General features: G+C 40.0%; 8 protein-coding genes, 3 long non-coding RNA genes and 3 pseudogenes across 42 annotated transcripts, besides 11 other annotated features; 7 read left to right on the top strand and 7 right to left on the bottom strand.

The window, feature by feature from the left end:
• Nucleotides 13,868-14,469: an enhancer, noted in NCBI's record as "NANOG-H3K27ac-H3K4me1 hESC enhancer chr1:247850793-247851394 (GRCh37/hg19 assembly coordinates)". NCBI's record gives its function as "activates a minimal SCP1, AML or CMV promoter by ChIP-STARR-seq in primed H9 embryonic stem cells {active_cell/tissue: H9 hESC(primed)}" and the evidence as "EXISTENCE:reporter gene assay evidence [ECO:0000049][PMID:30033119]".
• Nucleotides 22,221-31,148, top strand: OR13G1 (olfactory receptor family 13 subfamily G member 1). Its single transcript, NM_001005487.2, has 2 exons — nucleotides 22,221-22,320; nucleotides 28,681-31,148. Exon 2 carries the CDS (start codon nucleotides 28,919-28,921, stop codon nucleotides 29,840-29,842), a length of 924 nt encoding a protein of 307 aa, NP_001005487.1. The 5' UTR covers nucleotides 22,221-22,320; nucleotides 28,681-28,918; the 3' UTR covers nucleotides 29,843-31,148.
• OR3D1P (olfactory receptor family 3 subfamily D member 1 pseudogene) lies at nucleotides 34,143-35,078 on the bottom strand (annotated as a pseudogene).
• Nucleotides 53,554-54,451: an enhancer, noted in NCBI's record as "OCT4-NANOG-H3K27ac-H3K4me1 hESC enhancer chr1:247810811-247811708 (GRCh37/hg19 assembly coordinates)". NCBI's record gives its function as "activates a minimal SCP1, AML or CMV promoter by ChIP-STARR-seq in naive H9 embryonic stem cells {active_cell/tissue: H9 hESC(naive)}" and the evidence as "EXISTENCE:reporter gene assay evidence [ECO:0000049][PMID:30033119]".
• LOC102724446 (uncharacterized) lies at nucleotides 61,106-136,321 on the top strand. 2 transcript variants are annotated; one of them, NR_188589.1, is made up of 3 exons: nucleotides 61,106-61,249; nucleotides 66,025-66,105; nucleotides 136,009-136,321. It is a non-coding gene; the product is annotated as an uncharacterized LOC102724446 (long non-coding RNA). The 2 variants fall into 2 exon arrangements; NR_188590.1 differs by lacking the exon at nucleotides 61,106-61,249 and adding an exon at nucleotides 61,757-62,112.
• Nucleotides 62,097-62,295: a silencer, noted in NCBI's record as "fragment chr1:247802967-247803165 (GRCh37/hg19 assembly coordinates)". NCBI's record gives its function as "represses an EF-1alpha promoter that drives an FKBP-Casp9 reporter gene in an ReSE screen in phorbol 12-myristate 13-acetate-treated (for megakaryocytic differentiation) K562 erythroleukemia cells {active_cell/tissue: K562(+PMA)}" and the evidence as "EXISTENCE:reporter gene assay evidence [ECO:0000049][PMID:32094911]".
• Nucleotides 79,588-84,817, bottom strand: OR14L1 (olfactory receptor family 14 subfamily L member 1). Its single transcript, NM_001396106.1, has 2 exons — nucleotides 84,560-84,817; nucleotides 79,588-82,338 (listed from the first exon to the last, which is right to left on the bottom strand). Exons 1-2 carry the CDS (start codon nucleotides 84,594-84,596, stop codon nucleotides 81,398-81,400), a joined length of 978 nt encoding a protein of 325 aa, NP_001383035.1. The 5' UTR covers nucleotides 84,597-84,817; the 3' UTR covers nucleotides 79,588-81,397.
• Nucleotides 86,438-87,001: an enhancer, noted in NCBI's record as "H3K27ac-H3K4me1 hESC enhancer chr1:247778261-247778824 (GRCh37/hg19 assembly coordinates)". NCBI's record gives its function as "activates a minimal SCP1, AML or CMV promoter by ChIP-STARR-seq in primed H9 embryonic stem cells {active_cell/tissue: H9 hESC(primed)}" and the evidence as "EXISTENCE:reporter gene assay evidence [ECO:0000049][PMID:30033119]".
• On the top strand, nucleotides 94,759-94,872 carry LOC124904709 (uncharacterized; annotated as a pseudogene).
• OR2G3 (olfactory receptor family 2 subfamily G member 3) lies at nucleotides 95,445-96,374 on the bottom strand. The gene has a single exon (NM_001001914.1). The coding sequence runs from the start codon at nucleotides 96,372-96,374 to the stop codon at nucleotides 95,445-95,447; it is 930 nt and encodes a 309-aa protein (NP_001001914.1).
• Nucleotides 103,947-104,147: a silencer, noted in NCBI's record as "peak835 fragment used in MPRA reporter construct". NCBI's record gives its function as "represses an SCP1 promoter by STARR-seq MPRAs in K562 erythroleukemia cells {active_cell/tissue: K562}" and the evidence as "EXISTENCE:reporter gene assay evidence [ECO:0000049][PMID:32103011]".
• On the bottom strand, nucleotides 112,647-113,600 carry OR2G2 (olfactory receptor family 2 subfamily G member 2). Its single transcript, NM_001001915.1, has one exon. The coding sequence runs from the start codon at nucleotides 113,598-113,600 to the stop codon at nucleotides 112,647-112,649; it is 954 nt and encodes a 317-aa protein (NP_001001915.1).
• On the bottom strand, nucleotides 124,270-194,902 carry GCSAML (germinal center associated signaling and motility like). Of its 10 annotated transcripts, XM_047447036.1 has the most exons (8): nucleotides 183,352-183,508; nucleotides 175,989-176,141; nucleotides 174,906-175,020; nucleotides 152,740-152,943; nucleotides 145,494-145,553; nucleotides 138,321-138,370; nucleotides 136,001-136,029; nucleotides 124,270-127,817 (listed from the first exon to the last, which is right to left on the bottom strand). In XM_047447036.1, exons 4-8 carry the CDS (start codon nucleotides 152,766-152,768, stop codon nucleotides 127,578-127,580), a joined length of 408 nt encoding a protein of 135 aa, XP_047302992.1. In that variant the 5' UTR covers nucleotides 152,769-152,943; nucleotides 174,906-175,020; nucleotides 175,989-176,141; nucleotides 183,352-183,508; the 3' UTR covers nucleotides 124,270-127,577. The 10 variants fall into 10 exon arrangements, with proteins under 10 accessions (XP_047302992.1, NP_001268782.1, NP_001268763.1 ...); NM_001281853.1 differs by lacking the exons at nucleotides 175,989-176,141; nucleotides 183,352-183,508 and adding an exon at nucleotides 194,727-194,902 and having other exon boundaries at nucleotides 152,740-152,824; NM_001281834.2 differs by lacking the exons at nucleotides 145,494-145,553; nucleotides 175,989-176,141; nucleotides 183,352-183,508 and adding exons at nucleotides 163,169-163,284; nucleotides 194,727-194,851 and having other exon boundaries at nucleotides 152,740-152,915.
• OR2C3 (olfactory receptor family 2 subfamily C member 3) lies at nucleotides 165,520-177,283 on the top strand. The gene is made up of 3 exons (NM_198074.6): nucleotides 165,520-165,792; nucleotides 168,082-168,453; nucleotides 169,420-177,283. The coding sequence occupies exon 3, from the start codon at nucleotides 169,449-169,451 to the stop codon at nucleotides 170,409-170,411; it is 963 nt and encodes a 320-aa protein (NP_932340.4). The 5' UTR covers nucleotides 165,520-165,792; nucleotides 168,082-168,453; nucleotides 169,420-169,448; the 3' UTR covers nucleotides 170,412-177,283.
• GCSAML-AS1 (GCSAML antisense RNA 1) lies at nucleotides 171,156-177,281 on the top strand. The gene is made up of 4 exons (NR_027309.2): nucleotides 171,156-171,370; nucleotides 173,538-173,603; nucleotides 175,214-175,590; nucleotides 176,027-177,281. It is a non-coding gene; the product is annotated as a GCSAML antisense RNA 1 (long non-coding RNA).
• A 14,648-nt stretch (nucleotides 194,903-209,550) lies between the features above and the next one.
• Nucleotides 209,551-213,867, bottom strand: OR2W5P (olfactory receptor family 2 subfamily W member 5 pseudogene; annotated as a pseudogene). The gene is made up of 2 exons (NR_169841.1): nucleotides 213,569-213,867; nucleotides 209,551-210,842 (listed from the first exon to the last, which is right to left on the bottom strand). The product of NR_169841.1 is annotated as an olfactory receptor family 2 subfamily W member 5 pseudogene (transcript).
• Nucleotides 229,778-230,410: an enhancer, noted in NCBI's record as "H3K27ac-H3K4me1 hESC enhancer chr1:247634852-247635484 (GRCh37/hg19 assembly coordinates)". NCBI's record gives its function as "activates a minimal SCP1, AML or CMV promoter by ChIP-STARR-seq in primed H9 embryonic stem cells {active_cell/tissue: H9 hESC(primed)}" and the evidence as "EXISTENCE:reporter gene assay evidence [ECO:0000049][PMID:30033119]".
• Nucleotides 230,597-230,790: a silencer, noted in NCBI's record as "fragment chr1:247634472-247634665 (GRCh37/hg19 assembly coordinates)". NCBI's record gives its function as "represses an EF-1alpha promoter that drives an FKBP-Casp9 reporter gene in an ReSE screen in K562 erythroleukemia cells {active_cell/tissue: K562}" and the evidence as "EXISTENCE:reporter gene assay evidence [ECO:0000049][PMID:32094911]".
• OR2B11 (olfactory receptor family 2 subfamily B member 11) lies at nucleotides 243,856-252,842 on the top strand. 2 transcript variants are annotated; one of them, NR_169840.1, is made up of 5 exons: nucleotides 243,952-244,321; nucleotides 246,896-247,007; nucleotides 249,519-249,635; nucleotides 249,715-249,840; nucleotides 250,049-252,842. NR_169840.1 is itself a non-coding variant. In NM_001004492.2 (2 exons), exon 2 carries the CDS (start codon nucleotides 249,978-249,980, stop codon nucleotides 250,929-250,931), a length of 954 nt encoding a protein of 317 aa, NP_001004492.1. In that variant the 5' UTR covers nucleotides 243,856-244,321; nucleotides 246,896-249,977; the 3' UTR covers nucleotides 250,932-252,778. The 2 variants fall into 2 exon arrangements, 1 of the variants encoding a protein (NP_001004492.1); NM_001004492.2 differs by having other exon boundaries at nucleotides 243,856-244,321; nucleotides 246,896-252,778.
• Nucleotides 253,143-285,883, bottom strand: NLRP3 (NLR family pyrin domain containing 3). Of its 20 annotated transcripts, none has more exons than XM_047443539.1 (11): nucleotides 285,645-285,787; nucleotides 283,670-283,907; nucleotides 282,883-283,258; nucleotides 278,611-278,730; nucleotides 276,361-278,113; nucleotides 272,205-272,375; nucleotides 267,687-267,857; nucleotides 265,820-265,990; nucleotides 257,818-257,988; nucleotides 257,139-257,309; nucleotides 253,143-253,555 (listed from the first exon to the last, which is right to left on the bottom strand). In XM_047443539.1, exons 3-11 carry the CDS (start codon nucleotides 283,163-283,165, stop codon nucleotides 253,456-253,458), a joined length of 3,111 nt encoding a protein of 1,036 aa, XP_047299495.1. In that variant the 5' UTR covers nucleotides 283,166-283,258; nucleotides 283,670-283,907; nucleotides 285,645-285,787; the 3' UTR covers nucleotides 253,143-253,455. The 20 variants fall into 19 exon arrangements, with proteins under 20 accessions (XP_047299495.1, XP_047299489.1, XP_016855670.1 ...); XM_047443533.1 differs by having other exon boundaries at nucleotides 282,883-283,203; XM_017000181.2 differs by having other exon boundaries at nucleotides 285,767-285,787.
• LOC124904575 (uncharacterized) lies at nucleotides 253,733-262,679 on the top strand. Its single transcript, XR_007067005.1, has 2 exons — nucleotides 253,733-253,876; nucleotides 262,427-262,679. It is a non-coding gene; the product is annotated as an uncharacterized LOC124904575 (long non-coding RNA).
• Nucleotides 261,344-261,413: an enhancer, noted in NCBI's record as "active region_2871". NCBI's record gives its function as "activates an Ori minimal core promoter by ATAC-STARR-seq in GM12878 lymphoblastoid cells {active_cell/tissue: GM12878}" and the evidence as "EXISTENCE:reporter gene assay evidence [ECO:0000049][PMID:35858748]".
• Nucleotides 261,424-261,743: an enhancer, noted in NCBI's record as "active region_2870". NCBI's record gives its function as "activates an Ori minimal core promoter by ATAC-STARR-seq in GM12878 lymphoblastoid cells {active_cell/tissue: GM12878}" and the evidence as "EXISTENCE:reporter gene assay evidence [ECO:0000049][PMID:35858748]".
• Nucleotides 266,463-266,572: an enhancer, noted in NCBI's record as "active region_2869". NCBI's record gives its function as "activates an Ori minimal core promoter by ATAC-STARR-seq in GM12878 lymphoblastoid cells {active_cell/tissue: GM12878}" and the evidence as "EXISTENCE:reporter gene assay evidence [ECO:0000049][PMID:35858748]".
• Nucleotides 277,754-277,917: a silencer, noted in NCBI's record as "fragment chr1:247587345-247587508 (GRCh37/hg19 assembly coordinates)". NCBI's record gives its function as "represses an EF-1alpha promoter that drives an FKBP-Casp9 reporter gene in an ReSE screen in HepG2 liver carcinoma cells {active_cell/tissue: HepG2}" and the evidence as "EXISTENCE:reporter gene assay evidence [ECO:0000049][PMID:32094911]".

Here is a 288,358-nt window from a genome sequence, read left to right as displayed (position 1 = left end):
GTATTAAATGTATAAAAATAACTTTAGAACTGACCATTTCATGAGACTTTCTAACTTAGAACATAGATTACATTTCAATTTATGCAAGTATACTTTTCCATTAAAATTTGTTATTATAAGGTCATTTTAGTTTCACATGTAGTTTTAAGAAATAATACTAAGAGGTTCTTGGTACAGTTTACTAGTTTCTCACAATGGTAACATTTTGCAAAACTTTAGTACAATATCACAAACAGCAATTGACATTGATAAAATTCACAATCTTATTCCAATTTCCCCAGTTTTACTTTCACTTATTTGTGTGTGTGAATTTATTTCTGTATAATTTTATCACATGTGAAGGTTTATCCACCACTGTAGCAAAGATAATAAACAGTTCCATCACCAAAAGGACCTCTTATGTTGCCCTTTTATAGCAACCACTTCCTTTCCACTGCTTATCCTTTATCGCTGGCAACCACCAATCTGTTTCCTTTCCTAACATTTTATTATCTCAACAATGTTTTATAAGTGGATCATACAACTTGTAATATTATAGTATTACCTTTTATTACTCAGCATGGTTTCTTTGAGATTATCAAAATTGTTATGTATATCAATAGTTTACTTCTTTTTATTTCAAGTAGCATACGATGCTATGTATGTTTCACAGTTCATTTAACCATTCACCTATTGAAGGACTTCTGGGATGCTTTCACTTTTTGAAAATTATGAAGAAAGCTTCTATCTACGAGCTTTCATGTACAAGTTTGTAATATATATGTGTATATATACAAATGACATATATGTGTATATATACAAATGACATATATGTGTATATATACAAATGACATATATGTGTATATATACAAATGACATATATGTGTATATATACATATGACATATATGTGTATATATACATGACATATATGTGTATATATACATATGACATATATGTTTATATACCCATATATACATATGTGTATATATACATATATACATCTATGGCATATATGTGCATACATATATGGCATATATGTGCATACATATATGTACATATACATATATGGGACATGTATGCACATATACCTATCTGGGGCATGTATGTGTATACATGTATACATGTATGGGACATTTATGTATGCACGTGTATACATATATGTATGCACATATATGGCATATATGTATATATAGCTATATGGGACATATATGTATATATAGATATATGGGACATATTGTATATATAGATATATGGGACATATTGCATATATATGTATATACATATATGCATATATGAAATATATATGTATATATATGTATCTTCATTCCTGTGGGATTAACACCCAAGAGTAGAAGTGTCGGATTGTATAATAATTGCATGTTGAGTTTTATAAGAACCTGATGAACCTGTTTTCCAGAGGCACCGTACCATTTTACATTCCCACTAGCAATGCATAAGCAATCCAGTTTTTCTTTATCCTGATTTAAAAAAAAAAATAGTCATTCTGATAGCCCGTGACAGTTTAAATTTACATTTATTTAATGGCTAGTCATTTTGAACATATTTTCATGTGTTTATTTGCCATGTGTATATCCTCTCTAGTGAAATATCTATCCATGTCTTATGATCCTTTTAAAATTGGATGTTTATCTTTTTTTTGCAGATTCTTTGGGAATTTCTACATAGACAAAATGTCATCTGCAACTAGAGATTGTTTTCTTTCTTCTTTTCCGATCTCTATACCTTTTATTATTTTTCCTTCTCTTATTATAGAAGCTAGAACTTCCAGTACCTTTTTATTGAGTAAGAAAGATGAAAATGGACATTCTTACCTTGTTCCCTACTATTTGGAAAAGCATTTAGTCTTTATTAAGTCTGATGTTACCTGTAGATTTTTTGTAGATGGTCTTCAGCAGGTTAAGATAATTTGTCTATTTTTGACTTACTGAAAATTTTAAATAAAATGATTATAAATAAGAGCTGAATTTCGACAAATGCTTTTGCTGCATCTTTTCCCTGTTAACATAGTTGATTCTATTAATTTTCAAATATTGAACTAAGCTTGCATACCTGGAGTAAATGTCCTTTGTTGTGTTATCCCATACTTTTTATACATTGTTAGATTTGTTTTCATATTTTGTTAAAGATTTTATATCTAGGCTCATAAGAGTCACTGGTCATAAGAAATAGTGTAATTTTTTTTGTGTGTACTGTTTTTATATTTTCTTTGTTGTATTAATTGACGTCAGGGGTTCAACACCAGCCTGGCCAATATGGTGAAACCCCGTATCTACTAAAAATACAAAAATTAGCCAGGCAGGATTGCAGGTTCCTGTAATTCCAGCTACTCAGGAGGTTGAGATGGGAGAATCGCTTGAACCCGGGAGGTGGAGGTTGCAGTGAGCTGAGATCGTGCCATTGCCCTCCAGCCTGGGCTACTGAGCGAACTCTGTCTCAAAAACAAAACAAAACAAAACAAAAATTAACCTCATAAGATATTGTATAAAATCCACATTAATATTTTCTTTAAAAGTTTGGTCAATTCTTTAGTGAACCATTTTGGACTGAAAATGTCTCTGTCAGAGGCTTTAATTTATAAATTAAATTTCCTTAGTGGTTATGGGAATATTCATATTACCTCTTTCATCTTCGTTGAGTTTAGGTAGTTTACAATTTTTAAGAAATTGGTCTATTCTTTTTTCTAAGTTGTTGAATTTATGAGCATAAAGTTGGTTGTATTGTCTTTTCAATAGCTGAAGGATCAGTAGTGATAGGCCCAATTGGCATGGGAGAGGAGTATCAGGTTTCTGGAGAAAAGAGGTTTCCTTGACCTCTCACTGTGCCTATTTTGGGATAATCATATTTGCTGGTGGTCTTTGGCTACTTTGGGGTCTCCCATGGCAGGGGTCCCCAATCCCCTGGCCACAGACGATTATGGTTCCTGATCTCGCCTCTTGTCAGATCAGCGATGGCGTGAGATTCTCATAGGAGTGTGAGCCCTACTGTGAACTGTGCATGCGAGGGATCTAGATTGTGCACTCCAGTGAGAATCTAATGCCTGATAATCTGTCACTGTCTCCCATCATGCCCAGATGGGACTGTCTGGTTGCAGGAAAACAAGCTCAGGGCTCCCACTGATTCTACATCATGGTGAGTTGTAAATAAATAAATAAATATATATATATATATATATATATATATATATATATATATATATATAATAGAAATAAAGTGCACAATAAATGTAATGCACTTGAATCCTCCCTTAACCTCCTCCACCTGTGGAAAAATTGTCTTCCCCAAAACTGGTCCCTGGTGCCAAAAAGGTTAAGGACTGCTGTTCTAGGGGCTGGGGGATAGAGACTTTCCAGAAATATTACTCCTTTTGGTAGAGTCCCTCTTGCTGGCTCTGCTCAGCAGTAGGGTTAGCAGGTTTAGATGGATTGGAGGGTCTCAGGCCTGACAAGAGTGTAGAGTGCTTCCCTTGCCTTCTAATTGTTAGTGAGATCATTTTGCTCTTGCTCTTATAGTAATGCAGTATGGTTTGACCTGTGGGAGGGTAAGCCTAGCTGGTCTGTGTTTGTTGGTATGTTGGGAATTTAAAAAGATTGGGTCTGTTTCTCCTTCTTGAGTCAAGTGGGGGACTAGGATACCCCATCACTGTGTTGTTCATCCAGTTTTGGGTTCCCAAACTAGGTTGCATTCTTCCTACCACATTTAAACGTTCCTCTGTGGTTTCACTTTTATAGTTGTCCAGGTTTTATATTTGTGCTTAGTAGAGTGGAGTGAGAAGAAATGGTCCATACTGTTCTAGTCCTTGCCTTGTCTATCTGGTATCTTTCAGGATGTTTTATGGTTTTCTTCACATGGATTCAGATCAATTTTTGGTAAGTTGGGTTTTAACTATTCATTACATTTTATGGCTACCATTTGTTATATGAATGCTACTGACTTTTGCATCTTAACTTTATATCCTGCTACCATGTTGAATTATTTTATTGTTGATATTCATTTTATCATTGATTATGGTTTTTCATGTATAATATCATGTATTTTTCTAACAGGGTACACACAGGGAAGCCTGCCACCTAACAGCAAGAATTCCTGTTATACGGAGTCATGGGCTTTTCACAGCTCATGTGCTCTGTATTTATTCTAGTTGTCATTTGCAGCATCTTCACAGCCCTCAAATAGAGAGTGAACAATTCCTATGTGTACATCCTCCCATGGGAGAGGACCATAGTCAATGAATTCTTGATCTGGAGGCCACATTTGTATGGAAAGAGGAGGTGCCCTAGCAGGACACTTGGGGACTGGGTGGAAGGGGGCTGACAAGAAGTGACCCCGCTGATTGACTACACAGGTAAACCCAATTACAGAATGAAGACTCTTCATAGGAATCTTGAACAAAGGCTAGAAGAGCTGTCTGTCAAGGATCCAAGAACAGGCAAGGCCTGCTCCCTCACATCTCCCTTGTCCTCCACCTTCCCTCACGCCTTGGTTGATTTGATAGCCAGGTTATAAGGGAGATAGAGTTGCAGCCTGCAGAATGTACTTTGAATCAATGTCTCCTGCTTGGTAGCACACCATTTCTCTCCCAGAGTATGAAAGAAGCCACAAAGACCAGGTGTTAAGCAACTCTGGAGGTCAGAAAGCCTATGTATGGCCTACGTTCTGCCTGCCCTGCTGTCACTGTTGGGATGTCTAAGTTCATTTATCTTTATCCTCTCTTTTGAAGTCCTTTCTTCTGAGACTGATTTTAGGTTAATTATGGGATACAGGCTTCTATGAGGCTTGTTTCCTCTCTCCACACCCATCTTCCACTAAAAATTAGGAGATCTTTGGTTTTCCAGAGAAGCTCTGAGGATGGGTAAAGCCAGACTGCCAAAAGGAGCCCTTGCATTTGATGCTGTGCTGCGGTCCACAGCTTCTTTTTAGGCTCATGTGGGTGGTCTTTCCCTATCAGAAGAAAGAACACATCTGTTTCCCTGACATACACGGGGCCCTTGTTACCAACTTTCCCTCTTGAGCCTTCTGAGGTACCTCCTTCTTGTAACCAAGACATTCTCATTGATCTCCCTTTTCAGCAGCCCTCAAAACAGCAAATCCTAGCATTGAGGGATTTCTACATTCTCAAATCTCCTTTCTAACTCATCTGCCTTGTACTGAATCCAGGATCCTTGATTGAGGATCAAAAACATAGCATGTCCATGCAGTTCAGGATAATAGCAAACTGCTCTGAGATTGAGTCTCATTGGATAGAGGATACCACTTGGCAAATAAAAATACTCACCATTCAGCTAGCCCAGAGTTATTCAGCCTTAATTAACCTTGCCCAGAACCTTAGGACTTATTACTACAAATTGGGCCAATTTGATCTAAACCAATTCATCAAAATCTATTCATGACTAATTTACTGAATGACCAAATTCACAGCAAACTAATTGCTCAAAAGGTGAATTTACTAATTTATTTATTTATTTTAAAAGCCTCACTTACAGAAACAGTTAACTGAAAAATCAACTTCATGAGGTCAAATCAAAAAAAAATAATTTGCCAAATGACAAGTCAGCCAACATTTCAACTTAAAAAAATTGTATTGTCCTTCCATCATGCTCATGGGTAGGAAGAATCAATATCGTGAAAATGGCCATACTGCCCAAGGTAATTTATAGATTCAATGCCATCCCCATCAAGCTACCAATGACTTTCTTCACAGAATTGGAAAAAACTACTTTAAAGTTCATATGGAACCAAAAAAGAGCCTGCATCGCCAAGTCAATCCTAAGCAAAAAGAACAAAGCTGGAGGCATCACACTACCTGACTTCAAACTATATTACAAGGCTACAGTAACCAAAACAGCATGGTACTGGTACCAAAACAGAGATATAGATCAATGGAACAGAACAGAGCCCTCAGAAATAACACCGCATATCTACAACTATCTGATCTTTGACAAACCTGAGAAAAAGAAGAAATGGGGAAAGGATTCCCTATTTAATAAATGGCGCTGGGAAAACTGGCTAGCCATATGTAGAAAGCTGAAACTGGATCCCTTCCTTACACCTTATACAAAAATCAATTCAAGATGGATTAAAGACTTAAATGTTAGACCTGAAACCATAAAAACCCTAGAAGAAAACCTAGGCATTACCATTCAGGACATAGGCATGGGCAAGGACTTCATGTCTAAAACACCAAAAGCAATGGCAACAGAAGACAAAATTGACAAATGGGATCTAATTAAACTAAAGAGCTTCTGCACAGCAAAAGAAACTACCATCAGAGTGAACAGGCAACCTACAAAATGGGAGAAAATTTTCGCAACCTACTCATCTGACAAAGGGCTAATAACCAGAATCTACAATGAACTCAAACAAATTTATAAGAAAAAAACAAACAACCCCATCAAAAAGTGGGCAAAGGACATGAACAGACACTTCTCAAAAGAAGACATTTATGCAGCCAAAAAACACATGAAAAAATGATCACCATCACTGGCTATCAGAGAAATGCAAATCAAAACCACAATGGGATACAATCTCACACCAGTTAGAATGGCAATCATTAAAACGTCAGGAAACAACAGGTGCTGGAGAGGATGTGGAGAAATAGGAACACTTTTACACTGTTGGTGGGACTGTAAACTAGTTCAACCATTGTGGAAGTCAGTGTGGCGATTCCTCAGGGATCTAGAACTAGAAATACCATTTGACCCAGCCATCCCATTACTGGGTATATACCCAAAGGACTATAAATCATGCTGCTATAAAGACACATGCACACGTATGTTTATTGCGGCACTATTCACAATAGCAAAGACTTGGAACCAACCCAAATGTCCAAAAATGACAGGCTGGATTAAGAAAATGTGGCACACATACACCATGGAATACTATGCAGCCATAAAAAATGAGTTCATGTCCTTTGTAGGGACATGGATGAAACTGGAAATCATGATTCTCAGTGAACTATTGCAAGAACAAAAAACCAAACACCACATATTCTCACTCATAGGTGGGAACTGAACAATGAGAACACATGGACACAGGAAGGGGAACATCACACTCTGGGGACTGTTGTGGGGTTGGGGGGAGGTGGGAGGGATAGCTTTAGGAGATATACCTAATGCTAAATGACGAGTTAATGGGTGCAGCACACCAGCATGGCACATGTATACATATGTAACTAACCTGCACATTGTGCACATGTACCCTAAAACTTAAAGTATAATAATAATTAAAAAAAATTGTATTGTCATCAAATATCCTTAAGGTTTATAGAAAATTATACTGCATGAGATTGGTTTAACAGTTTTTGATGGTTTATTGAAATATGCTACTTCAGATTTAGGGCTTATGTTATTTTTTGTTTTAGTTTATTCTGCTATTTTGTACATTTTACTTTAGTTTTAGTTTCACCGTAGCAATTTTGCCAGACATGGGCATGTGAGTTGAATGTGAGTTTTGTACTTGCCCAGACATGGGCAGGTGAGTTGAATGTGAAGTTTGTACTTGATCCAGACTTCAGACACTAAAGTCTTTTCAAAAATAAATATTTTCATGTAAAGATGTTCAGGTGAGTCAGTTAACAATTTTTTTGTGATAACAAAAGCAATGGACTTTTTGAAGTTTTGTTTTAAAATGAAAACTTGCCTCATCAATGATGTTTGAGACATGCAATTATAATAAGCAGAATAATGAGCTCTCAAAGATGTCTAAGTTCTAATCCCTAGAACATGTAAATACGTCAGGTTACATGGGGAAATAGAATTAAGGTTTCAGATGGAATTAACTTCACTTATCAGCTGATCTAAAAATAGGGAGATTATTCTGGATGATTCAGGTGGGCTTGATGTAATCACAACATTCATTAAAAGTAGAAGAGGGAGGCACATGTAAGAGAACGAGAAAGATGGCAGGGCAGGAAGGAGTTAGTACAACGATCCTAGCTCTCACATGAAGGAAGCTGATAATAGCCAAGGAAAATGAATGGCCTCTAGAAACCAAAAAAGGCAAGAAAATCAATTCTACACTACAGCCTCCAGAAGGAAATATAATTCTGCTGATGGCTTAAATTTAACCCAGTGAAACCAATCTTGGACTTCTAAACTATATAAATGTATGTTAATAAATTTGTTTCATTGTTATTTTAAGCCACTAAATTAATTGTAATCTTAACATAATATTGAATTTAGTTTGTCATATAGATCCCAAATATTCTTTTCCAATATTTTTATATTTTATATTGTATTTCTTTACAATAATTTCAATAATAAATTTGAATTTTTTGTTAGTCATGTTTTATTGTATTTGCTTTTGTGTTCAGACAAGAATGTAAATCCTTAGATTGAAGTGATAATTCTTAAAAATTCTGATAGCTTCTGTAGTTTTATTTATTTTACTATTTGAAATCATATTTGTTTTGTAATTAATTTTGGTTTAGAGAATGTGGTTTTGAGCTGAGTTATTGTGTCCCAAAGGACTAATTAATTACTCCACAATTTCTTTCTAGATAATTTACTTCTTTACTGATTTTAAATGCAAAAATTATTAAATACCAAAACATTATGTATGCTAGAGTCTATTTCCAAGCTTAAGTTTTTGTTTTATTTCATTTTATTTTTTCCCTCACTAGTAACAACATTTTTATAACTGCACATTTAAACTGTATTTTAACACTATTACACAGTGCAACACATCCGTTCTTTATAAATGAATATCATCAAGATTTTTCCTCATTGTTTTAATATGATCTTTCTTTTCTTTTTTTTTTTTTTTTTTTTTTATTATACTCTCAGTTTTAGGGTACATGTGCACATTGTGCAGGTTAGTTACATATGTATACATGTGCCATGCTGGTGCGCTGCACCCACTAATGTGTCATCTAGCATTAGGTATATCTCCCAATGCTATCCCTCCCCCCTCCCCCGACCCCACCACAGTCCCCAGAGTGTGATATTCCCCTTCCTGTGTCCATGTGATCTCATTGTTCAATTCCCACCTATGAGTGAGAATATGCGGTGTTTGGTTTTTTGTTCTTGCGATAGTTTACTGAGAATGATGGTTTCCAATTTCATCCATGTCCCTACAAAGGATATGAACTCATCATTTTTTATGGCTGCATAGTATTCCATGGTGTATATGTGCCACATTTTCTTAATCCAGACTATCATTGTTGGACATTTGGGTTGGTTCCAAGTCTTTGCTATTGTGAATAGTGCCGCAATAAACATACGTGTGCATGTGTCTTTATAGCAGCATGATTTATAGTCCTTTGGGTATATACCCAGTAATGGGATGGCTGGGTCAAATGGTATTTCTAGTTCTAGATCCCTGAGGAATCGCCACACTGACTTCCACAATGGTTGAACTAGTTTACAGTCCCACCAACAGTGTAAAAGTGTTCCTATTTCTCCACATCCTCTCCAGCACCTGTTGTTTCCTGACTTTTTAATGATTGCCATTCTAACTGGTGTGAGATGATATCTCATAGTGGTTTTGATTTGCATTTCTCTGATGGCCAGTGATGATGAGCATTTTTTCATGTGTTTTTTGGCTGCATAAATGTCTTCTTTTGAGAAGTGTCTGTTCATGTCCTTCGCCCACTTTTTGATGGGGTTGTTTGTTTTTTTCTTGTAAATTTGTTTGAGTTCATTGTAGATTCTGGATATTAGCCCTTTGTCAGATGAGTAGGTTGCAAAAATTTTCTCCCATGTTGTAGGTTGCCTGTTCACTCTGATGGTAGTTTCTTTTGCTGTGCAGAAGCTCTTTAGTTTAATTAGATCCCATTTGTCAATTTTGGTTTTTGTTGCCATTGCTTTTGGTGTTTTGGACATGAAGTCCTTGCCCACGCCTATGTCCTGAATGGTAATGCCTAGGTTTTCTTCTAGGGTTTTTATGGTTTTAGGTCTAACATTTAAGTCTTTAATCCATCTTGAATTGATTTTTGTATAAGGTGTAAGGAAGGGATCCAGTTTCAGCTTTCTACATATGGCTAGCCAGTTTTCCCAGCACCATTTATTAAATAGGGAATCCTTTCCCCATTGCTTGTTTTTCTCAGGTTTGTCAAAGATCAGATAGTTGTAGATATGCGGCATTATTTCTGAGGGCTCTGTTCTGTTCCATTGATCTATATCTCTGTTTTGGTACCAGTACCATGCTGTTTTGGTTACTGTAGCCTTGTAGTATAGTTTGAAGTCAGGTAGTGTGATGCCTCCAGCTTTGTTCTTTTGGCTTAGGATTGACTTGGCAATGCGGGCTCTTTTTTGGTTCCATATGAACTTTAAAGTAGTTTTTTCCAATTCTGTGAAGAAAGTCATTGGTAACTTGATGGGGATGGCATTGAATCTGTAAATTACCTTGGGCAGTATGGCCATTTTCACGATATTGATTCTTCCTACCCATGAGCATGGAATGTTCTTCCATTTGTTTGTGTCCTCTTTTATTTCCTTGAGCAGTGGTTTGTAGTTCTCCTTGAAGAGGTCCTTCACATCCCTTGTAAGTTGGATTCCTAAGTATTTTATTCTCTTTGAAGCAATTGTGAATGGGAGTTCACCCATGATTTGGCTCTCTGTTTGTCTGTTGTTGGTGTATAAGAATGCTTGTGATTTTTGTACATTGATTTTGTATCCTGAGACTTTGCTGAAGTTGCTTATCAGCTTAAGGAGATTTTGGGCTGAGATGATGGGGTTTTCTAGATAAACAATCATGTCGTCTGCAAACAGGGACAATTTGACTTCCTCTTTTCCTAATTGAATACCCTTTATTTCCTTCTCCTGCCTGATTGCCCTGGCCAGAACTTCCAACACTATGTTGAATAGGAGCGGTGAGAGAGGGCATCCCTGTCTTGTGCCAGTTTTCAAAGGGAATGCTTCCAGTTTTTGCCCATTCAGTATGATATTGGCTGTGGGTTTGTCATAGATAGCTCTTATTATTTTGAAATACGTCCCATCAATACCTAATTTATTGAGAGTTTTTAGCATGAAGAGTTGTTGAATTTTGTCAAAGGCTTTTTCTGCATCTATTGAGATAATCATGTGGTTTTTGTCTTTGGCTCTGTTTATATGCTGGATTACATTTATTGACTTGCGTATATTGAACCAGCCTTGCATCCCAGGGATGAAGCCCACTTGATCATGGTGGATAAGCTTTTTGATGTGCTGCTGGATTCGGTTTGCCAGTATTTTATTGAGGATTTTTGCATCAATGTTCATCAAGGATATTGGTCTAAAATTCTCTTTTTTGGTTGTGTCTCTGCCCGGCTTTGGTATCAGAATGATGCTGGCCTCATAAAATGAGTTAGGGAGGATTCCCTCTTTTTCTATTGATTGGAATAGTTTCAGAAGGAATGGTACCAGTTCCTCCTTGTACCTCTGGTAGAATTCGGCTGTGAATCCATCTGGTCCTGGACTCTTTTTGGTTGGTAAACTATTGATTATTGCCACAATTTCAGAGCCTGTTATTGGTCTATTCAGAGATTCAACTTCTTCCTGGTTTAGTCTTGGGAGAGTGTATGTGTCGAGGAATGTATCCATTTCTTCTAGATTTTCTAGTTTATTTGCGTAGAGGTGTTTGTAGTATTCTCTGATGGTAGTTTGTATTTCTGTGGGATCGGTGGTGATATCCCCTTTATCATTTTTTATTGTGTCTATTTGATTCTTCTCTCTTTTTTTCTTTATTAGTCTTGCTAGCGGTCTATCAATTTTGTTGATCCTTTCAAAAAACCAGCTCCTGGATTCATTGATTTTTTGAAGGGTTTTTTGTGTCTCTATTTCCTTCAGTTCTGCTCTGATTTTAGTTATTTCTTGCCTTCTGCTAGCTTTTGAATGTGTTTGCTCTTGCTTTTCTAGTTCTTTTAATTGTGATGTTAGGGTGTCAATTTTGGATCTTTCCTGCTTTCTCTTGTAGGCATTTAGTGCTATAAATTTCCCTCTACACACTGCTTTGAATGCGTCCCAGAGATTCTGGTATGTGGTGTCTTTGTTCTCGTTGGTTTCAAAGAACATCTTTATTTCTGCCTTCATTTCGTTATGTACCCAGTAGTCATTCAGGAGCAGGTTGTTCAGTTTCCATGTAGTTGAGCGGCTTTGAGTGAGATTCTTAATCCTGAGTTCTAGTTTGATTGCACTGTGGTCTGAGAGATAGTTTGTTATAATTTCTGTTCTTTTACATTTGCTGAGGAGAGCTTTACTTCCAACTATGTGGTCAATTTTGGAATAGGTGTGGTGTGGTGCTGAAAAAAATGTATATTCTGTTGATTTGGGGTGGAGAGTTCTGTAGATGTCTATTAGGTCTGCTTGGTGCAGAGCTGAGTTCAATTCCTGGGTATCCTTGTTGACTTTCTGTCTCGTTGATCTGTCTAATGTTGACAGTGGGGTGTTAAAGTCTCCCATTATTAATGTGTGGGAGTCTAAGTCTCTTTGTAGGTCACTGAGGACTTGCTTTATGAATCTGGGTGCTCCTGTATTGGGTGCATAAATATTTAGGATAGTTAGCTCCTCTTGTTGAATTGATCCCTTTACCATTATGTAATGGCCTTCTTTGTCTCTTTTGATCTTCGTTGGTTTGAAGTCTGTTTTATCAGAGACTAGGATTGCAACCCCTGCCTTTTTTTGTTTTCCATTTGCTTGGTAGATCTTCCTCCATCCTTTTATTTTGAGCCTATGTGTGTCTCTGCACGTGAGATGGGTTTCCTGAATACAGCACACTGATGGGTCTTGACTCTTTATCCAACTTGCCAGTCTGTGTCTTTTAATTGCAGAATTTAGTCCATTTATATTTAAAGTTAATATTGTTATGTGTGAATTTGATCCTGTCATTATGATGTTAGCTGGTGATTTTGCTCATTAGTTGATGCAGTTTCTTCCTAGTCTCGATGGTCTTTACATTTTGGCATGATTTTGCAGCGGCTGGTACCGGTTGTTCCTTTCCATGTTTAGTGATTCCTTCAGGAGCTCTTTTAGGGCAGGCCTGGTGGTGACAAAATCTCTCAGCATTTGCTTGTCTATAAAGTATTTTATTTCTCCTTCACTTATGAAGCTTAGTTTGGCTGGATATGAAATTCTGGGTTGAAAATTCTTTTCTTTAAGAATGTTGAATATTGGCCCCCACTCTCTTCTGGCTTGTAGGGTTTCTGCCGAGAGATCCGCTGTTAGTCTGATGGGCTTTCCTTTGAGGGTAACCCGACCTTTCTCTCTGGCTGCCCTTAACATTTTTTCCTTCATTTCAACTTTGGTGAATCTGACAATTATGTGTCTTGCAGTTGCTCTTCTCGAGGAGTATCTTTGTGGCGTTCTCTGTATTTCCTGAATCTGAACGTTGGCCTGCCTTGCTAGATTGGGGAAGTTCTCCTGGATAATATCCTGCAGAGTGTTTTCCAACTTGGTTCCATTCTCCACATCACTTTCAGGTACACCAATCAGACGTAGATTTGGTCTTTTCACATAGTCCCATATTTCTTGGAGGCTTTGCTCATTTCTTTTTATTCTTTTTTCTCTAACCTTCCCTTCTCGCTTCATTTCATTCATTTCATCTTCCATTGCTGATACCCTTTCTTCCAGTTGATCGCATCGGCTCCTGAGGCTTCTGCATTCTTCACGTAGTTCTCGAGCCTTGGTTTTCAGCTCCATCAGCTCCTTTAAGCACTTCTCTGTATTGGTTATTCTAGTTATACATTCTTCTAAATTTTTTTCAAAGTTTTCAACTTCTTTGCCTTTGGTTTGAATGTCCTCCCGTAGCTCAGAGTAATTTGATCGTCTGAAGCCTTCTTCTCTCAGCTCGTCAAAATCATTCTCCATCCAGCTTTGTTCTGTTGCTAGTGAGGAACTGCGTTCCTTTGGAGGAGGAGAGGCGCTCTGCATTTTAGAGTTTCCAGTTTTTCTGTTCTGTTTTTTCCCCATCTTTGTGGTTTTATCTACTTTTGGTCTTTGATGATGGTGATGTACAGATGGGTTTTCGGTGTAGATGTCCTTTCTGGTTGTTAGTTTTCCTTCTAACAGACAGGACCCTCAGCTGCAGGTCTGTTGGAATACCCTGCCGTGTGAGGTGTCAGTGTGCCCCTGCTGGGGGGTGCCTCCCAGTTAGGCTGCTCGGGGGTCAGGGGTCAGGGACCCACTTGAGGAGGCAGTCTGCCCGTTCTCAGATCTCCAGCTGCGTGCTGGGAGAACCACTGCTCTCTTCAAAGCTGTCAGACAGGGACACTTAAGTCTGCAGAGGTTACTGCTGTCTTTTTGTTTGTCTGTGCCCTGCCCCCAGAGGTGGAGCCTACAGAGGCAGGCAGGCCTCCTTGAGCTGTGGTGGGCTCCACCCAGTTCGAGCTTCCCGGCTGCTTTGTTTACCTAAGCAAGCCTGGGCAATGGCGGGCGCCCCTCCCCCAGCCTCGTTGCCGCCTTGCAGTTTGATCTCAGACTGCTGTGCTAGCAATCAGCGAGATTCCGTGGGCGTAGGACCCTCTGAGCCAGGTGTGGGATATAGTCTCGTGGTGCGCCGTTTCTTAAGCCAGTCTGAAAAGCGCAATATTCGGGTGGGAGTGACCCGATTTTCCAGGTACGTCCGTCACCCCTTTCTTTGACTCGGAAAGGGAACTCCCTGACCCCTTGCACTTCCCAGGTGAGGCAATGCCTCGCCCTGCTTCGGCTTGCGCACGGTGCGCACACACACTGGCCTGCGCCCACTGTCTGGCACTCCCTATTGAGATGAACCCGGTACCTCAGATGGAAATGCAGAAATCACCCGTCTTCTGCGTCGCTCACGCTGGGAGCTGTAGACCGGAGCTGTTCCTATTCGGCCATCTTGGCTCCTCCTCGATCTTTCTTTTCATTTTTTAACTTTTGCAGTATCTTTATCAAAGTATAACTGTAACTGTACATATTTATAGGGTTCATATTGGCACTGTGATACATGCATACAATGTGTGATTATCAAATCAGGGTAATTAGAATATCCATCACCTCAAAGATTGATCATTTCCCTTGTTGGAAACATTTAAATCTTCACTTCTAGCTATTTTGAAATATACAATTAATTTTTGCTAACTACAGTCACCATACTGTGCTACAAACAGTAGAATATATTCTATCTAACTGTATTTTTGTACCCAGTAAGCAACTTCTCTTCACCTCTCCTCCCTTCCCACCTTCTGGTAAAATATTAATATTATCAGATCTGCAAATATTAGTACATATAAAGAAATAGATAAACTGCCATATAATAAGAGCAGGGGACTTCTCTACTCCCTTTTAACAATGGATACATTATCCACCAAGAAAATCAATAAGAAAACATTGGACATGAACTACAATTTAGATTAAATTATAACACACTTATACAGAATGTATATTATGTATTCAATAGCAGAAGAATACACATTATTCTCAAGCACACATGAAACCCTTTACAGGACATATCATGTGTTTAGCCACAACACAAGCCTTAGCATTTTAAAAGACTGAAATACTATCAAGCATTTCTCATGAGTACACAATATAAAACTAGAAATCAGGAAGAGAATAAATATCAGAAAATTCACAAATATATGGAAATTCAACACCATGTTTTGAAACAACCAGCGGTTCAAATAGAAAATAAAAGGGATATTAAAAATATCTTGAGACAAACAAAATGAGTATACAAGATACCAAAATGTATGGGATTTAAAAATGCAGTAATAAGACAAAAGTTTATAGCAAAAAAAAAGCCTACATCTAAAAAGAAAGAGGCTCCCAAATAAAAAAAGACATAAAATTACACTTCAAAGAACTGGAAAAAATAACACATTAGGCCTAGAGTTAGAGAAAAAAAAGAGAGAGAGAGAGAGAAATAAGATTCAGAGCAGATTTAAATAAAAGAGACAAAAAATGGAAAAGAGCAACAAAATTAAGAGTTATTGTTTTTAAAAGATAAACAAATTGACAAACAGCCTCATGAAAGACTCAAATAAAATAGAAATAAAAATGAGACATAGAAATAGAAATGAGACATTACTACTGATACCAGAGAAATACAGAGGACATAAGAGACACTTACGAACAAGAAAACACCAACAAATTGGATAAGCTAGGAGAAATGAAGAAATTCCTAGATACGTAAAATCTACCAGAACTAAACTGCACTCTAGACCAAATGGACCTAGCAGATGTTTACAGAACATTCCATCCAACAGCTGCAGAATACACATGCTTCTCAATTGCACATGGAACATTCCCTAGAATAGATCATACATCAAGCCACGTAACAAGTCTTAACAGATTTAACAAGATTAAAATTTATAGTGTATTTTATTATATAAAACTATGAATCAACAAGAGGAGGAACTTTGGAAAGTTTACTAATACATGGAAACTGAACAAAATGCTTCTGAACAACCAATCGGTAAATGATGAAATTAAAAGGCAAATTAAAAACATTTTTGAGACAAATAAAAAAATACAACATATCAAAATCTTGGGATGTAGGAAAATCAGTTCTCAAAATTCAATTTATGCCAATAAACACCTGCATCAAAAAAGTAAGATCTTAAGTAAACAACCTAATATTGCACCACAAGTAAATAGAAAAATAAGAACAAACTTCATTGAAAATTATTAAAAGAAAAGAAACAATAAAGGTTAGGGCAGAAATAAGCAAAATAGAGACAAAACGTTACAAAAGAGCAATGAAAAAAATAATTTTTTTGAAAAAATAGACAAAATAACTTAGAAACAAAAGACAAGACTCAATAAAATAAAAGATTAAAAAAGACCTTACACAACTGATGCCACAGAAATATGAAGGATCATAAAATACTGTCATTAACTATTATAAGTCAACTAATTGGAACACCTACAGGAAATGAACAAATTATTAAACACATAAAACCTACCACAACGGTATTATTAAAAAAAAAAAAAATCTGAGCACACCAATAGTGAATAAGGACGTTGAATCAGTGGTAAAAATCTCCCATCAAAAAAAGAATGTCAAGATCAAATGGCTTCAATGCTGAATTCTATCAAACATTTAAGGAAAACATTAGTAACAATTATTCTCAAACAATTACAAAATTGGAATAGAAAGAAATTACTTTAAACTCATTTTGCAAGGTCAGTATTACTCTGATATCTCCTACAAAGCTATAGTCATCCAAACAACAACTTACTGACATAAAAACAAACAGATCAATGGGGCAGAATAGAGAGCCCAGCAATAAATACATGTATTTATAGCCAATTGATTTTTGACAAATATGTCAACAACACACAATGGGGAAAGGGCGGTCTCTTCAATAAATGTTGCTGAGAAAACTAGATATCCATATGCAAAAGAATCAAGTTAGAGCCTTATCTTACACTGTAAGCAAAAATTAATTCAAAATAGATTATACTCACAAAGGTAAAAGTTAAAACAGTAAAAGTACAAAAAGAAAACATAAGAGAAAAGTGCCATGAAATTGGTCTTGGCAATGACTTTCTTGGATTTGATCCTAAAATTGCAAACAACAAAAACAAAAATAAATGTGATTGCATCAAGCTACAAAGCTTGTAAACAGCAGAGGAAACAATCAGCAGTGAAGAGACAACCTATGAAATGGAAAAAACTATTTGAAAATCATACATTTGATAAGAGGTTAAAGCCAAAAATATCTAAGTAACTCAAATAATTCTATAGTGAAAAAGAAAAAAACAAATAACTCAGTTAAAAAATGGTCCAAGGATCTGAATAGATATCACTCAAAAGAAGTCATGCATATGGCCAATTGATATATGAGAAACTGTTCAACATTATTAAGCATGAAGGGGAATGAAGATTGAAACCACAATGATATCACCTTCACATCTGTTAGAATGGCTATTATCAAGAATACGAAAGATAAGGTGAAGATATGGTAAAAAGGGATCTCTTGCACACTGTTTTTAGAAATACAAAATTAGTACAGCCATTATGAAGATTCCTCGAAAAGTTAAAAATAAAACTACTATATGATTCTGCTATCATACTACTGAGTGTGCATAAAAGAAATTGAATCACTAAGTCAAAAATATATCTGCACTTCTGTATTCACTGCAGTATTATTCAGAATAGTCAAGATACAGAGTCAACCTAAGTGTCCATCATAGATGAATGGGTAAGAAAATATGGTATATGTACACAAGAGAATACCATTCAGCCATTAAAGGGTCCTGTCATTTGCAACAGAATGGATAAACCTGGAGAGCATTACGTTAAGTGAGAAAAGCCAAGCACATAAAGACAAATAGCTCATGACTTCACTTACATGTGGAGCGTAAAAAGTCAAATTCACAGAAAAAGAGAGTAACGTGTTGATTACCAGAGGCTAGGATAGTAGTGGTGGTGTGGTGGGGAGGCAGCTGGGGAGATACTTGTCAAAGGATGAAAAATTCCAGTTGGATAGAAGGAATGAATTAAAGAAATATATTGTAGAACACGGTGACCATAGTTAATAGCAATGTCTTGTGTTCTTGAAAAATGTGGAAAAAAGCCCACTAAAGGTATATAAAAGCATTTGTTCTTCAGTGTCCTCCCTAGCCATAAACTTGTAAACTTGCATAGTAAGTGACTATTGTAAGTGTGTCCCCATAAAGGGACACAAAGTGTGTAGGGATGTGTGTGTGTGTGTCTGTGTGTGTTCAGGGGATAAGAGATTGGGAAATAGGCAAAGAAAATTCGAAAAATGGAAAAAAAAGATCTAGAGATCAGTCTGCAGCTACCTTGTATAACTGTGCCATTGAAGAAACTACCCCAAATTCCCTTTTTACAATACAGTAAATTTTATTTAATAAAAGTTTGATGAATCAACAATAAACAAATAAAATAATATGGCTATTATTAATATGTTGAAGAGAATATGAGATGAAAATAGAGATGAGAGATGAAAAGATGCAGATAGAAAAACTAGAAATATTAGAAGTAAATACATATGTCTAAAATTAATATTCAATAGAATTATAAAAGCATGAAATACTCTACCTGAAGTTAACAGCTAATAGTTTGGGATTGACGGAATGTTAGATCCAGTAGACGATCTGATTACTTGCTTGAATATGAGTTAATAAAAAATATTTAAAGAGAAGAAACATAATTGGAAGGTACAACACGTAAGATAAAAACCATAGTGAAAAGTTCTAGCATGCATGTTATTTTCACCCTGGGAGGAACACAGATTTAAAAAGGGGGGCAGAAGCAGCATAAATAATGATACCCACAGATAAATATTATTGGCAAGCTTCAAGCAAGATAAAAGTTCAATCATATCCTAGAGACATCACACTAAAATTGCTAAAACTAAAGATAAGCTTAAATGCCGCAATAAGAGGAAAAGAAGACATTTTGTTCAAATAAGCAACAATACTACTGACAGTTGACTTTTCAACATAAACTGTGAATGCTATAAGACAATTTAGGTATATCTTTAATGTGCTAAATAAAACAATAGTCAACGTAAAATCATATACCCAGAAAACATAATTTCCAAAACTAATACCAACAAAAAATTTTAATACATAAAAGAATGAGAGAATTTCTTGTCAGCAAACCTGTAGGTTTGCATTAAAAGAAGAGTTATGCAGGCAGAAGAAAATGGCCCAAATGGGAAAAATGGGCAGGAGAGTGGAAGAACAATGAAAAAAGCAATATAAGAGCACATGCAAAGGAATACAGACTGATTAAACAATAAAAGTTATGGGTGGTGGGGTTTGAGATATGCGTTTAATTATAATCCATTATAAAAACAATACAAAGAAGGGACTAAAGTAGTTAGTGTTCTAAAAGCACAGTGTCTCTAGAAAGTGGTAAAATAAGTAATTTCTACTTGACCATAATAAGTCAAAAATGCATAAACACTCAAATCGGTGTAGAAATGCATGACTACTCACCTCATAGATGGAAATGTGGAATAAAATAAGATAAAGTAAGATAAAACAGGGAGAAAGAACATAGATGAGCCAAATAACAATAATATATTCATAAAGCAAACACAAATGTGTCTGAAATTAAATTAAAGGCAACTAAAGTGCTGAAATTAAAGCATAAAGACTGACTGATTTTGTTAAAAAACAAAACTGTATTACACTTAACACATTCTCAAATGAACACGAAGAAAACACCCAAAATGAAGATGGAAAAATATATACCATGAAAAATTAAACAAAACAAAGTTGGTATAGTCGTTATGCTATTAGAATACATAGCTAATAAGGCAAGCAACTTTTCTGAAGAGTAACCTTTGATAATGACAAGGCAGCCCTTCTACTACAAATAGATCATAAAACCAGTTCTCTGGCGCATACAACAGTATTGCTTCTAATGATACATGACTTAATTTGACAGACTGAAAATAAGAATAAGGCAAATTCCAATCATCCTGGGGTATTTAAAATCAAAAGTCAAAATACTAGAAGTTCTAGAACTTCACCAAAAAGACCAGGAGAAGCAAACAGGGAAGGGACCTGTTTTTTCTCCTCTAGTCTTACAGTTTACCTCTATTGCCCCCTACTGGCAGAGTTCATGAGGTGCCAACACGCTAACAGCGATGTGGTTGTAGGGTTCACCCAATCCAGCATCCAAGATCTGAGTGCGTAGGGATGGGTTTGGAGTCAAGGGACTTAATTGGCTCAAGTATTTCAGCTTTTTTTTTTTCCACCAAATACCTCCTCTCCACCCATTTACGAATACATTTAATTCAATGTTATTCTGGTTCATTGTGCAGTCATCACATCTTCAACTGTTCTGTATTATTTTAATGTACTTGTTCAAAGCGATAAAACAACAATGTTTTATCATTGTGGAAATGAGTAGGTTATTTTACCTGTAAAGAATATTACTAAAGCAAGATAAATTATGTCAACTGGCTCAACAGCAAACACTCTTTAAAGGCAAATGATTAATTTCTATTTGGCCGTGTGATGACAACTACATATAATTCCTGCCCCTTACTTGCTCTCATATTGATAGTTTGATATACTTAACTAATATTTAGTAATACTATGCTTACAATAAATGTGAAATAAGCATTTAGATCACTGTCTGGAAGCTTTAAAAAGCTGTTAAAGTGATCTGATATTTACCCATGTAACTTTTCTTTAAGATAAACAAATAGGAGAAAGAAATACATGGTAAACATGTAAATGTGTGTTTGAATTCTAATGAACATTTCAAACTATGAGGCTATTCAGCAAGAGGGATAGAGACAATGTTATTTCATTATGCGTACATCACACAGATGAGTTGCATTTGTGTTTGGGTATGCATAAACAGCAAAAGGATGTACAGAACAGTTTTTCAAACAATTCAGAAAGAAATTTAGCTGAAGGGTTTGCGTGTTACATTAAACAAATGAAAACCAAATTGCATTTCATATTTTATTTGTAAGATCCTCCAGGCCTGCACAGAGTAGAGGACTAAATGACAAACTTTGCTTTAACCTTCATCTTGGAATTCATTTCCTACCACTCTTCCTCTTATTAAATTGAACTGTTTGTCCTAAATCTGCCTGTGTACATGGTAAACTGTAACCTAACTTAATGTGTAAACAACCTGCAACCTAACTTCAGAGCATACATTATAACAAGTAGCAAAATCTCAGCGAATCATAGCAGCCTAACCTTCAGCCAACTGTAGGCCGAAACCTGCCAAAACATCCAAATAAAGCAAACACAGAACTCTAGTCAATCAAGTTATTTCCGCATGTCATTTCCATTTCTCCAGCTATAAATATTGCCTGCAACGCCTTGTAGGATGAAGCTCTCTGCACTGCTTTTGGTCCTGAATGTTATCTGGTTCATAAATATTTTTTATTTTCTCTGCTCAAATGAACTCTGTTAAATTTAACTTGTCTAAGATTTTTCTTTTAACACTGTCTAAGTTTATATTGGGAGAAGATCTCCGAAGCAGATGTAATTGCTTTTATAACAATGTCCATCCATTTATTCTTTAAATCTCCCACCAGCATTTCCACTGTGTCTCATTATTCAGGTTTCCTACTCCATGAAGACATTATCTCGGGATACCTTTTGGTCTTCACAGAAAAAGGTTGACACACAAAGACCAAGTGATTGAACATCATAATTGGTAATTAGTTCAGGGTTTTAAAAACTGTTCCTCTGGGATACATTTTAATGTAACTAATAGCAAATCACTTCAAGATGCTCTTCCTTGGGGTCCCTTGTCCTTGAGTCAGGAACCATGCTTTTCATTGATCTTAAGTATAAATAAACCAATACTAAAGCAAGCATGAAAGAGCTCATTTGATAGCAAACTGGCAAGAGCTACTGTACTTTTAGTTTTTTACAGTGATTTAATACAGGTCACCATTTGAACATGACAATACTCTGCAAAAAACTACAGTGAGTATTTGTGGGCAGACTGTCTAATTCTTAAGTTTACCATAAAATCATGGCCTGAGTAGGGATATTTTTGAGCCAGGTAACATATTTAATTCCTTTTTAGCCATAGCGCGCACACACACACACACACACACACACACACACACACACACAATCCATCCGCGGATTGTACTTTAATTCAAAACAGGGGATTTTATGCTATCAATGTATCAAAATACTGATGATGCAAGTATTTATATTGCCTGCCAGCCTTTCAAAATTTTTCCTTTCATATCAAATATGCAAAAGTTGGAGTTTAAAAGACAGTCAACTAAATTTAGGTTAACATACTTTACCAAGTTATGGGAATGCTTGACATGTATGAGAAATTGTTTTAGAATATGTCCTTTCTTTAATTATCATAAAGACTTAGCTAAATAGTTTAAGAATTAGCTTGCAAAACTTCTCATTGTATCAGGATGCTCCAAGCTGCTTAAAACGCCTCTCAAAAATAGAACCTTACAAGGGTTTCATTTACTCATTTAGTGTTCATATTCTACCTACATATATAAGAATCTGTGACAGACTCTATAAAATGGTGAGTGGCATGTTCAGAGTTGAATTTAAAAAAAAAAAGATTTCTTCCAAAACTTAGAAAACAATGTAAATGTGAAAAATAATGTCTTCCCAAACATAGAGAATAAAATGCTTTCAGACAGGAATTGCATTGGCTTCAGATGTCCTAGGGTGACCAACTTTCCCAGGTTGCCTGAGACTGACAGGTCTCCTAGGATGTGGGTCTTTCAGTGGCAAAACTTGGACAATCCCTGGCTAACCAAGTGGTTGATTATCCTTTGTAGGGTAGGGCCATGATTTGTATGCAGGTATTGACTCTCCTTAATCTCCGCCACCTTTTCTCTTTTTACAATTTATTATACTGCCTTCACACTGATCTTCCTTTCCTACCTCTCTGATCACTTCGAAACCTAGAAAATTAAGAAGTAGCTACTTTCACTTCTTTTCTAGTACTTCAACAGTGAAGCTAAGCTGAAGAGAATGTAACATTCTCCTTAAACGATGCTTGAACTAGAATCACCTCTGACGTAGCCCTACCTAATAGAAAGTGGCCTAGAATGAAACTGTCTGACAGAAGTCATTCAGGAATATGAGAGTACGAGGAAATTTGTATCACTCTGTCCCCATAAAACACAGTGGCTGCTGTGGGGAGTTCTTAGTACCTTGCCTTAGACAACATAGGCCCTTTAAACGTGTGCCGATATTGTTTATTATGACAATGAAGATGAAAATACTTGAAGACGGAGATGATGATAATGATGTAATGGATACATAAGAATAAACTGTGCTGTTGGAGTTGACATAGGTATAACATTGGCTTATAAAATGCAACATGAGTGAATTTTGTCATTAGACTCCCTGGATTCAGATTTCCATGTCGCCAGTGTCTGACTGTGTGACAATAAGCACATTTGATAACTACCAAATTTCACCAACTACTTCATATGTAAAATAGTGACATAAATATTATTAATTTTTTTTGAGACAGAGTTTCGCTCTTGTTGCCCAGGTCGGAGTGCAATGGCGCGATCTCGGCTCACTGAAACCTCCGCCTCCCAGGTTCAAGCAATTCTCCTGCCTCAGCCTCTTGAGTAGCTGGATTACAGGCATGTGCCACCATGCCCAGCTAATTTTGTATTTTTATTAGAGATGGGGTTTCTCCATGTTAGTCAGGCTGGTCTCAAACTCCCAACCTCAGGTGATGCGCCCGTCTTGGCCTCCCAAAGTGCTGGGATTACAGGCGTGAGCCACCGCACCCGGCCCTATTAATTCTTAAACTTATCCTCATGATTCAGCAAAATAGCATGGTGAATGGCACATAAATCAAGCATCATTGTGTATTATTAGTAAATGTTTGGTGTTCTAAAGTAAGTAAACAGAATGTGACCTCAATTCACTCCTTCCAGGAAAAGGTTGCCAGTGTTTATTTGGCAGTGCACTGCATCCTGCCAGACAAAATGGTCTAAGTTTTTTCTGTATGTAGTTTTATATCACTTTCATTTTATTCTGGCAATTCTATATCACTTTCATTTTATTCTGGCAATTCATTATTATAAATAAATCCTATTGTTAAACTTAAATTGATAATGTTCTACAAACCAGGTGGTGCCTGTAAACACAGTCTCCATTTAAGATGGACAAATACTGTCTCCCTCTGAATTCATCCTCTATGATGCCTTCAGGGCTGGCTTTCTAAAACTGGGGTATGTCACATACTACTTCCTCTCTCAGAAATCTAAAATTTCTCCCTTATCGACTACTTAACAACAAAATAATTCCTTACCTTAGAATATAATAATCTCAAGTAGTCCTATCTTTTCTTATTTTTATTTTTATTTCATTATGACAGGGTCTGGCTCTGTCACCCAGGCTGCAGTGCAGTGGCACAATCTCGGCTCACTGCAACCTCCGCCTCCCAGGCTCCAGCGATTCTCCTGCCTCAGCGTCCCAAGTAGCTGGGATTACAGGCCGGCTAATTTTTGTATTTTTTGTAGAAACGAGGTCTCACTATGTTACCAAGGCTGGTTTCAAACTCCTGGGCTCAAGCCATCTGCCCACCCCAGCCTGCCAAAGTGCTGGGACTACAGGTGTGAACCACACACCAGGCCAGTTTTATTGGAATTTATCTTCTCTTTCCTCTTCCCTTTCCAATCGCACTCCTCAAAACCTGCTTACTTTTGGAGACAATACCACATTCCTGTGGACTAAAAGCAGAGTTATTCATGAGAATAAAAATTGTCCCATATAAGGGAAGATATGCAGGAGAAAGAAGAACAGTATAAATGGTAAATATAAAGGAATATTGACTAAGCAATAAAAATCACGGGTGCTAGGGTTTCAGATATCACACTCATGTTTTTGGTTAGTATTTTCATTATTTTATCCAAGACCAAATTAAGTGTGCTATGTTACTATATAAAATTGTTTTATAACTCCAATGATTTTCTCATGGTCCCAAAGAATATTAGTTTATTGTTCATTGTTTTATCACTGATGCTGAAATAACTGAGAATGTATATTACATTTTCTACATCGTCATAATCTAATAGCATAATGATTAGCATAAACTGTGGCCTTTAAATATTTAATGAATAAAGTCACCTTTATTATAATTATTATAGAATTAATTGAATTATCTTTTATTGCCCTAACCCAATCTGGTTATTCTTAAATTATTATAATATTTATTCAATCTTTTCAAATACATTTCTGGAAATTTCTTCCATTAAATAGTAAAAAACTCCCTCATTATTAACGACTGAATACTCACATACTAAAACATGATTTTTCAAAATTATATATTTGGAACTCTAAATAATAATTATTTTTACCTTTGATTGGTAGCTCAATAAGTCCCCAGAATAGGGCTAAAGATTCATATTCATTATTTAATCCTCAAAGAATCTCGGTGAGTTTACTACTGTTATCTCCATTTAACCAATGGGGATGGACTGAGGCTTGAAGAATGTCTTAAAAATGGAAGGTCACAGACAGGGTCAAGATTAGGCCATATGTATTATAATGATTCAAACTAAATTTCACTGATTTTTCTTGCCTCCAGATTTTGATCAATAGAAAATCTAAGCTAGATTAAACATAATTACTAGAGCTGAATTGATAATTTCAGAGGAGATGACCAGGGATGGACACGGCCAGGAGTAAATGGCTTTTGATTTGCAGCAAATAGAAATAGACTTTCTATTTCTGGAGAAAGACACTTTCCTGCTGATGCAGGCAGGCCCTCTTCTTCTGGATACTGTGGCTTTTTTGGAGCCTACAGTAGCATGCAAGTCAGACTAACATCAATTGCAGAATTTCAAGAGAAACTACTGACCACTGTTTGGACACCTATGGATAGAAAATAGTACATATCTCCACCTTAAGCCAATGATGGACATCCTGAACAAGGTTTTCATAGTCAGTAGATACCCTCTCCTCACAGTGAACTGTGTCACAGTGTCATTCCAGGTTCAGCCTCCTTCACACACAATAACCACCCAAACCAAGGAACCCGCAGTGAGAACAAAGTCAAGCAAACCAATGTCATAACTCCAGAGAAGGGGGTGAGGACATTACAAGAAGAAAAGAGAAACAGAATCCTCAGGTTCCCTTGCCTTTGCTCTTAACTTAGAGATGGTGGAACAGGGGTGCACTTTTCCATCTCCTGTGAACTTTAAGAATTTTTTGAAACTTGCCCTTGTGTACTTGGGACTGGGATCTCCTTCTTCATACCCTGCTTTAGGAAAATTGATCAGTAACAGTTACGTGGATAAATAACATTGATAAATAACAGTACTTACATTAATAAGTGACAGTTCTCCAAGAAAAAAAAAAACAAAGCTTTTTTCTTCAACAATGAAAGCTCAGTTTATATTTGAGTGCCTGTTTTTGGTGATTAAGATCACCAAAAAGCTGAAAGGGGTCTGTTATCTTATAAATTTATCTCAAGAAGCTTTGACGTCAGATTTATGATTAAGATGAAATGACCAGACCAGAACCGCTTACTATTTGAAAACATATTCAACACATAGTATTTTTTAAATTAGTTAATATCACTTCAGTTCAGATCTTTCAAAGATTCTAATATTTGAATTAAATTTTAAGAATCAACTATCTTGTCTATATTTTCCTCTTCCAAATCATCTCGTATTCAAAATAAAAATCCATATTCTTTCAGATCTGTCTTATATTTCTTAGTTTTTGTGTACACTTGCCATATTATTTTGTGTTTTGCTTGAAAGTATATAGTAGAAAGGTGAATAGCAAATTTTTTGGAGTCAGATGATCTAGGTGTTAATCCTGGCACTTATGAGACACACAATCTACCTACTATTATTTTTACTCCCATGCATTGTTTGCTTATCAACTACATAAAGATAAAAATATTAAAGACTCAATGTGCTTGTGAGGACAAAATTGTATCATCTCTGCAGAGGACCTAACATAGAGCCTGTCACATGTCAAAGACCCAAATAATGGTGGCTGTAACATTCCTTCAGTATGAGTAAATTAATACTAAAGCTAGAGATTCTGAAATGGATTATGGATTAGACAAAAGCTCTATTTTTTTCTTCCAGTTTAAAGAGTTAAAGATGAATTTATCAGTAGCTAAAATTTGGTTAACAAATTATTGAGGCTACAAGGCATGAGAGAGCAAAACAGACTAGATTTGTGGACGCACACTCAAAAACACTTTTTATTTATGTCTCTGTTTAGATACCAGAGGTACAATATGATCTCTGAAAACTTAAAGAACATTGATAAACATAAATTTATGACTAAATTCACAACTATTTTGAATACTTTCACTAGATTCATCTAATCATAATAGTTCCAAAAGCCATGAATTCGTGTAACTGTCTGTGCATACAAATGTACCAAAATAAATAAGCATAAAAGAAAACGGACAGCAACCAAGTGCAGTGGCTCATGCCTGTAATCCCTGCAGTTTGGGAGGTCAAGGCAGGAGGATCTCTTGAGGTCAGGAGTTTGAGACCAGCCTGGGTAAGAATGAGACCCCCATCTTTTTTAGAAAAGAAAGTAAAAGAAAACAGAAAACAGAATGCTATGGAAGTTTTGGGGGAAAATAACATAGGACACAGATTTTTCTTGTGTCCTAGAAATTATTTTCCAGAAAACTCCAGTTGCCATTTATGCTTGGGTATCCTTTAGAAATCATGGCTCTGTCTCTCTAACATCTGATATTTATTTCAATTTATTCAATGTTTAGAAATAATAAATCCAAATCTTACAGAGCTTAAATGGCCAGTCTATAGCTATGATGAAATGAAGACACAACCCTACATTTTATATTTTTAAATCCAATTATCTTGCCATTATATAACAGCAAAACAAATAGCTGGTCCAGTGAATTTTGGCAATGTGCTTCTCAAACCGATGAAAAACTACTAATACAGACATTTGATTAAATTGTTTAGTATTTGGACTGTGATACATTAGTCAATGTTCCCATGAATATACAGCCTCAAAATACTAGGTTGGGCATTTTTCATCTGAAATATCCTCACTATAATTAGCCCTGTCAGCTTGTATTATTTCAAGTATCTTTGCTCGTGTATATCTCAAGGACACCTAAATGTACCATGCAATTAACTAAATTATTGAGGTATGTAATAATTTGTATTACAGCTCCATTGGATATATATGCATATCCAGAATATATACATATGTGTGTGTATATATATATATATGTGTGTGTGTATTTAGACAAGTTTTAAGTGAAAATGATATCAAAATATTTGAAGGCATTTTGAAAATATTTTTCTTCTCAACCACTGGCTTCAGTTTGAGTCATCAATGGAGGAACATACATCAGAGAATGGGATTAGTCTGGAAAACAGAGTATATTGCCTGGAATACAGAACTCCATCAAATGGGAATTCCTGCTGCAAAGTTGTGTCCAATCAAGAATTAAGTCCCTAAGTACACACACTCCTCATGTTATCTCCTAACAACACAGGGATTCTTTCCATTTTCAGTTGTTTATTCTGTGCAATTACTGCCATTCAATCACCCAAGCAGGATGAATCACAGCGTTGTAACTGAGTTCATTATTCTGGGCCTCACCAAAAAGCCTGAACTCCAGGGAATTATCTTCCTCTTTTTTCTCATTGTCTATCTTGTGGCTTTTCTCGGCAACATGCTCATCATCATTGCCAAAATCTATAACAACACCTTGCATACGCCCATGTATGTTTTCCTTCTGACACTGGCTGTTGTGGACATCATCTGCACAACAAGCATCATACCGAAGATGCTGGGGACCATGCTAACATCAGAAAATACCATTTCATATGCAGGCTGCATGTCCCAGCTCTTCTTGTTCACATGGTCTCTGGGAGCTGAGATGGTTCTCTTCACCACCATGGCCTATGACCGCTATGTGGCCATTTGTTTCCCTCTTCATTACAGTACTATTATGAACCACCATATGTGTGTAGCCTTGCTCAGCATGGTCATGGCTATTGCAGTCACCAATTCCTGGGTGCACACAGCTCTTATCATGAGGTTGACTTTCTGTGGGCCAAACACCATTGACCACTTCTTCTGTGAGATACCCCCATTGCTGGCTTTGTCCTGTAGCCCTGTAAGAATCAATGAGGTGATGGTGTATGTTGCTGATATTACCCTGGCCATAGGGGACTTTATTCTTACCTGCATCTCCTATGGTTTTATCATTGTTGCTATTCTCCGTATCCGCACAGTAGAAGGCAAGAGGAAGGCCTTCTCAACATGCTCATCTCATCTCACAGTGGTGACCCTTTACTATTCTCCTGTAATCTACACCTATATCCGCCCTGCTTCCAGCTATACATTTGAAAGAGACAAGGTGGTAGCTGCACTCTATACTCTTGTGACTCCCACATTAAACCCGATGGTGTACAGCTTCCAGAATAGGGAGATGCAGGCAGGAATTAGGAAGGTGTTTGCATTTCTGAAACACTAGTAGTTTCAACATGCAACATCACTTCTGTACTCCAGAACCATCTTCTAGAGCATCTCAGATTTTACTGGTTTTTCATACTTACCTCCACTCCAATTTTCCCTTCCCTCTTATTCCTGCCTTCTTCCTAGCAGTCTCATTGTCTCCAAAATTCTGTACTCTTTATGTGAAGAATATTCATAAAGCAATATGCACAATACCCTCACATAAATATATGTCATAATATATATTCCAACATTTTCCAAAAATATGTACATAACTTCGAATACTTATATATGCATATACACAAATATTTACCTATATGTGCATGTGCACATCATACATGCAAATATCACAAAACATTTTGTGTATTTTGTGCCATTTATTTGTTGGTATGTGAATGTGAGCTGGAGAGAAGTAGTGTGTGTGATAAATTTTCCCTTGCTTAATAGGCTGGGTTCATTCACTTACAGCATTGTGATAATGAGGTATCTACTCTGGGGTTGAACCTCATTACGTTATTTAGATTTCATTGGAGAAAAATCGTGCTCTACTGAATAAAATTATTGGGCAAACTCTAAAGTCTCCATGTGTTCAGGAAAAAGTGACAGAATATTACTCCAGTCCTTTTAAACCAGTGAGTACACTTATGCCTCATGCAACATTAGTCTGACATTAGGCAGGCAGTCAATAGTGTGTATGGCGGTTCAATGGGTCCATCAATGAAACAGGCACCTTCAGTCATCTTGTTCTGCCCTTCAATATTGTTTTCCCTAGGATCATGAATGGCTTTTGTATTACTAGGCGTCTCATCCATAACCCAAGTAGAATGAAGGCTAAGGACAGAGATTTCATGAGGCAAATGAAGCACTGCCTATTATTTTTATAAGGATAACCCAGTAAGTATAAGCTACATCTCATTGGCTATAGCTATATTATTACACCATTTCAAGTTGTAAGTACCAATTGGAAGAGTATATTCTAAAATTAGGCACTTGGCACCCCTGAAAAAATTTGGATGTAACATAGATGGGATGAGAAATGGGTGTCTATACTATGGCAGTTGCTATGAGTATCTACTAGCAAATGTATCATAAATGCAGATTTGAAGTCACAAACTAAATCATGAAATAAAGTTAGGTTGAGAGAGTGAGAATGCCAAAACTGAGGCTACATAATAAAAATATACAATATACAACACATCTTATAACAAGTTGGAAGAAATATATCATTTGCTGTGATTAGTAAAGCATATTTTTACAATATATTTCCACAATTATGAAAACATGTTGGAATTTTGTCTTACAAATACATCTGGAGCAGTTGTGTCCATCATCAGATAAATTGATAAAGAAAATGATAAAACATTTCATGTTTTACACGTATAACATTTTGTTTTATAATTATAACATTTTGTTTTATATATGTGACATATATTAGTAACATGTTATATAACATATATAACACTTATGTTATATATAACATATTATATATAACTTTACTGTATATGTATATGTAATGTCATGTTGTTATATATATCATAAACTGTTATATATATAACCTTAGATATATGTTATATAACCTTGGATATAAACTGTTATACATATATGTTATATATATCATAAACTGTTATATATATGTATATATGCAATGTTTCATTATATGTTATATGTAACATAACTGTAATATAAGCAAATATTAAAAATCCCTTTCTGCATTATACTTTTTTTTTACTTAACAATATAATCTAGAGATAGCTTCATAATGGTCTTACATACAAATGTGCACTCACACATATATATACCTATATGTACAGATATACATATATCCACATGTGCATACATGTATTACACATTCCACAATATTTGTAATTCTTTGAACCTTTGGAATTTATTGAGACTCATTTTTAGGGTGAAATAAATTATCCATTTTTAAGTTGTTTTATATGTGCTGGTAAATAATCTCCACTCTTTTTTTGGGAGAGTATAGTATACAGTATTAGTTTAATGCATGCATTTTCAAGTTTATTAAGGTATTTACATATTTGATATTTCTGAAAATAGAATACTATTGGTTTATTTTTTAGACTATTTTGTTAGGTTCATATAATTTGTTGATATTGTGTTCTCATTTTATTTATTCTTTATGACATCTTTTTGAGATCAACTTGCATTCATTTTTTTGTAATTCAAAAATAATTGACATAAAATTTATGTATTATTGTTTACAGCCTAACATTTTGAAGTATAGATGCATTGTGGAGTGACTACATTTAGTTAATTAACATATGATATGCATTACCTCACATAATTATCATTTTCATGGTGGAAACACTGTATACCCACTCTCTTAGTATTTTTAAGAGTACAGTATATATGGTTTTCTACAGAGATAGGAAAGCCACAATGTCATACAGGAAAAAACAAATTTTGTACAAAGAGAAATAATTACAATATACTATATTTCTCTCATGAGTTCCTTAAATTATATTTTATGGTTGAAAGAAAAATTATAACAACATTAGTTGGTATAAAAAAACTATACATTGTGATGTAATAAAAATGCTATACATAAGTTAGAATCCTTAAAAATCTTAAAGAAAACATCAGAAAATCAATAAATGAAAAGCAGAGAAATAAAAGACAGAAGAAACAAACACAAAACAAATTAAAAAGTCGACAAATTGTAGCATATTAATGATTACCTTAAAAGTAAATGATGCAATAATATATGCAAATTGAAAGACAGAGATTGGACACTGGATAAAAATACATAATTGAACTATAAACTGTCTATGAGAAACTCACATAAAGTAACAAAACAAGTAGGTTGAAAGTAAAACTACAGAAGAAGTCATAGCATGTTATGTCAACAAAAAGGAGAAGTATCAATAACAACAAACATAGAAGGGTGATCAATGCACAGGCTTTACTTCTCAACAGTTTCACCAGATAGCCATAAATGGGTATTTTATTCCATTTACACAGGTTACAAATAATATAATGAAAATACTGTCATTTAAATCTTACATATTTGATAACAATATCAGAAAAATTTCCAACATAGATATATCTTTATCATATAATAGGTTATGTTGACCACTTTAGCTTATTCCCCCAGCCTTAAGGTATAGTTTACACCCACACACACACACACACACACACATATACATATATTTATAGTATGCAATGTGATGCTTTTATATAGGTATAAACTGTGAAGTTATCAAACAAAATGAATTTACATATCCATCACCTCACATAATTATCTTTTATTGTGATTACATTTAAGATTCACTCTCTTAGCAATTTCCAAGTGTAAATGAACAATTAAAAGAAAAAAATTAAAGAAAACACCTACAGCTAGATTAAATACAGGTTGAAAGCCAGATATAAACCATATAGACACACACAATATAGATATTGGTAGACATAAATATGGCTATGGGTACAAGCATGAGTATGAATATAGTTAAGTGTTATAGATCCAAGTTTACTTAAGATAGGACCATTTTATTTATTTATTGAGACAGAGTCTCACTCTGTCACCCAGGCTTGAGTGCAGTGGCACGATCTCAGCTCACTGCAACCCAGCCTCTGGGGTTCAAGTGATTCTCCTGCCTCAGCCTCCCAAGTAGCTGGGACTACATGCACCAACCACCACATCTGGCTAATTTCTTGTATTTTTAGTAGAGGCAGGGTTTCGCTATGTTAGCCAGGCTGGTCTCAAACTCCTGTCCTCAGGTAATCCACCTGCCTCTGCCTCCCAAAGTGCTGAGATTACAGGTGTGAGGCACCGCGCCCAGCCTAAGACAGGCCTATTTTAAACATCTTATACCAGTGTAATTACTACTAACAGTTCCTGATTTATTCTGAAAAAGTCTACAGGGAATAACACACACTAGGACCTGTTGGGTGGAGGGTGGCGTAGAGAGGGAGAGTATCAGGAAAAAAAGCTAAGGCATGCTGGTCTTAATACCTAGGTGATGGGTTGATAGGTGCAGCAAACCACCATGGCACATGTTTACCTACATAACAAACCTGCACATCCTGTACATGTACCCCAGAACTTAAAAAAAAAAAAAAAGTCTACTTTGGCTGATAAATGTTAAGTTCCCAATGTACACAAATAGAAATATACATATACATATAAATAGATATAACTGAAGTTATATGTATATGTATTTTCTATAAATTTATACGCCTATGTAGGTATACATTCTATATATCAATAGAAAATTACTTTTTCTATGAATTAAAAGTGGAACATTGAGTCATTCTATTATATTTTAAATTATGGTTTCTATAAACATGTTCAATGACATAAAACCTTTCTGAGGCTCCTTTTACCTCTGTGTTTCTCAGGTTGTCAGTGATGAAGTTAAACATCAGGGTAATAACTCTGTATAGCATAGAGATGAGCCTGTCTGTGGCTAGATCTGGGCTTGCCTTAGACATGTGAGTGTTGACTGGAGAAGGAGTAAATGTAGGTAAATGTCAATATGCCATAGAACAAACAGACCGTAAGGAGGTGGGAAGTGCATGTAGAGAAGCACTTTGCACTCCACTCTACACACTGGATCTTTAGGATAGTGGAGATGATGTATATGTAAAAGTTAAAGGCAGCCAGAAAAGCACTGATCCCCAAGATAACTGATTCCACTAAAACAAGCATGTTTGCCAGGTGCATGGACTGGCACAACAGGGCCCCCATCGGTGAGATATCACAGTAATACTGGTTAACTCGATCAGGCTTGCAGAAAGACAGGCAGAGGGTAGACACTACGTGGAGGAGGAGGAAATTTAGAAACCCAGCTGCTCAGGTCCCATAAACCAGCTGGACAGAGCCAATTTGTTCATGATCAGGATGTAACAAAGGGAGAAACATGTGACCACACACCAGTCATAAGCCGTAACAGTGAGAAAGCTTTCTTCCCAGCCCAGGCCACTAGGAAATAGGGCTGCAAAGCTCACCTAACAAAAGAAATGCTGTGATCCTCAGTCTAGAGAATCTTAGGCATCTTAGGTATAGTAGCTGATGAACACAATATGTCTAAGATGGACACATTTGCCAAAAAATAATACATGAGTAGTGTGCAACTTAATCACAGTCCCAATGGCCAAGAGAATGTCTCCACTTCGCACCAAGAACACCTGACAGATAATGGCAAGGGCCACAAAAAGAAGGTAGTGCTCATTGGAGAAGTAAGAGAGCCCTATAAGGATAAACTGAGTCACCGTGAACAAATTGTGAACACCCATCCTCTCTCTTCACAAGGGTTTTTCTGTGGAGGTTGGGGGAGGGGAATGAAACAAACAAACATACATTAGTATAAAAAAACAAGAGGCCCAGTGATAAGAAGTTCTTGGAAAACAGCTGATATTGTGAGGCTGATGAATGATGTTAGCCCTATTTTAATTAGATGTTTCAATTATTATGAGTATTGCTGGAAACCTCCATCATATTTCTTCAAATATTTATCCTCAGTTCCCTATCAAGGGGAAACCCTCTATATAAATGAAGAGACGTTCAAAACTTTACCTTCTCAGTACAACTGTCTTTCATTGTTGACCCTTCAGCAGTATTTGGGATTTCATAATTCAGTGAAAGCTGATGGTGCATTTCTCAAACCTACTTGGGTACTTTATTCTGCCTGCATTATCTCAATGTTTATAATTTTGTGCACTATTCCAATACTAAATAACTTGAAGGTAAAAGCTCTGTGTATTATTCCTTGATATAGAAATTTTAGTAAATATTAAGAATTAAAAGACACATAGGAAAAGGTAGATAAAATAATGAAGTGAAGAATAAATGGTGTGTTATATGCTCTGACAAATTTTCCTTATTGGAAAGAAATAAATATGGGAATGTTTTTATAACTTCAACCTAAAATCATTAAAATACTTCCATAGCATATATTTTAATTAAATTTGTACTGTAAAATATAGCTAAACCTAGATGACAGTATCTAAATGTCATTCAAATAAGAAACAATTTACATACATATACAACTCCTTCTCCTTTAATATTTACATATTTGATCTTGTGTATAAGTTTTACTACAAATACAAACATGTATTTTTACAAATTACACATGCTAAAATATATTGGCCTTACTCTTGTTGAATTTTAAAACCACATTTGTATGTATCTTAATAACCCACATAATCACAATGTTTACAAAAATACTTCAACTGAATTTCTTCAATCAATACTTCAATAGATTTTTAATACTGTTATAAAAATAAATGTCTTTTATTTTCATATCTCCTGTATATGATACTAAATTCAAAGATAAAATGTGGTTAAAAATGCAAAAGTCACTTTTAATAATCCAGCCTTCATATTTATTTTGCTTGGTTGAAACTATTAATATTCTTTTTGCTAAGATAACATGTAAAATATAAAAAGTAAAAAAATGCATAGTGATTTATATACACAAATGGAATAAAATAATTTTCCACCACCTTTTCCCCAGCAGTATTTAAATAAAAATAACCAGGAGAACTTGGGACATGTTATTAGTCTTTCCTTAAGCAGCACCAGATCTGTCCCAGATCAATACTTGTAATGAGCAAAAAATCTTACCACCAAGCTCTCCAAATCATGAAATTTAGGAAAGAAAATTACTATAATAACGACACTTGGATATCTTTATTCAGTCAACAAAAGATTAATGAGTGAATGAAAAAGGTTAATCCAAAAACAACCATGTCATTTTTCAAGTTCTCAAATGTTCAAGATTCTACACTGCTATTCAATTTTAGTCTGTCTACATATTTATAAGGTAATATCTTAAAAATATAATAAGATATTTGGGAAATTAAATAAGGTACTTTTTATTATATTTATTATGCCAATTACAATTACAAATAATAATAGAATATTTTTCTCAAGATGATAAATACTTAATTCTACATGTTCTATATTAAATACTCATTTTCCTTTATGCTTACAAGTACAAACTAGGAGATCTATGAAATGACCAAAAAAGACCTCAGAAGTATCCTCTTAAGTTCAAGAAATTACAAGCAAATGCATATAAAAAGTTAAATGAAATATGGAAAACAATTCATGAACAAATTAAAAGTTTGACAAAGCAGTGGAAACCATAAATAAGAACCAAATAGAAATCCTCAAAATAAAGAATAAAATAATTTAATTGAACAATTAAATACAATGCTTCAACAACTAATTTGATCAAGCAGAAAAACCAGTTAGCTGGAAAATATGACATACGAAATTATCAATTCAGAGAAGTAAAAAGAAAAGAATAAACAAAAATGGAAAAGGCCTATGGGAATTATAGGATACCATCAAGCAAACTAACACTTGCCTAATAGAAGTTTCTGAAGGAAAAGAGAGAGGAAAATGTCTAAAAAACATATTTAGGAAATAATGGCTGGAAATTTTTTCATCTGGGGAAAGACAACAAATAGGTACTGGAAGCTCAGAGGCTGCCAATGGAACAACAAAAGAGGAGTTTATAAAGCACATCATAATCAGATTATCAAAAATGAAAAACAAAGAAAAATACTCAAAGAAATAAGAGATAAAAAACATATCACATTCAAGGGAGCTCCAATACAGCATGCAGAAAATTTCTCAGCAGAAATTATTCAGGGCAGGAGATAGTGGGATGATACATTCAAAGTGCTAGAGAAAGAAAAAAATCTGCCAACCAAGAATAATGTATCCAGCAAATCTATCCTTCAGAAATAAGGGAGAAAGACTTTCCAAAGCAAAAAATAAAAAATGTTAAAAAGGCTGAACAAGTTTATCACCACCAGACCTGGCTTATAAGATATGCTAAAGGGAGTTCTTCGAGCTGAAAGAAAAAAATCACTGAGTAATAAAAAAACATTTGAAAACAGTCGAATTCAGAATACTCTAAAAAAGAAATGGCAGTGTGAAAATTACTTATATCTTTACTATGAAGGTTAAATAAAAAGCTATTAAAAATAACAACTAAAATAATTTGTTGAAAGGTATGTAATATGATAAACATAAATGAGGTCAACAATTCAAAATGTGGAAAGTAAGAAAGGAGTTAAAGTTTAGAAGGTTTTTTTAGTGATCAAAGTTAAGTTGTTACTAGGATAAATAATCTAGCTACAAGATATTTTCTGTAAGCTTCATGGTGACCACAAGGCAAAATCTTAAAATAGACACACTAAAATAAAAAGCAAGGAATAAAAATATGCTACTAGAGAAAACGCACAAACACAAAGGAAAACAAAAAGTAAGACCGTATCTATTAGGAATAATCTTTTTTTTTTTTTTTTTTTTTTTTGAGACAGAGTCTCGCTCTGTTGCCCAGGCTGGAGTGCAGTGGCGCCATCTCAGCTCACTGCAAGCTCCACCTCCCAGGTTCACGCCATTCTCCTGCCTCAGCCTCTCCAGTAGCTGGGACTACAGGCACCCGCCACCACGCCCGGCTAATTTTTTTGTGTTTTTCTTAGTAGAGATGGGGTTTCACCGTGTTAAGCAGGATGGTCTCGATCTCCTGACCTCGTGGTCCGCCCGCCTCAGCCTCTCAAAGTGCTGGGATTAGAAGCGTGAGCCACCGCGCCGGGACTGAGTGAGTTTTTAAAACAAGACCCAACAAAATGCTGACCATAGGTTACTCACTTCACCTATAAGGAAAGGGATAAAATTAAAGGAAAAAAAACAAAATATTTTGTGAAAATGGAACTCAAAAGACAGTAGGAGTAGCTATACTTATATGAGAAAAACACAGGCTTGATGTCAAAAACTATAGAAAGAGACAAAGAAGATCTTTATATAATGATTAAGGGGTGAATTCACCAAGAGGTTATAATAATTATAAAAATATATGCACTCAACATTGGAGCATCTAAATATATAAAGCAAATATTAATAAATCTAAGGGGAGAAATGATTGCAAAACAATAATAGTAAGGAGTTTGAATACCCCACTTTCATCAATTAATAGATCATCTGGATAAAAAAGCAACAAAGGATCTAAAGTCCATTCTAGACCAAATGACTTAACAGACATTAAAATAACATTTCATCCAAAAGCTGCAAAATATACTTTCTTCTCAACAGCAAATGAAACATATTTCAGGACAGACTATACATTAGGCCCCAGAAATAATCTAGGCAAATTTAAGAAGACTGAAATTCTATCGAATATCTTTTGGGACCACAATGTTATAAAACTAGATAGTCAATTCCAGAAGAAAATTTGCAGAATTTACAGAGACATGAGAATTAAACAAACAACATGCTCTTGAATAGACAAAGGGCCAGTGAAGAAATTAACTAAAAGTTTAAAAATTTTTGAAACAAACAAAAATGGAAACACATTATACCAAAACCTATGGGACACATCAAAAACAGTTCTAGGAGAGAAGTTTACAGCAATAAATGCCTCCATCAGAAAAGGAGAAAGAGCTAAAATAAACAGCCTAACACTACACCTCAAGGAACCAGAAAAAAAACATTCGTAGAAGGAAGGAAGTAATAAGAAAAAAAAACACAAGTAAATGTAATAGAGAAAAAAAATAATGTAAAAGGTCAATGAAACAAAGAGTTGGGTTTTTTTTAAAGATAAACACACAAATCTTTAGGTAGACAAACTAAGAAAAAAGAGACAATATTCAAATAGATAAAATATGAAAAAGGAGACATTACAAATGATACCACAGAAACACAAAGGATCATAAGAGACTATTATAAGCAATTATATGACAACAAACTGAATATCCTAGAAGAAATGGATAAATTCTTAGACACATAAAACCTACAAAAATTGCATTATTAAAAAATAGAAAATCTGAATAGACCAATAAGTGAAGAAATTGAATCAGTAATAAGTTCCCTATCAAAAAATAAAAAGAGCCCAGGACCTGATCGATTTATAGTTTTTTCATATTATAATTTTTCATATTATAAAAAAAGTTAAAAAAGATCTTACACCAGTTCTTCTTAAATGATTCCAAAATATTGAAGAAGAAAGAACACTTTCAAATGGATTCTATAAACAGAGGCCTCAGAAATAACACTACACATCTACAACCATCTGATCTTTGACAAACCTGACAAAAACAAGCAACAGGGATTCTCTATTTAATAGTGTTGGGAAAACTGGCTAGTCATATGCAGAAAACTGAAACTGGGCCCCTTCCTTACACCTTATACAAAAAATAACTCGAGATGGATTAAAGACGTAAACGTAAAACCTAAAACCATAAAAAACCCTAGATGAAAAGCTAGCCAATACCATTCAGGACATAGGCATGGGCAAAGACTTCATGACTAAACCACCAAAAGCAATTGCAACAAAAGCCAAAATTGACAAATAGGATCTAATTAAACTAAAGAGCTTCTGCACAGCAAAAGAAACTATCATCAGAGTGAACAGGCAACCTACAGAATGGGAGGAAATTTTTGCAATCTATCCATCTGACAAAGGGCTAATTCCACAATCTACAAGGAACTTAAACAAATTTACAAGAAAAAGTCAAACAACCTCATAAAAAAGTGGGCAAAGGATATGAACAGATACTTCTCAAAAGAAGACATTTATGCGACCAACAAACATGAAAGAAAGCTCGTCATCACTGGTCATTAGAGAAATGCAAATCAAAACCACAATGAGATACCATCTCACACCCGTTTAGAATAGCGATCATTAAAAAGTCAGTAAAGAACAGATGCTGGAGAGGATGTGGAGAAATAGGAACATTTTTACACTGTGGGAGTGAAAATTAGTTCAACCATTGTGTAAGACAGTGTGGCGATTCCTCTGAGATATAGAACTAGAAATACCATTTGACTCAGCAATCCCATTACTGGGTTTATACCCAAAGGACTATAAATCATTCTACTATAAAGACACATGCACACGTATGTTTATTGCAGCACTATTCACAACAGCAAAGACTTGGAACCAACCCAAATGCTCATCAATGATAGACTGGATAAAGAAAATGTGGCACATATATACCATGGAATACCATGCAGCCATAAAAAAGAATGTGTTCATGTCCTTTGCAGGGATATGGATGAAGCTGGAAATCATTTTCAGCAAACTAACACAGAACAGAAAACCAAACACTGCATGTTCTCACTTATAAGTGGGAGCTGAACAATAAGAACATATGGGCACAGGGAGGGGAACATCACACACCAGGGCTTGTCAGGGGGTGGGGGGCAAGGGGAGTGATAGCATTAGGAGAAATACCTAAGTAAATGACAGGTTGATGGGTGCAGCAAACCACCATGGCACATGTATACCTATGTAACAAACCTGCACGTTCTGCACATGTATCCCAGAACTTAAAGTATAATAATAAAAAAAAAACCTGGCAAATCCAATTCAGCACAATGAAAAGATAATTTATCATGCTCAAATTGGGATTAATCCCATGGATACAAGAATTCAACATATGCAAATCAATACATGTGATATATCATATCAGCAGAATCAAGGGCAAGAAACTCATGATCATTTCTATAGATGCAGAAAAGCATTTGGTAAAATTCAAAAATCCTACATGATCAAAACTCTCAACAAATTAGGTACAAAAGAAATGTACCTCAACACGATAAAGGCCATATATGAAAAACCCACAGCTAACTTTCTGCTGAATGAGGACAAGTTGAAAGCTTTTCCCCTAAAATATAGAACAAGAAAAGAGTGTCCACTTTTGGCACTCCTATTCAACATAGTACTGGAAGTTTTAGCCAGAAGAATTGGGGAAGAGAAAGAATAAAAGGCATCCAAATTGGAAAGGGGGAAGTTAAACTGTCCCTGCTTGAAGGTGCCATGTTATCATACACAGAAAACTTCTTTTAGAACTGATTAACAAAGTTAGAAAAGTTGCAGGATATAAAATCAACATACAGATCAGTAGCATTTCTGTATACTAATTTTTCAGCTATAAAAATAAGTCAAGAACAGAATTTCATTCTCAATAGGCAAAAATATAAAATAAAATACAGTACTTAGGAATAAACTTAACTAAGGAGGTTAATGATTTCTGTACTGAAAACTATAAATCATTGATAAAAACTTGAAGAAAAACACAAATAAATGGAAAGATAGCCTGAGTTCATTTTGGAAGAATAAATAAAAATCTCTATACTCCCCAAAGCAATCTACAGATTTCATGCAATCCCTATCAAAATACCAACGACATTCTTCGCATAAACAGAAAAAAAATTCTATAATTCTTATGACACCACAAAAAAAAACACCAAATAGCCACAGCAATTTTGAGTAAAAAGAACAAACCTGAAGACATCATATCACAGGCTTCATAATACACTACTACAAGACTACAGTAAACAAAACAGCATGATACTGGCATAGAAGTAGACATAGAGGCCAATGGAACATAATAGAGATACCAGAATTAAATCTATAAATGTACAGTTAAGTGATTTTCAACAAAGGTGCCAAGATCCCACAATGGGGAAAGGACAGCTTCTTCAATGAATGGTGTTGGAAAATTGGATATTCACATTCAGAAGACTAAAATTAGACCCTTATCTCTCATCATATATAAAATGCAACTTAAAATAGATTACAGACTTAAATGTAAAATCTGAGACTATAAAACAACTAGAAAAAAATAGGAGAAAGCTTTATAACATTGGTCTGGGGAGGATTATTTGGATAAGACCTCAAAAACATAGACACCAAAAGCACAAATATACATATAGGATTACATCAGATTAAAAAGCTTCTACACAGCAAATAAAACAATCCACAAAGAGACAATCTACAGAATAGAAGAACATTTACAAATTATTTAACTGATAAAATGTTAATATCCAAAACCAAAAGTCCTCCAGCAACTCAACAGTAACAAAAAAACACCAAGAACCTGATTTAAAAATGGGCAAAATACCTAAATAAATAGTTCTCAAAAGAAGGCACATAAATGTCTAACAGGTATATACAAAAAAAAGATCAACAGTACTAATGTTCTGGGAAATGAAAAACAAAACCACAATGAGATATCACCTCAATGCAGTTAGTATGGCTATAATTAAAAAGACTTAAAATAACAAGTGCTGGAGAGGATGTGGAGAAAAGTGAACCCACACACATTGTTGGTGGAAATGTAAATTCGTACAGCCACTTTAAAAAACAGTATGAAGGTTTCTCAAAAAATTAAAAATAGAACTCCCATATGATCCACCAATTCCACTACTGGGTAGATATTCAAAGAAAATGAAATTGGTATGTTGAAGAGCTATCTGCACTCCCATGTTTATGGGAACCATATTCACAATAGTCAAGATATGGAATCAACCTCAGTGTCCACCAGCAGATGAACTGATAAAGAAAATGTGATATATATACACAATGGAATACTCTTTAGCCATAAAAAGAATAAAATTATTTCATTAGGAACTACATGAATGTGCTACAGAAGACATTATGTTAAGTGAAATAAGCCAGGCACAAAACACAAATACTGAATGATCTCATTAATATGTGGAATTTCTAAAAATTGATCTCATAGAAGTAGAGAGTAGAAAAGTGGTTTCCAGAAGGAAAGGAGAGTAGGGGAAAGGAGAGAATAGGAAAAGATTTGTCAAAGGATACTAAATTACAGTTAGGAGAAATAAATTCAAGAGACCTATTGTACAGTAAAGTGACTATAATTAATGATGATTGGATTCTTAAAAAAATGCAGAAAGAGTAGATGTTGAGTGCTTTTCCTACTAAAATGGTAACTAGGTGAGCTAATGCAATTGTTAATTAGCTAGACATCATAATCCCACAATGTATATATACTTCAAAATATTATGGGCACATGATAAAAATATACAATGCTATCTGTAAAATTTTAAAAATAAAATAATAATTTCTAAACATTATAAAAAGAAGAAATTTGAAACACAACACCATTTACATTAGCACCCAAAATTAAAATACTTAGGTATAGATCTAACGAAATATGAACAAGACATATATGAGAAAAACTATAAAACTCTAATAAAAAAATCAAAGAAGAAATTAATAAGTGGAGACATATTCCACATTCATGCATTAAAAGGCCTGATATTGTCAAGATGTTGGTTCTTCCAACTTGATCTATAGATTCAATGTAATCCCACTCAAAATCCCAGCAAGTGACTTTGTATTTATTAAGAAACTTTTCCTAATAGCTAAAGGAAGAAACAAAAGACCCAGAACAGCTAGAGCAACAGTGAAAGAGAATAACAAAGTTGGAGGACTTATACTACCTGAATTTGACATTTATTATAAAACTACAGTGATGAAGACAGTGTGGTATTGCTAATAGACAAACAGATTAACAGGAGAGGCTAGAGCCCAGAAATAGTCCCACGTACATATAGTCAACAGATATTTGACAAAGAAGCAAAGGCAGTAAAACAGAGCAATAATAGTCTTCAACAAATGGTGCTCAAACAACTGCATATCCACGTGCAAAAAATAAATAGACATAAACCTTAAGTCCTTCACAAAAAGTAACTTAAAATGAATCACAGACTTAAATATAAAATGCAAAACTATAAAACCCTAAGATGACATAGGGGAAAACCTAGATGATGTTGGGCATGGCGATAACTTTTTTAGATAAAACACAAAAGCCACAATTCATAAAATAAATCATTGAAAATTCAAACTTTATCTTAAAGAAATCTGCTCTGTGAAACACAATGTCAAGAGGATGAGAAGACAAACCACACACTGGAAGAAAATATTTGACAAAAATACATCTGATAAAGAACTTATCCATTGCCAGGTCCAGTAACTCCCACCTATAATCCTAGCACTTAGGGAGGCTGAGGTGGCAGGATTGTTTTAGGCCAGAAGTTCAAGACTAGCCTGGGCAACACAGCAAGATTCCATCACTAAATTAAAAAGAAAAAAAAAAACTTATTTAAAGTATGTAAAGAACCCTTAAGGGCCGGGCATGGTGGCTCATGTCTGCAATCCCAGCACTTTGGGAGGCTGAGGTGGGCGGATCACCTCAGGTCGGGAGTTTGAGACCAGCCTGACCAACGTGGAAAAACCCTGTCTCTACTAAAAATACAAAATTAGCTGGGCATGGTGGTGCATGCCTGTAATCCCAGCTACCTGGGAGGCTGAGGCAGGAGAATCACTTAAACCCGGGAGGTGGAGGTTGCCGTGGGCCGAGATCATGCCATTGCACTCCAGCCTGGGCATCAAAAGCAAAACTTCATCTCAAAAAAAAAAGAAAGAAAGAAAGAAAAGAAAAAAAGAACCCTTAAAACTCAACAATAAGAAAACTAACAACATAATTAAAAATGGGCCAAGTACCTTAAGTGACACCTCACCAAGGAAGAAATATAGATGGCAAATAAGCATATGAGAAGATGCTCCATATCGTATGTTGTTAGGGAAATATAAATTAAAATAATAAGTTACCCCTGCACACCTACTTGTATGACTGAAATATGAAACGCTGACATCACCAGTTTCCGGAGAGGATGCAGAGCAATAACGGATTTTTAGGGCAGTGAAAATACTCTGTAAGACGCTATAATGATGGACACAGTTATTATACATTTGTCCAAACTCACAGAATGTACATCACCAAGAGTGAACACTGAGATAAACTATGGACTTTGGGTGATGATTATGCATCAGTGTAGGTTCATTAGTTGTACAAAATGTACCACTGTGGTGTGGGATGTTGATAAGGGGGAGGCTGTGTATGTGTGCAGGCAGGAGGCACATGGGAAAGCTCCTTAACCTCCTATTTTGCTGTGAACCTAAAACTGATGTGAAAAAATAAAGTGTCTTCTGGGTGGGGTGGTATGTGCCTGTAGTCACAGCTACGCAGGAGGCAGAGGCAGGAAGATTGCTTGAGGCCAGGAGTTTGAGACTATAGTGCACTATCATGGTACCTGTGAATAAACACTGCAATTCGGCCTGGGCAACAGAGCAAGACTCCATCTCTTAAAAAGAAACTTAAAAATTTTAAAAAGTCTTTAAAAGTCTTTAAAAATCAAAGTCAAATAGGATAGATATGCTATAAGGATGATACAGAGGCCATAGGTATATGAGTGTTTACTGAACATGTATATGTTCATAGGTATATGAGTGTTTACTGAACATGTATATGAAGAAGTCTCTCAACTTTCTCTTTATAATACAACATTCACAATACAATGTTAGGGGAAATTCAACATATCAAGTAAACAAAATGAGAGATGTAAAGATTTGAATCATTCAACTACATTCATGCACTCATATTCTTTTCAAATGCACAATTTATTAAGTGACTTTCCATTAGGGCACCATAAATAAATTAAATAGACTATTTACCAAAAGAAAAACAACCTAAATAAGAATCATGTATTTAGAAACTGTAAAATGGCTTTCTAATTTGCTATGGTATTAGGACAATATAAAAGAGAGACTGTGATCTCACTCCATTGATGAAAGAAATAGAGATAGAGAGATCAGGAAATAAAAATTGTTTAATAAGAGGAAACTACTTTTCAAAATTGTAGGATATAGCCACAAGTATATTTATAGAAGGGGCAAAAATTGGGGCCTGGATTCAATACTTGTCACAAAAATACATTTAAAGAAAAGGTAGATAATATGTCTAGGGAAATATGAGCTGTCTGAGAAAAACAAACTCCTTAAATAAAGTAAAATGAAACAAGCAAAATGAAAGTATGTTGTCAGATAAAAAAATTATTAATTTCTCATACAGTAAAATTTAAAATAAATATATAACCCCCAAATGAGGACTTCATAGTTAACATAAAGGAGAAAAATATAAAGAGAAGTAAGTAGGAATAATAAGTACAAATATAAATATCTAGAAAAAACACTAAAAAATGTTTTAATTAACAGATCTGACATAACTAGTTATTGATTACTCTGATGAATGTAGAAGAATTGTCTCAGAGAAAATCCAGATAAGACTTCAACATAATAGCATCACCAGAATGAAATAAATAAGTATACATATGAAGAGTATATATTTGAAGAAACAAGTGTTTTCCTTATGTGAAGCAGGATTATAGTCCCCCCTTAAAAATGTAACATGATATATTAGGAAAAATCTAAACATAGACATATTTGTGAAGTTTAATATCAAAGACAAAGAGAAAATTCTAAAACCTTCCCCAAATAATAAAAAAGGTCTCTTACAAAATCCAAAGTATTATATTTTCATCTACTAAAGGGCAACACTGGTATGATTTATTTTATCTTCATTTTTTAAGGTAAGGAAACCGAAAGCTCAAATTATTTGCTCAAAAAAAATTAATGAGAGTCATTAAATGTTGAGAGGCTCTGATATTCATCACCACACACATGGGTGCATGCTGCTGCATGTAACTGGTTATCATTCATCCTTCAACTAGCATCTACCTAGCTAACTTTATGTGCCATGTACCAGACAATGCTCTAGGCACTTGAGATACATCAGGAAATAACAACAACAAAAAAAAATCCCTGCTTATGGGATCCAGAACTAGAAATACCATTTGACCCAGCCATCGCATTACTGGGTATATACCCAAAGGATTATAAATCATGCTGCTATAAAGACACATGCACACGTATGTTTATTGTGGCACTATTCACAATAGCAAAGACTTGGAACCAACCCAAATGTCCATCAATGATAGACTGGATTAAGAAAATGTGGCACATATACACCATGGAATACTATGCAGCCATAAAAAAAGGATGAGTTCATGTCCTTTGTAGGGACATGGATGAAGCTGGAAACCATCATTCTCAGAAAACTATGGCAAGGACAGAAAACCATACACCACATGTTCTCACTCATAGGTGGGAATTGAACAATGAGATCACTTGGACACAGGAAGGGGAATATCACACACCAGGGCCAGTTGTGGGGTGGGGGGAGGGGGGAGGGATAGCATTAGAAGATATACCTAATGTAAATGACAAATTAATGGGTGCAGCACACCAACATGGCACATGTATACATATGTAACAAACCTGCACGTTGTGCACATGTACCCTAGAACTTAAAATATCATAATAAAAAAAATCTCTGCTTATGAGCAAATTATACTTTAGGATAAGAGTGTATGTGTGCAGGGAAGGGGTGGGGAGAGAGCAGATACTGAAAATAATCATAATAAATAAGTAAATTACATAGCATGATGGAAGGTCATCAGCATCATAGTAAAGAGGAAAAAGAGCAAACTCGGGCAGATCAATAATACTGGTGGGTAACAGTAGAGAGCTCAGGCTGGGCCTTGAGTAAGTAACTTTTGAGCACAGATTGGTAAAACAATAAGAAAGTGAGTCTCATAGATATTTCGGAGAAGAGAGTCTAATAAAAGAAAATTCCTAGCGTGCCAACTCTGAAGCAGAACTGTGGAGTATATATTCTAGAACAGCATAGATGCCTGTGTGGTTGGAATGGAGAATGGGAAGATGAGATCAGTGAGAGATAACAGCAAAATATGACTGGAAACTAGACTTCAAAGGGTCCTGGAGCAGCCTTTTTGAGGCCCTTGACTTTCTGTCTAGGACAGAAAAAAATGGATCTTAGAATATTTACTAGGTAAATGCGGGTTGTTTTTCAAAGAGATACACAAATTCACATTTCCATTGCTAATGCATCAGAGTTCGTTTCACTCCATATCCTCATTCAAACATAGTATGTTCACTCATTTAAATATTCGCTGAAAAATAGCAAGTATGGAGTACAACCTAATGGTTTTATTTTAATTTCCATGATTATTATCCATATGCAGTATTATTTGATATGTTTATTGATCATCCATACTTTCTACTCTGTTAACTATCTGTTCAGGCCTTTTGCAGACATTTTTTTTCTGTTGGGTTATTTTCCTTTGTCTTAATGATTCCTAAAGATTGTGTATATATTTACTTACTGATTCAGTTCCACATCCAATTACCCACATGACCTTTCCACTTGAATGGCTTTTAGACATCTCAGATGTACAGTATTCTGATATTTCCCTATCCCATATCTGTTCCAGGCACATCTTTGCCTCCCACTTCTGATCACAATGGTACCCCTTAACACCTCTGGCCCAAAGCCTTGGGGTCACCCATGAGTGCTGTCTTCTGTACACACGCTACAGCCAGTCTACAATATTTCTGTTGGCTCTACCTCCAAAGACATCCAGAATCCGGCCGCTTCTCACCATAGTCACTGCTACCTACCTGCTTTGGGCCACTTATTCTTCGTGTATTTATGAAATGTTTATGTAATCTTGCTGCTTCTACCCCTGACCCTCAGCAACCTACTCCCTACAGAGTAGCAAAAATAATATGTGTACTTCTTCTCTGCACAAGACCCTATATTGACTTCCCATCTGCCTTAGAATAAAAGTCTTAACAAAGAGCCTTTTCTAGATAGCAGAAAACTGGAGGACAGAAAATACAAATAGTTATTTTTAAACAGTGAAATGCTATGTAACAGTTATATATTTTTAAAATGTCTTAACCATCAGTACTTGCATGAATGAATCTCCCAAGCAAAATGTTAAGTGCAAACAAACAAAATGCTTTTGATATGATTCTCAAGAGACATGCACACAAATATTTGAAGATATGGGCATTTATGATAAAAGTGTAAAGATAAATGATTTACAAAACAAAATTAAGAATGTTGTGGTTCTCCAGAGAAGATGGGAGGAGAACACCAGGAGCTCAAATAAATTGTTGATATATATTTCTTCTATGTGTAGTAATTACAGGTTATTTTATTTTAAATTTGTAAATATTAATTAGATGGATTTTGTGTACAATATATTTCATAATATGAACTAAAATAATTTTAATTTTAAAAGTGTCAAAAATGTATTCCAAAGCCACAATGAAGATCTCATTTTGATGTTCTACTGAATCACATTAATGAGTTCACCACTGTCCTCCCACTCCTGATACAAACACAGACATCCTTCTAATAAGTAAACGGTCTGTATATTGTGTATGAGAATTGCACCCCATCCCAGAGGTAACCTAAATATGGCAAACACTCAATAAAATATATACAAAATGAGACCAACTCATTGCTGTGAATTTTCTAATCACAGCAGTCCAATGACTATATAAAGAGGTGATCGCTTCCATAATGAAGCCTGTATTAGTCCATTCTTACATTGCTATAAAAAATACCTGGACAGTGTAATTTATAAAGAAAAGAAGTTTAATTGTCCTAAGGTTCTATGGGCTGTGCAGGAAGTGTGATTCTGGTATCTTCCAGGCTCCTGGGGAGGCCTCAGGAAGCTTCCAATCAGGGCAGAAATCAAAGAGGGAGCGAGGCATCTCACATGTTGGGAGCAGGAGCAACAGAGAGAGAGCGGGGAGGGGCTATACACTTTTAAACAACCAGATCTCAAGAGAACTCACTCAGTATCATAAGAACAGCCCCAAGAGGATGATGGTAAACTATTCATGAGAAATCTAGCCCCATAATCCAATCACCTCCCTCCAGGCACCACCTCCAACACAGGGGATTACAATTTGAAATGAAATTTGGGTGGGGACCCAGGTCCAAACAATATCAAATCCACAGATAGCTATCTAAAAGAGCAATAAAATATTACTTTACGATAATAAATTTAAGACCTCACTTGTGGGGTCCAAAACAAGCAAAAAGATCATAAGGACACATCGCTGTAGGTGTCACAGGAAAACTGAAGTTATAAATTGAGGTCAATTGCACAGGAATCTCAGCTCCGTCTATGGACACCTACCTAAGAAAAATAATGTTCTTCTAAAATCTATGTGTATTTAGGTATTAATACAAAGGTTTACTATGACAAAAAACTCCTCTCTCTGCAGACCTGGAACAGGTAAAATATGACAAAGTAGGTAGAGGTGAACTATAAATTTGCTGGCTCTTTCACTAGAGGCAGGCACATTCCCATATATAAAGGTGAATAAAGGGGCCATGTGAGAGACAGAAGACTAAAGCAGGACACTTGGTGTGAAGCTAGAGTAGGTGGTGGGCTTCTGGCCTATGTAAAAGGGGCTTAATACACAGGAGTCAAACTACTGTCTGCAGTTAATTTATTTTATTATATTTTTAATTGAAAAATAAGAATTGTGTATATTGATGGAGCACAATGTGATATTTTAATACATGTTTACATTGTGGAATGATTAAATCATGGTAATTAACAAATCTATCACCTCATACACTTCTATTTTGTGTTGGAAACGTTTAAAATCTATTTTCTTTAGCAATTTTTAAATATATAATGCATAATTATTTATTATAGTCATCATTCAGTGCAATAGATCATTAAAGCTTATTTTTCCTGTCTCACTGAAATTTTATAATCTTTGATAAAAATTCCCCTTCAGTATCCATCCCCTAAAACCTAAATATTTAAATTAGTATTAGCATCTGTTATATATGATATAATAACAACAACAATAAGTTAAACATGTGTGGGAATGAAATAGTCTTTTAAATTGGCACAATGAAAAAAATGAGGTGAGAAGATTGTGGGAGGCCCAAGATATATTTCAATCCAAAAGACATCTTTAAGCAGTCGGGAAGGTGGGACATTGAGTAGAAAATGATAAAAAGTAACTGAGGTTAGGAGCATACTCATTGAAGTAGCAGGAAAGAAATATAATGTAAGCCAGCAAGAAAGAGAGATAATGTAACGCACAAATAAAATTCTGAGTGCCCCAAGTGACTGAATGGATCCTCCTCTTAACCAAGGGGATCCCAAGAAACCTGAAGAAATAGCTCAGGCCATAATGGAAAAGGCGGGTCACACATACCCTCATCCCTGTGGAGTTTAGGCACAAGGGACCAGCATTAACACTAAACTAGAGATCATAAGGCTGACAAAACAGATTCTTTGTAGCAGTGAGATACCCAACTCCGACCTGACTCTGGTATGGGATCACATGATAGAGAGCAGGCCTTGAAGGAAATCAAAGTATTTTGTCCCAAAATATATTCTCTTTGACATATTTTGAAATGTCCCTGCAAAGCCCTCTCTCGTAAGAGGAATTTGTATTCTGTAGGGAATCTCCTTCACTTACCAGGTCTTTCCCAGATTTTTTTAAGATCTGATAAGATACATTTACCATCCATTCTCTCTGAAGCCTGTTACTTACAGGCTTCACGGACATAACAAGAACCTTGGCTTCCACTACCCCCCTCATCTTGACTCAAGCATTTCTTTATGCTGACTTCAACTCTTCTCAGGCAAAACTTAACTTTTTCAACCCATTGCCAATCTTTGGAAATCTTTGAATTCACCCAGGACCTGAAAAGCCCTCTCTCACACCCTACCTTCTAGATGTCTCACCTTTCAGGGCCGAACCAGTGTACACTTTACATGTATTGATTTATGTCTGCCTGTAACTTCTGTCTCCCTAAAGTGTACAGAAGCAAGCTGTAACCCAGCTACCTTGGGAACCTGTCTCCCTAAAATGTGTAAAAGTGAGCTGTAACCCAGATACCTTGGGAAGCTGTCTCCCTAAAATGTATAAAAGGGAGGTGTAACCCAGCTACCTGGGCACCTGTCTCCCTAAAATGTGTAAAAGTGAGCTGTAACCCAGCTACCTGGGCACCTGTCTCCCTAAAAAGTGTAAAAGCGAGCTGTAACCCAGCTACCTGGGCACCTGTCTCCCTAAAATGTATAAAAGCGAGCTGTAACCCAGCTACCTGGGCACCTGTCTCCCTAAAATGTGTAAAAGCGAGCTGTAACCCAGCTACCTGGGCACCTGTCTCCCTAAAATGTGTAAAAGCGAGCTGTAACCCAGCTACCTGGGCACCTGTCTCCCTAAAATGTGTAAAAGCGAGCTGTAACCCAGCTACCTGGGCACCTGTCTCCCTAAAATGTGTAAAAGCGAGCTGTAACCCAGCTACCTGGGCATCTGTCTCCCTAAAATGTGTAAAAGCGAGCTGTAACCCAGCTACCTGGGCACCTGTCTCCCTAAAATGTGTAAAAGCGAGCTATAACCCAGCTACCTGGGCACGTGTTCTCAGGACCTCCTGAGACTGTGTCATGGGCCATGGTCATTCACAATGGGCTCAAAATAAACCTCTTCAAATATTTTACAGTTTTGCTTTCTGCATCAACAAAACCAATGGAGTTTGTGTTACTCAAGAAGTTTTCTTGTTTAATCAATACTTTTCTCTACACGAGGGCAGAAATTAAAACACTTTAACTGATAAAAATAATTTGGTAGATTAAAATAAGTCAATTCAATCTATCCTAGGATTTTTGTTTTTCACTGACTTGACTGAACCTTTCAACAAATTGAAAACTTTTTTGTTAAGAATCTAGCCCAAGATCTTGAGCTTTATAAATACATAAAACGTATGAGCTAACTTTAAATAACCAAATAGCTACTTTTGAAGAGAGCTGAATATGTCTTTCCACACTTTATTATTAATGGTATTTTTAGTACAGTGACAATTTTATTATAACTGCTGAGACACAGTCACAATACTAAAAGAAAGATTCCAGTTATGAATCTGGATTGTTTTCCAAATACTGAAATTGGTACTTATATGAGGGAACTAGGACTATTCTCGGAAGGATCAGTTTATTCCAGTGAATAATAATCATATGTGGATAAACGTCATGGAACATAAGCATGGTTGTTAAATGAGCCCAAAGCTATCAAGAGGGACTCATTTTGCTGTTCTACCTCAAATTAATGGAACACACTATTGTCTTCCTATTCACAAATACAGACACAGTGTGTTTAATAATAAGCAGATAGTCCAGCACTTTGTATGAGAATTGCATCTGGTCCCAGGTGAAACCTTAAACTTTTTGTCAAAATTTGTCTGATTTCACTGTTGCCAAGATGCCTTTGAATGAACTTGGGGCTTCATTACTGTCCAGAATGCCAGGGAGAGCTAAGTTAGAAACCCAAAGGATATTATAACAAGTTCTTCTCCTCCTGGGATCCCAACTGCAGGTGCCATTGCTTGTCGTTTCCTCTATTTAATTAAAACTTTTTAACTGGTATATTGTAGCACTCTAACAAGTCCCCTGGCACACCCAGAGCAGAGGTTTAACTGGCAGGGATCCAAGCTCCAGGAAGTTGCCAAGTAAAGAAAACAAAGCTGCTTTCAAATCCCTCTTCCCCGGTCTTTTGTATTTTGTGAGAGACTATTTAAACCATTGCTCAGCCCCTGTGGCTTTCACCTACCCCTATTATAATTTTTAAGAACTCTCACTGGGAGGCCAAGTGAGTGTCAAATGAGAGAAACTAGACTACCTCAAGAGAGTAACTCTGGGAACTGTATCTATCAGAATAAAGCAATCACATTTTGAGTTAAAGTTGTTGGGTAATAACCGATGCTTTTTCTTTGTTCCCCCACCACAAAGTTGTCTTGTTGTTGCTGTTTTTCGTATATCATCAGAATATTGGAGGGTGGAAGGAGAGGTCAGAATATTTAACTCTACTTCTTCCTGCCAGCCTATGGTCTGGCAATTGCCCTCTTCCTTTGCCTAAGTTCACAGCTACCATTGTCAGTCAATAAAACCACTCTTTCTTCTTACCCATTCAGATTTCATCTTGTTAATTCTATTATGTGACATTATTGCTTGTTGGATCTCTTAACCTTAATAACCATGTGTAAATAACCATGTTCTTTCATTAAAATCTCTTCTCAACTCCTTTGCGCAGGCCATCTGTTTTCTACCAGCTCCCAATTAATTCTCCAATAGAGACCCTAAGAACCTCACAAAACACATCAAAGTGGGTCCTTGAATTGGTTTGCTCGCCTTTATAACTTTATAATAACTTTAGACTGATAAGCCTAGATTAATTTGGAAGGATACAGAGTTACATTACCAATTGAATATGTGACCATCCAAGTTCTCTTGTGCTACAGGAAAGACATGGATTGGGAGGAGTGTGATCCTGAGAAATGGGTTGCAGACAGTTATATAAACAAAGACAAGAGTGGCAACTTTGAAACTGAAAACACTGAACATTACTTTTGGGTGTAAGAATTTCATACCCCCCACCCTGATTTGAGACAATCAGCAACTCTATACGTAAGTCTTTTCGTTTGCTTCAACTGGGTAAGTTATTCCCATGTTTGCCAGCATCTTTCACTTCCTCTAAAGCATAGGAGATTGAGATCCAGCTTCGCAGAGAAGGAGAAGTAGAGAACATGCACTGAGGAATATGGCTCATGTACTAAGAGAGCTGTAGGTCTTGACATTTTTCTTGGCATAAGTCCGAGGAACAACTATGGATGTACATTCTATGGCTTTTAGACAAAAGAAGATGTAATATAAGACTAAATATGGTAATATTCATTACCATGGGTATACTCCTGAAGGATTTATAACTTAATATGTTGGTTTAAGTGTCTGAAAAGAGCATTCATAGTCTTCTATGTTGACTAATTGAAATCCGGACTTAAAGGAGGCCTATAGTAAATGAGTATGAGATGCTAGAACTTCTGTGTCAAAGTATAGCAAGATGAATACTAAGGCTTAGTGAGATGGGTATTTATTATGGTCACTCTACCCAACTACTTGTTATCTGTACTTATGGGAGGGCCCAAAGGCCACTGTTGTTGTTGCCTTTATTTTAAATCATATTAATTTTTTTTTATTTTTAAGCAGAGCACCAGGATCCTAGAAAAGCTTGTGGCTGTCCTCAGTAGTCCATAAATAACAGTGAGGAATTACATATTGATTCCATTGGCCTCTCTGATATCAAAGAGTTTTAGAGATGTTGAAGGGGCATAAAACTCAGAGATAAGGTAGACATATCTCTGGCAGATGGTGAGCTCAGTTTCTGGGTATTCCAAACTTTCATCAAGTTCTGAGAAGCATGCCTGCTCCACCTGACCCAGTCATGACAAACTAAATACATCCCTGCATTCTGGGATAGCTCACTGAACAGCAGCTCTAACACCAGCTGCCATGCACCTTGACATTGCTCCCCTCCAGCCAAAGCTTATAAATGACAACAAGTGACACAGAGAAACCAGGGCTGTTTTCTGTCTTTATGCAAGTAAATACAGCATATACTCCTGGTAAAGTTAAAATTATACCTTCTCCTTTTAAGCCTTTTGGTTGAAGGTTTACAAAAACATGACAACTTTTGAAAATCAGATCTCTAATCCAGATAACTGAAAGAAAAAGAAAGGAAAATGTATAAAAAATAATATTGTCCGTAATACTGTCAATTCAAAACTTTACCTCAAAATTCTTTTCACTCATGAAGTAATGTTTATTAACTGTTCTTACTGAGAAGAAACTTGCTCAGGAGAAGCAAATATTCCAGAGAACAGAAATTCAGTCCAAATCTTTTTTTTTTTTTTTTTTTTTTTGAGACGGAGTCTCGCTCTGTCACCCAGGCTGGAGTGCAGTGGCACGATCTCGGCTCACTGCAAGCTCCGCCTCCCGGGTTCACGCCATTCTCCTGTCTCAGCCTCCTGAGTAGCTGGGACTACAGGCGCCCACCACCACGCCTGGCTATTTTTTGTATTTTTAGTAGAGACGGGGTTTCACCCTGTTAGCCAGGATGGTCTCCATCTCCTGACTTCGTGATCCGCCCACCTCAGCCTCCCAAAGTGCTGGGATTACAGGCGTGAGCCACCGCGCCCAGCCCGTCCAAAAATATTTTTAATGGAAAGATCAAAGATTTTTTCTTAAATAATTACAAATAGATAAAAATACACATTTTTAACATAATTTAAATTTTAATGATGAATCAGGATAATTAACATAAACAAACCATTCTTTCCATTTCTAAAGTATATCACTCATAACAGCTTTCTCTGAGACCTCTACAGATATTAGAGAACAAAAAAAGTGGTGGAATAATTTAGTTTTTAGGACATTTAACATATTAATATGTATAGCAACTTTCTTGGAAAGGATTATACTAAATAGTATTTCCCACATTTTAGCAGCTTTTTTTTAAATTTATTTTCAAAGATCATCCTGTAGGAAGGCATTACTAGATGTATACTTTGGAATACACTGCCACAGAGGTGGCTATTTAAAAAGGGGAGTAATGTGGAAGAAAGGGACAAATGAGGCTTCCCATCTCTGAGCTGCTTTGGTCTATAACTTCCCTGAAATGACTTTCCAGAAAAAGACCTTGATGTCTGCTTTCCTTTGGAGATTTTTCCGTTTCACATAAAGGCAGGGTACCACAGGTGTCACTGTGATGCACAGGAGCAGGCAATCGAGTGCCTTTTTTGAAAACTATGGTCAATAAGCCAGATCAGCCTTCTCCCCATCAGTGTCCATTCCTGTGTGTTCCTATGGGCTGACCTCTTACAGGTCAACAGTCTGCAGAACATGACTCAAAATCTCACCTGAAGGACCACGTTTCTAACCTACACTTCCTTGACAGGGTGTAAAGGACATCCTTCACCATTCCAAAAATTCTACATTTCCAACTACCACCCAACTCACACTAATCCCCTCCAAGGCTGGCTCCCTTCCAATACTTATCTCTCATCTCTATTCTGTACCTCATTTAATAGTATCACCATCTACCTAGGCACTTCAGCTGGAAAGCATGGGGAAAATGTCTGTCTGTCTCTCTCTCAGTCACATGTGCCATTAACCTCTAGGCCCCAGCATGTCCATCCTCCAATCTCCCTCAAATCTAACTTGCTCTTCTCCATTTCCAATCATACTAACTCTCAACATCTCCTGGCTTTATAACAATCTCCCATCTGGCCTCCTGGCTTTCTCTACATCATCTTCATTCTAGCTTCACTTCTGAATCACACATCTGAGCATGCTGCTACAGTTCTTTTTTTTTTTTTTTTTTTTGAGACGGAGTCTTGCTCTATCGCCAGGCTGGAGTGCAGTGGCGCAATCTCGGCTCACTGCAACCTCCATTTCCTGGGTTCAAGCAATTCTCCTGCCTCAGCCTCCCAAGTAGCTGGGATTACAGGTGTCTGCTACCACGCCCAGCTAATTTTTGTATTTTTAGTAGAGACAGGGTTTCACCATGTTGGCCAGGATTGTCTTGATCTCCTGACCTCATGATCCACCTGCCTTGGCCTCCCAAAGTGCTGGGATTACAGGCATAAGCCACCGCTCCTGGCCAGTTCTCATTTTCATGTACATATTCCCACTAAATTTTAAAGCAAGCCTCTTAGAACTAGTTGATGCCTTGCACCGGTGCTTCACAAACATGTATAAGAAGATTCATATGAGGACTGTTGCTCACAACAAAAATTTACAAACGACCCAAATTATGTGACATAATCAAGTGGAATAATAGGCAGCAAGGAAAAACAAATTAAACTGTACACACAGTTGGATATTAATAACATACTACTGAGTGAAATAAGCTAGCTCCAAGTTGCTCTATACAGAATAATAAGCTTCTTATGAAGTTCATAAATGACTAAAAGTAAATAGAATATTGTTTAGGTGCTATATTTAGGCTACACATACATGTGAACATATATACACAAACAACACATATACATACATACATAAATGTATAAATACATGCACACTGACGAAACTATGAAAACTACAAAAAAGGCAACAGAACAATCAGCACAAAGAGGTAAGAGAGACAGGCATACAGGCTGCAGAGAAAATGTACAGAGGTAAATACGGACAATGTTGTTATTCTCTGGTTGGGTGATATCATCATATATGACCATGCTATTGTTTAGCTAATTATTAAAAGAAAGCCATGCATGAGCTAAGAATTATATGTCCAATTCAGTATAGCTAAGGTATAGTGAAAGGAAGGGAGGCAGGAAGAGGGTGAGAAAAGAACTGTGTAATGCAGGAAGAAGTTTCCACGTTTAAAAGAGGACTTGAGGCCGGGCATGGTGGTTCATGCCTGTAATCCCAGCACTTTGGGAGGCCGAGGCAGGTGGATGACCTGTGGTCAGGAGTTCAAGACCAGCCTGGCCAACGTGGTGAAATCCCATCTCTACTAAAAATACAAAATTAGCCAGGCGTGCTGGCAGGCGCCTGTAATCCCAGGTACTCGGGAGGCTGAGGCAGGAGAATCGCTTGAACCCTGAAGGCAGAGGTTGCAGTGAGCCGAGATCACGCCATTGCACTCCAGCCTGAGCAACAAGAGCGAAACTCCGTCTCAAAAAAAAAGAAAAAAGAAAAAACAAACAAACAAAAAAAGAGGACTTGAAAAAGACCTAGAGCAAAACCATGTTAATGGAAACCAGCTATGTGGGTCTGACAGTCAATGCTTTTGGTAAACTGTAATCTGTGGCCTATCTACAGGGAAGTGATTCTCCAAAAGAGCATTCAAGCAGCACAGATCACCCCAGCAGTGCTATCTGCTCCCTCCTCCTGAGCTTGCCAAGATTTGGGGGTTTTGCTTAGGCTTCCCCATTCCTCGATCCTAAAGCACTCCAAGCAAATAATGTTGGTACTGTTTATCCCTACATGCAATGTGCCATATGAAATCTTGAGAAAGTTGCCCATGTCAGTCTATTTTGTTTTTTAAAAAGGATGATTATAAAATAAAGTGAACATCTGAATCTCTGGCCAAGTGAACCTCAGCCTCCCTTATAAACCTCAATATGCTCATCTTCATTTACTACGAAGCAATAACTCTTCAAATTCTTAAGCAAATAATACAATATTCATTGCAATCTGGATCTCCCTACATGTCTTTCATTGATCAACTGTCAAGGACGTTAAGGAGATTCTCAAGACTCCTCAAAAGTTGGGGGCGTGTGTGTAAGGGGAGAGATTTGTGACCAATTAAAATGCAGGAAAGTTAAATAACATTTCCAACTTCCTGGTTTGAGGCACAAACACATTTGGTGTTGAAGGAAAAGGATCAGGAAGAAACAAAACTATAATTTATAGCTTAAGTATGGTCATGGGACAGGAAATAATGTGTGGCACTTACAAATTCCATGTCCAAGCCAGGAAAAGCAAAACAGAAACAAGGACCAAGAGGGTGGTAGTTAACCTAGAAAGACTGAGGACTAAGGAAGTCCCTACTGCTGACCGAGCCCATACCAAGCAAAACCAGCAAGTGACAAGCAGCTCTCAACCCCTTTGGCTTCCTGCCTACCCTGAGATATTCTTCCCAATAATTCAAATCTAAAAGGTTTTGAGCAGCATGGGAATTAAAAAAGAAAAGAAAAACCCACCTCTGTGAAAGAGTGGCTTATATACAGGTGATCGTTTTGGATGGCACACCTTAGCATTACTAAGTTAATGCATCAGAAAGGTCGCAAACCCATCCTCTGTAAATCGGGACAGAACTGTGCCCTCTACTTGTTTTCTGCCCGAGCTTCATTCTTGACTTCTGAAGTTAATTTTAATGGTTTAAGCCCTTCCTCTCTGTTTCCAAGAGTTTTGTTTAACTTTCTTTTATCCCCCACTCACACCCTGACAGATTATGGTATGAAATAACAAAAAGTCCATCGACTTTGAAATCAGATAGACCTGGGTTTAAATCAGATAGACCTGATGCTTCATCTCTGAATCTTATCTGTAAGCTTCTGCAAAATGGACTAGTAATAACTACTCCTGAAGTTCTTCTGAGTGTTAAATGAGATAATGTATGGAAACATATCATGTCTGTTGTAGTAGATATGCTACAGTGACACAGCACACCTACTCCAGGACAAATCATTCATGCCTCGGATAGTATCTGGAACAGTTAGCTACTTAACTGCAATCATCTTCTCAATACATTTACCAAAATACAGAAAAGTGCCATGCATCAGTTACTTGTGAAAATTCTATCTCCAGTCCCGATCTCTCTCCCTTGAGTTAGAGCCCTGGATTTGTGGCTACTTCGTGAATATTACTATCTACTAGTGACTTTAGAATTGGCTAGAATTCATTTTATGCCATTGCTATTAGAAATAGGAAAGCAGACCTCAACACATGAATTCATTTGGCCTTTGTTATATATACATAGACAGGATAGGAAGTAGGACTTAGGTCACCCACCTCTCTATTTCCTGTATTTCTCTAAGTGCTTCTTGATGTCTCTCCACCAGCTGGACCACATAGAAAAGCAAATTTATCACCACACTTCCTCCAAAATTAGCTCCCCCTCTGGACTTATTTCTGTTAATTGAACCTTAATTTTCCTGGTCTGATTCAGGACTTGCAATGTCCTTGGCAAGATTTTCTGCCTTCTTCTACACCCACCCACCAGTCCCTGCATCCATTTGTTACCAAACTACCATAATTTCGTCTTTCACAAAGTCTCCTGTCTATCCTTTCCTTTTAGTTTCACCTTGACAGCACACTCTAGAACCTCATTACCTCACACCAGGACAAAGGGGTCCTACCTAGACGCCCTTCCACCTGCCCATCTAATCCCAAACACTCTGTGCACACTGCCACTTTCACCATCCCATATCCACGCTTCGCAGAGACACCTGCAAAAACACTTGCAATGCAAGACTCAGCCACAACTGAGCCTCAGAGTGTGACATCTAGGGGACACCTTGACAAAGAACCACAGGAGAAACCAAAGAGGTGGGTAAAGAACCAGGAGAGAAGACTCCAGAGAAAGGTCAAGACCCGGGGGCAGGCACCAAAAAAAGAGATGAGAACGGCAAACTTTGCCCTTTCGCAGCCCAAAGTCCTCCAAGTAAATGTCAGAAGCCAGCAAATGCCTTGGGGAGCTGATACGGAGCCCTGACTCATCTCTGGAGGAGCAGAAGAGGTTAATCAGAAATCTGTGCAAGTAGAACAAGGGGTCGGAAGACTGATCTAGCTACACGGGAGGCCAAGGTGACGCGGAGGGACTCACTCACAGATGCTGAGGGCTCAGCAGGGTCCGCACGGGGTCTAAGGAACGCAGCACCGAAGCCATTCTGCGTTGCTCAAGCACTCCGCGGACACGCGCTCGGCTCTCACATCCTGGAGATGTTCGTTATCCCGGGAAGATGTTTATCAGAAGAGAATTTCAAACAGAATAAGTAACTTTTTAGTAAATGTCCTCAATTAAACTCCCGCCTTAAGGCAACTGTTGAATTTTCCCCAATGCTGGAGGATACATGTGATGACATGAAATGTTCCTATTTTCCAAAGTTTTCATCTACCAAGTCGTTCATGTACGGTTTAGCACCGTTAATATAAGTTCACTCCTCAAAGTAATAGGTTCTGTGACAGAAGATTCTTGGTCCTAAATTTCTGATTCAAAAATGGGAAAAAATTCCAAGATATAAAAGCTGTTCACCAGTATTCCGGTTAAATGTATAACATCATAGAACAATATGAGTGATCATTGAGTCACCTTTCCCAGATGTCTCACAGAAAACCTCCTCTGACTATAATGCCCATGGAAAATCATCTTAATTCCAGAAAGCGGGGGCTGACGGGACACTGTTGAGAGGGTGAGTCACGGAAAATCACGAATGGTGGCAGGCGCCCCGCCTCAGTTCCCCTCGGGAGAGGGCACCCGCCAGTGCGGACCGCCAAGGGGCGTCCAGGACAAGGGCGGTTGGGCTCCGCGGCCCCAGCGTCCGCCCAGCGCGCCCTCCCGCGCGGCCTCGTCCCAGCCTGGCCCAGGTTCCGAGTCCCCAGTCGCGGGCGTCGTGAGGCTCGAGCGAACCCCCAACAACCGCGCCTCGCCAGGGCCACCCCGCCGCTCTGCGAGGTTCCCGGCGGCCCAAGGGCGGGATCCTCAGGACGCAGGCGCGCGCCTCTGCCGCAGCCGGGGGAGGAGCGCGGCGGCAGCAGCGACCAGTAACCGTTAGTGGAGCAGCCCCGCCCCCACGGCCGCCAGGCCCGCTCCTCCCACTCCGCCTCCTGAGCTGGAAGCTGAGAGAACCCAGGGCCCGGGCTCCAACTTCCAAGCCTGTCGCAGAGCCTGGCAAGCTCCCTTCGGGGAAGACTAGACCGACGTGCCTTAACTATTAAGTTGAAAAAGCGAAGTAGTATAAAAAGGAGATAGAGTAATAAGTGCCAAAATACACTCTGATGCACTCGTCCCTTTTTCGTCTGTCTTCCAACTATTGTCATTTTTCCAGTCAGTTAATTTCTCCTCTGCTTTTCCTTCATTTTCCTGAGTTGTTCTTCGCTCTCTGCCTCTGCTTTTCCTTCATTTTCCTGAGTTGTTCTTCGCTCTCTGCCCCTCTCCCTCCTCCACTTTTCCCCTATGGCAGTGAATCAACTGTGTGACCCCAGCTGTCACAACTGCTGCTGAGAGGGTGTGGATAAGTCACAGCTCCCAGCTCACTTTCTCACCTGTACAGCTGGACTGACCACACCCTCCTCCCGGGGTTATTGTGGGGTGGAGCAAGTCACCGATCTGGGAGGTGCTCATTTATTCTTATCATAAAATGGGGATCCCCCGCTATGGGCTGGGCACTGGTATCAGGACCCAGGAGCACAGTTCCTGGGCTCAGGCATCGCATAACCTCATGGGAACAGCAACCAGAGAAGAATTTCATGAGGATGAGCTCCATGCACTATCCTCACTCCAGGCCTCTTCCTTTTCCTTCGCTTTTACTTTGCATCTTAATGCTCAAGGCTAATGCCAGAAAAAAAGGTGAAGTACGCAAAGGGTGTCTAGAGCATCTCAAACTTCTTTATCTCAACTTTACCTCCCTCTCGTGATGGGCTCTGCTCTTTTCTCCACCCCATCCCCAATTCTGTGAAGTTCAGCAAATGCTAACTGCACAGTCCTTGTGCAGGCACTCTACCAGGTGCTGAGAAATCAAATAGCATAATTTCAATATAAAAGTGAGAGTACTGAAATCAAGGGAACATATCTAAGTCATCTGTTGCTGCCAAATGCCCAGATACTGTTTTCCATCAACAGAACTTTCCTGGGCCTCCACCATGGCTTTATGCCCCAGCAGGACAGAGCTGCCCTCCTGGTTGATTTTACATTTCTAATGAAATCTTTTTTTTTTCTTTTCTGTCCCCATTGTTTATATTCCCAAGCACACTGCAGAGCTCAGTTCCCAGCCAGATCAAGCTGCCACGTGACCTTGTTGGTTCTTCTTCCCGCCTGGGCTCTGCTCCAGTTCCTCAACATCCTTCCTGCTCATGGGGAAGGTCTCACCCCAAAGTGGCCCTGGGATTCCGTCTTGCATATTTTCATATGTGTGTGTGTGTGTGTGTGTGTGTGTGTGTGTGTTTGCAAACTAAACTGATTCACTCCCACCTCTTTAGACCTCCTTTAGAAAGGAGAACGCAGACTGGGTGGCTGTGAGCAGCACTTACCATTCTCCATGGCCTTGGTAGGGCCCCTTGAGCCCTGCTTGCTTCTTCACACAGAAAGGAAACTAAAGAGCTTTCTTGGCAATCAGTAACTCTCCCAAGCATATTTGTGTTTTCACACAGGATTTTAATTTCTACCACTGTAGGAGGCACTAGGTTCATGTTCTGGAAAAGTTAGTCCCCATGCTGCCTCTGAAATTGTATCCACAAAGACAGTTGTTCATTTTAAGTGGCAATTAGGATGGTGAGGAATTCAAAACCATGCCTAACAATAAGAACAGTAATAATAATAACCCCAGCCATTAATTGAGCTTTTAGTAGGAATCAAACATTCTTATTTAATCTCAGTGCTTTATAAACACTATCTTATTGAATCTTCACTGACATCCTATGAGACATTTTTATTCCTGTTTCACAGGGGTCTGTTGGGTGCACAGGAATCATGTCTTTCAAAGAGCACCAAGTGCAGAGGCCATGGCAAGGCCCCTGGACTCAAGTGGAAAGAAGAGGAGCAAACGTGTTCCCAAGCCCATGTTGAGACATCACCATTCCAAGGACACCCAGAAATAGCTGAGGAGGAATTTAAGGAGACAAGAGAAACATGGGATTAAGATCTTGTCAAGCAAGTGAAGATTTGGAGACATGGAGCTATGCATGTGAATATGCCTGGACATTCATGAACTTATTTACACTCATGAACTCCTGAAACCTAGGAGAGGTTGAAAAATTGCAAATCTACTTGCTCCTTCTCCGCACCCAGGCTCTACTTCTAAGTTATTGCCAACTGCTCATGGCTGAAAGCCCACATCCACTTCCGTCCTTCATCAGCCACATCAGGCTGTTAGTTTTCTTGGCCCTCCAACTGCCCACCTACTCTTCCCTGCCTGGGTTGGTTTTCAGACACTTGGACTTCACTGATCTGCTGTTCTTCTGAACAATGGACTCTGCTCTCCCATCTGAATTTTTGATACTCCCATTGTGTTATCATCAAAAATATATATTTGGGCCAGATGCAGTGGCTCACACCTGTAATTGTAACAGTTTGGGAAGCTGATGCTGGAGGAACCCTTGATGCCAGGAATTTAAGACCAGGCTGGACAACAAAGGGAGACCCCATCTCTACAAAAAATGAAAAAAAAAATTACCCGGGTATGAGTGCATGCACCTTAGTCCCAGCTACTTGGGAGGCTGAAGCAGGAGGATCGCTTGAGCTCTGACATGACCCTGTCTCAAAAGTTAGGGTCAAAATGTTTATCTATTTGGTCTTTGCCCTTGATTCCTGGCAAAAAGGCACCTGAAATTCTTGGAATTTCCTGAGTGATAGGAGTTTCTTCCATTATTCATAAACAGCCCCTTTTGATCTTACCTGAGTTAATGCTAAGAGGTGACTCTAGATGGCCCTTACATAGCTTCTAGATGGGTGCTGGTGGCCAGGGCAACCGACCACATGAATAGAGGGCTGAACTCTCAGCCCTACCCCCTGATCTGCAGGGAGGGGACAAGGGCTGGAGATTGAGTCCAATCACCACCAATTGCCATCAATCATGCCTATGTAATGAAACTTCAGTAAAACTCCTGAAACAGCGAGGCTGAGCTTCCAGGATGGTGAATACATTGAGGTGCTAGTGCCCCCAGAGAAGACAGGGAACCTCCATCCCCACCCCACCCCTTACCCTGTACATCTCTTCCATTTGGCTGCTCTTAAACTGTATCCTTTAAGATAAACTGTGACTGTAAGTAAAGCGCTTTCCTGAGGAATGAGCCATTCTAGAAAATTCTCAAACCTGGGGACAGGAGTGATGGAGTCATAGTTTGAAACAAACTACCAACCCTCACATTTTTAGTGAGCTAGGCAGAAGTGTAAATAGCCTGAGGACCCCATTTCTGGCCTGCATATGAAGTGGAGGTGGTCTTGGGGAACTGAGCCCTTAACCCCTGGGGTCAGCGCTAACTCCGGCTAGTGTCAGAACTGGACAGAATTGTTGGACACTGAGCTGGAATAAGAGAATTAGGGTACTGGTTATTGTTGGAATAATAACACCTATAATAATCAGGCTGTTAATATTTATCTTAAATAGATCCAACATTCCGCTGCTGCCAGGTGTTGAGGAAATGCACACACCCTCATGAGAGAGACACAAACCATCACAGAGCATCAGGTAAGCCCCTCCCACACCCTCCCATGCCAGCCAGAGCCACCATTGTCTCTTGCCAGGATTGTTCCAACAGCCCACAATGGTCCTTCCCAGTTCTTCCTTCGACCTTCTACAGGGCAGCTAGAAGGGCACTGTAAAATAATCGGTCAGATCACATCACTCCTCACAGCCCTGCAGTGGGCCCCTCTTTCCTCCATGGTGATCTGCTACTCAGCTGCCTCTTCACCTGCGTGTTCCACTTCCCTGGCCCTCACTCACTCCCCTCCAGCTATGCCAATCTCTTCCTCGTTCTTGGAACATGCCAGGCGGCTTTTACCTAGGGACTTTGCACATGTTTCTCTGTCTGGAACATTCTTCCACTAAATAGCTTAGGACCAATTCCCTTACCTCCTTTAAGCTTTTGCCTAAATTTCAGCTACTGCACAATGTCAACCCTGAAAATGCTATTTAAGACAATGGCATTCTCTAGATTCCTCCTCTTTGGACATCTCTGAAAAAAAAGGCATCTATAAGTCCTTGGGACAGACACTTGGGTGAAGGGGTGGCTGTGGGAGCAGCTTCAGCAGACTTAAACGTCTCTGCCTGACAGCTCTGAAGAGAACAGCAGATCTCCCAGCACATCCTTCAAGCTATGATAAGGGACACACTGCCTCCTCAGGTGGGTCCCTGACCCCAGTGCATTCTGACTGGGAGACACCTCCCCGTAGGGGCTGACAGACACCTCATACAGGAGAGCTCCAGCTGCCATCTGGTGGGTGTCCCTCTGGGACAAAGTTTCCAGAGGAAGGAACAGGCAGCAGTCTTTGCTGTTCTTCAGCCTCCGCTGGTAATACCCAGGCAAACAGGGTCTGGAGTGGACCTCCAACAAGCTCCAACAGACCTGCAGCAGAGGGGCCTGACTGTTAGAAGGAAAACTAACAAACAGAAAGGGAGTGTATCAACATCAACAAAAAGGGCATCCACTCAGAGACGCCATCTGAAGGTTACCAACATCAAAGACCAAAGGTAGATAAATTCATGAAGATGGGGAGAAACCAGCACAAAAAGGCTGAAAGTTCTAAAAACTAGAAAACCTCTTCTCCTGCGAAGGATCACAACTCCTCGCCAGCAAGGGAACAAAACTGGATGGAGAATGAGTGATGAATTGACAGAAGTAGTCTTCAGAAGTAGGTAGTAACAAACTCCTCCAAGTTAAAGGAGCATGTTCTAACCCAATTCAAGGAAGCTAAGAACCTTGAAAAAAGGTTAGATGAATTGTTAACTAGAATAACCAGTTTAGAAAAGAACATAAGTGACCTGATGGAGCTGAAAAACACAGCATGAGAACTTCGTGAAGCATACACCAGTATCAATAGCCAAATCGATCAAGCGGAAGAAAGAATATCAGAGATTGAAGATGAACTCAATGAAATAAAGCAAAAAGACAAGATTAGAGAAAAAAGAGTGAAAAGAAATGCACAAAGCCCCCAAGAAATATGGTACTATGTGAAAAGACCAAATCCAGGTTTGATTGGTGTTTCTGAAAGTGATGAGGAGAATGGAACCCAGTTGGAAAACACTCTTCAGGATATTATCCAGGAGAACTTCCCCAACCTAGCAAGACAGGCCAACATTCAAATTCAGGAAATACAGAGAACACCACAAAGACACTCCTCGAGAAGAGCAACTCCAAGACACATAATCATTACATTCACCAAGGTTGAAATGAAGGAAAACATGTTAAGGGCAGCCAGAGAGAAAGGTCGAGTTACCCACAAAGGGAAGCCCATTAGACTAACAGCAGATCTCTCTGCAGAAACCCTACAAGCCAGAAGAGAGTAGGGGCCAATATTCAACATTCTTAAAGAAAAGAATTTTCTACCCAGAATTTCATATCCAGCCAAACTAAGCTTCATAAGCGAAGGAGAAATAAAATCCTTTACAGACAAGCAAATGCTGAGAGGTTTTGTCACCACCAGGCCTGCCTTACAAGAGCTCCTGAAGGAAGCACTAAACATGGAAAGGAACTACTGGTACCAGCCACTGCAAAATCATGCCAAAATGTAAAGACCATCGACACTATGAAAAAACTGCATCAACTAACGGGCAAAATAACCAGCTAGCATCATAATGGCAGATCAAATTCACACATAACGATATTAACCTTAAATGTAAATGGGCTAAGTGCCCCAATTAAAAGACACAGACTGGCAAATTGGATAAAGAGTCGAGACCCATCAGTGTGCTGTATTCAGGAGACTCATCTCATGTGCAAAGACACACATAGGCTCAAAATAAAGGGATGGAGGAATGTTTACCAAGCAAATGGAAAGCAAAAAAACAAAAAACAAAAAAACAGGAGTTGAAATCCTAATCTCTAACAAAACAGACTTTAAACCAACAAAGATCAAAAGAGACAAAGAAGGGCATCACGTAATGGTAAAGGGATCAATGCAACAATAAGAACTAACTATCCTAAATGTATATGCACCCAATATAGGAGCACCCAGATTCATAAAGCAAGTTCTTAGAGACCTACAAAGGGACTTAGACTCCCACACTGTAATAGTGGGAGACTTTAATACCCCACTGTCAATATTAGACAGATCAATGAGACAGAAAATTAACAAGGATATCCAGAACTTGATCTCAGCGCTGGACCAAGCGGACTTAATAGACATCTGCAGAACTCTACACCCCAGATCAACAGAATATACATTCTTCTCAGCACCACATAGCACTTATTCTAAAATTGACCACATAATTAGAAGTAAAACACTCTTCAGCAAATGAGAAAGGACGAAAATCACAACAAACAGTCTCTCAGACCACAGTGCAATCAAATTAGAACTCGATATTAAGAAACTCACTCAAAACCACATAACTACATGGAAACTGAACAACCTGTGCCTGAATGACTACTGGGTAAATAATGAAATGAAGGCAGATGTTCTTTGAGACCAATGAGAACAAAGACACAATGTACCAGAATATCTGGGACACATTTAAAGCAGTGTGTAGAGGAAAATTTATAGCACTAAATGCCCACAAGAGAAAGAAGGAAAGATCTAAAATCAACACCCTAACATCACAATTAAGAGAACTAGAGAAGCAAGAACAAACAAATTCAAAAGCTAGCAGAAGACAAGAAATAACTAAAGTCAGAGCAGAACCGAATGAGATAGAGACACGAAAAAGCCTTCAAAAAATCAATGAATCCAGGAGCTGGGTTTTTGAAAAGATCAACAACATAAGTAGACCACTAGCCAGACTAATAAGAAAAAAGAGAACAATCAAATACAACACAAAAAAATGATAAAAGTGTTATCACCACTGATCCCACAGAAATACAAACTACCATCAGAGAATACTATAAACACCTCTATGTAAATACATTAGAAAATCTAGAAGAAATGGATAAATTCCTGGACACATACACCCTCCCAAGACTAAACCAGGAAGAAGTCAAATCCCTGAATAGACCAATAACAAGTTCTGAAATTGAGGCAGTAATTAATAGCCTACTAACCAAAAAAAGTCCAGGACCAGACAGATACACAGCCGAATTCTACCAGAGGTACAAAGTGGAGGTGGTACCATTCCTTCTGAAACTATTGCAAACAATAGAAAAAGAGGGAATCCTCCCTAACTCATTTTACGAGGCCAGCATCATCCTGATACCAAAACCTGGCAGAGACACAACAAAAAAGAAAATTTCAGGCCAATATCCCTGATGAACATCGATGTGAAAATCCTCAATAAAATACTGGCAAGCTGAATCCAGCAGCACATCAAAAAGCTTATCCACCATGATCAAGTAGCTTCATCCCTAGGATGCAAGGCTGGTTCAACATATGCAAATCAATAAACGTAATCCATCACTTCAACAGAACCAATGACGAAAACCACCTGATTATCTCAATAGATGGAGAAAAGGCCTTCAGCAAAATTCAACAACACTTCATGCTGAAAACTCTCAATAAACGACGTATCGATGGAACATATCTCAAAATAATAAGAGCTATTAATGAAAAACTCACAGCCAATATACTGAATGGGCAAAAACTGGAAGCATTCCTTTTGAAAACAGGCACAAGACAAGGATGCCTTCTCTCTCCACTCCTATTCAACATAGTATTGGAAGTTCTGGCCAGGGCAATCAGGCAAGAAAAAGAAATAAATGGTATTCAATTACGAAAAGAGGAATTTAAATTGTCTCTGTTTGCAGATGATACGATTGTATATTTAGAAAACCCCATCATCTCAGCCCAAAATCTCCTTAAGCTTGATAAGCAACTTCAGCAAAATCTCAGGACACAAAATCAATGTGCAAAAATCACAAGCATTCTTATACACCAATAACAGACAAACAGAGAGCCAAATCATGAGTGAACTCCCATTTACAACTGCTACAAAGAGAATAAAATACCTAGGAACACAACTTACAAGGGATGTGAAGGACCTCTTCAAGGAGAACTACAAACCACTGCTCAAGGAAATAAGAGAGGACACAAACAAATGGAAAAACATTCCATGCTCATGGATAGGAAAAATCAAGATCATGAAAATGGCCATACTGCCCAAAGTAATTTATAGATCCAATGCTATCCCCATCAAGCTGCCACTGACTTTCTTCACAGAATTGGAAAAAAAAAAAAACTACCTTAAATTTCATATGGAACCAAAAAAGAACCCACATAGCCAAGACAATCCTATGCAAAAAGAACAAAGCTGGAGGCATCATGCTACCTGACTTCAAACTATACTACAAGGCTACAGTAACCAAAACAGCATGGCACTGCTACCAAAACAGGTATACAGACCAATGGAACAAAACAGAGCCCTCAGAAATAACACCACACATCAACAACTACCCGATCTTTGACAAACCTGACAAGAACAAGCAATGGGGAAAGGATTCCATATTTAATAAATGGTGTTGGGACAAATGACTAGATATAAGCAGAAAGCTGAAACTGGATTCCTTCCTTACACCTTATACAAAAAAATAACTCTAGATGGATTAAAGACTTAAACATAAGACCTAAAACCATAAAAACCCTAGAAGAAAACCTAGGCAATACCATTCAGGACATAGGCATGGGCAAAGACTTCATGACTAATACACCAAAAGCAATGACAACAAAAGCCAAAATTGACAAATGGGATCTAATTAAACTAAAGAGTTTCTGCACAGCAAATGAAACTATCGTCAGAGTGAACAGGCAACCTACAGAATGGGAGAAAACTTTTGCAATCTATCCATCTGACCAAGGGCAAATATCTCAAATCTACAAAGAACTTAAACAAATTTACAAGAAAAAAAACAACCCCATCAAAAAGTGCACCAAGGATATGAACAGACACTTCTCAAAAGAAGACATTTATGCAGCCAACAAACATATGAAAAAAAAGCTCATCATCACTGGTCATTAGAGAAATGCAAATCAAAACCACAATGAGATACCATCTCATGCCAGTTAGAATGGTGATAATTAAAAAGTGAGGAAACAATAGATGCTGGAGAGGTTGTGGAGAAATAGGAATGCCTTTACACTGTTAGTGGGAGTGTAAATTAATTCAACCATTATGGAAGACAGTGTCGTGATTCCTCAAGGATCTAGAACCAGAAATACCCTTTGACCCAGCATTCCCATTACTGGGTACATACCCAAAGGATTTATATTCTTTATTCTACTATATACTTCATAGCTTTTTTATTTACTTCATAGCTCTTTGCACTTTTATTGCATTAATATCCTTATATGACTATTTTGCCTTCTTCTACCAGAAAGTAAGTTCCATGAAAGCAGAGGAATTTATTTTTATATTAACAAGGGTATCAATCAGTACTTAAAGTACCAGTGCTGCAGAATATATAGAGCATTTATTCGATACATGCAAGTGATGAATAAATAAATGCATAGTTCAAATTAATTGAAAGTGTTTATGTGGACTCACAGTGTAAATTTTAAGCTTTGCTGAGGACACAGATCATCTCTGTTTGTTATATCTCCCTAGGTATTGACTACAATGAATAGTTACCAGTGTTTTTAAAAGTATACTGATCTATACTAAGATTATTTTAGTCATAAAAATCCACAATGGGATAAAATGTAAGTTTTTTCTGCGGGGGGAGGACAATCTCTACTTATATGTGTTATAGTCTCTGCTCAAATACATTACCAAAAAGCAGTTCCATGCATGCCATCTAAACTAGAAACTGAGGGGGAAGAATAAGATGGCCAAATAAAGGGCTCTACTAATTTTCTCCCCTGCCTCTACCAGTTTCACATCTACACAAAACAAACCACCTTTATAAGAACCAAAATCAAGTGAGCACTCACAATACCTGGTTTTAACCTCACATTAATAAAAGAGACACTGAAGAAGGTAGGAAAGAAAGTCTTAAATCCTTGATATTACCTCTCTCCAGTCCCTTGGCAGTGGCCATGTGGTGTGAAGAGAGAATCTGTGTGCTGTAAGAAGGATAGCACAGCAACTGTGAGACGTTGTATTGAACTCAGTGCTGTCCTGCCACAGCAGAAAGCAAAACTGGACTGAACTCAGCTAACACCTTTCCACAAAGGAAGCAGATAAATCAGCCCTAGCTAGAAGGGAATAACACATGCCAGCTGTTGGAACTTGAGTTCTGGCAAATGTCGCTATGGTAGGCTAAAGTGCTCTGGGATCCTATAAAAACTTGTAAGGCAGTATAGACTGCAAAGACTGCAACTCCTAGGTGGGTCCTAGTGCTGAACTGGGCTCAGAACCAGGGAACTTGGAGGGCATATGACATACTGAGACATCATCTGGGGTGGCCAAGGGAGTGCTTACATCACCCCCGCAACCTTAGGCTGCACAGCTCATGGCTCCAAAACAGACTGCTTCCTTCTGCTTGAGGATTGAAGAGAGTAAAGAGAACTCTGTCTTACATCTTGGATACCACCTCAGTCACAGTAAGATAGGCCATCAGTCAAAGCCGTGAGGCCCCCTTTCCAGGCCCTAGTTCCAAAATGACAATTCTAGACACACCCTAGGCCAGAAGGAAACCTGAGGCCTTGAAGGAAATTACCCAGTCCTGGCAGGATTCATCACTTGCTAACTAAAGAGCCCTTGGACCCTGAATAACTAGGAGAAATACCCAGGTAGTATCTTGTGGCCCTTCAGTGAGACTCTGAGACTGGCTACCTTCAGGTAAAACTCAGCACCATCCCAGCTATAGGGGCTATGGAGAAAAACCCTTTCTACTTGAGAAAAGCAGAGGAAAAAGTAAAGGGGACTTTGTCACTGGTTTAGCCACAGGGGGCTAGAGAACCAAGCAGGTCCTTGGGGTCTTTGAGTCCAGGCTTTGGCTCTTCGATGGCATTTCTGGATCTATCCTGGGCCAAACGAGAGTCCACTGCCCTGAAAAGTAAGTCCTATCCTAGGCAGCATTTACCGCAAGGTAACTAAAGAGCCCTTTGGCCTTAAGGAAATACTTTCAGTATCCTGGAATACTCCCTGTGGGCCGTGGTGGTAGTGGTCACAGATTGAGGCTCCTCTGCCTGTGGAAAATGGGGGGAAGAGGGGATAGAACTGCATCTCGTGGTTTGAATGCCAGCAAAGCCACAGTACAATAGAACACCAGGTAGACTTCTAAGGATTTTACTCTAGTCCCTGGCTACTGAATGGCACCTCTGGACTTGGCAGGGGCCTGTGGGAAGTCTGTGCCCTGAGGGGAAAGACACAGGCCTGGCTGGCTTTCTCACCTGCTGGTTATAGAGCCCCAAGGCCTTGAGAAAACATTGGAAGTAGCCAGGTAGTGTTTATAGCAGGCCACGAGCCAGGCTCAGTCCTGTGCTGGTTTCAGGTCTGATCGAGAGCACTCTGATGCTTGTGGCCACAGGGGTGCTTGTGTCACCCCATTCCTAGCTCCAGCTGGTTCAGAGTAGAGAGAGAGAGAGACTTCATTTGTTTGAGAGAAAGTAAGCGAAGAAAACATGAGTCTCTTTCTGGTAATCCAGTGATTTATTCCAGATATCACTTAAGACCATCAAGGTGGTATCTCTATGAGTCTACAAGAACCACAGGATTACTGGCCTTGGGTGCCCCCTAAAGCCAACACAGCTTAGATCACAACACCCAAGTCTTTTTTAATACCTGGAAAGCCTTCCCAAAAAGGATGGGTGCAAATAAGCTCAGACAGTGAGCAGTACAAAAAATAACTAACTCTTTAATGCCCAGACACAAATGAACATCCATCCACAAGCATCAACATCATCCAGGAAAACATTACCTCAGCAAATGAACTAAATAAGGCACCAGAGATCAATTCTGGAGAAACATAGATATGTCACCTTTCAGACAGAGAATTCAAAATAGCTGTGTTGAAAAAAACTCAAAAAAATTGAGAATAACACAGAGAAGGAATTCAGAATTCTGTCAAATAAATTTAACAAAGAGATTGAAATAAAAACAAGCAGAAATTCTGGAGTTGAAAAATGCAATTGACCTACTGACGAATGCATCAGAGTTTTCCAATAGCACATTGATTAAGCAGGAAAAAGAATTAGTGAGCTTGAAGACAGGCTATTTGAAAACAGAGGAGATAGTTTACTCCATTTTCATACTGCTATAAAGAGCTGCCTGAGACTCAGTAATTTATAAAGAAAATAGGTTTAATTGACTCACAGTTCAACATAGCTGGGGAGGCCTCATGGAGGAAGGGGAAGCAAGGCACCTTCTTCAAAGATGGCAGGAAGGAGAAGAGTCAAGCAAAGGGGGAAGAGCCCTTTATAAAACCATCAGATCTCATGAGAACTCACTCACTATCATGAGAACAGCATGGGGGAATCTGCCCCCATGATTCAATTACCTCCACCTTGTCTCTCCCTTGACATGTGGGGATTACAATTCAAGATGAGATTTTGGTGGGGATGCAAAGCCTAACCATATCGGGGACAAAAGGAAAAATTATAAGAAACAAAGAAGCATGCCTACAGGATCTAGAAAGTAGCCTCAAATGGGCTACTCTAAAAGTTATTGGCTTTAAAGAGGTGGTAGAGAAAGAGATAGGAGTAGAAAGTTTATTCAAAGGTGTAATAACATAGAATTTCCCAAACCTATATCATTATTCAAGTACAAGGTTATAGAACACCAATCAGATTTAGCCCAAATAAGACTACCTCAAGGTATTTAATAAACTTCCGAAGGTCAAAATAAAGTATCCTAAAAGCAGCAAGAGACAAGAAACAAATAACATACCATGAAGCTCAAATACATCTAGGAACTGACTTTTCAACAGAAAGCTTACAGACCAGGAGAATGGTATGACATGTTTACAGTGCAGAAGGAAAAATACTTTTATTCTGGAATACCATATCCAGGGAAAATATTAGTTAAATATGAAGAAGAATTGAAGACTTTCCAGAAAAACAAGAGCTGGCGAATTTCATCAACACCAGACCAGACAATAACTACAAATAAAATAAAATACCAAGGAATTAACCACAGAAGTGAATGATTTCTACAATGAAAACTATAAAACGCTGATGCAATAAATTGGAGAAGACACAAAATACTGGAAAGATGTTTCACGTTCATGGATTAGGAGAATAAATATTGTTAAAATGTCCACTCTATCTAAAGTAATATACAGATTCAATTCAATCCTTATCAAAATACCAATGACATTTTTCACAGAAATAGGAAAAAAAGTCCTAAAATCTATGTGGAACCACAAAAGACCCAGAATAGCAAAGATTTATTAAGTAAAAAGAACAAAACTGGAGGAATCACATTATTTGACTTTAAGTTATACTACAGAGCTTTAGTAATCAAAACGGCATGGTTCTGGTATAAAAACAGACACATAGATCAGTGGAACAGAATAGAGAACCCAGAGATAAATCTATACATCTACAGTGAACTCAATTTTGACAAAGGTGCCAAGATCATACATTAGGGAAAGAACACCATTTTCAATAAGTGGTGCTGGGAAAACTGGATATTCGTATGCAGAAGAATAAAACTAGACCCCTTTCTCTCACCATATAGAAAACTCAAATCAAAATGGATTAAAGACTTAAATGTAAGACCTCAAACTATGAAAATACTAAAAGAAAACATTGGAGAATGCTCTCAGACATTGGACTGGTTGAAGATTTATTGACTAATACCTCAAAAGCACAGGCAACCAAAGCAAAAATGGACAAATGATCACATCAAGTTAAAAATCTCTGGCACAGCAAAGGAAACAATCAACAAAGTGAAGACAAAACCCATAGACTGAGAGAAAATATTTGAAAACTACCCATCTGACAGAATATATAAAGAGCACAAATAACTCTCTAGGGACAAATCTAATAATCTGATTTAAACATGGGCAAAAGATCTGAATAGGCATTTCTCAAAAGAAGACATAAAAATGGCAAACAGGTATATGAAAAGGTCCTCAATATCACTGATTGTCAGAGAAATACAAATCAAAACTACAATGAGATATCACCTCACCCCAGATAAAATGGTTTTTATCCAAAAGTCAGTCAGGCTATAACAAATGCTGGCAAGGATGTGAAGCAAAGAGAACCCTTGTACACTGTGGGTTAGAATGTAAATTAGTAGAATCACTATGGACAACAGTTTGACAGTTCCTCAAAAAATTAAAAATAGAGTTACCATACAATCCTGCAATCCCACTCCTAGGTACGTACACAAAAGAAAGGAAATTAGTGTATTGAAAAGGTGCCTGCACTACAATGTTTGCTACAGCTCTGCTCACAATAGTTACACAATGGAAGCAACACAAGTGTCCAACAACAGATGAATGGATAAAGAAAATTTGGTAACTATACACAATGGGGTTCTAGTCAACCATAAGAAGAATGAAATCCTGTCATTTGCAACAACATGGATGAAACTGGAGTTCATCATTTTAAGCAAAATGAGCCAAGCACAAAAAGACAAACTTCACATGTTCTCATTTATTTGTGGAAGCTAAAAATTAAAATAATCAAACTCTTGGAGCTAGAGAGTAGAAGCATGGTCTGGTAAGGGTAGTTGGGGGAAGTGGGGAGGAAATAGTGATGGTTGATGGGTACAAAAATAGAAATAATTATTAGGACTTAGTGTTTGTTAACACAACAGAATGACTGTAGTCAAAAATAATTTAATCATACATTTTAAAACTACTAACATATTATAACTGGATTGTTTGTAACACAAAAGATAAATGCTTCAGGTCATGGATACCCCATTTACCCTGATGTGATTACTATTTATTGCATGCCTTTATCAAGATATCTCATGTATCTCATATATATACACCTACTATATACCCATAAAAATAAAAATTAAATCAAAAATTTAAAAAACTGGAATCCAATACTACTTCATTCTCTATCCTCTTACCTTTCTCTATGCTTCTTCATTTAACTACAATTCCAGACAATAAATTATGCATTATTTGAATTGGTTTATTTATTATTTCATCAGTGGAAAAAATTGTTTCTTCTCTCTGCTACGGTAACTTTCTCCCTGATTAGCTTAGTGCACAGTTATCAATCAATAAATATCTATGAATGAACATATCCATTTAGTATAAATACATTCACTTTGACTCTGAGTCATAGTGCACACACACACACACCCAAGCACGCACACACGTGCTACTTCGACAGAAAATAATCAAATATATTTACAAAGTAATTATAAGTTGTAAAGCTAATACAGTTATGGTTTTTTCATCTGAGGAAGAAAATTCAAGACAAATTTAGGAAATTGTTTTCCAGTGTCAAGATTTTTGGATGAAAGATACTAGCCAGTTCACTTCCTTCTATCCTTCTATTAAACCAATGATATACAAATAAATGAATTACTTTTGCCAGTTTTTATATCTGCAAGATAAATCAGCAGTAGACAAAACGAAATTTCTTTTTTTCTTAGAATCAATAACTCTTGTTAAAGGAGATGGTATTTCTACTAAGGGATAAGTGAAAAGCTCAGGAAATGCTCAAATGAGGGCCTTTATAACTTTTATATATTCCAATTTTAAAGATGTCTTCTAGTTCTTATGAACACACAAACACACATGCACACGTGTATACACAGATACACACATGTACGCACACACAAACACACACACACTAACTGTGGTGGGGAAATTGACAGATATGGAGAAGATGCATTCATCCAAGTTTAATGGTTTTCTTAAATCTTGAAAAGTAAATACTGAAGTTATGGTTAATTAATTTACACCAATATATTCTCCAGTGAAAGTTAATTTCAGTTATATCTCTGCTTTTTTCTAAAGCAAATTAGTGCTTCAATAAACATTCTTAAAAATGCTTTCTCATGTATGAAAGAGTTTTCCGAGGTGTATGCCTGTACGTGGAATTGCTGAGGCACAGATGTAATGCATGAGATAGATGCTATAAGTAAGCTCACTCAGTCCTTATTTTAAACTCTTTCCAGTCTGTATTATAGTCTTCAGGGAAGCTATAGATTTGAAGCATATCTTGTACTGGTTCTTTCATATCTCCATCTCCCTGCTTGTATATGACCCAGTTTCCATCAAGAAAACTAGTAGTGGAGCTTCTGTGGGAAGAAGTCACATATGTGAAGGAATGTTGGGTTTCTTGCAAGCTTGGAGTGGAAGTGGTCGATTCTTCTGGAAAATCAGAGATTTTCTCAAATATACTTATACCCACAAGTACAGCAGCAGCTGTTGGGTTTCATCACCATTTGTGGTGTTTTGAGAGCCTTTTTAAAATATATTCAGTTCCTGGTAATGTACAGCCCAAGCTCTCACATGTAGACTGTGCATGTAATGGCAGTAGTCTACGTTTTAAACTCCATATGCCTCAATAGGCTATTTGTAATTTTATACGTTTCAACTAAGAACCATGATGAATGCAATCCATGTTTAACATTACTGTATAAATAACAAAATATGGATCAAAGTGTTCACTAACAGCAGTGTGTGTGTCCAAGTCGTTCCTAAGCCCACCAACACTTGATGCTGTCAAATATTTTAGAAAGCTTGCCTGTGTTACTGGACAAATTATGTTTTCTCTGCTGTGAGATGACTTCCAGGATAATGCACTCTTCAAGTACAATGCATATTTTTACATGTTCTTGATCTGATCCTGATTTAAAGAAGTCATTTTCACATTCAGAGTGCCAATCCTTTGGCAATTAGGTTCTATGGGTATGTAGTTTGGGATTTTTTCCACTTTAAGATGACTGTGGGTGAGAATAAAGCCTTACATTTAATAGTTATCATTATCAATGTTTTCCTTTAGATGTTGCATTTTTTCATAATTTGAGTGACTATACCTTCCTCCCTAAGCTTAATAGTTTCTAGCTTTCGATTTAAAGTGAGAGACGGGCAACTCTTCCTTTCACTTGAAAATTCAGAGGCCTTGTAGGATTATTGATCGACCTAATTTTCATATTGTTGTGTCTAAGGAAATTGCAAGGCCTAAGGAGAGGAAAAAAAGATGGAGACACAGCCAGTCAACGGAGAGTCAGAACACACACACTTATTAAGTTTATCATCTTATATGAGAACAGTTCATGGCTCCCCGAAACAAATACAATAGTAACATTGAACATCACTGATCACAGATCACCAAAACAGACATAACAATAATGAAAAAGTTTGAAATATTGTGAGAATCACTAAAAGGTGACACACAGACGTGAAGTGAGCACACGCTGTCAGAAAAATGGTGCCAATAGACTTGCCCAATGCAAAGTTACCAAAAACCTTTGATTTATAAAAAATGCAATATTTGTGAAATTCAGCAAATGAAGTGCAATACAATGAGGTACGCTTGCATCTATCCAAAGAACTGGAATCAGTAGGTCAAAGGCATGTCTGTATTTCCATGTGCATTGCGGCATTACAATAGCCGAAATATGGAATCAATCTAAGTGTCCACCATGGACAAATGGATTTTTAAAATGTAGTATACACACACAATGGAATACTATTCAGCCTTGAAAAAAAACATGAAATTCTGTCATTGGTGACAATATGGATGAACCTAGAGAAGACATCATGTTACGTGAAATAAGCCAGTCACAGAGAGACAAATACCACAGGATCTCACTTATATGTGGAATCTGAAAAAGTCAAACTCATAAAAATACAGAGTAGAATGGTGCTGACCAGAAGATGGAGGCAAGGGTGATGGTAGACTGGTAAAGGGGAAATGTTGGTCGGAGAGCACAGAGTTCCAGTTAGACAGGAAGGATAAGCTCTGGTGATCTATTGCACAGCAAGATTAATCTAGTTCATACCAATGTATTGTGTGTTTCAAAACAGTTAAAAGAGGATTTTAAACAATGTCACCACAAATGAATGACAAATGTTTCAGGTGATATATTACATTGCCTGATTTAATCATTCCACATTGCAAACATGTATTAAAACATCACTTTTACCCCATAGGCATATATAATTATTTTTATTTGTCAACTAAAAATACAATTTAAAGGACTTTAAAAAGGATAACTAAGGTAGGATGCTATTTATATTATAGTTTAAGTATTAATTTATAAAATGATGCTATGCATTTTATAGATGAATATTTATATAGATAGAATACACATAAAAGCACTCTGGGAATAATGCATAATAACTTTCAGTTCATACTTTCCTATGCAGAGGAAAAATGGAAGAAGATTTTAGTTAGCTTAACATAATATTGTGTTTAATGAAAATGACATTTCTCCTCTGTGAACCTTCCTATACACAGCACCATAAACATATGTGAACCTTTATAGTTTGTGATATTATTGCATATATTTCATCTCACCCAATAGATATGCTCCCAGAACACTGGTCTCTAGCCTATTTGACCATCCTTTATAATGCTGAAGAAATTCTGAGCACACACTGTTACCTTATGTTTATTTTCCATTTGGTTGTTTTTAATCCATATGATCTTGTTCTGCTGTAATTAATATACACATACGGTAGTAATTCATTTATATTAGTAATTCACTTTTATATTAATTAATATGTTGTATTACTGAGTACAATATAATTTATAAAATTTTGAGATCTACAACTCATAAAAATGAATAAAAGCACAAGTTCTAATGTTTTGAACACCCCGAAGTACCTTTTAGTGCATTCTAAGGTTGAATTCACCCAAATATGGTTAGTATGGTAAACTATAGCTGAATTTAATTTAAAAATCAAGAAAGAGCTCAGCAATCAATTGAAAATATAAACCCAGAGAGTTTACAAATTGCCTGATTAGAGCAAGAGTTCAAGAGTCTGGTCCGTAATCAAATTCTTCATCTAGCATACCACACTGCCTTCTCAGGGACCACACTGCCTTCTCAGGGCTGCCTTCATGTCCCTATTCCTCAGACTATAGATGACGGGGTTCAGGGTCGGGGGCACGACTGTGTAGAACGCAGACAGGAAAACATCCAGAACGGGGGGAGAATTTGAAATTGGCTTCACATAGGCAATGCTGCCAGATATCATAAAGAGTGTTACAACCACAAGATGTGGAATGCAGGTAGAAAATGTTTTTGATCTACCCTCCTTAGAAGGAATCCTCATGATGACAGAAAAAATGTACATGTAGGAGAGAGTAATTACAACAAAGGAGATTATCACAAGACTTGTACCAAAAACCATGACTCCAATCTCAATGGTAATTACTTTGGGGTCTAAGAGGCTTAGGAGCTGTGGAATATTACAGAAAAATTGACGTATTCTATTGCGCCCACAGAATGGTAATGAGAATGTTGCTATCACATGCATGAATCCACAGATCACCCCACTGAGCCACGACATGGCCATCATCCTCAGACAGACACCTTGGTTTATGATGACCTCATAATGTAAAGGCCGGCAGATGGCCATATAGCGGTCATAGGACATCACTGTAAGGATGGCTACCTCCGTAGTTGCCAAGTCCATGAAAAAGAAGGCTTGCAGAGCACACCCAAAGAAAGAAATGGAAGTATCATGAGTCAAGGAACTAACAATAGATTTTGGAATTGTGACAGAGATGTAACAAAAATCTAAGAAAGACAAGTTTCTCAAAAAGAAATACATTGGGGTTTGGAGGTGAACATCCAGAGTGGTAAGTATGATGATTAGGAGATTTCCTATGACAGCTGCCAGGTAAACTAGGAAGAATAGAGCAGCATGTACAATCTGAATATCCCAGGAATTCGAAAATCCCATGAGGAAAAATTCAGCAACTTCAGTTTGGTTAAAATCACTTGTGGTCGTTCCATTTCTTCCTAAAGAGAGAAAAAAAATGGATTATAGAAATATCAAATATGGCTACCCCCAGTGATATTTCAATTTGTGATAATTAATTATAAGGTTACTCATATGCAGCATGGATACTATCGTTCTAACCCTAAATCTCAATTACACAGAATAGTGCTTTATACAAAGCATATTCTCAATAAATACATCATAGTATGTGAGGTGTATAAAAGACGACAACCAAAATGCAAAATAAAAAGGGAGAATGAATAACCTCACTGACATAATCAACAAAGAAAATATATAGTATTAACAAAAGAATAAAGTGTGCATACTTGGACAAAAAATGAGTATTATTCCCATCAACTGAATATACATATTTATTTTGAAGCATTTTATTTGCTCATTATGTGTTAAAGAACAGCATTGCAAGTGGTTTGTCATAGTTCTTTTCAGTTTTATGAAAATAAAATCAAAGTGGTATTAGTAATCTGAAAAAAAGGCTCCTTATGTCATAACTATTTAGTGAGGTTATAGTCACAGCCTTTCAAAAAAGTATCAGGAGACATTTGGTAAACACCTCACGTAAAAAGCACAATGGTTGGCTCTTATAGTAAAAGATTTCATAAGAAACAGTTCTTGAATTCAAAACTTAAACAATCAAATAGAGAACGTAGGGAGGTAAAATACTAAGTGGAATCTGGTATTATAAACAATAGCAGGCATGTTGAGAAAGGGTAATAGTGGATGTATCGAGAAAAGAGATTGGTCTTATTTTGTGTTGTTATAGAAGAGTTGCAGAGAACAGTGTCTGAGCTAGGTTTTGAGAACTATTTTACTGAATGATTTTTAGACTGATATTTTTGAAGAAAGCCACATAGGAAAAGGCAGAGGTACAGAAGTATTTATCGTATGCTTAGGATATGGGTATGGATTAGCTAGGAAATGTGTATTTACATCAGTCTAGTCTTTTTGCTGGTCTTCAGAATCTGTCTTCAATGTTGAGATTCAAAGAAAAAGAATATCAATTATGTATTCAAGACACCTAAAAATATTGAGCAATTTCTACAATGATCTTTCCTAGCATCTGCGACTCACTTTATTTTTTTTTAATTTTGCTTTGGATTGGTCTAGTCCAGTAAAATGGGAGTCCTCATTCCCAGACTTCTATAGTGTTTAAGCCAAACTCTGAAATGGATTTTCACCCATATCAAATAATGTAGCTGGAATTTATGTAGGGTAAACTGTATCAATTTAAAGTATGCAATTCTAGGAGTTTTCGCAGTTGTATATGCCTATGAAACCACCACCACAACCAGGGCAGACTATTTTCATCATATCCAAAATATTCCTTATCCTTCTTTGTATATAATCTCTTCTTCTGGCAGTTTTCACTCTAGGCAATCACTGATTTCCTGGTCTTTCTTGGGTAAATCAAAAGTTAAACCGAGAAAGAAAACCAAAATGGAGTCAACTGAATGTCTCTCTACTGGAAAATGTGTTTCTATTTGTTCTAGTTTTCTGACATTGATCGCCTAAATAGCTGGTTGTTAAAGGGACAGGTACAACCAAATAGAAAGAAAAATGCTTCTTGTGACCAAGTAAAAGAACCAACTTCATCTTGGGAATCTATTCTGATTACAGTTTACCAGGGCACCATTAATTGATATCTCTTTTATCAAAATGTTTAAAGGAATGATGTGGTGACACTAATCAGGAAGAGAAATATCAAGGACTCTAAAGTGAGAACTATTATGCATTGACAGGCATTGGAATTGACTCTTTTATTATGAATTTTTTAAAATTCAGTCAATGCAAACATGTTTAAATGTGCACATCCTTTTCATTGAACACACACACATACAGAACTTTCACCACTGAAAAGAAATATAGACTCATCCAATCCCACCATACATCGAGACTACACACACACACACACGCACACACACACACACACCTTTCACCACTGAAAGGAAATATAGACTCATCCAATTCACCACACATCAAAACTCGTATTATACTACTCCCTCTTTTCTTTTACCTGCTTTCATGGATGTGCATTGCTCATGCCCAGATCCAGAACTGCTATCACCCCAAAAAAAGAAATAACTGTGTATTCTAAAATGTGTTGTGCTTAATCTATAAATCAGATAAGAAGATGGTATGGAAATATATCAGTGCAATCTATTAATTGAAAAATAATATAACATTATTTATGGTTTTATTTTCCACTTATGGTATTGAACTTACTGCATGCTATGAGCTGATTTTTGTTGAACTGGGCCATTGAGCAACTCCAGTCATTCAAAATTTCAAACTTCTGTTTCTTTGAGAAGGAGCCTTGGTTTACCTGAACATATCAGATAAAATTGAAAAATGCCCTAATCTAACAATGTGGCTGTAGCCTCCAAGTTGCAACTGCAAATGTCTTTATCTTCTCCCTGATTCAAAAATATAAACTTGATGAGTGCCACATCTGGTTTCCATTTAGCTGTGATTCAATATTTGTAATGAAATGGTGATTAATAAGTGAGATCCTAATGAGAGAAACTCTTTATAATTCGGAGGTCTCTGGAGACAAGATTTCTTGTAAATATGTCCTTGGCGAGCAAAAAGAAAAGCAGAGCTTTGATTAATTCAGTGACTAGCAACAAGGAGAAATATTCTTTTCTGTGATGTGGGATAAAAGAATGCGAATTAATTGCATAATATAACCTTCCACACGCCCAGAGGCTCGATTAGATAGAGCGCTTGTGCTGAGAGTGAAAGAAGAAACGATCGATACTTATGCTTGGACAATAGGTATAAACCCAACCAGAGATTCTGGAACTAGATTTTCATTCTTAATATTTTTATCCTAATATTCTTCCCAAATAGGTATATTTGTGCCTTTTCATAGCCCTTTCTATCCCAAGTCAATTTTGTATATGAATGGCAAATTTTAAACACAAAGCTAATCCAGCTGGGCATCCTGGCTCATGCTTGTAATCCTAGCACTTTGTGGGGCTGAGGCAGACAGATAGCTTGAGCCCAGGAGTTTAAGACCATCTCACTGGGCACAGGGGCATGTACCTGTAGTCCCAGCTACTCGGGAGGCTGAGGTGGGAGGATCTATTGAGCCAGGGAGATGGAGGTGAGCCATAGTCACACCACTGCACTCCACTCTCAACAACAGAGCAAGATCCTGTCTCAAAAAAAAAACAAAATGAAATAACAACAACAAAAAAACAAAACTAACCTGTCACCCTTGTCTTAAGACCTTTCTCTGCATTTCTTTGGTATTAAAGGTAAAATTTCTTGACTTGGCCCATATGCTTGAATGCTCCAATCCTCTGTCTCATTTCATGTCATTCCTCACGCCTACATGGATTGAGTGGTCACTGGATTGCTTCTTTTGTGGAATGCTATTCAAATATTTCCTCATTTAAAATTGAGTTTATTTTTATTAGTATGCAGGAATTATTTTTCATTATGGATACTAAGTCTTTATTGATGAAATTAGTTGTAGATATTTTTCAAGTTTGTAGTTTTATATTTCTCTTTATAGTGTTTTGACAAATAGAACTTACTAATTTCAATGTTGTTTTTCTATTAATTCTCCACCTTTTTTTTTTTTTTTTTTGAGACGGAGTCTCTCTCTGTCGCCCAGGCTGGAGTGCAGTGGCATGATCTCCACTCACTTGCAAGCTCCTCCCGGGTTCACGCCATTCTCCTGCCTCAGCTTCCCGAGTAGCTGGGACTACAGGTGCCCGCCACCACGCCAGGCTAATTTTGTATTTTTAGTAGAGATGGGGTTTCTCCATGTTGATCAGGCTTGTCTCAAACTCCCGACCTCAGGTGATCCGCCCCACCTCGAACTCCCAAAGTTCTGAGATTACAGAATTCTCCACTTTTAAAATTTTTTTGTTTTGGTTTTTTCTTTTGTTGTTGAAGAAATTATTTCTACAAATGGCACTGGCAGGATGGTGGAATAGGACTTTCCAACTCTCATCTGCTCACAGAAACATCAGTTCAAACAATTATTCATGCCCAAAAGGACCTTCACAAGAACTAAGAAAACCAGATGAGATATTGCAGCACAGAAATTTTAAAACATGCAATGAAGAGGATAGGAAGGACAGTGTCATCTTACCCACATCGCCTCATTCCCAATGCCAAGCAGTAATGTATGGAGAGAGATAACCTCTGTGTGGGCAAAGGAAAGTGAGCACCAAGCTTTGCCTCAGACCCCAACACCAGGCTTACCCCAGTAAAACCCAGCACCATGCTAGCCCCTGCATCACCAGGCTCCAGGCTGCCTTGCAAACACAGTCCCCAAGCTTGCTCTACTGCCAGGTCAGCCTCAGAAGCCCCGGGCTCCAGAGATCCCCCTGCACTAGGCCAGCTCCCACAACCATAGTCTTTAGGCCTGCCTCGTAAACAGGCTAACCCAACACGTCAAATCACCATGTCAGCACCCATGCACCCAGCCTCCAGGCCCATTCCTGTGCCAAGGAAGCCCCCGTAGACACAGACTCCAGACCTGCCTGAGGTTCTCCATCACTTGCTCCACCACTAGGGCAGCCCCAGTGACCACAGGACCCAGACTGTTTCAGTGCCAGACCCAACCCTATAACCCCAGGCTTCAGGCCTACTCCAGTGCCAGATTGGCACCTGAAGACCACAGCACCAGGCCGTCCACCATGGCCTTGGGCACCATTCCAACACCAGCAGACCCAGTATCCAGGCTGGCCCTACAGATACAGGCTCTAAGCCCACCAACTGCAGGCCAGTTTCCCCCGTGGCCACAAGCACCAGGCTGGTACCCATGGACCCAACCTGCAGGGTGTTCCCTGTGGACACAGGCCACAGGCCCACTCAGTGCCAGGATGGCCCCTGTGATCTGGCACAGTGAGAACTCTAGGGCCTTCAGTCACATCAACAAGCACGAACCGCCTGTGTTCTACAGGAGCACTAAGAAGTCACGAATGACCCAGCTCCTCTTCCAAAGTGCCCTTCTGAATTGCTATGCCAACAAAATGGAGAAGTACTGTTTGGGGAATAATATACCTTTCAAGATCTTGCTTGCTGCGAATAACACTCCTGCACATCCTCTTATTTCTCACCCCAATATCTTATCTTCACCCCAATATCAAAGTGGTGTTGCTCCCTCCAAACACCACCTCTTTGACTCCTACATGAGGAGAAAGGACTCCTCATTGCTGTTGGCAGGGTGGGATTTCCAGCTCTCTGCGGGATATCACTGTGGATGCAATGGGCAAATGTGCTGTGTTACTGCTTCCACGTAATTCCAGTGACACCATAGTGGATGGGCTTGTTATCGTTGGGCTGTGGCAACGATAACTCTCCAGCAGGCTTCTGCTGACTCCAGCCCATCAAGGGGCGGGAGAGGCAAAATCAGGTAAGAGTGGATGCCCAGGCTCCCCATTTTAATGTTTCTGGTGGGACTAGAGGTAGGACTCTGTCTTTTCTGTGGTGTTTGGCTGGAGTGGAGAAGGTATTGTCTAGAAGTTTCTGTCTTGCCTGCCTTCCCTTTTCGTGTCCTTTGACTGGAGAGACTTGGGTGTTATAGGGGCTTTTTCTTTAGATCTGTGCCCTTCAGCATTTCTGGACTGTGAGATTTTCCAAGACCTAGGCTAGACCTCCTTCCTATACAGGAGGAAGAAAACAACAAGCCAGTCCCTAGCTGGTCTGCCTTATTCCCTTCACCTTCCAGAATCTTCCTATGCTTGTTTTATATACAGTGTCCAAGGATTTTAATTGAACTTGGCAGGAGGAAAAAGAAACAGTACTTCAACTCCATCTTTCTAAATGCTAAAGTCCTTATATAAACTTCTTATTTTAGAATAATTTTGGATTTACATAAAGATGCTCTTCCATGATTGGGCCTGCATCATAGGTTAAGTCACCTGAAGACAAGAGGAAAAAAATAGTAAACTTACCACAGGTTTGATAGTATTTCAAATTTTGGACTTTGATCTACCTGCTACTGTATATTTCCTAGAATTCTCAGGTAGCTGCTTTATCTTTTCCCACCAGGTGAAATGTGTTTGCTCTGTCCTACCTGGAACTATAAACTGTCACTTGAACTCCTCATTCTCCTTTCCCAGGGCCCCCATGTCACATTGCTTTTGTCTAATCTTTATCAAGATCTGTGCTTTTGGCATGCAATCTTACATCGTGAAACTCCAATAGTAATGGCTTTTGTATCAGTGAGAAGTATATTATTTCTTCACCAGAGTACCTACAACTTGCTTCACAGGAATGGGCTAAGCTAAATAAGACCTGCGTATTTTTCTTACTAAGTTAGAAAACTCTTACCTAAATGTATGGATTGTTGGACATGAGAAAAAGTATTAATGACTTTTCCAGAGAGTTCTGTCCTTCTGATTGATCAGAAACCTAGAAATATGGAGATGCTTCACAATGAAGACTCTTATTTCCAGTTCATTAGTTGCAAAATGAATTAAAATTTTTAAATCATAAGCCTGAAGTTTGAAATATTCTGTTTAGAGATCCTGGAAAACTAATTTGGAGGAGGTTATTCATGTCCTATAGTGTATTAAAGATTATATCTGTTTAGATGCTATTTATAGAGTGGTCAAATAATATTTTATAATTCTTCACTGCAATTCGTAAAAAATATGGTCAAAATATTGCAGATAATTTTTAATCACTGGAAGCAAGCCATTTATTCCACAATTTGATTATCTTAATAAATATGTAAATTCTCCATCTATATGGAGATCATGGCCCTGGGTTTTCAGTTTTCTTCTCCTAAATGGAAAGCTGGTATAATTTGTTTAAGTGCCTTGTACACATAGCTTGTGTCTTCACCCTGAATTCTCAAAAGACAGATTTCTAAGACTCTGATTTAGGCAAATCCACAAGTTTTACTATTTTCTTTATTTTGGAAGCAGCTTCATGATCATAGTTTTGAAAATTATGTCTTTAGAATTGTCTGCTCCTCAACTAAAATGAAAATGGCACCGTTTCCAATTATTTTATTCATATTATGTTTCACTTTGCAGAAATACACAAAATTTATGTGATTTATTTTATCCTTTACTTCTTATCCCAAGGCAACTTTTTCAGTCTTTACCATGTTCACCCAATAAATCTGGATATTCCATGGTAAGGAAAATACAGGTTAATTCAACTTGTATCTAATGCAAACCAGACATGAGCCAGAAGTTATTTTCTCTGCACATCACTGCTTTTTAATAATGTAAACATGACTTATCAACATTCAATTATATAATTTTTTCATGTTTTAAGCTATTGTTATAGTGCAAAGTTTAACACTATCCTTTTTAAATTTTTATTTATTTTTGTCAGATAATGACAAATTACAATTGTATACAATATAAAATTGTTGCTACCATATATGTAGTATACACATATATACACATTATGGAATAATTGAATCAAGCTAATTAACATATCTATCACCTCAAATACTTATTATTTATCCTTCCTGTCTAGCTGAAGCATTATATCCTCTTACCACCATTGCCCATTCCCCACAGTCCCCAGCTCCAGGTAACCACAATCCTGCACTCTGCTTCTATGTGCTGGAATTTTTTAGATTCCACATCTAAAATTAAGTGAGAGCATGCTATAATTTGCCTTTCTGTGCCTTACTTATTTTACTTAACATAATGATCTCCAGTTCCATCCATGTTGTTGCAAATGACAGGATCTCATTCTTTTCTATGGGTGAATAGTACTCCATTATATATATGTACCACATTTTCTTAATCCATTCGTCTGTTGATGGACATTTAGGTGACTTCCACATCTTAGCTATTGTAGACAGCTGCAACAAACATAGGTGTGCAGATATCTCTTTGATATACTGATTTTCTTTCTTTTGGGTATATACTCAGCAACAGGATTGCTGGATCATATTGTAGCTCAATTTTTGTTTTTTTGAGGAAACTCCAAACTGTTGTTCATAGTGGTTGTAGCAATTGACACTCCCACCAACAGTGTACAAAGGCTCCCTTTTCTCCACATCCTCACCAACATTTGTTATTGCCTGACTTTTGGATATGAGCCATTTTAACTGGGGTGAGATGATATCTCATTGCAGTTTTGATCTGCATTTCTCTGATAAGCACCTTTTCATATGCCTGTTTGATCTGCATTTCTCTGATGAACACCTTTTCATATACCTGTCTGCCATTTGTATGTCTTCTTCTGAGAAATATCTATTGAAATCTTTTGCCCATCTTTTGATCAGATTATTAAATTTTTCCCTATAGAGGTGTTTGAGCTTCTTATGTATTCTGATTATTAACCCTTTGTCAGTGGGTAGTTTGCAAATATTTTCTCCCATTCTGTGGGTTGTCTCTTTAGTTTGTTGATTGCATCCTTTGCTGTGCAGAAGCATTTTGACTTTCTGTGATCCCATTTGTCCACATTTGCTTTGGTTGCCTGCGCTTGTGGGATGTTACTGCTAGAGAAATCTTTGCCCAACAAATGTCCTACAGATTTTCCTCAATGTTTTCTTGTAGTAGTTTTATAGTTTGACGTCTTAAATTTAAGTCTTGATTATGATTTGATTTTTGTATATGATGAGAGATGGGGGTCTAGTTTCATTTTCTGAATGTAGATATCCAGTTTTCCCAGGGCCATTTATTGAAGAGATTGTCTTTTTCCAGTGAATGTTCTTGGCATCTTTGTTGAAAATGAGTTCACTGTACATGTGTGAATTTGTTTCTGTGTTCTCTATTCTGTTCCACTGATTTTTGTGTCAGTTTTTGTGCCAGTACCATGCTGTTTTGGTTACTATAGCACTATAGTATAATTTGAAGTCAGGTAATATGATTCCTCCAGTTTTATTCTTTGTGCTTAATATAGCTTTGGTTATTCTGGGTCTTTTGTGGGTCCATATAAGTTTTATAATTTTTTTTCTATTTCTGTGAAGAATGTCATTGGTATTTTCATAGGGATTGCTTTGAATCTGTAGATTCCTCTGAGTAGTAAGAACATTTTAACAATATCGATTCTTCCAATCCATGAACATGAAATATTTTTCCACTTTTTGTTGTCCTCTTTAATTGCCTTCATTAGTGTTTTACAGTTTTCATTACAGAGCTTTTTCACTTCTTTGGCTAAGCTTAATTCCTAGGTATTTAATTTTATGTGACACTACACATAAAATGGGATTTTAAAAATTTCTTTTCCATATTGTTCACTGTTGTCATGTAGAATGCTACTTATTTTGTACTCTTGTGTTCTGCAACTTTACTGAGTTTATCAGTTCTAATAGCTTTCTGGTGGGGCCTTTAGGTTTTTCCAAATATGAGATCATATCTTCTGTAAACAAGGATAATTATTTGACTTCTCCCTTTCCAATTTGACACACTTTATTTCTTTCTCTTGTCTGATTGCTCTAGCTAGGTTTTCCACTACTATGTTGAATAACAGTGGGGAAGGTGGGCATCTGTGTTGTGATCCAGATCTTGGAAGAAAGGCTTTCAGTTTTTCCCCATTCATGATGATACTAGCTGTGGGTCCATTTTGCATGACTTTTATTATGTTGAAGTATGTTCATTCTATACCCAGTTTTTTTAAATTTTACATTAAGTTCTGAGATACATGTGCAGAGCATGCAGGTTTGTTACATAGGTATACATGTGCCTGGTGGTTTGCTGTGCCTATCAACCCATCATCTAGGTTTTAAGCCCCACATGCATTATGTATTTGTCTTAATGCTCTCCTTCCCCTTACCCTCCATGCCTCCGACAGGCCCCGTTGTGTGATGTTCCCCTCCCTGTGTTCATGTGTTCTCATTGCTCAACTCCCACTTATGAGTGAGAACATGTGGTGTTTGGTTTTCTGTTCCTGTGTTAGTTTGCTGAGAATGATGGCTTCCAGCTTCCCCCTTGTCCCTGCAAAGGACATGAAGTCCTTCTTTTTTATGGCTACATAGTATTCCATGGTGCTATACCCAGTTTTTTGAGGGCTCTTACCATGAAGGATTATTGAATTTTATCAAATGTTTATTCAGCATCATTTGAAGTGATCACATGGGTTTTTGTTCTTCATTCTACTGATACGATATATCACAGTGATTTATTTGCATATGCTGAACCATCCTTGCATCCCTTGGATAAACCCCACTTGGTCATGATTAATAATCTTTCTTTCTAATGTATTGTTGAATTTTGTTTGCTAGAATTTTGTTAGGACTTTTGCATCAATAACATAAGAGATATTGGCCTGTGGTGTTCCTTTTCTGATGTGTCTTTGTCTGGTTTTGGTATCAGTGTAATACTGGCCTCATGGAATAAGTTTGGAAGTACTCCCTCCTCCTCTATTTGTTGGAATAGTTTGAGTAGGATTGCTGTTAGTCCTTCTTTAAATGTTTGGTAGAATTCAGCAATGAAGCCACTGGGTCCTAAAGCTTTTCTACACTGGGAGACTGTTTATTACAGCTTTGACCTCGTTACTGGTTATTGGCTTGTTCAGGTTTTGAATTTCCTTAGGGTTCAATCTTGGTAGGTTGTTTAGGTGTCTAGAAATTTGTTCATTTCTTCTAGATTTTCCAATTTAATAGCATATAGTTGCTCATTGTAGCCACTAATGAACCTTTGAATTTCTGCAGCATCAATTATAATGTCTCTTTTTATTCTGATTTTGTTTATTCAGACATTCTCCTTTTTTTCTCAGTCTGGCTAAAGTTTCATAAATTTTGTCTAACTTTTCAAAAAACCAACTTTCTTTTATTGACCTTTTTAATTTCAATTTCATTTATTTCTGCTCTGATCTTTTTATTTCTTTTCTTCTACAGATTTTAGGTTTGGTTTGCTCTTGCTTTTCTAGTTCTTCAAAATGCATCATTAGATTGTTTATTTGAAAGTTTTCCTCTTTTTTGATGTAGGCTTTTATGGATATAAACTTTCCTCTTAGTACTGGTTTTGCTGTATCCCATAGGTTTTGATATGTTGTGTTTTCATTATCATTTATTTCAAGAAACTTTTCAATTTCCATCTTAATTTCTTCATTGATCCACTGGTCATTCAGGAGCATATTATTTAATTTCCATGTGTTTTTATAGTTTCCAAAATTCCTCTTGTTATTAATTTCTAGTTTCATTCCACTGTGGTCAGAGAAGATGCTTGATATTATTTCAATTTTTGGGGTGTTTTAAGACTTGTTTTGTGACCTAACATATGGTCTATCCTTGAGAATGATCCATGTGCTGAGGAAAAGCATGTGTATTCTGCAGCTCTTGGATGAAATGTTCTGTAAATGTCTATTAGGTACATTTGGTCTGTAGTGCAGATTAAGTCCAATGTTTGTTTGTTGATTTTCTGTCTGGAATATCTGTCCAATGCTGAAAGTGGGGTGTTGAAGTCTCCAGCTATTGTTGTATTGGAGCCTACCTATCTCTCTCTTTAACTCTAATAATAGTTGCTTTATATAATCTGTGTGCTTCAATGTCAGGTACATATATGTTTACAATTGTTATATACTCTTGCTGAATTGACCCCTTTGCAACAATATGAATGAACCTGGAGGACATTATGCTAAATAAAAAAGCTAGTCAGAGAAGGGCAAGTAGTGTGTGGTTTCACTTATATTAAATATTTAAAATAGTTACCATCATAGAAGTAGAGAATAGAATGATGGTTACTAGGGGATGAGAGACAAGAACATGGGGAGTTTTTGTTCAATAAGTACAAAGTTTCATTTATGCAAGATGAATAAGTTATAAGAGATCTATTATAAAGCATAGTGCTTATAGTTTACAGTGCAGTATTGTGCACTGAAAAATTTGTTAAAAGTGTTGATCATATGTTGTGTTATAACAAGCACAAATAAGAAGCACAAGGAAACTTCTAGATGTAATGGTTATGTGTATTACTTTGTGGTGATATTTTCAAGGGTGTATGTATATATCATACTCATCAAATTTTTTTTCTTTTTTTTTCTTTTTTTTTTTTTTTTTTTGAGACAGAGTCTCGCTCTGTCGCCCAGGCTGGAGTGCAGTGCGCGATCTTGGCTTACTGAAAGCTCTGCATCCCGGGTTCACGCCATTCTTCTGTCTCAGCCTCCCGAGTAGCTGGGACTACAGGCACCTGCCACCAAGCCCAGCTAATTTTTTTTTATTTTTTTTTTAGTAGAGACGGGGTTTCACCGTGTTAGTCAGGATGGTCTCGATCTCCTGACCTCGTGATCCGCCCGCCTCAGCCTCCCAAAGTGCTGGGATTACAGGTGTGAGCCACCGCGCCTAGCCCATACTCCTCAAATTTTATACATTAAATATGTATATCAATTATACCTCAATGAAGCTGTATTTTTAAAAAAAGAAAATAATAATGTCTTTTGAAGTCCAATTATTCTCATTGATTGAATGTATGAAAAGGTATAGAAGAAAATTATTTGATTATTTTATTCTTTCAAAAGTCTTGTACCTACCATGTATAAAGTGACCTCAGTTCTCACTTCTGCAACTCATATACTAACATTGAAATAATACAGAGAAGATGAGCATGGCTCCTGCACAAGGATAAAGTGGCCTCAGAACACAAAAAGAGATGCACACTCTAAGTTATGAAAAATAATGTGTTTAGCGTATTTTGTTCTTGTTACCCCTTATAAATTCTTAAAATGTATTTGGAACGGTTATTTAAAAATAGCTTATGCAATATCCTACTGACCAATAAATTTGAACTACGAGCACATGCAGGAATTGCTTATTTTCAACATAAAGCTATAATGAAGGACATTACGATGTAAATGTAAAGTGTTTGGCAGGAAACTGAACATTTTATTAAAACTGAAGAAAAGTCTCCTAACCTAGATAAATACATGGTAAATACTTAATAATTTATTTTTCTGAATCCCTGGGAATAAGTATCAGACATAAAATAGAGGCTTTGTGGTGAGGATCACAATTTACAACCATCCACAGCTCTCTTTTCAATAGTTTATGCTCTCAAATAAACATATAAACATTTTACTTAGTTACACATAAAAAAGGAAAAAGTCCCTTATGAAGAGAAAATAAGTGAGCAGTAATATAGTTCATGTGAAATTTAGAACTATGGGTTTGACTAAATAGAAGCTGAATAAGCTACCTGGCTTATAATGAATTCCTTGCAAATCATGTCCATAGGAATCACAATTTTCCCGAGAGAAGTTTCCTCAGAGCCTCTTTCATATCCTTGTTCCTTAAAGTATAGATGATAGGATTTAAAGTGGGGGTCACCATGGTGTAGAAGAGGGAGATAAACTTCCCTTGGTCCTGGGCATAGCTGTCACTAGGTTGCAGGTACACGTAGATTATGGTGCCATAGAATATAATCACCACTGTAAGGTGGGAGGAGCAGGTGCTGAAGGCTTTGTGCCTTGCCTCTACTGATTTGATCCTCAGCACAGCTTGAGTTATGAAGCCATAGGAGATGGAGATGAGTGCTGGTGGAATGACAACAAACAGAACACTAACAACAAAAAGCACCAATTCATTGACAGTGGTGTCCACACAAGCCAACTTGAGAAGAGCTGGTACTTCGCAAATAAAATGGTCCAGCCTATGGTTGCCACAGAGAGGCAATTGCAAGGTAAAAGTTGCATGGATTAGGGAACTAGCCAAACCACTGAGCCAGGAGATAGATGCCAGCTGTTGGCAAAGCCGTGGGTTCATGATGACTACATAGTGGAGGGGTTTGCAGACAGCAATGTACCGATCCAAGGCCATGTCAGCCAAGAGGATACATTCAGTGGAGCCCAGTGCCAGAGAAATATAGAGTTGCGCCACACAACCACCGTAAGTGATCGTCTTCTTTGGTCTTTGCAAGTTAACTAAGGTCTGAGGAGCAAGGCTAGTAGTGAAGCAGATGTCCAGTAAAGAGAGGTTGCTGAGAAAAAAGTACATTGGGGTATGAAGAGGGGGATCCAGATATGAGATGATGATTATGGTGAAGTTTCCCACAAGGGTCAGGAGGTAGAAGAAAAGGACAAATACAAAGAGAACAGCCTCCAGACGAGGGTGGTCTGAGAAGCCTAGAAGGATGAAATCCATTAGGGAACTCTCATTGCCCAATCCCATCCCTCCAGGGGGATCCGCACCTAAGGCAGGAATGGAATGGGTACATCCAAAACAATTAAATTTAGAATAACAGAACACATGAGCTGAGAGGATCATGGAGACCAACTTTCCCAAACTATTCATTTTTCACCCTAAACTATTCATTTTTCACTAATGTGCTGCTGACTTGGAACATCAATCCATGTTTCTTCATTCCAGTTCAAAGGCTCATCTTTAAAAATTATGAATGATTACAACTTTGGAGTTGTCTGGGGATTGATTATTAAAGCCAATCAAAGTGCATATTTACATGCATATCAAAAAATCCACAATGACCTACCACTAAAAATAAATTTCTCTCAAAATACGGTGAACAGTATCTCCCTGATTTTCAACTGTCAATAAATTATCTGCATATGAAATACCTTACTCAGATTTGATTGTAAGCACAATCAGATGGGGAAGACTTTTTAGATAAAACTAATTAAAACAAAGACTTTAAAACCTTTAAAATGGGTATGATTGGTATGAAGGAGATAGAAAATCATTTTTGATATGTGTCACATTGGTACTAACTGGTGGAAAATGAAAAGACATATTTAAGGAACCAAAATATATGATATAAATTCAAATCATCTCATAAAAGTTTATTCAATGATTGAACTGCCAAAAAATAAAAATTAGTTTTAAAATTTTTTATTTATTTAGGCATTATTTAACCAAGTTGGCTAATAGTCCTTACTAGTGAAGAAAAATACATATACTCAAAGGAATATATATAATTATAAGAGTTAAAGATGCATTGCAGTATTCTTATAAATATAAAATTTGTTTGAAGGAACCCTGAGATAAATATATTAAAACTCCCTAACGTTTTGGCCAGATGCTGTGGCTCACCCCTTTAATCCCAGCACTTTGACAGGCTGAGTCACGTGGATCACTTGAGGTCAGGAGTTCGAGACCAGCCTGACCAACTTGGTGAAACCCCATCTGTAATAAAATACAAAAATTAGCCAAGTGTGGTGGTGTACACCTGTAGTCCCAGCTACTCAGGAGGCCGAGACAGGAGAATTGCTTGAACCTGGGAGGTGGACGGTTGCAGTGAGTCAAGATCGCACCACTGCACTCCAGCCTGGGAGACAAAGTGAGTGAGATTCCATCTCAAAAAATAAAAATAAAAATAAATAAAATTCCTTAACTTTCAAAATGTCAAAAACACAAAACAAATTATAAACAAAAATGAAAGTAATTTATGAGACTGTTGAAGAAAACTCAAAGTCATCTGGAGAATGTCGGAAGAGAATGTGTGAATGATTCACTTGTCTTTGTAAGAAGATTCAAAAAGAAATATTTTGCAAATTATGCATCTGACAAAGGACTAATATCCAGAATCTACAAGGAACTCAAGCAAATCAGCAAGAAAAAACAAATAATCCTATCAAAAAGTGGGCAAATGACATGAATAGACATTTCTCAAAAGAAGATATACAAATGACCAACAAACAAATTTTTTAAATGTTTAACATCACTAATAATCAGGGAAATGCAAATTAAAACCACAATGAGATTCTACCCTACCCCAGCCAGAATGGCCACTATTATAAAGTCAAAAAACAATAGATGTTGGCGTGGATGTGGTAAAAAGGGAATGCTTATCCACTGCTGGTGGGAATGTAAATTAGTATAACCTCTATAGAAAACAGTATGGAGATTTTTCAAAAAAACAAAAGTAGATCTAAAATTCAATCCAGCAATCCCACTACTGGGTATCTACCCAAAGGAAAAGAAGTCATTATATCAAAAAGACATGCACATGTGTATGTTTATCGCAGCTCAATTCACAATTGCAAGGATCTGTAACCAACCTAAGTGCCCATAAACCGATGAGAGGATAAAGTAAATGGGTTATACATCATGGAATACTACTAAACCATGAAAAAAATGAAATAATGCCTCTCAGCAACTTGGATGGAGCTGGAGGTCACTATTCTAAGTGAAGTAACTCAGAAATGGCAAATATTGTATGTGCTCACTTACAGGTGGGAGCTAAGCTATGGGTATGCACAGGCACACACAGTGGTATAATGGACATTGGGAACTGAAAAGGTGAGAGAGTGGGAGGGGAGTAGGGGATTTAAAAAACTACATATTAGGTGCAGTGTACACTACTCAGGTGATAGGTGCGCTAAAATCTCAGACTTCACCACTAGGCAGTTCATCCAGGTAACCAAAAACTACTTGTACCCTCAAAGCTATTGAAATTTTAAAATATAGTTTTTTGTTTGTTTTGTTTTTATTTCTTTACTTATTCATTTATTTTTAATCGACAAATTAAAATTGTATATAATGATCATGTACAACAAGATAAATACTGTTTTTTAAAAAAATATAGTTTTTTTCTGGGCCTTTTTCACATAATATGCTCCAAAATATGAGGTAGGTAGTAGTGTTCTAATTCTACAGATGAAAAATGTTTAAAATACGTGCCCCAAATTACTCAATTTTAAGTTTATGGGGCTGGATAAAGCCCAACCCAGAGTTAGGCTTAATATTTCCCTAAAGGCAGCTCATATACTTGACTCCATAAGCACCTTTGGCACCTAGGACACGTGTATTTAATTTTCTTGTGCAAAAGGGTAAATGGAGTTACCTGTGGCCACTCCAACTGTCTTTCCACCACTTCAGCCAGCTAAAGTTACTGCTGTGTCCTCAGGACCTATCAAAGGGCCTGACCCACAGCTGGGCTCAGTGAATACTATGGAATGAATGAGTCAGTATTTAATCAAAAGCTGATCACATAATACCACTATTATTATGGATTTTTTTATTATTCTTTAAGTTCTAGGGTACATGTGCACAAAGTGCAGGTTTGTTACATAGGTATACATGTGCCATGTTGGTTTGCTGCACCTATCAACTCGTCATTTACATTAGGTATTTCTCCTAACGCTATCCCTCCCCCAGTCCCCCATCCCACAACAGGCCCCTGTGTGTGATGTTCCCTTCTCTGTGTCCATGTGTTCTCATTGTTCAATTCCCACTTATGAGTGAGAACATGCGGTGTTTGGTTTTCTGACCTTGTGATAGTTTGCTGAGAATGATGGTTTCCAGCTTCATCCATGTCCCTGCAAAGGACATGAACTCATCCTTTTTTATAGCTGCTTAGTATTCTATGGTGTATATGTGCCACAATTTTTTTATCCAGTCTATTGTTGATGGACATTTGGGTTGGTTCCAAGTGTGAGTAGTGCCACAATAAACATACGTGTGCATGTGTCTTTATAGTAGCATGATTTATAATCCTCAAAACTTGTACCCTCAAAGCTATTGAAATTTTAAAACAGTTTTTTGTTTGTTTTGTTCTTATTTCTTTACTTACTTTGTTTTTATTTCTTTATTCATTTATTTTTAACTGACAAATTAAAATTGTATATATTTATCATGTACAACACGATAAATACTGTTTTATTTAAGTATAGTTTTTTTTTAAAAAAGATTCAAAAAGGTGAGTGCTGAAGGTATGCTTAGAAAATAAAATACTTGGAGTCAAACTGTAGAAATCACTGGGTGAAATAAAGTTCTTAGCTTTGCTGTGCAGGCAGTAAGATGTTGTTAAAGGCTCTGAGCACACAAGAGAGTAATATTTTCTGTTTCCATTTTGGAAATATTGGTGCATTGATAGGAAGATGGGTAGGGAAGATATTGATGTGAGGGAGTTCAGGTAGGGATAGTTCAATAGTTCTCATGATATTAACTAGGTTCGTGTCATGTGAATAGCCTGAGAATTACCAAAATGACAACATTAACTGAATGAAAGTCAATGGGAAGAAAATTAATGGAATGAAAATGACAAAATTAACCTAATACTGACTTTTAAATGGAAAGGGAGGTAAACTGAGGATATAAGATGATTTCGTGCTTTTCTTTCAGAATGAGGAAAGTAGGGATACGTGAAATCACAGGACAATTCCTATTCTCACTAATTGTTGTATAACTTACCAAGACTCCCAAATCAAAATGTGTTTCAGAATCTCATCAGCCAAGGTTATTCTTCCTGCTTGTTGTAAAATGTTAGCATAACATTTGAGTAAGGTGATTGTGTCTAATGTGCATATTTACATTCCCTTCAGAGCCAGCTGTGGGTTCTTTCCTCGCACCAGAGCCAGATGGAATGTTTGCAGAATGCCTGTAGAAATGTTAGTTTGTGCTAAACTCAGACACTTTTTTTTTTTACCATTTTAGACATTTCTAATTTATATTCTCCCTATAATTGAGAATCTTTACATTAAGTATGGCAAAATAAATAATAAATAGAAAAATATACATATTAGTACAAGTATAGAGAAGAGAATGATCACAAACACATTTAGAGAAGATGGCAGAAAGCAAGCTGAGCCCTTACATTCAGCTATGCCGTGTGTGTGTGTGTGTGTGTGTGTGTGTGTGTGTGTGTGTGTGTTTACCTTTTAATTTCAGGCATACATGTGCAGGTTTGTTACATAGGTGAACTTTTGTTATGGGGCTTTGTTGTAATATTATTTTGTCACCCAGGTATCAAGCCTAGTACTAATTAGTTATATTTTTCCTGTTCCTTTCCCTCCTTTCACCCTCCACTCTCTGGGAGGCCCCAGTGTGTGTTGTTCCCCTCTATGTGTCCATGTGTTCTCATCATTTACCTCCCACTTATAAGTGATGACATGTGGTATTTGGTTTTCTGCTCCTGCGTTAGTTTGCTAAGCATAATGGAGCTATGGCTTTTCTTATGCTGCTTCCCATGACAATGATAATCTTCTCCAACCCCCTTCACCAGGCAGTTATCTACACACTTTTAAGACTCAGTATTTCTCACGAACATACAAAGTCCTCTTTGACTCTGATTAGCACTCCTCTCTCATACATCCCTCCACCCAACCTTGGTGAGGCTTATTTTGTGTTCATTCCGTACCCTAAACTTACCTCTACAATAAAAAACTCCAATACCATACTGACCTAATGTTTTATGACCGTATGTATCTACTAAACCATAACCTACTTCTTAAACTGAGGGGTCATGTTCTACTGATACTTTATGGAATTTATATGATATCAAATGCATACTAATGTGTCAATAAATGCTTGATGAAGAAATGAATGCATTTTTCATGTGTCCTATTTCCCAGTCAGACTCTGTTGAATCTTCCTGGACGGAAGATACTGGGAAAAGAAGTGGTTAATATTGGTGGATCAGCTGACCTGGGGAGAGAGCTGAGCTATAAGGTGTCAGAGGACCCTAAAGCAGCAAGGAACCAAAATGAAAGTTACCGTGAAGCCTCTAATCACTGACTATGATAATGCATTCCAGTGTATAACACTGGAAGAAGCATCAGCTCCTCCTAATCCCTTCCCATCCCGCTACCTCACCTCTCATGCAGTGGTGCTTGGTGAAGGTAAATCAGCACAGATGCGAAGGTCATGTCACTGTCGAGGGTTCCATGAACGAAAGGCCCCTGCAATTTTATGGATCCCCAAACCAGGGAGCGTGAGAAAGGGAAAGGGCTACATGTGGTAAAGTACTGAATACTGAGTCAAAGATAGGAAAGTTGTCTTTAAGTTTCTCCCCTTCTCCTGCCTTACAAGAAGGCTCTGCCTACAGCACCAGACAAAGTGCAAGGAATAAAGATGAGCAAGGAATAAAGACGCTTAAGATATAAATGTGATTATGCAAAAGAACATGACAAGCCAGAGAGGTCAGAGCGAACCCTTGACTGCAACTCCCTCCAGAGTCTTCAACGCGCTGGCTGTGCCGAACACTGAGGTGGGGAGGCAGCTTTCCCCTATCCGTACTTTTCCACATCTAGCCCTTACCCTTTCTCATGGTCCCTGGATCCATAAAACTGCAGGAGCCTTTTGTTCATGGAACCCTCAACAGCGATATGAGCTCACATCTGTGCTGATTTACCTCAGCTTTCACCAAGCACCATTGCATGCCAAGTCCTTGCAATTCCCCCCAAAACAGGTTTTTAACCACAAGCCAACCCCTTAAATACCTGTGTGCTGCCATGCCACTCAGCCCTTGTTCATTATTCTAACCATCTGCCTGAATAAAGCTTTAAGACAGACGACTGAAAAATCATAATCGTGTCCTCTCTCAATCTGGAGAATCCAACTTAAGACCGATGCGTTTCTGGTCTAGTCCATCTTCCAGATGCTCTGGTCTTCCATAGTTACTTGACCAGTTGGTGAAAATATGAGACCAATGGCTACAGATTTCCTAGTGTCTGTTCACGTGTTTTAAGACCAGATTGGAAGTTGCCCACCTGATCAGTAAAGCACTCAGTCTGTTTAAGTAAGTGTCCTCTACCCATACATATTCTTGCTAACCATCAAATTTTACTAAAATACAATTACTTCATGAGAAGGAAACACAGAAATTACAGCAGTGTTAATAGAGTCGAGAAACAGTGGTCCTCTGGAAAACATTTTATTTCTACTCAATGAAATCCAACCCAATAATTTAAACCCTCAATCATTTTGGTTAAATTGTAATTCAACTATCCCTCTGTTTCAGCTGGCGAAGAGCTTACAATTTCAAAGGTTAGCAGTGGTGCACTACTTGAGGAAGCTTCCTCTGCAGTACTTCTCTTGAGTGATTTTTTTACAGAAGGCTGAAATTACCTCGAATTGAGTGTTCCACTTGTGTTATAGTTGTGTTTTTGTGGAATTGAGTGTGTGCTAAATCTATCAACTAAGTTGTTTCTATAAGTAAAATTTATCCCCAAAATGCTAATTATACTAATTAATTGCATGATACTAACTTGTACTTACGAAGACTAACAAGAAATTGCCCTATCTTTATATTCGATAAATGAAAGCAGAAGTCCAGATAGTTTACCTGTGTCACGCAACATTATTACTTTAACGATACAGCAAATCCAACAGTAATGAAAGCAATAAAGTTTCTACCTATTAACTTTTATGAACTTCTTTAAGAAATGATTGCATTCAATTTAGATTACACCAGATTGAATTCTTACTTACACTCAGGAATATTTAAAGGTGTCGGTGTTTTTCACATCTTCAGGATGCAAGTCATATAACATTTTCTTAGCTTTGTTATTTTGTGTCCAGCCTGCTGTTGACCCACAAGACAACTGGCTTCAAAAAACAATCTGTTCAAGATTTATATTTCTCGCCTGAGTTTATCCTGAGGAAATTATGTTAGTGGCAATGAAAACTTGGAGAAAAAGGGAAGCAGAAACAGTGAATTTTGCAAATTTACAAAATTGCCATGATTTGTTTTTACCACGTCTTCTGGGAAAAACCTGCATCCCCAGTAGGCAATTAGTGGAGGAACTGACTAGCTTCTTTGGATCATCAAGGAACAATAATACACATATTTCCCCAGTGTGAAGTATTCCTTTCTTCAGTATTATTCTGGCACCTCGTACTTCACATAGGAAATAGAAGCCATCAAACTTGTCCAACGTGAAAGAGCGAAAAGAAAACCCACTTAAGTCTTCTGTGTCCCTCCTCCTTCACTCTAGTTACCATAGAGAAGATCTTCGTCATCCCCTTTAAAGAGAATCTCTTTGCCCGTACTTTGGATTTCTAACCTTGAGCATCATTCTCTTAGAACTGAGATACTTTATATTAAAGCTATCATAACAAATGCCTAGAATAACTGTCTCTTTTGCAATCTCTTCTTACTCTCTTAAGCCCTTAATGGTTGGATTCATCAGTCCCAGTCCAGCGGGACTGATCTTCTAACAAATTAAATTTTCTCTTATCGGAAACTATATGCTTATTGCTATGTTAATTATGTGTAGATTTCTCTACTGAGGACTAGATTCATGTATCCTATTTTGAAACTACCATCTCCACTAGGTGAGACACCTCAAATGCACTGTGTTCAAATCTAAACCCTTGCTCTCTCCATTTTGTTTGCTGTAAAAGTGAATAATGTCACTATTATCCAATTATGCAAGCTAGAAATTTAGGCCCATCTTTGATGTAACTGTCAATAACTTTATCTACTAGGTATAAAAGAGTTAGGACTGAAATTCAAAACTATTCTTCTGAGTCTGGTGATCTTTGTACTACAGTCACTTGGGAGGTTATTTGACATATTGAAATTGTTAGTTTTTCATATGTTCAACCTCTTGTATAATCACTGTATTTTTTAGACTTCCTTCCTGAACTCTTTCCCCTCTGAATTCATAGCCTGTTTTTAATTTTTAAAACGTATATGTAGGCCGGACGCGGTGGCTCACGCCTGTAATCCCAACACTCTTGGAGGCCAAAGTGGGTGGATCATGAGGTCAGGAGATTGAGAGCATCCTGGCTAACATGGAAACCTGTCTTTACTAAAAAATACAAAAAAATTAGCGGGGCGTGGTGGCAGGCGCCTGTAGTTCCAGCTACTCTGGAGGCTGAGGCAGCAGAATGGCGTGAACCCGGGAGGCGGAGCTTGCAGTGAGCCAAGATTGTGCCATTGCACTCCAGCCTGGGTGACAGAGGGAGACTCCATATCAAAAAAAAAAAAGTATATGTAGTGGTAAAATATTTATTAAATTATATGTATATAAGCATATATGTAAAATAAAATATAAAGTGATAAAATATACACAACAAAAAACTCACCATTCTAATAACTAATCATTTCAACTTTTATCATACATTAAAGGGAACAAGTACAGGTTTGTTACATGGGTAAAAGGCATGACGTGTAAAATGCATGACACTAAGGCTTGGGGTCCCAGTGATTCCATCCCAGGAAGTGAGCATGATATACAACAGGTGGTTCTTCAGCCAATAGCCCACTTCCTCCCTCCACATCTGTTGGTCCCCAGTATCCATTGTTCCTAACTTTATTTATTTATTTATTTATTATTATTATTACACTTTAAGTTTTAGGGTACATGTGCACAATGTGCAGGTTAGTTACATATGTATACATGTGCCATGCTGGTGCGCTGCACCCTCTAACTCGTCATCTAGCATTAAGTATATCTCCCAATGCTATCCCTCCCCCCTCCCCCCACCCCACAACAGTCCCCAGAGTGTGATGTTCCCCTTCCTGTGTCCATGTGTTCTCATTGTTCAATTCCTACCTCATGTGTATTCAGTGTTTAGCTCCCACTTATAAGTGAGAACATGCAATCTTTGGTTTTCTGTTCTTGCATTAGCTCACTTAGGATAATGGCCTCTAGCTCCAACTATGTTGCTGTAAAGTACACATTTTTATTATTTTTTGTAACTACCTAGTATTTCATTGTATATCACATGTCTACCACATTTTCTTTATCCAATCCTCTGCTTGAGCACCTAGGTTGATTCCATGTCTTTGCTAGTATAAATAGCGTTGCAACATACAGGTGCATGTGTCTTTTGGATAGAATGAATTATCTTCCTTTGGGTATATACCCAGGAGTGGAATTGCTGGGTCAAATAGTGGCTCTATTTTAAGTTCTTTGAGAAATCTCCAAACTGCTTTCGAAGTGGCTGAACTAGTTTGCATTCCCACTAACAGTGTATAAGCGTTCCCTTTTCTCCACAGCCTCACCAGCATCTGCTGTTTTTTGACTTTTTAATAATCAGTATTCTGACTGGTATAAGATGGTACCTCACTGTGGTTTTGATTTACATTTCTCTGATAATTAGTAATGTTGACCACATTTTCATGTTTATTGGCTGCTCATATGTCTTCTTTTGAGACATGTCTGTTCATGTCCTTTGCCCATTTCTAATTGGATTTTTTTGGGGGGGTGGTTTGCTTGTTGATTTAAGTTCCTTGTAGATTCTGGATATAAGACCTTTGTCAAATGCACAGTTTGTGAATATTTTCTCTCACTCTGTAGATTGTCTGTTCACCCTGTTGGTAATTTTTTTTTTTTTTTTTTTTTTTTGCTGTTCAGAAGCTCTTTAGTATAGTTAGGTTCAGCTTGTAAATGTTTTGTTTTGTTGCAATTGCTCTTGGGAACTTAGTGATAAATTCTTTGCCAAGACTGATGTACAGAATGGTGTTCTTTAGGGTTTTTTCTAGGATTTCTATAGTTTGAACTTACATTTAAGTCTTTAATCTTGATTTAATTTTTGTATGTGGTGAAACGTAGGGGTACAGTTTCCTTCTTCTGCATGTGGTTAGCCAGTTATACCAGCACCATTTATTGACTAGGGAGTCCTTTTCCCACTGCTTATTTTTATTGATTTTGTTGAAGATCAGATAGTTGCAGGTTCGTGAATTTATTTCTAGGTTCTCTATTCTGTCCCACTGGCCTATGTGTCTGTTTATGTACCAGTACCATGCCATTTTGGTTACTGTAGCCTTATAGTATAGTTTGAAGTTAGGTAATATGACATAATAAAAAATGATAAAGGTGATATCACCACTGATCCCACAGAAATACAAACTACCACCAGAGAATAGTATAAACACCTCTATGCAAATAAACTAGAAAATTTTTTAAAAATGGAAAAATTCCTGGACACATACACCTTCCCAGGACTAAACCAGGGAGAAGTCGAATTCCTGAATAGACCAATAATGAGTTCTGAAATTGAGATAGTAATTAATAGCCTACCAACCATAAAAAGCCCAGGACCAGACAGATTCACAGCTGAATTCTACCAGAGGTACAAAGAGGAGCCAGTACCATTCCTGCTGAAACTATTCCAAACCACAGAAAAAGAGAGACTCCTCCCTAATTCATTTTATGAGGCCAGCATCATCCTGGTACTAAAATCTGACAGAGACACAACATAAAAAGAAAATTTCAGGCCAATATCCCTGATGAACATTGATGCAAAAATCCCCAATAAAATGCTGGCAAACCAAATACAGCAGCACATCACAAAGCTTATCCACCACAACCAAGTCGGCTTCATCCCTGGGATCCAAGACTGGTTCAACATATGCAAATCAATAAACATAATTTATCACATAAACAGAACCAATGACAAAAACCACATGATTATCTCAGTAGATGCAGAAAAGGACTTTGATAAAACTCAACACCACTTCATGCTAAAAACTCTCAATAAACTCGGCATTGATGGAACATATCTCAAACTAATAAGAGCTATTTATGACAAATCCATAGCCAATATCATACTGAATGGGCAAAAGCTGGAAACATTCACCTAGAAAACTGGCACAAGACAAGGATGCCCCCCTCACCACTCCTATTCAGCATGGTATTGGAGGTTCTGGTCAGGGTTATCAGGCAAGATAAGAAAATAAGGGATATTCAAATACGAAGAGAGGAAGTTAAACTGTCTACATTTGCAGATGACATGATTGTATATTTAGAAAACCCCATCATCTCAGCCCAAAAACTCCTTAAGCTGATAAGCAACTTCAGCAAAGTCTCAGGATACAAAATCAATGTGTAAAAATCACAAGCATTCTTATACACCAACAATAGACAGGCAGAGAGCCACATCATGAGTGAACTCCCATTCAAAATTGATACAAAGAGAATGAAATACCTAGGAATACAATTTCCAAGGGACATGAAGGACTTCTTCAAGGAGAACTACAAACCACTGCTCAAGGAAATCAGAGAGGACACAAAGAAATGGAAAAAAATTTCATACTCATGTACAGAAACAATCAATATTGTGAAAACGGCCATACTATCCAAAGTAATTTATAAATTCAATGCTATTCCCATCAGGCTACCATTGACTTCTTTACAGAATTAGAAAAAAACTATGTTAAATTTCATATGGAACCAAACAAGAGTTCATATAGCCAACACAATCCTAAGCCAAAAGAACAAAGCTGGAGGCATCATGCTACTTGACTTCCAACTATACTACAAGGCTACAGTTACCAAAACAGCATGGTACTGGTACCAAAACAGATATATAGACCAGTGAAAAAGAACAGAGGCTTCAGAATTAACACCACACATCTACAACCATCTGATCTTCGACAAACCTGACAAAAACAAACAATGAGTAAAGGATTCCCTATTTAATAAATGGTGCTGGGAAAATTGGCTTAACCATATGCAGAAAACAGAAACTGGACCCCTTCCTTACATCTTATACAAAGATTAACTCAAGATGGATTAAAGAGTTAAACCTAAAACCTAAAACCATAAAAACCCTAGAATAAAACCTAGGCAATACCATTCAGGACATAGGCATGGGCAAAGACTTCATAACTAAAACACCAAAAGCAATTGCAAGAAAAGCCAAAATTGACAAATGGAATCTAATTAAACTAAAGAGCTTCTGTACAGCAAAGGAAACTATCATCAGAGTGAACAGGCAACCTACAGAATGGGAGAAAATTTTTGCAATCTATCCATCTGACAAAGGTCTAATACCCAGAATCTACAAAGAACTTAAATTTACAAGAAAAAAACAAACAACCCCATCAAAAGAAGACATTTATGCAGCCAACAAACATAGGAAAAAAAGTTCATCATCACTGGTCGTTAGAGAAATGCAAATCAAAACCACGATGAGACACCATCTCATGCCAGTTAGAATGACAATCATTAAAAAGTCAGGAAACAGGCCAGGTGTGGTAGCTCATGCCTGTAATCCCAGCACTTTGGGAGGCCAAGTCAGGCAGATCATGAGGTCGGGAGATCAAGACCATCCTGGCTAACACGGTGAAACCCCATCTCTACTAAAAATACGAAACATTAGCCAGGCGTGGTGGCAGGTGCCTGTAGTCCCAGCTACTTGGGAGGCTGAGGCAGGAGAATGGCGTGAACCCGGGAGGTGGAGATTGCAGTGAGCCAAGATCGCACCACTGCACTACATGCTGGGCGACACAGCAAGACTCTGTCTCAAAAATAAAAAAAAAAAAAGGAAACAGCAGATGCTGGAGAGGATGTGAAGAAATAGGAATGCTTTTGCACTGTTGGTGGGAGTGTAAATTACTTCAACCATTGTGGAAGACAGTGTGGCAATTCCTCAAGGATCTAGAACCAGAAATACCACTCGACCCAGCAATCCCATTACTGGATATATACCCAAATGATTATAAATCATTCTACTATAAAGACACATGCACATATATGTCTATTGCAGCACTATTTACAATAGCAAAGACTTGGAACCAACCCAAATGCCCATCAATGAAACACTGGATAAAGAGAATGTCGCACATATACACCATGGAATACTATGCAGCAATAAAAAAGGATGAGTTCATGTCCTTTGACATGGATGAAGCTGGAAACCATCATCCTCAGCAAACTAACACAGGAACAGAAAACCGAACACCACATGTTCTCACTCTTAAGTGGGAGTTGAACAGTGAGAACACATGGACTCTAGGAGGGGAACATCATACACCAGGGCCTGTCAGGGGATTGGGGGAAAGGGGAGGGAGAGCATTAAGACAAATACCTAATGCATGTGAAGCTTAAAACCTAGCTGACGGGTTGATGCGTGCAGCAAACCACCATGGCACATGTATACCTATGTAACAAACCTGCATGTTCTGTACACCTATCCCAGAACTTAAAGTAAAATTTTTAAAAAAAGAAAAAAAAATTTTCATCTCCAAAAATGGGGGATATTCTTATATTGCATGTACTTCACCATCACTGTTCCTTTCCTAACCCAAGTCTTAACTCATTTTATTGTTAGTGCCTGTTTAATTGCATCCTTGTTGCACTATAATCTACGATTCCAATATTCCGATCCCAGTTCCCAGGGCAAGCTTAATTTACATTTGATAAGCAAACTTATTAATGTATGAAGTATATGTCTCCATGAAAGGTGACAAAATAAACATAAATAGAAATCCCACTTTATGCAAGTCTTCTTTTGAAAAAGTATCATTGATTAGAAAGTGAAGTTCCAATATAAAATTTTTATAGCTACAGATCCTACTTACTCTACAAATATTTTATCCAATATAGTTTAAAAGCATTAGGCATAATTTACTAAAAATCCACAGCAAACAATGATAGAGCATTATTTTTATTTTGGCAACATAAGGAGGAACTTTGTCACTTGACAAAGTACCATAGTACCATAGTACCATTTGGTAGTACTCAAGAGAAATCTGCCTATGTTTGTAAGCATATTTTTGAAGTTTGTCAGCTTACAAATTGGATTTTTCAAAGTCAGGGTACTTGTTGGTGTCAAAATATTGCAGGAAGAGAGATTGTTGCTTCTAATATTGGAGAAGAATGTGGTGTTCCTGGAAAGGGATTGAAGGGCCAGCATAAAGAAAAAAGAACGATAAGGAAGATTCAAATGCTTTCAGTGCATGCTCTGTCACATCTGTGTTATCTCTGCTTAAAACATAATCTTATTTAAAGTGTTCTAAACTCATGAGAGTTTTATAAAGAGCAAAAGATCATAGTTACTCTAAAAATAAAAGCCCTCAGAAAATTTTGGGAAGTTTGGGAGAGTTTGGAAAACAGCAGGCACTATAATTGGTTGGATACAGAACCATATTAACCAGATTTGGAAGGTCAAGATAAAGCTCCAGCTGATATCTTGACAGCATTGCCTTAGGCAAAGTCTTCTACAGGAAACTCTTTCCTTTCCTTACCCATCCTCTCCCCTTTAGTCCTCCAGGGTTGCTTCTTAGCTTTACTGAGGTGGCAAATTAAATGCCACTTTCCCAGGAAGCCTTCAGTTAGCTCCTTGATAATCAATTGCATAACACACTATTTTTTTCATAGACCTTATTCCAGTTTCATTTTCATGGTTACCTTGCAGTTTGTTTTGTTTTGTTTTGGGGGGTTTGTTTGTTTGTTTGTTTTGTTTTTGAGACGGAGTGTTACTCTGTTGCCAGGCTGGAGTGCAGTGGCGCGATTTCAGCTCACTGCAAACTCCGCCTCCCGAGTTCAAGCGATTCTCCTGCCTCAGCCTCCCGAATAGCTGGCATTACAGGCACGTGTCACCATGCCCAGCTAATTTTTGTATTTTTGTTTTTTAGGTTCATCTTTTCTAACAGCAATGAGTTCAGGGTGGGTATATACCGTTTATTTCTAGTTTTCTCCCTATACTTAGCAACTAGCACTGCATGTGATATTCAGTACTTGCACATCAAAAATGTAACAAACTGGTAAATAAACAACTGAGGGACACTGAAAGGATAGACACTCAAAGGACAGAAGACATACAGTGCATTATCTTACTAATTATGCCTCTGCTTCTGAAGAGTTATAAACAACAACTCATTCTCTAACGTTTAATACTATATTTAAAATGATCACCACATTTGGACTTAAAAGACCCTTCTACAATATCCTTCCTCATCTCACTGAATTCATTTATTTATTTTGATGTAAGTTTGAACAGAGGACATAGTTTCCTACTACAGAGTATACAACCCAATGCCTGCTATAATGCAGTGAAATAGGAAGTATAATACCATGAGTTCACACAACGTTTTCTAGACTCAAAATGCAAAAATTCCTTATTTCCAGAAAAAGAATGGTATGGGCCATTTAGAGTGAAGCCATGGGAAATGAAGTTCAGTATTTTAGTGCAAATAATTTAAACAATTTGGTTAAGGTTTTATCTGGAAGATATATCTCAAAATTATGAAAATGTTTCATATACAGAAATGCAGATATAATAACAATGTGTTATTATTTGTGTATCCATGTGAGCCATAGAAAATTTTACAGCTGTGTTTTTTCTGTAGACTGAGACTCCAGTGTTAGGCAGTTCAAACTATTTCTTGATGCAACTACACAACCAGAGAACTGGGCTTTCATCTACTTTCCACATCACCTTTAAAGTGTGCCCTTTGTCTTTGTGTTGTATTTGCATGTCTACACATCTCTTCCACATGTTAAGAGGATGGCATATAGGGTGCAATTTAAAAATTTGCCTCATTACAGCTTGATCAACACGCATGCATCTCAGCTACATTCTTGGAAGGGAATAAGCTATGTGTCCATCTACAGGAAGGCTCAGAGATTAATGCGTTATTAGCAACCAAAAAAAAAAGCTGGCTGACATAAACATTTCTTGAATATGTTCATGCCTATCTTAATCCAGTAAAGTATTTATTTAAAAGTAGTTTCAAATGTACTACACAAATGATATATTCTGCAGCAAAGGCACTGAAGCATAGATTGACTAAAGGACTCACCTTATACTGCTACTGGGTAATGGCCAAGTTGCGACTTTATAGACATATGTTTCATGTATGTATGTAGACATATATTCCATAGTATTTTACATAATGCAAAATGTCGTACAAATATTTAATCAAAAGAAAATGTGAGAAGAGCCCATAAAAAATCCTCTTATTAAAAGATGCTACTTTTTACCAAAAAAAAAATTCATCACAGTGTCACTTAAATTTTTTTTTAATAATCATAAAATATTTACTCCCAGAGCCTTTGCTAGAACTTTCTTTAATGCCCCTTTCACCTCCTTGATCCTCAAGGTATAAATAAGAGGGTTAAGCATGCGGGTTACCACAGTGTAGAAGAGAGAAACAAACTTGCCCTGGTCCCTGGATCTACTCTTGGCTGGCTGCAGATACATGAAGATGATGGTTCCATAAAAGATGGTGACCACTGTCAGGTGGGAGAAGCAGGTCCCGAATGCTTTCTGTCTCCTGGTAGCTGACTTAATCCTCAACACTGCGTGGGCAATGTAGCCAGAGGAGACCAGGATGAATGAGACAGGCACTATAAGGAAAAGGATACTAGCCACAAAAAGCTCAGCCTCGTTAAACGTGGTGCCCACACAAGCCAGCTTGATGAGCACAGGGACCTCGCAGATGAAATGATCCACTTGGCGATGCCCACAGAAGGGCAGCTGCAGGGTGAGGGTGGACTGTACCAGGGTGGTGGCTATTCCACTGAGCCATGCCATAGATGCCAAGGCCATGCAGAGATGGATATGCATTAAGACAGTGTAATGGAGAGGACGGCAGACAGCCACATAGCGGTCACAGGACATCACAGCCGGGAGGACGCACTCAGTGGATCCCAGGGCATGGGAGTTGTAAAGGTGAACCAAACAGCCACCATAGGCGATAGTTTTCATGGGTTCCCACAGGTTTACCAGGAGCTGGGGAATAACACTGCTGGTGAAGCAGCGGTACAGGAAGGAGAGATGAGAAAGGAAGAAATACATCGGCATATGAAGCTTGGGTTCCAGACGAGAAACCAGAATGATGGTGGTATTCCCCAAAATAGTTAGTAAATACAGAATCAATATGAGCACAAATAGAACCTTCTGTAACTGAGGATAATCAGAAAACCCTAAAAGGATGAAACCTGCTAGGTTGCTCTCATTGGTATGTCTCACCATCCCCATATGTAAAGTGTGTTCCCCAAGGCTGAGGCATAGCTGAGAAAGATAACACATCACATAGGGTTAAATGAGTGACAATGTCACCTGCCTACCCAAAAAAGTATTGTATGTTAAATGCTTAGAAGCTATGTCTTTACATCCAGTGACTTAGATCTATTTATTTTCCGAATATGTGCATTATAAATAAATGCAATACACATCCTTCAAATATCTTAGCTGTTCTTCAATGCTTTCCGAAGCAGAGAAGAGCAAGAGCAGACATTAGGAAACATCATCATCTTTTGCAGGAAATAAATTTGACCCTTCCTTTAAAATAAATTTCCCCTTTTATATTAATGTATTTCAAGTTACAGAAAAAGGGAGTCTCGAGATACCATCTCACACCAGTTAGAATGGCGATCATTGAAAGTCAGGAAACAACAGGTGCTGGAAAGGATGTGGAGAAATAGGAACACTTTTACACTGTTGGTGGGACTGTAAACTAGTTCAACCATTGTGGAAGTTGGTGTGGCGATTCCTCAGGGATCTAGAACTAGAAATACCATCTGACCCAGCCATCCCATTACAGGGTATATACCCAAAGGATTATAAATCATGCTGCTATAAAGACACATGCACACGTATGTTTATTGGGGCACTATTCACAATAGCAAAGACTTGGAACCAACCCAAATGTCCAACAATGTTAGACTGGATTAAGAAAATGTGGCACATAGACACCATGGAATACTATGCAGCCATAAAAAAGGATGAGTTCATGTCCTTTGTAGGGACGTGGATGAAGCTGGAAATCATCATTCTCAGCAAACTATCTCAAGGACAAAAAACCAAACACCGCATATTCCCACTCATAGGTGGGAATTGAACAATGAGAACACATGGACACAGGAAGGGGAACATCACACACCGGGGACTGTTGTGGGGTGGGGGGACGGGGGAGGGATAGCATTAGGAGATATACCTAACGCTAAGTGACGAGTTAATGGGTGCAGCACACCAACATGACACATGTATACAAATGTAACGAACCTGCACATTGTGCACATGTACCCTAAAACTTAAAGTATAATAATAATTAAAAAAAGAAAAAGGTTTTAATAATCACAAGACCTATTTGTGTACATTGGAAAGGAATCAAAATTTTAAAAATGGGTATTAAATATGTCACTCCATCAGTTACTAACAGTGATAAAAAAAAAAAAAGAACTAATGTGCAGCCTAAATTACTTCTCAAATACTGGATCCCTAAAAGGCTAAAAGAAAATAGTTTATGAAGAAAAGGGCAAAGAAGAAAGAACAACAATGGCACTTAAATAATAAAAGAAATCCCAGCGACTTGGGAGGCCAAGGTGGGAGGACAGCTTGAGGCCAGGAGTTTGAGACCAGCCCTTGCAACATAGCAAGACACTGACTCTCCAAAAAAAATTTAAAAATTGGCTGGTCATGGTCCCACGCACCTGTAGTCCCAGCTACTCAAGAGACTGAGGCAGAAGTGTCGCTTCACAGGAGTTCGAGGTTGCAGTGAGCTATGATCATGCCACTGCATTTCAGCCTGGGCAACAGAGTAAGACCCTATCTCTTAAAAAAAAGTAAATTCAAGTAACAAATAAAGGAATAAATAGTAAAATAATGAAAATAAAGTTAAAGAATTAAGACAAATCATGTCAGTATAGGCACACAATGATTGCTCATAGATGATTATAAATATGAGTGAAATAAATACATCAATCACTTAAGGGATGAGTGCTCCAATTAATAGAAAAAGGCATGTCATAGGCTAGGGTAAAAAAAAACTAAACTCAAATTTATACAGCCTGTTTGAAACAAACAATACAGTCAATTAAAGAAAGAAAAGAAAACATTTTTAAAAATTAAATTAGAAAAATTCAATATAATTTAATTTTGAGATAACAACAAAACTGACAAAACAGGACAATTTTATTGATTAAAGATTGAATCTACAATGAACATATGGATGTACTAAAATGTTATGTCCCAAGCAGGCAACAAATTGTGTAAATCAAAAACTGTTAGGACCAATTGCATAAAAATTAAAACATGTTTTTTAAAAAGAAACTGAAAGTGGAAAAAACCAAAATATGCCATCCAAAAAGAAGTCTCTTTTTAAAAATAGTTTAAACATTAATTTTAGTTTCAGGGTGTACATGTGCAGGTTTCTTACCTGGGTATATTGCATGATGCTGAGGTTTGGTGTATGATTGATCCTGTCACCCAGACACAGCATAGTACCCAGCAGTTACTTTTTCAGTCCTTTCCCTTCTCCCTTTCTCTGCCCTCTAGCAGTCCCTGCATCTGTTGTTCCCATCTTTATGTTCATGTGTACATATTGTTTAGCTCCCACTTATAAGTAAGAACATGCAGTGTTTAGTTTTCTGTGCCTGCATTAATTAAAGGCCCCCAGTTGCATCCATCTTGCTGCAAAGGAACACGACTTCATTATTTTTTATGGCTGCATAGTATTCCATGGCATATAGGAACCACAGTTTCTTTATTCAGTCTACCATTCCATTTCTTTGCTATGGTGAATAGTGCTGCAATGAATATATGAGTGCATGTATCTTTTTGGTAGAATGATTTCTTTTCCTCTGGATATATACCCAGCAATGGGATTGCTGGGTCAAATGGTAGCTCTGTTTAAGTTCTTTGAGAAATCTCTAACCTGCTTTTCACAGTGGCAGAACCAATTGACATTCCCACCAACAGCATTCTGTTTTCTCCACAGCCTTGCCAGCATCTGGTTTTTTTGTTTTTTTTTTTACTTTTTAATAATAGCCATTCTGGTATTTCACTGTGATTTTGATTTGCATTTCTCTGATGATTAGTGATGATGAGCATTTTTTCACATTCGTTGGCTACTTGTGTGTTTTCTTTTGAGAAGTGTCTGCTCATGTCGTTTGCCCATTTTTATATGGGGTTATTTGTTTTTTGCTTTTTGAGTTAAATTTCTTATGGATTCTGTATATTAGACCTTTGTCAGATGCATAGTTTGTGAACATTTTCTCCCATTTTGTAGGTTGTCTGTTTTCTCTGTTGATTGTTCCTTTTGCTTTACAGAAGCTCTTTAATTTAATTAGGTAATTTTTGGTTTTGTTGCAATTGCTTTGGAGGACTGAGTCATCAATTCCTTCCCAAGGCTGATGTCCAGAATAATATTCCCTAGGTTTTCTTGTAGGATTCTTACAGTTTGGCATCTTCCATGTAAATAATTCATCTTGAGTTAATTTCTTGTGTATGGTGAAATGTAGGAGTCCAGTTTTATTCTTCTACACATGGCTAGTCAGCTATCCCAGCACCATTTATAAAATAGGGAGTCCTTTTCTCATTGCTTACAAAAATATATCTCTTTAACATAAAAATTGTTTTGAACTGAGTGCAACTGGGAGGAGGCAGATAAAGAAAACGTTACCTGCCTTTCCTCAATTTGCCTAAAAGCAGGAGATAGATGTACAAAAGACAATTGTGTCCTCCTCCCCACACCAAGAAAGACAAAAATTAACAGCCAGGAGATGGCATCAGAGGAATCTATGAAACAACCCCTCCCAACTAGCTTTTATCTGCCATTTATTAGCCTTCCCACAATTTGCTGTCCCCAGAAACTTTTCCTTTGTCTTGTCCTTTTCCTTTGTCTTGTCCTTTTCCTTTGTCTTGTCCTTTTCCTTTGTCTTGTTATCCTCTAAAAATTTACCATTCTTCTTTGAAGCTGCTCCATAAGCTGGAGGCCTAGGTTACCTCTTTGGGAATTACTCATTCCCTGAGCATCTCTCGTGTATACATCTCTCGTGTATACATCTCTCGTGTATACTGAGCATCTCTCGTGTATACTGCAGTATACATTTTAATAAACTTGTTCATGTTTCTCTTGTGAATTTTTCTTTTGTTACCGGAGTCAGCCCCACCAGTAAACCTAAGAAAGGTAGATAAAAATAACTTCTCCTCCCCTACGAAAGCAAATTTTCAACTGTATTTCAAATATTAAACACAAATTTTAAAATGTGGGAAATATTTATAAGACAAAAAGCAAAGATTTAATAACCATGGCATTTTAAAATATCAGTAAGAGACAAATAAAAACCTGTATTGTAAATATATATGTGACAGATATAGAAAAAAAGAAAAGGAAGAAATACAAATAGGTCAAAAATATGAAAAGGCAAGCAATTTTTAGACAACTAAGCTATGTCCCTTCTAGGCCAATTTTGCTGGGGGTTTTAATCATAAAAGGATGCTGGATTTTGTCAAATGCTTTTTCTGTGTCTATCGAGATAATCGTGTGATTTTTGTTTTTAATTCTGTTTATGTGGCATATCACATTTACTGACTTACATATGTTAAACCATTCCTGCTTCCCTGGTATGAAACCCACTTGATCGTGGTGGATTATCTTTTTGACATGTTGTTGAATTTGGTTTGTTAGTTTTTTTTTTTTTCAGGATTTTTGCATCTATGTTCATCAGGAATATTGGTCTGTAGTTTTCTTTTTTTGTTATGTCCTTGCCTGGTTTTACTATTAGGGTGATACTGGCTTCATAGAATGATTTAGGGAGGATTCCCTCTTTCTCTATCTTGTGGAATAGTGTCAATAGGATTGGTACCAATTCTTTGAATGTGTGATAGAATTCAGCTGTGAATTCGTCTGGTCTTGGACTTTTTTTTTCGACAATTTTTAAATTACCATTTCAATCTTGCTGCTTGTTACTGGTCTGTTCCAAGATTCTATTTCTTCCTGGTTTAATCTGGGAGGTTGTATATTTCCAGGAATTTACCCATCTCCTCTAGGTTTTCTAGTTTATATGAGTAAAGATGCTCATAGTAGCCTTGAAAAGTCTTTTGTATTTCTGTGGTATCAGTTGTAGTATCTCCCATTTCATTTCTAATTGAACTAAATTGGATCTTTTCTCTTCTTTTCTTGGTTAATCTTACTAATGGTCTATCGATTTTATTTATCTTTTCAAAGAACCAGATTTTTGTCTCATTTATCTTTTGTATTTTTCTTTTTTTGTTTCAATTTTATTTAGTTCTGCTCTCATCTTCTATTTTCTTTTATTCTGCTGAGTTTGAGTTTGGATTGTTTTTGTTTCTCCAGTTCTGTGAGGTGTGACTTAGATTATCTATATGTGCTCTCTCAGACTTTTTGATGTAGGCATTTAATGCTCTGAACTTTCCTCTTAGAACCACTTTTGCTCTGTCCCAGAGGTTTTGATAGGTTGTGTCACTATTATCATTCAGTTCAAAGAATTTTTTAAATTTCCGTCTTGACGGTGTTGTTGACCCAATGATCATTCAGGAGCAGGTTATTTAATTTTTATATATTTGCATGGTTTTGAGAGCTCCTTTTGGAGTTAATGAAGGAGGTCTGCCCCTCCACATCTGTGGGTATTTCTCATCAGGTGGAGACAAGAGACTGAGAAAAGAGATAAGACACAGAGACAAAATATAGAGAAAGAACAGTGAGCCCAGGGGACCGGCACTCAATGTACGAGGACCTGCACCGGCACTGGTCTCTCAGTTCCCTCAGTATTTATTGATCACTATTTTTACTATCTTGGTGAACGGAGTGTGGCAGGGCAACAGGGTGATGGTGGGGAGAAGTTCAGCAGGGAAACATGTGAACAAAGCAATCTGTAACATGAATAAGTTCAAGGAAAGGTACTGTGTCTGGATGTGCACGTAGGCTAGATTTATGTTTCACTTTACATAAATATTTCAGTGTAGCAAAGAGTAACAGAGCAGTATTGCTGCCAGCATATCTCGCCTCCAGCCACAGGGCAGTTTCTCCTATCTCAGAATAGAACAAATGGTCGGCTTTACACCAAGACATTCCATTCCCAGGGATGAGCAGGAGATAGAAACCTTCCTCTTGTCTCAACCACACAGAGGCCTCCCTCTTTCACTACTCCTCCTCAGCACAGACCCTTCACAGGTGTGGGTCTGGGGGCTGTAAGGTCTTTCCTTTCCTAAAAGGCCATATCTCACGCTGTCTCACTGGGGGGAAATCTTGGACAATACCCAGGCTTTTTTGGGCAGAGGTCCCTGTGGCTTTCCACAGTGCATTGTGTCCCTGGTTAATCAAGAACGGAGAATGGCGATGACTTTTACCAGGCATACTGCCTGCAAACATATTGTTAACAAGGCACATCCCGCACAGCCCTAAATCCATTAAACCTTGATTCAAAACAGCATATGTTTCTGTGAGCACAGGGTTGGGGCTAAAGTTACAGATTAACAGCATCTCAAAGCAGAACAATTTTTCTTAGTACAGATCAAAATGGAGTTTCTTATGTCTTGCTTTTCTACATAGACACAGTAACAATCTGATCTCTCTTTTCCCCACAGTTAAATTCCAGCTTTATTCCACTGTGGTCTAAGAGAATACTTGACATAATTTTGAATTTCTTAAATTTGCTGAGGCTTGTTTCGTGGCCTATCACACTGTATGTCTTGGAGAATGTTCCATGTGCTGATGAATAGAATGCATATTCTACAGTTGTTGGGTAGAATGTTCTGCAAATATCTGTTAACTCCATTTGTTGTAGGGTATAGTTTAAGTCCATTGCTTCTTTGTTGACTTTCTATCCTGATGATCTGTCTAGTGCTGTCAGTGGAGTATTAAGGTCCCTCACTATTATTGTGTTGCCATGTATCTCATTTCTTAGGTCTAGTAATTGTTTTATAAATTTGGGAGTTCCACTGTTAGGGCCATATATATTTAGAATTGTGAAATTTTCCTGTTGGACAAGTCCTTTTATCATTATATAATGTCCTTCTTTGCCTTTTCTTTTTTTTTTTTTTTTTTTTTTTTGACAGAGTCTCACTCTGTTGCCAAGGCTGGAGGGTAATGGCACAATCTTGGCTCACTGCAACCTCCGCCTCCTGGGTTCAAGTTATTCTTCTGCCTCAGCCTCCCAAGTAGCTGGGATTACAGGTGCCCACCACCACACCCAGCTAATTTTTTTTTTATTTTTGGTAGAGACAGGGTTTCATTATGTTGCTTTAAAATTTGTATGATATAAGAATAGCTACTCCTGCTTGCTTTTGGTATACATTTGTGTGAAATATCTTTTTCCACTCCTTTACCTTAAGTTTATGTGGGTTTTTATGTGTTAGATGAGTCTCCTGAAGACAGCAGAAACTTGGTTGGTGAATTCTTATCCATTCTACCATTCTGTATCTTTTAAGTGGAGCATTTAGGCCATTTACATTCAATGTTAGTATTGAGATATGAGGTACTATTCTATGTGTTGTGCTATCTGTTGCCTGAATACCTTTTTCTTCCATTGTGTTGTAGTTTTATAGATCCTGTGACATTTATGTTTTAAGGAGGTTCTATTTTGGTATATTTTGAGGATTTGTGTCAAGATTTAGATTTCCTTTTAGCAGTTCTTGTAGTGCAAATTCTCTCAGCATCTGTTTGTCTGGAAAAAAATTGCATCTTTCCTTCATTTATGATGCTTAGTTTCACTGGATACAAAATTCTTGGCTGATAATTGCTTTGTTTAATGTCTTCAACAGTTTGGATGAGGCCCACATATTTTATGAAGGAGATTAATCTGCTTTACTCAAGGTCTACAGATTTAAATGCTAATCACATCTAAAATATACTTTCACAGCAACATCTAGACTCATGTTTGACCTAGCTGGGTACTATAGCCTAGAAAAGTTGACACATAAAATTAACTCTTATAGTTCATCCTTGACACTCATACACAACTCCTCAAACCATACTGAATCTTCAAATAAGGAAACTGACAAGTGCTATTTTCTCTTTGATATCCTATAACTTACATACTGTGATGTAAAAGTAATACATCTTATCTTACATCATAAGAGGATAAAAGAGGAAAGAAATCAAAGATATTTGCTTACTGTGTGTATATATATGCATATATGTATATGTAATACATAAAATAATTATGTAACATACATATAAATGTTTATATATGTCTATACATACATGCATTTATACAAACATATTCACAACAAAACAAAGAAGAAATATAACAATACAGTCCTCATTTCTGTAACTAGTCGCATGGTTGTAGCTGCCTTCTTTTATATTCTATGTTCCTTTGCCTTTGCAAGCATCTTGGTTGTAGTTCTTTACCTGGTGGGTCAACCCAGACCTTTATTCCTGAAGGGTCTGGGCCATTAATAGTCCTGTCTGAATTGGGTTGTTGTAGTTGTCCCCTGACTTTAATCACAGAGCATGACAGTACTGTGTGGAGTATTGGAGTAGCAGTCCAATTTGTCCTTTTTGGTCAGTATCAATTACCCCAACCACTATAGTAATTTCCCTTTTTACCTTTTGATCCAGAGGAACAAAGAGCTCAAAGTGGCCAGGTGGCCGTCTCAATTTCCAGTTTAACAGAAACGTTGTTTTGTCTCCTGACCTAAGCATTCTTCCCTCTGGAACCAAGACCTCTAGGCAAGCAGAGCTTAAGATCGTGAGGACAAAAATTGTTTGTCAGTGGATCACTAAGAGTAATAATGAATGATGCAAATCCCATTTCCATCCTTTGGTTCCTGGACCCATGAATCCTCACTATGTTGGAAACACCATATATTGGACATTGATTCAAAGCCTATATAGCATTATAGAGAACCTGTCTCAATCCTTCAAGGTTTTACCACCAAACTGATACTGCTACTGAGTCTTCCAAAGGCTATTCCACTATTCTTACAAGCCAGCTGCTTCAGGATCATGGGGAACATGGTAAGGCCAGTGAATTCATAATTCATGAGCATGAACTCATTGGCACACTCTGTTTTCTGTGAAGTGAGTTCCTTAACCAGAAGCAAAGCTGTGTAAAATAACATCGTGGTGGATAAGGCACTCTGTGAGTCCACAGACGGTACTTTTGCAGAACCGTAATGTGCAGAGAAGGCAAATTCACATCCAGAGTGTCTATTTCAGTAAGAACTACCTTCCGTGACAGAAGTGTTCCAGTGTAATCCACCTGCCACCTGGTAGCTGTCTGATCGCCCTGGGGAATGCTGCCATATCAGGGGCTCAATGTTTGTCTCTGCTGCTGGCAGATTGGGCAATCAGCAGTGACCGTAGTCAGGTCAGCCTTGAAGAATGGAAATTATGCATAATCTCCATCCCTGCCACCATACCTGTTCAGGAGCCCACTGTGTGATGACGGGGTGGCTGGGGAAAGAGGCTGACTGATATCCACACACTGTTGACTATTAGTTTCTCTGCTGACGTCACTCTTTGGTGAGCACTCACATAACACAATATCTTCAGGTTTTTAGCCTAAGAGAGGTCCATCCACATAATTCTTCCCCAGACCTCCTTGTCACCAATTGTCCAACCATATTCATTCCAAGTCTCTCACCATCCACCAAACCACTGGCCACAGCCCATGAATTGATAAAAAAAAATCACACATTTGGCCATTTCTGTTTCCAGGCAAAGCAAGGAACCAGATGTACTATTTGAAGTTCCACTCTGAGGGAGGATTTCTCTTCACCACTATTATTCATGGATGTCCCAGAAAGGGCCGTGGTGCTGCAGCTGTTCATTTTTTGGCAGTGCCCGAATATTGTGCAAAACCGTCTATGAACCAGGCCCAAGGTTTCTGTAGGGCCTGTTGATTGACCATAGGAAACTCACCATGAGGCCATCAGTGTAAGGTAGTGTAGCATGAGTGGGGACCACGGACATTTGGGTCACTTCTTTATGTAATTTACTAGTGTTTTCAGGACCTGCTTGAGCCTGATCTCATATGTATGCTTTCAATTTTACAATGAAGTGCTCTGCACATACCCCGTTTTATAGCTTAACAGGTCAGACTACATCCCCTTTATGAGGGGCAGCTCAGGTCACATGGTAACTTGGTGGCCCATGGTTAAGCATTCAATCTTTAATAAGGCCCAGGAGCAAGCCCAATGCAGTTTTCAAAAGAAGCTTAGGTGTCTGAAGAAATGGCAGGGCTTTGCTCCAAAATTCTAAGAGTCTTCGCTGTGATTCACCTAGAGGGCCCTGGCAAAGGGCCTGGCCCTAAACAGAATCCCTGTCTGCCACTGACACCTCAAGAACCATTAGAGCTGCTGGATCCTACGGCCCAAGTAGCAAAACAGCTTGCACAGCAGCCTGGACCTGTTGCAGAGCCTGCTCTTATTCTGAGTCCCCACTCAAAGCTAGCAAGTTTCTTAGTCAATGAGCTAGAGTAACACACCCAAATGAAGAATACGCTGCTGCCAAGATCCAAAGGGGCCACTAGACATTATGCTGCTTTTCTGGGCATAAAGGAAACGAGGTACAACAATTTATTCTTCATCACAGAAGGAAATCTCAACATGCTTTACACCACTTGACCCTAGAAATTCCACTGAGGTAGAAGACCCCTGATTATTGTCACATGTATTTCTCATCCCTTGGCATGTATCCATTTTATCAATAAATGTGGAAATGCCAGAGATTGTCAGCATACCCCCAGAAGCTAGGAGAGATGCATTGAAAAGATTTTCCCATAGAGAAACCAACTCAAAGTTTTTAGGCTTTTTCCCTTAAAAGACCCGCTCTGCCAACACCTTGACCTTGGACTTCTAACCTTCAGAATTGTGAGAAAATAAATGTTTATTATTTAAGCCACTCACTCTGTGGTCCTTTGTTATGGTAGCACCAGTAAACTAACACACCTAGATATTCAAATTTGTAGTCGCTTTATTCATTTATAGCCACTTTATTCATAATGTCAAAAACTTAAATATCCTACATATCCATCAGTGATTAGATTAACAAATTATAGTATATCTATATGGTGATATGCTGAGACAAGTAAGATGTACAACTACTGATAGAACATTAAACATAGATGAATCTCAAAAATATTATAATGACTAAAAGAAGCCTTACACACACAAAATAAATATGGAAAGGGTACATTGCTACAAATATCTAGAACAGTTATAATTATACGAAGCAGATCATTGGTTGCCAGGACTGGTGAAACTCAGGGAAAAGGAGCACTGTGGAACTTTCTGGGAGGATGTACGTGTTCTGTCTCTTCATAAGGAGGTGACTACATGGGTGAATACATTTGACAAAATTCTTATAACTCTACCCTTACAGTGGTTACATTTTCTTGTATATAATCACACTTGAGTAAAACTGATTAAAAATATAAACAATGTAAAATGTTCAAATATTTATATGCATAAAAGATAAGCTTCACAAAATTTACAGGTTAAAAAGCACTTATACAGCAATGATTCTATTGTTCTTCATAACCACATAAGATAGTTACATTTCTTAAATCCTGCTTTGCTGAAAAACTAGATCTCGGAAAGATTAAGACATCTGCTGTGGCTTATGGTGAACCACCAGAAGACATTGATGCTCTTGGATTTCAACGTTCCTTCTACCAATCAATACTGTTTATTAACCTATTGCTTGCCCCTTCTCTGATAATTCCAGATTGTTACTCAAATTAAAATTAATTTTATTACAAATAAGGTATTTATATCATAAAACAGCTACAAAGGCAGACGAAAAGTAAAAAATTTTGTCATTTTCCTAAAATTGGCTAATATCTACAGGACTGACATATTTTGACAGAATGACTTTTCTAGAATTGCAAAATTTCTATTGTTTCCCTTCCGCACATTAAAATCACCACAAGAGGGCATAAGAATTCGTTGAATAGAGAGGCAAAATGTGTATACAGCAAATGAGTTATCTGGAGTCCACCTATTGATTAATGCTTGTCAATGACTAAAAGGTCAGTACAGGTTGAAAATCCCTAATCTGAAGATCTGAAATGCTCCAAAATCTGAAACTTTTTTTTTTTTTGAGACAGGGTCTCACTCTGTTGCCCAAGCTGGAATGTGGTGGCAAGATCCTGGCTCAGTTCAGCCTCAACCTCCCAGTCTCAAACAATCCTACTACCTCAGCCTCCTGAGTACCTGGGACTACAGGTGTGCACCACCACACCTGGCTAATTTTTTAATTATTTGTAGAAACGAGGTCTCACTGTGTTGTGCAGTCTGGCCTCAAACTCCTGGGCTCAAGAGATCCACCTGTCTTGGCTTCCCAAAGTACTCGGATCACTGGCATGAACTGCATCACCAGCTTAACATCTGAAACTTTTTGAGCACTGACTTGAAATAGTGACACTTCTGCTTTCTGATGGTCCAATGTGCGCAAACTCTGTTTCAGGCATAAAATTATTTAAAATATTGTATAAAATTACCTTCAGGCTATTCAGATAAGGTGTATATCAAACATAAGTGAATTTTATGATTAGACTTGAATCCCATTTTCCAACTCTCTCATTATATGTATGGAAATATTCCAAAATCCAAAAATAAATCTGAAATCCAAAACACTTCTGGTCCCAAGCATCTCATCTAAGGGATACTCAACTCGTATACTGTAACTATACAAAAAAATATATAATGAATGCATTGTCAATTAAGGCTTTTGTCTCCAAATTAGGAAGCTGGCATATCATTAAAAAACTTCTTGGGAAAGAAAGCATAATTAGATGGATTATTTTCCAGTTTGCTTGAATTTTAAAACCAGAAACTACACATCCACCTTCGGTAGAGATAACTAGTCACAGGTTAAATTAACTAGTGTGTTGCAAACAAAATATAAGCACAAGTTTATTTTCAATTTTTACTAATATTTGAACAGAATCCTTCGATTCTCTGTTGGCTAGAAAATTGAAAAAATTGACAATTATATATGCTTCATTTCATCTTTTTTTATTTTGTGACACTTTCAATTTCTCTTCTCAGAAAAGCCAATGTCAAAAACTATTAATTTTTGAACTATTACTGCAAGTTTATATGCAAAAATATCCAGTACATAGAAAAAGAAAAATTGAAGTAAATGTCAGGTTAGCAAAGGGTCTGGTCACTGGTCTTACACAGTTTATTGAGTAGATTACACCTCAAAGATGAAATAGGTAATTGGATGGGGAGATGTTGGCATTTGAAATTTGGTGAGCAGGCTTGGAATTGAAGATTCTTGGACATATATTTGTGGAGACTTATTGGTAACCAAAACCCAAATTCTGTAAAATATTTAAAGAGGTTGATTCTGAGCCAACATGACTTACCATGGCCTGGGATACACTCTCAGGAGGTCCTGAGAAAGTGTGCCTGAGGTGGTCAGGTCACCGTTTACTTTTATACATTTTAGGGAGACAGGAGTTACAAGCAAAGACATAAATCATTAAATGGAAAGTGCACATCGGTTCAGCTTAAAGAGGCAAGATCTTGAAGCAGGAGAGAGCTTACAGGTCATAGGTAGATTCAAAGTTTGTCTGATTGGCAATTGGTTGAAAGAGTTAAGCTTTGTCTAAAGACTTAAGAAGTCAGTAGAAAAGAATGCTTTAGCTAAAATAAAGGGGTTGTGGAAACCAAGGTCTCTGTTATGTAGACAAAGTCTCATAGATGGAATCCCTCAGACAGTGTGTGATCTACACCAGAGTCAGGTTGGAATTGGGACTCTTATTGCCACAATCAGTCTATTTCATCAGTCTTATGACTCATCCTGGTCACTTGTGCATAAACTCCAAAAGGGAAGGGGTATAACAAGGTGTGTCTCACCTCCCTTCCTATCATGGCCAGAATTCAGTCTTTCAGGTTCATCTGAGGTCTCTTTGGCCTAGAAGAGGGTCCATTCAGTTAGTCAGGGGGATTAGAAATTTATTTTCATTTTACATTATTGTCCTAAGAAAGTTTTTTTTATCACCTCCATGTCCTCAAACTTTACAAGCAAAAACACATAGAATATTTTAGGTCATTGTGTCAATTTCTATGATTTCACCTAAGCCACAGAGATGCCACATATCAGAGTTGCCTAAGGATATATAATAAGATAATATTTCTAAACTTTAGCCAGAAAGGAATGTTTCATGCACTGCTCAGGGTGAACAACTTCGCCAGAGTCTGCTATTCTGCATTGTCTTCATTGCTGGAAGGTGATAAAGCAGCTTGAGGATTTTAGTGTGGAAACACAACTTCATAATCATGCTCATGGGTGCAGGAACAAGGCCTACTAACAGAAGTCCTAAGAAGGGCATATTCTGTCTCTGACCTTTCTCTAAACTGTCTCACTTTCCTTGTGAGGGAGTCAATGTTCTCATAGCCATCATCATTGGAGCTCAGGGAGGATCTCTGATGGGGGATGTGATTAATGACAGTGTAGCACACTTCTTCAGAACCACTGCCATTCTCGTTTTCCTGCCAAGCACAAAGAGAAAAGAAATCAAGGATCCACGGTCATTCATAAATTGAACTCAGTGTACTACCTTCCCTTCTTCTTTATACACCTGATGGTGCTCTTACACTTAAGGTATCCAAAACCCAAGCATTCCTGTACACCAATAATAGACAAGCAGAGAGCCAAATCATGAGTGAACTCCCATTTACAATTGCTACAAAGAGAATAAAATACCTAGGAATGCAACTTACAAGGGAAGTGAAGGACCTCTTCAAGGAGAATTAAAAACCACTGCTCAAGGAAATAAGAGAGGAAACAAACAAATGGAAAAATATTCCATGTTCAAGGATAGGAAGAAGCAATATCATAAAAATGGAAATACTGCCCAAAGTAATTTATAGATTCAATGCTATTTCCATCAAGCTCCCCGACTTTCTTCGCAGAACTAGAAAAAACTACTTTAAATTCCATATGGAACCAAAAAAGAGCCTGTTTAGCCAAGACAATCCTAAGCAAAAAGAACAAAGCTGAATAGGAACAGCTCCAGTCTGCAGCTCCCAGCAAGACCAATAGAGAAGGCGGGTGATTTCTGCATTTCCAACTGAGGTACCCAGTTCATCTCATTGGGACTGGTTAGACAGTGAGTGTAGCCCACAGAGGGTGAACAGAAGCAGGGTGGGGCATCACCTCACACAGGAAGTGCAAGGGATTGGGGAACTCCCTCCCTTAGCCAAGGGAAGCCATGAAGGACCATACCTTGAGGGACAGTGCTATCCAGCCCAGACACTACACTTTTCCCACGGTCTTTGCAACCCACAGACCAGGAGATTCCTTTGGGTGCCTACACCACAAGGGCCCTGGGTTTCAAGCATAAAACTGGGTTTCAAGCACAAAACTGAGTGGCCATTTGAGCAGACACCAAGCTAGCTGCAGGAGTTTTTTTCATACCTCAGTGGTGCCTGGAACACCAATGAGAAAGAACTGTTTACTCCCCTGGAAAAGGGGCTGAAGCCAGGGAGCCAAGTGGTCTTGCTCAGTGGGTCCCACCACCATGGAGCCCAGCAAGCTAAGATCCTCTGGCTTGAAATTCTTGCTGCCAGCACAGCAGTCTGAAGTCGACCTGGGACATTCGAGCTTGGTGGGGGAAGGGGCATCTGCCATTACTGAGGCTTGAGTAGGCAGTTTTCCCCTCACAGTGTAAACAAAGCCGCAGGGGAATTTGGGCTGGACTGAGCCCACTCCAACACCACAAAGCCACTGTGGCCAGACTGCCTCTCTATATTTCTCCTCTCTGTGCAGGGCATCTCTGAAAGAAAGGCAGCAGCCCCAGTCAGGGGCTTACAGAAGGAAAGGCTGTGGGTGCAGCTTCAACGGACTTAAACATTCCTGCCTACCTGTTGGCTCTGAAGAGAGCAGCAGATCTCCCAGCACAGTGCTCAAGCACTGCTAAGGGAAAGATGGCCTCCTCAAGTGGGTCGCTGACCCTCATGCCTCCTGACAAGGAAACACCTCCCAACAGGGATCGACAGACACCTCATACAAGAGAGCTCCAGCTGGCATCTGGCAGGTGCCCTGCTGGGACAAAGCTTCCAGAGGAAGGAGTAGGCAGCAATCTTTGCTGTTCTGCAGTCTCCACTGGTAATACACATGCAAACAGAATCTGGAGTGGATCCCCAGCAAACTCCAGCAGACCTGCAGAATACGGGCCTGGTTGTTAGAAGGAAAACTAACAAACAGAAAGCAATAGCGTCAACATCAACAAAAAGGACAACCACGCAAAAACTCCATACAAAGGTCACCAAGAGCAAAGACCAAAGGTAGATAAATCCACAAAGATGAAGAAAAAGCAGCTCAAAAAGGCTGAAAATTCCAAATACCAGAATGCCTCTTCTCCTCCAAAAGATCACAACTCCTCGCCAGCAAGGGAACAAAACTGGACGGAAAATGAGTATGTCAAATTGACAGAGGTGGGCTTCAGAAGGTGGGTAATAAACTCTTCCGATCTAAAGGAGCATGTTCCAAGCCAATGCAAGGAAGCTAAGAACCTTGAAAAAAGGTTACAGGAATTGCTAACTAGAATAACTAGATTAGAGAAAAACATAAATGACCTGATGGAGCTGAAAAACATAGCACGAAAACTTCGTGAAGCATACACAAGTATCAATAGCCAAATTGATCGGGCAGAAGAAAGGATGTCAGACATAGAAGATCAACTTAATGAAATAAAGCATGAAGACAATGTTAGAGAAAAAAAAATGAAAAGGAACAAACAAAGCCTCCAAGAAATATGGGACTATGTGAACAAAGATCAAACCTACATTTGATTGGTGTACCTGAAAGTGACGGGGAGAATGGAATCAAGTTGGAAAACACACTTCAGGATATTATCCAGGAGAATTTCCCCAACCTGGCAAGACAGGCCAACATTGTAATTCAGAAAGTACAGAGAACATCACAAAGATACTCCTGAGAAGAGCAACCCCAAGACACATAATCATCAGATTCACCGACGTTGAAATGAAGGAAAAAATGTTAAGGACAACCAGAAAGAAAGGTTGGGTTACCCACAAAGGGAAGCCCATCAGACTAATGGCGGATCTCTCTGCAGAAACCCTACAAGCCAGAAGAGAGTGGGGGCCAATATTCAACATTCTTAAAGACAAGAATTTTCAACCCAGAATTTCATATCTAGCTAAACTAAGCTTCATAAGTGAAGGAGAAATAAAATCCTTTACAGAGAAGGAAATACTGAGGGATTTTGTCACCATGAGGCCTGCCTTACAAGAACTCCTGAAGGAAGCACTAAATATACAAAGGAAAAACCAGTACCACCCACTGCAAAAACAAACCAAAATGTAAAGTCCATTGACACTATGAAGAAACTGCTCAACTAATGAGCAAAATAACCAGCTAGCATCATAAGGACAGGATCAAATTCACACATAACAATATTAAACTTAAATGTAAATGGGCTAAATGGCCCAATTAAAAGACACAGACTGGCAAATTGGATAAAGATTCAAGATCCATCAGTGTGCTGTATTCAGGAGACCCATCTCACATGCAGAGACACACATACACTCAAAATAAAGGGATGGAGGAAGATTTACGAAGCAAATGGAAAGCAAAAAAGAGCAGGTGGTGCAATCTGATAAAACAGACTTTAAACCAACAAAGATCAAAAGAGACAAAGAAGGCCATTACATAACGGTAAAGGGATTAATGCAACAAGAAGAGCTAACTATCCTAAATATATATGCACCGAATACAGGAGCACCCAGATTCATAAAGCAAGTCTTTAGAGACCTAAAAAGAGACTCAGACTCCAACACAACAATAGTGGGAGATTTTAACACCCCACTGTCAATATTAGACAGATCAACGAGACAGAAGATTAACAAGGATATTCAGGACTTGAACTCAGCTCTGGACCAAGTGGACCAAATAAACATCTACAGATCTCTCCACCCCAAATCAACAAAATATATATTCTTCTCAGCACGAAATAGCACTTATCCTAAAATCAACCACATATTTGGAAGTAAAACACTCCTCAGCAAATGCAAAAGAACAGAAATCATAACAAAAAGTCTCTCAGACCACAGTGCAAATCAAATTAGAACTCAGGATTAAGAAACTCACTCAAAACCGCAAAACTACATGGAAACTGAACAACCTGCTCCTGAATGACTACTGGGTAAATAATAAAATGTAGGCAGAAATAAAGATGTTCTTTGAAACCAATGAGAACAAAGACACAACAAACCAGAACCTCTGGGACACAGCTAAAGCAGTGTTTAGAGGGAAATTTATAGCACTAAATGCAAACAGAAGAAAGCGGGAAAGATCTAAAATCAATACCCTAACATCACAATTTAAAAAACTAGAGAAGCAACAGCAAACAAATTCAAAAGCTAGCAGAAGACAAGAAATAACTAAGATCAGAGCAGAACTGAAGGAGATAGAGACATGAAAAACCCTTCAAAAAATCAATAAATCCAGGAGCTGGTTTTTTTGAAAAGATTAACAAAACAGATAGACCACTAGCCAGACTAATAATGAAGAAAGACAGAAGAATCAAATAGACACACTAAAAAATAATAGAGGGGAGACTACCACTGATTCCACAGAAATACAAACTACCATCAGAGAATACTATAAACATTTCTACACAAATAAACTAGAAAATCTAGAAGAAATGGATAAATTCCTGGACACACACACCTTCCAAGACTAAACCAGGAAGAAGTTGAATCCCTGAATGGACCAATAACAAGTTCTGAAACTGAAGCAGTAATTAATTAGCCTACCAACCAAAAAAAGCCCATGACTAGATGGATTCACAGCTGAATTCTACCAGAGATACAAAGAGGAGCTGGTACCATTCCTTCTCAAACTATTCCAAACAATAGAAGAATAGGGACTCCTCCCTAACTCATTTTATGAGGCCAGCATCACCCTGATATGAAAACTTGCCAGAGACAAAACAAAAATAGAAAATTTCAGGCCAATATCCCTGATGAACATCAATGCGAACATCCTCAATAAAACACTGGAAAACCAAATCCAGCAGCACATTAAAAAGCATATCCACCACGATCAAGTCGGCTCCATCCCTGGGATGCAAGACTGGTTCAACATACACAAATCAATAAACGTAATCTATTAAACAGAAAGAACCAATGACAAAAACCACATGAATATCTCAATAGATGCAGAAAAGGCCTTCGATAAAATTTAACACCCCTTCATGCTAAGAACACTCAATAAACTAGGTACTGATCAAACCTATCTCAAAATAATAAGAGCTATTTATGGCAAACCTACAGTCAACATCATACTGAATGGGCAAAAGTTGGAAGCATTCCCTTTGAAAACCAGCACAAGAAAAGTATGCCCTCTCTCTCCACTCCTATTCAACATAGTATTGGGAGTTCTGACCAGGGCAATCAGGCAAGAGAAAGAAATAAAGGGTATTCAAATAGGAAGAGAAAAAGTCACATTGTCTCTGTTTGCAGATGACGTGATTGTATGTTTAGAAAATCACATCGTCTCAGCCCAAAAACTCCTTAACCTAATAAGCAACTTCAGCAAAGTCTCAGGATACAAAATCAATGTGCAAAATTCACAAGCATTCCTCTACACCAATAACAGACAAAGAGAGCCAAATCATGAGTGGACTCCCATTCACAATTGCAAATTGTGTTTTATTCTCTTTGTATTCACAATACAAAGAGAATAAAATACCTAGGAATACAACTTACAAGGGACGTAAAGCACCTCTTCAAGGAAACTAAAAACCACTGCTCAAGGAAATAAAAGAGGACACAAACAAATGGAAAAACACTCCATGCTCATGGATAGGAAGAATCAATATTGTGAAAATGGCCATACTGCCCAAAGTAATTTATAGATTCAATGCTATTCCCATCAAGCTACCATTGTCTTTCTTCACATAATTAGAAAAAAAGCTTCTTTAAATTTCATATGGAAACAAAAAAGTGCCCATATAGCCAAGACAATCCTAAGCAAAAAGAACAAAGCTGGAGGCATCACGCTACCTGACTTCAAACTATACTACAAGGCTACAGTAACCAAAACAGCATGGTACTGCTACCAAAACAGATATATAGACCAATGGAACAGAACAGAGGCCTCAGAAATGACACCACACAGCTACAACCATCTGATCTTTGACAAACCTGAGAAAAGCAAGCAATGGGGAAATGATTCACTATTTAATAAATGATGTTAGGAAAACTGGCTAGCCATATGCAGAAAACTGAAACTGGACCCCTTCCTTACACCTTATACAAAAATTAACTCAAGTTGGATTAAAGATTTAAATGTAGGACCTAAAACCATAAAAACCCTAGAAGAAAACTTGGGCAATACCATTCAGGACATAGGCATGGGCAAAGACTTCTTGACTAAAACACCAAAAGCAATTGCAACAGAAGCCAAAATTGACAAATGGGATCAAATTAAACTAAAGGGCTTCTGCATGGCAAAAGGAACTATCATCAGAGTGAACAGGCAATCTACAGAATGGGAGAAAAATTTTGCAATCTATCCATCTGACAAAGAGCTAATATCCAGAATCTACAAAGAACTTAAACAAATTTACAAGAAAAAAACAACCCCATCAAAAAGTGGGTGAAGGATATGAACAGACACTTCTCAAAAGAAGACATTTATGCAGCCAAAAAACATAAGAAAAAAAAGCTAATCATCACCAGTCATTAGAGAAATGAAAATCAAAACCACAATGAGATACCATCTCATGCCAGTTAGAATGGTGATCATTAAAAATCAGGAAACAACAGATGCTGGAGAGGATGTGGAGAAATAGGAACGCTTTTACACTGTTGGTGGGAGTATAAACTAGTTCAACCATTGAGGAAGACAGTGTGGCAATTCCTCAAGGATCTAGAACTAGAAATACCACTTGACCCAGCAATCCCATTACTGGGTATATACCCAAAGGATTATAAATCGTTCTACTATAAAGACACATGCACTTGCATTTTTATTGCAGCACTATTCACAATAGCAAAGACTTGGAACCAACTCAACTGCCCATCAATGTTAGACTGGATAAAGAAAATGTGCCACAAATACATCATGGAATACTATGCAGCCATAAAAAAGAATAAGTTTATGGTCTTTGCAGGGACATGGATGAAGCTGGAAACCATCATTCTCAGCAAACTAACACAGGAACAGAAAACCACACACTGCATGTTCCCACTCATAAGTGGAAGTTGAACAATGAGAACACATGGGCACAGGGAGGGGAACATCACACACCCGGGCCTGTTGGGGTGTGGGGGGCAAGGGGAGGGAGAGCATTAGAACAAATACCTAATGCATGGGGGGTTTAAACCCTAGATGAAGGGCTGATAGGTTCAGCAAAGCACCGTGGCACATGTATTCCTATGTAACAGACCTGCCCATTCAGCACATGTATCCCAGAACTTAAAGTAAAAATAAATAAATAAATAAATAATAAAATATATATAATGTAAGAAATGTTTCTAGAAAAAAAAAAGCCCTTGCTCCAAGCCCTGGTGTCTTAGAGACCTCATTATAGCAGCATAAACTGCACTCCAAGCTTCTACTAATTGTGCTTTAATTTTACTTGAATAATAAAAGAGAAAAGAAGGATGCTATTATGCCTCTAACTATCCAGGGAAAAGCACTTCTATACTTTCGTTCACACACACTGAGATGCAATGTTTGCAACAATCAGACCTCAGTAAGTAATGAATAAGTAATTATTCATTATAATTTTTATAAGATAAAATACTAAGAAAAAATTGAGTTTATGCACATTTTCAATTGCATAGACAGTGAAGGAAAGAAAAAATAAAAACATTAATATATACTAATTAAATCAACAAAATTTTTATGAGGTAGTATCAAAAGGAATAAACTTTTTTCCATATGTTATAGTTTCCACCATACTTGTCAATGCAAATGCTAATTCCTGGATATAAGGATTGAAAGGGAATGTGGAAAGCTAAAAATAATTAATGTTTTATGGTGGTCAGTTTTTAAGTATAAATTTACTTAATTTCATCTGTTTTTGTTATAATAGCTTTGAAAATTAAAATAATAGGCTGGACACAGTGACTAATGCCTGTTACCCCTGCACTTTGGGAGGCTGAGGCCAGTGGATTCACTTGAGGCCAGGAGTTCGAGACTAGCCTGGCCAACATAGTGAAACCCTGTCTCTACTAAAAATAAAAAATTAGCCAGGTGTGGTGGTGCACACCTGTAAAGCCAGCTACCTGGGAGGCTGAGGCACCAGAATCACTTGAACCCAGGAGGTGGAGGTTGCAGTGAGCCGAGATCGTGCCACTGCACCCCAGCCTGGATGACAGAGTGTGACTCTGTCTCAAAAAATAAATAAATAAATAAAATTAGACTTCAGCAGAATTGAGGCCAAAACGGTAAGAACTTGCTACTCATCTCGATCAGTTGAAATACTTTTTGGTTTTTTATTTCCTTTCATTTCTGCATTACAATTGCCATATAAATTATTTAAAATATGAATGATTTCTAAAAGTACATTTAGAAATTACAAATAAAGGAAGACAGATGCTACTCTTGAATAAATCATCTGTATTTTGGCATTTATCAGACAAACATAATAAAAGTTTGTGTTTTTCTTTTGTCTTGCTTTTTGTTTTCTACTTACCTGATTAGAAGTGGATGAAACTTCTTGGCCTGGAGAATTAAAAAAAAAAAAAAAAGAAAGAAAGGAAAGCACTGTGAGACTTTTGCCCCATCACAGATTGAAGGAAAAGGTGAAAAAAACAGAATGTAGAAGTCATAAAACTGCAGAGGCCTATTATCTAAACATCTGACATGACATTGCCCCATCTTATAACTGAAGTTCTCAAGACTGAGTGAAAAAATCAAGAAAGAACATGTGTTCTGAGATAGCATCAATAGTATGTTCTTTCTGTAAATAAAGCACATTAATGTACTGAATAAGATGGATTTCAAAATTTGGTAATAAAATGTTCATAAATGTGCTATGTCAATGCAATATGATAAGCATAAAGAAAGAATGATTATAGCTGCAAATTTAAGATATAAATTTTATGTAACTATCACAGGAAAATCATACAATTCTTTAAAATGAACACTTGCTATAGAGATAGGTACAGAAATAACACGAGTAACTATTTCAAGTTACACACAAATATGCAGATTCATGTTGATTCCATCTGTGAATGCTGAAGCAATTTACATACGTGTGAATCTGAAATTGACTACCAATTTTTTTTTTTTTTTTAGACAGATTCTCGCTCTGTCGCCCAGACTGGAGTGCAATGGTGCTATCTCGGCTCACTGCAACCTCCGCCTCCTGGGTTCAAGCGATTCTCCTGCCTCAGCCTCCCAAGTAGCTGGGACTACAGGCACATGCCACCATGCCCAGCTAATTTTTGCATTTTTAGTAGAGACGGGGTTTCACCGTGTTAGCCAGGATGGTCTCAATCTCCTGACCTCGTGATCTGCCCACCTCGGCCTCCCAAAGTGCTGGGATTACAGGCATGAGCCACTGGGCCCAGCCGTCTGTTCACTCTTGTTAGTTATTTTTGCTGTGCAGAAATACTTTAGTTTAATTAGATCTCATTTGTCCATTTCTGCTTTTCTTACAATTGCTTTTGATGTCTAGATCATGAAATATTTGCTCATTCCTATGTTCTGAATGGTATTGCCTAGGTTGTTTTACAGGGTTTTTATAATTTTGGGTTTTACGTTTGGGTCTTTAATCCATCTTGAGTTAATTTTTGTATATGGCGTAAGGAAGGGGTCCAGTTTCTATCCTCTCCATATGGCTAGCCAGTTAACCCAGCACCACGGATTGAATAGGAAATCCATCCCCATTGCTTGTTAGTTAGCAACGTAGTATTCTTCATTTGAAATTTGCTAAGGGAATAGATCTCAAGTGCCCTTATGTCCCCACATTCATACAAGATGGTAGCTATGTATAGTGATGGATATATTAATTTGATGTAGTAATCATTACACAATGTATACATATATCAAATCATCACATTGCACACCTTGAATATAGGCCATTTTTATTTGTCAGTTATACCTCAATAAAGTTAGGGGTAAAAATAAACAGAGAGTTTCCTTTAGGTATACTTGTCCACAGGGGCTGAGCCCTGTTATTCATAACTGTCGATTTTGAGTAATTACATGATTACTATACCTAGATACTATGGCAAACAGAGCAAATTCTTTTTTTTTTTTTTTTTTAAGACAGGCTCTTGCTACATTGCTCAGGCTGGACTCTTAATTTCTGGCCTCAAGGAATCCTTCTACTTCAGCCTCCCAAGTAGCTGGGACTACAGGAGTGCACCACCAGCTTCTTTCAACTTCTTGAGAACAAAATAATACACTTTTTAGGGGCCGGGCATGGTGGCTCACGCCTGTAATCCCAGCACTTTCGGAGGCTGAGGCAGGTGGATCACGAGGTCAGGAGTTTGAAACCAGCCTGGCCAACATGGTGAAACCCTGTCTCTACTAAAAATACAAAGATTAGCTGGGTGTGGTGGTGTCTCCCTGTAATCCCTGCTACTCAGGAGGCTGAGGCAGGAAAATCACTTGAACCCGGAAGGCGGGGGGTTACAGTGAGCCGAGATTGTGACACTGCACTCCAGCCTGGGCGATAGGGTGGGACTCCATCTCAAAAAAAAAAATACACTTCTTATCGCCTGCTAATATTCAAAGGCCCTATTTTAGAACACCAATATACAAATTAAAAACAGTAGAATTTTGGTTAACTTCTTTCCACAGAAGTTTCTTAAATGTCACTCAAAAAATAATATACAAATATTACTTTAATACCAAGAATGATGTGATCAGTTTTATGAAAGAGTAAGAACTCCAAGCAGCCTCTTCTCCAATCTGTTATTACAATAGGCTCAAGAGTGTCTGCTAATTGGATGCTTAAATTTGCACTTCCCTACTATGAAAAATATTATACAGCCATGACTTACTTTTCTTATCTTGATCTTGAAGTTTTCTTTCAAATGTAGTCATTTCCTGCCTACAAGGAAAGAGATAGTAACATGAGATACTCCAGGTTCTCCAAAGCTGAAAATGCCTTTCAAAAAAAGCATTTGGTTGCCCTTAACCTAAGGCCATTGTTAGATTTTCCATGCAAATATTAAATACAATTAAAAGGCTGCTTACTCCAGCCTTTTTTGAAAAACCACAAAAATCTAGACAATGAAAAGTGGAAAACAAAGCTCCATATAGCATGAAGCTAAGAGAATTATTAGCTTATCAGACTACATATATTATTACACGCATGGAAAACATACATATAATATAATGAAATTTAGGACAATTCAAGAGAGAAAATGGAAAGTTTTGAAATTTATTTTTCTGCTATTCTTGATGAGGGTGTATAAATCCTTAAAGACAAATGAGAGGGTCTTACGAATTCTAACTAAAACCTTACAGTAATAGACATTAATAAGTGTGGTGGCCGGGTGGGATGGCTTATGCCTGTGATCCCAGCACTTTGGGAGGCCAAGGCGGGCAGATCACGAGGTTAGGAGATCGAGACCTTCCTGGCCAACACGGTGAGACCCCGTCTCTACTAAAATACAAAAAAAAAAAAAAAATGAGCTGGGTACGGTGGCATGCACTTGTAGTCCCAACTACTCGGGAGGCTGAGGCAGGGGAATTGCTTGAACCCGGGAGGCAGAGGTTGCAGCGAGCAGAGATCATTTCACTGCACTCCAGCCTGGTGACAGAGCGAGTCTCCATCTCAAAAATAAAAATAAAAATAAATTAAAAAAAAAATAAGTGTGGGCCAGTGATGAAAGAAATAGAGATTATTTTTAAAGGGACACAATTTACACAATAAAGAGGATTCAAAGGCGGTAGGGAGGAGATGGGGTTGCCAGCATATCACCTTTTATTTCTCTGTCAGTCAGACTCCTAAATTTAAGGGGAAATATGAAAAAAGGATATAACTTGTAATCAGCTGCCTGCCTCAAGGACAGCTAGGTACACAGTAGAGAGATGTGCCTGGGCTGAGGGAAAAACATTTTGTGAGGAAGCATTCTAAAACGACATGCCACAATCACTGCCTGGATTTTGCAACAGAGCAGAGACCCCTCTTGGAAGTCTGTCTGGCACTGCCAAGCAAGGAAATAAAGGAAAGTCGTGAGTTTCTTCGAGGGAAATTCCAGGCACCCAGCCAGCCCTGAGCAGTAAATAAGGAGCCTGGGAAGCAGGAGGAAACCTGGACCTCCACCACATGCATCCTCTGGCACACGGACCTCAGGCACGGGCGCGCTGAGGACTGAACTCCCAGCGCCATACTTTGTCTAAATTTCTTCCTGAGGAGCCTGAGAAAGTCATGCCCAGGAGCCAGACCTTAGCGTTCCTTACTCATGGCTCCATATTCTCAGACAAAGCTTTGCTTCCTTAAACAATTGCAAATCAAAGAATCTTTCATTCCACCTATGACCCGTAAGGCACCCTTCCCCCTCAGCTTCAAGGTATCTCAGCTTTTTAGGCCAAACAAACTATAATCTCCATGTATTTATTTACAATTTTGCCTGTAAATTCTGCTTTCCTGAAATTTACCCCTGCCTTTAAAAACCCTTGATTGTAAGCCATTGAAGAGGACAGGTCTTAAGCCTGAGGGATCCATTCTCCTTGCTTGGTGACCTGCAAATAGACGCCTCCTTGGTCCTGCTGCAACCCTCCGTGTGGATGTTTTTGGCTTTGCGGCGCCGGGTGAGCCGCCCTCAGTTTGGTTCAGTCACAGCCATAGCTTGTTTCTCGTCTGCACCCTCCTTAAACACACACGCATACACGCAATTTTATCTCACAAATGATCTACTTTCATTCAGAGTACTAAGCACAAAGTTACAAAGATGAAATGCGTAACAAAAGCAAAACAAAAGAAGCAGAAACAATATTTTAGAAGCAGAAAAATAACATGTTTATTATTGTTAATAGTTATTAACAATAATAAATGGAGAAGGAAAATGGACTGGCCTAAACCAGGAAAACAATTATAGAGAATAACATTTTTATATTAAATTAAAGCAACATTAATGGGAGAGGAAAGAATCAAGAGAAGTTAGCTAATGGGTACAAAAATATAGTTAGCTAGAACAAATAACTCCTAGTATTTGATAGCACAGTGAGGAAAATTATAGTTAATAATAATTTATTGTATATTTCAAAATAGCTGGAAGAAAAGAATTGTAATGTTCCCAAGACAAATAAAAGATTGGTGTTTGAGTAGATGGATATCACAAGTACTCTGATTTAATCATTACACATTGTATACATTTATCAAAATATCACATGTACCCCCCAAATATGTACAAGTATGCTCTATCAGTTTTAAAAGTAGGCCAGGTGTGGTGGCTCATGCCTGTAATCACAGCACTTTGGGAGGCAAAGGCAGATGGATCACTTGAGCCCAGAAGTTTGAGACCAGACTGGGCAACATGGCAAAACCCTGTCTGTACAAAAAAGTTGTATATTAGCCAGGCATGATGGTGTGCACCTGTAGTCTCAGCTACTTGGGAGGCTGAGGTGGGAGAATTGCTGGAACCCAGGAGGCGGAGGTTGCAGTGAGCCGAGATCACGCCATTGTACTCCAGCCCCAGTGACAACAGTGAGACTTGGTCTCAAAAAAATAAAAAATAAAAATAAAAAAAATCTAAACAAATGAAACAAAAGTAGAATGAGAGAAAAGTCATAAAATAAATACTTAAATCTGAAAACCGACTTCACAGGGGAAAAAACAAATGGCATGGAACACTGAGATATGGTGACTATAGTCAGTGACAACGTGTGCTTGAAATTCGCTAAAAGAGTGGATCTCAAGCATTCTCATCACACACAAAAATAATGGTAACTGTCTGAGATAATAAATATATTAAGTTGTTAATGTACTTATAGTGGTAATCACTTCACCGTATATACATATCAAAACATCATATTGTGTACCTTCAATATGTACAATTTTTGTTTTTCATTCATAGCTCAAGAAAGGTGAGAAAAAAAATTAAAATAAAGACATATGTATAAAAGAAAATAATACATGTTTGGGGGTGGGGGTAGGGAACAAATAATGAGTTTTCAAACTTTCATGGGGAAAATGTATGTAAAACCAAGTCATCAGGAAGGCGGCTTAAGGTGGCTCAGCTCCACAGCTGCAGAGTGGAATTACGTTCACTAAGTTGTGAGGAGAAAGATACGATCCAAGAACTGTATTACTCTCCAAGGAAAGAAGATGTGTTCTCAAATGTCTTAGTACTGAGATAATCTAAAACCTACGAGGTCTTTAGGAAAGAAATAAAGCAAACATTACTGCACAACCACATTTGGACTTTGTAAAATGTGAAGTTATGTAACAAAGCAGCTGGTGAATGGGGAATTCAGCCACTCAGTTATCTGTCGTTCCGAGGCTCCAGCCACAAAATCCAAACCTATCTAAGTCCGGGCTGTGGATTATCAGCACCTACTGCTTGTCCACTCTCTCTTAAATACAGTGGAACAATTCTGCATGCTGTGGCCGCTGGAAATGTCCAGACAGTGGCAGGAATTCCTGGATTTCTAAGAATCCTCTTAGATTTTCTTGACATCTCTCATGAACTAAATTATGTCCCCTTAAAATCCACATGTTGAAGTCCTAATCCCCAGAACCTCAGAATGTGACTGTATTTGGAGATAGGATCTTAACACAGGTAATTAAATTAAAACAAGGTCATAAGATTGGGCCTTATTTCAGTATGACTGGTGTCTTTATAAGAACAGAACATTTGAACACAGTCGTAACACAGAGGGAAGACAATACGAAGACTCAGGGATAAGACAGTCATCTACAAGCCAAAGACAGACTTCACAAAACAGCCCACCTCTGCCAACATGTTGATCTCAGACTTCCAGTCTCCGCAATTGTGAGAAAGAAAATTTTGGTTCTTTAAGCCACCCAGTCTATGGTACTTCGCTATAAGAGCCTTAGTAAATGAATATAGATAGATATATGGGAACTAGACTAGGCAATACTAATGAAACAGGACCTCCCTCTATCCTCCCTATCCGAGAGGAAGCTGCCTGCAATGTCCCTGGGTGTCCTTGATCTCCCGTCACAGGGACCTTCTCACACTGCGGAAGATGAAGATTTTAGCAAGGCCGTCATTTCAGAAAAAAAAAGCTGGACAGAAGATGGCATGATAAAGATTAAAACCGACAAACACCTAATACTGTCATGAATTGCTACACACCAAACTATTTAGAATCCATATGAAAGAAAGAAAAAGAAAACATGAAAGGTAACTCAAATAAACCAGTAGATTAATTTCTCTCAGCTAATAACAAGCAGGAGAAATAATGACAGTGAATATCTGAAATACACAATAATGTTTCTCTAGCAGACAAATTTCAAAATTATGATCTCTGAACAAAATATTACATAATATATTTTCAAAATCTAGGCACATAATGATGTGCACAGATACCAGCTAGTATGTATTGAGTGTTGGTGCCAGACAGCCATCGTGCTGATGAAATAGGCAGTGATTTCTTTTTCCATAAACACAAGCTAAAATTGTAGTATTTTAAGGCTATTTTGCATATGAAGAACCCAAAATTTAGAGAATGTAAGTAACTTGTCTCAAAGTTAACATATAGGACAAAGAAGACTTTAATAAAATCTATAAAGCAGAAATAACACAGACCACACAGATACTGGTAACAAATAAAATTTAAATTATATTCAAGACTATAAAACAATATTTGAAATTTAAAAACTACTCAGGTCCAAGAATAAATTAAAAGTTGCAAAATATTAGACAATAATAGTATTTCCTTCAATTACACATAGGATACAGGTAAAATATTATTTAGAGGGAAAGTTTGTATTCATATATGCTTCCATTCCTAAACAAGAAAAGTTGAGAACAAAATTATTGAGTTTTGAATTCAAAACAATTAGAATAGCAACAATTTAAAAAACTAAGGAAAGCAAAAATAAGAATGCAATAAAGATAAAAGCAATGATACTATGACATCCTGGAAAAAATGCAAAACAGAAATCAGATCAGTGGTTGCCAGGGGTTGAAGGGAAAGGGAGGGTGGTGGAAATATTCTGTATCTTGATTGTGGTGACTACATGACTGAGTATGTTTTTCCTAAACTTATCAAACTGTATATATGAGAAGGGTGAATTTTACTGTACTATACCTCTATAAGCCTACATTTTAAAAGTTAAGTGACTTGAAAGAGCTCATACTGTCCTTTCTGTAAATATGTTTAAATGAATAATATTCTGATAAGAATCCAATAATCAAAATTGACTCAGGAAGATGTAGAAAATCCAACTTTATTCAATAGACATCATCCTGTGAAATTAGCCAAAAAGGAAACTGACTTCTTAGCCCACATGCAACACATATTTGACTGCAATTGACTAGAATGGTAAAATGGTTCAGATCTTCCTCACCATGCTGACTAGTGAAAATTCCATGAGTCGTGCTCCTAAAATTTCCTTGCATGAGAAAACCCTAACGACATTTAATTTATCTACATTTAGTTATTGTCTGATTGTAATAAAGGCTTGCTGGTATTTGAAAATGTTAACACTTCAGTTCCTTTAACAGAAAAATATTAGAGAATGACATCTAGTGCAGATCTCACTTTAGACATGATGAAACAAAAGCCTAGTTTAGATGACTAGTTTATGCGTAAGTTAAATGCCTAATGGGAATGCCTGAATTAAAAGTCTAGTTTAAAAGACGCTATACAGAACTGATTCACAGCAGCTGATAAAAGAACCTTGGTTCAATAATATCACCAAATCATTGCTATCTCCTCTCCAGCTACAAACCATAAGGGGAGTGGGGGGAGTCGGGGGAGCGTGAGAAAGGGTCACAAGATAGGCATAGCCAACTCCACTGTCCCTGAGGGCTGACTCATGAAGCCAACTCTCTCCTTTGTGCAGGAAAGTGTCGTTCAAACATTTAGGAGGGGGCTGATGCCTGCAAACATCATTTCACATCACCAACAGATACCTGGCTCATCTCCTCAATCCTCTGCCCCTTCATACCATGGAAAAGAAGAAGAAGCCATCTCAGAGACAGAAACCAAGACATTGAGATGAAATGATTAAAAAAGAGCTTAGTGCAAGAATACGAAAAGCCTACAGTTAACCAACAAGGCAGGGTGTTTCTGTTCATCTAAGCTGAGGCAAGATATCAACATCTAGATATCTACCATTTTTCCACTCCATTTTTTTTCTTTTTTCCATTGAGTGTCTTGCAAGGGTTGAGCAACAGATATACATTAGCAAGTGAAACAGAAGTGACGTTAAAGTGCGTATGGTCTATGAAGGAAGTGGACTATAAAGAGCTCAAACGACATATAGAGTTACAAGTTCAGATAAAGGCCACAGCAAATATAAGTAGGTTCTAGTGCCATAAAACCATGCGGTGCAGAAGCAAAGTTCCTCCATAATCTTTCAGAGAAGGGCATGAGGGCCAGCATCTCCAGGAGGAGACGTTATCAATCAGTCCAAATGCAAATATGGAATTTTTTTTTAATTGTGCAGTAAAAGACCAGCTTGTAGAAATGCCCTAAAGTGAGGCTGAGTTTGGTGGCTTAAAGAACATCAAATAAAAGGAGAATGCATGTAAGATAGTGGGTGAAGGTAGAGAGTGAGGAACCAGATGGGAGAGATGCAGAATCCAATCCTTATGGAACTGTAGGCCCTGGTGAAGAGTTTGCATTTTATTCTGAATGCAATGAAGAATGACTGAATGGTCTCGGGCAAGGAAAAGGCATAATGAGACATGTTTTCCAAAGATTATTCTGGCTACTTGTAAGGAAAAGGTGGGAAATATGGCCACCACATATAACCAACCAAAACCAAACATCCTTTATTCTATCTTTATGTTTCTACACTCACATTATATAATCAATAGAAACAAAACACGTGGCTAATACCCTGTCTTTCTTATTTAGACAGAGTCAATGTCTAACCTGCTGCCAAGTCATGCAGGTAATCACCAAAGAACTCTATTATAGCGGCCCTAAGGGGTGTTAGTTCTAGTGGGGCAGAGACTCTGGAAGTAATCTCAATGAAAAAACAAAACAAAACAAAACAAAAAAACTCTGAGATGCTCTGTTCTTACCGTTTTCTTTCCTCATCTGGGTTTCCTTTCTTGGGCTTCTTTTGATTCTCTCCCAGGCAACTATATGGAAACACATAAGAAAAAAGAGAGATTGTTACTGCCCTCCACATTTTTTCACCTTCTTCTCTAACTTTCTAGACCATTAAAACCAAACCTGACTTTTCTTTTTGACAAACTTCCCTTTCCTTCAAAATCAATAAGCAGTCACAGATAGAATGCATTTCAGAAATTAACCACAGAGACCAGGACTCTGATGGGACAGAATGCCCATAGTCTGACTTTTGATTCTGTCAGTCTTAGGATTTCTTGTGACCCAACATGCAAACTTCCTGCATCTCTAGAAGAGGTGAGAGCTCCCAGGAAGCTATAAAGACCTTAACAACAGGGAAGCATCACTTTTGCAACAACCTGAGGCAAGATGATCTGCTTGTACACACCTTTGTGGACTATGAGGACTGCCAGTCTTGGCCCACTGAACCAGAGCAAGCGTCTCTGGGCCCTGCTGCATGTGGGCATCCATGTGCAGATAAGACATTGGGATCTTTACATACATTCAGGAAAGCTGACTTTTTCATATTACTCTTGGTGTTTTGCCATCAATTATCATCATCTTTATGATAATCAGGCAAACACTAAATGACGAAGTTAGAGAAATCAGGTGATTTGCGTGGTTAACACAATAGTTAGCAGCTTATGTTTGTGACTTGGTTAATCAAACTTTCTACTCCACCAGTTGTCCACACATAGCATTTCCTTGATGGTTTTCTTTTCCTCTATTGTCACTTCTGCAGCACTGGTCTATCCTTCTGCTTCTAGGTAGCTTTGCATATAAGAGCCTCACTTCTGCTTACCAGCAGTATTCGGGGAAAGCATTTCGAACCAACGCTGAGAAAGTGCCTTCCCTGAATAGAGGTCATATGTATATGTTCAAGAAACATTGCTAGATATCAACACACAAAGCCACTAAGCAAAGAATATATTTGTTAAATATAAAGGAATATCAATTTACAGAGGTGGGGGCTTTTTATAGAATCAGTTGCTGATGTAGAGATTTTGTATAATAGTCACGATCACAGTCAAATCTGGATGTAATGTTTATTTAATAGTGTAGATTGTAAATCAGGTAAAAAGTAATTTAACTGTCTCCTTTTTTCCCCTTTTCCTGGAGTCTAGTTTTCTCACGATTCCATCTTCCTAAACTGGTCAATAAAGAAAGAATTTGGTAAAATAATTGTCCTTGGGGTTATTAGTGATTCATTGACTTACACATCTAAAGGATGTTTGTATTTTAAAGTTGAAAACAAGACAGGAAAAGTATTTAACATCAGTAGGGACCTAATTGGAATTCCACACCATTAATATTACTGAATATAACTGGATACTAAATTCTACTGTGAATAAAGTAAAAAGTGTTTTTCTTAATCCAGAGGAATTCAGATAATATCAGGCCATAGGTGATGTACAAAAATTTGTTGACCAAATTAATAAATCAACTAATACTCTATTGTTTTCAAAAATAGGTATTTTATTAAGCTTTAGATGTATCTTGGCCAAAGAATTAAGATTATGAATAATTTTTTATACCTTCTGTGTTTTTTCTTCTTATTTTTAAACTTTCTAAATGTTGGATGTTGACTTATGACTTCATAACTCTACAAAGAAAGTCTTAGTAAACATCCCCCAAAATCAACAATTTGCACATGATTTCTCCAACTATCAAGCAGTAAAATTAAAACCCAATAAGCTATAACCAAAAGTGTACCTGTCTAGGCACAAGTAATATTCTAAATAATCCTTATGTTAAAGAGGGAATCATAAAGGAACTTTCTAAAAACACAGAATAAAATAATAATGCAAGCTACACAAGACTATTTGAAGGATAAAGTGAAGTGTGAAGAAAATAGCTTGCTAAAATACATTCATAAGAAAACATAAATGACTAATAATGACAAAGTAAGCATTTATCTTAAGAAGTTGGGAGAAGAAAAAGGAAACAAGAAAGTTGTGGGTAAAAATAAATATGATAGGGAACCAAATCTTAGAAAAGAATAATATCAGTAAGATAGCAAAAGTCTGGAAAGACCAACTAAAGAAATAAGGAATGGAGACAAAAATATAATGAAAACAGAAAGTTCAAAATAAGTATTACAGACATAAAACAGGCATGATGAAGAATTATGTATAATAAACATTATGGCTTAAAATGAATAATATCTTGGAAAAAATGAAATATAAAAACTGACACATGAATAACATCAATAACAAAAAAATCCAGCTTACACAGCTGCGTACACAATTTACCAAACTTCAAGTGACAAATATACTCTCTCATATATAAGATGTTCCAGAAAGTAGAGAAATGTAAAATGATGCCAACCCATTTAATGAGATTGGTAAACTTTCATTTCAAATTAAATAAATCAAATTTTTAAAAATCACAGGTCCAACTCGATCATGAAAATAGATGCAATAATCCTCAATAAAATATAAGTTAACTAAATCTAAAACTATAGTAAAATTGCACACATCACAATCAAATGGGTTTTATCCCAGAAATTAAAAGATAGGTAATTAGCAAAAATATTTATTAACATAATTAACTACTTTAGAAGCCTAAGAGAAGAATCATGAGGTTATCTCAATAGTTTAAAACTGCATTTGATAATGTTTGGTCCTTATTAACAATAAAAACCCTCAGAAGAGCTGGGTGCAGTGGTGCAGGCCTGTAATCCCAGCTCCTTGGGAGGCTGAGGCAGGAAGATCACTTGAGGCCAGGAGTTCAAAGCTGTAGTGCACTCTGATTGCATCTGTGAATAGCCACTGCACTCCAGACCGGGCAACATAGTGAAATCTCATCTCTACATATTTTTTTAAAAAGTAGAATCTCCTTATTTTGATAGAGGCAATATGCCAAAAACATAAATGCCAAATATAAATGTCAAAAATATACAGCAACCTTGATGAAAACAATTTAGAAAAAAATTATTATGATCAGTTACAAGAAAATGATGCCTAAGAATTCTGACATAACTATGCTATAAAACATGATAAAGGTACCTATAAGACTTGTAAGGAACAAAAAAAGAATAGAAAAATCTTTAACTTTATAGATGATATATTAACTATGTAAACCCAGTAGGATTAAAAAACCATGAAAAAAAATGAGAAATTCAACAAGGCTAGTGGATACAAAGTCATCTTGCAAAATTCAATAGCATTCCAACAATAACAGGCTAGGAAAAAATGTCATTCATAGATTTATTACTGTTGCATATGGTATCTAGAAATCTATCTAACAAAGAATAAAATAAAAACAAAAAATTAAAGCTCTATCAGAATGCATTAAAGAAGATTTGAATAAAGATAATTATAAATAATTGTTTTGATTGGTGTATTAATAGTATATCTGCATAGACCAGGCGCAGTGGCTCACGCCTGTAATCCCAGCACTTTAGGAGGCCGAGGCAGGTAGATCACAAGGTCAGGAGTTCAAGACCAGCCTGGCCAATATGGTGAAACCCCGTCTCCACTAAAAATACAAAACTTAGACGGGCATGGTGGTGCGTGCCTGTAGTCCCAGCTACTCGGTAGGCTGAGGCAGAAGAATCGCTTGAACCTGGAAGGTGGAGGTTGCAGTGAGCCGAGATCATGCCACTGCCCTCCAGCCTGGGTGACAGAGCAAGACTCCATCTCAAAATATATATACATATAGTACATCTGCATAAACATAGAAGAATTTGCAAATAGATCTCTATATTCACAATGTTGTCTGAATCCAAATTCAAGCTGGCACTTTTTATATAATACACAAATTCAGAATTTGTGTACAAATTTATATGGGAGGATAAAGTCTTCAAAGAACTAAATCAATTTTGAAATAAAGACTAAAGAGGGTATGTGATGGACACTGCCCATGGGCGATGTCTACATTTACTTCACCCTCTTGCTAGTCAGGGGCTAGAAAGCAGCAGCTACCTTCCCCAGACTCATCTGCAGCCAATTATCAGGCTGCAAATTAGGCACTGCCCAAGGTAACAGGCCTCTGACAAGCAGGGTCAGAGCAACAGGAGGCTCTCTGCATCCGTGTTCTAGAGGCCATTCTCCAGCCTTCTCTCACACCACATCTGTGATCCCAATGACTGACACACACCAAGGTGACTCCTTGGGAATGCATTTACTTTCACTGAATTTCCTCTTCATTTTGGTTGTTCCTGATGAATTTCAGCTCTTTACCATCTCTTTGTTGGGGCTCAGAAAATGATACTCCAAAATAAAAGCCTCAGAAGCAGCTCTCTTTCTCCTGCCCTCCTCTCTGTGACAACTCTTTCCTACCCAGGGCTAGCCATAGAAATTAGAATCCCTCTTCCCCAAGGTGATTGATAGAAACCAGAACCTCTTTTCCCCAAAGCCAGCCATAAAATTAGTAAGATGACTCTAACTTTCCCTGTATCTTTCTGTGTAAGAACCAGCCATAAAGACATTATCTGACCTACTTTGTCTGACTGTAGGTCATAAGCCCCCATTCCAGAGAGTGTTCTGCCCCATACTCATAAGTAAGGAATGCTGTACAGAGAGGTCGAGAAGAATCTAAACAGACAGAACAAGACTTGCTGGGATTTTCCACTCTGTCTATTAGCATTAGGTCATATCCTTTTTGTCCAATCATATTTCCACATGGCTATCCAAAATTTGTTGAACCTAAGCATAGAAATGGACAGTTTCCTTTGCATCTTTGGGTCTTCATTCTGAGGTTCCTGTGTCACATAAAACGATGATCAATAAATTTGCCTTTTGTCCTATTAATCTGCCTTTTCTCAGCTGATTTCAGAGAACCTTCAGGGAGCAAAGGGGAAGTTTTCCTTTTGCCCCTGCATCTTCTTTGGTATATTTTAAGAGCTTATTGTCTATTTCTCTCTGTGTCATTCCTCCATACTCACTGAGCATAGACATTTCTTCCTAAAATACATGCCACATTGCATTTTTCTCCAGCTTATAAATGTTCACTGCTTACCACTTTCTACGTGCCTTTGAAGGCCCTTCATTATCAGACCCCCAGCTTCATTCTCAACTTCTTCTGCTACTGGAGTCATCTCTGAACAATATGCTCCAATTATTGACAGTAATACCATACACTTGAAACTCATACATTTTCACAGGTTGTCCCTTCAGCTTGGACCATCTTTTCCTGCTTTGTAAGTCTGCCTAACATTTACAGCACAATCCAAATGGCAATTCCTCAAGCATGTCCTTCCTTCCTGCTATCCCAAACCAGAATTCCCTTCCTTCCTTCCTTTTATTTCTACAGTGCGCTGTTTGTGCTTCTGCCTAGAACACATTAGCACCTGCCTTATCTTAAAAAGAAGCCATTGTGGTGTAATGGAAATGACGGATGACTTGACATCATAAATTACATGTAAGATTCATAATTTTATAGCAAAGGCAACCTTGACAAGTTTTAATTCTCTCTCAATTTTAATTATCTGAGCCACGTAATGTCTATTTTTTTAAAGCTGAGTCAGAGTGATTAAGTACGATGTTCTCTGAAGGGGCCTATCCATTTTTAAAATTTGCTTCCATATCCATTTTCCTTCCATGTTTAATTTTTTCTTGCGACCAAGACCATTGTCTTACCTAGGCTTTCCATAAATATTGCTTAACTTTAAAAGAAGGGAAACATTTTTTCTTTAGGGTAAATAATTGAATTTACCTCTCAGCACAATTGTGTCATTTGTCCTCCATCTACTGCCCAGACTCATGCTCATCCTGAACTTTGATGGCCCTTCTCCATCCATGAACCCTTAAGCATTTTTTTTTGTTTGTTTGTTTATTTGAGACAGAGTCTTGCTCTGTCGCCCAGGCTGGAGTGCAGTGGCGGGATCTCGGCTCACTGCAAGCTCCGCCTCCCGGGTTCACGCCATTCTCCTGCCCCAGCCTGCCGAGTAGCTGGGATTACAGGTGCCCACCACCACGCCCGGCTAATTGTTTGTATTTTTAGTAGAGACGGAGTTTCACCGTGTTAGCCAGAATGGTCTCGATCTCCTGACCTCGTGATCCACCCGCCTCGGCCTCCCAAAGTGCTGGGATTACAGACATGAGCCACCGTGCCCAGCCACCCTTAAGCTCTTTAACAAATAGCAATTTACTGAAAGACTAAATGAAGACATCAAGGGACAGCTGAACTATTTAACCTGGTGAAAGGAGACGGTATGAACCATCAGGTGTGGGGAAGCCAATCTGCTGCCTCATAAAGACAGCTTCTCTGACCTACTTTGTTTGACTGTAGGTCATAAGCCCCCATTCCAGAGAGTCCTCTGCCCCATACCCGTAAGTAAGGAACGCTGCACAGAGAGGTCAAGAAGAATCTAAACAGACAGAACAAGACTTGCTGGGATTTTCCACTCCGTCTATTAGCGTTAGGTCATACCCTTTTTGTCCAGTCATATTTCTACATGGTACCCACTGGAGCACAGGAGCGATATGATGAGAGTTTTGCCTTGGGTCTATCAATGTAGTCACGTCATATGCAAGATTGTCTGGAAGGGGACTGGGAGAGCGGACAGAGGAGTGGGATGCTGTAGAGCCCATCATTTAAGATTAAGCAAGATGTAAGAACAATAATGCCTGTTATCTGTACACATTCTATAAATTATGAAGTATTGGAAGAGTGTAAGGCTAAACATTACCAAAAAAGGTGTGACTAAAGTCAAAGGCATTCAAATGCATATCCCGCATCCATAATTTGCAAGGACCTAACTGTTCATTCTCATACCAACCCACGAAGCTGATGGATGGAAAGTTAAGCTCTACACCCACATGAAGAAAAAGAGAAGCAGGAAAATTCAAGTGACAATTGTGTAGGGTTGCCAGATGAAATACAAGATGCACTGCTAAATTTGAATTTCAGATAAACAATGAATAACTTTTTAGTAAAGTACAACCCATGTTATAATGCCCAAAATATTATATGAGGCACATTCATACTAAAAAAAAAAATGTTTTTCTGGAATTTGAATGTGACTTAGCATCCAGTATTTTTGTTTTCTACATCTGGCAACCTATCATTGTTCCAGAGTAAGGCAAGAGAAGGAGCCAACTGGGCGTCACTGTGTGCTCCTAGAGGATGCTGTCTTCAGGCTTAACCTTCTAGAAGCACAATGTACCTCACCATTACAAATGCGTTATGTCCAGCCTCCTTATCTCTGTTCTCTTTCTCCCAAGAAAGGCGGCACCAAGAGTCAAGACTCACCTGAGTTTTCGCAGGAGATAATTTCCCATCTTTTCACAGTGACTCGGTTTCTCAGCTCCTGAGTTTCACTCCACTTGGGGAAGTTCTGACCAAAGCACCAAGAGGAAAATGCATGAGGCAGGACGTTGCATCTGACCACGGGTTCGTGCTCTTGCCAACCACGAGCTGCCAGGGGCCTGCGCATGATAGAGAAGGCAGGAAGAGCTCGAAAGGGGAGGCAGAAAGGAAAATGTGAGTGTGCGTGTGTGTGCCTGCACGCACACACACACACTCATACACACACGCGTGGGCATACAGTGGGAAAAAATCAGGCTGAAACATGAAAGTGAATCTATCACTCCAGGTTCACTTTGCTTTCAAGGAAATTCTAGTATTGCAAGACGAAACAAGGTAAGGACTTCCCTATTCCTCCGAAGTGAGCATAATAATAAGATTACACAATGCAATAAGAGAGTTGCATTTTTGCTGGAATAAAAGTGATTAATCTGGATTCATGATTTCTTAGGCAAACTGCTCATTACAGAGATCTGAGATCTCAAGATTCCAAATATGTTGTCCTCTTCCAAACATACAAAGAGAAAGCCTCTTCTTGGGGAAAAGAAAAAAACAACGTTAGAAATAAAATTTCTCTTTGTGGCTCTAGCAACGATAATCAGATCAAATGTCAATAGCCTTTCCTCAGAGGTCTGATACTTTCAAAGACAAGATGGGAAAGAAAAAGGAAAAAAAAGGATGAGAATAGAAGGTTATCAAAATTATTTGGGGTAGGTTAAGAAGCCATTGTTCTGGTTGTCAGCTCAAAGACTAACATGACAATGGGGAAAATGCAGGGCCTGGAAGACCTGTTGCCAGCATCTGGTCCCCCACTTCCTCCCCTAGGCTGCCCACCAGAGCCACAAAGCACAAGCTGGTTCTAGTGATAATTTCGAGGCCACAATATCAGCGGCAGGAGATCAGCTAACAGCTGACTCTGAGCCGTGGCTGTCAGGAGACTGAAATCGCTTATTCATGATGTCTCCTGCCGAAGGATTTATACCACAGGTGGTTGATTTTCTTCAGCTTCCAACCAACACAAAATCTATTTGCTGAAATCAGAAACTATATGCTCACCTATTCCAACTCTTTTTTTCTCCCAATGAGGAAATCAGGACTGAGGAAGTTTAATTGACTGTTAACCAGCAGCAGAACTCAGGAGTCTGGAGTGCTTTATCATTATTTATAAGTTTTGTATTGTTTATTTATCGATTATAAACATGAGAAAAATATATTACAAGCAGGAATGTCACACACCCCATTTCAGATTTATGATTTATCTAATTCGTATGTGACAACCTATGTACCAAAGTGCTGCTTCCCAAACTTTCTCATGTAAGCAAATCACCCGAGGATCCTGTTAAAATGCAGATTCTGACTCTTTCAAACTGGGATCAATATTTTGCCTTTCTAACAAGTTCCCAGGTGATGCCACTCCAGCCAATCCATGGAGCGGTAAAGGCACTAAGAAGCGTGTTCCGCCATTGCTGTCCTTGACCAGAAACACCGGCATCTCTGAGAACTTATTAGAAATGCAAACTCTCAAGATCCACCTAAAACCTGCTGAATCAGAAACTCTCAGGGGTGGATTCCTCCTGTTCCCTACTAAAATTTGAGAGCTACTGAAATAAATCTTTGTTTCTCTTATCTGATTACTCACAAATAAGCTCATTAATCCTCAAATGCTCAAGTAAGTAGCTCCATGTTAGTTTTTAGTCACCGAATGACAGAAATGTGGTAACACGAAAGGTTTCCATCTTTTCAGCACCTCTAACTCCCATTCTGTCCCATCCTAGCATAAATTGGTCTGGTAAACAAATCTCCTGGAACTCACGTTCTCCATCTGCAGAATGGATAGGAGCTACGTGAAAGGGAGTCTCAGTAAGCCGTAGGTATCCTGCCATTATTATGGCCATGGCTGCTGTTTGAGAACAAAGACATGCACAATATTCAACTTGATTTAAGTTCTCAATGCCATGTAGAAAATTAAGTACAAATAAGAAAAAATAAAATATTTAAATAACCCAGAATCCTACTACCCTCAACTACCTTCTTGTGCTTTTTTGTTTGTTTGTTTTTGTCTTTGAGACAGGGTCTTGTTCTGTTGCCCAGGCTGGAGTACAATGGCATGATCAGGGCTCAGCTGCAGCCTGTACCTCCCAGACTCAAGCGATCCTCCCTCCTCATCCCCCAAGTAGCTGGGAACACAGGTGTGTGCCATCACACTAGGCTAATCTTTTTTTTTTTTTTTTTTAATTTTAGTAGAGAAAAGGTCTTGTTACGTTGCCCAGGCTGGTCTCAAACTCCTGAGTTGAAGCGATCCTCCTGCCTTGGCCTCCCAAAGTGCTGGGATTACAGGCTTGAGCCACCACATCCAGCCCCCTTGTGAATTCTGGTGCACACATTTATCATCCTTGCTTTGTGAAAACAAACATGCACCCATTGATTTAAAAGTTTCCAAAAATAGGATCATCCTTTGCACATAAGTGTTATCATGCCATAAAATACAGTTTTAAAGACCATTTTCAGCCGGGCGCGGTGGCTCACACCTGTCATCCCAGCACTTTGGCAGGCCGAGGCGGGTGGATCATGAGGTCAGGAAATTGAGACCATCCTGGCTAACACAGTGAAACCCTGTCTCCACTAAAAAAAATACAAAAAATGAGCCAGGCGTGGTGGCGGGCACCTGTAGTCCCAGCTACTCGGGAGGCTGAGGCAGGAGAATGGCGTGAACCCGGAAGGCGGAGTTTGCAGTGAGCCGAGATCGCGCCACTGCACTCCAGCCTGGGTGACAGAGCGAGACTCGTCTCAAAAAAATAAAAATAAATAAAAAATAAAGACCATTTTCTCAGCCAGGTGTGGTAGCATGTGCCTGTAGTCCCATCCACTTGGGAGGCTGAAGCAGGAGGATTGCTTGAGCCCAGGAGTTCGAAGCTGTAGTGTGCAATGATCATGCCCGTGAATAGCTACTGCACATCAGCCTGAGCAACAGAGCGAAACCGTCCCATCATTAGACAAAACAAAACAAAACGAACAAACAAAAATTTATTTCTTTCTTTCCTAGCTTTGTTGATATATTGATATAAAAGAACGTGAATATAATTAATGTACATAATTTGATGAGTTTGGACATATGCGTACATTTATGCTACCATCACCACAGTCAAGGTAATAAAGATATCTATCATCTCCGACAGTTTCCTTGTAGCTCTTCGTGATTTTTTCTTTTTTCTTTTTGTAGTAAGAACAATTAACATGAGATCTACACTCTTGACGAATTGTTAAGTACACAATACCTTATGTTTAACTAGAGATACTATGCTGTAACAATGAGAATGAAAAGGCAACCTATGGAGTGGGAGAAAATATTTGCAAACCGTATATTTAATAAGGGGTTAATTACCAAAAAATTTAAGGAACTCACACAGCTCAATAGCAAAAATAACTAAATAAACAAACATAACCCAATTTTGAAAATGGGCAAAGGTACTGAATAGACACCTCTCCAAAGAAGACATACAAATGGCCAAGAGGTCTTTGAAAAGATACTCAACATCACTAATTATTAGGGAAATATGAATCAAAACCACGATGAGGGCTCTCATACCTGTTAGGATGACTATGATTAAATACATTTTCTTAACATCATTACTAATGGGTGCAAAGTACCCCTTTGCATAATCATCATAATGATAGTTTTCAACCAGTTCTTTTTTTGTTGTTATGTCCAGTTTTTCTGTTGCAATAATGCTACAGTTAATATTCTTACAAATAAATCCTGACAGTATTATTGACAGTGCTTATAATTGTTAATACTAGCTGGCAAATTTGCCTATATAAAAAATTGTACATATTTGTAATATTAAATCTACAACAGGAGTTGCCCACCAGAGGAGTAGGAGATCTTGTCTCAGTCAGTCCTGCAAGGCATGGGGCCAGACCAAGCACGTGCACTGAAACAGGGCATACCTGTTGACAGCGAGTCCCTGCTCATTTGCAGATAATATTGGAACCAAAACCAATTCCTTACCTAAGTACAGGGTAGAGAAACAAACTCTCAAATCTGACTCAATTATTTCATTTTTAAGGAATGACCAATAAGATGAGAATTAACCAATGAAAAAGCTAGCATTTCACCAAATGGGATATTTGGCTTCAAATGTTTTCAATGTCATTGCTTGACTACATTTAAATCTTGTTGTATTTGTTGTATGATAGAAAAAAATTACCTCAAATTTGGTAAAAGGCAAAATGAAGATTGCTTGGTTATTTGTTGTTATTATTTCATACTAAAAAAAGTTCTTTTTTGTTTTTGTTTTGTTTTGTTTTTGTTTTAAGACAGGTCCTGCTCTGTTGCCCAGGCTGGAGTGCAGCGTGTGATCTTTGCTCACTGCAGCTTCAACCTCCCAGGCTCAAGTGATTCTCCTGCCTTGGGCTCCCGAGTAGCTGGGACTACAGGGCATGCCACCATGCCCAGATAATTATTGTTTTTGTTTTTTTTGGTAGAGACAGCGTTTTGCCCTGTTGTCCATGTTTCCATGTTTGCCATGTTGTCTTGAACTCCTGGGCTCAAGCGATCCACCCACCTCTCAAAGTGCTGGGATTATACGTGTGAGCCACCCTGCCCAGACAAGAATTTTCTCATTAGCCTAATTGATCCTCATGTGGAACTTGTGGGGAATGTACCTTTGTGGTCACAATATATTTGCAAATCTAAATGGAAGGTTTCTCTTTATGACACCACTTGCCTGAATATATCACAGCTGAGAGTTGTGTTTCCCTACGTGCAGCTGCCGGGCAGAAGCTGTTATATGAACAGAAACTTCGAAGGATATAAAACCCAAAGCTAATAGTGTTGAAAAACTTGGAGAGGTCTTATTTACCAACTCTTTTAGAATCAGGACCTAACTAAAAATGTTTTCCTGACTGATGAATGATACAATTCGGTTTAACAAGCTGTCTACAGATCTGTGGCCTAATTCTGTCCTTCCAAGCATGCAAAATTTCGACCTTTCATCAGCACAGCCATCATGAGCTCTCTCTCTACAACCTCACATGAAGTTTTCATTCAGCAGCCTGCTTGGTGTGTTTCTTTTAGTGACATGTGGTCCTATCCTTTATCAGTGATCAACTCAGCTTGTTTTTCAATGCTCTGGTGCCCATTGTTTTAATTGTTTGACATAAGAATTAGCAACTTATAAAGGTTCTCTTGTTCACATAAAATTAGAAGTTAAACCAGGGTGACGCACACTTGTAGTCAGTCCCAGCTACTCCAGAGACTGATATTAGAGGATCCCTTGAGCCCAGGAGTTTGAAGCTGCAGTGAGCTATGATCATGCCACTGCACTCCAGCCTGGGTGACAGAGTGAGACTCTGTCTCTAAAAAAATTTTTTTAATAAGATTAGAGGTTAACCTGCAGAAATTGATAAGTTACTACCAATAACTTATGGCTGGTAGAGAAGCAAGTAGTTTTGATTTATTTTAAGTAGAAAGTTAAATAAATTCATATATAATTTAGTAATCTTAGTTTGGGTATTTGTTTCTGGAGTAACTCCATATAAGTCCCTATTATTCAAATGCTTTTAGAACCAGCTCTTTTGACTTTCTGCTTTGTCCACGATAATTACTATAATACAGTGTTCCGCCTTATCCATGGGGGATAATTTCCAAGACCCTCCCAGTTCAGTGGATGCCTGAAACCGTGGATACTACGGAACCCTGTATATACTATGTTTTTCCTATACATACTTATGATAAAGTTTAATTCATAAATTAGGCACAGCAAGAGATTAATAATAAAAAATAGAACAATTATAACAATATACTGTAATAAAAGCTATTTGAATGTGTGTTCTGTCTCTCTCAAAATACCTTATTGTAGTACACTGTGGGTAACTGATAAGGGGGGCTACCATAACAATAAATACTAATATATCAATAACTAATGCTTTGACACATGCTTAATAACAACTTTGAACATCTTGTTCTTATGCTTCCAATTGAAAGACATACTGTACTAGAGACAATTACTTATATTATATCCAAACGATGGGCATTTCTTTAGCCTTGTTTTCAAGGGCACTGATTCTAGCCCTGAGACTGAGTAAGGCCAGCTTGGTGCTCCCTGCTGACTCCGCTGTTGATTAGATCCTGCAGTTAGGGAAGCTAAGGACAGATATTTGGTTGCAGAATATGTGCTTCCTCATATTATTCTGGTCTACAGCTCTACACAGATCCTCTGTCTTCTACCAGGTCTCATGCAGCTTGCTGCCAACTAACTGTAGACAATTACTCCTCCACTGATTATCTGGGGCAAATTCTATTTTTTATTTCCTACGTATTTTACATATTCTTCTTGGTAATTTTATTTTGGACTAAGTAGAATTTTAATAATTCTAGTCAAATAGTCATTAAATTAGAAGCCCTTGTTTGCTAAATTCATGACATTCTTTGTAGAAGAGGAGCTTTCACATCACAGGGGTGACTAGATACTGTAGTTTAAAAAATAACCTGTTTCAGGCTTAGTTTAGGTAAAATTAAAATGTCAAGCAACATCTCCCTTCATGAAGTATGTAGCAAGTAAAATTTAAAGATTTTATTGATACTGAAAATTTCAGGTTTGCATAAACCCAAAACCTAGAGAGCAATTCGCTCTTCTATTTGAGGTATTTGGACACTCAAAGTACATTTAAAAATGCAAAGTCTAGAACAAAATATACCTACAAGAACTGAATGATCCACTTTGGGATTTTCTGTGCAATTATTTCCTTCCACCTTTTCCATATGCTGCTCCTTGGACCACCAGTATTCTACAAGGAGTTACTTTGCATTGAAAATATCATACTGGCATACATTTTCTTTCATTTTCTTTGCTTTTTACTTCTTTCTTCCTTTTTTTAAAAGACAAGGTCTCACTGTGTAGCCCTGGCTGAGATGAACTGGCTATTCCCAGGCATGATCAGAGCATGCTAAAGCTTAGAACTCCTGGGCTCAAATGATCCTCCTGCCTCAGCCTCCCCAGTAGCTGGGACTACAGGTATGCACCACAATGCCCAGCTTGGCTTGCATTTTTTCTAAAATAAATTAGTTGCGGTATGAAAACACAAAAAGCATATTTATTAGTTATTAGTTTGTCTATTCATCTTTTCTTTTTCCTTTTTTTTTTTTCTTTTTTTTTGAGACAGAGTCTCACTCTGTTGCCCAGGCTGGACTGCAGTGGAACAATCTCGGCTCACTGTAACCTCTGCCTCCTGGGTTCAAGCGATTCTCCCTCCTCAGCCTCCTGAGTAGCTGGGACTACAGGCACGCACCACCATGCCTGGCTAATTTTTGTGTTTTTTGTAGAGACAGGTTTTCACCATGTTGGGCAGGCTAGTCTCAAACTCCTGACCTCAAGTGATCCGCCCACCTCAGCTTCCCAAAGTGCTGAGATTACAGATGTGAGCCACTGTGCTCAGCCAGGTTTTTCTATCCATCTTTTCTAGGAGTCCTCTGCCATTCTTAAAAATAGAAATCCCTATTACTGCTCACCTAAGGGTTTTTCTATTTCAAGAAGCAGCCGGGTTTCAGGCCAACATCTCAAATTTGGAGTGTCTGTGTGTTTTTTGACTTGTAGTTTGATTTGAAAACACCATTCATTTTCTGTGTGCAGGAGACCTGATTTTTTATTTGGGCTCCACCTTGGTTCCATCTGCACCCCAGTTTCAGCCATTTGGGGATGAGACTGAGTACTCCATATAGGCCATGATGAGACCGTGCGGAAAATACCGACATATAATGAATAGCTGAATTAGTTCTCAATATTCTACCCCACCAACTGTGATCCATATGACATGGGAGGCCAAACCTACTGCTTTGCTCAAGGATATACCATGGAAACTTGAGTTCTGAGAAGCTCAGTTGCTGGGAAATTGCCAAAAGACATTAATTATAAGCAATGCATTGCTCTAACTAGCAAGAGGCATTTCCTTGTTGTTTTAATAGCTTCAATAGGAAAAAAAAAATTGAAAAAGCTTTTGCAAGAAAATAGTCACAGGATTTATAATTTAAACCAGCATAGGTTTAGACAAAACTATGACCAAATGGGTAAAGAAATGTCTGGATGAAAAAATAAAAGGCTTGAGTAGTGTAACTGTCACTTAAAAGAATATTTGTGTCATTTTTGAAAAAAATTCTTTTCAGCAGTTTCTTTTATTTTTAATACTCAGTAACTCAATGCCTTCTAAACAGAAATAGAGAACATATAAAAATGAGGATATGCAAGACATTACAACTTTCTCAAAGGCTCTTGAGTTTTTTTCCTTGCAGGTGGTTACAGTTTAGGAAATGCATGAATGACAAATATTTGGTAGTGGAGTGATTGTATTCTACGTGAATTGAAAAGAAAAGAGAAACTGCAAAACCCGGAGTGCAGTCTTATCCTTTCTAATCCTTCTGACGCGTTGCAGAAAGCTTGCTCGTTTGCAATAAAGTAAGGCCTCCCTCCCCCACTTGCTCTTGCATCCCCACAGTGGTCACTGCCCCCACCTTCAGTTCATACATCTGCTCACACATCAGCACTCCTTTATTAAGCTGCATCTTCGTGCCCATGCTCGGAAACTGGGGATGCAGAAGAAACAAAGTAGACACCACTGCCTTCATGAGCTTCTATTCTGACAGAACAAGACACATAAGTAAAAATAAGCATGTAGAATGCTTCAATACGTGCTGAACAGTGCTCCGGAGAGAAATAGAGCAGAAGTGGGAAAAGGATAAGTTTGACAATTCGAAGTAACACCATCAGGGAAAATGCCTCTGAGGTGAAGGTTAAGGACAGATGTGAGGCCTCAGCCAAGCACTTGTTAAGAGATGGAAACTGGCTGGGCGTGGTGGCTCAAGCCTATAATCCCAGCACTTTGGGAGGCTTAGGCAGGTGGATGATGAAGTCAGGAGTTCGAGACCAGCCTGGCCAACATGGTGAAACCCCATCTCTACTAAAAATACAAAAAATTACCCAGGCGTGGTAGCACATGCCTGTAATCCCGGGAGGCAGAGGTTGCAGTAAGCTGAGATTGGGCCACTGCACTTCAGCCCAGGCAACAGTGCGAGACTCTGTATCAAAAAGAGAGAGAGAGAGAGACTATTCTAGGCAGAGGAACCAGCAGAGCTAAAAGCAGCATGGCAAGTGAGAGCCTGGCGTTTTTGAGGAGCGAGGAAGCCTGTGAGGCTACAGTAGAGGGAGGAATGGGAGAAGTGGTGGGAAGTGGGATCAGAGAGGTAATGTGTGTGGAGGGGGAAGGCGCAGACAGTAGATACTCATGGATTATGAAACAACATGGGGTATTTACAGAGTCAGGTAGGAAGTCAGTGAAGCGTTTTCAAGTAAAATCGTTGTGATTTTAATACAAGTAATCTAGCTGAGACAGGGTGATTCGTTGTAAAAATGATTGTAATCTGGATATCTTTAAAAATAGAGTCAAAAGGATTTGCTGACAGATTATATGTGAGGAACAGAGGTCGTGGAAATGAGAGGGGTCAATGTTTGAGGCCGAGGGCTCCCCTGATTAGGCCCAGACTTAACTTGCCTCACTGGCTTTAGTCGCTTGCTTTTAGTCGGTCACTTGTTTCTAGTTTATTTTAAGATTTTCATAGCTAAAGGTCACGTAGCTAAGCAATATATAATAAAAAAAAATAAAACTGCCACCAGTTTCCTCAGAGATAACATCTCTCATGTATAGATCACTGTGGTAACGATTGCTTAAGTTCTTTTCAGGAACGAGGGTCAACTCTTGTCCAGTTCAAGCTAGCTGAAACCACTGGTCCCCAACTGGACCTGCGTGAATATCCAATGGGTGACCTTTAGATGTCACAGTGCCCAAAACTCCACCCTCAGATCATGTTAATGACACCATTTTGTGAACATGTGTGCTATGAAGAGCCATGAAGTTTGACTATATTTGAGCAGATTACTGATTACCTCATTTTTTCCTACCCCAATCACATTTTCCTACACCTTGGACCACCTCACTCCTCTATCCCATAAATATCCCTAAAATCCCATTTTCAGGGAGACTGATTTGAGACCTGTTCTCCTGCTTTCTCACTTGACTCCCTCATAAATAAACTCATTCTCTGCCACAAAACTCATCATTTCAGTGATTGGCATACGGTGCCATGGGTTTGGAACCACATGGACTCCAAGCTTCTGGACTAAGCAAATGGAAGAATAGAGTTCTCAGTTGTCATCAACTGAGAAGAGGAGACTGCAGCTGGAGGAGGTCAGGTGTACAACAGGGTTCGTTTTCTAAAGTGTTGCACTGGAGCTTTGCATTAGCCATCTGTATTAGGCAGGTCGAGATATCATAACAAAACACCACAAACTGGGTGGTGGCGGGCAACAGAAATGTATTTTCTCACAGTTCTGGAGACTGGAAGTCCAAGATCAAGGTACCCTCAGGGTTGGTTTCTGATGACGCTTCCCTTCCAGCTCGCAGCCATCTGCCTGCTTGCTGTGTCCTCATCTGGCCTTTCCTCTGTGCATGTGTGGAAAGAAAGAGACTGGGGTAGGCAGGGAGGGAAGATAGCTAGTATTTCTTACTCTTTTTATAAGTATTCCAATCTTATGACATTAGGCTGCCACTCTTATAAACTCATTTACTCATAATTATCCCCTTAAGGGCCTTATCTCCAAATATAGTCACATTGTGGGTTATGGTTTCAACATATGAATGGGTGTAGGGCACAATTCAGTTCATAACACCATCCAAATGAAGCTGTAGTATAGGCAGTTAGATATGTGAATCTGAAGTTTGGCATAGAGGTGCTGGCCAGGAATATAATTCAGAGAGTCTTCAGAATACGGTTCATATTTGGACCCATTAGACTAGATACTAGCTAACATACGTCTATGGGTTTATGTCACTTGATTTTTGACAAGGGTGTCAATAGAGAAAGTGTAATCCTTTCAACACATATATCCAGTTCAACACAACTGGATAGACACCTGCTAAAGAATGAAGTTGGACCCTACCTTACAGCATATACAAAACGTAACTCAAAATACATCAAAAGCCTAAATGAAAGAGCAAAAAATTATAAACTCTTAGAAGTAATCATAGAAGTACATTTTCATGACCTTGGAAGTCTCACTGTTTTGTTAAATATGACATGAAAACCAAAAACAACAACAAAAAAAATAGATAAATTAGTCTTCATCAAAATTAGAAACTTTTGTTCATCAAAAAGACATTGTCAAAAGAGTTAAAAGACAATATACAGAGCGAGAGAAAATATTTGCAAATCATGTATTTCATAAGGGTATAATATTCAGAGTATATAAGGAACACTTACAAAAAGACAAACAACCCAATCAAAAAATAGGCAAAAGACTTGAATAGACATTTTTCCAAAGAAGACAAGTAAGTGGCCAACAAGCACATTAAAAAATGCACAACATTATTAGCTGCTGGGAAACACAAATCAAAACCACAATGAGATGCCACTTTGTATCCACTACGATGGCCATAAAGGAAAAAAAAAAGATTGTAAAAAGTGGAAAATAACAAGTGCTGGTGATTATGTGGAGAAACTGGAACACAAATTGCTTGTAGAAATGTAAAGACTGTTTAGCTGCAGCAGAAAAGTTTGCTGGTTCAATAGTAAGTTGTTCATAGAATTTCCATAAGACCTAGCAATTCCACTCCCAGGTATACCCAGTAGAATCAGAAACGGAGTTCAAACAAAAACTTGTATGTGAATGTTCATAGCAGCTCTATTCACAATAGCCAAAAGGTAGAAACAACTCAAATGTTCATCAACAAACTAACCCAAATGTCTGTCAACAGATGAATAAACAAAAGGTGGTAGAGTCATAGAATGGAATATTATTCCTCTTTAAAAGAGAATGAAGTACTGATACACGCTACAACATAGATGAACCTTGAAAATATCATGTTAAATGAAAGAAACCAGACACAATAACATGTATGATATAAGTCCATTTATATGTAATATCCAAAATAGGCAAATCCATACATAGAGAAAGCAGATTAGTGGCTGGCAGGGCTAGGGAGAGCTGGCAAATGAAGACTGACTGCTCGATGGCTACAGGTTTTCCATTTGAGGTGATGAAAAAGTTCTGACGCTTGATAGAGGTGATGGTACAGTCTTGTGAAAGAACTTAATTCCACTGACTTGCACACTTAAAATAGTTACAATGATAAATTTATATGCTATCTGTATTTTACCAAAATAAAAATAAATTGATAAATTTAACTTATTAAGAAAAACATTATCTCATCACTGATGTATACACCAATAATAAAATCAATGGTTTTTTTAAAAAAAGAGTCTATAGCAGCATGTATCAAAATTAACAGAATGAGCAAATGTCTCAGACTATCTCCCTCACTACATGATAGAGAGACTTGATTCTTACGCTCCATAAGCAGTTTGGCAGTATAAAAACTAAAATAATATTCCAGTCATAAAAAAGAAACAATTCTGTGTGTGTAATACAATGAAGTTATAATTATCCAATAGGGAAAGAAATCCCAAAAGCTTTTTTCCCTCCACTTTTACTCCCCTGATATATGCCATCACCCTCAGGCTCCCTCCTGAAGGCTCCAGGGGTTACAATCAATGTCTTAGAATTATAAGGACTTTATGTCACACTTCACCCTTTAGGGTCTGCATATACTTTCTCATTCTGGAAACACCATGAGCCATTCTCACTCCTTTGATTATCAATTTTCTTACAAAGTATTTTAAGTGCTTTCTGCTAGTTCAATCCCATTGTGATTTAAATACTTAATAATGTGTCCTTTAGACATGAATTTGAACAGAATCTAACACGTCTGCTACCACCGACTTAGAGATTTCCACTATTTGCAGGGCTTTAAAATCCCCTGGCTAAACTCCTATTTTTTTAATGCCACACGCATTGAATTCATGAATGTTATCAGTCTTTTTAATAAAATATTGCCCATTTTACAACATTTCCACCCTGCATAAATAGAGATGATGCTGCTAGCTCACCATTAGTAAGTGACATTTTGAATTTTGTCGTTTGTTTGTTGTTGTTGTTGTTTATGGTATTTAAGATAAACTGGATCTCAGACTTTCTGGTAATTCCAGTTAAAATTGATAAGCACTGATCCGTTTAAATGATCTGATTTCCTCATGTGGCCTTTGATATTCTAGCAGCTTGCCTATGTTCTGCGATACAGTTTGTGACTGCCTAGTTAACTCAGACAAAATTTGAACTCAAGACGTTTCCTTAACTTTCAGTATGCTATCTTTGTCTTAATGGCACAGTGTTTGGGATAGGGTTGCATTTTGAAAAGTGAGTTTTTAATTGTGACAATTTTGGTGAATCTCTGCGGGTAAGCAAACCTCTTCCTTTACTGAAAACGCTATTTTTGTACTAAGAATCTGAGTATCTTGGGTATAGCTCCAGTATGACTAAGCAGCCCAGGGGCTTTGGATAAGTTACTAAACATTTCTAGAAGTAGATCAGATCACCACAAAGATCTCTTTTTCCTCAAAAATTCTACTAAACTATTACCTCATGAGTGACCTTGTGGTTCCTCTCAGCATCATTTACACATTTTCTGCATGTTATCAACTGTGAGTCAACAAAATTTTTATCTTTCCACAGATGGGATATACTTACACCCACGGGTCATAATGCAGTTGTCAGTTTAACCTGTTGTTTTTCAGCTCACCTGCGGTGACTCTATATACAGTACACCCACTTTGACTGTCATGACTCAGTTGTACCTAACTCTCCCAATCCCAGTTCATCTTTTCTCTCTCACATTCACATGATGAAAACATCCACGTTTTGACAGGTCTCAACTCTACCTCCCTGATTGGTTTGTTTGTTGTTGTTTTGAGACAGGGTCTTGCTCTGTTGCCCAGGCTGGAGTGCAGTAGCACAATCATGCCTCATTACAGCCTTGATCTCGTGGGTTGAAGCCATCCTCTAGCCTCAGCTTCCCAAGTAGCTGAGACTACAGGCACACACAGCCACACTCAGTCATTTTATTTTATTTTTTTGTAAAGACAATCTCTCACTATGTTGCCCAAGCTGGTCTCAAACTCCTGAGCTCAAGTGATTCCCCCCACTTCAGCCTCCCAAAGTGCTAGGAATACAGGCATGAGCCACCGCCCCCGGCTTGCCTCCCTGATTTGGAGGAGGTTGGAATGTATTCTCCAGGATGCCTTCTCCCATAGTATTAATGCTTCCCTGGCCTACTATATGCAGGCCAGATGATTGTCTCAGTATTCTGACACAGTAAGTCCACAATGGGACAGCTTCCACGTGTGAATTTTAACAAATGCCTAGAGTTTTCTGAGCCTCATTTCTATACATGCACAATGGAAAACCTACCTGTATTTTTAAAACTGAATGCACATGTCTGTTCATGTCTATTTTGTTTAATTGACTTCCAGTTACAGGGATAGGTAAATTCTACTCTCTGGGATTTTAAGAAGGCTGATAGTTAAGTTCACAGCTGCTCTGTTCCCCTAATCTGGGTGAATCTTAACTATAATAAATTGATTCTCCTTTTTAAAATACAGGCTAGAATTAATGTTTTGCAAAGAAGGGCCCCAAAGGTCTTCAGGGACATCGGAAGCACACTGAAATTGTCCAGTTTCTGACTTTATGCACTGCCCCTGCTAAATCGTGCTCGTTTTATTCCAACTGTACAAAAGCAGAGGATAGTCCAGACCCTTCTGCATGACTCTGGCAGTTCCAAGAGCTCTCTCCTGACAACACTACCGAAAGTTTATGCTGAGTCCTTCCACTCTGCCTTCATATTACTCTAGTCCTGCCTCTTCCACCCCACAGAACCTTTCTAGCAACCTGTTTCATGATGCACGTCCATGAATATTGATTAAGGGACTACTGTGTATCAGACACTGGGTTAGACACTGGGGACCCAGAGGTAAACAAAAGATAAAACTATGGCTCCATGGAATTTATGATCTAGTGGAGCGAGACGGGTAGCAAACAAAAGAAATAAGAGTAGTTTATTTGTTATAAGATTATCACCTTATATAAAAATAATTCAGGAAAGAGAGAGAAGGGAGTTGTGAGGGTTTTCAATATTATATAACACAGTCAGGGAGGGCCTCAGTCAGAAGGTGACTTTTCAAAAATGACCTGAAGAAGGTGAGGAAGGGGGTGTGTGGATGTCTTGGGGAGAAAGCACTGTAAGTATAGCAAACTGCAGCTGCAAGCCTTGTACCAAGACAATGAGGGTGTTGAGCAGCAGACTGATGTGATCATATGTCTTAATGTAATCCTGTGATTGCTTTCGTAGGAGTGAGGGAAAATTTCACCTTTGTCCTCTGAAATTTCACAGAAATCAACTGACAAATGGCAGATTCATAGGAGAAAAGACATACACATTTATTTGATCATAGTTTTACATAACAGAGGAGCCTTCAGATGAGAATCCAAAGATACAAGAGAAACTTCCCATTTTTATGCTTAGGTTCAAAGCCATATGGACAGCCATGTAGAAATATGATTGAACATGAAGGGCATGATCTAATACTGATGGACTGAGTGAAGAAGCCCAGCAAGACCCATCGTGAGATTCTTTTTGGCCTCTCTGAGCAGTGTTCCTTTTTTCTTGGTATGCAATAAGACCTCTCTGGAATGGAGGTCTTATGATCTACAATCCAGTAAGGTAGGTCAGATAATTTATTTATGGCTAGTTTTAACACAGAAAGGTGGAGGGAAAGTTAGAGTAACATTTTTAGGTTTTATGGCTGGCTTTGAGGAAAAGGGGCTCTGGTTTCTATGTGTCACCTTGGGGAAGAGGGATTCTAATTTCTATGGCTAACTGCGGGGAAGAATGAGGGGCCACGGACAAGAAGGCAGGAGAAAGAGAAACTTTTGCTTCTGAAGCCTTCATGGTGGGGTATCATTTTCTGAGCCCCAACACTTTTTTGAGAGTACTTGGAAGGGGAGCAAAGGAGAAGCAGAGAGATGAGTTAGAGTATTAGATCAAAATTCAGATGATAAATGATGGCAAGATGGGCCAGAGTGGCAGGAGCAGGGGTGGTGAGAAGGGATAAAAAACTGGATATAGTTAACGACAGCAAAAACTTGCAGATGATTGTGGAATTTGAGAGGGCACAATTTTAATGCCTGTACAGTGGTTCATCACATGAATGACCACCCTCTACCTGACTAACCCTTTATTGCTAAACATTTAGGTTGCATATAGATGTTGTTACTATAATATTTCCATTTTAAAAAAGCAGTGCTAAGGATTTTGCATGAATGTCCATTTTCCCCAGACAGTGAACACCCCCCACCCAGTCTTTTATTATACAGTCCAAGTTGGCCGTGAGGAAGGTAATGCAATGCCATCCACGTAGCTGTTGAGTGGCTACTTTTGAAAACAATGGGTATAAAATGTACTTTTAGCCAGACATGGTAGTACGTGCCTGTATTCTCAACCTACCAAGGAAGTTGAGGTGGGAGGATTGCTTGATCCCAAGAGTTTGAAGTTAGCCCGGGCAACACAGTGAAATTGTGTCTCTAAAAAAGAATAACATAAAATGAACTAAAATACACTTTTAATGTTTGCTAACTGATGTAATTGCTTCATGTCTCATGCCCTGTATGCCCTGTGCTCTTCCCACAGGTGGCCTTTTGCCCCACCCCCAGCATACAATGATGGAAATAGCCAATGTGAGTTCTCCAGAAGTCTTTGTCCTCCTGGGCTTCTCCACACGACCCTCACTAGAAACTGTCCTCTTCATAGTTGTCTTGAGTTTTTACATGGTATCGATCTTGGGCAATGGCATCATCATTCTGGTCTCCCATACAGATGTGCACCTCCACACACCTATGTACTTCTTTCTTGCCAACCTCCCCTTCCTGGACATGAGCTTCACCACGAGCATTGTCCCACAGCTCCTGGCTAACCTCTGGGGACCACAGAAAACCATAAGCTATGGAGGGTGTGTGGTCCAGTTCTATATCTCCCATTGGCTGGGGGCAACCGAGTGTGTCCTGCTGGCCACCATGTCCTATGACCGCTACGCTGCCATCTGCAGGCCACTCCATTACACTGTCATTATGCATCCACAGCTTTGCCTTGGGCTAGCTTTGGCCTCCTGGCTGGGGGGTCTGACCACCAGCATGGTGGGCTCCACGCTCACCATGCTCCTACCGCTGTGTGGGAACAATTGCATCGACCACTTCTTTTGCGAGATGCCCCTCATTATGCAACTGGCTTGTGTGGATACCAGCCTCAATGAGATGGAGATGTACCTGGCCAGCTTTGTCTTTGTTGTCCTGCCTCTGGGGCTCATCCTGGTCTCTTACGGCCACATTGCCCGGGCCGTGTTGAAGATCAGGTCAGCAGAAGGGCGGAGAAAGGCATTCAACACCTGTTCTTCCCACGTGGCTGTGGTGTCTCTGTTTTACGGGAGCATCATCTTCATGTATCTCCAGCCAGCCAAGAGCACCTCCCATGAGCAGGGCAAGTTCATAGCTCTGTTCTACACCGTAGTCACTCCTGCGCTGAACCCACTTATTTACACCCTGAGGAACACGGAGGTGAAGAGCGCCCTCCGGCACATGGTATTAGAGAACTGCTGTGGCTCTGCAGGCAAGCTGGCGCAAATTTAGAGACTCCAGTGCCTTCTGAGAAGGAAGATCAAGTTTACATCGAGCAAAGTGACCTTGGAAGACAGGGCACTTGGGATGTCGTTTTTCTTCTAATATTGTTTGAGCTCAAGGTAGATGGAAATCTGAAAGGAGTGTGCTCATGCCATTTCCAGACCAAGAAAATACATTTATTATTTGCTAATTATCATAGTTTTGTTCAATTGCGTTGTTGGTTTTTGCTATATATACACATGTTGACTGTCATCTTGTTTTGTAAACTCCTTGCGTTGTTGTTCAGCTGTTCCTCAGTATCCGAAGCGGGTGGATTCCAGGACGCTCCGTGGATAATAAACTTTGACGACGCTGAGAGCGCGCGGGGAGACCGGAGCCGGCCTGTTCCCCAGAGCCCCCGGAGCCCTCCCAGCCCTCAGGCCTGCGCCTGGGGTGAGCTGAGCCCGGGACTCCGCCTTGCAGGCTCCGGAACCCTCGCTGTGGCTCCCCCGCTCGGCCCAGGCCTTGAAGCCGCGGCGAACCTCTTCCTACCCTACCTCGGGGACCTGGTGGCAGCGGCGGCCTCCCCCAGCCTGGACCCCGCCGGCCGCGGGTCTCCCGGCCCAACCCCACCGACCCAGACCAAGACCGCGCCGAGCCGCCGGGACTCAGCGCCTTCGGGTGGCGGCGGTAAGCGGGGAGGAAACATGGCGCCGCCCAAATGCGCCCGGAGGCCGTTAGGCTGTGGAGGGCGAGGAAGGCGGTCCAGAGGCGGCCGGCAGGTCCACGTCCTGGGCGACCGCTCTGTCGCAGTTGGGCGAGACCTACCTAGTCCTGACGGGTCGTATTTCCAAGACATTTTCATATTCTATCCATTGTTTTGTGTGCATTTTATTACTTCTGTATATAGAGGTAACAACGCTAAGCTTTTTTGAGATGTCTGTTTCTTCTAGATGTTCTGAAGTACCTGATACATGTTAAAATTAGAGGTAGTAAAATGACACATTTTGTAAATAACTTTTTGTTAAAATTCATAGGAAATGTTATTTTGTGGGGGGGGGATGGCATGGTGTTTGTGGACTGGTTCAGGGAAGGAGGGGAAAAGGGAGGTGCAGAGAGCTCTAAGCCAGTGTGCTTACAGTGAGGCGAGATTCACCATTGTTTCTTATGATTGTGCATTTTGTTTTACTTATCTATGTATACAGTGTATCTAAAGGACAAACGAGTCCTAATTTACAACAGCTAGTCTTTCCAGATGTTAAAGAACTTCTATCAATAGAGTAACCTATCACTAGAGTTCACCTCTATCAATAGAGTAACCTCATTCTCTGCCTGATGATTCAAAGGCATGGGAAGACCAAAACCATGTGGCAGTTCCTGTTTTTGATTTTATTATATATATGTATATAATATGAAAGTAGTCATTAAAGTAGTCTTTCCTTTCGTACTAGGATCTTCCAATTCACTGTATTAGTCAGGGTTCTCCAGAGAAACAGAACCAAAAATATGTGTAAAAGAGAATACACACACACACACACACCCTGAGGGGGAGAGAGAGAAAAAAGAGTGAGAGAGATTGAGAGTTAAGAAATAGGCTCACACAATTTAGGGAACTGGCAAGTCTGAAATTTGCAGGGCAAGCCAGCAGGCTGTAAATTTTGACAGAGGTTGATGTTGCAGCTTGAGTTCAAAGTCTGGAGGCAAAATTCCCTCTTTTTGGAAGCAGGTCAGTCTTTTCTCTTAAGGCTTTCAACTGATGGGATGAGACCCACTCACATTATAAAGGGTAATCTGCTTTACTAAAAGTCTACTGATTTAAATGTTAATCGCATCAAAAAAAAAAAAAAAAAAAAAAAAAAACACCTTCACAGTAACACCGAGGCTTGTGTTTGAACAAAAACTGGGCACCATAGTCCAACCAAGTTGATATGTAAAATGAACCATCACACCAAACCCAAACTTTCAGTGAAGTGAAGCAACATTCTTCAACTGGATTATTATGCATCATGTACGAGACACTCTCATGTCTTGTTGGTTTCTGGACTCATGTATCAGGTTACGGTGACTGCAGGTTTAGGGCATACACTGCAGCCTGCAGGAAAGCAGTGCTTATTTACACAGTATTGTTTCTCAGCTTCAATAACTAAACCTTCAGCAGGCCATTCCATCATTCAATAAAGCCCATTCCATCATTCAGTCAAGCCCACTGCTTCTGAATATTGAGGTATGAAGTATGAATCATGAATTCCAAGGGCAATTCTATTGCCACACCCCTTTTGCTGTGAAATATGTTTCCTGGTTACAGGTGATATTGCAGGGGATGCCATGGTGATGATTAAGGCTTTGTTCACTATGTAAATGGTTCGGGCATGGAAGACAAAACTGTCCCCACAATATTATTCTGTCCCTATAAAGACTAACATTGCTTACTCTATGCTCAAAGGAGTCCAGAGTAATCACTATGCTACTAGTCCAGCCAGACGCCTGGAAATAGTGCCAAATCACATGCTAACCTTGGTGAGAGAAATGTCATAATGCTGAGCCCATTCATAGTTTCCATCCCTGCTTCCATGTTAAATTTCTCATAGGCTCAATGAGCAAGCCTGCTGGCAAAAGAGATTGACTGATTACCTACTAGATGAGTCATCTTATCTACCATACCACCAAGATCCATCTCTGCAGTGGATGCCCTCTCATGGGCATTTATGTCAGACAGATATCTTCATGATCTGTGCACTTTTCAGGAAATTCTTCAATGTCCTCTTCTCCAGATTTGCCTGCCATTAATTTTCCAGCCTTATTCTTCACAAATCTCTCAGCAAAATAATAACTTGTTATCCAATGCTCCTAAATCAGTGCATATCCAAACTTCTGTGCCTGTCTCCTTCTATAAAAAATTAACAACCAGCTAAACTGCCTGTAGTTTGACCACTGGGAAGTTTCCCTTCCTCACCATCTTTCAGCAACACCTGGAGGGGTACTGTGGTTTAATGCCATTTGCTTCTTTCTGTTGCTGGTGTATAATGCAGATTCATTTGTAAACTGGCCCATGCTTTTTCCTTCTTTAACAGTTGGCTAAACATGAAATATGGGTGAGATCATGCAGGATTTGTCCCTTTGTGTTTGGCTTATTTCACTTAACACAATGTCTTCTAGGTTCATGCATGTTGTGAAGACAGGATTTTGAACGCTCTCACCACAAAGAAATGACAAGTGTTTGAGGTAATGGATATGTTAATTACCTTGATTTGATCATTACACAAGTATACATGTATCAAAACATCATACTGCACCCCATAAGTGTGTACAATTGTTATTTGTGAATTAAAAACAAACTAAAATGAAATTTAAAAAATAATTATACAATTTTGGGGGCTTGGGGGTGGGGGAAGGGGAAGTAAAAAAGCAGACAGCAGGTACTCTAGGAGTCAGAGACACATGATAACATTATTATGAGTCAGGAAGGTAGGAAATCAAGTTACTGACATTTTTTACTCAGTTTAGAACCCAAAGACCGAAGAAACAGAAACAAATGGGGGAAATCATAACTTTTAAAGTATTAGATAAAATTTTTGAGAAAGTTAAATACTGCATGTTCTCATTCATCTGTGAAAGCTAAAAAAGGGTTGATCTCATAGAAATAAGTAGAACAGAGGATACTTGAGGCTGGGAATGGATAGCAGGGGTGGGGGAATGAGAAGAGATTTGTTAAAGGATACAAAATTACAGCTCCATTGGAGGAGTAAGTTCTAGTGTTCTATACCACTGCGGGATGACCATAACAATAATATATTCTGTATTTTCAAACAGCTAGAAGGAGGATATTGAATGTTCCCAGCACGAAGAAACGATAAATGTTTGAGATGATGGATATTCTAATCACACTTATCTGATCACTATACATTATGTGCTTCCAAACATCACTGTTTACCCCAGAAATATGTTCAATTATTATATGTCCACTAAAAGCTAAAATAAAAAAATTTTCAAACATTCAAGATCTGAAGAAAAACTTCAATCTGAATACTAAAAACTTTCCCTAACCTCTTGAAAAGACTAATTAAAAATCTCTGGAGTTTGGATGCACTGTAATTTTCATCTGCCAGTTCATGGCTTTGTTTAAGCTCAGTAGTCAAGTTGGTAGAACCTCCAGAGAAAGCAATGAGGAAGTGGCAGTAGGACCCTCTGGGACCCGTTACCCCAAATATCTGTCATCTTCTTGACCTCAAGGCTGGGTGTCAACTCAGGACAGGAGTGCAGGTCCTCATCAGTTTATGTGGGGATAGCAGACAACGCAGACCCTCCCAGAACCATGAGGACAGCACTGTGCTTTGCCCTGACCATCCATCAGCCCCTGTTTGGCACAGAGGAGAATGATGACCATAACTCACACTCTCCTCCAACTGCCTTAAATGCTCAGGCTGATTGGTCATGTGCTCACCCAACTGCTCCCTAAATGCTTAACAGAAAATGAAGACATCCTCTCCAGAACCCAAGGAAATACACTTGAAATGTGATTTGTACCTCAGATTGGCATCCAAGAACTGAAAGAAACACCAGGCATTCCACACAATTTCTGGCTCCACATCCAGTAGAACTATTGGAATCCTCCAACATAACCATCTTGAGGCAGTAAATCCTGAAAGAAAGTGAAAGAAGACCTTTCTAAATAGAGGGAAGTCCCATCTTACTTGGATTTAAGTTATAGTAAATGAAGAGGAAAATGCTAACATGCCATATTGGACACCACTTGTCTTTCGATGCCAGGTCCCTTTTCAGCCGAATATGTCAGAATTTTCTAGGCTCCATCTTTTCTTTTATTCCTCTTGCAGCAACCATAGGCTTTGATGGCTTCTCACAGGACAGAAAACCTGGATCATCCCAAACCTGCTCTGTGAACCCTCTACTTCATGTATGGGTTTCCTCCCATGCTGCACACTGTGAGGGTCATGCATCACCACAGCATGCACAGCTGAGAAATGTGGAGAGTGAAGGACCCAGGCCACATTGACTGTGGGGATGTAAGCCAGTGGAGACACACTTCCTGAAGTAAGATGCATTTCACAAAGCTCCCAGTTTCCAGAAGGATGGAGCACCAGTCACCCTTGGTCATGGCCAAACCCTCTTTGTCCTTGCCCTTTCCTGCTCTCTGGGATCACAGAACATGTGCACTGGACACAGCTTCTGCCTTGGAAACACCCAGACTAAGGTAATTTCTCACACACCAGTTTATCTTCCAGCTTCTGTCAGAACTTTAGGTCAGGTATTATGAGCCAGATAGAGTAAAAAATATAAACTTTAAAAATTATAATCACCCTCAACATGGCAAGCTTCTCATGGTAAGAAAGGAATGCAAGAATTCAGAAACTAACCCAGGGAATAGCAGGCTCAAGATTTCTTGGCAAATAAATTCACTTAATAGATCACAGATATTTTCTCATCTCAACACATGCTGTGCACAGGTATATTTCAAACCTAATCACCGTGGAATTTCTCATTTTCATTATTACAAACAAAGCTACAATAAGTTCATGTGTATTGAAATCCTTGCAAACTTGACTAGTAGCTCAAGATAAATTTTAGAATAAAAAATCAAATGGTATTCACATGTATATACTCTGAAGCATATATTTGGTCTTCAACAGGTTTCCAGGCATACAACTACTAAAATCCTTGGATTCCTTAAAGTGGTACTTGTATGTTAATGAGTTGACAAATGGCTAGTAGTCCCTACGTAGCTTCAGGATGGGAGCTGGGCACCTGAAAGACCAAGGCAGAATTAGAGAATTAAGATAGTCAGACCCAGCCCCCAACCTCCATGGAGGGAAGAAGGGATGAATGTTAAGCAGAACACCAATGGCCAGTGATTTAATCAGTCATGCCTACAGAATGATGCCTCCATAAAAACCCTCAAGGACTGGGTTCAGAGGGCTTCCAGATAGCTGAAGACGTGGAGGTTCCTGGAAGGTGGTGAACCTGGAGAGAGCATGCAAGCTCCACAGCCTTTCCCTATACCTCACCCTATGCATCTCTTCATCTGCATCTCTTGCGATATCCTTTACAATAAACTGCTAAATGTAGATGCCTCCATGAGTTCTGTGGGCTGCTCTAGCAAATTAATTGAACCCAAGAAGGGGGCTGTGGTAACCCAGACTTACAGCTGATTGACTGGTCAGACACACAGGTAAAAAGAACTTGAGGCTTATAATTGGTATTGGAAACGGGGATGTCTTATGAGACTTAGCCCTCACCCAGCAGACCTGGCGTTATTTCCAGGTAGATAGTGTCAAAACTGAATTGAAGGACACCCAGCTGGTGTCTGCCATAGGATTGATTGTTTGCTTGGTGTATGGGCTTAACCCCATCACCTTTAGTCACAGAAGTCTTCTGTGTTGATTGTTGAGTGAGAGAATAGAAAAAGCGCTTTAGTTTGTTTTTCCTTATAGAACATGTTGACATTATGTGGACATATTTAAATTTCCCTTCAGACACCAAATTCGTACTTTTGCCAATAATGTGTACAAAGGCATATATTCTCACAGTTTCACTAACATTTGATTTTGTTAGTAACTTTAGTTTTACTTGCAAATCTTACCTCAGTATCATTTTATTTGGCATTGATTTAATCATTAGTGAGGTTTAACATCTTCTGGTATGTTTTGGGGCTATTTGTGTTTCTTCAATAAATTGTTTTTTTCTTAAATTTTCATTGTTTTACCTTTTTGCTTACTGATTTGTAGCGGTAGTTGACATGATTCTACACATCTTTGTCATCATATAAGTGTTGAATCGTTTTTCTAGTGGGACGTTTTATCCTTTTGCTATGTTTTGTTTGTTTCCTTTGTGGTACAAAAGTTTTAAATGTTATATGTATTAAATAAACTATCAATCATGCCTTTATGCCTTCTAGTTGTGGGACTGTTCATTATTTCATTCAAAGAAATGAATTATTATTTAAACATGGTTTATGTATGCAGCCTGTATTGGAGGCTGAAGATGCAGGAATAAATAACTGATATCCCTGCTTTCATAGGATGCAAAAGTTCGGGAAGAGAGAATATTCACCAACAAAGCAAGCAAATGAGAATGTCGGTTAAGAGATACGATCAACTGCCATGCAGGGTGAGCCTGGAGAAGGTGACATGAGGTCTAGGGACTGCCACTTGCGCTCTCCCCTGAAACAAAGGAGGAAGTCACACAGCATGGGTATGGAGGGCATCCCAAGGGGAGGGAGTAGCCAGTATCAAGGCTTTGGAAGAGGAAGGGCTACATGTGTAGAAAGGCTGGTGTGGCTGAAAGAGAGTAAGGGAAAGAGTGGTGGGAAGTGAGGTCTGAGAGATCCCTCAGGCCCAGGTAATAAATGTCTTAGAGACCCTAGATGTATGGAATTTCATATTTTCAGACTATTTGGAAGAAGTAAAGGGCATGATAAGCCTTCATGCTTGGAGTTATGCTTAGAAATGGCCTGCGATCTTCCAGATTGTATTTATCTTCTCGTTTTATGGTTTTCTATTTTATGTTTAGGTTTTCAATTCACTGCATCTGCAGAGTGTGTGTGTGTGTGTGTGTGTGTGTGTGTGTAAGACAGATGTTGTTTTCCAAATGTTCAGTCAATTGTCCCAAAACAATTTATTTCGCTAGCTGTATTTTCATTATTTGCTTCAAATTATACCTTTACCATATTCAAAATTTCATATATGTGCAAATTTATTTCAGGAATATCAATTCTATTAATATTTATTCATTTATTTTATTTCATTCACATTTGTAACACTTTTAATAGCTGTTGATGTATAGTATATTTTGTCATCTAGTAGAACAAGGCATCAATCATTATCTATTTTTCTAATTTAGACTTTTCATGGTTGTCACTATGTTCTGCTCTACCAAGTTAAAGTCACAGCTAGTTTCCTCCTAACCCAAAACAGTATCTTATTGACTGTGGTTAGTATTGAACTACATTTTTAAATTAATGTCTGGAAAATTTACCATGTTTGCAGGACCAAGACTTCCATGTGGATAATGAACAAAGGAACTGAAGCACGGGGGTGGGATCATGTCATTAAGTACTTGCTATGGGTCCTGATGCCTCACTTGACTATGAATCCTTGGTCAATAAACCCACCTCTCTGAACCCTGTTGTCTTTATCTGTAAAGGGTGGCAAAAACACCAGTCTTGAAAGGTTTCTGCAGAGACTTAAGTAATGAGAAATTGGTACTCAATATAATGACTAGCACAGTAAAACCTCAATGAATGTTAGGAATTATTCCTGTCTATATATGCATGTAGATCTTTTATTCCTTCAGGAAAGATTTCCAGTTTTCTTCATATAGGTCTTGATTATTACTTGATTATTACGCTGCTGTAACAGAGACCAAAACTACAGTGGTTCAAAGGAGATAAAGTGTATATAGGTTGAAGGGGCATCTGTTCTGTAGGAGGTTGCCAACCCCAAACTGCAGAGCAAGAGCTACTGACAAACAGTAGATGGAGGTTCATTTATTTACTAAAAATGATAAACATTTTTGATACAATAGAGGATTTCATATATATTTTCTAAAACTAGACTGAGTGTTAGCAATGTGAAGCAGTATTTGTTAGAGCACTCAGAAAAATTTCTCATTAAAAGTTATACGTTATGGTTTTTTTTTTTTTTTTTTTAGTATTTATTGATCATTCTTGGGTGTTTCTCACAGAGGGGGATTTGGCAGGGTCATAGGACAATAGTGGAGGGAAGGTCAGCAGATAAACAAGTGAACAAGGGTCTCTGGTTTTCCTAGGCAGAGGGCCCTGCGGCCTTCCGCAGTGTTTGTGTCCCTGGGTACTTGAGATTAGGGAGTGGTGATGACTCTTAATGAGCATGCTGCCTTCAAGCATCTGTTTAACAAAGCACATCTTGCACCGCCCTTAATCCATTTAACCCTGAGTGGACACAGCACATGTTTCAGAGAGCATGGGGTTGGGGTTAAGGTCATAGATAACAGCATCCCAAGGCAGAATAATTTTTCTTAGTACAGAACAAAATGGAGTCTCCTATGTCTACCTCCTTCTACACAGACACAGCCACAGTCTGATTTCTCTATCTTTTCCCCACATTTCCCCCTTTTCTATTCAACAAAACCGCCATCGTCATCATGGCCCATTCTCAATGAGCTGTGGGGTACACCTCCCAGACGGGGTGGCGGCCGGGCAGAGGGGCTCCTCACCTCCCAGAAGGGGCGGCCGGGCAGAGGCGTCCCCCACCTCCCAGACGGGGCGGCGGCCAGGTGGAGGCGCCCCCCACCTCCCTCCCGGACAGGGCGGCTAGCCGGGTGGGGGCTGCCCCCCACCTCCCTCCCGGACAGGGCGGCTGGCTGGGCGGGGGCTGCCCCCCACCTCCCAGACAGGGCGGCTGCCGGGCGGAGACGCTCCTCACTTTCCAGATGGGGCGGCTGCCAGGCGGAGGGGCTCCTCACTTCTCAGACGGGGCGGCTGCCAGGCGGAGGGGCTCCTCACTTCTCAGATGGGGCGGTCGGGCAGAGACGCTGCTCACCTTCCAGACGGGGTTGCGGCCGGGCAGAGGCGCTCCTCACATCCCAGACGGGGCAGCGGGGCAGAGGCGCTCCCCACATCTCAGACGATGGGCAGCCGGGCAGAGACGCTCCTCACTTCCTAGACGGGATGGCGGCCAGGAAGAGGCGCTCCTCACTTCCCAGACTGGGCAGCCGGGCAGAGGGGCTCCTCACATCCCAGACGATGGGCAGCCAGGCAGAGATGCTCCTCACTTCCCAGACGGGGTGGTGGCCAGGCAGAGGCTGCAATCTCGGCACTTTGGGAGGCCAAGGCAGGCGGCTGGGAGGTGGAGGTTGTAGCGAGCTGAGATCATGCCACTGCGCTCCAGCCTGGGCAACATTGAGCACTGAGTGAACGAGACTCCGTCTGCAATCCCAGCACCTCAGGAGGCCGAGGCTGGCAGATCACTCGCGGTTAGGAGCTGGAGTCCAGCCCAGCCAACACAGCGAAACCCCGTCTCCACCAAAAAAATACGAAAACCAGTCAGGCGTCGTGGCGCCCCCTGCAATCCCAGGCACTGGGCAGGCTAAGGCAGTAGAATCAGGCAGGGAGGTTGCAGTGAGCCAAGATGGCGGCAGTACAGTCCAGCTTCCGCTCGGCATCAGAGGGAGACCATGGAAAGAGAGGGAGAGGGAGACCGTGGAGAGGGAGAGGGAGACCGTGGAGAGGGAGAGGGAGACCGTGGAGAGGGAGAGGGAGACTGGAGAGGGAGAGGGAGACATTATGTTTTTCATAAACTGTTGAAAATGCTTACAACCTTGTAACAGTCTCATCAATCCTGTTATAATTAATACTGCAGGTATATAAAAATTGAGTGGATTCTCAATTTTTTTGGATTCCCAATTCCTAGTTGGGTGGATGGTTAGAAAGATGCCTATAGGATTTTCTCCTTGCAAAAAAAAAAAAAAAAAATGCAAGAATGTAAATTCAAATTCTAAGATTTATTTCACCACAGAATAAAATTTTTTTCTAACACAGTTGCTTGACTAAGTTTATATAGGCCCACACTAAATGCATGTGGTGTAGTGCCAGAGGCAATGTCTAGTACACACCAGGCTAAGCATACTAAAACTATAAGACAGAGCAGTGAAAAAATTCAGAGGCTTAATAAGAAACACAGAAGATTGCAACAAACTTCTTTTCCCTTTCGGAAATCAGAAGATAAAGTAGTATAGACGTAAGTTGGTTTCCCCTTTTCCCTTTTTGCAATGTCTATAATTTTTTTAACCTCTAATAATCCAATGAGGAAATCTGAACTGAAAATATAAGGAAAGACTGTCCTGCTTGAAGAAACAGCTATTTGAACATGAGAAAAGAAATTTGAAAACTACGCATTAACCTAAAGAGTTTGAGGCTGTAAAAAAAAGGCAAAAACGTATCCAAATTTGATCAAGATGTGCTTTATTTTATATAACTTCTGGGAAGTTTGTAGTACAACTGTATTAGGGGTCTCCAGAGAAACAGAATCAACAGAAGATGTGTGTGTGTGTGTGTGTGTGAAGAGGTGGGGGTACTTATCTGAAGAAACTGGCTAACTCAATATGGGGGTTGGCAAATCAGAACTCTTCAGGGTAGGCTGGAGACTCTGAGAAAAGTTGATGTTACAGCTGTAGCTTGAAAGCAGATGTAAGAACTCCTCCTTCCTTGTAGGACCTGAGTCTGTTTTCTCTTAAGGCCTTCAACTGAATTGGATCAGGCCCATCCACATCATGGAGGGTAATCTACTTTACTCAAAGTCTACCAATCTAAATGTTAATGTCATCTGAAAAAAATACTTTCACAGCAACACTCAGACTGGTGTTTAACCAAATATCTGGGTACTACAGCCTAGTCACGTTGACACAAAACTAGCCATTACAGGAACTAAGTAGTTCATGGAAATAGATGTAATTTCATTTATTTTTACAGTAATCAGAGAAGCGCACCTTTTTTTAGTGTAAATTTTAAAGGAAAATATGAAGTAAAAACTATGACTTGCCACTAAATCTTAAAATATTCCTACTTCAGAAATGTCAAAAGGTGAAAATGCATGAGTTGAAAAAAGTTTCATTTTTATCATAATTAGCATGATTAACATAATCACTGTCAACATATCATCATCATTTATCCTGGCAAACTCTCCCATGCTAAGCAGCTGTGATTTCCTTGCTCTACAAACTCTTTGAGTCCATATCTTCCCATACACGACCCTATGTTTCCTTAAAGTGATATTCCTAGATTTTCCTCTAGTACAGACATATGGGTTGCTTGGAAGCTTGTTCCAACAGAAACTCTCTAAAGCAGTGACTTTCAAACTTTTATATCGGTGTAAGAAACACATTTCACACACACATATACACAACTGACTCACTACCATGCATAGTCCTCTGTGAAATTTTCTAATCCATTTTATGCTAACCTAGAATAACGAATGTTTGCCGCACTTAAATTGATGTTGTAAGTGACATATAACCTGAAATGTAAAGGAAACACTGCTCTTAGGCAGATACATGTTACCTGCTTAGGGCCTGAGGGGGCAGGTAACAGCCTGAGGAAGTAACAGTGTCATCTGCACAGGGGTCTGGAAAATTCAGAACAAAAAGGCCTGTGGGAACAAGTGTACCCCAGAAAACACTCACCACAGACACACACGTGCGTTTCTGCCATGCTGTCTCCTTACTCTTGTATCTGATCTAATGACATTACCGCTCAGTGGAATCAGAGTCACAAATGAGCTGCAAAGCAGTCATTATCTGCCTGTAAAACCCCACTAAGGAAAGAAGTAGCAGCATCTATCTTTCCACCAGCACATCATCTCTTGCAATGAACTCTTTTGCAATTAACTTTGAAGGACATGGGGCAGTCAGTCCACCTGCAAGCAAAGATACAAAGTCTGAGACCCCTGAAAGAGAGAACGCCTTGCTCCATTCACATTCACATCCCTGCCGCTTTTTGTTTGTTTGTTTGTTTGTTTTTGTTTTTGTTTTGAGACTGAGTCTTGCTCTGTCGTCCAGGCTGGAGTGCAGTGGCACAATCTCGGCGCTTTTTTCTTTTTTTAGAGATAGGGTTTTGCTCAGTTGCCCAGGCTGGAGTGCAGTGGTGTGATTAGAGCTCACTGAAGCCTCAAACTCCTGGTCTCAAGCGATCCTCCCGCTTCAGCCTCCCAAGTAACTAGGACTAAAGGCAGGCGCCACTAGCCCGGCTAATTTTTTACATTTCTGGTAGCGATGGGTTCTCGCTGTATTGCCCAGGCTGGTCTGGAACTGTTGAGCTCAAGCGATCTGCCCGCCTTGGCCTGCCAAAGCGCTGGGACTGCAGGCGAGCGCCGCGGCCCCCGTTCCCCATCGTATTATTAATGGATGCCATTGTGCAGTGTTGTCCTGAAGAGAAAAAGCTTCGCGGACCACACGAAATCGCGGGGTGAGTGTTCCCGCCTACCTCCATGTCCTCCCGCGTCCAGCGGCTGCGGGCTTTCCCGAGAGCCTTCCCCAGGGCGCCTTTCTCGTCCTCTCAGCGTGGGGATGAGGGAATTCAGCGGCGGTTGCAGGCAGTTGAAGCGGGTGCGGCGCTAGTGCAGACGGCGTCACCGTGGAAAGGGCGGCAGCCGCGCGGGAAGGCCGGGCGCTGAGACCGCATGCGCAGCAGTGCACTGCCCCCGAGGGGCCGAGGCCAAGTCGCGCGAGAGGCGCCAGGGCGGCTGGGGTGGCCGGGGAAAGCCAGGCGTTCCACCCTGCCGGCGTCCACGCGGAAATGCGGTGATGGCCGGCGTCCCACACACGAACTGGCAGAGGCAGCGGTGACTGCACCGCCCCAGGTACGTGTACGCGGCGACGTCAGGGCGGAATGGCAGCTCCCGGAGCCGGCGCGGCCAGGCCAGACCAGGAGCCAGAGGCCTCAGAGGGCCGCACCGCACACCCACGCGGGCCATGGATTTGCCTGAGCCCCCGCGGTTAACTAGCACTTGGGAGAAGCTGCGAGTGCTGTGGCAGGAGGTGGAGAAGGGCCCGGTCGCTGAGGAAGTGGGAGTGTGCAGTGGGAGGGAGAGGAGGACGTTGGTGCAGTTGCCAGTCACGGCCAGAAAGTAAAAGGCCGTGCTGACCACAAACGGGACCGTCTCCAGCTTTGGCCTCTCCAGAACCCCAGCAGAATGGCGTCACCCCGCGAGCTCTCATTGACCCTCCATCGCCCTTGGCCTCATTTGCCTATTTAGAGAGGTTCACAGGCTGCAGTGATTAGAAAATGGCACGTGTTGTTCTGTCCTCTCAGTGCGGAGGATCCATTCCACCACCCACAGTTTTTAGCGAGTCTCACTTGCCTGCTGGTTATCTAGCACTGAAGGGCAAGACGTTAAGTAAAGATATTTGTGAAGAGAAGAAAGCTAAAACTTTTTTCTCAGTAGCACTCTGATCTAGTCAAGCGAGTTAACTGGGTAGACTTTTAAAAATAAAAATTTTTTAAACAAGCTTTTTGTTATTTTCAGAAATAAGTAAATAATATTAAAAAAAATATTTTGTCAGAATCTACTAACCATGAACCAATTTCTCTGCTACTGGATACAATCTCCTAAAATTTGTGGAACAATAGCTTCAATTAATACGATCAGCTCTCACATTTCCACATTTTACATTTTTTTGTTCCAGTGATTTAAAATCCACTGCATAAAGAGTACAGTCTCACACTCTGTGCCGACCTTGCACTGTGAACTGCAGGTTTAGATAGGAAAGAGACAAGACACCTAGTAATAAGTTACTCACAATACCTGTACATTTTGGGGAAAATAGCCTGGGGGCCCTAGAGAACAGGGGAGCCCTGAATTCATTTTACTCTGAATTGTTAAAGATTTGGTCCAATCTCTTGACTCAATGATTAGTCTGACATTATCCAAAAGACCAAAAGCAGCTTTGATTGTGCAAAGGTGAAAGGATTTTCTTCCTTGCCATGTCCACTCACAAAGAGCAGAAAAGCAAGGAATGTTCTTTTGTGCCTTTCCAGTCAATATTATTCAGTGCCCAGAGATCAGTTAAGCAGAATAATCAGGATCATTGTAGAGAGTTATTTTGGTAGTAAGTATGTCTTATGACCTGCACTCCTTCGTGAAAGCAAACTAAATATTCACATTATTAAATAGACACCCATCAAGTATCTGCGCTGGGAACATAGATCTCGCCTATAATTAAGAAATTAACTGAAAAAAAAGTATTTTCTGTATGTCAACAATTAAATGTTGGCTGTACGAATATAATTTTCTACTATCACTCCTTTTGGCTTGACAAGGACTCAGCTGCTGAAGAAGTTAGGTTGTAGTGTAAACAGAGGGTTACAAATGCATCCCTCTTGTTTTCCATAGCTCTGCTGTCCACGTACAGGATGTGTCCATTTGAGGTCTAATCTGAAAGGATTGTAGACCCTAAACTCAGAAAAGGGTTACTGTCTGATCACCAGCCATATATAAAGTGCAGTTAGATCTGGAGTTTAAAAAAAAAAAAAAAAAAACAGTCAACATGAAAGTTGTAGACAAACCAGTTTAAGGGACACTTTAGAAACTGAATCTATTATGAGCATGTTGTATCTGCAGATCTCATCATGAGAATACACATCTAGAACTAAACTAGGTCAGCATGAATTGGAGCTTGGAAATTGTAACATGGACACAAGGAATCATTTACTCAAGTTGTTCAGTACTCATCACCTGTGTTCGCTAATTGCTCTGTCGCAGACGTAGGGTCCAGTGTCTTTTAAATGCCTAAACTCTAAACCAAAATCCATAATGTCAACACAGTATTACAAATTGTCTTATAACATTTAGAAAAGAGGGAATGAGAGATTAGGAGTTCCCATATGTGTTTTCAGAAACACACAAGAAGGAAGTGGTCCTGCCGTATTGACATGAGTGTTCTTACTGTAGGTGGCAAAACACCCCTGTTCTTGTGGGTTTTAGGCCTTCGATTCACATTGCATCATCTATCACTCATTGTACCACCCTGCCTTCCTCTGCCATTTTTGCTGTCCACCTAACAGCCTAAACATCATACCCTAAATGACAATATTCTGGTCCTTCTCTGGGTCTCCTCCCCCCTCAACCAACAGATAAGAGTCTTATCAGCTAACTATGTGTAGGTGTGGTTAGTATAATAAATGTGCTTCCTGAGTCTGATCACTGCTGGGTTTACTGAAAAGACTGTGTGATAACAGGTTGGATTTGTGTCCCCACCCAAATCTCATGTTGAATTGGAGGAGGGGCCTAGTGGGAGGTGACTGGATCATGAGGGCAGATTGCTTCCTTGCTGTTCTCATGATAGTGAATGAGTTCTCACAAGATCTGGTTGTTTAAAAGTGTGTGGCACCTCCCCAGGCTCCTGCTCCACCATGGTAAGAGGAGCTTGCTTCCCCTTCGCCATCTGCCATGATTGTAAGTTTCCTGAGGCCTCCTAGTCATGATTCCCGTACAGCCTGCAGAACTGTGAGTCAATTAAACCTCTTTTCTTCATAAATTGCCCTGTCTCAGGTAGTTCTTTCTAGCAGTGCGAGAACAGAATGATACACTACATCTATTAACACAGGAAGCTGTTGGACCTACAAGGACCTCATCAAGGTACAGAGTTATTATATATTAATTAGTTACCATTCCTTTTTCATAAACAACATTTTAAACTGTATTTCTAAATATATTCTTGCACATTAAAAATTAAAGTTACTGTTGCAGTGCAACAATGTCTCAACCACAAACTTCACACAGGGGAAAAGTCCTTTTCTTCAATTACTTTGTCAGAGATTTGAAAGGCTTTTATTCATTTTCCATGCTGTCATTACTTAACTCATTATCTGGCTGCCTTGTCTAATGGCTCCTTAGCTTTCACGTGGTTCATAGTCCACATATTCTAGTTCTATGATGGTCAAATGGCAGCATTTTAAAAATAATGACATTGACACAAACAAATGGAAACACATCCCATGCTCATGGATGGGTACAATTAATATTATGAAAATGACCATACTGCCAAAAGCAGTCTACAAGTTCAATGCAATTCCCATCAAAATACCACCATCACTCTTCCCAGAACTAGAGAAAACAATCCTAAAATTTACATGGAAGCAAAAAAGAGCCCACATAGCCAAAGCAAGACTAAGCAAAAAGAACAAATCTGGAGGCATTGTTACCCAACTTCAAACTATACTATAAGGCAGTAGTCACCAAAACAGCATGATACTGGTATAAAAAATCGGGACATTGACCAATGGAACAGAATAAAGAAACCGTAATTAAAGCTAAATACAGTCAATTGATCTTCGACAAAGCAAACAAAACATAAAGTGGGAAAGGACACCCTGTTCAACAAATAGTGCTGGAATAATTGGCAAGCCACATGTAGAATGAAACTGGATCCTCCTCTCTCGCTTTATACAAAAATAAACTCAAGATGGATCAAAGACTTAAATCTAAGACCTGAAGCCATAAAGATTCTACAAGATAACATTGGAAAAACCCTTCTAGATACTGGCTTAGGCAAAGACTTCATGACCAAGAACCTAAAAGCAAATGGAACAAAAACAAAGATAAATAGATAGCACTTAAGTAAACTAAAAAGCTTCTGCACAGCAAAAGAAATAGCAGAGTTAACAGACAACTGACAGAGTAGGAGAAAATCTTCACAATCTATACATCCAAAAAAGGACTAATATCTAAAATCTACAAAGAACTCAAATCAGTGCGAGAGAAAAAAAAGTGGGCTAAAGACACGAATAGACAATTCTTAAAAGAAGATTTCCAGGCTGGGAGTGGTGGTTCATGCCTGTAATCCCAGCACTTTGGGAGGCCAAGGTGGGCAGATCATGAGGTCAAGAGATCCGGGCCATCCTTGGCAACATGGTGAAACCCTATCCCTACGAAAAACACAAAAATTAGCTGGGCATGGTGGTGCATACCTGTAGTCCCAGCTACTCAGGAGGCTGAGGCAGGAGAATGGCTTGAACCTGGGAGGTGGAAGTTGCAGTGAGCCAAGATCACACCACTGCACTCCAACCTGGCGACAGAGCAAGACTCCATCTTAAAAAAAAAAGGCGGTGGGGGGGTTGTGGCTGACAAGATGGCCAAATAGGAACAGTTCTGGTCTGCAGCTCCCACTGACATCAATGCAGAAGCCTGGTGATTTCTGCATTTCCAACTGAGGTACCCAGCTCATCTCACTGGGACTGGTTAGAAAGTGGGTGCAGCCCACAGAGGGTGAGCAGAAAGAGGGTGGAGCATTGCCTCACCCAGGAAGCGCAAAGGGTCAGGGAAGAAATCCCTCCCCTAGCCAAGGGAAGCCACAAGAGACTGTGCCCTGAGGAATGGTGCACTGCAGCCCCAGATACTATGATTTTCCCACCATCTCTGCAACCTGCAGACCAGGAGATTCCCTCAGGTGCCTATGCCACCAGTGCCCTGGGTTTCAGGCACAAAACTGGATGGCCGTTTGGGCAGACACTGAGCTAGCTGCAGGAGTCTTTTTCCATACACAAGTGGCGCCTGGAATGCCAGCAAGACAGAACTATCCGCTGCCCTGGAAAGGGGGCTGAAGCCAGGAAGCCAAGTGGTCTAGCTCAGTGGATCTGACTCCCATGGAACCCAGCAAGCTAAGATCCACTGGCTTGAAATTCTCACTGCCAGTACAGCAGTCTGAAGGTGACCTGGGTCACTCAGGCTTGGTGGGGAGGGGTGTCCGCCATTACTGAGGCTTGAGTAGGTGGCTTTCCTCTCACTGTGTTAACAAAGCCACCGGGAAATTTGAACTGGTCTGAGTCCACCACAGCTCAGCAAAGCCGCTGTAGCCAGACTGCCTCTCTAGATTGCTCCTCTCTGGGCAGGGCATCTCTGAAAGAAAGGCAACAGCCCCAGTCAGGAGCTTATAGATAAAACTCCCTTCTCCCTGGGACAGAGCACCTGGGGGAAGGGGCGGCTATGGGCACAGCTTCAGCAGACAAACATTTCTGCCTGCCAGCTCCAAAGAGAGCAATGGATCTCCCAACACAGCGCTCAAGCTCTGCTAAGGGACAGACTGCCTCCTCAAGTGGGTCCTTGACCCCTGTGCCTCCTGACTGGGAGACACCTCCCAGCAGGGTTTGACAGACACCTCATACAGGAGAGCCCCAGCTGCATCTGGTGGGTGCTTCTCTGGGACGACGCTTCCAGAGGAACGAACAGGCAGCAATCTTTGCTGTTCTGCAGCCTCTGCTGGTGATAACCAGGCAAACAGGATCTCGAGCGGACCCCCAGCAAACTCCAGCAGATCTGCAATAGAGGAGCCTGACTGTTAGAAGGAAAACTAACAAGCAGAAAGGAATAGCGTCAACATCAACAAGAAGGATGCCACACAGAAACCCCATCTGAAGGTCACCAACATCAAAGACCAAAGGTAGGTAAATCCACAAAGATGAGGAAAAACCAGTGCAAAAAGCCTGAAAATTCCAAAAACCAGAACGCCTCTTCTCCTCCAAAGGATCACAACACCTCACCAGCAAGGGAACAAAACTGGACAGAGAATGAGTTTGACAAATTGACAGAAGTAGGCTTCAGAAGGTGGGCAATAACAAACTCCTCTGAGCTAAAGGAGCATGTTCTAACCCAATGCAAGGAAGCTAAGAACCTTGAAAAAAGGTTAGAGGAATTGCTAACTAGAATAACCAGTTTAGAGAAGAACATAAATGACCTGATGGAGCTGAAAAACACATCACGAGAACTTCTTGAAGCATACACAAGTATCAGTAGCCGAATTGATCAAGCAGAAGAAAGGGTATCAGAGATTGAAGATCGGCATAATGAAATAAAGCGTGAAGACAAAGATTATAGAAAAAAGAATGAAAATAAATGAACAAAGCCTCCAAGAAATATGGGACTACGTAAAAAGACCAAACCTACATTTGATTGGTATACCTGAAAGTGACAGGGAGAATGGAACCAAGTTGAAAAACACTCTTCAGAATATTATCCAGGAGAATTTCCCCAACCTAGCAAGGCAGGCCAACATTCAAATTCAGGAAATACAGAGAACACCGTTAAGATACTCCGCGAGAAGAGCAACCCCAAGACACACAGTCGTCCCATTCATCAAGGTTGAAATGAGGAAAAAATGTTAAGGGCAGTCAGAGAGAAAGGTCGGGTTACCAACAAAGGGAAGCCCATCAGACTAACAGCGGACCTCTCTGCAGAAACCCTACAAGTCAGAAGAGAGTGGGGGCCAATATTCAACATTCTTAAAGAAATGAGTTTTCAACCCAGAATTTCATATCCAGCCAAAGAGAGCTTCATAAGTGAAGGAGAAATAAAATCCTTTGCAGACAAGCAAATGCTGAGAGGTTTTGTCACCACCAGGGCTGCCTTATAAGAGCTCCTGAAGCATGGAAAGGAAAAACCAGTACCAGCCTCTGCAAAAGCATATGAAATTGTAAAGTCCGTTGACACTATAAAGAAACTGCTCAGCTAGTAGCTGGCAAAATAACCAGCTAGCATCATAATGACAGGATCAAATTCACACATAACAATATTAACCTTAAATATGAATGAGCTGAGTGCCCCAATTAAAAGACACAGACTGGCAAGTTGAATAAAGAGTCAAGACCCATCTGTGTGCTATATTCAGGAGACCCATCTCACGTGCAAAGACACACATAAGCTCAAAATAAAGGGATGGAGGAAGATTTACCAAGCAAATGGAAAGCAAAAAAAAAGCAGAGGTTGCAATCCTGATCTCTGATAAAACAGACTTTAAACCAACAAAGATCAAAAAAGACAAGGGCATTACATAATGGTAAAAGGATCAATGCAACAAGGAGAGCTAAGTATCCTGAATATATATGCACCCAATATAGGAGCGCCCAGATTCATAAAGCAAGTTCTTAGAGACCTACAAAGAGACTTAGACTCCCACACAATAATAAGAGACTTAGACTCCCACACAATAAACTGGGGAGACTTTAACACCTCACTGTCAATATTAGATCAGTGAGACAAAATTAACAAGGATATTCAGGACTTGAACTCAGCTCTGGACCAAGCGGACCTGATAGACATCTACAGAACTCTCCACCCCAGATCAACAGAATATACATTTTTCTCAGGACCACATAGCACTTATTCTAAAATTGACCACATAATTGGAAGTAAAACACTCCTCAGCAAATGCAAAAGAACAGAAATCATAACAAACAGTCTCTCAGACCACAGTGCAATCAAATTAGAACTCAGGATTAGGAAACTCACTCAAAGCCACAAAACTGCATGAAAACTGAACAACCTGCTCCTGAATGACTACTGGGTAAATAATGAAATTAGGGCAGAAGTAATAAGTTCTTTGAAACCGAGGAGAACAAAGACAACGTACCAGAATCTCTGGGACACAACTAAGATAGTGTTTAGAGGGAAATTTATAGCACTAAATGCCCACAGGAGAAAGCAGGAAAGATCTAAAATCGACACTCTAACATCACAATTAAAACAACTAGAGAAGCAACAGCAAACAAATTCAAAAGCTAGCAGAAGACAAGAAATAACTCAGAGCAGAACTAAAGGAGATAGAGACACGAAAAATCCTTCAAAAAATCAATGACTCCAGGAGCTGGTTTTTGAAAAGATTAACAAAACAGATAGACCACAAGCCAGACTAATAAAGAAGGAAAGAGAGAAAAATCAAATAGACACAATAAAAAATGATAAAGGAGGTATCACCACTGATCCCACAGAAATCCCACAAACTACCATCAGAGAATAGTATAAACACCTCTATGCAAATAAACCAGAAAATCTAGAAGAAATGGTTAAATTTCTGGACACATACATCTTCTCAAGACTAAACCAAGAAGAAGCTGAATCCCTGAATAGACTAATAACAGGTTCTCAAATTGAGGCAGTAATTAATGGCCTGTCAACCAAAAAAAGCCCAGGACCAGATGGATTCACAGCTGAATTCTACCAGAGGTACAAGGAGGAGCTGCTGCCATTCCTTCTGAAACTATTCCAAACAGTAGAAAAAGAGGGACTCCTCCTTAACTCATTTTATGAGGCCAGCATCATCCTGATACCATAACCTCACAGAGACACAACAAAAAAAGAAAATTTCAGGCCAATATCCCTGATGAACATCGAAGCAAAAATCCTCAATAAAATACTGGCAAACCAAATCCAGCAGCACATCAAAAAGCTTATCCACTAATATCAAGTCAGCTTCATCCCTGAGATGCAAGGCTGGTTCAACATACACAAATCAATAAACGTAATCAATCACATAAACAAAACCAATGACAAAAACCACATGATTATCTAAATAGATGTAGAAAAGGCCTTCAATAAAATTCAACACCCCTTTATGCAAAAAACTCTCAATAAACTAGGTACTGATGGAATGCATCTCAAAATAGTAAGAGCTATTTATGACAATCCCACAGCCACTATCATACTGAATAGGCAAAAGCTGGAAGCATTTTCTTTGAAAACCAGCACAAGACAAGGATGCCCTCTCTCACCACTCCTATTCAACGTAGTATTGGAAGTTCTGGCCAGGATAATCAGGCAAGAGAAAGAAAGCCTATTCATATAGGAAGAGAGGAAGTCAAATTGTCTCTGTTTGCAGATGACATGATTGTATATTTAGAAAACCCCATCGTCTCAGCCCAAAATCTCCTTAAGCTGATAAGCAACTTAGCAAAGTCTCAGGATATAAAATCAATCGGCAAAACTCACAAGCATTTCTATACACCAATAATAGACAAACAGAGAGCCAAATTATGAGTGAACTCCCATTCACAATTGCTACAAAGAGAATAAAAAATGTAGGAATACAACTTAGAAGAGATGTGAAGGACCTCTTCAAGGAGAACTACAAACCACTGCTCAGAGAAATCAGAAAGGACACAAACAAATGGAGAAACATCCCATGCTCATGGATAGGAAGAATTAATTCGTGAAGATGGCCATACTGCCCAAAGTAATTTATAAAAGAATTCAATGCTATTCCCATTAAACTACAACTGACATTCTTCACATAATTAGAAGAAACTATTTTAAAATTCAGATGGAACCAAAAAAAGAGCCCAAATCGCCAAGATGTTTCTAAGCAAAAAGAACAAAGCTGGAGGTATCACACTACCCAACTTCAAACTATATTATAAGGTTACAGTAACCAAAATAGCATGATACCGGTACCAAAACAGACACATAGACCAATGGAACAGAATCAGAAATAAGACCATACACATACCACCATCTGTTCTTTGACAAACCTGACAAAAACAAGCAATGGGGAAAGAATTCCTTCTTAATAAATGGTGCTGGGAAAACTGGCTAGCCACATGCAGAAAACTGAAATGGACACCTTCCTTACACTTTAAACAAAAATTAACTCAAGATGGATTAAAGACTTAAACATAAGACCTAAAACCATAAAAACCTTAGAAGAAGATCCAGGCGGTACCATTCAGGACATAGGCATGGGCAAAGACTTCATGACTAAAACACTAAAAGCAATGGCCAAAAAAAGCCAAAATTGACAAATGGGATCTAATTAAACTTAAGAGTTTCTGCACAGCAAAAGAAACTATCATCAGAGTGAACAGGCAACCTACAGAATGGCAGAAAATTTTTGCAATCCATCTGACAAAGGTCTAATATCCAGAATCTACAAAGAACTTAAACAAATTTACAAGAAAAAAACAGAAACCCATCAAAAAGTAGGCAAAGGATATAAATAGACACTTCTCAAAAAGAAGACATTTATGTGGCCATCAAACATATGAAAAAAAGCTCATCATCACTGGTCATTAGAGAAATGCAAATCAAAACCACAATGAGATACCATCTCATGCCACTTAGAATGGCAATCATTAAAAAGTCAGGAAACAACAGATGCTGGAGAGGATGTGGAGAAATAGGAATGCTTTTACACTGTTGGTGGGAGTGTAAATTAGTTCAACCATTGTGGAAGACAGTGTGGCAATTCCTCAAGGATCTAGAACCAGAAATACCATTTGACCCAGCAATCCCATTACTGGATATATACCCAAAGGATTATAAATCATGCTACTATAAAGACACATGCACACGTATGTTTATTGCAGCAGTGTTCACAATAGCAAAGACTTGGAACCAACCCAAATGCCCATCAGTGATAGACTGGATAAAGAAAATGTGACACATATACACCATGGGATACTATGCAGCAATAAAAAAGATGAGTTCATGTCCTTTGCAGGGACATGGATGAAGCTGGAAACCATCATTATCAGCAAACTAACACAAGAACAGAAAACCAAACACCACATGTTTTCACTCATAAGTGAACGTTGAGAACACATGGACACAAGGAGGGGAACATCACACACCAGGGACCTTCAGGGAGTAGGGGGCTAGGAGAGGGATAGCATTAGGAGAAATACCTAATGTAGATGGTGGGTTAATAGGTGCAGCAAACCACCATGGCACGTGTATACATGCTTAACAAACCTGCACTTTCTGCACGTGTATCCCAGAACTTACAGTATAATAAAAGCAAATAAAATTTTACATAAATGCATAAAGTCTGGTATAGCTAATATATTATAATGAAATGTCAAGTATAATTCCAGCTCAAAGAAAATGCCACAAAATTATGAAGGCCTTTCCACAAATCTCTAAATTTATGTCCTCATAACATTACATTTCTATTTCTTCTTGAATAATTTCCTGATTTTAGCTATGACTCAGTGATAGTAAGATGGTAATTATGAGGAGAAAATCCTGCCTCATTTCACCACACACCTAAGTCTTAAGCAGTCACTTCTAACACAGCTGAATAATAGATACTCACCCAGCTGAATCTACGAATTGAATCCATGTATGTAAGATAAGGCCCCCAAGGAGTGGTAATAAGCTGGGAATGCCATCAGCTCATCTTCCTTCAGGCTCATATTTGTCATTGTCTCTTGTAGAAACAGGACAGTGTTGGCATTGGGATTGTTACAAACAGAGGGTATCAAAGGGAAAACAACTTCCCTAATTTTTGGAAAACAGCAGATTGGAAGCAGATGGGCTCCAATGTTTTCCATGTGTGAGGTCATTGTCCCAGGTAGCCTTGCTCAGGTGGGTGGTCTGGCCTCGTTTCTTGTTCAGCAAAACGGAAGTCAAACAATATTTCTATTCCAAGAGAAGAGAACATAATGTCAGATTTTCTCATGGATTCCCACTAGTTCAAGGAAGTTTCATGGCCTTCATTTATTTCTTCTCCAGTGGTCTCAGGGTCACCTAGAAATATAAGATACTTCGTTGGAATTTGGAAGATACCTCCTGCTCCAAAACTACTTCAAAGATGTGCTCTTTTTCCCTGGGAACAGAACCCCAAGTCAAGGCATCTGGCGTGGGAAGCATAATGTAGGCTCCTTTTCACCTCTCACATAGTAGGCCTGGTGTATTTATCTTGGGCAGAAATAAACACCTCCATTGCAGGCAGCACTGATGACTGAGATGCACACTGTCCTCCTTTATAAACCTTATTTTAATATAAATTTCCAGGAACTTGTGTTTGCCATCCCATCCCTTTTTCTTCTCTACTGTGCCTGTCATTGGGATGTTTTATTTCACAAACTAGAACACCCACTTCTTGGCAACAAACTTTTTGCTTTGTGACATCCACCAACCAAACCTGAAATATAACTTTAACTTTAACCTTAACCCTGACTAGAACTGCCACATTTGTGATTCTTTTAATTTAAAAAAAAAAAAAAACTTGATGTTATAATGGTAGCTTTTCTTCCCGTAAACCTATATACCTTTGCACAGAGCACCAGCTTAGCCTGTTTGGGTTTGGCATGGTGTGTTCCCGTGCGTTGTCTTTGATTCTATAATAAAATAAAGTCTTCCAAATTGGCCTCATTTAGGACACCTTCACCCTCAGACTTCTACTCTCTGCAAATACAGTTCTGCCTGAACTCTCTGCCTGGATCCATTCTATCATTAGCTGCCATAACTACAACCTCAATACCCCATCTTGTTGTTTCTTAGCTCTTAATTTGTTCATTTAATTGCCTTACTTGAAGTTTCTCTATTTCTTCTTTTTAAACTTTCTTTAGCTGGTGTTCACAGAAAAAAAAACTGTCAACTAAGAATCCTACACCTAGCAAAGCTATGTATCAAAAATTGAGGATTGCTTGAGTTCAGGAGTTCAAGACAAGCCTGGGCAACATAATGAGACCTCATCTCTGCTAAAAATAAAAAAATATATATTAGCCAGGTGTGGTGGTGTGCACCTGTAGTCCCTCAGCTACTTCGGAGGCAGAGGTGAGAGAATTGCTTGATCTCAGGAGATCTAGGCTGCAGTGAGCTGTGATTGTGCCACTGAACTCCAGCCTGAGTGGCAGAGTGAGGTCCTGTCTAAAACAAACAAAACAACAACAACACAGAACCTTAGGAAATCTCACAAAAATGTAGTTTTGGTCAATTTTTGCTATTTTAAATTCCTGATTTTTCCTTACATTCTAAAGCAAAGGACAATGAAAGCACTAATGAGACCTAGGCTGGAGGAGCCTGCCTTAGACTTAACGTATGTTACCTCTGGGCGACCCCTGCAAAATCTCCAGAGACGTCTGGGGTGAGGAATAAGCCAATACCAGCATTTCCAAAAAGATTTTCACTTTAGGCCTTCCTGAAGCAAGAGCCTAAGAGAGTTGGGATCCAGCAGGAGCACATTGTGCTCTCTTAAGCATTTCCCACCAAGCATTTCCCACCTGGATACAGGGCTGTCTCTAGGATGTGAGTGCTGGGTTACCAGAATTATAAGTTCTGTTGGGGTCTGTCACCAAGGAAGTAAGATCACTTTTTCAAAGTTTCATCCTCTGGGCTCCTTGCTTCCATAAGACCTACCCCAAGGCCCTGCTGGGCCACTGACTGCTCACTATCCCTGCATGTCAACTCTTTACCTGTGCACAATTATGCAAACACAGCCCTCCTCAGTTCCCTGGAAAGACCTGAATACAGCCAGGGCTTCAGGTGTGAGGTCACAGATCTGGGTAAGAACCTACTTTTTCTTACTAGTTCTGTCACACTAGAAAAGTTACTGTGGGTTTGGGGGCCTTTCAACACGTACATTGGGTAACATGCCAGCATCTCCTTCCTAGGGAACTCATCAGGTGTGTATGAGATAAAACTTGTAAAACTCATGGTGTGGCATCCCATGTAGATAATGCACACACTTAGAGATAAAAGAACTATAAGAAGGAATGGGAGGTAGCATAGAATACACCTCAAACAGGCCTGTGTCCAGCAGTGTGATATTGGAAAGTCGCTTCCCCTCTCAGCCTCATTTTTCATTCTGCACCAGTAAGAGTTTGAGATGAAATGGAATTCAGATAGTGTCATCCTCTGACATTACTCCTTTCAGTGCCTTCTCATTATATTCAGAATCAGACCCATGTCCTTCATTTTGGCCTATGTGCTGGGCAGCTTACAGAAAGGCTGACAACACTAAGGGGTTAATGACACTTTTGACCAACAGAATGCGATGGAAATGATGGGATAACACTTCTGTCTTAGGTCAGGCTGTTGTACCAAAGATAGACTGAGCCACTTATCCACAATAGAATGTTCTTTCTCACAGTTCTGGAAGACAGAAGTTGAAGATCAGGACGCTAGCATGGTTGGGCTCTGGTGAGAACTCTCTCTTCTGAGTTGCAGACTGTGGACTTTACGTTGTATTTTTACCTGACAGGTAGTGGAGGAAGGAGCTCTCTGGGGTTTCTTTTATGGAGCCAGTAATCCCGTTCATGAGGGTTTCACCTTCAGAACCTAATTACCTCCCACTTCCTAGTACTGTTACACTGGGGGCTAGGATTCCAACATACACAATTTTTGGTGGGGAAATGTTCAGTCTATTGCAATTCTCATGTTATTATCAAAAAAGCTGTGATTTTCTCCTAGTCACTTTCTTCTGTATTTCCTCCCTCAATCCCTCTATTTCTCTCATCTTTTCTACTTACTCTGTCCAGTGTTTTCTCGTCATTCTCTATGTCTTTCTCTTTCTCTGTCAGTATGTATTTATCTCCCTGTCTTTCTACTGTATTCCTCAAATTTGGAAAGCAAGCTCTAGTGTTATGAGCTGCCTTATGCGGAGGCCTACACAACAGAGAATGAGAGAGTGCCCAGGCCCCGGGAGACACTCAGGCTCTCAGTCTACACTGAACCTGACCGATACCCACATGAGTGTGCTTGGAAGCCAATCCCCCACAGCCCAGCTTCAGCTGAGAACACAGCCCCAGCCTCATGGAGCCCCATGTGGAGGCAGCCAGCAAAGCGGTGTCCAGATTCTGGTCCACATAAATTGTGAGATAGTAAGCATTTGTTGTTTAAAGGTGCTAAATTTGGGGACAGTATTGTCAGAGAGAAGCAGATCACTATCTTCTTCAGGCCCCAGAGTCATCCTTCCCTCTCCTCTTCTCTGCCCCAGGCTCCCTCTAACCCCACCGGCCTCTTTCTCACATCCTCTGCCAAAGTCACCTCTGCCTGCATGTCTCTGCACCAGGAGTGGCATCTCCCTGAAATACTATTCCCAGACTTGTGCAGGGCTGGCCTTCTGTTGTCATCCTGGTCATGGCATAAATGTCACCTCAGTGAGGCATTTGGGTCCCTCGAATGCCATGGCTCCCCTGCCCTCCCTCCCAACATCTTACTTTATTTTTATTATAGCATTTACTCTTCTTTTACATGTACTTGCTTTAGTGTTTTTGTCCATATATCCTCGGACTGTGGGCTCCTTGAATGCGGGAAAGGGCCACTCAATCATTTCTCAGCACCACACGCTGGGCCCACCAGGCACTTGGCATAGGTTTAGTTCTGTGGCAGGGTTGCTGAGTGAATAAATGAGGGAATGTCTAACCTCCTTGTCTGCTTCTGATCACCTCATAATGATATATTTGTTTCTTTTAAGAAACACAATAATCAGAGTTGATAGTAAAACAAATGACAAAATAATTATAATTTCTGGTTTCCTGTTGAGTATTTATAATAGCTTTTATTATATAATTATCCTTGTTTTTAAGATTTTCAGTTTTATAACTTTTACATAATTTGATTTTAATGAAAACCTGTTTTATTTAACTCTGAGTTGTGACAATAAATTTTATAGTCTATCTCCAAATTCTTCTATAGTTTAATAATTTTATTGTTTTTATGAAAGATTTTTGACCGTGATACTTATTTTGGAAAGAGGAATTCTACAAGTTTCCTAACAGGTCAGACCAAATCACATTTTATCATGCAGGATTTAGTATTTGATGTTCAAATTAACAGGTGTACCAGTTGATATGTCAAGTAACCCTGGGTCATATGTGCCCTAAAGAATTCTAAATTATTTGATAAATATTTGATTTTCTTGTTTAGTTTTAAAAATTGTTCATTATAACTTCTTAGTTCATGTACAACTCTGAACTCATGCACTAGATTTAAATTCTGCAGTTGCTTACATATCTGGCTCATGGTAAGGGTGGATCTTTAGATGGAACAAACAATCTGAGAATTTATGACAGTTGGGAAAATAATTTCAGAACAAAAAGCAAGAAGGAAAAGTCAATGGTGGGGCAGAAGAAGAGAGAACAGAATCATAAGGGACAGGAGGGAGATCTGCATGCCAGGAGGCAACCGAAGGACAAGGAGGGGAAGGATTTACTAAAAAATGTGTCTAGTTTTTGTTGCTTCTGATTGTAAAAATTTTCATCTTTAGCCTCAGAATATTTTAGTGGAGCAATGTTTAATTCAGGATTTCATGTGGAGTCCTCTGCCTAACAACTAAAAATACTGCCCATTGGACCCAAGGAATCTTTGTTTTTCTAAAGTGCCAGTCAAAGAAACAATGTTTCTCTGGTCAACATTCATTAATGTGGCCATTAAAGGTTCAAATAATCCTTGATGAAGTAATGCTATTCAGAGAAATAAGTGTAAGAATTGTAATAAAAGTATATACATACCAATAGTTTTATCCTAAAATGAAGAGTATTTAGAGTACAGTTTGTGTGTAATCCTGTGCACCTAATATCTCAGCCCTAATGCAATGGTTGGCCATATCTTAAAGCAGAAAAAAGCCTATGACCCTGGTGGGTATAAAACCAGAGAAAACATGCTCTATGGATTAAAGATGTTTTCTTAAGACAAAAAAAAAAAAAGAAAAGAAAATGTAACCAGTTTCATAGTAACTGACAGCAGTGTCTATCCAAATTGATGCTAATCCAGGAAAAACCACTAATTGTCCAATCTGTGAGGCTGGCTCAAACAATAGGCTCAAAGGGTCTATGCCTATGGTCTACCCTCAGATTATTCTTCTATAAAATAACTTCACACATTATAAAACATAACAGTAACACAAGGATAGCACAATGGGATGAAGATGGCCTGATTCTACCAAGAATGTCAAAGAAATGGGGTCTACAAAATCTAGATACCAAACTCAGAATAAATAGCTGCAGAACTTAATAGAAAGAGAAGAGAGTTCAGTTCTTGTGCTGGTTTACCACATCATCATGCACTTGACAAGTCAGGAAGAGCAAGGCAAAGGGGACCTTCATGGGTAGTGCACATAGTCAAGGCTGTCACCTATGGTAAAATATATCTCACTGGAATCTTCATGTGACCATGAAAATTAGCAGACCACCTGAGGTAAGTGCCCTACTCAAGTGTACCATTTTTTAATCTTTTATACCATATTTTTACTGTACCTTTTCTATGTTTATATACACAAATGCTGACCATTGTGTTACAGTTGCCTGCAGTATTCAGCACAGTAACATGCTGCACAGGTTTGTAGTTTAGGAGCAATAGGCTATACCATATAGTCTAGGTGTGTGATAGGCTCTACCACCTAGGTTTGTGTAAGTACATCCTATGATGTTCACACAACAATGATATTACACAGTGGTGCGTTTCTCAAGATACATCCCCATTATTAAAAATGCATGATTGTGTAAAAAGTAAAATGGATGTTGAAAGAGTGAAATTGCTATCTATTGTTTCATAACATATAACCCCAAAACTTTGTGGCGTAAACTCACAGTATGTATTACCTAATTGAGTTTCTGTAAACGAGGAATTCAAGAACAATTTATCATGGTGGTTGTGCCTCAGGATAGCTCATGTGGTTACAGTCAGATTTCAACTGGGGCTGTCATCCAAAGGCTTGACCACTTTCAAGTTTGCTCACATTCACGGCCCGCAAGTTGGTGGGGTTTGTAATTGAAGGCCTCAGGTTCTCTCCACATGGATGTTTTTGTAGCGCTGCTTGACTATTCTCACCAAATAGTTGTTGGTTTCTCCAGCGTGAGTGGCTTAGGAAAAAGGAAAGCCCATAAGTGGCAAAATCTTTGATGACCTAGACTCAGAAGTCACACATGGTCACTTCTGTCACATTCTATTCACAAGAAAGGATGATTAAGCTGCACATACCTTCAAGAAGAAGAGAATTAGGGTCTATGAAAGGACTTCAATAAGTTTGTGAAAAAATGAAAGTAAAACACAAAAATAAAATATAGAAACTTTATTTCTCAACATAAGCTTCATCAAGTTCAAGACACCTTTATAAGCAATAATACTGGCCTTTAGTCCATCCCTACAAAAAAACTAAGGTCCTGGGAATTTAACCATGTCAAGACAGTCTTTTTTACATTACTAACTGAAGAAAAATGGGTGTCCTTTCAAGTTTTTTTAAAATCAGAAAAGAAGTTAGCGGGAGCAAAATCAGAGCTAAAAGGTGAATGCCTAATAATTTTCTATTGAAACCCTAGCAAAATTGTCTTTTTTTGATGAGAGGAATGAGGAAGAATATTGTTATGGTGGAGAAGAATTCTCTGGTGAAATTTCCTGGAAGTTCTTCTTCTAAAACTTTGGCTAACTTTCTCAAAATACTCTCATAATAGCATGTGTTATTGGGGTTTTTTTGTTTTGGGCCCTCTAGAAAGTCTTGAGGATTTCACTGGAACAGCTGTGTTTGACCTCCTCTTACAATTATTTGAAGAAATGCTTCAGGATCTTGATTCCACTTACGTAAAATAGCAGTTGAAAGCTCTGCTGTTGTCTGCAGTTCATCTGGGAACAAGAGTTTTTGAAACTATTGAGTGGAAAATTTTTCAAAATTGTGTAAATTTAACCAATTGAGATGGCTGTGGTGTTGGCTGTTGTTTATGCTATTATTATTCCTAAAGCAGGACATGAACAAGATTATTTTTTTTTCTGGTGAACTGTGAATTGTCTGCCACTGCAGGCTTTATCTTCAATCTTATCATCCCTTCTTCAAATGAGTTATTTATTTGTAAACTTGCAAATGTTGGAGGGCATTGTCCTCATAAACTTGTCATAAAGAACCAGTGATTTTACTATTCTATCACCCAAAATTGCCACAAATTTGATGTTTGTTCTTGTGTTAATTTTAGCAGAATTCATGTTGCTTTAATAGGACCTCTTTTCAAACTGGTGTCTTAGTTTTCTTATTATAATTCCTCAAATTAGATCCTGTTCCGACATGTTATAACAAGTTAGTACAAGTTTATTTAGGTGCAAAATATTTCTGAAATCTATGCATAGTTTCTTCATAATATGCATTTCCCATGAACTTTTTGAAGATCCCTCATACTTTTTGAAGAGTTTCAAATAATTATTGAACATATTTTTAAACTACCACAAGAAAATTATCTATTGCACCGAATTTCAGATTTATCAAGTTTGTGATAAGTATAATAAAATGGAAATACCAGATGGGCAGCTTAGCTATTGAAATAGAATTAGAGTTAAATGATTATAGCGGTATTTAGTAAAGACCTGCAAGCATTGAAAAGCATTAAAAAAAATTAGAATAAAAGAACAGGATTAGATGTACCATTTAAGAGGAGGAAGAAGAGAGGAGAGATATCAGAAAAAAAATAAGAACACAGAGAAGGACCAATAATAGTAAATGTTATGTAAACTTTAAGGACAGCAAAACCATTCCTGTTCTCCACAGGAGCACTGACACTTCCTTGTCAATAGTATCACTGAAACACCTGCTTCCATTTCCAACATCCTGTCTTTGTGAAGCATGGTTTTTTGCAGTGACAGCAACCAAGATTATGGAGTAGACTGGACATAAGCACCACATTTCAGGTGTCACTGTCTCCCATCACCCTCTGGTGGGACTGTCTAGTTGCAGGAAAACAAGCTCAGGGCTCCCACTGATTCTACATTATGGTGAGTTTTATATTTCATTATATATTACAGTGCAATAATAACAAAGTATGCAGTAAATGTAATGTACTTGAATCATCCTGAAGCCGTCCCCCTGCCCAGTCCATGGAAAAGTTGTCTTCCACGAAACCAGTACCTGGTGCCAAAAAGACTGGGGACTGCTGCAATATAGGAACAATATAAAGAGAGGAAAACACGAAATCTATCACATCTTTAATAATATATGCACTGATGGTGTACAGAATACACTAATTACATTCATTCATTTAAGTATCAACCAATACCTACAAACCACATACAAATGCCTGCAATTGTTTTAGAACAGTGAACAAAAAAGCAAGAGAGACAGATAGTAAATTAAAAATATACATGTATGATTATCAAAGCAAGACCTCATCTCTATAAAAAAAATCTACACACACATGTCAAATAGTAATGAGTATAAGAAAAAAATAAGACTGAGAGGAGAAATCAACAGATAATTCATGTAGAACAAAGAAGTTTTTCTGCAATGACAGTAGTTAGCATCACAGGTTTTAGAATCAGATGCCAGTTTTAATCCTGGCTCTGCGTCTTACAGCTCGGTGTCCCATGGACAATTTAGTCCACTTTTAAATCTCAGTTTTCTAATTTTAAATGTTTATTACATTATTAGAAATAAAAGCACATGAACAAACATAAACATACATTAAAAATCAAGAACAGAAAAAATGACTGTATAATGTATCAAGAATAATGGTTATAAAAATAAAGACAATAAAACTGCCAAACTTTTTAGACAATTCTAAAGATTAGAAGATAAATATACATAAAGAATTTAGCATGTCGTGCAGCATATAGTTAGCCCATGGTAACTACAATTATTATCCTCATATTACTAAGGGAAAATATGTATCATAGTTGGGCATTTAAAAAGCTGCGAGACATAATTTTTCAAATTATGCAAACACTTAAAAATTCAATTTTATGTTAAATAGTTCTACCTTTAACATTTTTTAAAGAGATTCCTTGAAAGCATCTGTCAAGAATCTCATGTAATGCTTTCTGCTTCTTAAACAAAGTTGAGAAGAACTTAACATTAAATCAAACTCTTAAAATGTAGTTATATTAAATAAACTATTTAAAGAATAAGCACAACAGCTTTAACTTCTTAAAAACTGCTTAAGCATTTCAATTAAAAAATCATTTGTCTTTCAAATGCACAGGAATCTGTTTAGAAGAATTTTAACTAGAAAAAGTTGGAATTCTAAAGTAAAAAGTGCATAAGGCCATACAAATGTTTTACAGTTTTTAATTTAGATGTCAACTGGGGAAAAAACATTCTCTGGGGTTTGCTTTTATACCATTAAAAACTTATTTTTTATTACCAGCAATACAGAGTGACTCATTCAGGTTGAATCTTGAAGGTAAACTTTAACTTAATTTTAAGTTTTGGCTAATTTTGAAGCATTTCTCAGTCACCTACCAGCTACTTGGGAGGCTGAGACTGGGGAATCACTTGAACTCGAAAGGCAAAGGTTGCATGAGCCGAGATCGCGCCATTGCACTCCAGCCTGGGCAACAAGAGTGGAACTCCGTGTGAAAAAATAATAATAGTAATACATAGAACAAAAGCGAAACTACAAACAAAATTCCTCACTGATATAGATTTGAAATCCTGTCATTTGCGGCAACACAGATAAAATCAGAGGGCATTAAGTGAAATACGTCGGGCACAGAAAGGTAAACACCGTATGTTCTCACTGGGTGGGACGGAAGAAACAGTGCTTTGATTGTTAGTGTAATTATATCTACAATGACAAAAGTAAAAGAGTGGATCAGCTCAGTCAAATAACCTGGGTAATAAAAATAAAGTCAATTTAAACTGGACCATTTACTGACTTAATTCACCAGCTGTTGGACTTTTAAGGAATTATATGGTTTGATCCATTATAGATGTACTGCTCAGAGACAGAATTAAGTCAGGCAGATCAGGAAAGACCCAACGGATCAAACTATCTCTGCCTTTGCCCAGGGCAATGAGATTCCAGACACATTGACTTGTTAGACACATCCCTGACTGGGGTTGTCATCATCCACCCAGGCCTCAGAGCTCATTCCATTAGGGACGACAGAGACAATCCCCAAGAAACCTTCACCTCAGAGGCCCAACACAGACATAAGAACAGCACAGTTTTTAATGGCTCAGTTCCAGAGCTTGGAGTGTGTTAGCAAAAGCTTAATACGTCCTTCTGTGCCAGGATGGCTCAGAGGACATGATGAATCTGTGATCATTATTTTCACAGGATTTGGTCCCTTAGTCTTAAAATACTGATTCTTGAGATGCTTCCTTCTAATTTGGGAGAAAACTGTGTTAATTATCAACTCATGTGAAATTAAAGTCTGCAGCCACCCCCCAACCTGCTCTTTCTACATCCAGAAAAGCTAATCACATACCAGAGATTAAGTCGTGTTTATTCTCTCTTACTCATTTCTCACTTCCAGTCAAATCCTAAATCCTGAAAATTCTATTCCCTAACATCTCCAAAATCCAATTCCTATTCTTCACTCACACTCTAGTTTTCTTAATTAAATTGTTACAACTTCTCTCTTGAGTTAATTAAAATGCTTTTCTTCTTCCCTTTCTTGAGATATATTTTACATTGCAGCAAATGATCTCCCTAAAATACACCCTACTTATGCCACTCTCTTTCCTAAATGCATTCATTTTCTCTCCATGTTAGGAAAAATGAAATCCAAGTTCCTCAACTTGGTATTTTGTTAGAAGAGTGTGCCCAACAACCTTGTTCTTGCCTATGCCTCCATTATTTAACCATGGCAATTCCCCATAAGAACCCTACAAACAAACATGTCAAACTACCAAACTCAAAATACCTTTCGTCTTCTCTTTGACCAGCACAGTCTTTTTATTTTTTACGTATAGCATTTCCTTCCCATTCTTTTCCTTTCTAACTTATTCACTCTTTAAGACTCAAAACAGACTTCATCTCCTATAGAAACACCCAAACTTCAATGATCAAGTACCACCTCATTCATTCCACGGCACATTTTCAGCATCAGGTTGCATTTTTTCTTTAAGTCTTTCATATATGTATCTCCATTGTCCTAGCATAGTATACTTGCTGACAGAAGAAGAAAAAAAGGAAGGAAGGAAAGGAAGGAAGGAAGGAATCCACCCTTTGCCTACCCAGTTCAGGGGATTCTCCCTGCCTCAGCCTCCCAAGTAGCTGGGATTACAGGTGCCCACCACCATGACCGGCTGATTTTTGTATTTTTAATAGAAATGGGGTTTCACCATGTTGGTCAGCCTGGTCTCAAACTTCTGACCTCAAGTGATCAGCCTCCCAAAGTGCTGGGATTACAGGCATGAGCCACCGCACCCAGCCAGATTTAACATCATTTACAATCAATCTTACTCTACCTGCCTTCCATACACAAACTTTTTTTCAGACAGAAATTCTTTTTTTCAGGTACCATTATTGTCTTTCTGTACTTCCCAAATACTTTTTAAAGAGCATCAGAATTTCACAATTTTATGTTCTAGTTCAATTCTCTGGTCAAATATTTTCTTACTATTCCATCTCTACCTTACTGTTTGTTATATCATTACTTTGTCCAATTTTATTATAGTAGTATTTTATTCTATTTTCTTTCCAATTGATGAGAATTTGGGGGGAGGACCTTTGAGTCAGTTTCTTAAGTCCCTACAGAGAAATCAGATTAACCAAGTTTATCAAACTGTGAAATAAGTAATTCAAATTTCAGCTGTTGGAAATTTAAATTATTTTGAGCCTTAAGAGGAGTGTGACTATGTGGCCTGAGTCATGTAGCATACAGCTGCAACTTCTGCTTTTTCCTGTAAATGATTAGGAAAGACTAAATCGTACCAGAGATAAGATTCCTTGAGACCATTACCCCTTCTTGTGGAGTGTTCATGTTAAACAATTTTCCTTGGCACGTAGCCAGCTGTACCTAATCAAATCACTATAATGTATTTACTGACCTTATATGAGAACTACTGTAACTCTGCTAAATTTCTCTGCTTCTGCCTAAATCAGTAAACTTTAACTTTTCCACTTTGGAGTACTGACTCCATTTCTTGGGAGTCTGTGTTATTCAGGTGGCTAATTCTCAAGCTTTGCCCTCAAATAAACTCCACATTTAATCATATTTTCTGAATCTTATTATTTTAAAGTTGACAAAACTAAAGCACACAAGTCAATGGTCAATTTGTAGATGGGTTGATTGATTCCTCTCCCCATACCCTGAAACTCCAACTCATCACTAACTGTATCCAAGATAAAGGTGTTATTGGATGAAAACGTCCACTGTTGCAGTGTCAGTGCTAGGACAAATGACAGGGGTCCGAGTGGTAGTGTACCCTAGGAACTGTGAGTGGACAGGCCCCTATAGCCATGTCAATTTCTTTGATTTCCTTACAATTTCCAGGGTATTATATGCATTTAATGAATACTCCTTAACTTGATCCGTTGAAAAATTTATCACAGAAATAGCATTAATATAAAGAAAAAAACACGTGGGAAATGATGTTCACAGCTGTGGCCAGTACCCTCCTGCACATCAGCTGAAAATATACTCATTAGATGTATGGGGGTGCTTTCCTGGCAGTTTTTATGCCACAAAAACTCAACCAGGAGAATTGGAGTAAAGAAAAGGACTGGTATTTGGATTAACAGACAAATTTTTTTAATCTTTTATCTCTAGGATAATGCCCTTGGATGATTTTAAAAGAAAAACTTTAAAAGAAAAGATTTTAAAAGAAAAACTTAAATTTTTTATCAATAAAAAATAGCATTTGGATACTAAACAGTCCTAAAGTCCAAATTTAACCACATAGGACCTAAATGTGTAAGCAGTTAATGGAATGAAAAACTCCCTGGGAAATGTTTGACAAATAATGAATGCCATCTTAGGTATTCACTTGCCTTGTAATTTAAGCAACTCCCTTAGCCTCCCTGTGTTTTAGTCACATTATTTGCAAATAGGGTAAAGAATATCTATTTTTCACATGTCCTATGATCATCTTTATTATACAGGAAGACGACTGGAGCAATGGGTTTTGAAATATTTTATGCAATAGTTCCAAAACACCTGGTTAAACAACTTTGAAATTTTTTTCCATTTCTGTCTGGGTATTTTTGTTATCTCATAGATTTAGCCTCTGTGATAGTCTATGGACACGCTCTGCCCCATAATTCAAAAAGCCTGAACTGGTATTATCTACAAATAATGTGAAATCCGCACACTTACCCTGAATCACCACCTCACCCCCCAACCCACATTTCTATTAGGGTGCAAAAGTAGGCAGCAAAGTTCTCTGAGAGTTTGTGAGGGATCCTATCTACCTAATCTGAAAGAAGCAAGGAAAGGGTGTTTTCTACACCTGGAAGAGAACATTTTGCATCTTGCAGATAATAAATGGAAAAATACTGAAGCAGAATTTTACTAAAAACAAGATCTAAATAACAATTGCATAAGACCTACAAAAGAATAGATTGCCCAATGCCTGTGGTACATGAAAAAAAAAGTATTACTGAGAGACCACCCACCTCATATTTAACATACTTTGTCTTGCTTAATCTCTACTACAACCCTCTAAGGTGAAGAGTATGACCTCCATAATACAGATGAAAAAGGCTAGGCTTCGAAAGCTAACTGGTGAGAAGATAAATCAGTTCCAAGTCCAGATATGGATGATACTGTCTTCCCCATGCCTGGTGCACAGGATCATTCATACCCAGTGAAGGCAGCCAGGGATTCAGAATGCTACAGGAAGAGTCCTGGGTAATGTGAGGAGCTGGATTTTTATTATCTCTAAAACAATGATTTCAAAATCTATCATCAGTAACACCTAGGGAGCTTTTTAAAGACAGAGATGCCTAGACCCACACCTGGCATTGTAGATTCAGGAAATTTGGAGAGTTCTTGGAAATTTGTGCCTTAAGCGTTCTGATGCACGATCAAGTTTTGGAAACACTGCTTTTAGTAATGTCCAATTCCAATATGCACTGATTTTATAAGATTGGTCATCAGAGTTATTTGTGGAGGTTGGGGGTGGTAATTAATTTGAGTATAGGACAGCTCTCTTTGAAGTAGAATATTTACAGCTGTTTAATCTGCTAAGGAGAACAAATTCATTCTATCTGGATGTGTATCATTTGCTCTGTTCTTCCCAAAGGCTTGCATTCCTGACTAGAGTCAGCTCTTTTGTAGGTACTTTGGCTATGCGAAAAGGTCAAGGAGAAGATGCAAATAACTCTGAGCAAATTCTGCTTTTTCAAAAAGCAACTCAAAGGACATTCCCCACTCATACAGAACCAACCTGTATCCAGGACAGGGCACTATAACTTTACTGATGTTGACCCCTCTCTCTTTGAAAAACTGCCACAGAAGCAAATAAAAGGGCTTGAAGAAAAGGCCACTCATGTTGTCTCAATTTTTATTTGACATCCATGACATAATCTGCAGACTGCCCAGTGCCTTTGGGTGATTGAATTAGTTTTGTAAGTCCCCAGCAGTTGTGGATAAATCAAAAAGACAAGGAAAGTGCAAGATACAGCAGAGATATCCTGAAGCAGGCAACTTCAAACAGAAGGAAACCACTTCACATCCAGAGGGCAGAGGACGGGGTCAAACTCGAAAGCATTTTCCCACCCGCGTTCACTCTACTCCTTGAATATTAGTTCTCCACATGGCCACAGACACATCTAAGAGAGTAACTCCAGCAAACTGTCTACATTACTAGAGTGTTCCCCTCGTTGAGGCTCCCCAGCCCCTTTCTCCCACCCCAGAAGTTTCTTCATGGTCCCCTTCACATCCTTGTTCCTCAAAGTGTAGATGAGGGGGTTGATGCTGGGAATGACGATGGTGTAGAAGAGAGTCAGGAACTTCCCCTGATCTTGGGAGTAGCTGTTGGCCGGCTTCAGGTACACGTAGATGATGGTTCCGTAGAAGAGAGAGACCACTGTGAGGTGAGAAGAGCAGGTGTGGAAGGCTTTCTTTCGCCCTGCTGCTGACTTCATCCTCAGCACCGCGGCTGCAATCACGCCATAGGAGATGAGGATGAGGGAGAGCGGCACCAGGAGGAGAGCCACCCCCAGGGCAAAGGTGAATCGCTTCTACCAGCATGGTTTCCTCACAAGACATGGCAATAAGAGCAGGCATCTCACACAGGAAGTGGTCCACCCTGCGACGTCCACACCGGGAGAGCTGCATCGTCTGAGGACACATGATGAAGGAGTTTAGGAAGCCACAGCACCAGGCCACAGTCACCAGCTGCAGGCAGAGATGTGGGCGCATGACTGCCATGTAGTGCAGGGACCGGCAGACGGCCACATAGCGGTCATGGGACATGACAACCAGGAGGACGCACTCGGTGGAGCCCAGCATCATGTAGATGTAGAGTTGGGCCACACAGCCGTGGTAGGTGATGGTCTTCTCTGGACCCCCCAGGTTCCACAGCAGCTGAGGGGCAATGCTTGCTGTAAAGCAGAGATCTAAGAAAGACAGATTCCCAAGAAAGAAGTACATGGGTGTGTGGAGCCTGACATCCATGACCAGCAAGAGGATGATGGCAGTGTTGCCCACCAGGGTCAGGATGCAGAAGATCAAGATAACAGCAAAGAGAATTTTCTCCAGTCCAGGCCGATCAGAAGAGCCCACCAGGATGAATGCCTGTAGGTAACTGGCATTGTCCTTTCCCATAATCCACCAGCTATTACAGAGAAACAACCAAAGAATTAGATAAGGGGGCACATGCAGATGATCTGGCACTCTCCAATTTCCATTTACAGGTCTGTGAAGTTAAGAGAGCCATTTGCCCTTTCTTTGCTTTTTTAGAATAGACTTATTGAAACCTGTTACATGCAAAGTCGTGTGCCTGATGCCCCAGGAAGACGGGATGAATTGACTCTGGAGCTTCCCTCCTTGGTGAATAATGTGTATGAATAATGACAAAGAAGGGAGAAAGAGAAAGTTCTCTAAAAGAAGATGCGTTAAAAGGCTGAGTATTATGCAGATCACTCCCAAGTGATCAGGAGGGCCTGTGTAGAACAGTTTGTATTAAGGGAGACTGCTGAGTCTGAGAGTTGTTTTTGGTTGTTGCAAATAATAAGTAAGAATTTGACATGTGGCAGATTGAGCTAAATATGTTTCACAAAGAGGAGGTAGTATATACAAAGTCATGAAGGACCACATTTATGGGTGATGCTTAAGGAAGCCATGAATGTACGTACCAGGCAACTCCTTAATGGCATGTAATTTTATTAAGATGAAACACAGTGATTTTTGACCCTACAAGAAAGGACTGTGATGATAGGTTTAATTCTGCCTCTGTAAAACACAGGTCTGCAAATGTATGGCCTGCTATTCAGTTCATCTCTCTCTAACTTGGCTTTTCCTTGTGCAACATGGGAAAGAGGCTAGATCTTCTCTAAGTCCCCACTCAGACCTCACATGTCTATGTAACTGGTGACACTGAGTATATACCCTGAGCACTTTCAGCTATTGAGGATTTCCACAGTCTAAGCCAAGGGCTTTGATGGGGACTCTGCCTTATACAGCCAATATCCACCCAGGCTTGTATCTGCTATGATAATAGCAAACGGCATCTGGGCAACACACAAGAAGGAAGCTGTGGGAATGAGGGCACAGAAACACATTGAAGGACATGTGTCTATGCAGCCGCTGTCACCACCTGTCCATCCTGACAACTGACATGCTATGAGCTGTATCCTGTTGGAGCTGCAATTGGGAATTCTGTAGTTCCCATCCATTGGTCCAGGCACCGGACCCTCTGCAAAGCCCTATGAAAGGGTAAAAGAGGCAGGGTCTATCAGAAGTAGCCAGCCAAGTGTCAAAGAATGGAAGACTTTCAGAGGCTTCCTGAGTACTCACAAAGGAGACTTTCACAGACACACATTTTACAGGTGTTGGTTATTATGAACAACTTGTACTTCTGTATCCTCAGACCTATCATAAGTTTTCTCCCAGGTTCAGGAGACCTCAAGAGTGGCAATGACAAGCTACACAAATTGCTCAGCAACTTTATCACTTTGGGTGATAAAGTTGTGATCACTTTGGGTGATCTCAGCAAAGTTTATCACTTAGGGTCTGACTCCTTAACCAAAACTGCAAATTTACCTTGTAGTCATCTGTTCAAAACTACTTTTTTTCACAATGCTTTATTCTTTCAATCCAAAATGTCCCACTGCTCACCCTTATGACAAATATGCAGAGGCTCTTCTCTGTTTCACCTAACAGGTATTCAACTATAAATTAATGCATCCTGTCTTCTCACATTTCTTAGCTCTTTAGTTCAGAACCATGAAATTGCAAGGAATACAGCTCTTAGAAATGCCCAAATACCTTTAATAGTTTAGTTGACACATAATACTATAAATGCTTACTAATTTTGAAAACTTAGACGCCAAGGTCTGAATTGGGTTGATTCTCTGGCTGAAGGTTATGCCCAAAACTGTACCAACCCATATAGAGGAGAATCCACCAAATGGTTCTCTGTGCTTACTGAAAAGGATTTAACAATGCCAAGCAATAGAGCTATTTTTGCCTGGCTTAGGTATAGAGCACAACATAAACAATCACAACCCTTTCACATTAGCGTACATTAGACTTTTACAGAGCTTTCACACTCTAGTTTCAGACCATCATCACAGCAGCCCTGCAAAGTGGACAGGCCAGGCATTAGAATCTCCATGTTAGAGATGATCAACCTCAATAATAGAGAAGAAGAAAGAATAGCCAATGCTTGCACTACAGCTTCATATCAGAGCAAGGTTTATAGTGCCAGCCCTATGCATTAACCCAAGTTTCCATTCATTCTGCCTTCCTCCCTGTTCCTATTTCTCACCCACTTAAAGCTGTAGTTGTTTAAAGTTGATCACTCATTACAGCACTCCCATTAACCTACACATTACAATCCTAACAATAAAATCCATCATCATGAGCAGTTTCCAGAGAGAAGCTTGTGATCACTCTCAAAATCGCCAGAGATTTGCAATGCTTGATTTGTGCGAAAACAGAATTACACGGTTCTCTGTTCAAATCAGCTATCATTTTATCAAGAGACTAAAAAGATTGGTTTATTGTGTGTGCATGTAGGCTCAGAAGAGGCCCTAGGATTGGCTCAGCTAGCAATGGACAAATGGATAATGGATAATCACATAATCACTCCTAATCTACTTTAGATACACTTTGCTAGAATTTGGTGCATTTGATTGTTTCCGAGTTGGATACAATGTCTCTTTTCCAAAATGGAGTTCCAAATTGCGAGTTGGCATTGAGAAACCCGTTACTCTGGTGTTCTAACAGATATAAACTCTAATCAAAACTATTACAAGATAACTCTATATCTGCATACAGACGACTGAAGATACAGATATAAATCTCATTGCCACGACAAAGCTTGTATTAAAATCTCACCCTTGTTCTTCCCAGAAAGTAGAAGACCTATGATTCTGTCAACCCTCCTTACTTCAATTCCGGAGACCAACCAGGAGTTTTCTCATGGATAAGGCAGCTAATTCTTGTCCCTTTTAGTTTCTGGATCTTCCAGAGGAAATTACACTGAAAACCCTGAAAGGAGATTGAGCACAAAAATAATGTCTGTCCCATTTAAGTGTTAATAAGCCTTTAAGTAGCAGAGCTTGGAAGAGAAATGATGAACTGTGGGCAGGAATGACAAGCTAAGTGAGTGGTGTGGCATAGTGCCACATTTCAAGTCAACATGTTTTATCTCACGTCCATATATACAGGTAGTCTAGGGTCAAGGAGATGGCAGACCAGCCCCAGGGATAAAGGAAAGCACACTTAGTTCTAAGAGCTTTGAGAATATAGACAATGTCATTTGATTGGTTCATACTAAGTGGATAGGAGGACAACTTCAATGCCATCTCACCTTGGGGATTTGGAGTCATCTAGGGGCATGAGGAAAAGTGACATCAGCTTGTTCACAGAGCTAAGACCTCAGGGACTCGTGTCATCTAGAGATTGGCCCGGCCACCGCCCCCCCCCCGCCCCCCGCCCCCCACAACACACACAAACACAAAACTCACCGGGGAGGCAACACAGAAAGTTCCCAAATGTGGGGCTCAGGTATTCTTGAAAAGAGAATTAATTTCTGGGTTCTATGTCAAAACAGAAGTAGATCAATTTCTTCATTTGGTCCTGGACTCACAAAATTAAAATCATTAAAATGTGGGGAGGCAAGCATCCCCAAAGAATGTACATCCTCCAATATAAGAAATAATGAGGTAAGGGGGACACTGATATAGGAAACTCTTGGGTCTGTTATTGCCACATTAAGAGGCCACAGGAAACTTCAGTTCTTCCCTCCATTCCACTCAATATTTTTACCTCCTGCAGGGATGGGGCTACATCAGGAGGCTGGTGTTCATCCAGGAGAGTCCTGTGTGGGTTACTCTGCCCTACCTCTCCCCACATTCACTGTGCATGTGTCTTCCCAGTAGCCAAGGCTCTCCCATCTCACCTCCTACAGGAGACCTCTCAAACAGAAACACTAGATGGCAACATCAGCCTTCCATACAGCTGCCAAAAATCATGTGTGTGGAAGATTTTATTTAGCATTTTTAAACTGGCATTGGTGTATTAAGTCAAAATAGGAATTTCTTAAGAAGTAGCAGAAAATAGAATATCTCCAATTTTCTTGAATATCAGCTGTTAACATTTATTGATTAAAAAAACTTGCATACAGTTTGAAAAAAACACCTTATTTTCTAATTTTACATAAGGAAAAATTAATTTCCAACTACACTGTGGTGACTGACTTACTCAAGGTCAAATAACTAGTAGCCACTGGCTGCCCAAACTGGAACCACCTCTCACCAATCATCTTATCTCTTACCCTTCCCATTACATTAAATAAAATGGAACTGATACTATTGAGGTGGAGGATAATTAGTAAAGAGATTCAAACTATGGTTTTTCAGGCTCCAAGTTAACATTTTAAGTTTTTTTTTTTTTTAAATAATAAAATTGTCTTTTTACTGCATGGGATTCTGTCATTTCTAGAACTTTGAAAATAGATATTTCTAGCTAAAATGAAAGAGAATTTTTGCATTTGGAGTTTAACACAACACCTTCTATAGTATTGATGTTTACAATTTGTTTCTTGATTCAGTATTTCCCTTTCCTGGAGGAGTGAATGAAGTCCATTAGGTTCACAGTGCAATCTATGGCAGAAAAGGGATATGAATTATCTTTTCTTCAAGACTTATGTGAAGCTTTTTAATACACAATTTAGCACCCTAAAAGTGGTGGTGTTTATATTCCCTCTTATTTTTATGATTTTTTTAAAAATACATGTGAAATTTATTCCCAAGTAAAGAAACTACTATTCACAGTAGGATTTTTTTGTAATACATGCTTGTTTTCAATTATAATAAGCTATGAATTTATTATCATTTGAACTTGTAGATACATACCTAAAGTATAGTTAGTGTTCGGACAAGATTAATGAGAATATATTTTCTTTTAAAATTTCCTTTAACAGTGTTTCATTAATGAATACAAATTAAAAATAAATGGAAAAGGAAATAATTGGAGGTCTCTTATTAATGAACCGTGACCAGTTGGCTTAATTTACTAAAGCATGAAGATAATGAAGCCGTATTTTTACTCAGATAACAAATATTGCTAAACTTCTTCATCTCTCTAGCTTTTGTGTTTTAACCGTGAATTTTTGTGGATGTGTTTGCATAGCTTTTTTTCTGGAAGTATCTACAACTCTTTGTATGTGTGTTTCTTTGTGTCTGCTTATAAACAGGTTGAGATTCACAGAAAATAACTCAAATTTGGTATCAACAATTTTAATATAAAGTCAGCCCTCCTATCCATGGGTTCCACATCTGTGGATTCAATCAACCTTGAATGGAAAATATTCAGGAAAAAAATTCCACCAAGTTCCAAAAGCAAAACTTGAATTTGCTATGCACCGAGTGCTACATTGAATCCACACAAATGAAGTGGTGGAGAGGCATTATATCAAGTATTATAAGTAATGTAGAGATAATTTAAATTTTGTGTGAGTATGTGCATAGTTTATATACAAGATGACACCATTTTATACAAGGGACTTGAGCATTCGCGGACTTTGGTATCTCAGGGAGTCCTGGGACCAATCCCCCGTAGATACTAAGGGATGAGTGCAGTATTGTAATCGTTAGTGACTTTTCCTAATTCGTGTGAGGTCTGCAGCTCGGTATTTGAATACATGCATTTGCATCTGTGCCCGTTTTCTTGAGTTTGGGTATCTGTGGGAGAGCTTGAAAATGAAATATTTAAAATTCCCATTATGTAACACAAAATCCTTAGGATCAAAATCCCATATACATGTTTAGAACTTATGGGAAGTCCTAGAAATAGTTTGGTCCTTGAACAGTAATTAACAGCAATAATGAGGCAGATGAAAAGGCAGTCAGAGAGCTAGCTGACACCTGGCCCTGAGGTTGGGCCCTAACTCTCTCAGCAGCCACAAAACATGGGCAAGTTACCTATAATCTCCAGGCCAGCAAGTCTCAAAGTGTGGTCCGAGGACCAGCCCCATGAGCATTGCCTGAAAATTTCTTAGAGTTTCACGTTCTGGGACCCTACTCGAAAGCAGCTGAATCAGACACTCTGGGATGGGGTCCAGCAATTTGTGTTTTCATGGACCCTCTACGTGGCGCCGAGGCACAGCAAGTTTGAGAACCACTGGCATAGGCCCACATCTCTTCACACTCAAAAGTTCTCTTTAGGTAGACTGTAATGTTTCAGTAATATTCTTGTGGTACTATGACATGAAGAAATGTTTAAGATGGATCCATTAGACAGGTTGTGTTGCACAATTTTATTCTCCATGTGGGATTTCTGTGCGGTTTTGTATGAGGAATTAGGTGTATTTTTTTGCCAACTGTAAAATCAAAAATCCCTGTAGAAGTCTCAATGGGCATGTTAATGATATCATTTAATAGACTGAGGTATGAATTCTTCTACCTATATTCTTATCTTGAGATGTTCCTGAAGAAAGGAAGGTTTTGAAGCAACTCACCTGCATCACCTCATACCTGTTCCTGGAGAACCTGCTTAGTTGGGAAGGAGGGTGATTGTAAGCTAACAGGAACCACAGGACACCACATCACCAGAGACCGATGGAGATGCTGAAGCACTTTAGCTAAATTGTCCAATAATTTGTGTTTGTTTTGGTGTAAAGGCTTTGGAAACAAACAAACTTGGGCTTCAACCCACATTTTGCATCTTAATAACTTTATAATTTTGACAAACTAACCTCCATAAGCTTCCATTTTTTTCATCCATAAAGTGGAAGCACAATATAACTTAATTTAAAGGATTGTTGTAATGATGAAGTGACAAACAACTGTATATAAAATATTTGACAGTGTTCACACATAGTGAGAATTCCATAGGTAATAGTTATAAATTACAGCTAAATTCTTGTGTGGTGAAGTCTGAGAAAATCTTGAGGATGTGAAAGGGGACAGATACGGACTAAGCTGAGGATTCTTCTGTACAGTGGTCAGTGGAAAGAACCTGGTCTTAAAGCCAGTTTGAAGAGGTCATCAGCCATGGTACCTGGGAACGAGACTGGAACATCATTTTCTTTTGTGACTCTTTTTTTTTTAAGAGACAGAGTCTCGCCATGTTGCCCAGGTTGGTCTCGGACTCTTGGGCTCAAGCAATCCTCCTGCCTCGGCCTCCCAAAGTGCTGGGATTACAGGCATGAGCCACCATGCCCAACCCTTTTGTGACTTTTTTTTTTTTTTTTGAGACGAAGTCTTGCTCTGTTGCCCAGGCTGGAGTGCAGTGGCGCAGTCTCAGCTCACTGCAACCTCCACCTCCCAAGTTCAAGCAATTCTCCTGCCTCAGTCTCCTGAGTTAGCTGTGATTGCAGGCATGTGCCACCACCACGCCCAGCTAACTTTGTATTTTTAGTAGAGATGGGTTTTCGCTATGTTGGCCAGGCTGGTCTGGAACTCCTGACCTCAGGTGATCCACCCACCTCAGCCTCCCGAAGTGCTGTTCTTACAGGTGTGCACCACCATGCTTGGCCTCCCTTTGTGACTCTTAAGAAGATCATTAACACTGATTTTGTGGAGTGACTGATTATCATATTATACTTTGTATGTTCTTACCTTTGTAATATCACTCCTCCTCTGTTCTCCTAAGCCTATCTGCCAACTGCTCCTCCATTCTTTTTTCATTCACTATTTTAGGTATTCCAGAAGAAAATGGGTAAAGAAATAGAGCTAGTAAGTGTTTGAAGGCATTTATTTTTTAACATTTTCATTACAGTGTATCATGCATAGAGAAATGTGCTTAGATCAAAAAGTGAGCACAACCATCTAACCACCATTCAGGTTAAAAAAAAAAGAAAACAACACCCAAAGTCCCCTCATAACCTTTCTCCGTCATCCTACTCAAACCCTATCTGCTCAATAACACTATAGATTAGTTTTCCTTTCTGTTGAAATTTACATAAGTGAAAGCAAATGGCAGGTTTATTTTTATTTCTGGATTATTCTGTTCAATGCTGCTCTTACTCATTTCATTGTGGATAATATCCATGATACGAATACATCCCACTTTATTTGTTCATTTTACTGTGCACAGATATTGGATCATTTTCTGTTTTGGGCTGATACAAATAAGACTGCTGTGAGCATTATTGTAGGGTTTTTTTTTGTGCAGACAGGCACTCATACCTGTTAAATGTCTGTCCAGAAGTAAAATCATGACCTTAGGAAATGCACATGTTCACATTTAATGAAAAAAAAAATGCCCAATAGTTTTCTAAAATGTCATAACAATTATACTCCCACTAATAGTGAATGGCGTTCTTGGCTCCATTTCTCCATCATGTGGTATGGTCAAGTTTTAAATTTCAGGCCTCAGGCATGTTAGTAATCCTTCTATGTGTTTTCATTTGCAATTCACTGACTAATAATAAGTTGGGAATCTTCTCATAAATTCATTGACTATTTAGATAGCCTCTTTTAAAAAATGTCTTTTTAAGTAGCCTGTTTTTCTATTGGATTCTTACCTTTTTTCCTATCTATTTATACAAATTTTTCATGTGGCTTGGCTATGAAACCTTTATCAGTTATGTGTAATACAAATATCTTTTTTTTCAAATCATGGGCTTGCTTTTCCCTGCTCTTACTCTTGTCTTTTGATACAGTACTTAATTTTAACGCAGTCCTATTTACTGATGGTTTCCTTTATAAATACTGCTTTTGGTGTTTTGTTTAACAAATTATTCTGTATCTTTTCTAGCTTCATATTGTCTCTTAAAAACATGGCTTCTAGCTTACTGGGTCCTCACTTGGTATGCCTGCCAGGGTTAGGGCTGGGGGATAGCTAGGGGCTCAGCCAGTGTGTTTCCAAGAACAGAAAGAACATGAGGGAGCATCTGAAGGGTGTTAGCCAACATGACCAGTGCCAAAGACATGGCACAGGTTGCCAAAGATAAGTTATATACTGACAGATTGAGAAAATAAGTAAATATATTGAGGTTACTGGAGGCCTAGTTTTTCACTATTGGAAAGGGAGATTCCATATAAGGAAAGAGGAAGACTACAATACATCTTATGGTATTGAATTTTAATTGGAAATATCAGTATATATTCATGATTTTAAAATACACACAGAGGGCTTGGTGCGGTGGTGGACACCTGTAATCCCAGCATTTTGGGAGGCCGAGGCGGGCGGATCACCTGGAGTCAGAAGTTTGAGACCAGCCTGGCCAACATGCTGAAACCCCGTCTGTACTAAAAATACAAAAATTAGCCGGGCATGGTGGCAGGCGCCTGTAATCCCAGCTACTTGGGAGGCTGAGGCAGGAGAATCGCTTGAACCCAGGAGTTGGAGGTTGCAGTGAGCTGAGATCATGCCATTGCACTCCAGCCTGGGGTACAAGAGCGAGACTTCGTCTCAAAAAAAAAAAAAAAATACACATGGAGATTTATGTAGATATAGAAGTGTGTGTGTGTGTGTGTGTGTGTGTGTGTGTGTGTTCATGCATGCATATTTCCTAGCTCTTAGCTGAGAACACCTAAAAACGTTAACACTGCAGTAGCACTGAGCATTCCCAACACCCATTATTTAGTTACTAAATCCCTTCTCCACTAAAAAGAAGTTCTTGGGAGAAACAGTTGTGGATTCAGGCCTGGAGCAAGAGGTGATGAAGGAAGAATAACAGGTCCATCATCTGGACACAGGAACCAGATTGAACAAGTTCTGCTAATAAAATATTGGAAAATTTTTGAGTCTCAAAATAAATAGTGTAAGAGATTATAACTCATTTATACTATACTCTTGTTTTTCTCATAACTCCTCCCATTGTATGAAATTATCTTTTGAACCTACTTGTTTGCTTACTAGTTAAAGTCTCCCCAACCCAGGATATAAACTAAGTGAGAACAGGCACCTCACCCATCACCTTTTCCATTATATCATCCTTACCTAGAGTAGAGTTGCAGATAAATAAATAGTTGACAGATGATGATGATGATGATACATAGATGATTGATAGATAATAGATAGATGATATATAGATAGATAGATAGGAGATAGGTAGTAGATGGTAGATGGTAGATGGATGGAGAGATGGAAAGAGAGAATGGCTGAATGAATGAACAAACAGAACTCCCTGTGATAATTAGGTGGAAAACTATAGGGAATATTGATTTACTCTAATTGCCCATTGTGCATACCAAAATCTTCACTTATATTAATATAGAGTTTATATGGTATAAGTCGGTGCATAGCAATATCTAGAGGAACTCATTTACATACAACTTAGGAAGCAATCACTTCTCAGTAAAAGAGCCAGCCTCCTACTTGATTAGAGAAAACAGAATTCATAAGACAGAGAATTCCTCCATTCCCATTCTAACTCTGCAGGCTCTCTGCAGCCTCGGTTGCTATGCTCCTTTGCCCTGTCTCAGTGGAAAGAGGGGCTCTACTCCTGTCGAAGTCCATGCTATGTGCTATGGGCTTCCCTCCTCTCACATGCCTGGGACTCCCTTGTATGGGACATTCCTTCTTGTTGCTATTTCATATCCATCATCCCTTCCTACTGGTATTAGCAATCTCTTAAAAAAAAAAAAAACCCTTCCTTTCAAATATCAGCATAAATTTACTGAAACTAAAATAATGTTGAGTTGCCAAAAAACATTACAAATCATTGAGAATATAAAACTAGTACTAATATATGTGGGGAGATTAGCATAAAATGAGGATGGAGAACACATTAATTCAATAAATGATGTTTTTAAAATGGCAAAAGTCACATGAAATAAAACATCATTTTACACTTAAAACTACAACAAAACTTAAATGTGTCAGTGCTTTAAAGGCAGAAAAATAAATCCAGAGTGTCACCATAAGAAAGATATCTATTCTATAAGCAAACATTACAGCATCAGCATCCCTAAGATGCTAAGAGTTAGCATCCCTAAGATGCTACATATCATGATGATGCTATCATGATGATGCTACATATCAAGATGATGCTATGTATCATCTTAGCATCCCTAAGATGCTAAGAGTTCTTACATAAAAACATGTAAAAATGCACCTTCTAATGGGTTGAATTGTGTCTCCCTCAATTTTTTATATTGAAAGCCTAACCTCCAGGAACACAGAATGTGACTATATTTGAAGATAGGGTCTTTAAAGAAGAAATTAAGTCACAATGAGGCTATTAGGGAGGGCTCTAAACCCTAAAATTCACCAATATGACTGGTGTTCTTATAAGAAGAGATTGGGAGAAAATGGGAAGTCTTCAGTAAGGAAACAGATTACGTGGTCCCAGCCGTTGCTCCCCAACAAGAACAATGATTTAACTACTCCCAGATAAAAATAACTCTGGGAGAGCTCCAGGGTACAAATAGCAAGGTTCAGCAGCCCATTGAAGCAGGAAAACTGAGGATGGCCGTATAGAAAGCACTGGAAGCATTGGACCTGTGTTAACCTATTCCCCAGCCCAGCACAGCTCAGGGCCAACAGGGATCTCCTTGGCTGCAACCTCCCTCCAAAGGGAAAAAGTGAGGCAGGAGGACATCAGCAGGCCTTGGTTCCGCCCGCACACATGCAACCTTCACGACAGAGCACCACCGCCATCTTTGCTGCCGCTAACACTAGCTAACACTATCGGATGGAGCGATCCAAAGTCCACAGTGCTGCATCCACCTGGGAGCAGGAGCTGCCGCTGAGCTCCGTCTAAACTGGAGCAGCTGCACCATGCTGTGGCTCAACCTGTGTTCTCATGTTCAAGGCAGTCGGATCACTTGAGGCCAGGAGTTTGAGACCAGCCTGGCCAACACAGTGAAAGCCCGTCACTAATAAAAGTACAAAAAGTAGCCCAGTACGGTGGTGCATGCCTGTAATCCCAGCTACTCGGGAGGAGGCTGAGGAAGGAGAATCGCATGAGCCTGGAAGGCGGAGGCTGCAGTGAGCTGAGATCATTCCACTGCACTCCAGCCTGGGCAACAGAGGGAGACTCTGTCTTCAAATAAAAAAAAGAGAAAAGAAAAAAGTAAATACATTATTCTTTTGTTGCAAGGATTCTGACTTCATTGTCAAAATGACATATTTTATTAACAGCTTTCTTTCTTTCCTTTTGTCTCCCTCAAGCAACCTCTTTGTAACCTCTGCTATTTTTCCCACCTTTTCTTGCTTAAAGTTGTCATAATTGATACTGCCATAGGAACCCAGACTCCTCTATGTATAAAATGTAAGTCTTCTGCAATCTCTACAACCAACCATCTCGACTTGAACCACAGAATGCCAAAAAGGTGGTAGAGACCTGCAGGCCGAGGAACGGAACGGCCTCTTTTGTGAATCAAATCAGGTGAGTATAAAATAAGATTGGTGGAGAGTTTTTAGATGTGGGAGTGAAATAACTCAGAACCAGAAAGTCAAATACCACATGTGCTCACTTGTAAGTGGAGCTAAATAATGTGTACACATGGAGGAAGAGTGTGAAATAATAGTGAATGGCCGGGTGCGGTGGCTCACGCCTGTAATCCCAGCACTTTGGAAGGCCGAGGTGGGCCGATCACGAGGTCAGGAGTTCAAGACCAGCCTGGCCAACATGGTGAAACCCCGTCTTTACTAAAAATACAAAAATTAGCCGGGCTTGGTGGTGAGCGCCTGTAATCCCAGCTACTCGGGAGGCTGAGGCAGGAGAACCGCTTGAACCCAGAATGCAGAGGTTGCGGTGAGCCAGGATCAGGCCACTGCACTCCAGTCTGGGGGACAGGAGTGAAACTCCGTCTCAATAAATAAATAAATAAAATAATAGACAGTGAAGCCTCAGAAGGGTGAAACAGGGATAAGGGATGAGAAATTACTTAATGGGTACAATGTACACTATTTGCACGATGGTTACAGCCAACACCTAGACTTTACCACTATGCAATATATCCATGTAACAAAACTGCATTTGTATCCCTTACATTTATACAAATAAAAAACATGTATTTGTGACAGTTGTCTCTCCAAGCTGGGAGTGCATAAGCTCATCACCAGCTCCCCCATGGTGGGGAAAAGTCATTTTAGCCAATAACTTGTTCATAAAGTAAAACTAAGCAGTTTCGTCCTCTCTGAAGTTCTCTGAATGGTGGTGATAATAGTTAACATTGGAAGACTGGAACAAAATAATGGTTTTCATTGTAGAAAAAGTACAGTTCAAGAAAAACTGTACTGTGAAATACAGTATTTCATAAGGATACCATAAAGTTGCCCCCATGGCAAGAAAATAAAAATCTATCCATCCAAATAACTTCTCAATTTTCTACTGAAGTGATGTGTTTAATGTTTAAAGTATACTGCTTCACATGTAATTTTTTTCAAAAAACCTGTTTATTTCAGCCAATTCAAGAAAATGTCAGTAAAACTGATTATTTGACATTATGTTGGTAGATTTTTTAAACTTATAAAATATTTTGGATTTATAGATACATAGACAAAATAAGATAACAATGGACAGACTAACCACCACTCAGCTTTATAAAATTTTAACATCTGCATTACATGTTCCAGGTCTTTTATGAAATAAAACATAGGTATATTCAAAGATCCTGAGAACATATTATTTCCCTCTTTCCACAGAGGTAAAACAAATTTTATGTTTATCATTTTCAAACATATATTCAAATTCATTTTAATTCATACATGTATTCAAAAATAATAAAGTATTTTTGCACACTTTAAAACTTTACATAAATGGTATAATACTGATGTTATCATTCTGAACTTTTTTTGTTCTCTCAACATTTATGGGTATTTTTGGTTTTTTTAAACTTTTATTTTAGGTTCAGTGATACATGTGCAGCTTTGTTATACAGGTAAATTGCACATCACAGGGGTTTGGTGTACAGATTATTTTGTCATCCAGGTACTAAGTATAGTGCCTGATAGGTAGTTTTTTGATCCTCACCCTCTTCCTACCCTTCACCCTCAGGTAGGCCCTGGTGATCATTGTTCCCTTCTTTGTGGCCACATGTACTCAAAGTTTAGCTTCCACTTACAAGTGAGAACATGCAGTATTTGGTTTTCTGTTCCTGTGTTGGTTTGCTTAAGATGATGACCTCCAGCTCCATCCATGTTATTGCAAAGGACATGATCTCATTCTTTTTGTGGCTACATAGTATTCCATTGTCTATATGTACCACATTTAAAAACTCCAGTCTACGGATGATGGGCTTTTAAATGGATTCCATGTCTTTGCTATTGTGAATAGTTGTTGGGTCAAATGGTAGTTCTGAGTTCTTTAAGAAATCACCAAACTGCTTTCCACAAGAGCTGAACTAATTTATATTCCCACCAGTCACGTATATGAGTTCCCTTTTCTCCACAACCTTGCCAGCATCTATTATTTTTTTGACATTTTAATAATAGCTATTTTGACTGGTGTGAGATGGTATCTCATTGTGGTTTTGATTTGCATTTTTCTGATGTGGAGCTTTTTTTTTATTTTTTGAGATAGGGTCTCACTCTGTCACCCAGGCTGGAGTGCAGTGGTTTGAGCACTGCAATCTCTGCCTCCACAGGCTCAGGTGATCCTCCCACCTCAGCTTCCTAAGTAGCCACCATGCCTGGATAATTTTTATATTTTTTGTAGGGATGGAATCTCACTGAGAGAAGAGAGAGACCCTCTCATACTGTTTTATATTGTTTTATACTCAGTACCTGTTTTAAGAAAAAACCAAGGAAGTGAAACCAAAGGCAGGCAGCCTGGCGCCAGGCACCAGACCCAAAATCAGACCCGAAACCAGGCCTGGGCCTGCCTGGCCTAAACCTAGTAGTTAAAATTCCACCCCTGACCTAGCAACTGATGTTATCTATAGATCCCAGACATTGTATGGAAGGACATTGTGAAACCTCCCATTCTGTTCTGTTTCACTCTGACCACCGGTGCATGCGGCCCCTGTCACATACCCCCTGCTTGCTCAAATCAGTCACGACACTTTCATGTAAAATCTTTAGTGTTGTGAGCCCTTAAAAGGGACAGAAATTGTGCACTCAGGGAGCTCAGATTTTAAGACAGTAGTTTACTGATGCTCCCAGCTGAATAAAGCCCTTCCTTCTACCACTCGGTGTCTGAGAGGTTTTGTCTGCAGCTCGTCCCGCTACATCACTGTGTTGCCCAGGCTGGTCTTGAACTTTTGGGCTCAAGTGATCCTCCCTCCTCAGCCTTCCAAAGTGCTAGGATTATAGGTGTGAGCCACTGTGCCCCATGTATGTTGAGCACTTTTTCATATGCTGAATGGTCACATGTATGTCTTCTTTTGAAAAGTGTCTGTTCATGTCTTTTGCCCACTTTTTAATGGGGTTGTTCTTTGTTTTTTGGGTTTGTTTGTTTTTTTTTGCTTGTAACTTTGTTTAAGGTCCTTATGGATTCTTCATATTAGACCTTTTGTCATATACATAGTTTGCAAATATTTTCTCACATTCTGTAGGCTGTCTGTTTACTCTGTTTATAGAGTCTTTTGCTATACAGAAGCTCTTACATTTAATTAGATCTCATTTGTCAATTTTGCTCTTATTGCAAAAAGAGCAATAATTGTTTGGTGTCTTTTGGCATCTTTGTCATGAAATTTTTGCCAGGGTTTATGTCCAGAATGGTATTTTCTGGGTTATCTTCCAGGGATTTTATAGTTTTAGGTTTTACATTTAAATCTTTAATCCATCTTGAGTTCATTTTTGTATATGGTGTAAGGAAGGGGTCCAGTTTCAATCTTCTGCATATGGCTAGCCAGTTATCCCAGCACCATTTATTGAATAGGGAATCGTTTCCCCATTGCTTGTTTTTGTCAGCATTGTCAAAGATCAGATGGTTGTAGGTTTGCAATGTTATTTCTGGGCTCTCTATTTTGTTCCTTTGGTTTCTTGTATCTGTTTTTGAACCAGTACCATGCTGTTTTGATGATTGTAGCCTTACAATATAGTTGTGATGCCTATGGCTTTGTTCTTTTTGTTTAGGATTACCTTTGCTATTCAAGCTCTTTTTTGATTTCATATGAATTTTAAAATAGTTTCTTCTAATTCAGTGAAGAATGTCATTGGTGGCTTGATAAGATTAGCATTAAATCTATAACTTACTTTGGACAGTGTGGTCATTTTAGCAGTTTTAATTCTTCCTACCAATGAGCATGGAATGTTGTTCCATTTGTTTATGTCTTCTCTGATTTCTTTGAGAGGTGTTTTGTAATTCTCATTGTAGAGCTCTTTCACTTCTTTGGTTAACTATATTCCTAGATATTTTATTCTTTTTAGGTTATTGCTTCACATGTAATTAACTATAAAATTTTGAACAAAAATTCCCCTGGGATGGATATCATTCTGTCCCTCTGCACATTCTTTAATAGGAAGCCTATGAAAACATGATGTGGCCAAAGACTCTATTTTAATCCTGTTGTACAACAATTTTATTGTTTCAGGGTCTTGCCTTCAGCTCACTCAGGTATATTCCCTAAGACAAAGATTATTTTAAAGACAATAAATTAGAAGGAGCAGAAATCCCTCTAGAATGCTCCTTTTCACCTACTAAGCCCCTGAACTATTATCTACATGTAGTAACTCAGGTCTCAGAGGAGTCAAAAGAATAAACCTCCGGAGGTCCCCTCTAATGTCAGCAAGTTTTTTCTCTCTTCGCTGAATTTGGGTTAGTCCTGCCCATCTGGCCATTAAATTCCAGACCCCCTGAAGAGAATCGGCATCTCCTGACCTAGGTCTGAACATTCCTACTGCTGGCTCCTCACCTCTCTTCCTTCTTCAACCTCAAGGTAAAATGACTGGAAGGGCCACTTAGGTTTAGGTTGGGTTTGAGCACAGGAATTAACAATCATTTCTGTTCTACTGAATTCCCAGAATGATGAAGGAGATTCTCTCACTTACCCAAAGAGCATGGACTACTCTAGGTAATGGGAGGTAAAAACATGGGACCCCAAATAAAAGCATTAAGGAGACAGTCCTCTCAGACCCAATTATGACCCCCTTTCCAGAATCACCACAGTAGTTTTCAGGTCCAGGAACAGATTAGGACTGAGTGTATACATTTTTTAAAAGTCAGTGGCTGGCCGGGCACGGTGGCTCATGCCTGTAATCCCAGCACTTTGGGAAGCAGAGGCAGGCGGATTAGGAGGTCAGGAGATCGAGACCATCTTGGCTGACACGGTGAAACCCTGTCTCTACTAAAAATACAAAAAATTAGCCAGGCATGGTGGCGGGCACCTGTAGTCCCAGCTACTCCGGAGGCTGAGGCAGGAGAATGGCATGAACCTGGGAGGTGGAGCTGGCAGCGAGCCGAGATCGCGCCACTGCACTCCAGCGTGGGTGACAGTGCGACACTCCGTCTCAAAAAAAAAAAAAAAACTCAGTGGCATAGGAAAAGCCAACAGCCAAAGAGACAAAGAATGATAATTATCCAAGCCCATATTGAGCCTCTAATAGGCATCAAGCATTGTACCAGGTATTATATTTAAAAATCAAGACAATAGAATAAAAAATTTCTGCCATCCTGTATCTTACACAGTAGTAAAGACAAATGGCTAAAGAAAAAGTCAAATTTGAACCAAGTCTAGAGTGTTGAGTAGAATTGGGGGAAAAAAATGCAAATAAGTTTGTATGGCAGGTGAAATAATGTATTTGCAAATGAATTGAGGCAGCAATGACTGTAAGTGAGCCGTAAAAAGGTGACAAGAGCAGGCCAGCATGAGCATTTATTTGGGACAATAGTTGACAATAGAATTACAGAAGCACATATTTTGATCAGTAACCCCGGAATCAATCTATTTACTTATGCATTTAGTAAATACCTTCTACAGACCAAAACTAGGTCCTGAGGAGGCAAGGAGAATTTAAACATAGAACAAATGAGTAAAATGTTCCCATGGCAGAAAACAGGGCCAGCAGGGGACTGTAATGACACAAGAAAACAAAGCAGAATTCGGAAACAAAGACAGGGACATCACAGAAGATTTCATAGAAGGAAATGAGACTGATCCAAGTATTAAAGGATAAGTAGGACTCTAGCCAGTTAATGCGAGAGAAAGACAGAGAAACGAGCATGTACCAAGAAACCAGCCTTGAATATGTGCTTCTCCCCACCCCCTCTTTTTTTGGTCATTCTTTCATTTTTTTAAATTTATTATTACTATTAGTTTGGTTTAAGAAATCATAATTATATACATTTATGAGGTACAATTATGTGATGTTTTGATACATTTATACAATGTGGCATGATTAAGTCAGGCTAATAAGATATCCATCACCTCACCTACCTATCATTTCTATGGTGAGACATTTGAAATGTACCCTCAGTCATTTTGAAATACATAGTACACTATTATTTACTATAGTCATTCTGCTGTGCAATAGATCTCAAAGCCTCTTCCTCCTCTCTATCTGAAACTAGCATGTGCTTTTTAAACGTTGGAACAAGTGGTGAAGAGAATGAGGTTGGTGAGGAGGAGGCATGGGGTGACATAGAGGACAAGTCAGAGATGGCTCCAGGTATCACATGCTGCTCTTTGGAGGGTCCGTATGGGCTTTAAAATAATTGAATGATAAAATGAGGATTGCAATTTCTGAAGATTATTCAAGCAGGTAAGCATGAAGAATGGATTAGATTAGGTGTCTGTCGAAACAAGATATCTCAAAGATATGTAAGAATTCTAACATTATGGCAACAAGGGGATGGCAAAAGGTGTCCATTTAACTCGCTCTTGAATTTCATGAAGTAGTCTTCTTTTTGCGCTATTCCCAAAAGTTGGTGGCCCAGCCAAAAGCAAATTACTTTCAATGGTGTTGCACAGAGAAAATCCTAATAAATCCTTCAAAGAGAGTGTTCTATAACAAGTCTCCAGACTCCCCTCCCAAACACTCCAGTGTGTCAATTTAAAATCCAATTTGAAAAGGTTATCTCCCCTGAATCTAAAATAAAAGTTGAAAAATAAAAAGAAAGGAACAAATAAGTTACATAAGCAAACAAAAAACAAGCAAACGACAACAACAAAAAAAGAGGTGGTTTAACAGTATAGAATGCATAGCTTTACTAGATTTTTATATGAATGGTATTTTTACTATTGAAAACAGTTCATTAGGTTTTCTCATAATTTCTCTATTGCTTTATTTATTTAAAATGTGTAATCAAAGAAAACTTTTCATAGAACCTTCTAAACTGAATGCAGAAAAAGAGAGAGAGAGAGAGATTGTCAGAATTTTATTGCACATGCAATTTCCCAACCAGCTTTCCCCTATCCTGTAATGGAGCAATTGAATTTTAAAGCAGCATCCTATTTAAGTTTTATCTTTTTTACTCAGAATCAGCTTCTTGATTGTTGGGGTGATGTGCATGAGCGGTCCCTGCCAGCTTTGCATCATCATAGATTTGCATCTCTTTTATGAGGCAGTGGAGTGAAAGGGCCTAGCCTCTGGCCTGAGTGTCATCTCCAGCTATGTCATGGTGGAGCTCTGCCCTGCCTTCCGGCCTGAGTGTCGTCTCCAGCTGCATCATGGTGGAGCTGTGCCCTGGCTTCTGGCCCGAGTGTCGTCTCCAGCTGTGTCATGGTGGAGCTCTGTCCTGACTTCTGGCCTGTGTGTCGTCTCCAGCTGTGTCATGGTGGAGCTCTGTCCTGGCTTCTGGCCCGAGTGTCGTCTCCAGCTGTGTCACGGTGGAGCTCCGCCCTGGCTTCTGGCCTGAGTGTTGTCTCCAGCTGTGTCATGGTGGAGCTCTGTCCTGGCTTCTGGCCTGAGTGTCCTCTCCAGCTGTGTCACAGTGGAGCTTTGTCCTGACTTCTGGCCTGAGTGTCGTCTCCAGCTGCGTCATGGTGGAGCTCTGTACTGGCTTCTGGCCCGAGTGTTGTCTCCAGCTGTGTCATGGTGGAGCTCTGTCCTGACTTCTGGCCTGAGTGTCGTCTCCAGCTGCGTCATGGTGGAGCTCTGTACTGGCTTCTGGCCCGAGTGTCGTCTCCAGCTGTGTCATGGTGGAGCTCTGTCCTGACTTCTGGCCTGAGTGTCGTCTCCAGCTGTGTCATGGTGGAGCTCCGTCCTGGCTTCTGGCCCGAGTGTCGTCTCCAGCTGTGTCACGGTGGAGCTCCGCCCTGGCTTCTGGCCTGAGTGTCGTCTCCAGCTGTGTCACGGTGGAGCTCTGTCCTGGCTTCTGGCCTGAGTGTCGTCTCCAGCTGTGTCACGGTGGAGCTCTGTCCTGACTTCTGGCCTGAGTGTCGTCTCCAGCTGTGTCATGGTGGAGCTCTGTCCTGGCTCCTGGCCCGAGTGTCATCTCCAGCTGTGTCATGGTGGAGCTCTGCTTTCTCTTGCAACTTTCCTAATCTCTCTGTGCTTCAGTTTCCTCTGCATCGACTGTGTATATTTCCCATTTATTTAGCACCAAGTTATAGTGCAAATAATGTATAAACTGTGATAATTCTTGCTCTAGAAGTGGGAAAATCGAGGCTCAGCTGGAAGCTAACTAAATTGCACAGGGCTCAACAACTGTTAAAATGTAGGTGGTAGTATTTGGAACACGGCAACATAATTTCTGCTCTTCCCACACTGATTCTTGCATGCTGTTATGGTTTTGCTTGTTTTTTGTTTATTATTTACAAAAAATAATCATTTTTAGAGTGAAGAAATAATCAGTTTCAGCATGCCTTCTATTCCCATATATTAAAGCATTCAATCATCTCCAAATCCTAGGAGGTGAATGTTATTTCTTGCCTTTTTGTGCAAGAAGGCTGAGGCTCAAAGTGCTGATACTTCTTGCCCTAAGTATGTAGTGTGTCTGTGACACAGATCCAGAGATATATACTCTGGATACAAATACTGTGCTCATCCCCATAAACCAGATGCCCCAACCATGTCCATGGTGCCCACAACATCCAAAGCCACATCCTGCAAATCATGCTATTTTTCATGTTTGTTTGGAGTTACCTACATTTGCTACTACCACTCACACTTTCTCAAAATGCTTATAAAATTACAAGATTATGTATTTAGTTTCTCCTCTAGGTCTCCCCAGAGTTTATCACAAACTTAGTCAATGTTTAATTCCAGGATTCTGCTTTCACGCACCACCACGCCCAGCTAGCTTTGTTTGTTTGTTTGTTTTTGTATTTTTAGTAGAGATGGGGTTTCACCATGGCCAGGCTGGTCTTGAACTCCTGACCTCTTGTGATCTGCCCGCTTCGGCCTCCCAAAGTGCTGGGATTACAAGCGTGAGCCATTGCGCCCGGCCGATACTTTCTCTGACAGGAATTTTCCATGACTATAAACATTTACAAGTTAATTGAAGATGTTGTGCTGTGATATCTATGAATCTAAAGAATTAAACACATGTTCAGTGCAAGGCGCTTCTTCCTAATTGCTTGACAATATAGTGCTGAAATGCTCTTCTAGAACTCATTTTTCTTTTTGTTTTTTGTTTTTTGTTTTTGTTTTTGTTTTTTTGAGACGGAGTCTCGCTCTGTCGCCCAGGCTGGAGTGCAGTGGTGCGATCTCGGCTCACTGCAAGCTCCGTTTCCCAGGTTCACGCCATTCTCCTGCCTCAGCCTCCCAAGTAGCTGGGACTACAGGTGCCCACCAGCACGCCTGGCTAATTTTTTTGTATTTTTTAGTAGAGACGGGTTTCACCGGGTTGGCCAGGATGGTCTCCTTCTCCTGACCTCCTGATCTGCCCACCTCGGCCTCCCAAAGTGCTGGGATTACAGGCGTGAGCCCCCACGCCCAGCCTGAACTCACTTTTCTAAATAAGATTATAGTTAGCAATTATTCTACTTCTTCCTTGTGTGTTTTTATTTCTGCATTAAAAAAAGATACTTTTTGTAGCATTTTCTAAAAACTTAACTCATAGTTTTAGTTTTTTCAGCCTTAAGAAATTATGTTTCCAAATTCATGCTATTTGTTTTCTGAAACTAGTTCATATGCTCCCCTGGGTGAGATTAAAAGTTCTTCAAAATGTGGAACAAATGAAAACATTTGCTGTGTATCCAGACTTTATGTTACATAATGATTTGTTTTTAATGAAATGAAAAGGATAGAAGAATGAATGCGGTAGAGAGAGACAACATGATGAAGGCGGTGCATTCGCCTGGTTGGGCTGCCGTAACAAATTACCACCATGGCGTAAAAAATAGAAATTTATTTTCTCACAGTTCTGGAGGCTGAAAAGTCCAGGATGAAGTTTCTGTCAGGATTTGGTTTCTGGTGAGGATTCTCTTCCTGGCTTGCAAAAGACCGCCTTATTTCTGTGTCCTCACATGGTGGGGAGGAAGAAAGAATATGAAAGATAGAGAGAGGGAGACAGAAACACAGAGCGTGTGAGCAAGTGAGAGAGAGCACTTCCTCTTCTAATAAGGCCACAGTCCTATTGAATTAGGGTGCCACCTTCATTTTCTCATTTAACATGAATTACCTACCAAAGATCCTGTCTCCAGATGCAGTCACACTGGGGGTTAGCGCTTCAGCATATGAATTTTGGGAGCCACAATTCAGTCCATAGTAGATGACAATGGAGTGTGAAGATAAAATCAACCTGCTAGTTGTGTCAGACTGACTTCTGGGTGGAAAGCCGGAGTACCATGGGGAGTACCATACAATAAGGACAATAGTAGTGCTGCTGTCAAGTAGTGACACTGAGCATTGTATAAAATGTCTGGGAACAGATGTTCTTTGTTCATGCAAGCTTTGCTTCTAAGCATGAAACTTAAAAGTTAATTCTTCAGGAAATTGTGCTAATTAAGGTCCACAATACATTTATTCTCTACAGAAGTTTAAGACGTAAGGAAATTCCCAAAGGCAAGGTTATATTTACTTAATCAGCCAGTTTTTAGATATACATATATGGGTTTAAATATATAATTACGTTACAATAATATATAAACATATATATTTAAGCATATATATGTGTGTTTATATATATTATTTAAACATAATTTAAAAGCCAAAGGGTGGTGAAATTATATGGAATAAAATTATTCTACATCTCCATTAAAATTCTATTTGGAACCATATCCACAAAGTTGAATCGTGTTTAATGGCAAATCTTGAGAAAACTGTCAACACAAAAGCCTTTGAGTAGGAAGAGGATTTGGTGAATGATTTCCTTTTGTTTAGAAAGAAAAGAGGTATATTTAGAGAATGGCTACATCAAACTATTGAATTATTCAGCTATTTATTCTAATTTCATATCTTCTAGTTATCGCCACATGAGAAATTATGAATATTTTTTGATGCAATACAGAGGATTTCATATATATTTCCTAAAACTAGACTCTGAGTGTTTGCAATGTGAAGCTGTATTTGTTAGAGCACTGAGAAAAATTGCTCATTAAAAGTTATACATTATGTTTTTCATAAACAGTTGAAAATGCTTACAACTTCATAATAGTCTCATCAATCTTGTTATAATTAATACTGCAGGTATATAAAAACTGAGTGGATTCTACATTTTTTTAATGGGGTTGGCATCCACACATAACTCTGTGACCTAACAGTATAAGGGCAAAAATGCAAATTTGTTATATCCAAATAAAACCTGTGGCTAGAAGAATGAAGAACTGGGACAAGAAATATGTAGTGGCTTTTGCTAGTTTTCACATTCTTCAAAATATTGAAGTCTCAAGCTTGTGTAGGAGTACTGAGCCTAAAACTGCAATTAAAAGATTAGTTCAAGTTGTAACTAATGACAATCACTCTGATTTTGAAATCTAGAAAGAAAATCTGCCCATCTGTCTAAGAATCTCTCTCTCTCTTACAATCAATCTTACTCATCCTATTTCAAAAAAACAAAAAAAGGCCATGAGTCTTTCTAAAAGACATTAGTGTGATAAACACCCATAAAACTGACACTTCAGTTGTTATGAGTTATTATGTGACAACTCCTCATCATGACCCATCCTGGTAAAATTTTGCAATATGAAATGAGATGAGAAGTATGAGCACACTAATAATGGAAATGTATTTGATCCGTGTGGTACTCAGCATTTTAAAACTATACCACAACAGTAACTGCCTCTCTGGCCTAGTTGGGAGATAATTTCATAACTTTGGAGGGTAGAACAAAGGTGATTTCCCCAAGCACAGTAAATGAGTCAGGGGAAACGAGCTGTCCTCACAATTAAGTGGTGGTGAGCTGAGGATGGGTGGAAAGCCAGGGTACCATGAGGAGTACCATACAATAATGACAATGGTAGTGCTGCTGTGAAGTAGTGACACAGATCATTGTTATAAAATGTCTGGCAACAGGCGTTCTTTTTTCATGCACGCTTTGCTTCTAAGCATGGAACTTAAAAGTTACTTCTTTAGGAAATCGTGCTAATTAAGGTCCACAAGACATTTATTCACCACAGAAGTTTAGGAAGTAAAGAAATTTCACAGCCGAGTGCGGTGGCTTACGCCTGTAATCCCAGCACTTTGGGAGGCCGAGACTGGCGGATCACAAGGTCAGGAGTTCGAAACCAGCCTGACCAACATGGTGAAACCCCATCTCTACTAAAAATACAAAAATTAGCCAGGCGTGGTGATGCGTGCCTGTAATCCCAGCGACTCAGGAGGCTGAGGCAGGAGAATCATTTAAACCTAGGAGGCAGAGGCTGCCGTGAGCCAAGATTGCACCACTGCAATTCCAGCCTGGGTGACAGAGCGAGACTCCATCTCAAAAAAAAAAAAGAAATTCCTTACTTCTTGAGATATTGGTAGGTCATTCAAGAGGAAATCTCCTCTAAGTGGTAGAAATTTTGAATGGAAATAAAATTATACATCTTAGATATCCCCAGCCTACAAATAAGAAATAGCACAATTTTGGAAAGAATGGGGAGGGACACAAAGAAAAACAAAAGAGAAGGAAAGGAAGGGAAGATGAAATACAGAAGAAAGAAAGAAAAGTATAAAGAGAGAAGACCATAGAGCAATGCTTCTTAGTCACCTTCAGGAAAGGTTAAAGAACACTTTTTCATTGTGAAGTGGAAGAAAAGTGATTGTGAAGCGGGAGTGGGGAAGGAGAAGTAACCCGCGAAAGTTGAAGCAAAGCATCTATAGTATCTCTCAAACGTGGTTTTTCGGTTTCCTTGTAATACTTTTCCTGCAGCATTTGGGAATTTCAGAAATTATTTTACTTTAGGATGAAAGATGACAGAGGATAGTAGCCAACTCGTTTCTGATCTTAAAACTTGGTGGGGAGCGGGGGGAATGGAAATAGGTTCTTAGTAAGCAAGTCTTGCCAGTACTGTGTGCCCTGAATATCTGACATATTCCCCAGGGCGGAATGAGGAAGAAGAGGCTGCAGAGGCAGCAACACACGGGATTTCAACAGAATCAGATAACTGGAATTGCAGAGTAACCAGAGCCCAGAGTAAAACCAGTAAACCATGAAGATATGAAATGGCAGCTCGTTTCACACTGAAATCACTGCCATGTCAAGAAAATTCACTAGGATTTCACCACTGTATAGCTTGAGGAGGAAAGAGTCCTGCCACTATAAAAGATGAGTACAGCCCGGGCTCACGCCTGTAATCCCAGCACTTTGGGAGGCCGAGGTGGGTGGATCACCTGAGGTCAGGAGTTCAAGACCAGCCTGGCCAACATGGTAAAACCCTGTCTCTACTAAAAATAGAAAAATTAGCTGGGCATGGTGGCGGGCGCCTGTAAGCCCGGCTACTCCGGAGGCTGAGGGAGGAGAATCGCCTGAATCTGGGGAGCGGAGCTTGCAGTGAGCCGAGATCGCGCCACTGCACTCCAGCCTGAGCAACAGAGGGGGACTCCGAAAAAAAAAAAAAAAAAAAAAAGATTAGTATGATCTTACCCAGCCCACGTAAAGGGATTTCCCTCCATTTCTCACAGTAATAAAGCAAGGTACGTGAAAACTACATGATATTACCCATTTCTTTGCATACTAATATATGCCATATAATATATAATGCATAAAATAATATACATTATATATAATTAATACATCATTTATGATTGATTTAATACATAATGTAGCATATAATTTATATCGCTTATTTTTAAGCTAAATACTGTAACATTTTTAAAGTTCCATTTTATTTTTAAATCAAATAACTACATATTTATGAATTACAATGCGATATTTTGATATATGTGTATACATTGTGGAATGATTCAATTAGCATATCCATCACCTCAAATATTTATTATTTCTTGAGATGAGAACATTTAAAATCCCCTCTTTTAGCTTTTTTTTTTTTGGAAATATGCAATATATTATTCTTTTTTCTCTCTCTCTTAAATAGAAATGGGAGTTGTGGGGGAGGCCTCACCATGTTGCGCAGGCCGGTATCAAACTCCTGAGCTCCAGCGATCCACCTGCCTCAGCCTCCCAAAGTGCTGGGATTACAGGTGTGAGCCACCACACCTGACCAGAAATATACAATATATTATTCTTAACTATAGACACCTTGCTGTGCAATAGCATACTTCTCAATAAACCATGGTACTGAGGATCCTGGAAGAAATCTCTTTCTCAAAAAAAAGTAAATCTCATTCTTAATTGGCAAAGAATTAATAATAAGGTCCAAACTTATATTTTAGTATGTTCACCTTTGACTAGCTTTTCAGCACAAGAAATAACTCTTTTGTGAAACAGGAAATATGTATTCACAGCTACTATTGGCCCTTGATTTGTAACATATAATTTAATTATAAAATTTACTTTTTATCTGAAAATCCACTGAATTTCTTTTTGAATAAATCACTGTGTTAAATATGCATCCCTGTGATGTCCTTCTAAAGTCTGGATGCTAATTCTAAAGTAAATACTGTAGAGAGACGAGAAATAGAGAAAAGTTAAACTTTTATGCATATAATTTACTTTTATATTATATGATATAATTTGTCATATAAAGGAGCACATATTTTATTTGCACATATGTATATAATTCTATAAGCATGGAGAACTCTATTGAAGAACACTAGTATATGTTTGTTTTCAGGGCTGAGGAAGACAGAGTGTTCCGGAGAAACAGTTCTTGAGCAAAGAGAGAGAAAGGTAAGTCTAGAAATCTGGAGAGCCCCCGATTTTGCTCAAAGGACTTTTGACACTTGGACAGCATTTTTCACTGGTTTACCACTTCTTCCATTTCTGCAAAGCCCTAGTTCATAAACACCATAAAACAAGGTATAATAGTAATAAAGCTTCAAACGACAAAGATTCTGCACAGCAAAGGATACAGTTAACAAGATGAAAAGGTAACCTATGGATTGGGAAAAAATACCTGATAAGGGGTAAACACTCAACATTTATAAAGAACTCTTACAACTCAAAACTAAGAGAATATATAACTCAATGAAAAATGGGTAAAAGGCCTGAATAGATACTTTACCAAAGAAGACATACGAATGACCAACAGGTATATGAAAAGTTGCTCAATGTCACTAGTCATCAGGGAAATGCAAATCAAAACTACAGTGAGATAATGCTTCACATCTGTTAGGATTGCTATTATCAACAAGTCAAGAGATAAGAAGTGTTGATGAGGATGTGGAAAGGGGGAGCCCTGCACACTGTGGGTGGGAATGTGGATTGGGCAGCCATTATGGACCACAGTCTGGAGAAGTTAAAAACAAAACTCCTACATGATCCAGCAATCCCTCTTGTGGGTGTATACCTAAAGAAAATGAAGTCACCACCTCATAAAGATTTCTGCTTTCCTATGTTCATTGTGGCATTATTCACAATAGCCACGGAATGAAGACAACCTAGGCATCTGTCTATGAATGAATAGACAAACTCTGAGCTGGCCAGCTAGATAGCTAGATAGATACAAGCATCTCACTGCCTTAAAAAGGAGATGCCACTCTCCACACTTCTGGCTTCATATTAACAACTGATATGCTCTCTTTCACTATGGTTTTGATAGGGACAGGAGGCAGAGAAATTCTAGGCAGAAAAGGGTGGGGTCCCTGGCAAAGCCCCACCCTCAAGCCTAGAACCATGGCCCAAAGTGAGAACATCCCCATTTTTCTGCTCAAATGTTGCCTTTTCCAAAACCCCCGTGGCTCGCCCTGCCCCCCATTCTGTACCCATAAAAACCCCAGGCTCCACTGGCAGAGGAACGGCAGAAAAGAAGAGAAGAGAAGAAGCAGCCAGATGTCAGAGAAGCAGCTTGACTTCAGAGGGATAGCTTGACAGTGGGACTTCAGAGAGGAGCCTGGCCAGGGAAAGCCAGACTCCAGGGGATGACCACTTTCCCACTCCAACCCCTTTCCAGCTCCCCTTCCCACTGAATGCCACTTTCATCAACAATAAAATCCTCTGTATTCACCACCCTCCAAAGAAAAAAAAAAAAAGAAGGAAATGCTGCCATTTATCCATAATTTGAATAGACCTGGAGGATATTATGCTAAGTGAAATAAGCCAGACACAAAACTAAATATACTGCATGATCTCACTTATATGTGGAATCTGAAAAAAAGGTCAAATATACAAATCGAGAGAATAAAACAGTGGTTGGGGTTCAGGTAATGGAGAAAGGTAGATGAAAGGATACAAAGTAGCACATACGCAGAATGAACAAGTTGGAAGATCTAATGTACAGCATAACTTAAGGACTAGAGTTAATAACAGTGTATTGTATTCAGAATTTTTGCTGAGTAGATTATAGTTGCTTTTCTCCTTTTGCCATCAGCTGGCACAGATAATATGAGGTGATGGCTATGGTCAGTATTTATCATCATCTATTAGAAATGTATTTGATGGGTGGAAAGCCAGGGTACCATGGCTTTTCAAAGCATTCTTTGCTGTCCTTTCTTTTCCTTCTTAATCTTTCTCACAGCTATACTTCATGGTTATGCAACGATTTGCTTACTGTCTCTTTTTCTACACCATTCTGGTAGCTCTGCATGGGCCCAAATACTTTCTTATAGCTTTATTTGGATATAATTTGCATATGACAAAATTTATTCATTTTAATACTCAGTTTGATGAGTTTTGCTAAGTGTAAGCAGCCATGCAACTACCATTCCAGACAATTAGTAAAACACTTCTATCACTCCAAAGTTTCCTTGAGGGCACAAATAATTCCATTTACACTACATCTCACCATTAGTCACAGCACATGGCACATCATAAGAATTTCTTGGCCGGGCACGGTGGCTCACACCTGTAATCCCAGCACTTTGGGAGGCCAAGGAGGGCGGATCATGAGGTCAGGGGTTCAGGTCCAGCCTGACCAACATGGTGAAACCCCATCTCTACTAAAAGTACAGAAATTAGCTGGGCATGGTGGCAGGCGCCTGTAATCCTAGCTACTCGGGAGGCTGAGGCAGGAGAATCGCTTGAACCTGGGAGGCGGAGGTTACAGTGAGCCAAGATCACACCACTGCACTCCAGCCTGGGAAACACAGCCAGACTCCATTTCAAAAAAAAAAAAGAATTTCTTAAATATTTGTCGATGGGTGAATGGAAGGAAAGAAAGCAAGAAGGAAAGTGTGGACTGCCACTTACTAAGTTTTGTACCAGGAATCATACCAATATATTTGCATATATTATTTCAGTTATTCTTATATCAATCCAGTGGTCAGAAATTATGATTTCTATTGTACTGGTAAGGAAACCGAGCCTCAGAAGACTTATGTAACTCATTTAAGGTCCCAAGCTTAATACGTGAGGCCTGGGATTTGAATCCAGTTCATTTGGCTGCAAACACCCATTTTTCACCACTTCCATCTATTGGACTTATGTTAAATAAATATCAGCCTAAATATATTCCTTGTGGATATCAGTGTGATTCTTTCTTTTCTTTACTCAAATCCTAACCACAGCTGAAATAACATGTAATTCTAGAAATACAGGCAATCCATATCACGCCTGCCTTCTCCACAGGGAACCCCCCCAGTTCACACCAAGCAGAGCAAGTCTTCTCTTTTCTCATTCTAGAATGCCTGGAAATATAAAACGTTTTTTGACTCCTGGCTGCCTTCATCTTCAATGTCCACTGACTGTAGCTGCATTAAGTATTTATCATCATCTATTTGATCATTAAATTTATCCATTTGTTTGTTTTTCAATTGTTAATCTGTGACATTGATGTCAACACAGACTGCTTTAGATCACATTCTTCTAGAGGTTGGAATTACTAATATCTGTGCTTTATTATATCTTATAACACAATCATATTACAAAAGAAATCTCAGAAAATCTTCCTGAAATCACTGCCAGAATTGAGTTCAGTTTCCTAAGACATAAAACCCAGATCAGTGCTGTGAATAAGATGGAAGCTTATTACTTTTATGTCAAAGAAACTGGAGGTCAACAGTTCACGGCACCTCTTTGACCATCAAATATCAAGTACCCTGGCTCCTTCTCAATGTTCTACCATTCTTTTTTTTTTTTTTTTTTTTTTTTTTTTTTTTGATGGAGTTTTGCTCTTGTTGCCCAGCTTGGAGTGCAATGGCATAATTTCGGCTCACTGCAACCTCCGCCTCCTGGGTTCAAGCGATTCTTCTGCCTCAGCCTCCCAAGTAGCTGGGGTTACAGGCATGTGCCACCATGCCTGGCTAATTGTTTGTATTTTTAGCAGACACGGGGTTTCTCCATGTTGGTCAGCCTGGTCTCAAACTCCCAAACAGGTGATCCACCTGCCTCAGCCTCCCAAACTGCCGGGATTACAGGTGTGAGCCACCATGCCTAGCCTGTTCCACCATTCTTAATATGTGACTTGCTTCTTTAAGATTGCTTTAAGATCAAATATGGCTGCTAGGGCGCTAGCCATCAAGACTACGTTCCATGCACAAAAATAGAGAATGGAGGATTGGCTAATATTTTTCCAAGCTTTCCCAGTAATTTTATCTCATTAGCTTCCCCTATCTGTTAGAAAGCCTGGAAAATATCATCACATCACAGAGTACCTTGCTGCATGGAGTAAAAGGGGGTGCCAACAATAAGAGTGGGAGAACAGATATTTGAAGAAAGATGATCAAGACGAGAATTAGCACAATTCCAGTGGGACCCTGTGTCAGTCTCAGTCGTGGGAGTTTCCAACTACAATTGCATCTGGGTTTTCTCAGCACAAAACTGTTTATTCCACCTTTCTTCCCCCAACTGCAGAGATATGGAAGCCTCTCCACTTCTGGAAATTATCCCAGCTGGATAACAAGACAGTGTCTAAGGCCGGGCACGGTGGCTCACACCTGTAATCCCAGCACTTTGGGAGGCCGAGGCAGGCGGATCACCTGAGGCCAGGAGTTCGAGACCAGCCTGGCCAACATAATGAAACCCCGTCTCTACTAAAAACACAAAAAATTAGCCAGGTGTGGTGGTGGGTGCCTGTAGTCCCATAGACTCGGGAGGCTGAGGCAGGAGAATCACTTGAACCCAGGAGGCAGAGGTTGCAGTGAGCCGAGATCGCACCACTGCACTCCAGCCTGGGAGACAAGAGTGAAACTCCGTCTCAAAAAAAAAAAAAGTGTCTAAGATGTCCCTGGTGCCTCATCTGGCTCTCCGTGGGAGAGAGTACAAGAGAGCATGCTTAGAATCAGGGACAGCTCCCACTTCTTCGCCAAAGCACAGTCGCCCCATCTTCTTCTGGGACATATTCTCTCCTCCCTCCATCCCCAGAAGGTAAAAATAGAGCCCTAACTCATGGCCATGACTCACCCTGTGTCCACTTAGACATCTAAAGCTAGAGAAAAAAGACGATCGAGTCAAAACCTAGAGAGGGAGAGTAACTGCACCAAGGTGCTGCTATTCACAGTGGTTCCCATAGCAGCATTTAATCACATGAATTGTAGCTCATGAATTAAAATTTGCGCTACAAGAATTCTATTTGGCCATAAAAAAAATGAAGTCATATCTTTGCTGCAATGTGGATGGAATTGGAGGACACTATCTTAAGCCAAACAACTGAGGAACAGAAAGTCAAATACCAGATGTTCTCAGTTACAAGTGGGAGCTAAATTATGTGTCCACAGGGATGCAGAGGATGGAGTAAGAGACCCTGGAGACTAGGGTGGGTAGGACGGTGTCAGGGGGTGAGGGAGGAGAAATTACGTGGGGTAAAATGTACGTTATTCGGGTGATAGTTACGCTAAATGCCCAGATTTCACCACTGCACAATATATCCGTGTAACAAAATTGCACCAGTAGCCCTTAAATTTATACAGATAAGAAAATAAAAGAATAAATAAAATAAAATGTGCACTACTTCTTGCGGCCTGTCTTAAGAAAGATTTTTTTTATCCCCTCCATGTGAAAAATATAATAGGGTGCTGAGACAATATATCAACAACAACAACAACAAAAAGCCCTCAACATGTATCACTCTGTGCCACTCATTGTTCTGAGTGCTTTACAAGAAACAATTCATTCCACCCTTGTAACAGACTGTGCAAAACAATACTAATGTTTCTTGTATTTTTAAGAAAACACAAGTGAGGCACAGATAGGTTAAGTAACCTGCTCAAAGACACATGGCATGAGTGACCGAGCCTGGTGTTGAAGCCAGTTCAGGTCTCATGCTTTACCTGAATCACACACTCTAGTTACTACTCCACTCTGATGTTACAGTAATCACCTCACCACGCACCAGCCCTAAAGAGTTCAACACACACACACACACACACCACACACCAGCCCTAAAGAGTTCAACACACACACACACACACCACGCACCAGCCCTAAAGAGTTCAACACACACACACATACACACACCATGCACCAGCCCTAAAGAGTTCAACACACACACACATACACACACCAGCCCTAAAGAGTTCAACACACACACACACACCACGCACCAGCCCTAAAGAGTTCAACACACACACACACACGCCACGCACCAGCCCTAAAGAGTTCAACACACACACACACCATGCACCAGCCCTAAAGAGTTCAACACACACACACACACCACGCACCAGCCTTAAAGAGTTCAACACACACACACACACCACGCACCAGCCCTAAAGAGTTCAACACACACACACACACACACACACACACACACACACACACAGAGTTCTTATTCCCCATTATTGATCCATTTTCTCTGGTCTTCTGGGATTTGCCATTAATTGCAAGAACTCCAAGCTCTCACACCACCTCAATTATCAGCTAACCCCTTAGACACTAATTAAATAAAGCATCAGGGATAATTTCACAGCCAGAGGAGAGCAAGTTTTTACTCTCACGTCTGGGGAGAATGAGCAGGGCCCTTATAGAAAACAGTGGAGAGAATGAGGTCAAGTTAAATCTGAGGGATAATTTTGAAATGAACAGAGAGCGTGACACGGGCAAGGTGTGTTGCCTGAAAGCCTTATCCTCGGAAGTAACCTCCACCATGTCAAGGTACCTATAGGCACTCTGGGGGACTAAGGTTAAGGCAGTTCCACCGACCTCACGTACTGCCAAGGGAGAGTCCGGGAAACCCTGAGTCTCCCCAGCAAGCCTGTTGCAACGGACAGCAGACTCCTTCTAGACTGAGAATAATCTCTCAGACTTGCTCAGAGGGTTGGGTTCCAGTAAATGGTAAGGTCCCAGCAGCCCATCAGAGGAAATGTGCTGTGTGTTCCTGGAATATGAAGAGCATTTCTAGTAAGTCCATCCTTAAATGTCCCTCCGCGACTAAGGCCAACACAGACTGCAATATAGCCTTCAGTCCTAAAGCAAGTCTTCTGTAGGAGCCAGGAACCCTGGAGGTGAGTGATTCATCCTCAACTCCAGTCAAACTGAAATCTGTACAGTGCAGTGGAGGTGCAGGATGGGCAGTATTAACACTGGGCTATGCTGGAGACCAAGGGCACATGAGGTGGAGGATGGATGGGTCGATGAGCAATGGCCACGTATTAAGCAGCAAGTGTAAAATTGTGTTGTGTGGTTTTATCTAGAAAAGAGAGCCGGGAGCAGAACAGGATGCTCTGCCTGGAGGTAGGCACGCTGTCTGACACTCATCTGAACAGTGGACGCTGCACACAGTGTGTGGGGACGCTGAGTCCCTTTCCTCCGCTTCCTCCTATTTTTGAGGCTGCTGAATCACAGTCACAAGGGCAGTAGTGAGCTGAGCAGGGCCATGGAAAGAGAGAAAAAGAGAATGCAGAGCTGAATCGTATCAGTCCCCGAGAAAGCAAGCTTCAGGTTGAAAAATCTGAAAAAGTCAGACCACATAAAAAGGCGATGACGTGTGGTGGTGGTAGGGGGAGGCATGTGCAGAGGGGCTGACCCTGCCTGAGCCACGCGCTGAGGGCTGTGCAGCCGTATCCTCCCTCCCATAGGCCCATCACTGCTGGGTCCCAGCTCCTTCTCCTCCTCTTCCCTTCGTCCCCAGCACTAGAAGGAATAACTGACGAGGCTGAGGACTCTACCTACCTCCAGAATAAGAAGCTATTTGAGGGATGAGGCTTTTAGATTTGCTAACAAAATCAATAATCATTTTTGTGAATTAATTGCATTCCTCATGCTGTGAATGACATAATATGTAAGACATGTTCATGTTCTCATTAGTGGGACTTGAACAATGAGAACACATGGACACAGGGAGCGGAACATCACACACCGGGGCCCATCAGGGAGTGGGGGCTAGGGGAGGGAGAGCATTATGAGAAATACCTAACGTAGATGACGGGTTGATGGATGCAGCAAACAACCATGGCACGTGTATACCTGTGTAACAAACCTCCACGTTCTGCACATGTATCCCAGAACTTAAACTATAATTAAAAAAAAAAAAGAAAAAAAAGTAATTACAATCTCCCTAAAAAGTAAAAAATTAACATATTGGAAATGATTACCAAATGATACAGCAAATTTACAATTTTTCCATTAGGCGAGGTCTTTAATATTTTTCAGGTTTACAGGGTGTTTAACGAGGTCGTGCATGTAAAAGGGAAACTGGGCTGGGTGAGGTGGCTCACGCCTGTAATCCTAGCACTTTGGGAGGCCAAGGTGGGAGGATCACTTGAGCCTAGGAGTTCGAGACTAGTCTGGGCAATAGCAAGACCCCATCTCTATTTATTTTAAGTAAATATAAAATAAAGTTTTTTAAAGGGGAACTGTTTGTTACTTTTGAGAGTGACAGATTATGACATCCAGAGGCTTATGAGGAAGTAATTTCCCCTCCATGTGAACCGGCATTGGATTTTTAAATAGCTTACCCTGTGGACTCATACCCCAGTCCCTGAACGAGGTGAACTTCTTAATCTTTCTGAACCTCTCAGTTTTCCAGAGTTATTGAAATGGGATATGGGAAGGCTCATATGCGGTGCCTAGTGCACAGAGAACTGGTGGGTGCTCATTCAGTGTGCACTTACTTCCCTTCTCCTCTCAATGCTAAGAATTTGTTTAATCTTTCAAATTAAAGTGTTATGAAAAATTAGACCTCAGATCCACTGTGGCAATAGGCATATTCATGTCCTCAAACCCCTTTGTACTGTGGGAGCTACAGAAGATGATGAATAGTGTTAAATTAGTGAGGGCAGTTAAAGGAAAGAAACCGGGCTGTCCTGAAACCAGAGGTGGGACATGAAGGGAAGGGAAGAACGTAAGATTCCCAAGACATTCCTGCTATTCCCAGCAGGAGGATGTGCACTTCCCCAGTCCTGGCACAGGATGAGAAAGGACTGTGCATGCACAGGGACACTAACTACATTGCAGAGGCTGCTGAGTGACACTGAGAATAAAGATGAAGAGGTGGAGTTGAGGCTGGGCTTGTGTGCTCTCAAGCCCCTGTGCCAGCTAACGTCTCGATTGTACTTGTTAGACTCCTAAGAAAAAGCGTGCCATTGAACCAGGACTGCAAATGCAAACAAATAAGGAGAAAGGGGCTCTTAAATAAGGAGAAAGGGGCTCTTTCTCTTTTTGTGATGAAAGAGTCCGTGTTATTATCAGTTCAGGAAAATACTGCTATCATTAAGCCTTGTCCCCAAGACTCTCTTGAGTGTAATCCCAATGATGGCCTCCGCAGCTGAACAGGGCCTGGACCAGGCTATCCCGGTTGTGGGATGGGAGGCTGCATTCTAGACTGAAGAAAGAGACCCTTTGGACTAATAAGCAATAAAATCCTATGACCATGTTTCTGTTTGCCCATCTCATAAGCTACTTTCTAGGAATTCCACACACTGCTGTAAATTTGATTTTCCATCTTGTGTGATGGAGTAGGTAACAATGTGTTCCGTCAAGCTTCAGCAGAGATTTCAGCAGCAAATGTCAGGGATAAGAGGTAGATGATATAGATATAGAGATATAAATATTAATCATAAGGATTATATATCCTACAGGGAATGATATATATCTAAGGGTGTATCACAGCCTGCGTGTTCACAGCCTAGCCTGCCAGCAGCCCCCAGAAGAAACTGCGGGAATTCAGCGTGAACATGATACAATCAGCAGGTAACTCTTGAGCGACGGGTTCTTACGTTTTTGGTAATTGAAACACCTAAAGATATCTTTGCCTTAAGGCCTGAGTCTCAGAAAGATGACTTCGTGTGAGGGTGAGTGAGGGGTTGAAACTGCCTGCAGAGAGGCAGGTAGCAAGTTCCAAGAGGGGTCCTGGTGGGCGTTTCTGCCCAGGACGGCAGTGGTGAGGATACAGACAGTGCGTGCCTGCAACGATGCAACATTGTGGTGGGATCACAGCATTGTGTGGGTGTTGAATTCTTTAACTTCGGTGCTGAACTAGAGTGAATGAGGAGTAGAACATGAATAGAAAGAACCTCAGTACTTGGCATCACGGTGACTGAAGGGAACTCAGCCAGAATTAAGATGAAGGAGATGGTTTGAGTCTGGGGGGATGGCTGCCAGGTGAAATTTGGGATGCCTCAGTTCACAATGTCAAAAAGGGGGTTAGAGGTCAGTGAGGAACTGACAACTGTAGATACAGCCTGAGGGATTCCGTCTGAATGCGATGGCGATGTTTGTGGGAACTACTGTGTCCATCCAGGGAAGCAAGGCTGTGCCTTGAGGGGGCACCTGTACTTGGGTAGTGGGAAGATGAAAGAAGGTCAAGGAGTGCAGAGGCTAGACACCTACGAAAGCTCCGTGTGGAAACACCTGAACAGAAGGGCATCAGATCCAGGGCATGAGGGGCAGGGCTGGGCAGTGTCCAGCTTTGCCATTGAGAAACCGTGTGTGTGTGCGTGTGTGTGTGTGTGTGTGTGTGTGCGTGTGCACGTGCATGCATGTGTGTGCACGTGTGTACGTAAGTGTGCACATGTACAGTGGACTATAATTACAAGAAAACCACTCCTCTCTAATCCCTGCCCCTTTCTATCCTGTGACCTTCCTCTCCCTCATCTCCCCTTCCCAGGAACTTCTTTTGTCTCAGTCGTTTACGCGACTGCCCTTGCTGCTCCCCATGTCACCAGCTGCTCTTTTTTTAAAGCAAAGTTCTGGAGAGAATAGTAGTGAAGAGCAGGAGTTTGGCTTTCAGTCCTGGCTTTACCATTTGCTGCCGTGTAACTAAGGTAGACCAGCTGTCCTCCCGAGTCGCTCAGTCAATTAGGGGTGAAAACATGGACCTTGCTGAGATATTAAGGCAACATCAAGTTATTATTACAGTACCTGGCTCACAGTGAGTGGTAAATAACTTGTCTTTATTATAAATTGCCGCATACATTTACCCCTCTATCTTTCTTGCTTCCTTCATTCTCTCATTTCTTTCTTCACTATCCCTACAACTTCTCCCTTTTCTCCCAGTTTAGGCTCTGAAAAGAAACTCTGGAATCAGAAATCTCAGAAAGAGAAATGTCATAATTCCTTTACTTCTTAATAATTAGACTTAAAAATGTGCTAGCTTGACTTTGCTCGGCCACAGCTCACTGTTTTGACAGGCATCTTGAGCTCGTTAGAGATAAGATCACATTCTGTGAAGTTTATTTCATAAGTATTGTTGATAGAATCTGGGAGGAGATACGATAATTGAATGTTTCACAAGAATATTGGCAACTTTCTGACAAAACGTGTGTGGTTTTGAAACTAGAGAAGCAGGAGGGAAAAACTGAACTTATTCCTCCATTGAAACCCTGGAGTTTGAGTTGTTTTCCAGTAACAGTAGAGTTCTTCAGAACATCAACTGGGGCAGCAGGGAACACCTGTTGCAACATGTAAGCTGAGCAGATCTCCGTTAGTTTTACAGTCTATGCATAAGGTACCAAATCAAGAATAAAAATCCTTCATAAATTATCTGCTTACAGGATTTATTATGAATAATGATTAATTAATTATTGTTTATTAATAATATTTTTCAATCCTATCATGGAGCATAACATCCCCATCAGGAACTGGAAGGTGTGCAATGCTTGAGCGATTGTAGGAGGTGAGAAGCCAATGGTGCAGTCGAAAGGACCCACGAATCAGCAGGTGGCAACCCAGTTGCTTCCTAACAGCAATGGTTTCAGAAATCAAATTGGCTGTTTTCTATCACTGAGAGGTGACAGCTGCTCGGCAAAGAAATTGTGCAGGAAATTGGAATGTCACTCAAGCCATCAGATAAAACCTAGCCCTAGAGGGCAGTCTGATCTTTCCGTAGACAATTCCAGGGGCTACCTTTCTCACGCCAATCAAGAGCTTTCTCCCTGTGCTCAAAATTCCATGGTCTGGGGTCTCATTAACTACCATGACCTATTCAGGGGCTGAAGTAACGTATACCTTGGCTCTTCCACTCCAGAGACTCACAGGACCTAGAATTGTGCTGCTTTTACTGCCAGTGTGAGTGACAGGGCTGCCTGTGCGTGTGTGGTCATGACAGCGGAGATCAGCATGAATCCGGGAGCTGGATGCAAGCGTGAGCCAGTGACGGGGGGTGGTCCTATCAATACAGCCCCCAGCTGCTCACAAAGCCCTTCTGCTTGCTTTATGTCACCGCCTGCCTCCCTCCTACCACTACCTCCCAAAATGGGAAAGCCTAAGAAGGTGGACAATTCCTTGTCGATGTGGATGTAGAGAGAAATCAAACACTCTGACGGTGATGGGAGCTGCAGCACGCTTCGCTCTACCTGGAACATAATTGTCATTCGTGAGGTATTCTTCTCACATACTTAATGTCTCTATCGTCCCCAAGTCTTGGCAATTGAAGGAGGTATTTCTCCCCATTTTACAGATGCAGAAGTTCAGGAATATTAAATGGTTTAGTTGCGGCCACTGAGTAGGAAGGAGAGCAAAGACACAGAGGCTGCTACTGGGGCTCCTGGTTCTGACCCTTCCGCATCCCAGCGTCTCCACAGAGGTAAGGAGAATCAAACAGGCTATCACCTGGGAAAGGAAGAGTGGATGCAAGAGGGAGGAAAGTGATCAATTCCTCTTCTCAGGTATTATTCATTCCAATTTTCTCAATTTGCCACAAGTGCCAGAAAATGCCGCAACATGAAAAGTGACAACCATAGCTTCTTAGGGGACTCCCCTAAAGCCTTCATCCTTCTGGGTGTGTCTGACAGGCCGTGGCTGGAACTCCCTCTCTTTGTGGTCCTCCTGCTGTCCTATGTGCTGGCCATGTTGGGGAACGTCGCCATCATCCTGGCATCCCGGGTGGATCCTCAACTCCACAGCCCCATGTACATCTTCCTCAGTCACCTGTCCTTCCTGGACCTCTGCTACACCACCACGACAGTCCCTCAGATGCTGGTCAACATGGGCAGTTCCCAGAAGACCATCAGCTATGGAGGCTGCACTGTGCAATATGCAGTCTTCCACTGGCTGGGATGCACGGAGTGCATCGTCCTGGCCGCCATGGCCCTGGACCGCTACGTGGCCATCTGCAAGCCCCTGCACTATGCCGTTCTCATGCACCGTGCTCTCTGTCAGCAGCTCGTGGCTCTGGCCTGGCTCAGTGGCTTCGGCAACTCCTTCGTGCAGGTGGTCCTGACGGTGCAATTGCCATTCTGCGGGCGGCAGGTGCTGAACAACTTTTTCTGTGAGGTGCCGGCCGTGATCAAGCTGTCGTGTGCTGACACCGCTGTGAATGACACCATACTGGCTGTGCTGGTGGCCTTCTTCGTGTTGGTGCCCCTGGCTCTCATCCTTCTCTCCTATGGCTTTATTGCCCGGGCAGTGCTCAGGATCCAGTCCTCCAAGGGACGACACAAGGCCTTTGGGACGTGTTCCTCCCACCTGATGATCGTCTCCCTCTTCTACCTACCTGCGATTTACATGTATCTGCAGCCCCCTTCCAGCTACTCCCAAGAGCAGGGCAAATTTATTTCTCTCTTCTATTCCATAATCACCCCCACTCTCAATCCCTTCACCTACACCCTGAGAAATAAAGATATGAAGGGGGCTCTGAGGAGACTTCTGGCCAGGATCTGGAGGCTCTGTGGATGATGAGGACATGAGATGTAGCATCTCCATCAATTAAAGAACACAGCACAAGTCTATTGTGCACTCAGAGCATCTTTCACTTAAGGAGTTAATACCCAGAGAGCTCAAAAACCCTGTCTTCAAACATCTCACTTCCTGTTATAATGCCCCAAATCCCATAGCGACAAAGTTCATTTTAAACGTATAATTCTAAGAGGCCATATATTTTTAAGCATTGTTTAAATAGACTTCAATAAGTATGTGTGGAATTATTTCACTTCCAATTTCCTGATTCTTTTCTCTTTTCCTCTTCCTATATTTCTTTTATTCTCTCCCCATTTGTCTCTTTTCTATTACTCCTAAGTATACACAAGATGAAGCTGAAATACAATCTTATTTTACTTACAATGAATAAGTGTTTTTCTCCATATACTTAAATCTCCACAAATTTTACACGACTTTTTCAGACAATTCCAGGAATGAAGTAGATTGCTATCTTCTTCCTGTGATTTTGATTTTTTTTTCTCTGTAGTTCACATTTTCTTCTATAGAAAGTTTTTCCATGAAATGTAAACTAGTACAAACACTAGTACAACCACGATGGAAAACATTGTGGATCCTTAAAGAACAAAAAGTAGATCTACCATTTGATCCAGCAATCCCACTACGGGGCATCTACCCAGAGGAAAATAAGTCATTATACGAAAAAGATACTTGCTCATGCGTGTTTATAGCAGCACAATTTGCAATTGGAAAAATATGGAACCATCTGGGCGCAGTGGCTCATGCCTGTAATCCCAGCACTTTGGGAGGCCGAGGCGGGTGAATCACAAGGTCAGGAGTTCAAGACCAGCCTGGCCAAGATGGTGAAACCCCATCTCTACTAAAAATACAAAAATTAGCTGGGCATGGTGGCACACGCCTGTAATCCCAGCTACTCAGGAGGCTGAGGCAGAGAATTGCTTGAACCCGGGAGGCGGAGGTTGCAGTGAGCCGAGATCGCGCCTCTGCACTCCAGACTGGGCGACAGAGCAAGACTCCATCTCAAAAAAAAAAGAAAAAGAAAATGTGAGATATATACCATGGAAAAATACTATTCAGCCATAAAAAGGAATGAAATAATGGCATTCTCAGCAACCTGGCCAGTTTTAATGTCCTAATGCCCAAAGGTTCTCTTTCTCTCTTTCAAGCTCAGCTATGTGTTTCTGATTACATTATTTATATAGGTTATCAAAGTGTTTGTAGCAGGAAGGCAGTCGGTAATAGTTCACCAAGATGCAGAAACCCAGTCTCCAGTTGGTGCTGCTCAGAAGTGCTAACAAGACAGAGTTTGCAACAGAATGTAAATCTCATACTGTTTCCCTTATAAAAATAGTCTTCAGGGTTTTTTTTAAATGTCAGCTCATCTAAAAGGTATGTTTAATAATGTGATTGTTTTACATTCTTATACAAGCTCCTTATATCGACAGTTCATAGACTACACTTTGAGTAGCAAAGTGTGGCTACTTTGATGGCTAATTGTACAGAGGAAATAGTATTTCCATCCTGAGCAATTCCATGCGGTTTAAGAGTTGTCCATGTGTAGAGAAGCAATTAGTAAATATTTCCTTATAACTTAATGCTCTGTGAAGTATAATAGATGAACTGTTCCTCGGATGGGATAAATCCAAAATAAGCTGTTATCAACTGAAAGCAAGATGCATCTTCTACATAATACTTCTAGTTAGGAGCGCAGGCTCTGATACTCTCAAACCTTTCCCTCCACGATTTTCAATCTCCTATCCTATCAAAGATGAAATTCCACTCATTACAGTTAGAGTGAGGTAACGTTTTAAAAATTATCTACAATGGAATCATTTGCCAAAGTGACTTTTAAAATGCACCAAACAATTTAATTTATCTTTAGTGGTTTAGAGAAATAATTTGAAAAATTTCTAGGTACTCTTTTTTAAAATTAAGAAAAGGAATCAATTTAATTAAATACCAAAAAGTTTTACATATTCCTGAATTTTCAACCAGCTACAAAAAGCATGGATTTTTCTTATTAGAAAACAAAACTGTTACAAAAAATTTAAATAAATAAATAGCTGCCATAAAATTTCAACATAATATATAGTCAACTAGTTCTGTGTTATGGTCAGTTAATAGAAAGATAGCGGGAATGATGATATGAGCAAAAGTAAACAGAACAAAGAAGAAAAAAGATAGGAAAAAGAAAGTTAGACAGAGAAGAGAAAAATAAAGAAAGTGCTTTATTGAATGAGCTAATTACATGAGGTCACCAAGAGGAACATCCTCTAACTGAGGCGCTGTGATGACAACAACACCCGATGCTGTCATTGTCCTGGTGTCTTCCTCACCCTGGCGTAAAGGAGATGCCCAAGCTCTGCACAGGAAGGCATCGTCGGCAAGCTCTCTTCTCCGACACTCCACCGGAAGGATCACAGAGCTGTGGTCTTGGCCTGGATGGATCGCAGCTCTCTCCACCTGAGGGCCCCCAGCTGGAGGGACCGGAGAACACTGGCGTCTGGCAGCCCCGTTTCCACTCCTACCAAGAAGGCTCAAAGACGACGGTCAGCTCAGGCTTTTCTTCTTGAAGTGTTTCTAACGCACTTTTTGTCTCATAATTGAAATACATTTCAGACAACCTGTAAAAGCAAATAGAAAGCCTGGGTTGCACTCTTCAGATAACTCTGTCAGAGTCGTTAACCTTAAAAGTCTCATCTCTTCATTTCCCTAAACTCCACACACTTCTAAAATGTAAAAAAAAAAAAAAAAAAAAAAGAGGGACCACAACTCCCAGAGTGCTCCGCGTCCTCGCCGCCGTCGCCGCCGCCGAGACCAAGATGGCCGCGAGACTCCGCACCTTCTTCAAGAATGCCTGGGCCAAGGAGCCGGTGCTCGTCGTGTCCTTCGTCACTGGGAGCCTCAGACCCCCAGGACCCCAGCCTGGAGTGGCTGAAGAAACTGTGAGCACCTCCAATGACAGAGGAGGCCCCTCCCACGGCTCCCAATAAAAATGTGGGGAAAAAAAAAAAAAAGCTCTAAGTGCCCAATGTGGTTCCTGTTATATTTTTAACTATCTAGTTGGGAAAATGTTAAGCATACATAAAAGTATAGAAAATAGTATAATGAACCCCCTGTGTCCATTACCCAAGTTCGACAATTAAACAGGTCATGTCAACTTGTTTCTTCTATTGCCCACCCACTCCTCCCACCCATGGATTATTTTAAATACTGCATTTAATGCATCTATCAATAATTCACTTTGTGACACTAAAATATAATTACAATGTCACTATCACACCAAAATCGTTTAACAATAATTTCTTAGTATCACTGTATGTCCAGTCAGCATTTACGCTTCCTCAACTGTCTTGTAAATTTTTTTACCTTATGTTCATTTAGTCACTAACCTGATCAATTCTACACATTGCATTTGCCCAGGATGCCTCTCACATCTTCGATGTAAGTTCTTCCTCCTCTTTAATAAAGTTTCCCTTGCAACTTAACTAATAAATCCACCCATTTGTCCTGCACCATTTATAACCATCTCAATTTGGTGGTGTTATATACTGAATGTTTGTCTTCCTTAACAATTCCCATGATGAAGCCCGAACCCCTAATGTACGGTACTTAAAGGTGAGGCCCTTGGGAAGTAGTTAGAGTTAGATGAAGTTGTGAGGGTGGGGCCCTCAGTATGGGGTGAGTGCCCTTACAGGAGAGATATCAGAGAGTTTGTTCTTTCTCCCCTGTCTTCTCTCCCTTGCCTCCCCTCCCTCCATGCAATCACATAACAAGAAGGTAGCCATCTGCAAATCAGGAAGAGGACTCTCGCCAGCAACCAAATTCATCAGAGACTTGATTTTGGACTTTCTAGCCTCCAGTATTGTGAGATAATAAATCTGTGTTTGAGTCACACAGTCTAAAGCAGCTTGTTATCGCAGCCTGAGAAAACGGGTTGATTGCATTCATGGATTCTTCAATCTATTTTGAGCCTGTCCCTCAGCCTGGGTCCAGAATGTCCCTCAGGGCTAGGTCAGTGATGCTACATGTAGCAGTGTCCCCAGCTTTGACCTGACCAATCCTTTGTTTGTTCCCCCATCTCTCTTAGCTCTGGGAATATTGGCTTGTCCTGCAGCAAATGTGCTCCATTATGTTGGCACAAGGATGCAAGGCTGATTCAAACTTGTATTTATTCAAACCTGCATTCCAACAAGTTCTCAGCCTTGAGATCATTAATATGGACAGAAGTCCCTGGACTAATGGAATTTATATTTTGGGAGCAGAGATAGATAATAAATAAACAAGAAAATGACATAGCACATAAGATGTGCTACACTGCAGAGGAGAATGAGAAGAGAAGAAAAAGTGCTTCTATTTTCAGTAGAATAGTCAAAGACAGCCTCGCAGAGAAGACCTTTAAGCAGAGAATTTAGGAAGGTACAGGGAATAATGCAGGTGGATACTGAAGGGGAGAGAGTTCTAGGCCAGAAGAAAAGCAAGTGCAAAAATCCAGAGATGACAGTGTTCTTGCAAAACAGCAAGGAGATCACTGTACTGGGGCAGAATAAGCAAGGGTTGGGAGAAGCGGAATCTTCGGAAGCAGGAGAGGCTGGATTATGTGGGGCATGGAAGCCACCATGAGTTTGTTGCTCTGATTATGAAAGTGATAAGAAGACGATGTTGACAAGAGTGATATGATGCGAGTTACGTTTTAGCTGAATCCCTTGTCTGCTAAAATCAGAATAACAGATGCAGGGTGACCTGTCAGAATGCCACCATGACAATCCAGACACCAGGTGATGGTGGCTTGAGCCAAGGAAGAAGCCGTGAAGCTGGCCTGAAGTGGTCAGGGAGTGGCCAAGCTGGGAAGGCAGAGCTCACAGGATGTGCTGACACATTGGACATGATTATAAGGAAAAAGAGACAGTGACGACAGAACCAGAAATGTTTTGGCCCGAGCAACTTGGAGGAAGTGACCATCGACTGAAATGGGGAAGAATCAGGTTTCGGGTAGAAGAGAGTAGCAAGGGTGTGGATCTAGATGTGACGTTTGAGAGGTTTATTAAACCTTCAAGAAGAAAGATCAGCCAAGCACGGAGACACAGAATTTATGGACATATAATCTGGAGGCCACAGCACACATATCATGAAGCCAGAAGACCAGATAATTTAAATGAGGGAGAAAGTGTAGGGAAGAAAAATTAGCCCAGCGACTAAGCTCTGAGGATTCAACACATAAGGGTCAGGATGATGAAGAAGAGGCCAGAAAGGAGACTGAGTAGAAGGATCTGATGAAATAGGAGAAAACCCAGGAGAGCATGTTGGCCTTAAAGCCAAGCAGTGAAAACGTCTTCAGGGAAAAGTGCAATCATCACGGCTGACAGAACCGTGGGACTCGCCAGGAAGCTCTTGCTAGAGAGGAGACGACTACCTCAGTAGTATCACAGAGGTGGGCTGGCAATATCCTGACACACTGTCGAATTTCGTGTAATTTCCCATCTTGCTATTCCTGGAGCACTCTTTTCCCATTTAGAAATCCTCAGAAACCGCCAGGCACGGAGGCTCACACCTGTAATCCCAGCACTTGGGGAGGCCGAGGCAGGCAGATCACGAGGTCAGGAGATGGAGACCATCCTGGCTAACACAGTGAAACCCCAACTCTACTAAAAATACAAAAAATTAGCCGGGTGTGGTGGCAGGCGCCTGTGGTCCCAGCTACTTGGGAGGCCGAGGCAGGAGAATGGCGTGAACCCGGGAGGCGGAGCTTGCAGTGAGCCGAGATCATGCCACTGCACTCCAGCCTGGGCGACAGAGCAAGACTCTGTCTCAAGGAAAAAAAAAATAAATCCTCAGAAACAAAACAACAAGATCCCCACTATGTAAAGACCCTTCCAATTTGGATGACCCATAGACGAGTTCTACGAAGTTCGGTTCCTTGTGTAGAACAGAATCCTCCTTGGCCATGATCGCATGAGGGCTTGTGTTTCTTTGGGGAATGTGGGTGAAATCCAGCTTAGCCTTGGTGATTCTAACCATCTCAGTGAAGTGGAATGTGTAGTTTAACCCCATATTCTCTATTTTAAAATATCCACCACAACTGACCCAGGCCCAACCTAATCTTGAGTGGCTGCAAATGAAGCGAGAGCCATCCTGGATTTTGATAACAGTCAACGTTTCCTGAGAACTCAGAGTCCCACCACGGGCATCTCTGCAGAGCACACTCACCCCAGGTTCTGCAGGAGGCAGCTCTGCTGTTTCAGCACTTCACAGAACATCATGACCCCCAGGTCGCCCAGGTCATTGTTGCCCAGGCTCAGCTTTCGCAGGCTCTGGCTGGAGGTCAGAAGTGTGGAAAGATCCCAGCAGCAGTGTGACGTGAGGTTGCAGTTGTCTAATCTGCAAAAAGGGGGTGATTTAAAGAAAATGTCCCCTTAACCATCCCCCTAGCTCCCCAAGATTTTAGCATCTTAGCCTGTCTTGTTTCAGGTGGAAAAAAAAAAAGCACAGGAGCACAGGACTAACTAGCTTCAAGCAGCCTTGTATGCTGGTAATTATTCTTCTCTCTCTTTTTCAAATCCACTGCATTGCACAGATCAAATTAGTAACAGTGGTTTGTTCATTGATTTACCAAATTCTGTGCCTTTCCCTACATTTCCATAAAATGTAAGTGTCATACTGCCCTCCTTGTTTTGTGGTACAGAAAACTGTGATGGTAAGGACTCAAGTTCCTACATCTATATCATCTGGAAGGACTCCTCCCAGTCCCATGATCCTGTAACAAGGCAAACACTAAGAAGACACCTCACTTCTAAGATACAGATTATCTTGTGGCCACTCTGCCTAAACGTCCCTCCACCCTTGGCCACCATGTGTTCTCATTGCTGTAATAAACCAAAGGACTTACTCCAACACCTGAAGCTTGCAGTCGGGGTGCAAGAGTCCCTCACAGAGTAGTTTGATCCCCTTGTCTCCGAGAGTGTTGCCTCGCAGGTAAAGGTGCGTGAGATTCTGATTAGTGCTGAGTACCGAGGACAAAGCTGAACAACAGACTGACGTAAGGCCAGAATTCACCAACCTGTAGAAGGACAGGGAGAAGAGTCCTCAGTACCCAGCTGTTCCCCAACATTGTGCAGCTGCTTTGACTCAGTGCCTCGTCCTCTCTCAGCAGCTGCAGCCTTCAGCTCAGAGAGCAGGAGCCAGCATCTCAGATATGATCTGGGGAGAGCAAGACCTGCTGTCTCTGGCTGTCACAGGAGACACAAATGATGTCTCAGCAGATGCTTTGCTGTATGAGTCCGACAGAAAGAGCCAAGGCAAACTGAGCCAGTTACCCCATACTCCTCCTCCTCCTCACACAGCTTTCCTCCGGCCAGGAGTGCTCCTCAGCACCACTTCTTCCAGAAACACATCCCAGTGGTTATCCTCAACTAATAATCCCCGTAACACTGCAGACACCCACACTGCAGGGGCCTTTTTTTTTTTTTTTAAGAGAGACAGGAAAAAAAAATCCTCCTCATGGGAAGTCGGTGCTGATTTAAACATCAAAGACAACAGGTGAACGTCCATTGTGACCTTCTAAGCTGTAGCTAGGGCTGTGACAGGAACACGGCGGGGCCCTTAGCAATTGCCACCTCCCGCCTTCCTGCGCCCCCAAATGCCCCTTTCACATCTTTCTCGCTGCAGCCCTCAACCACGTTGGAGAGGTGGGAGGATCGCTTGAGTCCAGGAAGTCGAGGCTGCAGTGAGCCATGATTGCGCTGCCACACTCTAGCCTGGGTGACAGAGTGAGACCCTGCCTAAATAAATAAATAAATAAGGCCAGGTGCAGTGGCTTATGCCTGTAATCCCAGCACTTTGGGAGGTCCAGCACTTTGGGAGGGTGGATCACGAGGTCAGGAGTTCAAAACCAGCCTGGCCAACATGGTGAAAGCCCATCTCTACTAAAAATATAAAAATTAGTTAGGGTGGTGGTGGGCACCTGTAATCCCAGCTACTTGGGAGGCTGAGGCAGGAGAATTGCTTGAACCTGGGAGGCAGAGGTTGCAGTGAGCCGAGATTGCCACTGCACTTCAACCTGGGCAACAAAGTGAGACTCTGTCTCAAAAATAAATAAATAAATAGAAAAAGCCAGGCTCTTGCTCAGTCACCCAGGCCAAGTGCACAGCTCACTGCAGTCTTAAACTCCTGGGCTCAGACAATCCACCCACCTTGGCCTCCCAAAGTGCTGGGATTACAGGCATGAGCCACTGTGCCTGACCCAGAGACCAGTCTTATTTGATTATTATATCAACCTGGCAAGGAAGGAGTGCAGCTAAAACTATTACATACATTTTACATATTAGAAATCTAAGGCTTATAAAAATTACATGTTTCTCTCAAGGCCACAGAGCAGGTGTGTGGTGGGGAGGGATCCAGACCTGGACTTTCCACCTTTTAGTCTCATCTTCTCCCCACTGCCCTTTCTGTCCACCTCTCTCTTCCTTCTGCACAGCAAAAGGCCTTTTAGAGCATAAAACCCCAAAAATGCATCAATCTCGATGGAATTAAGAGTTTTGATGTACTATTCTTGAGTCAAATTAAGCCCATTCTATCACCCAGGAAGAGCATAAGAGCTCTAAAATCACTGGTGGCGTAATTCCTAGGAGCACAGATGCTTCTATTCCATGAAGCCAGGAATAGCGCAGGTGATTGCCTCCTTCCTGCCAGAGTCCTTGGCAATGGCATGTTTTTTAAGCTCTTTGGTGTCTACGAGGCAGGAAAAATAGAAATACAGAAAAAGTGTATTCAGACAGTAAAGCATGAACAGATGACCAGCAGGAAAAAGTGATTATCCATCCACTGGTTTCTATCTTCCCAATTAAGGAAGAGTCAAACTGAAAAGACACAGTAAGTAAGACTAATAGGCAAATGAAGCCCAAGAGAGACAGACAAAAACAAAGCAAGTTTTGAGTGGCTTCTACTAAGCTCTCATCCCCGGTAAGAATTCTATCAGAGGGTTGTTGTTAATTAACATGCAGAAGGGATTAGTAGCATTCCTGGCAAAGGCCAGGGACATTCTAGTAGAATGGGGATGGTCTTCAAAGAGGAAAAGAGAAAATATTTTTTAAATTATGTAATTAAAGTTATGCAGGCTTTACCACTATTTCCAAAAAGGAGTAGAATGGATTATTCAACAGATGTTTGGGGAGCACTACACAGTAGTAGTAGAAATTGCAACAGACGGTGCAGTTTTGTTAAGAAAACGTCATATCCAAATTGTGAAAATGCTGGTAACTATTAAGCAACGGTTACACTGAACACATAATAAAATGTTTAAAGAATCAAACAACCATGTCCCACCAACCAATCCTTGGATTAGAGGAATGTGATTGACATCTCGATTTCAACCAATCCACCTAACTGAGCTCTACATTTACCAAGCACGGATATCTTGCCATGTACTGTATTAAGTTAATTGGTTGGGGATTTTTATTTATTAACTACCTGCCTATGTCACAAAACTGTCTCATAATGAAAACTGAATCCCAGTGCTTTGGGAGGCCAAGGTGGGAGGACCACTTGAGGCCAGGAGTTTGAGACCAGCCTGGGCAACATAGCAAGACCCTGTCTCTACATAAAAAATTTTAAACATTTTAAACATTACCCAGGCATGGTAGTACACACCTGTAGTCCTAGCTAGTCAGAAGGCTGAGGCAGGAAGATTGCTTGAGCCCAGGAGAGTTCAAGGCTACAGTGAGCTATGATCCTACCACTGCACTCCAGTCTGAGCCACAGAGCAAAACCCTGTCTTAAAAAAAGAAAAGAAAAGAAAGGAAAATAAGGAAAGGAAAGGGGAAAGGGAAAGGGGGGGGGGAGGGGAAGGGAAGGGAGAAAGAGAAAGAAAGAAAGAGAGAGAGAGAGAAAGAAAGAAAGAAAGAGAAAAAGAAAAAGAGAGAAAGAAAGGAGGAGGAGGAAGAAGGAAGGAAGGAAGGAAGGAATCTGAAGAAGAAGATCAAACATTTTTTGAGTATTTATTGTGTGCTTGACATGGATGACGACTTTAAACAGGGTTATCTCATTGAATGATCACAACCTCAAGATGGGAATGTTAGTTTTATCCCTGCTTTTAAATGGACAAAATGAGGATCACAGTAATTAAAAAATAAGTAGGAGCTTCTTAGATGGATAGTAGAAAGTGGGAAAGTGGGGGTAACCTTCCAGGCAAAAGGAAAAGAGTAGCAAGAATAAGGAAGATTAAAAGAACCACCAAGATGTTTCAAAACTAATTCATAGCTGGGCACAGTGATGTCCACCTATAGTCCCAGCTACTTGGGCGGCTGAGACGGGAGGATTGCTTGAGCCCAGGAGTGCAGATGAGATCAGGCACTCTGGGTGGTATGGCTGTAGATGAACCCAGGAATTCAAATTCAGCCTGAGCATCATAGCAAGTCCCCATCTCTAAAACAGCAAAACAAAACTCATCCAATATGACTCAAAATGGAGTGCAAGGTATGGCAGGAGAGAGGGCAGTATCAGGGACAGCCTTGTGTGCCAAGCTAAGATGTCACTCTGACTGCAGAGAAGAACTTTTGAAGATTTTTGAACAAAGGGTCAATATTTTCAAATTTGCATCTTAAAAAGTTCCCTCTGGTGTAGTGATGAGTGGTAGAGGGAACCGAAAGCAGAGCATTTAGGACCGTCCCCCGTTTACTCACTCAGCAGCCTCCTGGAAAGCCCCACTATTCAATGAGGCAGGAGGAAGAGGGCAGGAGCAGGTCAGAGAACGGGGGTGGAAGGTGGGGTATGATAATTAAACCAATGTTGCAAATGCTCAGCATGTGTGACCCTTGAGCAGTATTGAGACAGGCAGTACACAATATGCAGCCAGAGATGAGGACCCAAAGTTCGAGAGAAAAAAATGTAGCTATACCTAACACATAGGCTATACCTAACACATAGGCTATACCTAACACGTAGGCTATACCTAACCCATAGGCTATACCTAACACACAGGCTATGCCTAACCCATAGGCTATACCTAACACACAGCCACATGTATGGCTGTACCTAACACATAAAATGCATAAAAGTCTCGACTGATTAATGCCACTTATAGATACCTATCTCAAAGCAAATACACATGCATAAAACTATATATACAAATGTGCTTTTTGCAGAGTTGTTTGTAATAGTGGAAAAGAACAGTTATCCCAAAATGCATGATTTGATTAAATAAATTATGGTAAAGCACACTATGGGATATTATGCCCCAATCGATAGATCTACACAAATCAGCATGGAAATTTATCCATGATAAATGAAAAAAGGATATCACAGAAAAATATTTATATTATGGTTCTAGTTTCAATAGATAGGGTGTTATGGATTGAATTGTTTCCTCTAAGACTTTATATGTGGAAGTCCTAGGCCCCAGTACTTCAGATTGTGACCTTATTTGGTGATACGGTTACTGAAAATGTAATTAGTTAAGATCAGGTCGTTACAAATCTAACATGACTTGTGTTCTTTCACAGGGAAACTTGGGACATGGAGAAAGACACACACAGACACAGGGAAGACACCACGTAGAGATAAAGGCAATGGTGTGGCAGAGGCATCTACAGGTCAAGGAATGGCAAAATGTGTCAGCAAGATGACATTCCACCAGAAGCCAAAGAGAAGCATGAACAGATTCCCCACAGCCCTCAGAAGGACCCAGCCTGCTAGCATCTTAATCTCACACTTCTGGCCTCCAGAACTGAGGGACAATAAATTTCTGTTGTTTAAGCTGCTCTGTTTGTGATACTTTATTACAGTAGCTCTAACAGACTAGGCATTTAAAATACTACATAACAATGTATTACAAATGCAACATGAAAATCACATAGGTCTTCATTCACATTACTGATATAAATACCACCCAGATCAGCATATACAGGAAATCCATTTGTCCATAATTAGCAACCAATATATGTTCACAAAGCTCTGATACTCCCTTGGATGGATTGATGGATGGATGGATGGATGGATGGATGGATGGATGGATGGATTGACGGATGGAAAATAGAGGGATGGATGATGGATGGATGGATGGATGGACAGATGAATGGATTATATAACAATCTATTGTATTAAAAAAAGTCTGGATGGTTGTTCATCAGACTATTGTAAATGGCTCTCTCAGAAGAGGGCTGAGAAGGAGCTTTCACTTTCCACTTTGTCTGTACTATGATATGTTTACACCAAGCATGTGTTACTTTTCTAATAAAAAGTTTGTGAATGATATCTGGGTTTGAGACCTACTGTTGTTGAAATTGAGAGGTATATGAGAATTCTCAGGGAGTTTAGAAATATTTAGTAACAACAACAACAAAAAAGGTAAACCAGGCGGGTGTGTGGCTCACGCCTGTAATCCCAACACTTTGGGAGGCCAAGGCAGGCAGATCACCTGAGGTCAGAAATTCGAGACCAGCCTGGCAAACATGGTGAAACCCCGTATCTACTAAAAATACAAAAATTAGCCAGGCATGGCAGTGCACACCTGTAGTCCCTGCTACTCAGAAGGCTGAGGCAGAAGAATTGTTGGAACCCGGGAGGCAGAGGTTGCAGTGAGCCAAGATTGCGCCACTGCATTTTAGCCTGGGTGACAGAGTAAGACTCCAACTCAAAAAAAAAAAAAAAAAAAAAAACACAACTAAACCAGTCGTGAAATCCCCAGACCACAGGAAGAGAAGCCAATGCAGGATCCAGGGAGGGGGAAGCTATAACATTAGCAGGAAAGACTAAGTAGTGACCTAAAAATAAGAGCGAAGAAGGCTTCCAAAGAGGAAGAGTGAAATGAATTAAAGGCAGCAGATGTCAACTAAAGTAAGGACTGGGAAGGACCTGTACGACCTATAAGGACCCAGCCTGCTGATGCCTCAGTCTCAGACTTTGGCCTCCTGAACTGAGAGGCAATAAACTCTTGTTGTTTAGGCCGCTCTGTTTGTGATACTTTATTACAGCAGCTCTACCAGGTTAGGTATTGACAATAGTAACTACATAGAGCATATTACAGATGCATCAGGCACATTTGTAATTGGCTTGTTTGTCATGTGGAATTTGGAACCAGGATCACTGAGAGTCACCTGAGTGCCTACGCCTGGGCCTCTTCGGTTCCATCTGCTTTGCCTGGAGGGCTCTTCCGGCTCCTTCACAGCCCATCCCACGCTTCACTGAGCACCTGCTCCAATGTCACCCGCTCGGAGAGGCACTCGCCAAACGTGAGCAGAGAAGCACCCCTCGCCGTCACTCCAGTTTTTCTTATAGCTCTTATACACAGGGTATATTGTTTAGCATGTCTATTATCTGTTATCACTTCCCTAAAAGAACGGTTGTGAAAACAGGATTTTGGTCTGTTTTACTCACTGCTGCTGTCAGTGCCCACCACAGAGCCCCCAGAGGGCCTGCAAAATGAAGGGACAAAATCATGTCTGTTGAACAAACTTAGAGAAGCAGAAGTCAAATTGCCAAGGAAGAGTAATATTCTAAGGCGATTTGCTAAGGAAGGGTAATACCCTAAGGCGAGGAAATGAAGGCACTGCAGGAAGACTTCATAGAAAGAGATATGGTCACATCTGAGGATTGGCTGATGGGAGAGGTCCAAGGAAGTATCAGAGCTTTGTGAACAGAGGTTGGTTGTTAATTATGGATTAGTGGATTACTCCTCTGGGAAGACCTTTCCTGCCAAATTTTGTCTTGAATGCTGATCTGGCTGGTATATATATTAATAATGTGAATGAATGAAGACCTATCCAATTTGCTTATTGTATTTGTAGATATTATTGTCAGAATGAAGATTCAAAACTGCCTAGTCAATGGGTCAAAAGACAGGTAAGATGAGGTTTAGCAAAGCTAAATTGGAGGTCCCACCCTTAAGCTGAGAGCCAGATGAAGAAGCCCTGTAGAGAGCCCATTAGCAACATCTCCTAAGGCAATGCACTGGGAATTAAGGCAGTGGCTTGGGAGGTCACAGACGTTTGTCTACACTGAGTTCCACTACCTTCTCTCTGAGTGTCCTTGGACAAAGTTATGAGGCTCCCTGAATTTTATTTTCTCCTCTTTAAATTGGAGACACAGATACCCTACCCTATAGCATCTTTCTGAAGCCAACTGAGAAAATCCATGTAAGAACATGAAAGAGCAGGTGATACAGGGAAAGTGATACAGGAAAGTGGTACAGGGAAAGTGCATGATTATTAGTGGGTATTCCCTACTACTGTTTACTGCAGAATTCCAACATGAATCAAAAGGCTTATGTAACTGCCAAAAAAAACAAGGAAATCAGAGATTCCACCAGTGAAACCATAGTTCTCTGCAACAGGAGGTAAAACATCCACCATGCATCATCAGGTCTGGGCACCACATTTCAAAGACAGACACTAACAAACCAGCCTGTGTACCTGGGAGAGCATGGCTACATAGGTGAAGGTGCTGAGCCATGACACTGTTGAGGATATAGAGGCTGCAGTGTAAGAGTCCTCTCCTAGTGTAGAGGCTGCAGGGTGAGAGCTCTTTCCTAGTGTAGAGGCTGCATGCACTATGCGATAACTTGCATGCTTGCAAGCATGCACACATAAAATGGGTGACTATTCATGTGAGTGTCTTGGAAGCAAGTTTTTCCCTCAACAGGCAATTGGGCTGCACCATCTCTAAGGTTTCTTCCAACACTAAGAAACTCTAGTTCTATAATCATAAATTAGCATAAATTATCTTATTAGCAGCAGTATACATTATATGCCTCCAGTCCTTCAAAGCATTTCTGATGTTTTTACCTCCTTACTCTACCTTCAGCTCTGCCTGACCAAAGTAACCCCCATCCACATTTTCCAAATAATTCACCTCTGAAAAGAAGTTACTTTTCTGGTAAGACACCCATGAAGACTTACCCCAGTTTCTGCAGGTTACACTGTGGATTCTTGGCTTTTTCACATAAAATTGCGACTCCTGAGTCTCCCAAGGCATTCTCCCCCACATAGAGTCTGGTCAGGGAATGGCTGGTGCTCAATACTGATGCAAGATCCTGACAACATGCTGATGTGAGGCAGCAGCTGACCAACCTTCCATAGAGATGGCAGAATGTCAGTCATGTCTCTCACCCACGCTCCACCATGGACAAGGAAGCACCCGTACCTGCCACTGCCTCTACTCCAGTTTACACATGGAAAGGGAGTGGACACAAGCTCTATGTACACTTCTGATTTCCTTTTCCATTTGGTGGAATAACAAGTAAGCATTCTCCAAGCTCCCACCAATACTACATCTTCCCAGCTCCCTACATTCAGCTTTATTGTGGTAAAATACGTGTAAAATAAAATTTACCATTTTAACCATTTTTAAGTGCACAATTAATGGCCTTAAGCACTTCACATTGTTGTGCAACCATCACCACCACCATCTCCAGAACTCCTTTCATCTTGCAGAACTGAAACTCCATAACCATTAAACAATGTCTTCCCACTCTCCGCCCTCCCATTGCCTGCAACCACGTTTCTTCCTGTCTCTATGAATCTGTCTGTTCTAGACACCTCCTATAAGGACAATCAGAGTATTTGCCCTTTCGAGTCTAGCTTATCTTACTTAGCATAATGTCCCCGAGGCTCATCCATGTTGTAGTGTGTACTAGAATTCTTTTTAAAGCTGAATGTACATATATAGCACTTTTCAACACCCTTCATCCGTTGAAGGACGTTTGGTTATTTCCACCTTTTGGCTATTTCTAATAGTGTTGCTATGGACATAGATGTACAAATAACATGTTTGAGTTCCTGCCTTCTGTTTTTTTTAATGCTTCCTCTGTCACCCAGGCGGGAGTACAGTGACGGGATCTTGACTCACTGCAACCCCCGCCTCCCAGGTTCAAAAGATTCTCTTGCCTCCACCCCGAGTAACTGGGATTACAGGCATGCACCACCATGCCTGGCTAATTTTTGTATTTTTAGTAGAGACAAGGTTTTACTATGATGGCCAGGCTAGTCTCGAACTCCCGACCTCCAGTGATCCACCTGCCTCAGCCTCCCAAAATGCTGGGATTACAGGTGTGAGCCACCGCTCCTGGCTGAGTTCCTGCTTTGAACTCTTTTGCAGATATACCCAGCAGTGGAAATGCTGGCTCCAGTAGTAATTCTGTATTTATTTTTTAGGAATTGCTGTGCTGTTTTCCATAGTGGCTGCATCATTTACATTCCCACCAGCAACACACAATGGCTTCCATTTCTCCGCACCCACACCAATACTTGTTGTTTTCTAGTTTTCTTGCTTTTGTTTGATAATAGCCATCCTAATGGGTGAGAAATGGCCCTTCCATTTTTAAGTGGTTTTTTCTCTCCTTCAAAATGCAAGTCTCCCAGAAGCACTCAGGGAAGGGCTGCATACAACATCGAGGGTCTGCATTGCTTTAGCACCATTTTTCTTATACAATATGAGGACCCAGGGCTTGTCATGAAGTTCTAAAACTCCTCTAAAGCAATGCATTACACTGATTTTTTCTTTTTGTCAGCTAGGCAGTAGGCACCCTAAAGGCAGACATCTTCTTTTTGTTATTATTTATGCTCCTTGTCAGGGTTGAGTGTGTGGCTTTCCCCACGACAAACACTCACTGACCGCAATGCTAGACACCCCAAGACAAGCACACGCAGTCACCCGAGCCGCCAAGGCCATTCTCACTCAAACCCCAGCCCACCGGGCCTCACTGAAGCCAGAGTGCGCAGCACGCCTCGCTGGCAGAACTTCCTTAGGGGAACGGGCTCGACTCACCAGAGCTTCTTCAGATTGCACAACAGGTGCTTCAGTCCCACACACAGAAGTCTGATTCCGAAGTCACCGAGGGCGTTGTCACTCAGGTCCAGCTCCACCAGCTTCTGGTTGCTGCTGAGGACCAAGGAGATGTCGAAGCAGCACTCATGCGAGAGGCCACAGCGCCCCAACCTTCATGCCAAGAACAGAGGCAGAAAGCATCAGAACACACCTGACCAGAGAGCTCCAGAACAGAGGAAGCATCAGGACACACCTGATCAGGAAGCTCCGGAATAGAGAAAGCATCAGAACACATCTGATCAGAGAGCTCCGGAATACAGAAAGCATCAGAACACACCTGACCAGAGAGCTCCGGAATAGAGAAAGCATCAGAACACATCTGACCAGAGAGCTCCAGAATAGAGAAAGCATCAGGACACACCTGACAAGAGAGCTCTGGAATAGAGAAAGCATCAGGACACACCTGACCAGAGAGCTCTGGAATAGAGAATGCATCAGGACACACCTGACCAGAGAGCTCCGGAATAGAGAAAGCATCAGGACACACCTGACCAGAGAGCTCCGGAATAGAGAAAGCATCAGGACACACCTGACCAGAGAGCTCTGGAATAGAGAAAGCATCAGGACACACCTGACCAGAGAGCTCTGGAATAGAGAAAGCATCAGAATACACCTGACCAGAGAGCTCCGGAATACAGCACAAGGCACATTGGGAGGTCAGCCCCCAGTCTCCCCAGTCACAGCAGAGGGATCACCTGTCAGTGAACTCCCGGCCGTAAACAGTGCCGGGTGCATTGAGATCACCCCCCAGACATGTGAATGGTGCGCTCCTGGTTTGTAAGTGAAGCGGGCGGTGTGGGCCTGTGCACCCACCTCCTTCCCTCGTGTTCCTAACCATTGACGTGCCCGCAGTCGGCACTGCCCTCGCCAGTGCTGCACTCAGCTATTTCTTGTCTTCACCAACATTGTCACCCCATTGTGTTTGACGATTTCATCCCAGCCCTCCATCTATATTGAAAGGAAAAGCAGCTCTGATTCTTTTTCTTTTCTTTTCTTTTCTTTTTTTAAAGACAGGGTCTCACTTTGTTGCACAGGCTGGAGTGCACTGGCGAGATCATAGCTCACTGCCACCTCGAACTCCTGGGCTCAAGGGATCCACCTGCCTCAGCCTCCCAAGTGGCTGCAAATACAGGCATGTGCTACCATGCTTAGCCATTTTATTTTATTTATATTTTATTTTTATTATTATTATTATCTTCTAAAGACAAGGTCTCACCAGCTTGCTCAGGCTGGTTTTGAACTCCTGGGCTCAGGTGATCTGCCCACCTCAGCCTCTCAAAGTGCTGGGATTCCACATCCCGCTGCAGCTCTGATTCTTGATTAGTTTCCCCGTCACACACATGCACACAAACACACACGCACATCACTACCACCGTCACCACCACCACCAGCAACAAAAACTATACTTTATCCCTGTCATGGGGGCAAGAACAACATTCTAGCTTCTTTCCAGGGCAATAGTTCATAGGTCCTGGAGCCTGTTAGACCACCTTCCTTTCTGTCCCTATCCTTACACCAACTTCAAGCAAATGGACAAATGGATCTCTACTTCTCTGCGAAGCATCTCACTGTCCCCTACCCTTCCCTGTTTGTGTCTGCCTCTCCAGAATCATACAGGGGCAATGGCAGTGGGGAGAGAATTTGGGCATGAAGTTGGAGAAATAAGGTTAAATGTCCCAAACAACCAGTCTCCATGGCACTACGATTTGAAATTTACCAAAAGAGCAAAGATGAAGAGTGTGATCTATATACATAATGGAATACTGCTCAGCCATAGAAAAGAATGAAGTCACATCTTTGAAGCCACACAGATGGAACTGGAGGCCATTACCTTAAGTGAAACAACTCAGAAACAGAGTCAAATACCACACGTTCTCACTTACAAGTGGGAGCTAAACAAAGGGTAACATCCATAGAGCATGGAATGATAGACACTAGAGCCTCAGAAGGGTGGGAGGGTGGGAGCCAGGTGAGGGCTGGAAAATTATTTATTGGGTACAATGTTCACTATTTGGGTAAGAGTTACACTAAGGCCGGGCACGGTGGCTCACGCCTGTAATCCCAGCACTTTGGGAGGCCGAGGCGGGTGGATCACGAGGTCAGGAGTTTGAGACCAGCCTAGCCAATACGGTGAAACCTTGTCCCTACTAAAAATACAAAAATCAGCTGGGCGTGGTGGCCCATGCCTGTAATCCCAACTACTCGAAGAATTGCTTGAACCCAGGAGGTGGATGTTGCAGTGAGCCGAGATCACTCCACTGTACTCCAGCCTGGGCAACACGGCGAGAGTCCATCTCAAAAAAAAAGGGGTAGTTACAGTAAAAGCCCAGACACTACCACTGTGCAGTAACATATCCATGAAACAAAGCTGCTCTTGCGCCCCCTACATCTACAAAAATAAATACATAAAGTAAAAAATAAAGAGCAGAGCAGACAGAAAGCATTTAAGCCACCGAACAGCACAATCGAATCAGAATTTTCTAAAGGACCATCTTACTTTTGTGCAGAGAATGGTCGGGTGAGGGAAAAAGGCAGACACAGGGAGACCAAAGAGCCAACATTCATTCAGTGCGTGCTTTTGACCACTGATGGGTACTAAGATGTCTGTCCAGGCGTGGCAAAGATGACAGCAAGACAAACAAACGCAAACCCCATCCCCGGGGAGCTGATGGTCTAGGAGGTCACTGCGTGTCCAGGCAAGTGGTGACAGTTGCTGGACCTGGGCTGGTGGGGTGAGGACGAGGAAAAGTGGAAAACAGCTCGGGTAGGAGGAAAAATTGATAAGACTGGTGACAAGGTGAGTGTGTTGAGCCGGAGAGGGAGGTAGCAAAATGTCCTAGAGTGGCGGACTTTAACACTTGCTGTGCAGCTCCTCAAAAATGCAGACGCCTGCATGCGTCCACAGAGCAGGGAATGAAACAGAGCTAGTGAGGCGGCCCAGGCACCAGCGCGGTGGGGCGTGTGAATCTGATTCATGGTGTGGGAGAAAGCAAGCACATTTTTTATTATTATTATTATTATTATTATTTTGAAATGGAATCTCGCTCTGTCACCCAGGCTGGAGTGCAATGGCACGATCTCGGCTCACTGCCATCTCCGCCTCCCGGGTACACACAGTTCTCCTGCCTCAGCCTCCCGAGTAGCTGGGACTACAGGTGTGAGCAAGCACATTATTAATAAAGTCACAGGAGATTCCCTGTGACATTTCAACCCATACAAAGCATTCTGACCAGGCTGGGCAACGTGATGAGACCACATCTCTACAAAAAAAATACAAAAATTAGCCAGCATGGTGGTGCATGCCTGTAGTCCCAGCTACTCGGGGGAGCTGAGGTGGGAGGATTGCTTGAGCCTGGGAGGTCGAGGCTGCAGTAAGCTGTGATCACACACTCCAGCCTGGGTGACAGAGAGAGGTCCTGTCTCAAAGAAAAAAAAAAAAAGTATTTTCATAGTTTTTAGGTGAGGTTGCCATTGTTGTAAATGGCAAATTCTCCAACTCTCATCTATGAACATGGCCCATGAGGAAATGGAATATATCGAGCATCATGGTTGTTTCAAGAAATGACTTTTTTTTTAGTTCCTCATTCATTCTTCCCCACACAAAACTTCCCCAGCTGGCCTCCAACCCATTCTACCTTCTCACTTGTTCTGGGCTGAACTGTGCCCCCCCAAAAATTTACATGTTGAAGCCCTAATCCTCAAGACCTCATAATGTGGCTGTTTTGGGAAATGGGGTCTTTAAAGGAGTGACTAGATTAACATTAGGTCTTGTGTAGTCATGCCTGACTGTGCCTAATCCATCAGGACTGCTGTCCCTGTAAGAAGAGGAGACTAGGCCACTCTTCCCCCCAAGGCAAGATGGCATCAGTACACAGGGAGAAGGGGGCATCTACAAACCAAGGAGGGCGGCCTCAGAAGAAACCAACCCTGCTGACACCTTGATCTTAGACTTTCGGCCTCAGAACTGCAAGAAAATGAATTTTTGTTGTTGAAGCCATTCAGTCTGTGGCACTTTGTTACAGCAGAAACCACACCACCGGCCGGGTGCGGTGGCTCATGCCTGTAATCCCAGCATTTTGGGAGGCCGAGGCGGGCGGATCACCTGAGGTCAGGACTTCGAGACTAGCCTGGACAACATGATGAAACCCCATCTCTACTAAAAATACAAAAAATTAGCTGGGTATGGTGGTGGGTGCCTGTAATCCCAGCTACTCAGGAGGCTGAGGCAGGAGAATCACTTGAACCCAGGAGGCAGAGATTGCAGTGAGCCGAGGTCACGGCATTGCACTCCAGCCTGGGCAATAAGAGCAAAACTCTGCCTCAAAAAAAGAAAAAAAGAAAAAGAAAAGAAAGAAACCACACCAGCAACCTGGTCCTGAAGATCTTTCTCCAGTCTGTTTCTCTCTCTCTCTCTCATATGAACTTGCACTCACACAGATCACATGCACGGGGACTCACCACAATCTCCGAATGTTACAGCCAGGATGCTGGAGCGTTTCACACAACACTCTCATCCCTGGGTCCCCCAGAGAATTGTCACTGAGGTCCAATTCAGTTAGACTCTGGCTGGTGCTCAGAACTGAAAAGAGGCCCCGGCAAAAACTGGAAGTGAGGTGGCTGTTCACCAATCTAGGAATTAGAAGGAAGACAGACAGAAAAGAAATCAGCCTCGAATAATAACTAACTGGAGCTGGGGGCCGGGGTGCCTGGCACCAGTTCAGAGAAATGCCTTCCGGGGATTAAGAAATGGGTCACGAAACCAAAAATTGTTCCCAGAGAAATGAAGAGGGCTGGATGAGCCTTGGTAAAAGCAGTTCTGCCTCCTCTCGGACGGAGAGCATGAGCCTGTGACTGTGGCGGACTGTGGCACCCTACAGCCTGCTCCCCAGTGTCCTCCTCTCGCCCTTACCAGTCCACTGTCCCAACATGGCCCTGAACGTTCTGTGCTGGGTGATCAGAGGGCAGTCCTCACTCCTGGCTACACAACAGCATCAGGAGTGCTCACAAAAATCCTCAGGCCAGGCTGGGCATGGTGGCTCACACCTGTAATCCCAGCACTTTGGGAGGCCGAGGCGGGCAGATCACCTGAGGTCAGGAGTTCAAGATCAGCCTGGCCAACATGGTGAAACCCTCTCTCTACTAAAAATACAAAAATTAATTGGGTGTGGTGGCACGAGCCTGTCATCCCAGCTATTAGGGAGGCTGAGGCAGGAGAATCACTTGAACCTGGGAGGTGGAAGTTGCAGTGAGCCAAGATCATGCCACAGCACTCCAGCCTGGGCAACAGAGCAAGACTTCATCTCAAAAAAAAAAAAAAGAAAAAGAAAATCGCAAGCCCAGGCCACATCCATGGAAATAAAATCAGAAGCTCTGAGGTGGAACTAGATGAATTTTTTAAATTTTTTTTCAGATGAAACCCAAGCTGGAATGCAGTGCCATGATCATAGCTCACTGCAGCCTCAAACTCCTGGGCTCAAGCAATCCTCTTGCCTCAGCCTCCCGAGTAGCTGAGGTTACAGGCACGAGTCACTGTGTCCAGCTATATGGATCTTTTTTATTTAAAAAAAGCCAGGTGGCTCCAACATGCAGTCACATTTTTGCTTTTGTTTTTCTGTAGAGAGGTGCTCTCACTTTGCTGCTCAGGTAGGACTTGAATTCCTGGCTTCAAGCAATCCCCCCATCTTGGCCTCCCAAAACCTAGGATTACAGGCAAGAGCCACTGCACCCACACATGCAGTCACCTTTGAATCACCTGTAGCTCTCATTCAAATGCAAAGTCTAGCTCTCTAGGTCTAAGATTGGGTCCACAATCCTGCATTTCTAATAGATGCTCAGGCTTCTGGTTCTCAGAAGGGACTGGAACATACAAAGCAAGCTCCTGCCCTCAGAGTAAGGCAGCTGCCATCTAGAAAGATGGGTGCTGAGCCCCCTACCAGGGCTCCAGTCAGAGTCTGTCCTCAGAGTAAGGCAGGTGCCATCTAGAGGGATGGGTGCTGAGCCCCCTACCAGGGCTCCCGTCAGAGTCTGTCCTCAGAGTAAGGCAGGTGCCATCTAGAGGGATGGGTGCTGAGCCCCCTACCAGGGTTCCAGTCAGAGTCTGTCCTGAGGAAGGAAGGTGCTATCTAGAGAAATGGGTGCTGAGCCTCCTACCGGGGCTTCAGTGAGAGTCTGTCCTCAGAGGAAGGAAGGTGCTATCTAGAGAAATGGGTGCTGAGCCCCCTGCCAGGGCTCCAATCAGAGTCTGTCCTCAGAGGAAGGAAGGTGCTATCTAGAGAAATGGTTGCTGAGCCTCCTACCGGGGCTTCAGTGAGAGTCTGTCCTCAGAGTAAGGCAGGTGCCATCTAGAGGGATGGGTGCTGAGCCCCCTGCCAGGGCTCCAATCAGAGTCTGTCCTCAGAGGAAGGAAGGTGCTATCTAGAGAAATGGGTGCTGAGCCTCCTACCGGGGCTTCAGTGAGAGTCTGTCCTCAGAGGAAGGAAGGTGCTATCTAGAGAAATGGGTGCTGAGCCCCCTGCCAGGGCTCCAATCAGAGTCTGTCCTCAGAGGAAGGAAGGTGCTATCTAGAGAAATGGGTGCTGAGCCTCCTACCGGGGCTTCAGTGAGAGTCTGTCCTCAGAGTAAGGCAGGTGCCATCTAGAGGGATGGGTGCTGAGCCCCCTACCAGGGCTCCAGTCAGAATCTGTCCTCAGAGGAAGGAAGGTGCTATCTAGAGAAATGGGTGCTGAGCCTCCTACCGGGGCTTCAGTGAGAGTGTGCAAACCTTCCTCACAGATGTGTGATCTTCATAAGGTCTCCCTGCCCTCTCCACCTTCCACCTCACTCTTAATGAGTAGTTCTGCCTACTTTTCTCTCTGTCTTACTCTTCTTCTCCCATTTCTATGGTCTGAATGTTTGTGTGCCCCAAAATCCATACGCTGAAATCCTAACCCTCAACATGACGTATCAGGCGATGGGGCCTTTGAGGTGTGGTTAAGTTATGAGGGTGGAGCCCTCAGGAGTGGGATTGCTGTCCTTAGGAAAGGGACCCCAGAGAGCTGCCTTGCCTCTTCACCATGTAAGGACACAGTGAGAAGGCACCATCGACCAGGGAACAGGCCCTCACCAAACACCAGATCTGCCAGAGCCTGGATCATGGACTTCCCAGCCTCCAGAACCGTAAGGTGAACCTTCCTTTTGCTTATAAGCCAACCAGCCTGCAGTGTTTTGTTATGGCAACCTGATGAATGAAGACAACTGTCTTTTTTCCAGTCACTCGGAACTGTTTGCTGCCGTAGAAACCGTACCCTGCTTTCCCACACCTGCCCTCTCTCTCAACACCGTAAGCCCCCAGCCTGGCTGCCCCTTTCCTTCTCTCACTCTCTCACTGCCCATCCTCCGGAAGCTGGCTGAGCGGGGACACCCACCCGTGCCCCGCTGGTGAACAGGTTCGTCCCCTTGTGCTTTGGATACTCTGCAAGTTTCCTTGTCAGAGCCCATGACCCCCTCCCCGACATCTGCACTTGTTTCCGGACTGTCCCACAGCCAGACCTCAAGTCCCTGTGACCAGGACCTGGGTCTTCACCACCACTGCGGCCCTGTGGGCAGTCAGTCCTTCATGGCCAAACCATGACTAGGAAGGTGGTCCTGGTCATGGTAATGTCAACGGATCAAGAAAGCTGAAACTCATTGTTGCCTGTGGAAGGGCCAAGCCTCCTGTTTCCCTTAATTTTGCCCCACGTCAAGTGTCTTCTATCCAGGCTAAACTCACACATCACAGGGTGGCCACCTTCCTACAACCACTGTGGGTGGTCCTTCTGCAGGAGGCACTGAACGATAAACCCAAAAGGGACTCAGAAGTCAGGTGACTCAACCACTTCATTGCACAGACTTGGCCACTAGCTTCCAACCACCCAGCAAGTGTGTGAACAGACCCGAAAACGGGGTTTTGGCAATGCCCAGTGCAGAGCAACATGGGGGCCTAGAAAGAGGGTCTCCACATTTCTGCTCTATTTCCCTTGATTTACCTTCATCATGTTTTTTTCCAAGGAAACTGTGTCTCTCTCCACTGTCACCTGCACACACTTTTTCTCAGACTGCATTCATGATTTGGCTCATACCAGTCTTCAGTGCAGAATTCCTTTAATTTCTTCTCTATGCGCCCAGGTCCCACCATTCCTTAAAGGAGGCTTAGATTGCACATTTCTAAGAAACATCCCCCCAGCCTCCAGCTCTGAGGCCCTCTGTCCCCTCGCTCCTGGGACACAGACTCTCTGGCATTGTTCTGCCCCACAGACATTGACTGACTCTTAGGCACTAGTGCTCCAAGTAGCTTACAAGAAATTTCAGTTGACAAATATTTGTAGGCAATCCTACATCCTACTTAATACCTTGTGCTAAACTGGCATTCCCCAAACATTTGTTCCTTGTTTTATTTTTTTTTTCCTCATCCCATTTATCCACCTACCATACATCAATCTTTGCTCATGAAGGAGTCTCAAACAGACAGTGGTGGCATTATGATGTAGCTGTGGCAACAGTATTTGGAAGATAGTTGAAAAGAGATGAGAGGAGGCAAGCGCCAAGAAGAAGCTGGCGAGGAAGCAGGAGGAAGCACCTGGAAGCCGAGTTTCCTTACCCATGAGAACAGGCAGCATGAGAGGAGCTTGGGAGGACACACTGCACCATATCAAGGTGTCGGCCTTCCTTTTCCTCCTCCTCTTCCTCCTTGGGCATGTTATGGAGAAACCCCAGGGACAGTGACTCCACCCGATGACAGTTCTCAATGCAAAAGGAAGAAACCATGTGGTCCATTCTGGTGGAGAGATTGATCTCAATCTTGGGGAAATAGTCCATGGCCCTTTGCACGAAGTCCTCCTCCTGCATCTCGTACAAACAGTAGAACAATTCCAGCTGGCTGGGCTGGATCTGCAGCTTTTTAGCTTTGGCTTTCACTTCAATCCATTTCAGCAGCTCCAGCCTGATTTGCTGAGAGATCTTGCAACTTAATTTCTTCTCCAAGTAGGAGGTCCTCTCCTGGTTTACCAGGCCAAAGAGGAAACGTACAACAAAAATCAAATACCCCTTTTCGAATTTGCCATAGTTTTCCAGAAGGACTGTCACGTCTCGGCTGGGAAGCTTCAAACGACTCCCTGGAACGTTCGTCCTTCCTTCCTTTTCCTCTTCCAGCAGGTAGTACATGGCGGCAAAGAACTCCTGGAAAGTCATGTGGATGAAGCTGTAGAACTTCTCGCAGTCCACTTCCTTTTGGAACAGGTTCATCCTCAGGAAAGCAGACACATCCGCCTTCTGCAGTCCATGATTCCTGAGGTCGGACTCCTCAAACAGGATTTTCTGGTTCCAGATTCCATCTGCAGCCAAAGAGCAGAGCCCCCAGAGGTGGGCGCAGAGGCCGTGCTCCTGGCTCCCTCCCCGGGGCTGCAGCAAACTGGAAAGGAAGAAGACGTACACCGCGGTGGTGGTCTTGGATGTCTGGGCAAGGCTCTTGCCACTCTCCATCTGCTGTTTCAGTCCAGTGCACACGATCCAGCAGACCAGGGGGATGAAGCACATGGTGAAGAGGACCTCGTTCTCCTGAATCAGACTGAAGGCTGCCCTGGCTTGGGCCTCATCAGAGAAGTACTTGAAGAAGTACTCTTTCCTTTTGGCCTCGGAGAAACCCAGGATCTCCACATGCCGAGGATGGTCCAGCAAGTGCTGCAGTTTCTCCAGGGCCACAGGTCTCGTGGTGATGAGCAGAGAGGCCTCGGGAAGCAGCTTCTTTCTGATGAGGCTGCTCAGGAGAATGTCTCCCCGCTCGGCCTTCTGCCAGTCAGTGCAGAGCGGTCCTATGTGCTCGTCAAAGGCACCTTGCAGCTCATCGAAGCCGTCCATGAGGAAGAGGATTCTGGAGGGTTTTCTCACGATCTTGTGGATGGGTGGGTTTGGGTCGGGGCAGCAGCTCATGATCAGGTCCCCCAGGCTCCTCTGTGTCACAAGGCTCACCTCTCGACAGTGGATATAGAACAGATAGTCAAACCTGTCTTGGTAGAGTGTCCCCGACGCCCAGTCCAACATCATCTTCCTGGCCAGGATTGTTTTCCCAATCCCTGCCGCCCCCTGGAACACCACGGTGTGCACAGGCTCAGAATGCTCATCATCGGGGTCAAACAGCAACTCCATCTTAATGGGACTCACGGGGCTCTCACACGTCTTGGTCTTGCCGATGGCCAGAAGCTCCTGCTCCCTCTCCTGCTGGCTCCGGTGCTCCTTGATGAGACGCAGTCGTGTGTAGCGTTTGTTGAGGCTCACACTCTCACCCAGACGGGCATTCCTGTCTTCAATGCACTGGAATCTGCTTCTCACGTACTTTCTGTACTTCTTACGGTAATCTACGGCAAAGACAGGAAGTTAGGGGGAAAGTATACACACATCCACCTGAGATGCGCTCTCAGCTGGGGCCTGTCATCGGAAGCGAGTGGTAACCGGAATGGAGAAATGGAAGGTGCAGCTCCTCCCCACTGGGTAGGAAAGGTGCCGAGAATCTCTGGTGTCAAGTTTTTAAGATACACAGCTGAGCAGAAGGCCCATCTCTATGTGTAGCTACCAGCCCAAAGATCATTTGAATCAATCTTATTCCTTTAAGTAATCTGCATCCTATGCCTTATCAAACTTGAAACGCTTAATCACCGCCGCTGGCTCTGGGACTGCAAGAGCCACACAAACATGAATTTGTTTCTTCAACTGACAATGGATTTCCTGAGACAGGCCTTTGCATTCCAAAGAGCAGGAACCTATAGTATGGCCAAGTTACCCAGCTGCTCAGCTTCCCAGAGCCTCCTGAACCAGGTCTTAAAACTCAACTAGAAGCACCACCCCAGTCGCTTACCTTTCTTCATTTTACAAATAGAGATTCTCGAAAGGTACTCCAGTAAACCCATCCACTCCTCTTCAATGCTGTCTTCCTGGCATATCACAGTGGGATTCGAAACACGTGCATTATCTGAACCTAAAAGGGAAAAAAAAGGTGTCAAAACCCAGAACTATTATCACAGAGGATGCAATTGAAACCTGGCCTAATATTTGGCATGAGAGAGGAGACCCCAAACATCCCCCAAATCAAAACATGGCTCTGAGTTGCAGAGGACAGGTATCCAGTCAAAAGTCTGGTTGGGAGCATTTCTGCACTCCTAGTTTCAAAACAACTTCTGCTGTCCACCTGCCAAGCATGTGTTCCCACTGTCCCCAGTCTCAGAATCTCTTCCTCAGGCCTGGAAATCAATCAGCAAACATGCGAAGCAGGCTAAGTTTCTTTTACCCTCGTTTGCTTTTGCCTGCCCCTGGCAGCCTGATTGTGAGGGCATCTCCAAGCTCTCCTATATCCCCAACACGGCTGTGGGCTAAGAAAGGTCACCCTTCCCTGACCGCAGTTCCCTGCAATCCATTTTACACACGTCTTCTATTGTCAAGTCTAGATGTCTGGTTCTTCAAGAGTGAGAACGACCAGTCTATTTCGTGCCTAATCTAGTGGTTGGGAATCCTGGCTGACTTTAGAATCACCCAGGAAGCTTTAAAAATATGGACTTCAGGACTGCACGCCCAGAGGTTCTTTTTCAGTCCCTCTGAGGTGAGGCCCAGGAACCATCACATACTAAAAGCTCCCAGGTGATTCCAACATGCATCTGTGTTGAGAATCACAAATCCAAACAGTCACTAGATAGCATATCTTAAGAAGGCATTCTATAGGAGAAATTCAGGTTAGGTAAAACAAGAGTTAGTCACTAGGGGAAATATATAAGACAGATAACTTCAGGTGGGCAGGAATCTACAAGTAACATAAATGATTTTTTTTTTTTTTTTGAGACAGGGCCTCACTCTATTGCCCAGGCTGGAGTGCAATGACACAATCATGGCTCCCTGCAGCCTCAACCTCCTGGGCTCAAGTGATCCTCCCACCTCAGCCTCCAGAACAGCTGGGACTATTGACACGTGCCACCACACCTAACTAATGTTTGCATTTTTTGTAGAGACAGGTTCTCACTATGTTGCCCAGGCTGGTCTCAAACTCCTGGGCTCAAGCAATCCTCCCATCTTGGCCTCCTGAAGTGCTGGGATTACAGGCATAAGCCACTGCGCCCAGCCCATAAAAGACCTCTGACAGCTGTCTACTTGGTAACCATATCACAAAATAAAATCCAAAAAATCTAAGCCAAAACCAAAATCTTATTCTTTTTTTTTAAGAGACAGAGTCTTGCTTTGTTTCCAAAGCTGGAGGGCAGTGGCATGGTCATAGCTCACTCCAGCCTGGAACTCCTGAGCTCAAGTGATGCACCCACTTCAGCCACCTGAGTAACTGGGACTCAGGTAGGAGCCATGACAGTAAATTAGCCAAAGTCTATTACCTAAAACCTAACCCCACCCCAGGAAACAAACAAACAAACTTCTAACCCTAGTTATAACTTTTCTGCCTCAAAATCCAGATATGGAAGCAAAGACGGTGTAGTGGTTAAGAGCCAGGCTTTGATCAGAGACATGCCCTGCTTTTTACCCCAGCTCTGGTTATGGCTAGAAATAAACCATGGGCCAGTTAGGATCTCTTCCAGGCTCACCTCATTCACTTGCAGGAGGGATAATACCAGAAGCTGTTTCATGGGTTTCTTGAATGTGCCATAAAATCCATAAAAACTGCTTAGCAAAGTACTTCTACAGTTGTGATTATGACACTTTCATTTGGGTATGTGAGTATATAAGTACTGACACAATGATAATTGCTTTATTTACTTAGAGATGAGGTCTCCCTATGTTGCTCAGGCTGGTTTTGAGCTCCTGGGCTCAAGCGATCCTCCTGCCTTAGCCTCCTGAGTAGCTGGGACTACAGGTGAGAGCCATTGCAGCAACTGGTTTCTGACCTCCCCCGGCTGCACACTGCTGTCTGTTTCCCCAGTGTCATTACACCCACACTGCTGCCCTGCCTTAACATGTGTCTCCCTATCCACTGACTCATTTGTACTCCTCCTTCCCATCACCACCAGCTCTACATCATCATCCTGCAATACCCTGCCCTTCTCTGAGCCCTACCTTTGCCTAGAACACAAGACAAAAGAAAGAACCTTATCCCCAATGTGTACATGGGGATTAAGAGAATTTCTTTTACATTCCAATTCCCAAAGTGGTGGTGAAAGGAAAGGCTTCTGCCCCAAACTCCACGGTTCTTCAAGGAGAGAGGCTGCCCTCTGGGCCATAGGAAGCAGAGGCCCAAGCCTGCTGACCACACAGCAGATACTGGACAAAACATGTGGTCTGAGAAGCTGGATGGAGAATTGGAGGCAGGTCTAGGCACTGCTGAGATTCAGATAAAGAGGGACTAATCATGGCAGGTGCCCAGGGGGTAGGTACAGTCTGCATCAGCTTTTTAAAGGAGTTAGAGAAAGCAAACAGTTTGCCTCCACCTTCTCATAGCACTACCGTGAGAGGGGAAAAGAGAAAAAACCAAGACAATACAAGAAAAAAAAATTTTTTTTTGAAACAGGGTCTTGCTCTTTAGCCCAGGCTGGAGTGCCGTGGTGCAATCTCAGCTCACTGCAACCTCCACTCCCCATGTTCAAGCAATTCTCCTACCTCAGCCTCCTGAGTAGCTGGGATTACAGGTGCCCACCACCACACCCGGCTAATTTTTTTTGTATTTTTAGTAGAGATGGGGTTTTGCCATGTTGGCCAGGCTGGTGTTGAACTCCTGACCTCAGGTGATCCACCCACCTCAGCCTCACAAAGTGCTGGAATTACAGGCATGAGCCACCATGCCCGGCCATGATTTAAAAAAAAAAAAATCATACTAACTTCTGTGCATCAAAGGACACAGTTAACCAAATGAAAAGACAACCCACAGAATAGGAGAAAATATTTGTAAATCATATATCTGATATGGGGTTAATATCTAGAATACATAAAGAACTCCTACAAGGCAACAACAAAAGCCAAACCTGGTCTGAAAATGAGAAAAGAACTTGAACAGAACTTTCTCTGAAGAAGCTCTATAAATGGCCAACAAGCAGTGAAAATGTGCTCAGCATCACTTATCATTAGGGAAACGGAAATCAAAACTACAGTGAGATACCACCTCACACTCATTAGAATGGCTACTATAAAAAAGAAAAAATAAATAAAAATAACGTGTTCTTAGGATATGGAGAAATTGGAACCCTTGTGTGCTGTTGGTGGGAAATGGTGCAGATGGTATCTAAAACAGTAGAGCAGTTCTTCAAAATATTTAACAGAATTACCGTATGATTCAGAAATTTCACTTCTGAGTATATACCCCAGAGAATTCAAAGCAGGGTCTTGAAGAGATATTTGTGCACCAACACTCATAACAGCATTAACAATAACAAAAAGGTAGAAGTAATCCAGGTGTTCATCAACAGATAACTAAACAAAATTTGGTATATGGTACCATGGAGTATTTATACAGTCTTTTTTAAAGGAAGGGAATTCCGACACATGCTACAACATAGTTGAACCCGGAGGACATTATGCTGAGTGAAATAAACTACTCATAAAGGAAAAAATGCTGTATGTTTCCACTTATATGAGGTACCCAGAGTAGTAAGATTCACAGAGATGGCAAATAGAATGGTGGTTACCAGGGCTGGGAGAATGAGGCAATGAGGAGTTATCATTCAATGGGTGAGGAGTTTCAGTTTTGCAAGATGAAAACAGTTCTGGAGACTGGTTGCACAATGTGAGTGTACCTAACACTACTGAACTGTACATTTAAAAATTATTACGGCCGGGCGCGGTGGCTCACACCTGTAATTCCAGCACTTTGCGAGGCCGAGGCGGGTGGATCACCTGAGGTCGGGAGTTTGAGACCAACCTGACCAACATGGAGAAACCCCATCTCTACTAAAAATACAAAATTAGCCGGGCGTGGAGGTGCAATGCCTGTAATCCCAGCTACTTGGGAGGCTGAGGCAGGAAAATCGCTTGAACCCGGGAGGTGGAGGTTGCAGTGAGCCAAGATCTCACCATTGCACTCCAGCCTGGGCAACAAGAGCAACTCCGTCTCAAAAAAAAATATATATATATATATATATAAAGATGGAAAATTGTACACTATGTGCACTTGGCCACAATTTTTTTTAAAAGTCTTCCTTCCACTCACCCCACTTCGGCTCATCTCTTTTTGCTTTCTCATAAAGGTCTCTCCTGTTGATCGCAGCGAAGATCCACACGGCCATGGCCCACGCCTTCTCCTCCCCATTGAAGTCGATCATTAGCGTGGCTAGATCCACATGGTCTGCCTTCTCTGTCTGACCCCTCGGGAGGGGGATGCAGCCCTTCTGGGGAGGATAGTCCTCTAAGTGCATCTTAAATTTCTTCAAGTCCACATCCTCCAGGTCCTCCAGGTACCTGGCCAGCTTGCAGCGGGTGCTTGCCATCTTCATCTGCAGCTGTTTTCAGGGTCCTTAGGCTTCGGTCCACACTAAGATACCAGGCAGTGAACACGGCACACGGATGAGTCTTTTTTAAAGTCTCCACTTTGAGAGATATAAATTATCAAAAACTCAGCAAACAGAAAGAAAAAAATGTCACATGACTGTAACAAGTCAAAATCTTTAATTTTGAAAAGTTAGCCAAGGCCGGGCACAGTGGCTCACGCCTGTAATCCCAGCACTTTGAGAGGCCAAGGCAGGCAGATCACCTGAGCTGAGGAATTCAAGACCAGCCTGGCCAACATGGCAAAACTGTGTCTCTACTAAAAGTACAAAAATGAGCCGGGTGTGGTGGCGGGCGCCTGTAATCCCAGCTACTCAGGAAGTTGAGGTAGGAGAATTGATTGAACCCGGGAAGTGGAGGCTGCAGTGAGCCAAGATCACGCCACTGCACTCCAGCCTAGGCGACACAGCAAGACTCCATCTCAAAAAAAAAAAAGTTAGCCAAATGCTTACCAGAAAGTTCTCCTGTTGGCTCGATCCAGGAGTGTGTCCTGAGCCATGGAAGAAAGGTTTCCCTATGGAGGGAAAAATATGCAAACAAATCCATAAACAGGATTGTATTACAGTTTACGGTGAACAACCACTTCACGATGCCATCTTGACCCATCAGCAAGAAAATTTTTGTCCCGTTGATTACGGGGCTATGACATTGGACAAACTCTTCACTATTCCTCAACTTCAGTTTCCTCATCTACAAAATGAGAAAGCAGAAGAGAATGTTTTCAGTTCCTCCAAACTGAAGGCTCTGGCTCTTTGCTTCTGTTTTTGTGAGGGAAGAGGGATGAGAGACAATAGAAGGAGAAGGCCAGGAGGTGAGTAAGTGTGTTGATAACAGAACAGGACGTGGCTAGGGAGAGAGGAGAGAGAACATAAAAGCTTGCAGAGGAGGGGACAGTCTTTGACTGCACTTCTATCAACCAGTGGATTGAAGTGAGATGAAGCTGGGAGTGCATAATGGAGAATAATAAAAACATACATCCCTGTAATCCCAGCACTTTGGGAGGCCGAGGTGGGCGGATCACCTGAGGTCAGGAGTTGGAGACCAGGCTCACCAAACAACAGGGAGAAATCCCGTCTCTACTAAAAATACAAAAATTAACCGGGCATGGTACCAGGCACCTGTAATCCCAGCTACTCGGGAGGCTGAGGCAGGAGAATCGCTTGAACCCAGGAGGCGGAGGTTGCGATGAGCCAAGATCACACCACTGCACTCCAGCCTGGGCAATAAGAGCAAAACTCCATCTCAAAAAATAAAATAGAATAAAATAAAATAAATAAAAACATACATCCTTTAATGTCTCCTTGCAAAATTCGCAATTGTTATCATTATAATTCACATTAATTTAGAGCTTTCCACAGGCTAGGCACTCACTGATGTTTTTCCCCATCTAACCTGCACAGAGCTCTATGAGGTGCACCTATTCCTAGCCCCATTTTATAGATGCATAAACTGAGTCTTAGGGGGACTAGGAAGCCTGCCGAGGGGTTTAGAACCAGGAAGGAACAGAGCCAGGATTTTGACCAGAGATATGAGACCATGTCTTCCATCACTTGTTTCAGTCAGACAAAGACAAAGACAACAAAATAGATGACTAAAAGACACACTTCCCCAGCATTTATCACAGGTGTATCACTGCAGCATTCACCAACATAGTCTTCCCAACTAGACTGTGAGTTCCACAAAAACTAGCAATCACCTGCTGTATCTTTAGATCTTCCATATCTCCTAGAGTCCGGATGGATGAACAAGTTGGCTTTGTTTGGAATTGTTCCCTCCTTGATCCCTTGATTATACTCTATTTGGCAAAGCACCTCAACCTAAAGCCATAAATAACACTCAAGGGAGGCAGAGAGCCTGGAAAACGGTGGAGCTCTCCAAATTGGAATTTCTGTGACTGCAGTTCAATGTCAAGATGCCTCAGACTCACTCATCTCTCCCGTCCCATCTCCATTCCTGCCTATCTACTCCTCGCCTCCTGAGCCCTGCAAACCCAGCCCTGTGCATCCTGAGGTGACTGCTCTCCAGACAGCCCTATTAGCTCCGCATACCCTCCCAGCTCCTGCCCATCCTGAGGTGACTGCTCTCCAGACAGCCCTATTAGCTCCGCATACCCTCCCAGCTCCTGCCCCATCAGTCCTTCCATCTGCATCAGGATTCTGCCTTTCTTCTGTGCTCCTTCCACCCTAACACCAGCACAAAAATCTGCTGCCCTTTGGTCTTTAAGGAGGTTTGTTTCCTTCTGTATATCCCATCCATCTTCTCCCCTGGGAGGGATACTGGGCAAATCTGCTGAAGTCGTGGGTGTAAACTATGGTTGCTGCCGCTGTCCTCCCCGCTTCCCCCCGCCACATACACACACACGAACTTGCACACGTAGAGCCCAAATAATGATAAAAGAACATTCCAGAAATGTTGTTGAAGCACAACCTTGGAGACGCCAGAAGAAATTCCTAGTGCATTAACCAGGACAAGTTCTGCCCTCTGAACACAATCTCCCCCACTGCTCTCCCGGTCCTGTCGCCCACACTGCCCCGCGGAGCTGGACTTACCCAGATGCCAGCCTCAGGAACAGCTAGAGAGGAAATGCAATGAATTTATAGCAGTCGCAGCCCCAGAAGGGGCAGGAAGGATGTGGTCTCCACTTACATCAGAGCAGAGGCAGAGAGACTAATGGTTAATCACATAGCTGGATTTTCCAAATGGGATCAACAGTGTTGTCAAAACCGTGTCTCGGTTCCATACTGGGGTTCACCTTGCTCTCCTCTGAGGCACCCCACAGAAGCAGGGTGGGAGGCCAGTATGAGATGGGGCTGGGGGTCAAATCGGCAGTGCTAAATGGATGTTGCCTCTGACACTGCCCGCTGCAACGGCTCCACTGAGAGTGAGGGAAGTGAAACTAAGGACATGCCATGCGAGTGAGTAAAGAATCCAGAGCATGACCTGACCCAGCCTTCAAACTCCAGAGTCCATGCCCTGTCCTCTCACAGCAAGATGGCTGGAAGGCAGTACAGGTTCTCTCCGACATGTTCTACTTTTAAAGCACAAATTTTACTCCCTGACTCATTGACTCACCTGTTCCACTAACACTCACGGAATGGCTGGTATGTGGCAGGCATGCACACAAAGCCTCAGCTTGAGTAGCTTGAGGAGAGACACACACAGACCTACTCTGCAGCTCATGAGACGGCCGCAGGACCACAGACCGGCAAAGGCACAAGTTCAACAGAGCTTGGTGGGTGAGAGGCACTCGCTCAGCCTCTGGGTGAGTGAAAAGGACGAGCACCCAGTTCAGTGGAGGGATGTCAGCAAATGACTGGGTCTGTCTGTGCCTCATACCTGTAAAAGGGTGACAATAATTGCCTGCTACTTCTTTAGATCTTCCAAATCTCCTAGACTCAGGATGGATGAACAAGTGGTTTTGCTTGGAATTGCCCCCTCCTTGATCCCTTCATTATACTGCATTTGACCAAGCACTACATCAACCCAAATAACGGTACCTATCCTAGAAGGCTGTCAGAAAACACTGAGTGAATGGCTAAACGTGAGGCCTTTAAAACAGAGCCTGGCACAGAGAAGCTAGAATAAGCAGTTGGTTCCGATGACTACCACCTTTCTACAGAACTGCAGAGAGAATGCTCTACAACATGAGAGAGGCATCTAGTCCTGCTTAGGGGCATGACAGCAGACCTGAGTCTCCATGAACCAGGTGAAAGGTGTCATTCGGGGCTGGAGCTGAGGCAGGAGCAGCAAAAACTTCAGGTGCTGAAGCTAGAGAGAAAGCAGACCAAATATGCTCCAAAAGAAAGGAGCTCAGCCTGGGTGCAGTGGCTCATGCCTGTAATCCCAGCACTTTGAGAGGCCAAGGCAGGCAGATCACAAGGTCAGGAGTTTGAGACCAGCCTGGCCAACATGACGAAACCCCATCTCTACTAAAAATATAAAAAAAAATAGCTGGGTGTGGTGGCGGGCACCTGTAATCCCAGCTACTCAGGAAGCTGAGGCAAGAGAATCACTTGAACCTGGGAGGTGGAGGCTGCAGTGAGCTGAGATTGTGCCACTGCACTCCAGCCTGGGTGACAAGAGCAAGACTCCATTTCAAAAAAAAAAAAAGGAGCTCATTGGCTGAACCTGGGATCTTTTTGTTTTTGTTTGTTTAGTCAAGTTAATTTAGGTATAATTCAGCCGGGCGCAGTGGCTCACGCCTGTAATCCCAGCTCTCAGGGAGGCAAGAGGCGGGAGGATAGCTTGAGCCCAGGAGTTCGAGACCTGCCTGGGCAATATAGTGAGACCCCATTCTCCAGAAAAAGGAAAAAAAAAAGACAAATTTAGGTATAATTCATATGCAGTAAAAATCCATGCCTTTATAAAAACAGACCCATAGACCAGTGGAACAGAAATAAACTCAAGTATATGCAGTCAACTAATTCTTTGACAAGGTCACCAAGAAGACACAATGGAGAAAGGACAATCTCTTCAATAAAGATGTTGGCTATAGAAGTGTGAAAAAAAAATCAAGAAAAATATAAGATTTTGAAAAATTAAGCTTTTGGTGAAACTGGATTTCCACACGCAAAAGAATAAAACTTGGCACACACAAAAACCAACTCAAAATGGATTAAAGATCTAAACATAAGATCTAAAACTGTAAAACTCCTAGAAGAAAATAGAGAAGAAGCCAGGCATGGTGGCTCATGCCTGTAATCCCAGCACTCTGGGAGGCTGAGGCAGGAGGATCACCTGAGGCCAGAAGTTCACAGTCAGCCTGGGCAACATAGTGAGACTTTGTGTCTACAAAATTAAAAAAAAAAAAATTAGCCAGGCATGGTGCTGTGCACCTGTAGCCCAGCTACTCAGGAGGCCGAGGCAAGAAGATCACTTGAGCCCAGGAATTTGAGGTTACAGTGAGCTATAATGACACTACTGCATTCCAGCCTGGGTAACAGAATGAGACCCAATCTCTAAACAGATAAAAAACTAAATATAAAAAATAGAAAACAGAGGAGAAAACTTCTTGATATTAGCCTTGGCATGGATATTTTTAATGTCTCAACAAAAGCAAAGGAACAAAAGTAAAGATAAATAAGTGGGAATACATCAAAGTAAAAAGCTCCTGTATAGCAAAAGAAACAATCAACAGAGTG

Source organism: Homo sapiens, chromosome 1, assembly GCF_000001405.40.
Source record: "Homo sapiens chromosome 1, GRCh38.p14 Primary Assembly".
NCBI classification, from domain to species: Eukaryota; Metazoa; Chordata; class Mammalia; order Primates; family Hominidae; genus Homo; species Homo sapiens.
The sequence above is the reverse complement of the archived record's forward strand: the minus strand, read 5'-3'. Positions and strand labels throughout refer to the sequence as shown.

Coding starts and splice junctions, on each gene's coding strand:
- OR13G1 (NM_001005487.2), top strand. CDS start 28,919: ATGAATCACAGCGTTGTAACTGAGTTCATTATTCTGGGCCTCACCAAA.
- OR14L1 (NM_001396106.1), bottom strand. CDS start 84,596: ATGGCCCAGTTCAACAAAAATCAGCTCATAGCATGCA. Junction 82,339..84,559: donor AAATCAGCTCATAGCATGCA/GTAAGTTCAATA, acceptor TTCTCTCTTTAG/GAAGAAATGGAACGACCACA.
- OR2G3 (NM_001001914.1), bottom strand. CDS start 96,374: ATGGGATTGGGCAATGAGAGTTCCCTAATGGATTTCATCCTTCTAGGC.
- OR2G2 (NM_001001915.1), bottom strand. CDS start 113,600: ATGGGGATGGTGAGACATACCAATGAGAGCAACCTAGCAGGTTTCATC.
- GCSAML (NM_001281853.1), bottom strand. CDS start 152,768: ATGGGAAATTATCTCCTGCGAAAACTCAG. Junction 138,371..145,493: donor CCAGATGAGGAAAGAAAACG/GTAAGAACAGAG, acceptor CTTTCCTTGTAG/GCAGGAAATGACTACATTTG. Junction 136,030..138,320: donor TCAAGATCAAGATAAGAAAA/GTAAGTCATGGC, acceptor TTAATTCTCCAG/GCCAAGAAGTTTCATCCACT.
- OR2C3 (NM_198074.6), top strand. CDS start 169,449: ATGATGGAAATAGCCAATGTGAGTTCTCCAGAAGTCTTTGTCCTCCTG.
- OR2B11 (NM_001004492.2), top strand. CDS start 249,978: ATGAAAAGTGACAACCATAGCTTCTTAGGGGACTCCCCTAAAGCCTTC.
- NLRP3 (XM_047443535.1), bottom strand. CDS start 283,165: ATGAAGATGGCAAGCACCCGCTGCAAGCTGGCCAGGTACCTGGAGGAC. Junction 257,989..265,819: donor TGTAACCTGCAGAAACTGGG/GTAAGTCTTCAT, acceptor GTCCTTCTACAG/GTTGGTGAATTCTGGCCTTA. Junction 253,556..257,138: donor TGCCTCCTGCAGAACCTGGG/GTGAGTGTGCTC, acceptor TTGCTTTTACAG/GTTGTCTGAAATGTATTTCA.